The 288,023-nt window shown below is 43.6% G+C and overlaps 4 protein-coding genes, 1 long non-coding RNA gene and 2 other non-coding genes across 28 annotated transcripts; 3 read left to right on the forward strand and 4 right to left on the reverse strand.

The window, feature by feature from the left end:
* Positions 1-561: 561 nt before the first annotated feature.
* TBCE (tubulin folding cofactor E) lies at positions 562-91,508 on the forward strand. 13 transcript variants are annotated; one of them, XM_042240961.2, is made up of 18 exons: positions 562-640; positions 11,797-11,940; positions 30,112-30,242; positions 51,332-51,416; positions 70,073-70,258; positions 74,899-74,987; positions 80,116-80,215; positions 81,419-81,521; positions 82,972-83,048; positions 84,269-84,364; positions 84,898-84,962; positions 85,055-85,119; positions 85,433-85,585; positions 86,400-86,553; positions 87,917-87,985; positions 88,689-88,748; positions 90,935-91,026; positions 91,215-91,508. In XM_042240961.2, exons 3-18 carry the CDS (start codon positions 30,143-30,145, stop codon positions 91,305-91,307), a joined length of 1,587 nt encoding a protein of 528 aa, XP_042096895.1. In that variant the 5' UTR covers positions 562-640; positions 11,797-11,940; positions 30,112-30,142; the 3' UTR covers positions 91,308-91,508. The 13 variants fall into 13 exon arrangements, 10 of the variants coding, with proteins under 10 accessions (XP_042096895.1, XP_042096896.1, XP_011960384.1 ...); XM_042240962.2 differs by lacking the exon at positions 11,797-11,940 and having other exon boundaries at positions 562-972; XM_012104994.5 differs by lacking the exon at positions 11,797-11,940 and having other exon boundaries at positions 562-651.
* B3GALNT2 (beta-1,3-N-acetylgalactosaminyltransferase 2) lies at positions 90,121-152,826 on the reverse strand. 7 transcript variants are annotated; one of them, XM_027962266.3, is made up of 13 exons: positions 152,521-152,826; positions 139,885-140,032; positions 133,746-133,846; positions 129,159-129,352; positions 120,937-121,032; positions 103,949-104,059; positions 101,302-101,380; positions 97,472-97,655; positions 95,223-95,348; positions 94,507-94,666; positions 93,785-93,841; positions 92,593-92,751; positions 90,121-91,010 (listed from the first exon to the last, which is right to left on the reverse strand). In XM_027962266.3, exons 1-12 carry the CDS (start codon positions 152,630-152,632, stop codon positions 92,614-92,616), a joined length of 1,506 nt encoding a protein of 501 aa, XP_027818067.1. In that variant the 5' UTR covers positions 152,633-152,826; the 3' UTR covers positions 90,121-91,010; positions 92,593-92,613. The 7 variants fall into 7 exon arrangements, with proteins under 7 accessions (XP_027818067.1, XP_060262717.1, XP_060262718.1 ...); XM_060406734.1 differs by lacking the exon at positions 152,521-152,826 and adding an exon at positions 150,278-152,510; XM_060406735.1 differs by lacking the exon at positions 152,521-152,826 and adding an exon at positions 150,278-152,510 and having other exon boundaries at positions 133,746-133,932.
* A 19,663-nt stretch (positions 152,827-172,489) lies between these two features.
* On the forward strand, positions 172,490-172,562 carry TRNAW-CCA (transfer RNA tryptophan (anticodon CCA)). Its single transcript has one exon. It is a non-coding gene; the product is annotated as a tRNA-Trp (tRNA).
* A 918-nt stretch (positions 172,563-173,480) lies between these two features.
* On the forward strand, positions 173,481-176,180 carry LOC101117215 (ATM interactor-like). The gene is given in 2 exon segments (XM_042240810.2): positions 173,481-174,511; positions 174,513-176,180. Coding segments are annotated over 2 exon segments (2,469 nt in total). The 5' UTR covers positions 173,481-173,503; the 3' UTR covers positions 175,974-176,180.
* Positions 176,181-187,444: 11,264 nt separating this feature from the next.
* TRNAC-GCA (transfer RNA cysteine (anticodon GCA)) lies at positions 187,445-187,517 on the reverse strand. The gene has a single exon. It is a non-coding gene; the product is annotated as a tRNA-Cys (tRNA).
* A 1,177-nt stretch (positions 187,518-188,694) lies between these two features.
* On the reverse strand, positions 188,695-190,925 carry LOC132658676 (uncharacterized). Its single transcript, XR_009598603.1, has 2 exons — positions 190,421-190,925; positions 188,695-190,178 (listed from the first exon to the last, which is right to left on the reverse strand). It is a non-coding gene; the product is annotated as an uncharacterized LOC132658676 (long non-coding RNA).
* Positions 190,926-205,898: 14,973 nt separating this feature from the next.
* On the reverse strand, positions 205,899-276,171 carry GNG4 (G protein subunit gamma 4). Of its 4 annotated transcripts, none has more exons than XM_042240792.1 (5): positions 275,967-276,171; positions 267,185-267,467; positions 244,865-244,973; positions 242,226-242,334; positions 205,899-209,721 (listed from the first exon to the last, which is right to left on the reverse strand). In XM_042240792.1, the coding sequence occupies exons 4-5, from the start codon at positions 242,322-242,324 to the stop codon at positions 209,593-209,595; spliced, it is 228 nt and encodes a 75-aa protein (XP_042096726.1). In that variant the 5' UTR covers positions 242,325-242,334; positions 244,865-244,973; positions 267,185-267,467; positions 275,967-276,171; the 3' UTR covers positions 205,899-209,592. The 4 variants fall into 4 exon arrangements, with proteins under 4 accessions (XP_042096726.1, XP_042096725.1, XP_011960391.1 ...); XM_042240791.1 differs by having other exon boundaries at positions 244,865-245,106; XM_012105001.4 differs by lacking the exon at positions 267,185-267,467.
* Between the last annotated feature and the right edge of the window lie 11,852 nt (positions 276,172-288,023).

The following is a 288,023-nucleotide window of genomic DNA, read 5'->3' on the forward strand; positions in this document are numbered from 1 at the left end:
CCGGAGGAGCCGGGTGGGCTGCCGTCTATGGGGTCACACAGAGTCGGACACGACTAAAGCGACTTAGCAGCAGCAGCAACATTTGATCTTCACAACTCTTGAGATGTGAGAAAACTGTTAGAAATTAACATGTCTATGGAATTTCCTTTTTCTATTACTGCGTTTACTTTTTTTTTCTTTTTTGCGTTTACTTTCATTCTGCCTTACGATTCAGCACGTTAAATTTTTTTCCCCTAGCGTTTGAGGTATCAACACTAGTTTCTTTTCTATGACCACCACAGACTTCCTATGTGGTAAATTCTCCACGAATATGGAACTGAATCTCATACGGGACTTGTAACTCGCTTCCGTGATAACTAGTAAACTGGCAAGAGCGTGTTCCTTCTTTCCGTCATCCCAAGTTTCGGGGGTATCGCGGGGTCAGCCCAGGGGCCAAGTGTTTGGCTGGGTCTGGGCGAGCTGACCACACCTCCCGCTACCCAGACTCTTGAGTTGATATTCATCGCTGAGATTCAGCTGCTGCGGGGGCGGGACTTCCTGTTTTCCTAAAGGAGCACTTCCGACCAGAGCCGGAAGCTGCCTTGGGGCAAAGCGCGTGCCGAGGGCTGTCGCTCAGACCACCCTGGCTGGCTGCAGGCAGGTGAGATTGGGGTGAGTCTGGGTAGCGGAGGAACCATGCATTGCTAGCTGGCTCGTGACCAGTGCAACCCTGCAGGGCTCTCGGTCTTTTTGCCCTTTCTTAGAAACTTCCCAGATTGCCGGGCGTGGTCTGCTTCCTGAGGCTTTGACCTAATCCATCTGCACTTAGTCTTTGACCGAATTCCCCTGCATTCGCGGGGCCGGGCGGGGTCTCGGGCCTGGGCCAGCTGCGGGCGAGCGGGGCACACTGCATTGCATTCCACCGAAAAGCCTGTTGGCTTGTCACTTGGACATAGGTGAAAATGGTACAGGCGACCCACGACTTGGTGTCAGGTTAGAGAACCAACTCTGACTTTTTAAATGCTTTAACATTTATGATGTAGGAAAAATAATGTTAAGTGGGTGGAGAACGTATTTACAAGTTTTACCTACTGTTCACTACTGACGAGAGGACTGTTCTAGGTTGTGGGTGGATCCAAATGAGGGTGTGGTATCCCTGTCCCTAAAGAAACTACAGTCCCGTTGTGAAAACCGGACTCAAATGCCAAACTTACAGAAAGAGTTGACAGATTAAGAGTACAGACTTCTCTTTTGGCTCGCATTAATATAGCCATGAGGACTGTTGTTTGTTATTTGTCTCAGCTTTTTTCATCTTTTTTAGTTTTAACCTTTTTGTGTACTTTTATAATAAAATAGCATATTGCTGGGGGTTTTTTGTTTGTTTGTTTTAATCTAAGTGGACAGCCTGTGCCTTTTGACTGGCAGCCTTACTGTACTTTATATTCAAAGTCATTTCTGAGGTATTTGTTCAAGCCACAACCTTTTGAGTCATCCTTGACTCATCTCTTTCTCGCACACATTTAATCTGTCAGCAGCAAATCCAAGAACTCAGCCTTCACAATCTATCCAGAGGCCCAAGCCCTTCTCACCACCTCCCCTTATTGAAATTGCAGCTATCTTTCACCTGGATTCCCTCAGTAGGCACCTAACCAGTCTGCTTTTTCTTACTTCAGCCTTTCCATCACATCTAGAGTGATTCTTTAAAAAAAAAAAAAAAAATTTTTTTCAGATTATCTCCTTCTCACAAAACTCTCCATGGACTTCCCATTTCACTCAGATTGAAAGCCAGATTCTTTAGAATGACACTCAAGGTGCTTTCTGATCCTGCCCTTGCTATATCTCTGGTCTAATCTCCAGCTCCTCTCCCCCTTTTCTCTGGTGCCTCAGGCACATCCTAACCTCAAGATATTCACACTTGCAGTTCCTTTGTCTGAATGTCCACACAGCTTAATCCCTTACCTCCGTCATATATCTTTTTAACTTTACCTTTTCAGTGAGGACTTCCCTGGCATAGCCTTCCCTTAAATTTCTATTGTACTCATCCTACTTGTGCATGTCACCCTATGACCTGCTGTGGGATTGGTTCATTTATTTCTCTGGCTCAGCAATGTTTAGCCCACAACCATAGAATCTTATTTATGAGAGCTGGTATTTTTCTGTATTTTGTTTACAGCTAGTGCCTAAAACAATACCTGGCTTTTAGTGGCTGTTTATAATATAATTGTTGAAAAACCTTTTTTTGCCATTTTATAATTTGTACTTTCTGCTCTTTTTCTTTCTCTTGCCTTGCCTTTTTTTGAATTGAGGTTTTGTTTTGTCTTCTCTTTTTCCTTCTACTTGTTTGAAGATATGTTATTCTATATACTGTATTTCTGTTTTTATAGTGGTTAATTTTAATTTTATTGTGGTTTAAAATTAATATAGTTAATTTTAATTTTACTGTGCGTAATTGAAACTAATCAGAAAGCTTTGCAAAACCGTATTGTTCGTATTGTTTTTACCTGTAAGTTACTGGGTTTTTTTATCAGTCTTCCTGGATCATCTCAGTATTTATTTTTGTAAGATGTAAATGTTCAATAAAACTAGTAGTTGTCACTATTTTCTGGTGGTCTTCATTTTTTTCCTTTTTGGTTTATTACAAATTAAATTTGTCATATACATTAATAAAATATTTACTGTATACTTAGCACTCAAAGTTTTGTTTTTAAATATACAATACTTTTCCTCCCTTACCTTTTTGCTCTGAAATGTGCAAAAGAGTCCACTAGGAAATGGTAGATAATATTATGAAATGAATATTGCCTAGAAAGTAGGTAGAGACTTCCAGAAAGGGAATTTTAACAGTTTGCTGGTTATTTGGAGCAGATGGAATGAATTTGTGGAAGAGTTATATGGGAAGATTTGGTGGTATTTGAAAGTATGTGGAGAAAAGGCACAACCTGTTTCATTCATTTTATTAGTTCTGTTTCATATAGTTGTATAGCTGTGTCTTTAAAATTGTAGGTTTGGTGTGGATTTAAGTCATTGATGTTTGAGAGAGAAAACGTGTCTACAGCCTCTTCAGAAAACCTAAAGGTTTTTGGAGGCACTACTTAAAATGATGTGAGACAGTTCAGTGCATGAGGGCCAAGGAATACTGTGGGGATGTAGAACTTTGACACGGTCTTTGACATCAGGTATGATGTGCATGGAGGACAGCAGGACATTATGCTAAGTGAAGTAAGCTGGTCCCCAAAAGATAACTGTATGCTTTGACTTCTCTGACATATTTAGAGTAGGCAGGTTAATAAGAAATGGAAGGTGGGGAGCTGGGGAGAGGAGGCTATGGGAGTTGTTTAGTGGATATAGATTTTCAGTTTTGCAAGACAAAAAAATTTTGGTGATTGGTTGCACAGCGGTGTGTGAATGTATGTAATGCCACTGAACTGTGCACTTAGAAATGGTTAAGGTAATAAATTTTATGGTGTGCGTATTTTACAACAATTAAATTTCTTTTTAAAAAGGACCACAGGTGGCTTTCTTTGAAATTGAGCTATTAAAATTCAGAAGTTGTTACATTTTAGGTGGTCCTTTTTGCCCACACTATTCAAAGGTGTTGTAGTCCCACTTTCTGTGGTTTCCCAACCTGAATCTCCAATCAGTGAAACCCTGTTAGGTTTCACGACCTGGAAAGCTTGTTCTCTTAATTTCTGCTGCGTATTTCCATCAGCTTAATCAGAATGGTTTCCACATGGAGTCTGCCTCACTCTTAACCCTCCTGCTTCTTCACAGTTACTGAATTTGATCCTAATTCTAGGTCTTAATTGTTTGCTGTTAGTTATCTCTCCTAATTAAACTCTTAAGTTCCTTACAAGAGACTGTCTTTTACTTGCTTATAATCCTGGTGACAGAAAGGTTAATGAGTGTCAGAATCCATAGCTTGTAAGTGCCTGAGCCAGGATTGCTACCTGGAGCTTCTGAATCTCAGTGAAGCATGCGTGTTTTCTGTTGATGTTGTTTTCTACTTGATAAGTGTCAGTGTGTGAATGGATCTTCAGACCTCATGCTAAATTATTTTAATACAATTTTGAACAAGTAGGAAAGATAAAGCAAAATACGTTTAGAAAGATAACAATACATATTGAAAAGCTTTTTCCTAAAATTAATTCACAGAGTGCCAGTGTTCTCACGTTTTCTGTTGGGCATCAAACATCTTTTTGGATCCCTTGGTGGCTAAACAAGGCAGGAGATGTGGTAACTGAATCAGTACCTACGGGTGGAATAGGCTCACTGGAATTAGACTTCCCCATGTCAACTACTGTTACTCTTTTTTTAAGTTAAAGTTTTATTTTATACAAGAGTCTAGTTGATTGACAGTGTCGCATCAGTCTCAGGTGTATAGCACCTGATTCAGTTATACATGTGTCCTTCTTCAGATTCTTTCTCCCCCTTCCTTTCCCCTCTGGTAACCATACATTTATTTTCAGAGTCTGGAGTTCTGTTTTTGTTTTGTAAATAAGTTCATTTGTATCATTTTATTTTTAGATTCCACATAGAATATAGGATATAGTATTTCTGTCTGACTTAGTTCACTTAGTATGATATAGACTGGTTCCAAATAGGAAAAGGAGTACATCAGGGCTGTATATTGTCACCCTGCTTATTTAACTTATATGCGAAGTACATCATGAGAAACGCTGGGCTGGAAGAAGTACAATCTGGTATCAAGATTGCCGGGAGAAATATCAATAACCTCAGATATGCAGATGACTTATGGCAGAAAGTGAAGAGGAACTAAAAATCCTCTTGATGAAAGTGAAAGAGGAGAGTGAAAAAGTTGGCTTAAAGCTCAACACTCAGAAAACGAAGATCATGGCATCTGGTCCTATCACTTCATGGGAAATAGATGGGGAAACAGTGGAAACAGTGTCAGACTTTTTTGGGGGGCTCCAAAATCACTGCAGATGGTGATTTCAGCCATGAAATTAAAAGACACTTACTCCTTGGAAGGAAAGTTATGACCAACCTAGATAGCATATTGAAAAGCAGAGACATTACTTTGCCAACAAAGGTCTGTCTAGTCAAGGCTATGGTTTTTCCAGTGGTCATGTATGGATGTGAGAGTTGGACTATGAAGAAAGCTGAGCACCGAAGAATTGATGCTTTTGAAGTGTGGTGTTGGAGAAGACTCTTGAGAGTCCCTTGGACTGCAAGGAGCTCAGCCCTGGGATTTCTTTGGAAGGACTGATGCTGAAGCTGAAACTCCAGTACTTTGGCCACCTCATGTGAAGAGTTGACTCATTGGAGAAGACTCTGATGCTGGGAGGGATTGGGGGCAGGAGGAGAAGGGGACGACAGAGGATGAGATGGCTGGATGGCATCACTGACTTGATAGACGTGAGTCCGAGTGAACTCTGGGAGTTGGTGATGGACAGGGAGGCCTGGTGTGCTGCAATTCATGAGGTCGCAAAGAGTCGGACACGACTGAGCAACTGAACTGAACTGAACTGAACTGAACTGATGACGATATATAGGTTCATCCATGTTGCTGCAAGTGGCGGCATCTCATCCTTTTTTATGGCTGAATAATATCCCATTGCCTATATGTGCCACATCTTATTTATCCATTCCTCTGTCAGTGGTCATTTAGGTTGCTTCCATGTCTCGACTGTAGTGGTTGGATGGCATCACCGGCTTAATGGCCATGAGTTTGAGCAAGCTCTGGGAGTTGGTGATGAACAGGGAAGCCTGGCATGCTGCAGTCCACGGGGTCACAAACAGTTGGACACGACTGAGCAACTGAACTGAAATAGTGCTGCTATGAACATTGTGTGCATATATCTTTTCAAATTATAGTTTTTTCCATATACATGGGCTTCCCAGAACGCTCAGTGGTGAAAAATCTGCCGCCAGTGCAGGAGACACAGGAGACACAGGTTCAATGCCTGGATCAGGAAAGCCCCCTGGAGGAGGAAATGACAACCCATTCCAGTATTCTTGTTTGGGAAATCCCATGGACAAAGGAGCCTGGTGGGCTATACAGTCCATAGGGTTGCAAAGAGACACGACTGAGGACAGCCAGATACATTCCAGGAGTGGGAATGCTGGATGATATGATAGGCCTATTTTTAGTTTTCTAAAGGAGACTCCATACTGTTCTCTATAATTGTACCAATTTACATTCCCAACAGCAGTGTCGGGAGGTTCCCTTTTCTCCACACCCTCTCTAGCATTTACTGTTTGTGGACTTTAAGAATATATATATATATATTCATTTTTGGCTGTGCTGAGTCTTCCTTGCTGCCTGTGGGCTTTCTCTGGTTGCAGTGTCTGGACCTCACTGTGGTGGCTTCTCTCGTTGCAGAGCATGGCCTCTAGGGTGTGTGGGCCTCATTAGTTGCAGCACATGGGCTTAGTAGTTGTGGCACATGGACTTAGTTGTGGCACATGGACTTAGTAGTTGTGGCACATGGGCTTAGTTGCTCTGCTGCATGTGGGGTCTTCCCAGACCAGGGATCAAACCCATGTCACCTGCCTTGACAGGCCCATTCTTAAGCACTGGACCACCTGGGAAGTCCCTGTTGGTAGACTCTCTGATGGCCATGCTGATAGCTGTGAGGTGATACCTCATGATTTTGATTTGCAGTTCTCTAATAATTAGAGACGTTGAGCCTCTTTTCGTGTGCTTTTTGGCCATATGTGTATCTTTGGAGAAATGTCTGTTGAGATCTTCTGCCAATTTTTTGATTGGACCTTTTTTTTTAATACATAAAGCTACATGAACTGTTTGCATATTTTGGAGATTAATCCCTTGTCCGTTGTCTCATTTGCAAATATTTTGTCCCATTTTGTGGGTTGTCTTTTCATTTTGTTTGATTTATTTTGCTCTGCAAAAGCTTTATTTATTTATTTTTTGGGCTCTGCTGAATCTTTGTTGCTGAATGGGCCTTTCCTTAGTTGTGGCGACAGGGCCTCTCTCTCATTGTGGCGCACAGGCTTCTCACTGCAGTGGTCTCTGTTCTGGTGTGCTGGCCCAGTTGCTGTGAGGCATGGACTAAGTTGCACTGCAGCACGTGGGGTCTTCGTGGACCAAGGATCAAACCCTGAATTGGCAGGTGGGTTCTTCACCACTGAGGCGCCAGGGAAACCCCTGTTACTGGACTTTCTGTCCGGTTCTGTTCTGTATTGCTGTTTTTTATGCCAGTGCCATCTGTACTCTTTTAATTGCTACAGCATTTTCTAAAGTCAGGGAGCCTGATTCTTCCACCTTTGTTTCTCTTTCTCAGGATCATTTTAGCTATTACTGGTGTTTTGTGTTTCCACACAGATTTCAAAAACTTTTGTTCTGGTTCTGTGAAAGATGCCATTGGTAATGAGATGGGGATTGCATTGAGTGTGAAGATGGCCTTGGGTAATTGATTCTTCAGTCCAAGAACATGGCATATTTTTCTGTGTCATCTTCAATTCTTTCTTTTCGACCGCCCCCCCCCCCCCACTGTCTTCGGTTCCTTTCATCATCATCATACAGTGTCCAGAGTACAGGTCTTTTGCCTCCTTTAGGAGTTTTATTCCTAGGTATTTTATTCTTTTGATGTTGTGATAAATGGGATTATTTCCTTAGTTTCTCTTTCACTAGTGGATAGAATGCAACAGACTTCTGTGTATTAATTTAGACTTTTCTGTATGTTTGTGTTTTTTGGATGTGCTGCACGGCATACGTGATTGTAGCTTCCTCAACCAGGGATTAAACCCATGCCCCGGCAGTGGAAGCACGGAGTCTTAACCCCTGGACTGCCAGAGAAGCCCTTCTGTGTATTAATTTCGTATCCTGCAACTTTACCAAATTCATTAATGAGCTCAGCAGTTTTCTGGTAGCATCTTTATGATTTCATATGTGCAGTAAGAGTTGGACACAACTGAGCAACTGAACTGAACTGTCATCTGCAGTTACAGTTTTACTTCTTTTCCAGTTTGGGCTCCTTTTATTTATTCACTTTTTCTTCTCTGATGGCTGTGGGTAGGACTTCAAAAGTATGTTGAGTAAAAGCAGAAAGAGTGGATATCCTTGTCTTGTTCCCGATCTTAGAGGAAAGGCTTTCTGCTTTTCACCACCGAGTGTGATGTTAGCCATGGGCTTGTCGTATATGACTTCTTTATGTTGAGATAAGTTCCCTCTATGTCCACTTTCTGAAGAGCTTTTTTCATGAATGACTAAGTGTTGAATTTTATCACAAGCATTTTCTGTGTCTGTTGAGATAATCATATGGTTTTTGTTCTTCAGTTTGTTAATGAATGTGGTGTATCACCCTGATTGACTTGCAGATATTGAAAAATCCTTCATCCCAGGAATAAATCTCATTTAATAATCTAGTGTATCATCTATTTAATGCATTGTTGGGTTCAGTTTGATGGTATTTTATTGAGGATTTTTGCATCTATGTTCATCAGTGATATTGGCTTGTAATTTTCTTTTTTGTGTGGTATCTTTGTCTGGTTTTTGCATTGGTGGTGGTGGCCTAATATTAATGAATTTGAGGGTATTCCTTCCTCTGCAAGTTTTTGGAAGAGTTTCAAAAGGATTGGTATTCAGTTCAGTCCAGTCGCTCAGTCGTGTCCGACTATTTGCAACCCCATGAACTGCAGCACGCCAGGCCTCCCTGTCCATCACCAACTCCCAGAGCCCACCCAAACTCATGTCCATTGAGTCAGTGATGCCATCCAACCATCTCATCCTCTGCCGTCCCCTTCTCCTCCTGCCCTAAAACTTTCCCAGCAACAGGGTCTTCTCCAATGAGTCAGCTCTTCCCATCAGGTGGCCAGAATATTGGAGTTTCAGCTTCAACATCAGACCTTCCAATGAACACCCAGGACTGATCTCCTTTAGGATGGACTGGTTGGATCTCCTTGCAGTCCAAGGGACTCTCAAGAGTCTTCTCCAACACCACAGTTCAAAAGCATTAATTCTTCGGTGCTCAGCTTTCTTTATAATCCAACTCTCACATCCGTACATGACCACTGGAAAAACCATAGCCTTGACTAAGACGGACCTTTGTTTGCAAAGTACTATCTCTTCTTTTTAATATACTGTCTAAGTTGGTCATAACTTTCCTTCCAAGGAGTAAGCATCTTTTAATTTCATAGCTGCAATCACCATCTGCAGTGATTTTAAAGTCTCTCAGTTTCCACTGTTTCCCCATCTATTTGCCATGAAGCTGTGGGACTGGATGCCTTGATCTTTGTTTTTTGAATGTTGAGCTTTAAGCCAACTTTTTCACTCTCCTCTTTCACTTTCATCAAAAGTCTCTTTAGTTCCTCTTCACTTTCTGCCATAAGAGTGGTGTCATCTGCATATCTGAGGTTATTGATATTTCTCCTGACTATCTTGATGCCAACTTGTGCTTCCTCCAGCCCAGCGTTTCTCATGATGTACTCTGCATATAAGTTAAATAAGCAGGGTGACAATATACAGCCTTGACGTACTCCTTTTCCTATTTGGAAACAGTCTGTTGTTCCATGTCCAGTTCTAACTATTACTTCCTGACCTGCATACAGGTTTCTCAAGAGGCAGGTCGGGTAGTCTGGTATTTCCATCTCTTTTAGAATTTTCCACAGTTTTTTTGTGATTCACACAGTCAAAGGCTTTGGCATAGTCAATAAAGCAGAAATAGACGTTTTTCTGGAACTCTTTTGCTTTTTTGATGATCCAGCGGATGTTGGCAATTTGATCTCTGGTTCCTCTGCCTTTTCTGAAACCAGCTTGAACATCTGAAAGCTCACAGTTCACGTATTGCTGAAGCCTGGCTTGGAGAATTTTGAGCGTTACTTTACTAGGGTGTGAGATGAGTGCAATTGTGCGGTAGTTTGAGCATTCTTTGGCATTGCCTTTCTTTGCGTGGAATGAAAACTGACCTTTTCCAGTCCTGTGACCACTGCTGACTGATCCAAATTGGCATGTTGAATGCAGCACTTTCACAGCATCATCTTTCAGAATTTGAAATAGCTCAACTGGAATTCCATCACCTCCACTCTCTTTGTTTGTAGTGATGCTTCCTAAGGCCCACTTGACTTCACATTCCAGGATGTCTGGCTCTTGGTGAGTGATCACACCATCATGATTATCTGGGTCGTGAAGCTCTTTTTTGTACAATTCTTCTGTGTATTCTCGCCACCTCTTCTTAATATCTTCTGCTTCTGTTAGGTCCATACCATTTCTGTCCTTTATCGAGCCCATCTTTGCATGAAATGTTCCCTTGGTATCTCTAATTTTCTTAAAGAGATCTCTAGTCTTTCCCATTCTGTTGTTTTTCTCTATTTCTTTGCATTGATCGCTGAGGAAGGCTTTCTTATCTCTCCTTGCTATTCTTTGGAACTCTGCATTCAGATACTTGTATCTTCCTTTTTCTCCTTTGCTTTTTTGTGTCTCTTCTTTTCACAGCTATTTGTAAGGCCTCCTCAGACAGCCATTTTGCTTTTTTGCATTTCTTTTTGATCCGTCTCCTGTACAATGTCACAAACCTCTGTCCATAGTTCATCGGGCACTCTGTCTATCAGATCTAGTCCCTTAAATCTATTTCTCACTTCCACTGTATAATCATAAGCGATTTGATTTAGGTCATACCTGAATGGTTTAGTGGTTTTCCCACTTTCTTCAATTTAAGTCTGAATTTGGCAAATAAGGAGTTTATGATCTGAGTCACAATCAGCTCCCGGTCTAGTGTTTACTGACTGTATAGAGCTTCTCCGTCTTTGGCTGCAAAGAATATAATCAGTGAGATTTCAGTGTTAGCCATCTGATGATGTCCATGTGTAAAGTCTTCTCTTGTGTTTTTGGAAGAGGGTGTTTGCTATGACCAGTGCGTTCTCTAAGCAAAACTCTATTAGTCTTTGCCCTGCTTCATTCCGTACTCCCAAGGCCAAATTTGCCTGTTATTCTCGGTGTTTCCTGACTTTCTACTTTTGCATTCCAGTCCCCTATAATGAAAAGGACATCTTTTTTGGGTGTTAGTTCTAAAAGGTCTTGTAGGTCTTCATAGAACGGTTCATCTTCAGCTTCTTCAGCATTACTGGTTGGGGCATAGACTTGGATTACTGTGATATTGAATGGTTTGCCTTGGAAACAAACAGAGAGATTGCATCCAAGTACTGCATTTCGGACTCTTTTGTTGACCATGATGGCTACTCCATTTCTTCTGAGGGATTCCTGCCCACAGTAGTAGATATAATGGTCATCTGAGTTAAATTCTCCCATTCCAGTCCATTTTAGTTCGCTGTTTGCTAGAATGTTGACGTTTACTCTTGCCACCTCCTGTTTGACCACTTCCAATTTGCCTTTATTCATGGACCTAACATTCCAGATTCCTGTGCAGTATTGCTCTTTACAGCATTGGACCTTGCTTCTATCACCAGTCACATCTACAACTGGGTGGTGTTTTTGCTTTGGCACCATCCCTTCATTCTTTCTCAAGTTATTTCTCCACTGATCTCCAGTATCATATTGGGCACCTACTGACCTGGGGAGTTCCTCTTTCAGTGTCCTATCTTTTGCCTTTTCATACTGTTCGTGGGGTTCTCAAGGCAAGAATACTGAAGTGGTTTGCCATTCCCTTCTCCAGTGGACCACATTCTGTTAGACCTCTCCACCATGACCCACCCGTCTTGGGTGGCCCCACAGGGCATGGCTTAGTTTCATTGAGTTAGACAAGGCTGTGGTCTGTGTGATCAGATTGGCTAGTTTTCTGTGATTGTTCTTTCAGTCTGTCTGCCCTCTGATGCCCTCTCTCAGAGCCTACCATCTTACTTGAGTTTCTCTTCCCTTGGACGTGGGGTGTCTCTTCACAGCTGTTCTAAGAAAGTGAAGCCGCTGCCCCTTACCTGGACGCGGGGTATGTCTTCACGGCCGCTGCTCCTGACCTTGGACATGGAATATCTCCTCTCTGCCACTTGGCCGCCCAACTGCTGCTAGCCGCTCCTGCACCTCAGGAGGTATTAACTCTTTTGTAAATGTGTGATAGAATTCTTCTGTGAAGCCATCTGGTCCTGGACTTTTGTTTGTAGAGAGTATGTTTTCTTTTTTTTAATTTTTATTTATTTAAGCTGCACCAGCTCTTGGTTGACACGACTGAGTGACTTCTTTTCACTTTTCACGTTCATGCATTGGAGAAGGAAATGGCAACCCACTCCAGTGTTCTTGCCTGGAGAATCCCGGGGATGGGGGAGCCTGTTGGGCTGCCGTCTATGGGGTCGCACAGAGTCGGACACGACTGAAGCGACTTAGCAGTAGCAGCATCAGCAGCAGCTCTTGGTTGTGGCACATGGATCTAGTTCACTGACCAGGGATTGAACCTGGGCCCCCTGCATTAAGAGTGCAGAGTATTATCCAGGGATAAGGGATAGTCTTATCTTACCAGGGAAGTCTGTTGTCTTTTAATCATTATTTCTATTTCAGTCCTTGTGATAGGTCTGTTTATATTTTCTGTTTCTTCCTGGTTCAGTCTCAGAAGATTATACCTTTCCAAGAATGTGTCCATTTCTTCCATGTTGTTCATTTTATTGGCATATATATATATATATATATATATATATATATATATTTGGTTTAGTAGTCTCATGGTCCTTTTTATTTCTGTGGTGTTAGTTCTAACTCCTCAGTTTTCATTTCTAAGTTTATTGACTTGAAGCCTCTCCCACTTTTTCCTGATGAATCTGGCTAAGGTTTATCAGGTCTGTTTGTCATTTCAGTAAACCAGCATTTAGTGTCATTGATCTTTTCTGTTGTTTCCCTAGTCTGTATTTCATTTATTTCTGCTCTGATATTTATGATTTCTTTCCTTCTACTGACTTTAGAATTTGTTCTTTATCTAGTTGCTTTAGATGTACGTTTAGGTTGTTTATTTGGGATTTTTCTTTTTTCCCTGAAGTACGATTGTATTGCCATAAACTTCCCTCCTAGAACTGCTTTTACTGTGTCTCATAGGTTTTGGATCATATTTTTGTTTTCATTTGTCTCTGGGTATCTTTTTACTTCCTCTGTGATTTCTTCAGTGATCCATTGGTCACTTAGTAGCATACTGTTTAGCCTCCATGTTTCTTTAGTTTTTTTTTTTCTTGTAGTTGATTTCTAATCTCATAGCATTGTGGTTAGAAAAGACGCCTGATGTGATTTCAGTTTTCTTAAATTTATCAAGGCTTGCTTTGTGGCTCAGTATGTGGCCAGTCCTGGTGAATGTTCCATGTTCACTTGAAAAGAATGTGTATTCTGCTGCTTCTGCGTGGAATGCTCTATGTTGTTGTTCAGTCACTCAGTTGTGTCCGACTCTTTGCAACCCCGCGGACTGCAGCACACCAGGCTTCCCTGTCCTTCACTATCTCCAGGAGTTTGCTCAAACTCATGTCCATTGAGTTGATGATGCAACCAACCATCTCATCCTGTTGCCCCCTTCTCCTATGTGTCTTCTCCTAATGTGTCGTTTAAGGCTTGTGTTTCCTTATTGATTTTGCTGTCTGAATGGTCTGTCTGTTGATGTAAGTGGGGTATTAAAGTCCCCACTGTTACTGTGTTATTGGCTATTTTTCCATTTATGTCTCTTAACATTTGTCATAATTCTTGAGGTACTCACATGTTGGATGCATATATATTTAAAATTGTTTTATCTTGTTCTTGGACTAACCCCTTGATCATTATGTAGTGTCCTTTGTCTCTCATAGCAGTCTTTATTTTAAAGTTTATTTTGTCTGATATGAGTATTGCTTATCCAGCTTTCTTTTGGTTTCCATTTGCATAGAAAGCCTTTTTCCACCTCCTCACTTTCAGTCTGTACGTGTCCCTAGATGTGAAGTTTATCTTTTGTAGAGAACATATATAAGGGTCTTATTTTTGTATTCATTTGGCCACGTCTGTTTGTCTTTTGGTTGGAGCATTTAATCCATTTTTGTTTAAGATAATTAGCAATATGTATTTCTTATTGCCATTTTGTTAAGTTGTTTTGGGTTCGTTTCTGTAGGTCTGTTTTCTTTCCTTCCTCTTTTGTTCTCCTGTGATTTGGTGACTAACTTTAGTGTTGTGTTTGGATTCCTTTTTCTTTTTGTGCGTATTTATTGTAAGTTTTCAGATTGTGGTTACTGAGAGGTTTTTTGTTTTATTTTTTGGCCGTGCCATTTAGCTGTGGGATCTTAGTTGCCTGACCAAGGATCAAACCTGGACCCACTGCAGTGAAAACAGAGTGGTAACCACTGTACCCCTAGAGAATTCCTGCCGTGAGGTTTTGATATAGCAGTGTACTATACTAGATTGTTTTAAGTTGCTGGTCACTTCATTTCAAATGTGTTCCCAATATTCTGCATTTGAAGTCTTCTCTTCTCATGATTGCTGGTCTTGATACCATATTTATGTGTGAATGTTTTCCTACCTTTACTGTATGTTTGCCTTTACCAGTGAACTTGAGCATTTATAATGTTTTTGTTTCTGATTGTAGCATTTTCTTTTCCATATGGAAAAGTTCTTAAGCATTTGTTGTAAAACTGGTTTTGTGGTACTGAATCCACTTAGCTTTTTTTTTCTTTTTGCTTGTCTCTGAAGTTTTTGATTTCTCTGGCAAAGCTTAACAAGAGCCTTGCTGGGTAAAAGTATTCTTGATTGTAGGTTTTTCCTTTTCATTACTTTAAATATATTGTGCCAGTCCCTTCTGGCCTGCAGAGTTTCTGCTGAAAAATCAGCTGTTACGCTGTGGGGATTCCCTTGTATGTTTTTGTTGCTTTTAATATTTTCTTTTTGTCAGTTTGATTAACGTGTGTCTCAGTGTATTCCTCCTTGGGTTAATCCTATGTGGGACTCTTTGCACTTCCTGGACTTGAGTGTTTCTTTTTCCATGTTAGGAAAGTTTTTGCTATTCTCTCTTCAGATATTTTCCCAGGCCTTTTCTCTCTCTCCTCCTCCTAGGACTCCTATGCTGCAGATGTTGGTGCATTTCTTGCTGTCCCAGAGGTCTCCTTGGAGAAGGCAATGACACCTCACTCCAGTACTCTTGCCAGGAAAATCCCATGGACGGGGGAGCCTGGTGGGCTGCCGTCTCGGGTTGCACAGAGTCGGACACGACTGAAGTGACTTAGCAGCAGCAGCAGAGGTCTCCTAGACGGTCCTCATTTTTTCTTCATTCTTTGTTCTGTTCCGCAGCAGTGATTTCCATCAGTCTCTGTCTTCCAGCTCACGTACTTGTTCTTCTGTCTCATTTATTCTATTAACTCCTTTTCGTGTCCTTTTCATTGCAGTTACTGCATTGTTCACCGCAGTTTGTTCTTTACGGCTTCTAGCTCTTTATTAAACGTTTGTTGTGTCCTCTTAGTCTGTGCCCCTAGTCTTTTTCTGGGATCTTGGACCACCTGTACTGTCATCACTTTGAATTCTTTTTCAGGTAGATTGCCTGTCTCCACTTTGCTTAGTTTCTTCTCGGGTTTTACCTTGTTGCTTCCTCTAGAATATATTTCTCTGATGATGTCTCATTTTGTCTTAGCTTTCTGTGTGGCCTCTGCCCCTCAGGCTGCAGGATTGTAATTTTCCTTGGCTCTGATGTCTGCCCCCTGATGAGTGAAGTTTATATTGGGGCTTGTGCAGTCTTCCTGGCAGGAGGGACTGCTTCTTGCCCACCGGTGGATGGAGCTGGGTCTTGTCCCTCTGGTGGGTAGGGCCATCTCAGTGGGTGTGTTTATAGGTGACTGTTGTCTTTGGATGACTCGGCAACCTGTCTGCTAATGGGTGGGACTGTGTCCCACCATTTTGGTTGGTTGTCCTGAGGTATCCCAGCAGTGGAGCCTGGGTCTTGCTGCCAAAATGGTGATCTCTGGGAGAGTTCACACTGGTGAGTATTCGTTGGGGCATCTGCAATCAGTGTTTTTGCCCCCAAGGTGAGTTACTGCCAACCCTTGCTCCCCAGGAGACCTTCTGAGACCCGCAGGTAGGTCTGGCCAAGGCTTTTTTGGAGTCGGTGCTTTGCTCTGGGTCCCAGTACACGTGAAAACTTGTGTGTGCGCTCCAAGAGTGGAACCCGTGTTTCTCCCAGTGCTATGGAGCTCCTGCACTGACATCTCTCTGGCATTCAAAGGTAGATGCTATGGGGACTCCTCTTGATGCCAGACTCCCCAGGATGGGGAGCTTGATGTGGAGCTCAGAACTCTCACTCCTATGAGAGAACCTCTGGGATGTGATTACTTTCCAGCTTGTGAGTTGCCCACCCAGGAGGAAGGGATTTTGCCTGTATTGCAAAAGTGCCCCTCCTACCATCTCATTGTCTTTGGGTATAGAATATCTTTTTTGGTAGGTTCAATTCTTTTTTGTCAATGGTTGTTCAGCCGTTAGTTGTGATTTTGGTGTTTTCATGAAAGGAGTTGAGCTCAAGTACTTCTACTCTGCCATTTTGTGTCCAGCCTCAGCTTCTGTTATTTTGAATTTATATTTCTTTTGATTTGTGGAATATTTTTCTCTATCTATTCAGCCAATGGGCGGAGAAGGCAATGGCACCCCACTCTAGTAATCTTGCCTGGAAAATCCCATGGGCAGAGGAGCCTGGTAGGCTGCAGTCCATGGGGTCGCTAAGAGTCGAACACGACTGAGCGACTTCACTTTCACTTTTCCCTTTCATGCATTGGAGAAGGAAATGGCAACCCACTCCAGTGTTCTTGCCTGGAGAATCCCAGGGACAGAGTCGGACACGACTGAAGTGACTTAGCAGTAGCAGCATGGAGAAGGAAATGGCAACCCATTCTAATATTCTTGCCTGGGAAATCCCATGGACAGAGGAGCCTGGTGGGCTACAATCTATAGGATCACAAAGAATTGGACATGACTGAATAGAATCTGATTTATGATCTTAATTGACTAATACATTTACTATGTGTTGAACCTTTCTACACATAGTAACTCATTTAATTCTTAAAACAGCCCTGTGCTCCTAATATTACTGTATTTTGCAGTTGGGGAAACTGAGGTTAAGTTGTCCAGTTCTCCCATAGCTAACATGTAATATTTTTATCCAGCCAACTGGCTGCATATAATATCCATATAATGTTCAGTTCAGTTCAGTTGCTCAGTCGTGTCTGACTCTTTGCGACCCCATGAATTGCAGCACGCCAGGCCTCCCTGTCCATCACCATCTCCCGGAGTTCACTCAGACTCATGTCCATCGAGTCAGTGATGCCATCCAGCCATCTCATCCTCTGTCGTCCCCTTCTCCTCCTGCCCCCAATCCCTCCCAGCATCAGACTCTTTTCCAATGAGTCAACTCTTCGCGTGAGGTGGCCAAAGTACTGGAGTTTCAGCTTTAGCATCATTCCTTCCAAAGAAATCCCAGGGTTGATCTCCTTCAGAATGGATTGGTTGGACCTCCTTGCAGTCCAAGGGACTCTCAAGAGTCTTCTCCAACACAGTTCAAAAGCATCAATTCTTCAGCTCTCAGCCTTCTTCACAGTCCAACTCTCACATCCATACATGACCACAGGAAAAACCATAGCCTTGACGGACCATATAACATTAAATAGGAACAAATATAACCTAAATTCTTACTTACTTTTCAGTTGCAGGACAAGAATCCCAGCTCAAACTTATGTGAACAAAACAAATAATTTCATGGTTCATTGAACTGGACTAATGAAAGGTTTTAAGCATAGCTGGGTCAACTCTGCTTTTCTCTTTGGCCTTGTTCCCAGACAAGTTTTTTCCACATAGTGGCAAAGGTGTCCCTCAGTTGTCCAGGTTTAAGTGGTCCTTTTGTTTTAAGGTTTTGAGAAAGAAAGAAATGAATCCTCTCTTCAAGTGCCCGATTTTGACTAAGAACAAGCAGACTGCCACTTCTCTCCAAATAAGTTTTATTTGGGATCAACAGGGAATTGCAACTCTGGGCCGGCCATGTGCAAGTCCCTGCACTGCATGGAAAGGAGAAGGCTTTCATGAAAGGAAGCTGGGAGGGCTCAGTAAACAGGGTCAGCGGTTTTCCATTCGCTGAGGCCTTTCAGGAAAAGGAGTCTTTCATCTTGTTGGGCTGTGCTAAGATTGCAGGGCGTGAGAACTCCTCCTTTCTGACCTGTTATTTAATTGAAGTTTCTGTTTAGTTTTTTGCAACGTCATTTCCTGGAAGATTGGCTCTGCCTGGTCAAGGATCTTCACACATGGACTAGCTGCTGTGTGCAAAGAAATGGGGGTAAAGAGTCATCAGACTGGCCGTCCTGGGCCGTGTATGTACTCCTGTAGCGGGGGAAATGGTAGCCCACGAGACAAAATACACTTCCCAGAAAGGGAAAATGTTTGGGCTAAAGGAGGCAGAAAATAGGAAAAACCATTTTGGCAACATAGCAGTGACTCTTGTTCTTTCATTAGGTGCCATTCCCAAGTTAAGATTCTTCCAGTTGTAAAAGATAGCAGTTATTTTTACCTAAATTGCTAAAATTTTGAAGGACTATTGTGCAGTTAAAATAAGGAAAGTAAAAGTACTTTGTACAGTGCTGTAATTTTTTTTTTGTATTTTTTGTGTAATTTATTTTCAATCATATGGTTTGTTGTTCCTCTCATATCCTTCAGTTTTCTTAATTGATTATTTAGGTAAAGACCTCTTCACAGTCTGATGAAGCCTGTGAACTCCTTAGAATATTTTTAAATACAGAAAAAAGAGGATTTCAGGATTGACCTGTGGTTCAATGGTGAAGAATCCGCCTGTCAGTACAGGAGACGTGGGTTTGATCCCTAGTCAGGGAAGATTCCACATGCCATGGGGGAGCTAAACCCAAGCGTCACAACTACTGAAGCCCGTAAATTCTAGAGCTTGTGGGCTCTGTGACAAGAGAAGGCACTAGAGTGATAAGCTGAAGCACTGCAACTAGAGAACAGCTCCCTCTCACCACCGCTAGAGAAAGCCTGCACACAGCTGGGAAGGCCCAGCACAGCCAAAAAAGCTTTTTAAAAGAGCTGAAAAAAAAAAAAAAACAAAAAACCTAGAATTTCATATGAAATCATTTTTGTGAAATAAAGTTATCAAAATCCTTTAAAAATGGTAGTATAAGAGTATGCGTGTTTCTTTTTTTGTTTTGTTCTTGGCCGCTCTGTGCCACATGTAGGATCTCAGTTCCCCAACCAGGGATTGAACTGGCGCCGCCTGCAGGGGAAGTGCAGAATTTTAACCACTGGACTGACAGCGAAGTCCCTTCACTGTGTGTGTGTTTTACTATAAAATAGTAAGTAGCACTCCGGTGGCAGGTGTAATAAATATTACAATTTCGAAGTGGTGATGAATGTAACATTTATTTTGAGATAGCATACACTTTATTTAGGAAGAGAGATTCTGGCAAAAGCTCAGTAACTGAACTTGTGGGCTCAAGGGTCCTTTCTAGGAAGATATATGCGGTACTGTGAATGTCACTAAAACTTGCTGGGATAGGCTTATTATTTGAATGGAGATATATCTTTGTTAAAAACAATCCAATGTAAGATTTGTGTGATTGATATTGTATATGAGGAAGATGCATATACTTGTTTGCAGCCAAGAGTATTGGCATTAGCCTGTTAAGCATAAATGACAAAAGGAGAGAGAGAAAGAAGAGATCTATAGATCATGTGGTAAGAAGGAGAGTAAGGTTGTTGCTCTCTAGATTGTAAAAGTAGCACAAAAATAAGATAGAGGTATGATGGACGATTTCAGTGATCTTAAATTCTGCCAGAGATCCTTTCCTTCCTAGGGCCAAGACTTTTTTTTTTCCTTTTTATCATTTAGGTTCTTGGTAAAAAACAAAATGAGAGAAAAGATTTCTTTGGTTTGAAATCTCATGGACAAGGAGGAAGAAACAAGTGAAGTAGGAGATGCTGAATGTTGTGGGAAATGAAACTACTATATTTGAGTCTCTCCAGAGAAAATGTTGAGTATAATCGAACTGTGTCCTTGGGTATCAGGAAAGTACATTTGAAAAATAGAGAATTACCATACTTTTAGGATTCAGTGTCCCAGTCAAAGCTGAATCAAAGTTCTGTAAAATCTAAAATTTGGGGGTTAAATTTTAAATTATTTTTTAAATTCTAGTAAAATACAGACAATATAAAATTTACTATCTTAACCTTTTTTTAATGTATAGTAGTGTTTGGTACGTTTATATTATTGGTCAGCTCTCTTCAGAACACTGTCTTCAGAACACTGTTCATTTTGCCAAATTGAAACTGTCACCATTGAACAACTCATTGCCCTCTCACCACAGCATGTGGTAGCCAAGATTCTGCTTTCTATCTGAAGGTGACTACCCTAGGTGCCTCTCTTCAGTGGAATCATACGGTATTTTTCCTGTTGTGACTGGCTTATCTCGCTTAGTGTTGTTTTTCTGAGATTCACTCCTGTATCAGGTGGTAGAATTTCCTTCACTTTAAGGCTGCGTAATCCAGGGTGTATATATTGTGTTTGTTTTATCCATTCCTCCATCAGTGGGCATTTGAGTTATTCCCACCTCTTGGCTGTTGTGAATAATACTCCTGTGAACATCTGGGTGTGCAGATGTCTGCTTCTGTCTCTACATTCAGTTTTTTTCAAATTATTTTATTTGAGGAATTGTGTAGCATCTCATCATTAAGACCATGCAGAAAAAAGTTTAGATTTTAAAAGTCAACTAAGAAAAAGATCATAAACCCATAGGAAATTGACAAAGGATTCTGAACATGTAGTTCACAGAAAAGGAGATCAAAATTAATAGATGCTTAGTTCTCCTCATAAAAAGAAATGCAAATAAAATACATATTTCATTTATCAGACTGACAAGTAACTAAAAGGGTGTTAATATTCTGTGAAGGGCAAGGTTGTGCTGATATGGGGGCTTATATACAGCTAATGGAATTATAAATAGGGTCGGCCACTAGAAAGGGGTATTTGTCATTACTTATCAGAATTAAAAATGCACATACCTGTTGACTTAGCAGTACCCATTTTGAGAATGTTTCCTACAGATATTTTTGCACAGCTGTAAAAGATAAATATACAGGATTAATCCTTGATGTATTGTTTGCAGTAGCAAAAACTTGGGAGTAACCTAAATGTCCATAACCTTGAATACTGGTTATATAAATTGTTATATCTATATAAATCCTATGCAGCTATAAAAAATTTAAATGCTCCTGACATGGCTCTGGATAAGTCTTTAGGATGTATTATTGAATGAAAATACAAGGAATAGAATCACACATATAGTATGCCATCATCTGTGTAAAGAAAGAAAAGAATGTTTCCTTATATGTGCATAAAATATGTATGGAAGTGTCTATAAGATACAAATAAAGCTGTTGTCAGTGGGAAGGGAGAATGACTAGCTATTCAAAATTTAGGTGAAAAAGATACGCATAGAAAAAAGCAAAGGGGATTACTAAAATAGAGGAAGAGATAGTTCTAAACCAATGACTGAGACCCTCTAACACACCTCTTAAGAGAAATAGGAGAACCGCAAAATCAACATGTGAAAAAACTTAAAAGCTTTTAGGATTGATTTAGACTAAAAAATAGTATAAGAAAACCAGCTCCTTGGGTACAGTAACACATTTCTTTCTTTTTTGTTGCTTTTAGTAATATATTTTTTTAAACTAAATCTTAAACTTTATTTTTTGGCTGCGCCTCTTAGCCTGAAGGCTTACTTTCCCAACCAGGGATTTAACCTGGGCCCCCAGCAGTTGAAGGTGAGAGGCCTACCCACTAGACTGCCAGGGGTCCAAATCCTAAACATTTTTAGATATATATAAAAAAAGAAAAATGCAGTAGTCTTCCTTATCTGTGGAGGTTATATTCCGAAACCCCCAGTGGATTCCTGAAGCTGCAGATAGTACCTCTAATTATAGTGTTTCCCCCTCAAGTTTGTTTATGAATTAGACACGGTAAGAGATTAAAAATAATGATAACATAGAACAATTGTAGTCATATAAAAGTAATAAAAGTAATAAAAGTTGTGTGGGTGTGGTTTCTCAGTCTCAAGATATTACTGTAAAAGTTTAATGCCTTTTTCATTTAAGCACTTATCATGCATGTGGTCAGATTGTCAACATCCGCTGGATCATAGAAAAAGCAAGAGAATTTTAGAAAGACAGCTACTTCTGCTTCATTGACTACACTAAAGCCCTTGACTGTGTGGATCACAACAAACTCTGGAAAATTCTTAGAAGAAATTGGAATACCAGACCTTACCTGCCTCCTGAGAAACCTGAATGAAGGTCAAGAAGTGTTAGAACCAGACCTGGAACAATAGACTGGCTCCAAATTGGGAAAGGACAATGTCAAGTCTGAATATTGTCACCCTGCTTATTTAACTTCTATGCAGAGTACATCATGAGAAACGCTGGACTGGACAAACACAAGCTGGAATCAAGATTGCCGGGAGAAACATCAATAACCTCAGATGTGCAGATGACACCACCCTTATGGCAGAAAGTGAAGAAAAACTAAAGAGCCTCTTGATGAAAGTGAAAGAAGAGAATGGAAAAGTTGGCTTAAAGCTCAACATTCAGAAAACGAAGATCATGGCATCTGGTCCCATCACTTCATGGCAAATAGATGGGGAAACAATGAAAACAGTGACAGACTTTATTTTGGGGGGGCTCCAAAATCACTGCAGATGGTGACTGCAACCATGAAATTAAAAGACATTTGCTCCTTGGAAGAAAAGCTATGACCAACCTAGATAGCATATTAAAAAGCAGAGACATTACATTACCAACAAAAGTCCATCTGGTCAAAGCTATGATTTTTCCAGTAGTCACATATGGATGTGAGAGTTGGACTATAAAGAAAGCTGAGTGCCAAAGAATTGATGCTTTTGAACTGTGGTGTTGGAGAAGACCTTGAGAGTCCCTTGGACTGCAAGGAGATCCAACCAGTCCATCGTAAAGGAGATCAGTCCTGAATATTCATTGGAAGGACTGATGTTGAAGCTGAAACTCCAATACTTTGGCCACCTGATGTGAAGAACTGACTCATTGGAAAAGACCCTGATGCTGGGGAAAGATTGAAGGCGGGAGGAGAAGGGGACGACAGAGGATGAGATAGTTGGATGGCGTCACTGATGTAATGGATGTGAATTTGAGTAGGCTCCAGGTGTTGATGATGGACAGGGAAGCCTGGTGTGCTGCAGTCCATGACGTCGCAAAGAGTCGGATACGACTGAGCGACTGAATTGAAATGAAGCCTTCTTCCACCCCATTCCTCCTCTGTTTGATTGACAGGATTATGTCTCTTGACTGACAGTGTATTTTGATTTCAGTGAAACATTTCACAAAGTTCATGACATTCTTCAATGTGAGGTGGATAATAGAAAGGCTTGTAACTGACAAGTGTTACCCATGGGTTTCTGTCTTTGGTTAGAGTCTTATATTCTTTTTTGTCTTCGTTTTTACAAAACTACACAGGAGAGATAGTAAATATGTTGGATTATTTAATGTTTAGTATATATGAATGTAAAGTTCTACATTTATAATAATGATGTAATGTATTAAATTCCTGCCTCAAACATTAGTTATACAAATACAGCATAGAGAAGGCCTGATTTGAAAGCTCTTGATGAGACTTCCTAAGAAATAAACAAGTAGATTTTCTCTTGGTGTCAGTGGTAGTGCTTCTTTTTTGATGAATAAGTTGGTCATGACTTTCTAGAATCTTAAGTGTATTTATTTACTTGGAGTAATCGTCTCAAGAATTTTTCCTATGAAAATATTTAAGAGGATACTAATAGTTTTAAAATAAAAGATATTTTTAGCTGTTTTCTTTGGATTAGTAAATAATAAAACCATAACAATAGAGAAGCGATTAAATTGTGTTATCTACATGTCAAGAGTAAATTAGTTACTATGATTCTGTGGCTGTATAGAAAAATGTTGGCAGAATATTAAAAGAAATAGAACAGAAATTATGTATCTGTTTCTATTGTAATGAAATTCTATTTACACGTTAATGAGACTTAAAGGACTTTTAAAACTATGGAAAAGTGTTTTTTAGAGTAATGTAATAATATATGCATGCTCAGTCACTCAGTTGTGGTCGACTCTTTGCAACCCTGTGGAGTATGTCCTCCAGGCTCCTAGGAGTCCATGGGAGTTTTCCAGCCAAGAATACTGGAGTGGGTTGCCATTTCCTATTACAGGGAAGGTAATAATTAGTGAAATTTAAACATTTTAATTTTATGATCAGAAAGTGATATAGTTTATTTCCTTGCAGTCTTAATAGCAGGCAGCAGTCTTTCCCATGAAAAGGAGAAAAAGTGAAATATAATATTAGGCTATATCATTAGAGGTGTGATGTTCAGACCATTGAATCCACACAAGTCATCACACTTGGAATATGGTTTTCAGTTTTAGGTGTTTTGCTTTTGTTTTTATTGTAGCGTAGTTGGTTTACAATGTTGTGTTAGTTTTCGGTGTACGGGTGTTGTAATATTAAGAAAAGAATCCGTAAATGAATTATGGAGGAGATCTTGGGATTCACATGAGGATGGATGTGGGAATGTTTACCCTGTTAACGGGGTTTAGAAGATGAGGACAGGAAGAGGAGAGAGGGGAAGTAATAACATAATGGGGTCTTCAGATATTTGAATGTCAGCTGGAAAAGGGAATAGTTGCTTCTTTATAGCTGTAGAGGGCAGTACTCAAATCAGTGGGTGGAAATGACAGCAACAGGCTGTGGAGGTCCAGGGTGGACCAGTGACTAACCTCCAGTGGGTCTGACAACAGGATACAGGGACTTATTGGGCGACTGGCCAGAGGGAGAAGAAACCAAGGCATAGGTCACCAAGACAAGGAGCCAGTTTCTAGTTCCTTGCAGAAGGTCACAGTTAAAGAAACAATTACTAGAAGAGTTAAGAGACTAGACAGGATCATCAAAAATACATAAAGCAGGGAATTCCCTGGTGTGGTCCAGTGGTTAGGACCTCACGCTTTCACTTCTCACGGCCCAGATTCAATCCCTGCTTGGGGAACTAAGATCCCGCAAGGTGCAGGATGCTGCCAAAATAAATAAATAAATAAATCATGATGTAGAACCAGTTATTAACTGACCTTGGATACCATACACCGGATCATCTCGGATCCTGTGAACACAACATACAGGTGGGAATGAAAAGAATTGTTACTAGAGATCAAGTAGAATTGAGCCGGTGAAGGAACTTTAAACTTTTATCAAGTAATTATATGTATTAAAAGAAAATGAGGATGACTTCCTAATGTCTCCTTTTCTCACTTCTGCCATTTATGCCACTTGGTTTCCTACTCACCAGGTGACCACAGCCCGTTTCTTCTTATCCAGACATCCTTGCTGTGAGCGTGATCTATAAAGTGGTCTCCTTAGGCCAAGCCCCATCAAGAGCTTCAGACTGCTTGTGAGGCTTAGTTGTGAGTGTCTGGGTTTGGATAGCCCGCATGCACTCTAGCTCAAGGAACCAAGATTTGGACTTCCGCTTTAACTTCTTGTAGGAATGGTGGTCTATAGTGACCTTACAGGTTTTTCTCCTTGGGGACTAGAGCTTGGCATCAGGGCCCTACCTACTGACTAGACCTCTTAGCTGCCTGACTCCACATGTGTCTGAGCTTGCTAAACCATGGCTTCCCCATACCTGCCCTCATCTTCCTATTGACTCTTCTTCAAATTATCTGAACTGTTTTGATTCTTCCCACCAATTTGAGGCTCTGGGCTGATTTCCCTTTTGCTTTTCAAACCTGCCAGGCAAGTTTAGATCTAGATGTTGGCTCCTTCCTGACTGTCCTGTCCACCCATATTTATCTTTCTTTCTCTGTTTTTGTTCTTGCCCTTGGATAATCAAACTGTCAAAATTCAGCCTCCCCTCCCCTGCGCCTTTTTTTTTTTCTTCCAGTACTCACCTTATTGCAGTATTCTGGAATCAAACACAACATCTCAAGAGGTTTGCCTGTATTTTTTAAAAATCATTTATTTATTGTTTTTATTAAATTGAACTATAGTTGTTTTACAGTGTTGTGTTAATTTCTGCAGTGCTGCAAAGTGGTTTAGTTATACACACACACACATATATATACATGCATTCTGTTTTAAAATATTTTTTTCCATTATGGTTTATCATAGGATATTGAATATAGCTCTTTGTGCTATACCAGTAGGACCTTGTTGTTTATCCATTGTGTATATAAAAACTTAACATATACTAACCCAAGGATTCCACTCCATCCCTCCCCCTTGGCCACCACCAACTTGTTCTCTGGGTCTGTGATTCTGTTTCATAGATAAGTTCACTTATGCCATATTTTAGATTCCACAGACAAGTGATATCATGTGTTTCTCTTCCTCTGACTTGCGTCACTTAGTATGATCATCTCTTGTTATGAAAATCTCATGGATAGTCCATGTTGCTGCAGATGGCATTATTTCCTTCTTTTGGACTGAGTAGTATTCCATTGTATGTATGGACCACGTCTTTATCCATTCATCTGTTATTGGGCATTTAGGTTGCTTCCACGTCCTGGCTATTGTGAATAGTGCTACTGTGAACACAGGGGTGCATGTAACTTTTTGACACAGGTTTGTTTGGATGTATGTCCCAGAGTGGGATTGCTGGATCATATGATAATCCTGTTTTTCATTCTCTGAGGAACCTCCATACTGTTTTCCACAGTGACTGCACCAACTTACATTCCCACCAGCAGTGTAGGAGGGTTCCCTTTTCTCCACACCCTCTCCAGCATTTATTATCTATAGACTTTTTAATGATGGTCATTCTAACAGATGTGAGGTGGTATCTCATTGTAATTTTGATTTGCTTTTCTCTAATAATTAGTGATGTTGAGCATCTTTTCATGTGCTTATTGGCCATCTATTTCTTTGGAGAAATGTCTCTTTAGGTGTTCTGCCCAGATTTTGATCGGGTGGTTTGTTTTTGTTGATGTTGAGTTTTATGAGCTGTTTGTGTGCTTTGGAAATTAAGCCCTTGTTGGTCGCATCATTTGCAAATATTTCTCACATTCCAGAGGTTGTCTTTTTGTTTTGTTTATGATTTCCTTTGCTGTGCAAAAGGTTGTAAATTTGATTAGGCTCTATTTGTTTATTTTTGCTTTTATTTCTTGAAGAAGGCAATGGCACCCCACTCCAGTATTCTTGCCTGGAAAATCCCATGGACAGAGGAGCCTGGTGGGCTGCAGTTCATGGGGTCGCTAAGAGTCGGAGACGACTGAGCGACTTCCCTTTCACTTTTCACTTTCATGCATTGGAGAAGGAAATGGCAACCCACTCCAGTGTTCTTGCCTGGAGAATCCCAGGGACGGGGGAGCCTGGTGGGCTGCAGTCTATGGGGTCGCACAGAGTCGGACACGACTGAAGCGACTTAGCAGCAGCTTTTATTTCTAATGCCTTGGGAGACTGAAAGAAAACATTGGTACAGTTTATGTCAGAATGTTTTGCCTATGATCTCTTGTAGGAGTTTTGTGGTGTTGTATCTTATATGTAAGTCTTTAAGCCATTTTGTGTTTATTTCTGTATATGATGAGAGTGTGTGTTCTAACTTCATTGATTCATATGCAGCTGTCCAACTTTCCCAACACCACTTGCAGAGTCTAGAGGAAAAGCCAGGAAAACCAAACCTGGTTTTCCTCGGATTCTTTGTTAGAGGTTTCTTCCCTTTCTCTTTTAAATATTATGTTTCCCCAGAGTTCTCTCAGTAATCTCTTTTCTTTTCACCTAGTACACTTCCGATCTCATCCACTTTTATACTGAGGTGACGACTCCCAAATACACATTTCTAGTGAAAACGTGGCCTTTGAACTAGAGACCTACATCCATCATGACATTCGATAGACACTTCAAGTTGTTTTCCCTCCCACACTTGAACCTCCTATTGTATTACTCATGCTGGTGTTTGGTGCCACCATCTACCCCAGACACAATCTTGTCTTCCTAGTCTTCAATTTTACCATTTCTATCCATTTAATCTCCAGATCCTGTTCTAGCTCTTAACGTTCTCCAAAATCCATACCTTTTTCTCAGCTTTCACTCACTGTACTTATACTCTGAGGCAGGAATCATACATGTAGGGTTTACTGTTTGTCATGTGGGGTCCAGCGTTTTAGCCAGCATGTGGTTAGTGCTTCAGTTCAGTTCAGTTGCTCAGTCGTGTCCGACTCTTTGCGACCCCATGAATAGCAGCACGCCAGGCCTCCCTGTCCATCACCAACTCCTGGAGTTCACTCAGACTCACGTCCATCAAGTCAGTGATGCCATCCAGCCATCTCATCCTCTGTCATCCCCTTCTCCTCCTGCCCCAATCCCTCCCAGCATCAGAATCTTTTCCAATGAGTCAACTCTTCACATGAGGTGGCCAAAGTACTGGAGTTTCAGCTTTAGCATCATTTCCTCCAAAGAAATCCCAGGGTTGATCTCCTTTAGAATGGACTGGTTGGATCTCCTTGCAGTCCAAGGGACTCTCAAGAGTCTTCTCCAACACCACAGTTCAAAAGCATGGATTCTTCGGCGCTCAGCCTTCTTCACAGTCCAACTCTCACATCCATACATGACCACAGGAAAAACCATAGCCTTGACTAGATGGACCTTAGTCGGCAAAGTAATGTCTCTGCTTTTGAATATGCTGTCTAGGTTGGTCATAACTTTCCTTCCACGGAGTAAGCGTCTTTTAATTTCATGGCTGCAATCACCATCTGCAGTGATTTTGGAGCCCCCGAAAATAAAAAGTCTGACACTGTTTCCACTGTTTCCCCATCTATTTCTCATGAAGTGATGGGACCAGATGCCATGATCATCGTTTTCTGAATTTTGATCTTTAGGCCAACTTTTTCACTCTCCTCTTTCACTTTCATCACGAGGCTTTTGAGTTCCTCTTCACTTTCTGCCATAAGGGTGGTGTCATCTGCATATCTGTGGTTATTGATATTTCTCCCGGCAATCTTGCTGCCAGCTTGTGCTTCCTCCAGCCCAGCGTTTCTCATGATGTACTCTGCATAGAAGTTAAATAAGCAGGGTGACAATATACAGCCTTGATGTACTTAGTATGTGTCAAATGAATGGATGGAGGCCAGTGTCTTGGTTCATTCTTTGCTTGTTTTCAATTACAGCACTGTTTCCCTAACTGTCCCCTCTGCTTTTTACTTCCTTTCAGTGTGTTGTCTACATCACCACTGTGTGACATGTCTAAAATATGACTTTTTAAAATTTGTAAATAATTTAATGTATATTTCTGAAAGATATGATATTTTAAAAAGTCATAACCACTATGCCATTTTCATAGCTAAAAATTTCACAATTATTCTTTGACTTTTTAAGTTTTATTTTTTGGCCTCACTGTGCAGCATTCGGGATCATTAGTTCCTTGAGCAGAGATTGAAGCTGTGCCCCCTTCAGTGAACCCGTGGAATCCTAACCACTGGTCCAGGGAATTCCCCTTTCCGTTTTTTCCCCCAAATAAATTGATTTTATAATAGCCTTACTGGAGACAATTATTCTTGAATATCATCAGCTATCTAGTCAGCATTCAAATGTTCAATTTTTCTCGTAATTTATTTTGAAAATTATTTACAGTTCTTAAGAGTTCAGGTTCCAAATAATGTTCATATATTGTAATTAGTTGACATCTCTTACATTTCCTTTAATCTTTTTTTTTTTTCCCCCTTCCATCTCTTTCTTTTTTATCTGTTGAAGAAGCTGACTTGTTGGAGTGGGAATTGGATCTAGTGATCATTCCTGGAGAGATGATGCTTTTCTGTTGGGCTCCCTATTGTTAGGGTTCTAAATTTGTCATCACACGTGTTCCTTCCTGCCTCTGGGTTTGTGTGTTTCTGCTTCCTGGGCAGAGAATGATGCCTGTGTTGCAAGTCTCCTGTCCCTTTTCTCTGTCACCTTGATCCCCCTCTCTTTTCCTTCCCTTCCCATCCTTAGTAAAAGTACAGTCATGTGATGTGAGCTAACTAGAGTTAAGCAAGGTGTTTTTTTTTTTAATGCATTAAATTATCAAAATGGAGAGTAAAGTAAAATCACATTCTGAGAGTCTGACACATAAACCCTTAGGTTCTTCTCTTTACCAAAATAGGAAGGCTAAATTGGGTAGAAGCGTTGACCTAATGAGCTTCTGCATACAGTTAAAAAATTTTTTTTTTACGAATTTTACTAAGTTCTTGTTAATGTCACGTTCTTTTCCTAGATCTCATATTTTGGATTCTGGCTATGTTACAATGAACAGCACTCTGCCGTCGGACGTCATCGGTCGGAGAGTTGAAGTTAACGGGGAGCACGCAACAGTGCGTTTTTCTGGCATTGTCCCTCCTGTGGCAGGTAATCTATGGCACTGTGTGCGCGTGTTTATTTTGTCGCTGTTTCTGGTAGGTGTCTCAGTAGAGGTCTATGATACCAATTTGAGGATGCTAACCACCAAGTTATAGATGCTCTGATACAGTTTTACTTCAGGGACAATATCCTGTGGTATCCATGACTTAATTTGATTATACACTTATCTAACTATTTAATGTTACTATTTTATATTAAGTCAGTCTTAAAATAGCTTCAGTGTAACTTTAAACCATAACAAAACTTGAATTCCCATAATCCTAAGCTCGAAAATGAAGTAATAGTTTTGAAATTTCTATTATCATTAATTCATGTATATGTGTAATTCAAATTGATCTGAATACAATTTTGTGTTACCATTTTTCACTTATGATTTGGTATATGTCTGTTTCTATAGCATTATTTTACTTGTATTTCCTTTTTTATTGAGACATAATTAATATATTAGTTTCAGGTGTACAATATAATGATTCAGTATTTGTATATGTTGCCTTTTGGCCACCTATAGGTCCTCTTTGCAAATATTTTCTCCCAGTTTGTATGTTGACACTTCATTTTCTTTATTGTTTCCTTTGCTGTACAGAAGCTTTTGAGTTTAAATAGGTCCCATTTCTTTATTTTTGTTTTTTTTTCTCATTATTCTGGGAGACAGATTGAGAAAAGATATTGCTGCAGTTTATGTTGGAGAGCGTTCTGCTTATGTTTTCCTCTAGGAATTTTATAGTACCCGGTCTCACATTTAGATATTTAATGCATTTTGAGTTTATATTTGTGTTATGATGTTAAAGAATGATCTAATTTCATTTTTTTTTACATATAGCTGTCCATTTTTGCCACCACTATTTGTTGAAGACACTGTCTTTCCAACATTGCGTGTTCTTGCCTTCTTTGTTATAGATTAATTGACCATAGGTCCATGGGTTTATTTCTGGACTGTCTGTCCTGTTCCATTGATCTGTATTTCTGTTTTTGTGCCAGTACCATACTGTTTTGATGACTGTAGCTTTGTAGTATAGTCTGAAATCAAGGAGCCTGGTTCCTCCAGTTCTGTTTTTCTTTCTCAAGATTGCTTTTGCTGTTTGGGATCTTTTGTGTCTCCATACAGATTTTAAGATTATTTTCTAGTTCTGTGGAAAATGCCAGTGGTAATTTGGTAGGGATTGCATTGAATCTGTAGATTGCCTTGGGTTATAAGGTCATGTTGACAATATTGAGTCTTCCAGTCCATGAATATTATTTCCATCGGTTGTGTCTTCTTCGATTTCTTTCATCAGCATCTTACAGTTTTCAGAGTATAGATCTTTTGTCCCCTTAGGTTTATTCCTTGGTATTCTATTCTTTGTGATAAGATGCTAAGTGAAATTGTTTCTTGAATTTCTCTTTCTGATCTGCCATTGTTAGTGTATAGCAATGGATTTACTTGTATTTGGCTTGTGAGATCTCAGGTCCCTGACCAGGGACTGAACCGTAGCCATGGCAGTGAAAGCCCAGAGTCCTAACCACAAGGCCCCCAGAGCACTCCTTTACTTGCATTTCTTAATGGTTGTATTTAGTATGGTGCATAGCTTGCTTAATCATTCCTCCTTTTTAGACATAAATTTCTAGTTGTTTTTTTTACTTTTGTCAATGACAGTAATATAGTAGACTTATTTATATGTCTTAGTCAATCAGTCAACAAATATTTAAGTGCCTTCTATATATTAGGAATTGGCTTAAATGTATACAAGGTCAGTTAGTTCAGTCGCTTAGTTGTGTCCGACTCTTTGCGACCCCATGAATCGCAGCACGCCAGGCCTCCCTGTCCATCACCAACTCCCGGAGTTCACTCAGACTCACGTCCATCAAGTCAGTGATGCCATCCAGCCATCTCATCCTCTGTCGTCCCCTTCTCCTCCTGCCCATAATCCCTCCCAGCTACAGAGTCTTTTCCAATGAGTCAACTCTTCACATGAGGTGGCCAAAGTATTGGAGTTTCAGCTTTAGCATCATTCCCTCCAAAGAAATCCCAGGGTTGATCTCCTTCAGAATGGACCGGTTGGATCTCCTTGCAGTCCAAGGGACTCTCAAGAGTCTTCTTCAACACCACAGTTCAAAAGCATCAATTCTTCGGCGCCCAGCCTTCTTCATAGTCCAACTCTCACATCCATACATGACCACTGGAAAAACCATAGCCTTGACTAGATGGACCTTAGTCGGCAAAGTAATGTCTCTGCTTTTGAATATGCTATCTAGGTTGGTCATAACTTTCCTTCCAATGAGTAAGCGTCTTTTAATTTCATGGCTGCAGTCACCATCTGCAGTGAAGGTATTCAGTGGTAAATTTACACCAGAGGGTCTCAAAATATTGTCACTGAGGAGTATCAATGTCACTTGGTTACTTGTTAGCAATGCGCATTCTTGGGCCCCACCCCAGAACTACTGAATCAGCAACTCTGGAGATGGGACCCAGCCATCTCTGTTTTAAGAAGCTCTCCAGGGCATTTTATTAGGTTCATTAAGGTTGAGAACCACTGAACTAGATAGTTATGAACTCTGCCTTCATGGACCTAAGATTTACCAGAATATTTAGTATGGAGAGGGTTTCTTCTCTTGTTTTACTTGGATTATTGGTAAATCGAAAGAGAAAGTAACGTTTAATCTTAAAGTCAGCTGGTTAGCAACCTTCATGGCTAATTAAGCAGCATTGTGTACCAGTTGCTCTTATATGCTCTCCACTTTGAACAAGAACATTCTTACAACTCTAAAGTTATAACAGCTGTAGAATAGACATGTTATTTTTACGGATGAAGAGCCCGAGACTCAGGTCCCAAAGTTTTCCTGTAAAAAGCTGGGATTTGAAACTGTGCTTTAGAGCCCATAGCCGTTCTGTTCTGTTGCTTCTCAAGACTATGAATAGTTTAAGATGCTTGATATATATTGCCAAGTTGCTGTGTGAAAGTATTGGATCAATGTCCAATTCTTGGAAATTTCAAATGCCCTAGTTCTCTGGGAAGTAGACTGAGATGGAGATTCACATTTAGGAAGTTTACTATTCAAGAAGTGTATTAGGTAGTCCTCTTAGAATTGATAGTAATGCCAGGGAAGGGAAGGGGGCTGGATTGGGCAGAGGGAGAAGTTGGGCCATGATCATTCCAGTCTTTTATTTATTTTTAATTTTTGTTTATTTTTGGCCGTGCTCGGTCTTCATCGCTTCACGTGGGCTTTCTCTAGTTGCAGCAAGCACGGGCGATACCCTGTATTGTGTTGCATGGCTTCTCTTGTTGCAGAGCAGGGACTCTAGGCATGCGGGCACAGGAGTCGTGGCCGTAGGCCCTGGAGTGGGCTCGGGAGTCATGGCCGTAGGCCCTGGAGCGGGCTCGGGAGTCGTGGCCGTAGGCCCTGGAGCGGGCTCGGGAGTCGTGGCCGTAGGCCCTGGAGCGGGCTCGGGAGTCGTGGCCGTAGGCCCTGGAGCGGGCTCGGGAATCGTGGCTGTAGGCCCTGGAGCGGGCTTCTAGTTGTGGCCGTAGGCCCTGGAGCGGGCTCAGGAGTTGGGGCGCATGGGCTTAGGGACTCCATGGCATGTGGAATCTTCCTGGACCAGGGATCAAGCCCATGTCTCCTGTATTGTCAGACGGATTCTTATCCACTGAGCCAGGAGAGTCCAGGTGCCATGATTATTGTAAATAAAGGATTTACCTGATCTTCTGGGGGAACTCTGAAGATAGGATGGCCCTTCAAAGTCTTTCATAGTTGAGATGTGATGATCTATCACTGGGTTGTGGCTGCCTTAGGAAGGAGGTGTGCTCTGGGCCAAGGTGTTTTTTTCCAGTGGAGACAATCCTAAAAGAGAGCCTGCAGCTGAGTGCCAACTGCCAAAAGCCAGTACTGCCAGCATCCAGGGGGAATTGATTCCAGTTTCTAAAGGCAGATTGGGGTGGCACCTCACAAATACAGTAAGTTAGGTGGAAGCTATTTAATGGTACTTTAACAATATGAAGGGATGTACATTATTTTCACTTATTAAGTTGCCTGTGACTTTGACACTTTCTTCATGTATGTATTATCAGGCATTTTTCCCCCAGAATATTATAATTCTGCCAAGAGGGAACTTCTGTGTGTTTACTCTTTATCAATTATATCATTGTATGCAGCATTCTTTCCATTACTTCAATTGGTGCTACTTTTGGATTTCTTGTAGAACTCATCTCTGGGATAGGTGCAAAGATGCAGAGAAATGGAACAGAGATTTAGTACTTACTGCTTATTTCGCTGGATGTGGCTGTAGGGCTGTTGTGACAACTCAATGAGTTAAAAGCTTAAAGCACTTAGACCAGTTACTGGTGTTTGCTGAGCACCTGGACTAGCCACATCTAGTCCTCTGAGTGCTTACTAGGTGCTCAGTTCACTTGTTGAATGACGGAACGATCTCTCATCCAGTGATGTCGACAGCATCCTCCCTGTTTTCTGGATGAGAACATCGAGGCACAGAAAGGTTAAGTAGACCTGAGCTCACCTGGTTAGGAATTCATGAGGAATTATTCTGACTCTTAACCCCTGAAGTGAAAGTGTTACTTGCTCAGTCGTGTCCTACTCTTTGGGACCCCATGGACTGTAGCCCCCCAGGCTCCTCTGGTCCACAGAATTCTCCAGGCAAGCATACTGGAGTGGGTTGCCATTTCCTACTCCAGGAGATCTTCCCGACTCAAGGATCAAACCCAGGTCTCCTGCATTGCAAGCAGATTCTTTATCATCTAAGCCACTGGGAAGCCCTCCCTGTGCTGAGTAAAATGTGAAAGAAACACAAAGGCAGGGCATATTTGGAGCTGTGAAGGGAGGTGTCAGTTCAGGGGAAGGAATGAACCATGGAGTGGGAATTTGATCTGCTGCTCTGTGCTATGATTTCTAGGCTCTGTTTTAGGGCTTTGTTTGTTTTATCTGCTTTAGGGTTGCAGTGGGCAGAACTGTAAGCTCAGATTCCAACACTCTACACCTGGTTCCCCAGGTGGTGGCAGGGCCGGGAACTCCCGCAGAGGATCTGGGCAGGGCCTCTAGAGCAACCTGGGCTGATTGCTGAAGCAGCTCAGCCCCATCTGCCTCAGCTGATCCTCGGTTCCTCTCCAGGCCTCTCTTTCAGGCCTGTTGGGGAGCAGGGGCGGCCTTCACGAACTGTTACCATGGAGTCCAGTTAAGCCCAAGGGGGTGGCTCCCACTGGTATCTGCAGGTAAGATCTCCGGGTGGCACTGCCTGCATCTGGCTGTCATTTGGGGGAATAATCACTGTTCACAAAAAAGAGCTTCACTCCTTTGCTTCAGTCCATCTAAAGACACATTCTGCTAAAGACACAGAATCTGAACATTTAACAAATGGTGGCTCCACAATTTAGAGGAAGAGCCAGGAGGCACCCAGACCCATGCAAGGAGGGCGACAGAGCTGAGGGGTCCCCTTCCTCAGTCCACCTGTATGCTCCCCGCCTGCTCAGTCCGGCCGCTTTCTCTGGGGCACTGATTTTGTTCAGCTTGCCACTGAAACAGGAGCTGAGGGAGGTCAGTTGTCTGCAGCTGGTAGATGGAGACGTCTTTGCCTTCTTTTCTTGGGAGAGTCCAGCTTCAGTATTGAGGATGGATGAGGAGGAAGAGGGTGGGGGGAAACGAGACTGCTCAGGAGCCAGGGACGTGCTCTCTCCTCAACTCTGGAACCCAGAAGAGTAACGAGGCCGCTGGAAGACCCCCATGTTCGGCATGGGTAGTGGCCCTGTAGCCCTGTGTGGGGGCCTGGAGGCCCTAATTCCTCTAGCCCCTCATGCCAGGGGACTGGGAGTGATGCCCTTAACCCCTCCCTTCACCTCAGTGTGAACAACCAGCTGTACCCTTCTCTCAAGCTAAGAGTAAGCTCCCTGACCACCCACTTGGGGAGGAATTCATCCCAGCCCCTCTGTGCACTCCCCAGGGTGGTCGTGATGCTCAGAGGGCCACCTCACTGACAGCCTTTGTTAAACTGTGAAACTCCACAAACCTACTTCACCTTAAGAAAGCAGAGGCTGACACCTTGGGCATCTCACAGATACTGCAAAGTAGAGTACGTGGGCCTCGTGGGGAGTGTCGGATCTTGTGGGACATTGTGGAAGCCTTGGTGCTGTGTTTTCTTTCTTGTTTCTTAGTGTATATTAACATAATTATGTGACCACGGTAACAATAGAGGACCGAAAGCCTTATGATGAGAGCAGCTGTGTCAGCTGTGGGTGTTTCTTGACTCATTGTCTGGTGTGTTTTCTTAGTTAATCCTGCTCGGTTTGAGGTCACAGCGTTTCTTCAGTGATGCGACGTTTTCTTCTAAGATACCTTTGATAATTTAACCCTTGCATATTACCTGCTTTTTTCCCCCCCTGGTGATCCTTTTGGTTAGATATTGGATTTCCTGAATTGATTCTCTATTTTTTTCCTTACCATTTGTTTGTTGAAAAAATTGTCTTGTAAAATTTCCCATATTCTGAATTTTTTACATTGCATCCCCACAAAGTCATTAATATTTAGTTTTTCTGTCCCATACATTCCCTGTAGGTTAGTAGTTACATATAGGCTTGATCAGATTCAGGTTTGATATTTTATTTTTTGTACAGATATTTATGTTGTTGTTTAGTTGCTAAGTCATGTCTGACTCTTTGCGACCCCATGGAGCCCAAGAAGATAAAATCTGTCGCTGTTTCCACTGTTTCTTCATCTACTGGTCATGAACTGATGGGACCAGATGCCATGATCTCAAATTTTTGAATGTTGAGTTTTAAGCCAGCTTTGTTACTCTCCTCTTTCACCCTCATCAAGAAGCTCTTTAGTTTTTCCTCACTTTTTCTGCCATTAGAGTGGCATCATCTGTAAATCTGAGGTTCTTGATGTTTTTCCCGGTAATCTTGTGATTCCAGCCTGTGATTCATCCAGCCTGACATTTTGCATGGTGTACTCTGAAAACAGAGTAACAATGTATACAGCCTTGTTGTACTCCTTTCCCAATTTTGAACCAGTCAGTTGTTTCATGTCCAATTCTAACTGTTGCTTTTTGACCTGTATACAGGTTTCTCAGGAGACAGGTAAAGTGGTCTGGTATTCCCATTTCTTTAAGAATTTTCCACAGTTGTGATCCACACAGTCAAAGGCTTTAGTGTAGGTAATGAAGCAGATGTTTTTCTGGAATTCTCTTGCTTTCTCTATGAGCCAGCTAATGTTGACAATTTGATCTCTGGTTCCTCTGCCTTTTCTAAATTCGGCTTGAACATCTGGGAAGTTCTTGGTTCACGTACTGCTGAAGCCATGTGAAATGAGCTCAGTTGTTCGGTAGTTTCAGCATTCTTTGGCACTGCTTTTTTCTGGGATTGGAATGAAAGCTGACTTTTTCCAGTCCTGTGGCCACAGCTGAACTTTGCTAACATTTTGAGTGCAGCACTTTAACAGCATCATCCTTAAAGATTTTAAATAGCTTAACTGGAATTCCATCACCTCCACTAGCTTTGATCATAGTGATGCTTCCTGAGACCCACTTGGCTTCACACTCCAGAGTGTCCAGGCTCTAGCTGAGTGACCCCACCACTGTGGTTATCTGAGTCATTAAGACCTTTTTTGTGTAGTTCTTCAGTGTATTCTTGCCATCTCTTCTTGATCTCTTCTGCTTTTATTAGGTCCTCACCATTTCTGTCCTTTATCTTGCCCATCCTTTCATGAAATGTTCCCTTGATGCTTCACTGTGCTTCTCTAAAACATAAACACATTTTCTTTAAAACTATGTATACTTTAAACTTTAATTTCGATTCATTTTATCATATTGGTGAATAGAGTTCTTTTAAACCAATAAGTCAGGTTATTGAAAAACTGTGTTCATATTAACTTCTTGGTTTACAGTCCTTGAAGATACAAGGTGGAGTAGGTACATTCTTTAATATGGATAATCATTTAGTCCTTCAAAATTACATATAATATGATCTTTCAGGGCTTCCCTGGTGCCTCGGTTGGTAAAGAATCCGCCTGAAATGCAGGAGACCTGGGTTTGATCCCTGGGTTGGGAAGATCCCCTGGAGGAGGGCATGGCAACCCACTTTAGTATTCTTGCCTGGAGAAGCCCCATGGACAGAGGAGCCTAGCATGCTGCAGTCCATGGGGTTGCAAAGAGTTGGACACAACTGAGCCGCTAAGCACACACACACGATCCTTCAACATTATAGGTCTTTTAATCTGCTGTTTATGCCATCAGAATTCTACCCTAGCTTGTTTCTTTTGTAAAAAAAAATTATTTAATATTGAAATATAGTTGATTTACATTATTATGTTAATTTCAGGTGTATGGCAAAGTCATTCAGTTGTTCATATACATATATCAATTCTTTTTTAGATTCTTTCCCCATATAGGTTATTACAGACTTTTGAGTAAAAGTTCCCTGCACTGTACAGTATCCTTGTTGATTATCTATTTTATATATAGTTGTGTGCGTATGTTAATCCCAACCTCCTAATTTATCCCTCCCCACCCACCTTTCCCCTTGAGTAACCATAATTTGGTTTTCTAAGTCTGTGAGTTTGTTTCTATTTTGTTAATAAGTTCATTCCTATCATTTTTTGTTTATTTTTTCTTTTTTAATAATTTTAAATTGGACGATAATTGCTCTACAGTGTTGCGTTGGTTTCTGCGTGCAACAACGCAAATCAGCCGTGAGTATATATTTTATCTTCTTCTGGAGCCTCCTTCCCATCCCCTCCTATCATGTTTTAGATTCCGTATATATGCAGTATCAGATGATATTTGTCTTTCTCTGACTTAAGTTTACTTAGTATGACAAGATCTAGCCATGTTGTTATAAATGGCATTATTTCATTGTTTTTTATGGCTGAGGAATATTCCATTTATATATGTTCCATATTTTCTTTACCCATTCCTCTGTTGGTGGACATTTAGGTTGTTTCCATGTCTTAGCTATTGTAAATACTCCTGCAGTGAATATTTGTATGTATGTATTTTTTTAAACAATTTTTCTGAATTAAAAAATTTTCATTTTATTTACTTGCTTTGGGCTGTGCTGGGTTTTCATTGCTGTGCTTGAGCTTTTTCTAGTTGCGGCAAGTGGGGGCTGCTCTCTAGCTGTGGTGTGAGGCTTCTCATTGCTGTGGCTTCTCTTGTTGCAGAGCATGGGCTCTAGGGCCCGAGGGCTGAGTAGTTGTGGTGCACGGGCTTAGTTGCCCTTTGGTGTGTGAAATCTTGCCAGACCAGGGATCTAATCCTTGTCCCCTGCATTGTCAGGCAGACTCTTAAGCACTGGACCACCAGGAAAGTCCTCATGTATCTTTTTGAATTATGGTTTTCTTCAGATACATGCCTGGGAGTGAGATTGCTGGATCATATAGTAAAGCTCTATTTTGAGGTTTGTTTTTTTTTTTTTTTATTTTTGTTTCTGGCTGCTTCATGGGGCTTGCAGGGTCTTAGTTCCCCAGCCAGGGATTGAACATGGGCCCCAGCGGTGAAAGTGCCCAGTCCTAGCCACTGGATCATGAGGGAGATCTCTATTTTCACTTTTTCAAGGAAACTCCGTACTGTTCTCTATGGTGGCTGTACCAATTTACATTCCCATCAACAGTGTATGGAGTTCCTGAAAGGGAACAGGGTTCCCTTTTCTTTACACCCTCTCCAGCATTTGTTTGTAGACTTTTGTTTGACAATGGTCATTCTGACCACTGTGAGGTGATATATTGTTGTAATTTTGATTTGCATTTCTCTAATAATTAGCAATGTCAAGCATCTTCTCATGTGTCTCTTGGCTTTCTGTATGTCATCTTTGGAGACGTGTCTATTTAGATCTTCTGCCCATTTTTCAATTGGATTGTTTGGGGTTTTTGTTATTGAGTTGTATGAGCTATTTGTATATTTTGGAAATTAAGCCCTTGTCAGTTGTATTGTTTGCAAGTAGCTGTGTGGATTTATTTCTGGGCTTTCTTTTCTTTTCCATTGATCTGTGTTTGTGTTTTTGTGCCAGTACCATATTGTTTTATTATAGCTTTATAGTATAGTCTGAAGTCAGGGACTCTGATTACTCCAGCTTTTTTTTTTTTTTTCCGACCCTTCAAGATCTATTGTGTTTCCATACAAATCTTAACAGTTTAAAGACCAGAGCTATATTAATACATCTTCTGTTACCCAAACATTATTGACTGGTGACATTTCAATATTCACTTGCATAACAAATCGCTGGCCACAGCCATTAGTTTCTGCAAAAATCCCCTGGTCAGTAACGTGTGAAGATTTTTTTTCTAGATCTGCAAAAAATGCCATTAGTAATTTAATAGGGGTTGCATTGAATCTGTGGATTACTTTGGATAGTATACTCATTTTGACAATATTGATTCTTCCAGTCCAGGAGCGTGGTGTATGTTTCCATCTGTTTGTGTCATTGATTTCTTTCATCAGTTTCTTAACAGTTTTCAGAGTACAGGTCTTCTGCCTCCTTAGGTAGGTTTTTTCCTAGGTATTTTGTTCTTTTGATGCAATGATAAATGAGATTGTTTCCTTACATTTCTCTCTCTGACCTTTCTTTGTTAGTGTATAGAAATGCAGTGGATTTCTGTATATAATTTTGTATCCTGCAACTTTACCAGATTCATTGATGAGCTCTAGTAATTTTCTGAGAGCATCATTAGAATTTTCTTTGCATGGAATCATGTCATCTGCAAACAGTGACAGTTTTACATCTTCTTTTCCACTTTGGATTCCTTTTCTTCTTCTCTGATTGCTATGGCTGGGACTTCCGAAACTGCATTGAATAAAAGTGGTGAGAGTGGATATCCTTGTCTTGTTCCTGATCTTAGAGGAAGTGCTTTCCGATTTTACCATTGAGTATGTTGTTAGCTGTGGGTTTTTCATATGTGGCCTTTACTATGTTGAGGTATGTTCCCTCTATTCACACTTTCTGCAGAGTTATTCTCAGAAATAGTTGTTGAATTTTGTCAGAAGCTGTTTTTGCATCTGTTGGGATGATAGTATGGTTTTTATTCTTCACTTTGTTAATGTGTATCACACTGGTTGACTAGGGGATATTGAAAAATTTCTATCCCTGGAATAATTCCCACTTGATCATGGCGTATGATCCTTTTAATATATTGTTAGATTCAGTTTGGTGGTATTTTGTTGAGGATTTTGCATCTACGTTCATTGGTGATACTGACCTGGTATTTTCTTTTTGTGTTTGTGATATCCTTGGTTTTGGTATCAGAGTGATGGTGGCCTCATAGAATGACTTTGGGAGTGTTCCTTCCCCTGCAGTTTTTTGGAAGAGTTTCAGAAGGATAGATGTTAACTCTTCTCTAAATGTTTGCCAAAATTTGCCTGTGAAGCCATCTGATCCTGGACTTTTTGTTTGTTGGGAGTTTTTTAAATTCATGATTTCAATTTCAGTACTTGTGATTGATCTGTTCCTGTTTTCTATATCTTCATGGTTCAGTCCTAGGAGATTGTTTTTTTCTTTGTTAAAAAATTTGTTAATTTATTTGGCTGCACTGGGTCTTCATTGCTGCCTGTGGGTTTTCTCTGGTTGCAGAGAGCAAGAGCTATTCTTCACTGTGGGGCATGAGCTTCTCATTGCAGTGGCGTCTCTTATTGTGGAACACAGGCTGTGGGGCACGTGGGTTTTAGTGGCTGTGGCACGTGGGCTCAGTATTTGTGGGTTGTTGGCTCAGTAGTTGTGGTGCATGGGCCTAGTTGTTCCACAGCATGTGAGATCGTCCCTGACCAGGGAGTGATCCCATGTCCCCTGCATCGGCAGGTGGATTCTTAATCTCTGGACCACCAGAGAAGCCCTAGGTATTTTTTGGTTTCTTTGACATCTTCTGTGATCCATTGGTTGTTAAGTAGCATGTTGTTTAGCCTCCACATTTTTGTGTTTTTTTTACAGATTTTATAATTCTTCCTTGAAATTGAAGATTAGATTAGAATCTGTAGGCAATGTTGTCAGAAAAGATACTTGATATTATTTCAGTTTTGTTAAATTTACCAAGGCTTGCTTTGTGACCCAACATATGATTTATCCTAGTGAATATTCTACATGCACTTGAAAAAAATGTGCATTCTGCTGCTTTAGGATGGAATGCTCTGTAAATACCAATTAAGTTCATCTGGTCTAATGCGTCACTTAAGGCATGTGTTTCCTTGTTGACTTTGTGTCTGAATGATCCGTCAGTTGATGTAAGTGGCGTGCTGAAATCACCCACTATTATTGTGTTGCTGTCGATTTCTCCTTTCATGTCTGTTAACATTTGTTTTCTGCATTGAGGTGCTTCTGTGCTCTGTTCATCTATATTTACAATTGTTATGTCTTCTTGGGTTGACTTCTTGATCATTTTGTAGTGTCCTTCTTTGACTCTTGTAACAGTCTTTGTTTTAAAGACGTTTTTTTCTGATAAGAATATTGCTACTCCAACTTTCTTTTGAATTTCATTTGCATGGAATACCTTCTTCCATCCCCTCACTTTCAGACTCTTTGTGTCCCTAATCTGAAGTGGGTCTCTTGTCGACAGCATATAGATGGGCCTTATTTTTGTATCCGTTCAGCCAGTCTGTGTCTTCTGGTTGGAGTAGTTAATCTATTTATATTTAAGGTGATTACCAATATGTATGTTCTTCTTGCCATTTTGCTCATTGTTTTGGATGTGCTTTTGCAGGTCTTTTTTCTTTTTTTATTCTTTTGTTCTCTTATGATTCTGTGACTGTCTTTAGTGTTGAGGTTGAACTCCTTTTTCTTTTTTCTATGTGTATGTTTATATATGCGTGCGTGCATGCTCAGTCATGTCTGACTCTGTGTGACCCTGTGGACTGTAATCTGCCAGGCTCCTCTGTCCATGGATTTTCCAGGCAAGAATCCTGGAGTAGGTTGCCATCTTTCAGGGGATCTTCCTGAAATAGGGATCAAACCCAATTCTCCTGCGTCTTCTGCACTGCAGACAGATTCTTTACCACTGAGCCATCAGAGTAGCCCATGTATATATGTACACATATATGTTTATATATACATGTATATATGTGTACATGTATATGTACACACATATATGTACATATAATATATGCACACTTTATGTATATATATAAATGTACTGTATATTTAGAGTGCATTTCTGGTTTGTGGTTACCAGGTTTTGATATAGTAGTTAGAGGTCTTTTAATCTACTGTTTGTGTCATCAAAATTTTACACTAACTTTTTTCTTGATTAATGTTAGACATGAGTTTCTTAGTATCTGAATGCAGAGTTCCAAAGAATAGCAAGGAGAGAGAAGAAAGCCTTCCTCAGTGATCAGTGCAAAGAAATAGAGAAAAACAATAGAATGGGAAAGACTAGAGATCTCTTCAAGAAAATTAGAGATACCAAGGGAACATTTCATGCAAAGATGGGCACAATAAAGGTCAGAAATGGTATGGACCTAACAGAAGCAGAAGATATTAAGAAGAGGTGGCATGAATACACAGAAGAACTACCCAAAAAGATCTTCATGACCCAGATAACCATGATGGTATGATCACTCACCTAGAGCCAGACATCCTGGAATGTGAAGTCAAGTGGGTCTTAGGAAGCATCACTACGAACAAAGCTAGTGGAGGTGATGGAATTCCAGTTGAGCTATTTCAAATCCTGAAAGATGATGCTGTGAAAGTGCTGCACTCAATATGCCAGCAAATTTGGAAAACTCAGCAGTGGCCACAGGACTGGAAAAGGTCAGTTTTCATTCCAGTACCAAAGACAGGCAATGCCAAAGAATGTTCAAATTACTGCAAAATTGCACTCATTTAATAAGCTAGCAAAGTAATGCTCAGAATTCTCCAAGCCAGGCTTCAGCAGTACATGAACCAAGAACTTCCAGATATTCAACTGGATTTAGAAAAAGCAGAGGAACCAAATCAAATCGCCAACATCCATTGGGTCATAGAAAAAGCAAGAGCATTCCAAAAAAACATCTTCTGCTTTGTTGACTATTCCAACATCTTTGACTATGTGGGTCACAACAAACTGGAAGCTTCTGAAAGAGATGGGAATACCAGACCACTTGACCTGCCTCTTGAGAAATCTGTATGCAGGTCAGGAAGCAACACTTATAACTGGACATAGATCAACAGACTGGTTCCAAATTAGGAAAGGAGTACGTCAAGGCTGTATATTGTCAACCCTGCTTATTTAACTTATATGCAGAGTACATTATGAGAAATGCCAGGCTGGATGAAGCACAAGCTGGAATCAAGATTGCTGGGAGAAATATCAATAACCTCAGATACGCAGATGACACCGCTGTTATAGCAGAAAGTGAAGAGGAACTAAAGAGACTTTTGATGAAAGTGAAAGAGGAGAGTGAAAAAGCTTAAAACTCAACATTCAAAAAACAAAGATCATGGCATCTGGTCCCATCACTTCTTGGCAAATAGATGGGGAAACAATGGAAAAAGTGACAGGCTTTATTTTCTTGGGCTCCAAAATCATTGCAGATGATGATTGCAGCCATGAAATTAAAAGATGCCTGTTCCTTGGAAGAAAAGCTATGATAAACCTAGAAAGAAAGAAAGAAGGTGAAGTCACTCAGTCATGTCTGACTCTTTGTGACCCCATGGACTGCAGCCTACCAGGCTCTTCCGTTCATGGGATTCTCCAGGCAACAATACTGGAGTAGGTTGCCGTTTCCTTCTCCAGGGGATCTTCCTGACCTAGGGATCGAACCCAGGTCTCCCACATTGCAGGCAGATGCTTTAACATGATAAACCTAGACAGCGTATTAAAAAGCAGAGACATTACTTTGCCAACAAAGGTCCATCTAGTCAAGGCTGTGTTTTTTCCAGTTGTCATGTATGGATGTGAGAGTTGGACTATAAAGAAAGCTGAGTCCTGAAGGAATGATGCTTTTGAACTGTGGTGCTGGAGAAAACTCTTGAGGGTCCCTTAGACTGCAAGGAGATCAAACTAGTCAATCGTAAATGAAATCAGTACTAAATATTTATTGAAAAGACTGATGTTGAAGCTGAAACTCCAATACTTTGGCCATCTGATGCCAAGAACTGACTACTTGGAAAAGACCCTGATGCTGGGAAAGATTGAAGGCAGGAGGAGAAGGGGACGACAGAAAATGAGATGGTTGGATGGCATCACTGACTCAATGGATACGAGTTTGAGCAAGCTCCAGGAGTTGGTGACGGACAGGGAAGCCTGGCACGCTGCAGTCCAATGGATCGCAAAGAGTCAGACACTGCTGAGTGACTGAAGTGACTGACTGATTATCGTTATTACAATGAATTAGGAAAAAATACTTTTTAAAATGTTCTTAGAACACTTAATTTTCATCTATAGGAAAATAATAATGTGTTGGTTTTTGTTAGGGCATAATACTTTGCAGTCATCAATGTGATGAATATAAAATCTGTGATTACTGGCCCTCAATGACAGAAAATGTGCTCTTTGTTTGACGAAACTATTACCCTTATCAACCATGTGCTGTAGGACTAGTAACAGATAAATAGAATACCTGTTGTTTGGTTTATTATAAGTGACTTCAGTTTGGAATCACTGTCATTTCACTGTAGAAAGAAGTCTAGCCAAGGTAACATGTCTACCAAGGGGAGTCTAATGCAGCGTTCCTGGGGTCTTGTTAAAAATATGAATTCTCAGTTTGGACATGGAGAGATTCTAATTCACTATTTCAGAGTTAAGTTCCAGGACTCATCACTTAAAATGTGCTCCCTAGATGATTCTGATGTCCCATTTTAAGATGAAGTTTTTATTCCTTTGGTTGCATCAGGAAGCCACCAGAAAGCAAAATAAAACCATCTGAGCCCTTACAAAACCAAGCTTTCTATCCTGAACTTCGGTTGAGGCTTGAATTAAGAAATAGCCACTTCTGAAACACCAGTGAATATGTTATAAAGATGCTATCAAGTGTGATGTGTTCTTCATTATCTTAATGCCCTTTATACAAACAAACACTCTGTGACAAATTATTGTTAGCTCAGGGAATGGGGAAAAACGGAGATGATTTTACTACTGAACAAGAGGATTGCATCTTTTTCTTTTTGCTGCAAGGAAAAAAGCTACTTGACTACTACTTTTTCAATTATTCTCTCCTATCCTCTTTTAATGCTTCTTATCCACCCTCCTTCAGCTTTTTGTTGTTGTTGTTGTTAGTGATTTTTGATCTTTCAGTATCCAGTTTTCTTTCTTCTGAATTAAAAAAAAATTATTGAATTATAGTTGATTTACAATGTTGTTTTTATTTTCTGCTCTACAGAAAAGTGATTCAGTTTTACATATATATATATATATATTCTTTCTAATTTTTTTCCTATTATGGCTTAATTATCACAGGATATTGAACATGGTTCCCCATTCTGTACAGTAAGACCTTGTTGTTTATCCATCTCACATATGATAGTTTGCAGCTGCTAATCCCAAACTTCTAATCCTTCCCTGCCTGCCACCCCCACACCTGGCAACCGCAAGTCTGTTCTCTTCTTCTGTGAGTTTTTGTTCTTTAGATATGTTCATTTGTATCATATTGTGGCTTCCACATATAAGTGATATCATGTGGTATTTGTCTTTCTCTGATTTACTTTGCTTAGTATGATAATCTCTAGATTCATCCATGTTGCTGCAGATGGTATTATTTCATTCTTTGTAAGGGCTAAGTAACATTTCATTGTGTACATATACCATCTCTTTATCCATCCATCTGTTGATGGGCGTTTAGGTCGCTTCTGTGTCTTGGCTATGGTAAATAGTGCTGCTGTGAACATGGGGGTCATGTATCTTTTTGAATTAAGAGTTTTTAAAATTCTTTAATTCTTGTCTGGATACATGTCTAGGAGTGGGATTGCTGGGCCATATGTTAGCTCTATTTTTAGTTTTTTGAGGAACGTCCATATTGTTTCCCACAGTAGCTGCACCAATTTGCATTCCCACCAACAGTGTAGGAGGGCTCCCCTTTCCCCACACCCTCTCCAGTATTTGTTATCTGTAGACTTTTTAATGGTTGTCGTTCTGACTGGTGTGAAGTGGTACCTCATTGTAGCTTTGATTTGCATTTCTCTAATAGTTAGCAATGATGCGCGTCTTTTATGTGCCTGTTGCCCGTCTGTGATGGCTTCTTTTCTCCATGCTTATAGGTTTCTCTGGAGAAGCAGGATGAAGTTCAAGTTCTTTACCATGTTGCAGCCTCTCTTGACACAGTTGGGTGCAATCTCTCTTTAGTCCGTTTCTGTTGGCTATTGTTTTTCTTGGTTTCCAGTCATAGACTCTTGTGTTTTTCTGTGCTTAGTTGGTTTTCTTTGAGTGCCAGATATTGGTTGTGAAGAGTTGTAATTTGAGCTTTGCAGGGGTGGTATCTTCTTCCAGAGAGGACTGAAGTGGACTCTGGCAGATGCAGAAAGTCCACAGCAATCCCAGATCACCTAAGCACATCTGGGAATGTGATTGTTTGAAGTCAACCTTCAGTCGGTACAGGGGTTAGTCTGTTTAGGTTGGTTCCTTCTTGCTCTTAGGTTGAAAGCATTTCAAGCCCCAGAACAAAACCTAGAGAGTTTCTTGCAACCTCCACCTTCCTTGAGAGACCCTGGTTTTCATTATTTATCTCTTACGCCCTCAAAAGTGAAAGTGAAAGTTAGTCACACAGTCATGTCTGACTCTTTGCAATCATGGGCTGTAGCCTGCCTGGCCCCTCTGTCCATGGGATTCTCCAGGCAAGAGTACTGGAGCGGGTTATTATTTCCTTCTCTAGGGAATCTTTCCAACCCAGGGATTGAACCCGGGTCTCCTGCATTGCAGGCAGATTCTTTACCAGCTGAGCCACTAGGGAAGCCTTAGTCCCTCAAAAGCTCTATCCAAAGCTGAACAAAGCTTTGTTCAGCTTTTTAGCTTTTCAGCCTTTTCTGTCAGAATCAGCAGATGCCCAAGGGAAAAAAGTTGCTCTAAGGCTTCGCTTAACTCTAGGTTTCCCTCTTCTCTCAGATTTTGGCCTTGTAATTCTTCAGTGCCTTTTTAGCTCTGTGGTGGTTTAAAACATATATATATGCGTGTGTATATTTTAAATTGTGGTAAGTTATACATAACTGAACTTAACATTTTAGTCACCTTTAATTGTATAGTTGAGTGATTTTTAAGTAGAATAATGTTGTACAGTCGTCATCACCATTCATCTCCAGAACCCTCTTCATTTTACAGAAGTGAAACCCTGTAGCCATTAAGCAGTAACTTCCTGTTCTACCCTCCCCTCAGCTCCTGCCAAACACCATTCCACTTTCTGTTTCTATGCATTTGAGTATTCTAGGCATCTCATATAGGTGGCCCCAGACTTCATCTCTGCTGTGACTGAACCACACACACAATTGGGTTTCCAGGGCAGAGGCCCGGACACCCCACTGAACCTGGAGTGCCGAGTACTGCCTCCCACCTCCCCGCCGCCAATTCAGCTGCCTTTGTGTGTGGGGAGGCGCTGGCGGGTAGGATGAGGTCCTATCTGGGTGGCTGAGGATGCCATCCCCATCACGGCCCAGGAAACGGAGCCAGAAGTTCTCAGACCCCTCACTCCCCATTGCCTGGGGGGTTGTGGAAGTGGAAACACCCCAAGTTAGAAATCCTGACAGATTCCGTGGTTTGGGGCAGGGGCTCTGGGGTTGGGGGCTGCAGGGGTCCCAGGAAGGACTGGGGACCCGTCCTATTGACCACCCTGATTCTACACCACGTCCCCTCTTCTCTGTGTATGACCTCAAGAGTTGGTCGACTGGCTTCCTTTCTACGGCCGTCGTCTGTTCTAGGTTGAGCTGAGTTGAACGTGGGACCTCACTGCAAAGGAAACCCGGTTAAAATTCCTCCCATACGTCTAGGTTTTTTTCTATTTGGACCTAACATTGGTCTCAATTTTGCCCTAATGTACTCAGCTGTAAACACACATGTTTTCAAGGTTTTCAGTATGACCCCTTTAACTTCAATAGGAGTCAGAATACCTTATGAATCAGAATATTCAGTGTTCCCTCCCCCCCCACAAGTCCATAGCAGGGGCATTGGGGTTTATTTTAATTGTAGGACATGACTTCTGTATTTGAGTTAATTTTTATCAGCCCCAGTTATGATGCCTGGTCATCAGTATTGGATATGAACCTATTATCTGGAGACTTGGGTTTCTTTCTGAAGAGAGTTCTTTATGCTCTAGTTTCATGATGTGGTTTTAGCAGAGTTAATCAGAAATGACTCAGTTTATACAATTGTATTCAGCTTCAAATTGGTTTGTGCTAGACGAGCCAAGCCCAGTGTCCTGCCGCCCCACCCCCGGACAGTTGCTTGCGCACAGCAGCCGCAGCCGGTGCTGAGACCTTGTGGACTCCTTTGTCGGTGTGCCAGCGCCCTAGGGAGAGTGCCTCGGGGGTGGCAGCTTCAGGCATGCGGGCCCTCGGTGGCAGGCAGGTGCCAGGTGGATCTGGGTCTAAAGTGCCAGGTGATAGGGGGACCAGGTGGTGAGTGCATGGACTTTGGGGTGAAGGACTGAACATTTCTCTCTTTCTGAAGAAAACCCAGGTGACTCTAGTGGTAAGGAACCTGCCTGCCGCTGCAGGAGACGTAAGAGATGTGAATTCAGTCCTTGGGTCCAGAAGATCCCCTGAAGGAGGAAATGGCGACCCACTCCAGTATTCTTGCTTCGGGCGTCCTATGGACAAAGGAGCCCGGTGGGCTGCAGTCCATGGGGTCGCAAAGAATCAGACATGACTGAAATGACTTAGCATGCATGTATTGTTTGTTTTTTGTGTCTGGCTTAGTTCACTTAGCATAAGGTCTTTAGGGGTCATCCATGTTGTAGAATGTCAGAATTTCGTTCCTTTTTAAGACTGAATAATATTCCATTGTATGGACAGACCACATTTTGTTTAGTAATTGATCCGCCATTGGACACTTTGTTTATCCATTCATCCATTCACTTCTGGCTGTTTTGAATAATGCTGCTGTGAACACAAGTACACTAATACCTGTTTGAGTCCCTGCTGTCAGTTCTTGGGGTGTTTGCCCAGAGGTAGAATCACTAGGCTGGGTGATGATTCTGCGTGCAGCTTTGCGGAGGAAGCACTGTACTGTTTTCCACAGTTGCCACACTATTTTACATTCCCACGAACAATGCATAAAATTAACGCTGTCTCCCTGTCCGTGCCAGCACTTATTTTCTCTTTTGTTTTGTTGACACAAGCCATTCTGATTGGTGTCAAGTGATTTTTAAAAATTGTTTATCTAGATTTTCTAGTTCTCCACAGGAGGGTAGATCCAGAAGTGAAACTTTTTTTTTTTTTTTCAGAAGTGAAACTCTTTGTCTCACATACTTTTGCACCTGGCACAGTTCTGTGTGTGTGTGTGTGTGTGTGTGTGTGTGTGCGTGTGCATGCTAAGTCACTTCAGTCATGTCTGATTCTTTGCGGTGCCTTGGACTATAACCTACCAGGCTCCTCTGTCCATGGGACAGTGGGTACTTAATAAATAGAGGGAGAAGAGAGAGGGGAAGGTAAGAGAACACTCTGAAAACTGAATGTGCTTTGCAAATACGAGATACGAGTTATACATGACATAGTATGGTGGGTAAGTATTGGCTTCTGCAATTAGAATGACCTGAAGATGTGTGACTTTGGGTGTTATTTTACCTATACTGAAGAAAAATACTACTTTTATATATATATAATTTTACTTTATGAACAGCATATTGCTAGGCTAGGACTCAAAAAAGTGTGTATTTGTTCAGGAACTGTTAAAAATAGGATAATGGTAACATCTCGTTTGTAAAGATGAAATGTCTGTTGTAAGGATAACATGAAATAAAGCAAAGTTTCTGGCACATACGTGCTCAGTAGCTATAGTTATTTTCTGCAGTTGTATTTTTTGTTGGTTTTTTTTGAACCAAACTTACTGTTGCCTTTGCTGATAAAGTCCTGTGTCCAAGGTTACTTTTTTTTCTAAAGACTTCTTTCTTCCCCAGTGGTGTCTGTGTGATATGTTTCCGTTGCAAACTGTATTTGGTTGCAGAAAAATGGAGCCTCACCTTGTTCTAATTTCTCGTTTGGGTTTTCTTGTTCTGCCAGGACCCTGGTTAGGAGTAGAATGGGACAATCCTGAGCGGGGAAAGCACGATGGAAGCCACGAAGGGACTGTGTATTTTAAATGCAGGTAATTCTCCATTCTGAACTGGCCTGGTTATCTTTGTTTACTTCTAAAATGTCTGTGTGTTTATCTGGTTGCGTCGGCTCGTAGCTGCAGCTCTGGGGTCTTCGTTTGGCACTCTCGCTGCCCTCCAGTTGCAGCGCACAGGCTTATTTGCCCCCTGGCATGTGGGATCTGAGCTCCCCGGCCAGGGATTGAACCCAAGTTCCCTGAATTGGAAGGGGTTCTTGCCGGAATCCCATGGAAGTCCCTGACATGGTTATGTAGGAGGATATTTAATGGTTGAATAAAGGGGGATGGAGAAGAAGAGGCGTTTGACTCTTGGGGTGGTTATAATGTAGAATTTGGTGTATTCTAAAAAGCCCACACTGTTTGTAGGATTTTTTCCTTGCTTTTATTTTTAGTTTGTTGTGCTTTTTGTTTGTTTATTTTCGGCTGTGCTGAGGGCGGGCTTTCTCTAACTGCGGCAGGTGGGAGCTGTGCTCTAGCTGCAGTGTGCAGGCTTCTCATTGCAGCGGCTTCTCTCGCAGTGGAGCAGGGGTTCTAGGGCGTGTGTGCCTCAGCAGTTGCAGCTCCTGGGAGCTTAGTTGCCGCGAAGCATGTGGAATCTTCTTGGACCAGGGATTGAATCCGTGTCCCCTGCATGGCAGGAGGATTCTTAACTGCTCGACCACCAGGGGAGTCCTTTTTCCTTGTTTTTAAAACTCTCAGTCTTAACCTTACAAGTGGGATTGCTTTCTCTGTCTTTTTTGTGTATTTTTGTCTTGTGGTGGTTTTTTCTTTTTTTATTGAATGGATATGAACACTTCTTATGGTTCATTAACAAGATAGCCAATAAGAACTAGGTAATTAAACAAAATATAGAACATCCAAATAGTGGAATGCTAGGCCACTATTTTAAAAAGCTATTGTCATGAAAAGAATGACACATTATAGTGCTACTGATATTTTTACCTGTTTGATTTCAGAGAAACTATGTGAAACTCTGAAAAGGATGGTGGGGAATTTCAGGCAGGCTTTCAAATTTTTATTGGTGTTTATTTTCCCTAAGTTTCAATTTCTTGCAAGAACCTTTTAATATTAAGCTTTGTTGCTGTTCAGTTGCTAAGTCTTGTACAACTCTTTGTAACACCATGGACTGCAGTATGCCAGGCTTCCCTGTCCTTCACTATCCCCTAGAATTTGCTTAGATTCATGTCCATCGAGTCAGTGATGCTATCTAACCATCTCATCCTCTGTCCCTCCCTTCTCCTTTTGTCCGCAATCTTCTCCAGTGAGTCGGCTCTTCACATCAGCTGACTGTTGGCCAAACTGTTGGAATTTCAAGCATCCATTGAGTGTTTAGGATTGACCGGTTTGATCTTGCAGTCTAAGGGGCTCTCATGAGGCATCTCCATCATCACAGTTTGAACACATCAATTCTTCTGCACTCAGCCTTCTTTATGGTCCAGTTCTCACATCCGTACATGACTGCTGGAAAAAACCATAGCTTTGATTAGATGGATCTTTGTCAGCAAAGTGATGTCTCTGCTTTTTTATACTCTGGGTTTGTCATAGTTTTACTTCCAAGGAGCAAGCATCTTTTAATTTCATGGCTGCAGTCACTGTCTGCAGTGATTTTGGAGCCCAAGAAAATAAAATCCATCACTGCTTCCACTTTTTCTCCTTCTATTTGTCATGAAGTGATGGGATCGGATGCTATGATCTTAGTTTTTTGAATGTTGAGTTTTAAGCCAGCTTCTTCTCTCTCTTCTTTCATCCTCCTCAGGAGGCTCTTTAGTTCCTATTCACTTTCGGCCATTGGAGTGGTATCATCTGCATATCTGAGGTTGTTGATATTCCTCTCAGCAGTCTTGATTCCAGCTTGTGATTCATCCACCCCAGCATTTCACATAATGTACTTTGAATATAAGTTAAATAAGCAGAGTAATAATATATAGCCTTGTTGTACTCCTTTCCCAGTTTTGAACCAGTCCATTGTTCCATGTCTGATTCTAACTGTTGCTTCTTGACCTGCATACAGGTTTCTCAGGAGGCAGGTAAAATGATCTGGTACTTTCATCTCTTTAAGATGTTTCCATAGTTTGTTGTGATCCATATAGTTAAAAGCTTTAGTGTAGTCAAGGAAGCAATAGTAGATGTTTTTCTGGGATTCCCTTCCTTTCTCTATAATCAAAGTGTTGGAATTTTAATCTCTAGTTTCTCTGCCTTTTCTGAACCCAGCTTGTACATCTGGAAGTTCTCTGTTCATGTACTGTTGAAGCCTGGCTTGATGGATATTGAGGATAACCTTACTAGCACGTGAAATGAATGCAGAAGTACAGTCCTTTGAACATTCTTTGGGGTTGTTCTTCTTTGGGATTAGAATGAAAATTGACCTTTCCAGTCCAGTGGCCACTGTTGAGTTTTCTAGATTTGCTGATGTATTGAGTACAGCACTTTAACAGCATCATCTTTAAGGATTTTAAATAGCTCAGCTGAAATTCCATCATCTCCACCAGCTTTGTTCATAGTAATGCTTCCTAAGGCCCACTTGACTGCATACTCCAAGTTGTCTGGTCTAGATGAGTGACCACACCATCATGGTTATCCGGATCTTTAAGACCTTTTTTGTATAGTTCTTCTGTGTATTCTTACCACCTCTTTATCTGTTCTGGTTCTCTTAGATCCTTAGCGTTTCTGTCCTTCATTGTGCCCATCTTTGCATGAAATGTTCCCTAGATACCTCCAGTTTTCTTGAGATCGTTAATCTTTCCCATTCTGTTTGCATTGTAAGAAGGCCTTCTTATCTCTCCTTGCTGTTCTCTAAAACTCTGCACCCAGTTGGGTATATCTTTCCTTTTCTCCCTTGTCTTTTGTTTTCCTTCTTTCCTCAGCTACCTGTAAGGCCTCCTCAGACAACCACTTTGCCTTCTTAGCATTTCTTTTACTTTGGGGTGGTTTTGGTCCCTACCTCCCATACAGTGTTACGAGCCTCCATCCATAGTTCTTTAGGTGCTCTGTCTACCAGATCTGGGATTGAATAAGTTCAGTCCCTTGAATATGTTTATCACATCCACTATATAACCATAAGGGGTCTGATTCATCATACCTGAATGGCCTAGTGGTTGTCCCTGCTGCTGCTAAGTCGCATCAGTCGTGTCTGACTCTGTGTGACCCCATAGATGGCAGCCCACTAGGCTCCCCCGTCCCTGGGATTCTCCAGGTAGGAACACTGGAGTGGGTTGCCCTTTCCTTCTCCAGTGCAGGAAAGTGAAAAGTCAAAGTGAAGTTGCTCAGTCGTGTCCGACTCTTCGAGACCCCATGGACTGTAGCCTACCAGGCTCCTCCATTCATGGGATTTTCCAGGCAAGAGGACTGGAGTGGGTTGCCATTGCCTTCTCCTGTTGTCCCTACTTTCTTCAATTTAAGCCTGAATTTTTCAGTAAGGAGCTGACGATCTGAGCTGCAGTTGCTCCAGGTCTTTTTTTTTTCTTGCTGACTATGTAGAGCTTCTCTGTTTTTGGCTGCAAAGAACATAATCAGTCTAATTTTGTATTGACCATCTCATAATGTCTATGTGTAGAGTCATCTCTTGTGTTGTTGAAAGAAGCTGTTTTCTATGACCAGTGTATTCTCTTAGCAAAGCTCTGTTAGCCTTTACCCGCCTTCATTTTGGACTCCAAGGCCAAACTTGCCTGTTACTCCAGGTATCTTTTGACTTCCTGCTTTTGCATTCCATTCCCCTATGATGAAAAGGACGTCTTTTTCTGTGTGTTCATTCTAGAAGTTCTTGTAGGTCTTTAGCTATAGCTGAGCTGTAGCTGAACTGTTTAACTTCAGCTTCTTTGCCCTTGGTGGTTGGAGCATAGGCTTAGATTACTGTGATACTGAATGGTTTGTCGTTTTTGAAATTGTACCCAAGTACTGCATTTTGGACTCTTTTGTGTACTCTGATGGGTACTCTATTTCTTCTAAGGGAATCTTGCCCACTGTAGTAGATATAATGGTCATCTGAATTAAATTCGCCCATTCCCATCCATTTTAGTTCACTGATTGCTAAGAAGTCGATGTTCACTCATGTCATCTCCTGGTTGACGTCCAATTTACTTTAATTCATGGGCCTAACTATTCCAGGTTTCTGTGCAGTAATGTTCTTTATAGCATCAGACTTTACTTTCACCACCAGACACATCAATAACTGAGCATCATTTCTGCTTTGGCCCAGCTGCTTTATTCTTTCTGGAGATATTAGTAATTTCCATCTGCTCTTTCCCAGTAGCATATTGGACACCTTCCAACCTAGGGGACTCATTTTACGGTGTCATATCTTTTTCCTTTTTTATACTGTTCATGAGGTTCTTGCAGCAAGAATCCTGAAGTAGTTTGCCATTTCCTCCTCCAGTGGACCATGTTTTGTCAGAGCTCATCCCTGTCACCTGTCCACCTTGGGTGGCCCTGCACGACATAGTTCATAGCTTCATTGAATTACGCAAGCCCCTTCACCATGGAAAGGCTATGATCCCTGAAGGGGAATATTAAGCTTATCATTGTTTAAATGTTGTACAGTGAACACATTCCTGGAAATCAAGCAGGTTCATGCGTTGGTTTTAACAATCTTTAGAACCCTAAACAAATCTAACTTTACTGACCTCTAAAATGAAGGTCAGAATTAGATAATTGCAAACTGTTTGCTAGTTCAGCAGTCTGTAATTTTGAAAAGTCAGGATAGAAGAATTGGCATATTCCTAGAGGCCAGTGGTGATGACACATATGTCACAAGGCCGGCTCAGAATCTGTCAAGAGTTTATGGAGATGAAGGGAGCAATTTATGTGTTTAGAAAGGTGTGGAAATAGAAATTTCTTAGCCGGGCGTATAGATGCCTTACCTGGACCATGCCCTCATGCAGCCTCCGTTGAGGGAGTGCGTCCTGTGGAGCCTGCTCCAGCACCTCCCAGATCATCCATGGCTACATGTCCTTAGTGGTCTCTGGATGTGATGACATTTTCAGTCTCTGAGTAGTACAGTTGAAGATCGCATCAGTCCTGGCAGATGTGGGATTTGCCCTGAAGTGCTGAAGGGTGTGGACTTGGTGTTTCAGTTCTTACTCTTGAAATAAGCATCTCCTTGTTTTTTAGTGTCTCCTAGTTATAGCCTTGCCTGAGCATCTACATGTCGAAATACATATTATCTGATTTTAAATTACTTTTGTTTTAGTGAAATGGGCATTTTTCTTGACTTGGAAATCCTATATGGGTAGGTAATTCCATTTCAGGTTGTTCTGGAGGCAGTGTAATAGGGTGCATTGGGTCTGATATGGTGGATAACCAGTGATCTAAACTAAAGGAATGGCCTTTTCCTTTATAGTTGTTAATACTGACGTTAATATTCATTTGAACATGGCTTCAACTAGTAAAGATTATGTCAGTATCTTGGAATCTCTAAATCAGACAAAATAGCTTATATCACATGTACTTGTTATTAAGTTAATTTGGATCTCGTACTAACTTTATTGGAGTCTTCCTTCATATTTCAAATTTTACTTGGAAAACCATAATTACAGTTTTGTTTTTTTTTTTAAACACAGTAAGCATTTTAATGCTTTGATGCTGTTTTCATGAAGCCAGAGCAGTTCAGCGTTGCCAGATGATAAATGTTCTCATCTTAGACTTGTGAAATAGGTAAATGGCGAAAAAGCTGGTATACCCATTTTAAATGAGGCAAGTGAATCAGAAGTTGCCCTCTCAATAGCAGAACTCAAATCTCCATCTCTTCAGAAGCATGTGTTAATATCGAGTGGCCACCAGCGTGTTAGACATGCAGTTACGTGCTTTCACACGTGTCTTGTGAAGACTGGTTTGCTGGCCTCTGCACCGTAAGCAGGATATCAGGGTATATTGAATTGGGTGTTTGGAAACCCCCTGCTTCTTGAGTCTCCCCAGCATCTCAGGTTGCTGGGGTGACACCCTGCCGCTTGAGGGCAGACCTTGGGAACAGATAGGGTGGTTTTCAAAGCCCAGCGCAGGGCATACATTCTTCCGTGTTTTCTTCCCTCTCAACATGGGTGCTGGTAATTTCACGTCGTGTTTATTTTCAGTTTGATTTCTGTATAACCTAAGGTAAATATGGCAGTCTCTTGTTTATAATAGCAAGTGCCCATAATTAGTATTTGTGACTTTTCCAGTGTACAGTAGTAGTATACAGGTTTACCCCGAATGTACAGCCGTGAACCAGTCATCACTGTCTCTCTTGGGTGCTTCATTTTCTCCATCTCTTGTCTTTTGAGTAATTGAGTGGTTCAGTTAAGGTGATGAAGCTTGAAGTTCTCTGTACCTTGTGTCTGGATTTCCAATGCTTTTTTCTCAACCTAAACAACCTATACTCTAAACTCTTAGAACTGTTTGGGTCAGTATTCTACCCTCAGCTGTTATTGAAAATGTTTGCTTTCTAGGTAATTATATGATTTCTCTTTTCTGGTGATCAAGAAATCTTAAAATGTGTTCTTCAGCACCATGAATAGAATTTATACTTGGCATCAGAGGGGACATGGTGTCTCAAACTTTATCCATGATACCGGCTGACTTAACAAATGGAAGCCCCTTGATTTACTGTGTGTAGCCTAAGATTGTCGAGAAGTATTTTGAAGTTCTTGAATGAGCATGAATAAATCAGTATAAAATAGTCTTCTTAGGGACTGGGATGACTGGGAGATGGAGATTGACATATTGGAGAGGGCAATGGTACCCCATTCCAGTACTCTTGCCTGGAAAATCCCATGGGCGGAGGAGCCTGGGGCTGCAGTCCATGGGGTTGCAAAGAGTCGGGCATGACTGAGCAACTTCACTTTGACTTTTCACTTTCATGCATTGAAGAAGGAAATGGCAACCCACTCCAGTGTTCTTGCCTGGAGAATCCCAGGGACGGGGGAGCCTGGTGGGCTGCCGTCTATGGGGTGGCACAGAGTCGGACATGACTGAAGTGACTTAGCAGCAGCAGCAGCAACACTATTGATACTCTGTATAAAATAGATAACTAATAATCTCTGTTCATTTCCAAGGCAAACCATTGGGTATCACAGTAATCCAAGTCTATGCCCCAACCAGTAACACTGAAGAAGCTGAAGTTGAACGGTTCTGTGAACACCTACAAGACCTTTTAGAACTAACATCCAAAAAAGATGTCCTTTTCATTATAGGGGACTGGAATGCAAAAGTAGGAAGTCAAGAAACACCTGGGGTAACAGGCAAATTTGGCCTTGGAATACAGAATGAAGCAGGGCAAAGACTAATAGAGGTTTGCCGAGAAAACACACTGGTCATAGCAAGCACCCTCTTCCAACAACACAAGAGAAGACTCTACACATGGACATCATCAGATGGTCAACGTTGAAATCGGATTGATTATATTCTTTGGAGCCAAAAATGGAGAAGCTCTATACAGTCAGCAAAAACAAGACCAGGAGCTGACTGTGACTCAGATCATGAACTCCTTATTGCCAAATTCAGACTTAAATTGAAGAAAGCAGGGAAAACCACTAGACCATTCAGGTATGACCTAAATCAAATCCCTTATGATTATACAGTGGAAGTGAGAAATAGACTTAAGGGACTAGATCTGACAGATAGAGTGCCTGATGAACTATGGACTGAGGTTCGTGACACTGTACAGGAGACAGGCATCAAGACCATCCCCATGGAAAAGAAATGCAAAAAAGCAAAATGGCTGTCTGAGGAGGCCTTACAAATAGCTTTGAAAAGAAGAGAAGCAAAAAGCAAAAGAGAAAAGGAAAGATATAAGCATCTGAATGCAGAGTTCCAAAAAAATAGCAAGGAGAGATAAGAAAGCCTTCCTCAGCGATTAATGCAAAGAAATAGAGGAAAACAACAGAATGGGAAAGACTAGACATCTCTTCAAGAAAATTAGAGATACCAAGGGAACATTTCTTGGAAAGATGGGCTCAATAAAGGACAGAAATGGTATGGACCTAACAGAAGCAGAAGATATTAAGAAGAGGTGGCAAGAATACACACAAGAACTGTACAAAAAAGATCTTCACGATCAAGATAATCACGATGGTGTGATCACTCACTTAGAGCCAGACATCCTGGAATATGAAGTCAAGTGGGCCTTAGAAAGCATCACTACGAACAAAGCTAGTGGAGATGATGGAATTCCAGGTGAGCTATTTCAAATCTTGGAAGATGATGCTGTGAAAGTGCTGCACTCAGTATGCCAGCAAATTTGGAAAACTCAGCAGTGGCCACAGGACTGGAAAAGATCAGTTTTCATTCCAATCCCAAAGACAGGCAATGCCAAAGAATGCTCAAACTACCGCACAATTGCACTCATCTCACACGCCAGTAGTAAAGTAATGCTCAAAATTCTCCAAGCCAGGCTTCAGTAGTATGTGAACTGTGAACTTCCAGATGTTCAAGCTGGTTTTAGAAAAGGCAGAGGAACCAGAGATCAAATTGCCAACATCTGCTGGATCATGGAAAAACGAAGAGAGTTCCAGAAAAGCATCTATTTCTGTTTTATTGACTATGCCAAAGCCTTTAACTGTGTGGATCACAATAAACTGTGGAAAATTCTGAAAGAGATGGGAATACCGGACCACCTAACCTGCCTCTTGAGAAACCATATGCAGGTCAGGAAACAACAGTTAGAACTGGACATGGCACAACAGATTGGTTCCAGATAGGAAAAGGAGTACCTCAAGGCTGTCTATTGTCACCCTGCTTATTTAACTTATATGCAGAGTACATCATGAGAAACGCTGGGCTGGAAGAAGCACAGGCTGGAATCAAGATTGCCGGGAGAAATATCAATAACCTCAGATATGCAGATGACACTACCCTTAAGGCAGAAAGTGAAGAGGAACTAAAAAGCCTCTTGATGAAAGTGAAAGAGGAGAGTGAAAAAGTTGGCTTAAAGCTCAACGTTCAGAAAACGAAGATCATGGCATCTGGTCCCATCACTTCATGGGAGATAGATGGAGAAACAGTGGAAACAGTGTCAGACTTTATTTTGGGGGGCTCCAAAATCACTTCAGATGGTGACTGCAGCCATGAAATTAAAAGACGCTTACTCCTTGGAAGAAAAGTTATGACCAACCTAGATAGCATATTCAAAAGCAGAGACATTACTTTGCCGACTAAGGTCCGTCTAGTCAAGGCTATGGTTTTTCCAGTGGTCGTGTATGGATGTGAGAGTTGGACTGTGAAGAAAGCTGAGCATTGAAGAATTGATGCTTTTGAACTGTGGTGTTGGAGAAGACTCTTGAGCGTCCCTTGGACTGCAAGGAGATCCAGCCAGTCCATCCTAAAGGAGATCAGTCCTGGGTGTTCATCGGAAGGACTGATGTTGAAGCTGAAACTCCCATACTTTGGCCACCTCATGCAAAGAGTTGACTCATTGGAAAAGACTCTGATGCTGGGAGGGATTGTGGGCAGGAGGAGAAGGGGACGACAGAGGATGAGATGGCTGGATGGCATCACGGATTCGATGGACATGAGTCTGAGTGAACTCCGGGAGTTGGTGATGGACAGGGAGGCCTGGCGTGCTGTGGTTCATGGGGTTGCAAGGACTGAGCCACTGAACTGAACTGAATGAGAATTGACTGTATACACTGTAAAGCAACTATATTGCAATAAAATTAATTTAAAAATAAGTAAAATACTCTCCTGGTATGGTATAAAGTGCTTCCAAGGTGGTGCTTGTGGTAAAGAATGCGTCTGCCAATGCAGGAGACGTAAGAGACATGGGTTTGATCCCTGGGTTGGGAAAATCCCCTGGAATAGGAAATGGCAACCTGCTCCAATGTCCTTGCCTGGAAAATCCCATGGATATAGGATTCTATAGGCTATGGGCCATGGGGCTGCAAAGAGTTGGACACAACTGAACGACTGAGCATGTGGTGTAAAGTGATAGAAGAATGTTTAAAATAATCACTAAGTGTGCTGATAGGTTACAGGTGGGGTGAATCTCCGTAAAAGGTAAAGAGAGAGATTTTGTTTTCGGAACCTTTCCATGAATCAGGGCAAAATAGAAATTGTGACGATCAGAAGGAATGTGTAAAAAGATGCCTATCTAGTGGCCTTTTTTTTCTTTCTCCCCTGCTGGGAAAATGAGTTCACCAGGTCAAATCTCTGTATATGTTAAATGAGTGAATAGTTCTCTCAGGGTGAATGTTAGTTATGCAGTCTTGGTGAGAAGGCTCTGGGCAAGCTTGAAACAAGAAAGGTATCAAGATCAACATTTAGCTGATACTCCCCAGGGACCCAGTCTTTCCCAGCACTCGGCATTTAAACTATCCCCAGTTTTAAAAAACTGTTTACTGTGGGCCTTCTGGGCTCTGTTGGTCTCCCTTTACCTTTGAGTAGAGTTGCTTGTTTCAGTAAATAAAAACAGAAAAACTCATAGTGAAATTTGGATTTCAGATAAGCAGTGAATCCTTTTTTAGTGTAAGCATGGGACATGCATCATACTGAATAAAGATGCAGAAAACAATTGAAATTCAATTGAAAAACATTGTCTGAAACCCAGGTTTAACTGGGCACCTGAATTTCATCTGAGACCTCTGGTGGGCAGATCTAACCTTGATTACAGTGCTCTGTGAGAGTCTTCTGTTTCTGCAAGGGCCACGGTCAGGATGTGAATTTTGCTACCTGCATCCTGTAATTGTTGGGCAGAAGGAGGCAGGACCTTGAACATGCTGAGTGTTTATAAGAAAAAAAATTTTTGCTTTGCCCGCTTCACTCCTTCCCCTCCCCAATATTTTCTCTTTAGACAGGGTTCAGGCTTTCAGAGTTCAGATGCAACATCTTGATAGTTTTCCTGTGGAATCTTTACGAATTACTAGTTCACCTTTGGAGATGTATGGTTATTGATGGGCACTCATTCAGCTGGTATTTTTCAGTGTTTGCAGCACCGTTTTGTTTTCTGAGAGACCTGCCAGGCATGTTGCAGAGGAGACTGACCTTGATCTGAAAAAGGCATAGCTTCTACTTTGCAACCATCCAACACCATTGCTGACTCCTTTCCTCTGCCTGCAGCCAAACCTAAGCTCTAATAAAGGTCTAGTCTTGAATTGTTCGTTGTTGTTAAGTCGCTCAGTTGTATCCAACTCTTTGCAACCCCATGGACTGCAGGACGCCAGGCTTCACTGTCCTTCGCCATCTCCCGGAGCTTGCTCAAACTCATGTTCGTTGAGATGATGATCCCATCCAACCATGTCATCCTCAGTTGTCCCCTTTCCCTCCTAGCTTCAACCTTTCCCAGCTTCAGGGTCTTTTCCGATGAGTCGGTTCCTTGCATCAGGTGTCCAGAGCAGTGGAGCTTCAGTTTCAGCATCAGTCCTTCAGTGAATACTCAGGGTTGATTTCCTTTAGGATTGACTAGTTTGATCTCCTTGCAGTCCAAGGGACTCTCTAGAGTCGTCTCCAATATCACAGTTTGAAAGCATCAATTCTTTGGTGCTCAGCCTTCTTTATGGTCCAACTCACATCCACACATGACTACTGGAAAACTATAGCTTTGACTATACTGTGGAATTGTTCATTACCACAGTTTTTTAAAGTATAAATTTAGGACAGAAATGAAAACCATGGCATTTGTTTTGCGTTGTTGTTTTCTCATTTATTATTAAAGGGCTTGTTTTATTTCTTTACTAAACAGCATTAAATAATAATACCTAGTAACAGATCTACTAACTACTAAAATTTGTGGTAGTGAGGAGAGTAGAGACAGAGATGCAGGAAAGGATAGTGCACTAGTCATCAGGACTCCACGACTTTTGGTCTTGGCTGTGCACCTCTCTGGAAGATTCCCTGGAAGAGAGCACAGCAACCCACTCCAGTATTCTTGCCTGGAGAGTCCCATGGACAGAGGAGCATGGTGACCTACAGTCCATGGCATTGCAAAGAGTTGGACATGACTAAAGCAGCTTAGCACAAGCACAGCTCGTGTACCTCAGTGATGGTGATCCCAGTATCTCCAACGGAAATGGAATTGAATTAGATGAGTTTCTTAAAGTGGGAGCTGAGGGCGCTCTGCATCAGAATCCCCTGGCTGCAGCCCAGTACCACTGAGTGTACATCCCAAGGTGGGTTCTAATAAGCTTTCCAAGTGACTGACTGGTTGGGTTGAGTTTGAGAAGTCCTGCATTAGATCATCTCTTAGGTAGATTCCTTTGAACCTCTAAAAATGAGGCTAGCTATATTTAATCTTCTTAGCCAAGTGATAGAAATGTGTTTTATTGAGACAGAACTGTGTTCTTCACACTAGGATCCTTTCTAACAGTTCAGTTCAGTCGCTCAGTCGTGTCCAACTCTTATTGACCCCATGGGCTGAAGCACGCCAGGCTTCCCTGTCCATCACCAACTCCCAGAGTTTGCTCAAACTCATGTCCTTTGAGTTGGTGATGTTTTCCAACCATCTCATCCTCTGTCATCCCCTTCTCCTTCCTTCAGTCTTTCCCAGCATCAGGGTCTTTTCCAAGTAGTCAGTTCTTTGCATCAGGTTGCCAAAGTATTGTAGTTTCAGCTTCAACATCAGTCCTTCCAGTGAATATTCAGGACTGATTTCCTTTAGGATTGAATGATTTGATCTCCTTGCAGTCCAAGGGACCCTCAAGGTTTTCTCCAACACCGCAGTTCAAAAGCGTCAATTCTTTGACACTCAACTTTCTTTACAGTCCAACTCTGATATCCATATAGGACTACTGGAAAAGCCATAGCTTTGACTAGACAGACCTTCATTGGCAAAGTAATGTCTCTGCTTTTTAATATGCTGTCTAGGTTCGTCATAGCTTTTCTTCCAAGGAGCAAGCGTCTTTTAATTTCACGGCTGCAGTTACCATCTGCAGTGATTTTCAGTTCAGTTCAGTCGCTCAGTCGTGTCCAACTCTTTGCGACCCCATGAATCTCAGCACGCCAGGCCTCCCTGTCCATCACCAACTCCCAGAGTTCACTCAGACTCACGTCTATCGAGTCGGTGATGCCATCCAGCCATCTCATCCTCTGTTGTCCTTTTCTCCTCCTGCCCTCAATCCCTCCCAACATCAAAGTCTTTTCCAGTGAGTCAACTCTTTGCATGAGGTGGCCAAAGTATGGGAGTTTCAGCTTCAGCATCATTCCTTCCAAGGAAATCCCAGGGCTGATCTCCTTCAGAATGGACTGGCTGGATCTCCTTGCAGTCCAAGGGACTCTCAAGAGTCTTCTCCAGCACCACAGTTCAAAAACATCAATTCCTAGGCGCTCAGCTTTCTTCACAGTCCAACTCTCACATCCATACATGACTACTGGAAAAACTATAGCCTTCACTAGATGGACCTTAGTCAGCAAAGTAACGTCTCTGCTTTTGAATATGCTATCTAGGTTGGTCATAACTTTTCTTTCAAGGAGTAAGCGTCTTTTAATTTCATGGCTGCAATCACAATCTGCAGTGATTTTGGAGCCCCCCAAAATAAAGTCTGACACTGTTTCCACTGTTTCCCCATCTATTTCCCATGAAGTGATGGGACCAAATGCCATGATCTTCGTTTTCTGAATGTTGAGCTTTAGGCCAGCTTTCTCACTCTCCTCTTTCACTTTCATCAAGAGGTTTTTGAGTTCCTCTTCACTTTCTGCCATAAGGGTGGTGTCATCTGCATAGCTGAGGTGATTGATATTTCTCCCGGCAATCTTGATTCCAGCTTGTGCTTCATCCAGCCAGGCATTTCTCATGATGTACTCTGCATAGAAGTTAAATAAGCAGGGTGAAAATAGACAGCCTTGACGTACTGCTTTTCCTATTTGGAACCAGTTTTTGTTCCATGTCCAGTTCTAACTGTTGCTTCCTGACCTGCATATAGGTTTCTCCAGAGGCAGATCAGGTGGTTTGGTATTCCAATCTCTTTCAGAATTTTCCAGTTTATTGTGATCCACACAGTCAAAGGCTTTGGCATAGTCAATAAAACAGAAATAGATGCTTTTCTGGAACTCTCTTCCTTTTTCCATGATCCAGCAGATGTTGGCAATTTGATCTCTGGTTCCTCTGCCTTTTCTAAAACCAGCTTGAACATCTGGAAGTTCATGGTTCACGTATTGCTGAAGCCTGGCTTGGAGAATTTTGAGCATCACTTTATTAGGGTGTGAGATGAGTGCAATTGTGCGGTAGTTTGAGCATTCTTTGGCATTGCCTGTCTTTGGGATTGGAATGAAAACTGACCTTTTCCAGTCCTGTGGCCACTGCTGAGTTTTCCAGGTTTGCTGGCATATTGAGTGCAGCACTTTCACAGCATCATCTTCCAAGATTTGAAATAGCTCACCTGGAATTCCATCATCTCCACTAGCTTTGTTCGTAGTGATGCTTTCTAAGGCCCACTTGACTTCACATTCCAGGACGTCTGGCTCTAAGTGAGTGATCACACCATCGTGATTATCTTGATGATGAAGCTCTTTTTTGTACAGTTCTTCTGTGTATTCTTGCCACCTCTTCTTAATATCTTCTGCTTCTGGTAGGTCCATACCATTTCTGTCCTTTATCGAGCCCATCTTTGCATGATATGTTCCCTTGGTATCTCTAATTTTCTTGAAGAGATCTCTAGTCTTTCCCATTCTGTTGTTTTCCTCTATTTCTTTGCATTGATCACTGAGGAAGGCTTTCTTATCTCTCCTTGCTATTCTTTGGAACTCTGCATTCAGATGCTTATATCTTTCCTTTTCTCCTTTGCTTTTCACTTCTCTTCTTTTCACAGCTATTTGTAAGGCCTCCCCAGACCGCCATTTTGCTTTTTTGCATTTGTTGTCCATGGGGATGGTCTTGATCCTTGTCTCCTGTACGATGTCACCAACCTCAGTCCATAGATATCAGATCTAGTCCCTTAAATCTATTTCTCACTTCCACTGTATAATCATAAGGGATTTGATTTCGGTCATACCTGAATGGTTTAGTGGTTTTCCCTGCTTTCTTCAATTTAAGTCTGAATTTGGTAATAAGGAGTTCATGATCTGAGCCACAGTCAGCTCCTGGTCTTGTTTTTTTTTTTTTGGACTGTATAGAGTTTCTCAATCTTTGGCTGCAGAGAATATAATCAGTCTGATTTCGGTGTTGACCATCTGATGATGTCCATGTGTAGAGTCTTCTCTTGTGTTGTTGGAAGAGGGTGTTTGCTATGACCAGTGCATTCTCTCGGCAAACTCTATTAGTCTTTTCCCTGCTTCATTCCGTATTCCAAGGCCAAATCTGCCTGTTACTCCAGGTGTTTCTTGACTTCCTACTTTTGCATTCCAGTCCCTTATAATGAAAAGGACATCTTTTTTGGGTGTTAGGTCTAAAAGGTCTATTAGGTCTTCATAGAACCGTTCAACTTCAGCTTCTTCAGTGTTACTGGTTGGTGCATAGACTTGGATTACGGTGATATTGAATGGTTTGCCTTGGAAACAAACAGAGATCATTCTGTTGTTTTTGAGATTGCATCCAAGTACTGCATTTCAGACTCTTTTGTTGACCATGATGGCTACTCCATTTCTTCTAAGAAATTCCTGCCCACAGTAGTAGATATAATGGTCATCTGAGTTAAATTCACCCATTCCAGTCCATTTTAGTTCGCTGATTCCTAGAATGTCGATGTTCACCCTTGCCATCTCTTGTTTGACCACTTCCAATTTGCCTTGATTCATGGACCTAACATTCCAGGTTCCTGTGCAGTATTGCTCTTTACAGCATCGGACCTTGCTTCTGTCACCAGTCACATTCACAACTGCATATTGATTTTGCTTTGGCTCCATCCCTTCATTCTTTCTGGAGTTATTTCTCCACTGATCTCCAGTAGCATATTGGGCACCTACTGACCTGGGGAGTTCCTCTTTCAGTGTCCTATCATTCTGCCTTTTCATACTGTTCATGGGGTTCTCAAGGCAAGAATACTGAAGTGGTTTGCCATTCCCTTCTCCAGTGGACCACATTCTGTCAGACCTCTCCACCATGACCCGCCCATCTTGGGTGGCCCCACAGGGCACGGCTTAGTTTCATTGAGTTAGACAAGGCTGTGGTCCTAGTGTGATTAGATTGACTAATTTTCTATGATTATGGTTTCAGTGTATCTGCCCTCTCTGATGCCCTCTTGCAACACCTACCATCTTACTTGGGTTTCTCTTACCTTGGATATTGGGTATCTTTTCACGGCTGCTGCAGCAAAGCGCAGCCGCTCCTCCTTACCTTGGACGAGGGGCATTTCCTCATTGCCACCCCAAAAGGTTCAATTTAGGAAGGTCAAAAATCCGGGAGATTGGTGATGGTGAGAGGTATCTAACAGTGTGAATGTTGTGTACAGTTAAATTTGTTAAAATAGTATGTTTTATATTATGTGATTTTTACCACAATGAAAAAAGATGTGAGAAAACAAAAAACTGAAATATTTCCTAGGGAGCATCTAGTAGACAGTGATCCTCTGATACCCAGCAGACAACACAGATTCAGAACGTGATGTTGCTGCAACAGAGAATTTAATTTCCTGCATCAATAGTTTCCCCCTCTTTGTAGGGTTATCTTCATCAGCATATAAGTTTCACCCCTTGTCCGATCTTAAAACATCTCCCCTTTCCAATAAAACTCCTCGGTGTGAGAGTAATCTCAGGCCAGTCTCCTCCCACTGGAACTCGCCTCACGGCCCCACCCCGGCTACTTCTTTCAGGGTCATTGTCCAGTTGCTAGATTCTGTGCCCAGAAGCCCTGGACGCAATTGTCCAGTCTCCATCGCCTTCCGGGACACCGCCCTCTCTGGGGTTCTCACGACCTCGGGGCCACTTTTTCCGTGAGGCATCATTCTGACTCTGGGGTTACAAATACCTTTCACAATCTGGTAATCTCTCTAGAGCCGCATTCTAGAAAAAAATGTGTATATGTTTACATGGACAAAATTTATTGTCAGTAGTATTTCATCCCCTTTCATTATGGTGATTTTTAGGGAAGTTTGATTTCTCTAAGAGTTAAAGGGCATAAGCCAAAATAATGTTTATTGTACAATTTTTGGCAATTCGTGTATTTCATCATTTATTGTCTACTGTGATCAAATGATACTACCATTTTCAGCCGTTTTATAGGCATACTTGGATTTCCCTGAAAGTTAGGTCTTGTTGCCATGATCCAGTGCTGATGGTGAAATGTAATGTGTCTAAAGATCTGTTTTGAGTGTCTTGAAAAGCCTGACAGTAGTCCTTACATATGGCAATATGATTAATATTTTTATTAAATTCTTCTTGAAATTATTGCTAAAAACTGCTATAAAACAATTTTAAATTTAAAATTATGTAAATTATGGTAAATATAAATTTATATAAGATATATAAATGGTGGTAAATATTAATTATGCTAGAATATCTTATACTTCTGTAGAATGTAGAATATTCATGCTCTAATTTTATCCCCATATTTGAACTTTCGTTTAGTTCAGGTTATAATTTGAAACGTTTTGTATGTAATCCTGTTATCCACAAGTGTTTTCATTTTTTTGTGTCCTTATTGAATCTTTGTCTAGCCATAGATAAGATTCTTCTGTAGTTCTGTCATGTACAATTTGGAACAGTTTTTAGAAATCTCAGCATTATTCTATAAGTAGTTTTCTTAAGTATTACAGCTAGAATACTTTAATGACCTCATCTATCTGGTTTACTTAATAGTTCCTGTCCAGCTGGACATTTTTATGGTTTCCTGAATTCCTCAGTTTTAAAAAATGCTATTATATAGAATCTTTGTAAATGCAGTTTTGTTTTATTTTTAAATTTTTGCCTGCTGACAGATTCCCAGGGGTATGATTATACAGTCAACCACTAACTCAACCTTGCAGTCTTTGAATGTTAGGACTTTATTTTTTGCCAGTTTTATTGAAAACAGTTTCATTGTTTGAATTTGCGTTTTTTAAATTTTAAATTTGGGCTGTGCTGGGTGTTTGTTGCGCCATAAGCATCTTCTCTCGTTGCGGTGGGGCGGGCACTCTCTAGTTATTTACATGGGCTTCTCATTGCTGTGGCTTCTCCTGGTGTGGAGCGTGGGCTCTAAGCGTGCAGGCTTTAATGGTTGTGCCATGGGGGCTCAGTAGCTGTGGCTTGTGGACTCTTGAGCACAGGCTCAGCAGTTGTGGAGCATGGGCTTTGTTGCCCTGCAGCATATGGGGTCTTCCCAGGCCAGGGACTGAACCCGTGTCTCCTACATTGGCAGGAGGATTCTTTACCACTGAGCCACCAGGGAAGCCCCAAGTTTGCATTTCTTAATCATTAGCAAGGTGAAACTTTTCTCCGTGGTTTTAATACTCTTTCCTGTTTTACGAATTATCTGTTCTGTATTTCTTATCTGTTTATCTATTGGGATTTTACCTGCTTGCATCAGCTCTCAATGCTTTATGATCAGTTGTATCAATTACACTTTTAAAAAAATATTCCCTTTTATGCTGTTTTTCCTTTTTTAGCATACGGAAAATTTTGAAAACCTTCAGACCATTGCCTTATGGCCATTCTTGGTGGATGATGCTTTCTCCTTCTTTTTAAAAATTGTTTAATTGCTTTTATTTGCTAATATATTTGTAAATGCAGACATTTTACATTTGTGGCAGACTGACAATTTATAAAGGATATCTGTGCGTGTGATCTTATTTAAATATCCCCACAGATGATATTCTCTCTGTTCTGTTTATCTCCATTTCCAGGCACCCAACAGCCGGATCCTTCATTCGTCCAAACAAAGTAAATTTTGGAGTAGACTTTCTCACTGCAATTAAGAACCGATATGTGCTAGAAGATGAACCAAAGGAAGAGGAAACAGAGCAGATTGTTATAATTGGAAATAAGCCTGTAGAAACCATTGGTTTTGACTCTGTTATAAAACAGCAAAGGTAAGTGAAACTGACATGGTAGAGCTGACTTTGACGGTTTAGGATTTAAGTTCACTTGACTGTGTGTCAGTGCTGAGAACTTTGCTCCCAAGCGGGTCTCTTTTCTGCACATCAGCAAATTGCAATCAGAGGGATCCAAGGATTGAATATTTAGGGGAAATTAAAGTTCTTATTTTAGCACAGGACTTTTCTAGATTGAAAGATAAACATTGATTTGCCCATTGTTATTTATACCATACTGTACTGTATTGACTAATTATTAAGGAGCTAAGGTTGGACATTTGATGAGTCAGGAATGGAAACAGAAGTCTACTTTGTTACCTGTGCCGTGTAGCACGATGGCACCTTCTAAAACCCAGTAGTTCCCGTCTCTGCACACAGTCATCACCTGGGCTGCTTTTGAAACATGCCGAATTCTGGGTCCCATCCCAGACCTACTGGATCACAATACCATGGGGTCTTGCTTTTAAAATGTACCCCAAAGTGACTGTGTCTAAGGGGCACTAAATGCATTTTGAAAGTGCTGTGTTTGAACTTTCCCGACACTTTCAAACTCTTTGAACACAGTGATGCTCTTCAGAAAGCCTCATTGCTTATTTTGATGCACCATGTGAACCAGAGTAGAAGCTAATATTCACACAAAGCCATGCACAACTGTGTGGTTTTGTGCGACTTCCCAGGTTTGCTTCTTTAGTGATGGTCAGTATGTGGTGTGTGACCCTGACCTGGATGAGGCGTCCTAGAAGTGACCCCTGGTGGCCACTCTGGAGAGTAGATTTGCTGCTATTGACACCTTCAGTCTCTGAAAGAGTTAAACTGTGATTCTGTTCAAAATTAAATTCTTTGCTATTTTTTATTGTTCTCATTATTATTATTATGGTGATTTAAACATGATACAGAATTTAACTGCACATGGGCACAAGGTTGAAGAGTAAATACATTTCCTTTTTTAAAATTTAAAAAAAAAATTTTTTTTTAATTTTGGCTCCACCCTGTGGCTTGCAGAATCTAAGATCCCTGACCAGGGATTGAACCTAGGCCATGACTGTGAGAGCCGGGAGTCCCAACCACTAGACCATGAAGGAACTCCTAGTAAATTCATTTCTCTGGTTTTTAGCATTAAAAAAAACACAAAAGAAATCAAGATTTTTGGAAAAGCAGTAACTCGACTGTTAATTACAAACAATGTACATTCATTGTTGAGGATTTAGAAAATATACCTTGAACGAAAGAGTCGTGACTAACGCGCCACTGAGAGACAATGAATGTGGGTGGTTTTTGCTTTATCGAACTTGATTTATGGAACTGCGGGGCTTCCCTGCTGGCTCAGATGGCAAGGAGTCTGCCTGCGTGCAGGAGACCTGAGTTTGATCCTTGGGTCAGGAAGATCCCCTGGAGAAGGGAATGGCTACTCACTTCAGTGTTCTCGCCCGGAAAATTCCATGGACAGAGGAACCTGGCAGGCTGCCATCGGTGGAATCCTAATGAGTTGGGCACAGCTGAGTAACTAACACTAACAGAACTGTATCCTTCATAGGGTTAGGGTTCCCTGCTTAATTTTTTCCTTTTAAAATGCAAATATTAAAAAAATTTTTTTACACCAGAAGAGGTGCTTTTTCCCCCTGTTGATCTCTTTCAGAGAACACCATGGGCACTGTGAGTGTTAACAAATTGCCAACAGATTTTTCTCCCCCGGTTTATGAATAGCTGCACAACTCAGATTTCTAGTGAATGATTACTGCTTGCATGTATATCAACGTGTTCACTAATAAGCTAGTGTCTTTCTGGAAAGGACCCAGTGTCGGAATCAGTCAGGCTGGGTTCAGATGTCAGCTCAGCCACTTTCTTTCTAGTCCTGACGCCAGTTAGAGCTTTGGTTTCTAAGCTTCCGTTTCCTCATTTCCAAAGTAATACCTAAGCTGTTAGAACTCTTGGGAATTACAAGTGGTAGGCATCACTGTTGGCGTGATGCTTGCTTTTTTTTTTTTTTAATTTGGCCTTGCTGTGCTGTGTATGGGATCTTACGTGGGATCAACCTGTGCCCCCTGCATCGAGAGTGTGGAGTCTTAACCACTCGACTCAACCTCAACTTTAAGCCACTGTATTATCTCCTTAATAATTCCAGCTGACCAGCTTTGAGTTTGCATCCCTGAGAAAAGACTTATAATGAGGGAAGCAAAACCAAATGAAAACCACTGTGTATGGTTTCTCTTTGGAGATGGCTGTGGCTCTGACTGAGGTCTGAATTGAGACCGGGATCCCTAAGCTTCCAGGCACCACATGAGCTCACGGGTCCAGCAGGACAGTTTGCATTTTAAAGGGGAACAGTGACATCTGCCGGACATGGTGTGAACTGCTAGTTGCAGGTAGTTGAGTTTCTCGATATTCCTCTTCTTTCCATGGCGTCACATACCTGCAAAGCTGGGTTTGGGGTCACTCTTGTGCTGAAAGAAAAGCAAGTACTCTATCTCCTGAAAATCATCATGGAACAGGAAAAGGAGGGGTGGAGTCCGTTCGGACTCCAGGGTTTGAAGTGCTCAGCAGACACTAGTTTGACAGGACATAAATAATTGTAAACTTGTTTGGTCCTAATTGCTTACTAAATGGTACTTTCTTTTGGCCTCCGGGCACTGCAGGAGATTACTGAAATGCTAAGGGCCCCATGAACTGAGAAAGTTTGGCAGCCTATGCCCCAGGACTTTGCTACTGCCTTTCCCTCAAGCTTCTGCGACTATAATAGCTCATGCCTTGCAGGTTGGTCTTAGTATTCCCCCAGAGGTTGTCAGTTTTATATTTACTTTTATAAATGCTTATAAACTGACTTACTGCATGTCACACTGTATTCTGAGGGTTTCACAAATACCGACCCGCTAAATGATAGCGTATAAAAGTTGTAAAGGATACATAATGTAAAATTTACCATTTTAACCTTTTTTTTTTTTTTTAATTTGGCTGCATCGGGTCTTAGTTGCCTCATGTGGGATCTTTTTGTTGCTGTATACAGACTCAGTTGTGGTGCATAAGCTTAGTTGCTTTGAGGCATGTGGGATCTTAGTTCCTGGACCAGGGACTGAGCCTGCATCCCCTGAATTGCATGGCAGATTCTTAACTCCTGGACCAATAGGGAAATCCCCATCTTAACTTTAAGTGTATGGTTCAGGAGGGTTAGGTGCATTCCCACTGTTGTGTAACCAGCCTCACTGTCCATCTGCAGGACCTTCTCTTCTTCCCAGACTGACACCTTGCAGCCTTTAAACAACGGCGGCACATCTCTGCCTCCCGCAGCCCGTGGCAGCCGCCGCCCTGCTTCTGTGTCCGTGAGGTCGACCCTCACCTAGGTACCTCGTATGAATGCAGGCATACAGTGTGTGTCCTTTTGTGGCTGGCCCCTTTCACACAGCATGATGTCTTCCAGGTTCACAAATGTTCCTTCCTTTTTAAGACTGAGTAGCACTCCGTCATATGGACTGACCGCATGTTATTCCTTGGTCAGTGGGCACTCGGTACATGTGGCCCTTGTGAGTAACGCCGTCATGCTCACGGGCATATGGATGTGCCGTCTGAGGTGTAGAGAGGTTCACACGTCCAGGGCCAGAGGAGGGTGGAGTCAGGACTGAGCGCAGGCAGTCTGACTCCAGGTCCTGTGTTCTCAGCACTCTGCGGTGCTGTAACACTTGGGCTCTTTGAATGAACAGAACCCAGATTCTCTACACTTAAAAAAGTGCTTTCTGAGAGTATCTAAAAAGGCTAAAGATACACACACGTGCTCTCGAGGCTATATCCCTCGAGAGGTTTTCCCACCTGAGTACAGAAAGTGCACAGTAGTGTGCCCCTTAGCACTGTTGGGAATAATCTCCCTGTCACCAGAGGGGCAAATAAGTCAACTGCGGTCTCTCTCTCTGGTGACAGACCACAGGTGTGAACATGTCCATTCCAGAGCATGTGTCCATGTAGTCCCCTCTCAGTGCTGGACAGGGTATTGTTGAGGGAGAAAGTTAGTCACAGGAAAATGAAAGTGAAGTTGCTCAGTCGTGTCCAACTCTTCGCAACCCCATGGACTGTAGCCCACCAGGCTCCTCCGTCCATGAGATCTTCCAGCCAAGAATACTGGGATGGGCTGCCATTGCCTTCTCCAGGGGATCTTCCTGACCCAGGGACCGAACCCGGGTCTCTGGCACTGCAGGCAGACGTTTTACTGTCTGAGCCACTAGGGAAGCTGTACGGTACCGTTTATGTCAAATTTTATAATATTCAAAACTGCAATAACTGTTTAGGGACATGGAAATATAGTAAAACTGTTAGGAGAGTAAAATAATAAACTATAAAAAAAATAGTAAAACTATTAAGAAATGCTTACGATTAAGCCAACACTGACCCCAGTGCCCTGGTGCCCTATGGGGAGTGGAGGGCAAGAGGAAAGGGCAATGGAAAGGGGCTCGAGAGGATTTTAGTGTTGTGTATAATGCTTGTAATACTTTCTTTTTTTTTTTTTCGGTAAGGCTTTATTTCTTACGTTGGGCAGTGGATACTGTTATTTCTGGTGCCTTTTTATGTGTCTAAAACGCTTTTTAATTTTTTAAAGGGCCGATGGATAGCGTACATGTTTATGTCTGCATGTGAACTCTGTGTTTTTCATACAGTCAGCTGAGCAAGTTGCAAGACGTTTCTTTGAGGAACTGCGCAGTAAATGGTGCTGGTGATCAAGGAGGAATTGCCAAGGCTTGTCCCAGTATCCTTTCCAGTGAGAACTCGTCACTGGGGTCGGGCTGGATTGGACACTTGAGCCAGACACCCTGGTTCCCTACCCAATGTCCGTTCTCCTAACGGGGACTCGGTTCCACCTGAGGTTGTTGCCACTCGGGGAAATTGCCTTCCTAGACCATTTGCTTTCAAGTGGGGTGTGTGACTCACCCGGACCAGAGAGAGGTAAAATGGGAGTGTCTGGACAGGGTTTCTTCCAGGGGGACAGACATGGCTGGACCAGCTTCTGTCCGTTGCCCACCACCCTGCCCCCCGCCTCTTTGAGCACAGACAGAGGGTCCAGGGCTCGGCAGCAGGCTGTGGGGCGAGAGCCGGCAGGGAAGGCGCGGAGAGGGACTGGCGCCCTGGGAGGGCCCCGGGGCCACTGCAGCAGCCCTGACGGCCTTCTTGAGAGGGAGGGAAGTAAATCCTTTCCTTCATTAAGGTTCCTGCTCATGCAGCAATGCGGTTTGAGATCATACCTCAAAAACAAGCTTTTCCAAATTTGTCATCTGTCTCTCGTAAGTGTGTTCTTTGTTTTTCTCCCTGTTTCTCTTATGCCCACACCTGAAAATAGAGGAGGTCAGTCTAAAAGAAAAATCATTAAACTTGCCCCACTTTGTAGTCTGGTAGGGTGTAGTCTGGTTCAAGGGCTCCTTGGATCTGCTACAGTCCTAACAAGCCCCAAATAAATGCATCTTTTGGCGTTCAAAACAAAAAGTGGCAAGTCAAATAGACTTTCTCTAACTTTAAAAGGTCTTCTCTCAATTCCTTAAGCCTGCCTCATCTCTGCATAATAGTTTATGCAAAAGACAGCAGCTCATAGGTCTCTCAACTGAGGAGATGGCTGATGAAGAACTTTCTTTTAGCAAAATATTTCTAACCACTCTGACGCTACCTACCTTGTGATAGGAACTGAAGCATAGCTCCCCAAGCCAGTGTTTCAGAGGTGCAGTCCCTTGGCGCTGGGGGCCTGCTGGGACTTGGGACCACTGGTCCTTTCTGCCCGTGAGTAGCGCCCCCACCCCACCTTTGCCCCAGATGCGGTCATTCCCTCTGCAGGTTAGGCCACAGAGTCCGGGCACTGAGGTGGGTGTGAACAGAGTCCGGGCACTGAGGTGGGTGTGAACAGAGTCCGGGCATTGAGGTGGGTGTGGAATGGAGCTAGGTAAGGAGCAAAGTGCCACGGAAGTGCGTGGCGCATTCTATATCTGCCTGGCCTCCTCCTAAATGGTTTCGGAAGACTGGGATTGGATGGTTCAAGGCTCATTTTCAGCACACAGAAAAGTTCTGGTCAGCAGAGGGGTTTGGGTGTGCAGATCGGCTGATTGGAGTTGTCAGCAGTGTGCTGGGCAGTCAGCATCTTGCTTGTTTATACCACTTTCTCCTGGGCAAGAATGTCCCCCAAGACATGAGGCAATGAGGTTTGCTGAGATAATCAAGTCATGGCCTATATTTGCAGACCCAGTGATGAATGCCTTGCACTCGCTGATTGAATTCTCGCCCGAAGTTGAAGGATTGCCTGGTGTGTTTAATCCAGTCATCGTTTCTAGACTGATCCTTCTCTCAGATCCTTCACTGAGCCAGGGCTGACGGTGGTGGATCGGAGAGCTTGGCTGGGAAGAGGTGTCTCTGAACTTGGGGATCCCACAGGAGCGAGAGTGACAGAGCTCCCAGGACTGTGTGTGCTCAAGTGTGTGTGTGTGTGCCCTCGTGTGTGTGTGTGCCCTCAAGAGTGTGTGTGTGTGTGTGTGTGTGCCCTCGAGTGTGTGTGTGTGTATGTGTGCCCTCGAGTGTGTGTGTGTGTGTGCGTGTGTGCGCGCACGCATACGTGCATGTATGGGTGTGGGGCCACTATATCAAGCTGAAGTCTGAATACAGGTGATCCCTGTGCTTTGTTGGAGAAGGAAGTGGCAACCCACTCCAGTACTCTTGCTTGGAAAATCCCATGGACGGAGGAGCCTGGTAGGCTGCAGTCCATGGAGTTGCTAGAGTCGGACACGACTGAGCAACTTCACTTTCACGCATTGGAGAAGGAAATGGCAACCTACTCCAGCGTTCTTGCCTGGAGAATCCCAGGGACAGGGGAGCCTGGTGGGCTGCTGTCTGTGGGGTCGCAAGGAGTTGGACATGACTGAGCGACTTCTATGGGGTCGCACAGAGAGGGACACAACTGAAGCGACTTAGCAGCAGCAGCAGCTGTGCTCTGTACAGGCTAGTAGAAATATGTATAATTCTAGCTACACGGTGGAAAGCACAAGCGAGTGGAGAATGACTGGACATGAACCCTTTCCAAGCAGCCTGATGGCCCGGAGTTAGCAGGACTGATGAGAACGAAGGGCAGTGGGGGTTTGACCGCTGGTCACAAAAAGGCGCCCAGGCCAACCGCTGCACGCGGGTCCGCGTCTAGGGCGGAGCAGCGGCGGGGACATGGCAGCGTGAGGGGCTGCAGTTCAGGGGCAGGAGGAAGGGCCCGTGCAGGGTCAGCCCCACTGCCCCTGTGGTGGCTTCGAGACCCCCAGAGCGAGTGGGTGGCCAAGTGGCTGGGGGAGGAGCCGGGGGGACTGGGGATGCTCTGTGTCTGGGTGGTGTCTAGCTGGCCCACACTTGTGGCCCTTTCTTCTTCCATGTGGATGGACACCTTCAGGTGGCCGCTGTTCTCCTAGTGGCAGAGGCCCAGCTTTTCTCTGCTGCTTTCTCCACTGACTTCCACTCTGCTGGCAGCAAGCCCTGGAGCGTGAACAAGCACCGTTCTGTGCTGTGTCTTACCATCAGGGCATAAGAATCCTGCCCCCAGAGTTCTGAGTGTTATTTCCAAGCCCTCCTGCACTCTGTTCTTTCAGAGCTCCTTAGGTCAGGAACTGGCAAGCTGTCCCCTAACGAGCCAAGGAATAAGTACCTTAGGCCTGTGGCCAACCAGCAAACTGGGATATTGTGTGGATGCTTCCATAACCGCCTCAAATGTAACCATTTAAAACCGTGAACACCGTCCTTAGCTCTCTGGCTTCAGTAGGCCCACAGCGGCTGGAGCAGGGTACAGGCTCTGATTTGCTGTCCGGCTGGGTTCATCCCCTTCTGGGCCTTTCCTCCGCCTGCCTTCCCCTCTTCCTGCCTCCTTGTGGAGCTTCCTCATTGGCAAGTCTTTCCTCTCCAACCAGCCCTGTTGATGGACGCCACTATTTGTATTAAGAGTGACTTTCTCCATCTTTCATGGGCAATGATGCCTTGTTGCATTGGGGGCTGTAAGAAAATGGGTTTGGGGCTGAGGCTGATCGGGATCTAAGTTCACAGCCGTTGGCCCGCCCCAGGCAGCACGGCTACTGACTGCTCGGTTTTTCCTTCAGTGAAAAAGCAAGATGCTGTCTGCACCCAGTGGACCACCTGGGCCGCGGACCGTCGTTCTTTGGTTCTGGTTCTCTTTCCCTCTGTTGCTGACCCCCCTCAGTCTCTGGCAGACTGAGGTGCCAGAGGTCAGCACGCCCCAGGCTCAGACCTTAGACCCTCGGCCTCTCCTGATGAGGCCAGTCCAGCGTGGCTACCAGGCTCCTGCACTCCGGCCTCTGTCCCAGTCCTGTCTGTCCGCTGTGTGCTGCCTCTGCTGGGGTGTCTGCAGTCATCTCGCATTGAACGTGTCCCCTCAAACCTGCTCCTCTGTAGTCTTTCTCCATAAAGGGCAGTTCCAGTGACACCTGCTCCTCTGTAGTCTTTCTCCATAAAGGGCAGTTCCAGTGACACCAGCCCAAACCGTCAGGGTTAATTTAACTCTTCCTTTTTTCTCAAGTCTCATCTGAATCCATTGACAAGTCCCGTCAGCCTCTTCCCTCTGCTGCCCCTCTGGTTCGGGAGCCTCCCACCTCCCCTTTCTGCTCTGTCTTCGTTTCCTTGCAGTGTGTCCCTTAGCAGTGCAGTAGAATGGCCTTTTAAAAGACCTGGGTCAGCCCACGTCAGCAGCTCCCCTTGCAGGCAGAGACTAACAGAGACTTAGCCCTGTGTGGTCTGACCTGGGCTTTGGGGCCTCCCTTCCAGTGCCTCCACCCTGTGTTCGCAGGCAGACATGAGCTTGCTGTCCCCCACCACAGGCCAAACCCATTCCAGCTTCAGGGAGTTTGCTCCTGTCGTCCCCTCTGCCCCGACGTGCTTCTCCAGGGTGGCATTCCCTCAATTCCTTCAGCTTTGCCCACAGGTCACCTTCTCGGTCAGGTGGCCTTCGTGAGCACTGGGTATAAATCCCCTATGCCTCCTTTGCTGCAGGCCCAGCTCTGTTACTCTGAGGCATGTCTGTACCTGGCACACCAGAGATGCACGTGCTTTTGATGGGTGTGTTCACTGCTAGACACTTGGTCTCCAGTCGTTATTTGCAGGACAGAGGAACAGTTTCCATACATACTGGAGTAGTATGTACAATCCTCTTTGAGCTGGTCCAGCCCTTCAGGCTTTCCTCTGCCTCTTGATGGCACACACTGCCACCATCCCGTGTGCCCTCCGGGGCCCTCCTTTGTCCTGGGTTACCCACTCTGGATTCCTGTACCAGGGATGGTGGGTATCACACCAACCCCATCCAGTCTATAGGAGACCCTCAGAATTCCAGGTCATTCTTAGCCCTTTTGAACATGTCTCCAAAGTAACTGCTATTGACCCCCTGGAGGCACCTCTCCTTATTTGGGGGTTCCTAGGGTGCAGAGTTCAGCAGTACCCCCTGGGAGGAGACTTGAGTGCTTGACATAAGGCTGCAGGGGCCTCACAGTACCAAAGGCAGTATATGTGGGTACACCTTGGGTGCTGGACAGATGAATTACCATCTCTGTTGGGTCTTTTCCTTTTTTGTTACTTTGATGGGGGAATAATGCTGGAATGGATCATTGTTAACGACATTTGGTTCCCACTCACTCGACTGCGTCTGCCTCAAGCATGCAGTATGTGACAGTGAACCTTTTAGTTTCTAGATGAACACCTAGATGATTAAAAAGGGGTAAAAGTAGTATGTGTTCATGAAAAAAATTTCAAGCCGACTAGAAAGCGTAAAGTGAAAAGGCAAAAATCCCAAGTTCCAGAACCAAGGTAACAACTGTCCTCTTCTGCATCTTTCCATATTACTGTTTCTTAGCACGTGCATTTAGATATTAGAAGCATCGATTTGTCAAAGAATCTGTTGTCGTCATGGGAAGAAGTTATAGATATTGCCAATCAGCTCAAGCACCTAGAAGTCCTCAACCTCAGGTATGAACTGGTGGTTGCCTAACTGCACATGATTATGAAGTCCTAACCTCTCCTGCTCCTTCACAGCATCTCTGCGGGAGTGAAGGGAAGGACAGCCGAGTTGAATTTATTGATGTTTAATGTATTCTTTAATATCCTTTGATTTTAGTTTTTTAAATGGTCACATGAGGCGATTCATTAATAGGGAATGTGTTTTACTTTTGATTAGATGGAACATTAGGTTACCATGTTGAACTGGAAGGTCTTCATGTTTTTTCACAAGCCCATAAGATGGGCCATCTGGGTACCTTGTTATTTAACTGGGGAGAAGGAGATGTGATTAAAAGTGCTTGTTCATTCTGAACCCTCTAGCCTTTAACTGCTTTAGGAATGAGTTATTTCAGTGGAGGCACTGTTTAATTCACTTCTGATAAGGGCTTTTCACTGAGCTCTGTATTTTACTAATGTTTGCCAAGGCTTCTTGAGTATCTGATTAGTTTTAATCTCAGGAGCCAACTTTCCAAGGGCTCAGCCAGGCTCCCCCTTTCACATCTAAGCCAGCCTCACACATACAGGTGAGCTGTACCTGACAGGCAGGTTCCGCAGAGCAGATAGACAGGCCTAAATTAATTATTCTTCCAAACAGAGCAAAGAGTATATTTTGACCCATGGTATCACCTCTTCTAGAAATAAGGGTTAGTGTGCTTTATTAAATGATATTGTCCTTCAAAAATGACCACGATATGGGGCACCTTCTGAAAAAAGATGTGGGGTAGCTTCTGAGATTCGGATCTTGAGAGGGAACTTGAAGGGCAGCAATTTATTTCGTCCGCACTGACAGCAGGCTCTGTTCAGACGCAAAATTCTAGCTCACAGTCCAGCGTACCTGTAAGACTCTCGAGAGCAGGACTGGATTTTACAGCATCCAGAACAGCAGCTGACCTCACAGATTGATCCCCGAGCCTCGTGTTTCAGATAATCTGCAGCCTCACCTGGCAGCCTAACCCTATGAACACACCTTTTCATGTCAGATACCAGTGAACTGTGCATTGTAACTATTAAAAATTAGGTAGTCTTGAAACATTTTGTTTTTAATATAATTGCGATTTAAGGTTGAAACAAACCAGACCCCTCATGTTAAATCCCAAACTGTCGCCAGTGACCATCTCAGTTGGGCCTCCTCTGTCACAATAATAAGCTCATCATGTCTTTTCTTCTACACAGTGAAAATAAACTAACGTTTCCCTCGAGCTCACCTTCTCCAACCGGAGCATTTTCTATGCTGAAGGTTTTAGTCCTTAACCGGACAGGCATAACATGGGCAGAGGTAATTATGTATCTTTGGTTTTGGTGTTCAGTTGCTCAGCTGTGTCTGACTCTTTGCTTTTTACCTAGTAATAAGTAGTTTTAAATTCTTGGTTAAATGAGGGAGTGAAGCCCAGCGGTGGCTTCATTTTAATCATCCTATTATCCAGATAATAAGGTTCTTTTAAACAGCCTAACAGAAAGGGGTTACAAAATCCTCGTAGTTAGTAGAATTTTCTGTCTCTGAATCTGCCCTCTTTCTTGGCTCTTCTGGTTAGTTCTGGTGTCTCCTGAGCAGTCTGCACGAAGTGCATGCCAAGCTTTGAAAAGCCTTTCAGCTGCCCGAATTTCCCCGCGAGTGTTCTTAGGGCTGAGGCCGAGCCACAGAAAGGTTCTCATACCCTTTTCTTGTTTGGGGTTCAGCTCCTTGAAGCCACTGCTCAGGTACCCAGCTGGGTTTGAAAGCGGACTCTGAGTCCTGGGCCGGGCCGCCTCTGCAGTCTAGATCTGGTACTGCTCGGCTCGGTCAGAGGTCGACTGACTCCACACACCGAGAACACTGCGGTTTCAAACCAGGGGCGGATGGGTGCAGTGTGCATCGGTGACGCCCCGCCAGGGGACCTCTGGAGAGACGAGTGGCCTTGCCCTTGGGCCGCCCGTCCCTCCACCACCTGACTTCTTCCCTGAGGGCTTCTCCATGCAGAACAGGAAGGAGGGCACAGTGGAGGTAGCAGTCGGCGTCCAGTGAGAAACTGTGAACATAGTTACGGAGAGTTTGTCCCATTAGCACATTCTCTATAAGCCCAGGTTGGCATCGAGACGTGAGGAAAGGTGTTTAACATCAGTTTCCTTCTGTTGGTTAAGTGAACTGTATCCAGTAATGAGAATGTGTTAAGTTACCATCTCCAGTTCCGCTTTGTACAGGTCAGGATATGCCCGGATGATGGGCGGATGCCTACCCTGATGGGTTCCGGGTGCCCGGAGTGTGTGCTCCCATGCTATTGAAGCTCTGCCCCTTAACACCATAGTTTTATCAGCTGTCCACCAGCACTCCTCGGAGAAGGCAATGGCACCCCACTCCAGTACTCTTGCCTGGAAAATCCCAGGGGCAGAAGAGCCTGGTGTGCTGCAGTCCGTGGGGTCACTAAGAGTCGGACATGACTGAGCGACTTCACTTTCACGCATTGGAGAAGGAAATGGCAACCCACTCCAGTGTTCTTGCCTGGAGAATCCCAGGGACGGGGGAGCCTGGTGGGCTGCCATCTATGGGGTCGCACAGTCAGATACGACTGAAGCGACTTAGCAGTGGTAGTAGCAGCAACCGGCGCTCCTGGCCTGAGACAGAATCTGTAACAAAATGTCCAAAGGCATTTATTTCTAAAACAGGAGCCAAACTGAATTCATGTGGAAGTTCTAGTAATAAACACACGGGGGACTGAGGCCTCTTCACCCTGACTTGAGTTTCCCCTCAGGTGCTCTGCTGTGCTTCTGGCTGGCCTGTCCTTGAGAAACTGTACCTTGAGTCTAACAATATCGTCATTTCGGAAAGGTAACCAGGGTTTACATCAATGCATCTGTCACCATTTAGCCATTCTATTTTTAGTTCAAAACACATATTTATTGAAATACTAGTTTTTCCAAACATCAAGAGTAGAGATGTAATCACATTCTCTGAGAAGTAGCTGTACATCAGTCATTCTGAATAAATAAATGCTCCTATTTATACCTAATTTTTAGAAGAATTTTCAAATAAGAAAAACAATTACTATTCATTGCCCCCCCAAATTAGACTGTCAACTCAGACTTCACTAGAGGTTCTAATTGAGGAGACCCCTTCAGAGTAAAAGTTTTAAGTTAAACATTTTTAAGCTTTGAATTGTATTAGTTTTACATAAACATATGTAATTTCTAAGTGGAAGTTCTGTAGGATGACCTGTAAGGATTAAATAATGGATTTTAAATTAGCGTTATCTGTTCAAGGTCACTGTACAGCCCTCCAGACCCCCCGTTTTGCGTCCACAGATCCAACCAACCACAGATCGAAAATACTCAGGAAAAAAAAAATTTCAGAGTCCCTTAAAAGCCATACTTGAATTTGCCGTGCACTGGAACTGTTTACATTGTATTAGGTGTTTTAAGTACTCTACAGGTGATTTACAATATATGGACAATATATGTAGGTTATAGGCATAGACTGTGTCATTTTATATAAGGGACTTAGCATCCTCAGGGGTCCTGGAACTAATTCCCCAGGGATACCTCGGGATGACCCTGTATGTAAAGAAAGCTTGTTCTCTTCTGTCAGTTAAATAGGTTGTCGCCTAATCCTCCTCTCTTGTTGATATCATTAATGTGTAAAATAAACATGGACAAGTTTATAGCAAATTCTCCAAGGACTCAAATGAATGAAATTACTGTTCAGAATGATTATTTATTATATAGACACAGTTTTTTTAAAAAAAACTCTTAATTTTGGATTCACATACATTTATAAGAAATAGTGGCCAGAGGTCACCTGTACCCATTCCCATTTCTCCCACTGGCAGCGGCTTGCAGAGCTGTGTTCAGTATCAGAGCTAGGACACCGGCCCGGTCAAGATCAGGACACTCCCATCACCACCAGGATCCTTTATGGGGCCTTTCATATCATACACTTGCCTCCCACCCCACCCCCACACCCCTGATCGCTCCTTACCACCACAGCCAGGTATTTTAAGGCTGTATCTTTGAAAACAAATCTGTGTGAAAAAATTTTTATCTCCCATACAGGCCAACTGATGTTCTACAGACAGTGAAGTTGTTAGACCTTTCCTCTAATCAATCAATTGATGAAAACCAGCTGTTTCTAATAGCGTATCTGCCCAGGTAACCTGCTCCTAAAACGCCCGTTACAGTAGAATTGCGTAGATTTTTAGTGAACGGATCCTATGCTGTATATGGTTTCTCAGTGGAAATATGAGACAGTGAGGATGGAAATCCCAAATTCAGTTAATTGCCTTTGCGAAATTTTTATTTGAATTCATTAAATGACTTGTGAACCACGTACAGTGTAGTCTATGCCCGTCCTGTGATACTCGAAGGATGAGTATTTTGGCCCTGATGCTGATACCAAAGTTTTCATTCAGTAAGCGTGGGGCAGTCTGTGTCTCTTTCCCGAAACCCATTTAGCAGCGAGCACAGCAGGAGGCACCAGGTGTTGTTTTGATGACTCGGAATCCAGCAGAATGGCACAGCAAGCTGCTCTGTGTGCCCTACCCTGGACCTCATGGTTCCCCAGCATCACACACAGGATGAAAAGCTAGGGTGCAGGAGAAAATGTACAGATCTAGTCTCCTCGGATAGCACAGTGGCATTTCATATTGTTCTGTGTAATCAAATTGAATGTTTTTACATTTCAGATTAGAACAACTAATCCTCTCTGACATTGGAATTTCTTCTATACATTTTCCGGACGCAGGAATTGGTACCCAAGATTATTCAGTCACCCCTCCCCCGGCACCCCACCCTTCAGCGCTCTCTCCCTTCTGCTGTGTAACTTAATTCTCTTTCTTCTAGGGTGCAAAACCTCCATGTTTCCTTCCTTGCAGTACCTGGTACTAAATGACAATCAGATAGCGCAGGTAAGCGTATCTTCAGAACGCGGGCACTGCATTACCTATTTCCGCTTTTAGGATGCTGTTTGTAGGCTCCTGCTCTTAAGGAGTATTTTAAGTTGAAAGAGAAACACTTCCTCAGAGTGAAACTCCTCATATAAACCCATACGTCAGTTTCCACGGCACAGTTGTAAAGTACGTCGTCTTCCTGGTGGGGGCTCACTGTGGGATGAAATTCCTTATCTCCGATGGAACTTGCTTGCTTTTCTGTTCCTGGTTCAAATAATCTGTTGAAAAGTTAGCCTGAAACATGTTTATCTTCATGTGTTTGGGATTTCAGTGGTCCTTTATGAACGAGCTGGATAAGTTGCAGAGTCTGCATGCGCTGTCCTGCACGAGAAACCCCCTGACTGAAGGCAGCAAAGACGCCCAGACCACACGGCAGTTCATCATCGCCAGGATTGGTCAGCTGAGGACCCTGAACAAGTGTGCGGTGAGTGCCAGTGTCCTGGGGAGGTATTTCTTAAACTGCAAACGAAATGGTCCAGTGTAAAGAGACGTTGGAGCTGAGGATCGTAAAGGCAGTCAGGTATCGTTTCCTTCAAATGGTATTACCCGTGTGCACTTGCGTTGTGGCAGTTCTTTCTGGCCTAGCAGGTGGGGTTACACTCAGATACCTGCAGGGGAAACCACTGTTCAGCTGCTCCAGTCCAATTTATTGTCACTTGAGCAGGGTTGGGCAGTGGAATACTAGGTACTCTCTCAGAAGTCAGCTACTCCAGCCCAACAACCTCATGGTGTGGCCTCGGGCCTCAGGCAGACACCGCCCAGAAACTGGTTCGTGGGCAGATACACTCATGAAGAAAAGGATAAAATGGAGATCGTTGTTCTTTCTGAATAAACTCGTGGATCTGTGAATGTTACAAAGGAAAGGTAGAAATTTGTCTCGTTGCCTCAGTTTGATTATTCTCTCCGGGTACTCCAGTAGTTTTGCCTGGAAAATCCCATGGACGGAGGAGCCTGGTGGGCTGCAGTCCATGGGGTCACTAGAGTCGGGCACGACTGAGCGACTTCACTTTCACTTCACTTTCATGCATTGGAGAAGGAAATGGCAACCCGCTCCAGCGTTCTTGCCTGGAGAATCCCAGGGATGGGGGAGCCTGGTGGGCTGCCGTCTATGGGGTCGCACAGAGTCGGACACGACTGAAGCGACTTAGCAGCAGTAGCAGTGGAGAAGGATAGGGTGCCAGACACACATATTAGAAAAATGCTTCAATAGATTTGCTTTTTTTCTCACATCCCTGTAGGTTGAACCAGAAGAGAGACGTGGGGCTGAGCTCGATTACCGAAAAGCATTTGGAAATGAATGGAAAAAAGCCGGGGGACATCAGGATCCAGAGAAAAACAGGCCAAACGAGGAATTTCTTGCAGCCCATCCTAGATACCAGGCACTCTGCCTCAGTACGTCCTGTGTGCCAGGGCCCTCGCCTGGGCTTGGGGGATCCCCACTGGGACAGGGTTTCCCGTGGGTGTTAGAGGAGGTCCTCCGTGTTGTTGCTCTTCTCCATTGGGCAGCTAAATGGACAAGAGGGGCTCCTGCAGCTCGTGGGGAGCAGATAATTAAACAGCTGTCTTTAGAGAAGATACACCTACAGCACACCTGCAGCACCTCAGCGGGGGAGGAGGGGAGAGCAGCTCTTCACCAAAAGCTCGTCTCTTCACGTACTCACCCAGCTTTCAGTTTCAGGAGGTGGGTACCACTTCCTCCTTTTAGGAAGGGCAGGAAGGACTCCAGGTCATTCCAACCCTGGCGAGTTTTTAATGAAGAGCATTTAACGTGGAGCCTAGGCACTGGTATTCTTTGAAGCTCTGCGGGTGATTCTAACGTTTGTGAGTTGCACGCTGTCTTCCTGAGCGCTAGCCCATCCTGGCACCTGGTGGGCAAGGCGCTTTCTGACCTGCTCCAGCCTGGCCCCCTGGACTGATGCTCTGACTCCAGGGCTCCTTGTCCCTGATGTACTTTCCATTTTGTTTTGACTTTTTATTCCAAATTTCACGTTTATGCAATTTCTCTTTTATATCTTTCCTAATATGAGCTCACTGCATAAACGCTTCAGGCTGAAACATCTTTGAGGAAGAAAAGCTGCCTGTGGGAATTGCTTTCAAATTACTCCATTAGCTGGCCCGACTTCCTGGCCACTTAAGGTGAATTCTGAATCACTCAGGGGCAGGGAGGCAAAGAATCTAAAGCTGCCCTGCGGGTATGGCTCAGGTCTCCCTTCCTGCCGTGGTCTGGCCAAAGGTGGACGGCAGTCCCTCCTCCTCCTCTTTCTGCCTTGCATAGAGGCTGCTTTTCCTGGCAGTGTACCTGGGTTCCAGTGGTAGTTCTGAGCACCCAAGCCAGCACTGCGCATACTGGCTGAAACCGGTGACAGTGCCCGGAGTGGAGTTTTTCTCAGAACCCAGAAGGACAGGAACTGTGACCAAAGGTGAAATTTTGCATCTAAGTACCTGCAGGCACAGCCTCATCTCACCAGTCTCTCGGGATGGTGTCTCCCAGGACTAGTGACGCGGCACGCAGATGGCAGGAGGGTTCCAGGCTTGGAAGCGGTTGCCGTCTGTCCTTCCCTCCAAAAAATACAGTAACCAAGTAACCAGATAAAAGGAAGCAGAGCCCAGGTTCCCATCCCAGCCGCAGCTGGGTTCATCCTGGGAAAAGAAAAGGCTAGGTTGACACTTCCCTATACATTTCTTCCCACCCCGGCCCCCCCCGCCGAGTGGCCTTTTGGTTTATCCTCCTTCTTTTTCATTTCTTCTTAAACAGAATACGGTGCACCTGAAGATGGGGAACTGAAAACACAACAACCATTTTTGCTCAAAAACCAGTTACTAAGTAAGGACACATTCAAAGACTGCTTATTTATATTCGAGTCCTTAGATGCTAACACAGATGGTGATGAGTGAAAGTCGCTCAGTCATGTCTGACTCTCTGCGACCACATGGATTATACAGTCCATGGAATTCTCCAGGCTGGAATACTGGAGTGGGGAGCTGTTCCCTTCTCCACAAGATTTTCCCAGCCCAGGGTTGGAACGCAGGTCTCCCACACTGCAGGTGGATTCTTTACCAGCTGAACCACGAGGAAGCCCTGAAGATGACCTAATAAGGACTGTTTGTTTCTCTTAAGTAAATACCTAGATAGGCACTTTAATTTTTAAAGAAATGATCTCAAATAAACCTAAATTCTAATGTTGAACATGTTAGCAAACCCCATGCTTTAACAGTGTTATAAATGTAGGAAGTATCTGAATAGTGAGTTGAACTGTGACTTGGAAATTCGTGAACTTAAAAACCTAGGTAACTGTCAGGAAAGAAGTACTTAAGGGAAAAGGGAAAGCAGCAGAATGTTGGTCCAGCTATTTTTGTTGCCGTAATTCAGTGAAGTAGTAATAGAAGGAATTTTAAACATCAGTAAGTCCTGTTCCTTTAGTGGGATTTGAGCTGCATTCTTTGGTCACTGTTGTTAATATGTGTATGATTTAAACCCTTCCTCCAGCAGGGCTCAATTAATGTCAGTTAATCTTTTTACTTTCAAGCACTGAAGATAAAATATCCCAATCAACTTGATCAGAAAGTCATAGAGAAACAATTGCCGGGTAAGAATAAATGTCTCTCACCCCTCTTTCTGCTTTTGAATCGCTGGCCCTCCCATGAGGCAGCTGGAAGTAAAACAGTTCATTCAGAGTGAGGGCTTTTATAGCTTGTAGGTGTTCACCAGTCTTCTACATTCTAAAATACAACTGATCATGCTAAACCTACTCCTCCTGTGCACGCCTCCCCGCCAAAAAGTTCGAGTCTCCCGTAACTTCTTGGCTTGTCTAGAAAACAGTTTTGTTAGAATCAGGAGCCCGCATGTGTGGTTACTTCTTTACCCAGAGGCCCTCTGCTGGCTAGTTCTCACAAGACTGCTCTGGGGGCCTTTCTGGGCGGAAGAAACAGTGGCATTGGCTTGAGTGCTTGCTACTCCTTACCAGTCAGGAGCCCCTACAGAGACAGCTCGTGGACACTGCTTAATGGACACATTTGAAATAGTTTTCTGTCAAAAGATCAGTGTAACTTACTTTTCACCCAAAAGAGAAATAGTCTGACTCTTAAGATTAAACTTGATTCACAGTTAAATACTAGAATATAAACAGCTTAAATTTAGCACAGTGAGGATTTAAAGAAGTAAAATATCGTAAATGACTCTAGTGAAATACCTTTCTATTTGCCTGTCAGTGCAGTGAATTCACACTGATTTTTAAATTCATTTTTATCAAATAAAACAAGGTTATCCTGGTATTCCTTATGGAGGGCTTTTGTTGTGCCCAAAGAAGTACCTTTACGACTGAAAACCATCATCTAATGGCAACTTACCAGTATTGCTCCATTCTTCCTTACTAGCAACCCAGTTTCTATTCCTGTGACATGTAATTTTGCTACTGTTACATAATGCTGAATTAAAATTAGTGGTTCCCCTTCATTTTTCTGTTTTCAAGTTAAAATACTGCCAGTAAGGACCCTAAAATGGGAACAGACAAGTGAAAGAGGACTCGACCGTTTTGTTAATATAATTGATTTTGCACATGTTTGCATTTTTCCTTCTTTTACATGAAGTCAACTTGCAGGAATGCTCTTATTAGGTCTGTGTTCATCTAATAGGGGCCGTCCTTTCTCCTGGAACACTCACCGTGTTTATGGGCTGAGCTTTATTCACCTTCAAGTAGAATTAACAGATTAATCTGGAGAAATTATATGTAATAATTATGCTATAAGCAACTTAAATCTGAGTCGTATATTCTCTAAACTCAGCAGTCGGAGTTATTAAGCCATCACTAACCACCCTCTGAACAAGGAAAGCCAGTCCACCTAAACCCTTTGAAAGGACAAGATTATCACATATCACAAATAAAAGAGCAAACTATGTTAATCGACATTATAAATGTCCATTTAGTGTCTGTATTCAATACATAAACAAGAAAAGGCAAGTTTTTATTCTAAAATAAAGATAACATTTATTATCACAAGTTGCATAGAGACACAGCTTTTACAAAAATGTTTGATAGAAAAATATTTTTCTGAATACATGTGATATCTGTAGGAACACACTATTGCTGTACCTCCAGCTAAAGCTTCAGAAAAACTATTTCTCATAATCAGAATATCCAATATTTACCACAGCCCATCTTTGGAAAGAAGTTCATAGTGTTTTCTGGACAAAGCAAAGCATTTCCTCATTCGGTAACATCCGTGGGCCCAGTGGCCCCTGATGTGTGTGCCGCACACATCACATACCGCAGCGACCACGGACTGGGAGCACATGGGTCATTAGGCTCCACACCTCACTGTGCAGAGGAGGAAACGAGGCCAGAGAGACGGACACAAGTCCTCACTGAGCCCACACCTGACGCCAGCATCCTTTAAGCGAGCAAGCACAGGTTTTAAAAGTTAATGATTTCACTCACATTTATTTCTGTGCTGAGAATGGTTTCTGGTTTATTCAGAATGAGGAGGAAATATTAAACACCACAGACATGATATGAAGAGTCATCAGCAAAGGGCACTTAGGTCTGACATCAGCTCCGTTTCCCCACAGCCTCCCAGACAAGCCCCTAAGTGGTGTGAGGCCCTGGTCTGGTGGCCCACGTTGCGGGGCAAGCCGTCCCCTGGTCCTTACTTGGGTAAACAGGGTGGGGGACGACAGTGGCAGCTCTCATCACCAGTGTGGTCTTGGCACGGGAGCTCGTCTTACGGGTAGCTGTCACCTGCGAGAACTGATGATGTTTCTTCTTTTCCTCGACAGAATCCATGACAGTTCAAAAGGTGAAAGGCTTGCTGTCACGTCTCCTCAAAGTTCCTGTGTCAGAACTTCTGTTGTCCTACGAAAGTCCCAAAGTAAGTTGCCCGAAAAAAACGCAAAGTCAAGCCGAGTTTCCCACAGTCTGACGCACTGTTGAGCTAAGTCTTCACGTAACAGGGTTTGATTCTGAATAGAAACCGTGTATCTTTGTTGGGGTGTGTGTGGGCATATGTGTTTTGTCACGTCTGTCTTAATCACCCCCACCTCTCTGCTCTAATTTTAGATGCCGGGCAAAGAGATTGAACTAGAAAATGACCTGCAGTCATTACAGTTCTATTCTGTGGAAAATGGAGACTGCCTACTAGTGCGATGGTAACAGCCAACTAATAAAAGTCAGGTTTGATCATGTATCATGACTGGGTTTCACTGAAAATAAATGCTGTACTGGGACAAGTCTTTCCAAAAAAAGAGAGGTTTACAACTTGCTCTAAGTATAGAATAGCTGTATTTTTCATAGGGAAGAAAACATTTCTAGGCATGTATATAATAGCAATAATAAAGGCTTTGCACCTACTAATGATTTTCAGATTTTATTTCATAGTTCATAACTATATTTCATTATGAGAAGATAAGTACTAAATAGAACCTCACTAGTCTAAAAATCTGAAGTTAGTGATGTATTAATGGGATCCTCTATTTATACTATTAGTTTAAAAGATTACTAAAATGATTTGGCTGATTTGGGAAAATCTTAAACTGAAGAAAACATATCCTCTATGTAATATATCTGACAGAGAGATCATAACATATATATGTTATATATTACACTGTTACACTGTTTTTAGAAAAATTATGTGCTTTTCCCTACAGTTAAACCCTAAACTGAGCATACATTCTTTCTAAGGAAGATTACCAGCTCTGATTGAAATTCACTTATATTAGGTAAACATTTTACAATGGAAGAAAGCAAAATAGTTTCATCTACTTAGAAATATCCTTTCCTATGGCATTAAAACCCTGAGAGGTATGATTTTACTTATATTCATAAAACTTTAGCATTAAAAAAAGGAGTATTAATACAGCTGTGATCTTCAGGATTTACGTTAAACAGCAAAAGAATACTTGGAACTTAGTCTGCTTAATGAATGAATTTAAAACCGGAGTCCAGAAGTGAGAATTACAGTGGTTCCTTTTCAGGTTGCCCACTTCATTGAGCTTTATAAAATCTGACCTGATTTCCGGAAACCCCCACTTTGGTGTAAGTGACCACAGGTCACACAGCATGAGTTCTTTTGGGCCTGTAATTATCCTACTTAGCTATCCAGAGCTAGTCCGCATTCCAGGCTGAAATTCAGACTAGAATACTCAAGATTTCTGAACTAGGCCAAGTTTTAACCAAAATGACGCAACAGGACTGAGGAATTTTTTTTTTACAATTTGGTATTTTTCAAGTCACCTTCCAATATATAAGTAAGTTTTTCTTGTACTACAGTTATCTGTTGTTTTTTAAAAAGGAAATTTTGTGCAAATGTTAAGAAATACCACATGGAATACCACATTGGTGAGAAGTGAATGTGCCAGCCAAGAATTATCCTGAAAGACCATATATTCTGCGGCCAAACCTCAGGCTTCTGCTCAGCCGGTCATTCGCCCACCCTGACCTTTAACACAGCAGATCGACCTCATCCTCTTCCTTCGCACCGACAGGGGTCACCGCAAAGCTCCTTTAGTCTCCACAGCTGCGCGAGCTCCTGCGGAGAGTACTGCGGGGAAGACAGCATTCCTGGTTCACAGGTCTTCTCACAGAGCCACAGGCTGTCCTGTCGGAACACAAAATGCAGGCTGACCCCCTGCTGCAGACACAACGGGTGTTCACGGGCACTTCCAGAGCCCGGTGAGGTGGCAGTCATCTCAAAGACGAGCACATGTGTGAGCCCGCTCAGCTTATGGGGCACGGGGAGAGCGAGCGCACGGCAGGGACCCTGAGACCCTGGAACAAAGAGCCACAAACGCAGAGTCGTCTCTGCTACTGGAGAAAAGCTGGCCCGACAGCACGTGTTCTGGAGAACCGGTTACGGTATCTGGGGACAGTACCAGGGCTTTCTAGGTATTACCCAGTTTAGTTCTCACAATAACCTGTGAGCTAGGAATTATTTCCTTGTCATGAATGAGAAACAGAGTGAAGAAACTCGCTTCAGGTTACAGTGAAGTTCATGCTGGTAGGCTGAGTAGGAAGGGTTAAAAAGGAATCTTAGCAGAGTTCATGTTCTCACCCACCAGCCTACTTCCCAGCTCCATCGACTGGCTTCTGCTTCCAGTAATACTGCAGAGTACAGATTCCATTCAATTCGAGGACATAAAAAGGTGGGACATAATGATCAGACTCCTTCCCAGACAGCTGTGGCCCTGATGGCTGAGCACCTCCAGGGGTATTAAAGGAAATGGGAGGCTTTCTATCTCCGCCCTGATAGTTGGGTTGGGGAGGGTCTCCCCTGAGCACCTGGAACCACAGCCCCCACTTAGGTGGGCACGCTGCTGGAGTCTCATTCTGTGGGGCTGTCTCATGGCCAGGTTCTGAAGTCAGCCAACTCCTGTAAATTTTATAGCTGCAAAGAATTGAACGACATGTATAAAAATGTATAAACACTTTACTCATTGTGGGTCGGAGAATTCCATTTAAAACACTTCCTTTTTGGTTTATGAGACCCTGGCCAATGATAATGAATCAGAGCAGGTGCACAGTTGTCACGACGCTCGAAGACTTTCCATTCACAGTTTTGCCCAAGGTTGGGTAAGAGAAACCTCACTTAGCTCTCCCGAGCCCTGCGGCCAGCCCTGCTCAGGCTTGCTCACCTGGTATCTTTTAGGTCCTATGGCTGCCATCCAAATGCCCATGCTTACATCTTCACCCTACACGTGCCGCAGAAGGTTCAGAAAGGAAAAATTTCAGTGCTGTCTCACTGGTCAAGACAGAGTCACACCCACTCCCACACGTACTCTTTGTACTTCTCTAACTAACCTAGTATGAAATGCTGAGCATGTTTTAACACTGACACGCAAAGTAAAAGCTACTGGTCGTTATTAACATGAAGCATACACACCACAGTGAAGCGAGCCTACCCACTAAGCAGGCGGCCAGCCCCTCTGTGCACGGACCTTAAACTTCCAGCACCAGCAGTATGAAGGATACTGGGGATCTAAGACCCAGGCAGAGCTGTTGTATTGACACTGTCACCAGAATCAGCCAAAAAAAAGAAAGCTTTATTCATAAGAAGGAAGACTAAGCACGCTGAAGACAATCTTTACACTCCTTCAGGGACTATGCCTTTAAATACAGGCTGAAAACCTAAGAAGTACGTTCAAAGACGACTTAGGAATAAAATTTACAGCCAAGGTTTAGGGGATAGAAGTATATCCCTAACCTCTGAGGGCTGCTAATTCCTATATAGAAGGAATACCATACATTCCCCAAGGGAAGCTGCTCTGCTTTTAGGGCTGAAATACTAGGTCGAGTTTGAAAAAAAAAAAAACACCTGCTTAATGAGTGGACTTTTAGGTCAGAAGTCCTTAATTACCTGGTAGGTCTTCAGTCTCCCCGAGTTGCCAGCCAGCCAGTGGACGATGTCCCTGGAGATAACATACCCCGACCCACATGCAAAAGCGGGGTATGCGGGGCTGGGGTACTCTAGCTCCTGCCACTTCCCGGTCCGGTCAACTGCCCAGTTCAGTCTGAAACTAAGATTGAAAGTGAGCCGGCTTCTGTTGCTTGGATGCAGGTCGTACCTACCCCTAGCTAAGCCTGAGTCCTTAATTGACACTACAAAGGAACAGGTTATAGGAGCAAGGAAAGAGAGAGGTTATTATTTTAGTCTTAAGGAATTTAGTATCTAGTGGTGTTTTTTATATAGAAGACTGATATGTTAAATTCTCTCATGGAGTCTCTGAATCATCTTGCATAGATATATTAAAAAAAATAAATGAAAAATAAATCACCACTCCATATTTAGAGACATAGCAAATGGTTTCAGAAATGGATCATACATTTAAGGAACAGCAGCTTCTAATTTCAGTAGTACTTGTAGGGCACGGTGATAAAAGTCACGTTAATTTCCCCGCTTCATTACATTAGCCTGAGATTTTCCATTTAAAAGAGTTGTTTCCCCTTTAATTGTAGATTAATGAAACATAGTAACTCAGGAGCCTAACAGGGAATTTCTATCTCAGCCCTAGTTTTTAACTACATGTGCTCAGTACATGAAACGAACATTGATGCTAACAATATTTAACTTACTTTCCCCACCAAAAATTAGGCCCGTCCAGATTCTTGAGGGCGATTCTATTAAAAACAGCTTCCAAGTCTATATAACAGTCATCATCCGTCTTTAGCAACAGATCAAAGCTGGTTGCTTCCACAGTCCTGTTGGCGAAAAGAGGGATACAAAGTCAGGGCACCCTTCCAATATCAAGAGCACCTGCCTTCAGGGGAGATGGATGCTGCCACGTTAGCAGAGTGGCCCAGCAGGCAGGGCCGGGCCAACCTGCAAAGGTGTTAAGGAAAAGAACACAATGGAAAAGAAGACGGAACGTACAATCAAACGCTTCTTAGGCCTTGCGCAGGTCAGGCCAGCATGTCTGTTAAGCAGCAGAACTTTGCCCCTTGCATTCCTAACAAGAGGCCCAGGGTGAGGGCACACGTGCCTTTCACAGAACAGCGGCACACAAAAGGATGTGTCCTCTGCTGCTGTCTGTACTACACTCAGGCGCTTTATGGTGTTTAAAAAGCTGAGCGAAACACTGAAATACCTTTTCCCTTAGAAGCGATCTTCAGTAATTCAGCCATCACAGATGACCTTCTGGAGGGCACAAGAGGGTGATTTCATTTATCTAGACATTAAAAAGTATATAATGGCAACTACAGACAAAACTGACTCTTCAATTTCACACTGCCAATCCCTGCACCTCTTTGTTAAAAAACCCAGGCTTGATAAGTAAGAACCAGTAAGATGACAGAAATTAGAACTAAAGAAGTCTGGAGAAGAAGTTTCATTAGGTCACAAAATGGTGAATTTTAACAACAGCTCCACAACCGAAAGCATAACCCGATGTTTCTAAAGTTTTATTTTCAGTTAACAGCAGAAGATATACATACTATTTACTTGCTAATCAGAAATAAACTTCCATGATAAAGGACACTGATGGAGCCCCTGGATAAAGATGCATGAATAACAAAGATGTCTTTTACAGTGTGGAGGGTAGCCTGGGGACGAGTGGGAAGCAGGCCTGGACACACAGCTTGTTAATAGGTCACTGCAGTGTCCTGGCAGAGACTAAGATCACAGAGATATGCAAGCAGAAAAGACAAAACCTGAACTTCCACCGTTGAGAATCAGCTCCCTATGGAAAGCCCTAGACCTCCGCAGTCCTGATCTCCACCACCTGGACCTCCGTTACCTCTCCTCACCGCTTTAGGTCCTTGCCTTGGCCCCGCCAACAGGAGCCCCATCAGTGGCCTCAAGCGAAAAGAAGGTTCTTCTTACTACAGCTGTCAAACTTAATCCTGGTATTCTGGGCATACCCACACTTCCAACTCTTATTTATATCTGCCCTCTAACCACAAGAGGACTCCAAAATTATACTGACTTGCCCCAGCTATGAAAGGACATAAATGAATTTAACTGTCTACCCCTCAGGACCAGAAGTTGGTAATTTCCCATGAGCAACCGAGAGGAACAGAAGGGACAGCCTTTGGGGCTCATCAAGCAACAAGCTCTCTGATAAAGTTTAAAAAAAAAAGACAAAGGATGTGAGTATACTTCATGTGTTTGATCTGGAGAGAGTTTGAAGGTTTTCCATCTACAGTCAGGGTAGACAGTATCAGAGGCTCAACAGAAAGTTACAAGACTCTAGAGTAACTTAGTAATATTAACAACTACTTATATTCAATTAATAAGTTACTATATACTTATTGCTGGTATTAAAAGGAGTTACAACCAAGACCCAAGAAATACTGGAGGGTCTGGGAAGTAACAATATGGTAGACTCTAAGGGTTGTTGAATTTCATCTTATTAAAGGTTTTGGAATCAGGGCAGGTAGTTTTTCAATGAGTGGAGGACAGAACAGAAATACAATGTGGATGTTCAGCTGAACAGAACTCAGATCAGTAACCTGGGTGTGAGTGACTGTAAATTGGAGATATTAGGTGAGTAGGGATGAAAACCACTTTCAAACTCACTGATTTTCACCTAATGTTGGCTCCAGACAACTATGGAAACGCAGGAATGACTCAAAGTGAAACATCTTTTACCTTGCTTTTGATTAATAGCACTGACATTATGGATCTGCTAAGAGAAACAAGAAGGCCCCATTACAGAAGATGAGTCCTCACAAAGAAGTAGGGTATGATAGATCACACCGCAGGCGCTCAGGGCTCTTAGGTTAGTTTGTTTAAAAAAAATCTCAGTGGTTTGATGTTATTGATAAACTGCTTCTACATCAAAAGAAAAATAAAACAACACCTACCCAACATTTTTAGAACATACCATCTATAGAAGTTCAGTAGTTTTGCAGGAACATTTCGGTAAGTGTCGACAACATCCACAAACACAATGTCATCATAGAGGCTGCTTTCTTCCTTTAGTAAGGCATCCTCTTCGTGGAGATTATGTATGTGATCGAGAAGTCTTCGAGGGCGAGAATGAAGGGTTTTTAAAAGAGCATCGCCTTCTAAAAAGAGAGAGTTGGAAAAAAGAGCTGCTGCAAGCTTAAGACCTAGAACTTGTGACATCATCACACTAATACTCCTCCCAAGGCAAGCTAACAGAAAACGTTTGCAGGAATTTTGAGGGAGGGAAGCCAGGGTTTCCACACACTGTTGGTGGGAGGATAAACCGAGGGGCTCACTGTGGGGAGCAATTCAGCAACACCTGGTTAGGCTGAAGGTGTCTGACTGTGTGACTCACTAAGTCCAATTGTAGATACATTCCCAGAGACGTTATTTTACACGCTCACAAGGGTATTTATGGCAGCACTGTTTGTGACAGTGAAAAATGGAACCAGTCTAAATGCCTACCAGTGAGAGAATGGCTAAATCATGGTATATTCACATAATGGGATACAGCAGTTAAAAAAATTAACCTGCATAGCAGCACTCCTCACAATAGCCAAGACGGGAACAACCTAATGTCCACTGACAGGTGAAGGGGTAAAGATATGGTACATATATACAATGGAACACTACTCAGCCACAAAAAGAATGATGCAGCCATTTGCAGCAACACGGATGGACCTAGAGATTATCATTCTAAGGGAAGTAAGAAAGCAAACGACAAGCTCCACACAGCATCACTTATATGTAGACTCTAAAAAACAGTACAAATGAAATTATTTACAAAACAGAAACATTTGCAGACATAGAAGACAGACCTGTGGTTGCCAAGAGGGAAAGGGAGGAGAGAGTGGGACAGACTGGGAGCCTGGGGTTAGCAGAGCAAACTATTTATATATAGAACAGATAAAACAACAAGATCCTGCTGGGTAGCACAAGGGACTATATTCAATATCCTGTGATAAGCCACAATGGAAGGGAATATGAAAAAGAAGCATATATGTTATATACATACACACATATATATCTAACTGAAACACTTTCTGTACAGCAGAAATTAACACATTATAAATCAACTATACTTCAATAAAATAAATTTTTTAAAAAATCAACCTGATCTTGGATGTTAAGAGGAACAGCACTAAAAAAATAATGCCGGGTAAAAAACCATATTTTGCCAATTGCTATACATACTACAGGTATAAATTATGAGATACTTGAATCAAAGCTGTATGTTATAGGAGTTACGTACGTATGTAGTAGAGAGTAGGATAGTTAAGACTGGGAAGGATGCACGTGAGCTTTAGGACTGGTGTCCTCTCTGAGGGGAGCGGGAGGGGCAGGGGTAGGAAGTCCTAGGAGGGAGGGGCTTCTACTGTATCTGAAATGCTTCATTTCTCCAAAAAAAAAAAAAAGCAAATATGAAAAAATGTAAACATTTATTAGTTCTAAGCAACAAGGACATGAGTGTTTCTTAATAGCACTATTTCTGGATTATCTATGCTATTCCATAATAAAAATGATTACCAATGTGCTTAAAAGACATCTTAATTACCATCTCACAAGCTAATGAATCATTAGTCACATTTGTGCAAGGACTGTCCTCAAATAAGGCAGCAATTCTTTCACTGGCACAGGATTTTGTCAACTTAGAAAATCTCTGAAAAATGACCAATGGGTGGCTGAGCGGTGGGGGAAGGAAACTGAGAAGTCATTTCAGTGCTCCGCTCTGTAACTGCAGACAGACTGCAGCACGGGCTGAAGACCTGTTTCTGATCTCCGCCTCTGCCACTGTCTGCGGGATAGTGGACACACTGCACGTTTCTGGGCCTCAGCATTCTCATCTGTAAAAGGGGGAGCTGGACTAAGTCTGTGGTTCTCAGGAATGCTTACGGAATACAGATTTCTAAGCCTCAAGCCTAGAGAGTCAGCGGGGCCCAGGAGTTTGTATTTCTAACCTGTGACTTCCTGTAACTTTGATGTAGGTGGACCACAAACAACCCTTTGAGAAGCACAGGCCTAAATGGTCCTGGGTCCCTTCTCAATTCTTACTGTAACATCCTGTCACTTTAAAGGTAAGGATAAATATACACAATTTAACACTTGAAGGGAAGTAGAAGTGTTATAAAATTATGGCAATAGGAAAATGGTTGGTAGTAAGAGCAGAAATTAAATACAGGCTTTTTCAGTAACAGATTGTACACTTGGGCTTACATTGCATATATCTGGAAACTGAGTATACTATCTGTTTTAAATCTGACCATCTGTCTAGGTGCTATCTACAAGAATCATACAGTTTACAGCCTCTCAAACTTTAGAGGCATCAAATCCATCTAGCAAGCTTGTTGAAATACAGGTATCTGAGCTCCAATCCTGAAGATTCTTAACTTTCTAACCTGAGGCAGGGCGTAGCCAGAGATGCTAACACCCAACAAAATTTGAGAATTTGTGTACCACGTGATTCTTTTAAAACAGCACATAAATTCTCAGATTAAAAAAAAATTATAGTCAGCTTTTCAGATATATCCAGTACATGAGAAGTAAAATCTATTCATTCTAATTCCTTTATCCTAAAATTCCTAATTCCTAATTCCTTTACCCCAAAATTCCTAATTCCTTTACCCTAAAAGAGAGATATTTCTCTCTTATCTGAAAGGAATTTTTCTCACCCAAACCTTAATCCTTTAGCCTCAGAGAGAAAATTTAAGATAAACAGTTGTTCAAGGCACAGTAGCTGCTCTCTGTAGAAGAGCTCAGTGCCAGAAGTCTAAAGGGCCCCTCAAGTTTTAAAGTCTCCTGACAGTACAGAGTTGCCACAACTGGTACAAGAAAGAAAGTCGCGATGAGTCAGATGGTGTGCACACCTGTGCCCGCCCCCAAGTGTGAGCTGTTTTATGAACCTGGCCTCCTGACCTGAGTTTTCCCCAGGTGACCCATTAGCCAGTCTCTGGTGAGCTAAGTTGATACCACCCCTGGCAGAGTGGTCTCATAGTTTTATGAAAAATCTCTGGACTAAAAGATCCCTAAACTTTATATCTCGATATTTAATGGCAAGTTTGTGGGCAAAACCTATGTACCTATTCTGACTTTCCCTTAGGGGTGATATAAATACTATGAGGGAACACTGTATAAATAAAGATGCTAGAGGAAAAATAAGGCACCACAGCCCATTCCCATCTTCAAACTACATACAGTGGCCTCAAATAGAGGGTTCTGTCCCATCCTCAGTCCTGCACATTAAAGGAGTCCCCCTGAAGAACTGCCTCTCAGAATATGGACTCTGCTTCACCTCAGGGTGACTTCAGGGGAGCTGGGTTCAAATTCTCTCATAGGAATCCCTGATCCTCACAGCTCTGAGAAAACAGACAGGACCACCATCGGGCCTTTGTTCCGTAAGTGATGCTCAGGACAAGTGACCACCACCAACAGCATCTTCAATAGCTGTTCTTAGGGGTCACTGATGCAGAATCTCAGAAGTTCACAAATGTGGGTATTTCCAGAAGCATCACCAAAGACAAACACAGCGACTCCTTTTTGAGGGTGATAGAAATGGTCTGGAATTAGTGGAGATGATAGCAGAATCCAGGATATACTAAAAAGTCTGGAATCAAACACTTGAAAAGGATAAGCTATATGGTATGTGAATTATCTGTCAATAAAAACTATTTTTAATAACTAGAAAAAAGATTACCTTTCATGACTGAAGTATGAAGATGAAGTAGGTGAGATTCAATATGCTTTTCAACTTTCAACCGGCTGACTTACCCTGAATAGCGTAAATAAAACCACCTGCAACTCCCTCCACACCTTCCATGAATTCATGAGGCAGGGCACCCTCCCCAGTCTGAAAGAAACGAGAATAGAAGTGCTTGATGCTTCATGACTAAAAATACATTCCTTACGCCTGAAAATTGATTTTGCAAAATTCATAATGTGACTTCATGGTGCATGAATCCATCTAAGATGCTATCAGGATATCAGCATTCTACTTTTGCTATTGTTAATTATTACAGTGTCCAAGATAGGTATACCCAATAATCTCGAGACTGGTGTTCAGAATTCCAGCTTACACAGAATCCCATATTCTTGAACTTGCTACCAACATTATTACCAAAACCAATGTTATTTTACATCCTGAAACACCCACACTTAAAAATAAAATTATAATCATGTACTTGGAGAATGCCCATGAGTTCAAACACACAAGGCACATTTTTAAAGTGTCTGCTACCATACAGTGACGAGCCCTAAGCCAACAGCTGAACCAGAGGAGCCCTGCTGACTAATGATGTTGACGGTGCCCAGAGATTATTGTGCCAACAGCCAACAACAGTCCTGTCTACCTCTCGGCTTTGGAGGAGCAGCTGTTTTTAGACATATGCCTCTTTTCACCTCACAGGTTACCCAAGGCCCTTGCTTGAAGTGAGGGGCTTCACCTTGGGTATTACACCCCAACTTAACATGTCTACCAGCTGCTGCAGGCTAGATCAGACTGTCATTCGTCAGCAGCTTTACAGCATTTTTTCTACATACTCACCCAATCAAGAGGCCTTACTGCCTGCCTAGTCCTTTTGTGAACAGATCCTTCTAGCAGACCTCTACTGTACAAACTAATGCGTTAAGCCCAGTGGAGACACAAGTGTTCTGGAGTGACTGAGGTCAATCACCATTTAATTCAGAATATGATTTATAGCTGAATGTGGAAAGAATTCCTAGAGGTGAATGCTACTGCTTCAAACTTTGTCATTCCACAAAAGATTGCACACTTTTTTTCGGGGGGTGGGGGAGAGTTGGTTTTTTCTTCTTTTTAAAAACTGCACACACTATACTGTTTTGGCTTGTTTAGAACTTGACAGTACTTTATTAACTTCTGTCTAAAATGTCACATCTTGGCTTTTATTTTGCCTTTGAAAATTTCCTGAGGTTATTACTTGCTGGCAAGGGAGCAAGGCTTAGGAAAACTTCCAGCTCTGCATTTATGATGAAAACCTTTATTTACACATGGGTTCCTTAGAATAGGCTCCTAAGCAATCAGTTTTGTGTGTTTTTTTTTCAGTTAGCTGAGTGTTTAAGCTACTGTTAACCCTCCACAAGGCCTCCTGGTGGCTCAGATGGTAAAGAACCTGCCTGCAATGCAGGCAACCCAGGGTGAATCCCGTGTCGAGAAGATCCCCTGGAGAAGGGAATGGGTACCCACTCCAGTATTCTTGCCTGGAGAATTCCATGATAGAGGAGCCTGGCCGGATATAGTCCATGGATCACAAGTGTTAGTCATGACTGAGCTTTCACAGCCCTCCACAACCATACTCATTCCCAAAGCAGATCATGTGAATCTTCACCTTAAATCTAGCCCAAATCTCAGAAGTAAACTGAGTTCTGTGCAATCAACTGAATAGTACAGAATTCTGTCATGTTTTGCATATTTAAGTTTCACACACAGAAAAGGAGGCAAGAAATTCAAGGCACTTGCTTTGAAAATAAGGAAAACCCCTACAAATCCATAAAACACTATATTAAGTAAAGGACTTTTCATAATCAAGGATGAGATCCTAAACATGGCCTACAAGGCTGAGGCTGTAACTACCCCTGAATGTGTGGCTCTGTCTGTCTAAGGCCTGTCTCCCTCACTGGACTGTGAATCCCCCTGGGGGACAGTTATGGGTCTCCCAAGAAGGTGCTTGCCTCACAACGAGTATGCAATAAATGCTTTCTGAATGTGTAATAACAAACCTCATGATTTTCATTTCAAATTCAAGGAGTCATTTATGTGAATCAGGTTAATATTTAATGAAATGTACTAACCCCGTGAATTTAAATGCCAAGTGCTTTCCTAATCATTAGGCCAGAATTCAAGGAGAACAATTCTATGACCATACCACATGATTACTTATTTATTTTAAGTTCATCATTTTAAGTGTGCTTACACCTTTTTATCACCCTACACTTACTCTGAGAAATCTGTTTTAACTTTTAAGAAAATTTGGCAAATGAAAAAACCACAAAGACCAGCAATATAAGTGACAGTGAATATTCAGTCTTACTTTCTAATACTTTTATCTATAGTATTGTAACTGACATCATACTGTTAAGTGAGACTGTGAATACTCTACTACTGAGTAAGTGAACTTAGAAAGATGTTAACCTAAAAACCAACGAGAAATAAAACAAACGTCCTAAATGCACTAATCTTAAGGCAAACTGTCTACGAAGGTTGAAGCTATAAAATCATAGAACATTTGAGTTTTTCATCTTTTACTATGGCGACTCAACAACACTTTCTATTACATACATTCTAAAACCTAAGATTCATTGTTCCATAGGAGTTGGTGTAAAAGTAAACTTAAAAACATTTTAAGATTTTAAAAATGCTAAGGTATGCTAAACAACCTAAAATGAAACAGGAAGGGCTTACAGTGATGACTCTGAGAACTCCTCCTCCATCGTTGACTGTCACTTTGTGGAGATTCCTTGACACAAGGCCTTGGAGGTCTTGGCTCTCCCACACGATTGTACCTTCAAAGCTCTTTTGTAGAAAAATGAACACAGAGTCAGTTTCTTTATTGCTGTCATTTCGGTCTTCAGTAAGTTTCTAGGGAAAGGTTTATTTTTCTAAGACACATCAGTTAAAACTTGTTGGGCACGCTAACACACCAATAGTAACATTTAGTGTATATCTTGGAGTCTTTTTATGCACATCTAAATCAACACTTTCAAAGACCTCTTTTTGACAGTTTTACATGCTGCAGTTCTGTCATTTCCCACCGCATCAAAGGCATTTCCTTCTGTGACTTCAGCTGCTACGACTGCTCTTTTTCAAGGGCTTGTACCAATGCCACAGAGTGAATGCATCCTGAGTCACTCCGACATCTCCCTACTGGCACACATTCAGTTCAGTTCAGTTGCTCAGTTGTGTCCGACTCTTTGCGACCCCATGAATTGCAGTACACCAGGCCTCCCTGTCCATCACCAACTCCTGGAGTTCACTCAAACTCACGTCCATCGAGTCAGTGATGCCATCAGCCATCTCATCCTCTGTCGTCCCCTTCTCCTCCTGCCCACAATCCCTCCCAGCATCACAGTCTTTTCCAGTGAGTCAACTCTTCGCATGAGGTGGCCAAAGTACTGGAGTTTCAGCTTTAGCATCATTCCTTCCAAAGAACACCCAGGACTGATCTCCTTTAGAATGGACTGGTTGGATCTCCTTGCAATCCAAGGGACTCTCAAGAGTCTTCTCCAACACCACAGTTCAAAAACATGAATTCTTCGGCACTCAGCTTTCTTCACAGTCCAGCTCTCACATCCATACATGACCACTGGAAAAACCACAGCCTTGAATAGACGGACCTTTGCTGGCAAAGTAACGTCTCTGCTTTTTAATATGCTATCTAGGTTGGTCATAACTTTCCTTTCAAGGAGTAAGGGTCTTTTAATTTCATGGCTGCAGTCACCATCTGCAGTGATTTTGGAGCCCCCAAAACAAAGTCTGACACTGTTTCCCCATCTATTTCTCATGAAGTGATGGGACCAGATGCCATGATCTTCGTTTTCTGAATGTTGAGCTTTAAGCCAACTTTTTCACTCTCCTCTTTCACTTTCATCAAGAGGCTTTTAGTTCCTCTTCACTTTCTACCATAAGGGTGGTTTCATCTGCATATCTGAGGTTATTGATATTTCTCCCAGCAATCTTGATTCCAGCTTGTGCTTCTTCCAGCCCAGTGTTTCTCATGATGTACTCTGCATAGAAGTTAAATAAGCAGGGTGAAAACAGACAGCCTTGACATACTCCTTTTTCTATTTGGAACCAGTCTGTTGTTCCATGTCCAGTTCTAACTGTTGCTTCCTGACCTGCATATAGGTTTCTCAAGAGGCAGGTCAGGTGGTCTGTATTCCCATCTCTTTCAGAATTTCCCACAGTTTATTGTGATCCACACAGTCAAAGGCTTTGGCATAGTCAATAAAATAGAAATAGATGTTTTTCTGGAACTCTCTTGCTTTTTCGATGATCTAGCGGATGTTGGCAATTTGATCTCTGGTTCCTCTGCCTTTTCTAAAACCAGCTTGAAATCTGGAAGTTCACAGTTCACGTATTGCTGAAGCCTGGCTTGGAGAATTTTGAGCATTACTTTACTAGCGTGTGAGATGAGTGCAATTGTGCGGTAGTTTGAGCATTCTTTGGCATTGCCTTTCTTTGGGACTGGAATGAAAACTGACCTTTTCCAGTGCTGTGGCCACTGCTGAGTTTTCCAAATTTGCTGGCATACTGAGTGCAACACTTGCCCAGCATCATCTTTTAGGATTTGAAATAGCTCAACTGGGATTCCATCACCTCCACTAGCTTTGTTCATAGTGATACTTTCTAAGGCCCGCTTGACTTCACATTCCAGGATGTCTGGCTCTAGGTGAGTGATCACCCCATCATGATTATCTTGGTCTATCTTTTTTGTACAGTTCTCTGTGTATTCTTGCCACCTCTTCTTAATATCTTCTACTTCTGTTAGGTCCATACCATTTCTGTCCTTTATCGAGCCCATCTTTGCATGAAATGTTCCCTTGGTATCTCTAATTTTCTTGAAGAGGTCTCTATAGGAGACGGCAAGAGTGAACATCAACATTCTAGGAATCAGAGAACTAAAATGGACTGAAATGGGTGAGTTTAACTCAAATGACCATTATATCTACTCCTGTGGGCAGGAATCCCTTAGAAGAAATGGAGTAGCCATCATGGTCAACAAAAGAGTTCGAAATGCAGTACTTGGATGCAATCTCAAAAACGGCAGAATGATCTCTGTTCATTTCCAAGGCAAACCATTCAAAATCACAGTAATCCAAGTCTATGCCTCAACCAGTAACGCTGAAGAAGCTGAAGTTGAACAGTTCTATGAAGACCTACAAGAACTTTTAAAACTAACACCCCAAAAAGATGTCCTTTTCATTATAGGGGACTGGAATGCAAAAGTAGGAAGTCAAGAAACACCTGGGGTAACAGGCAAATTTGGCCTTGGAATGTCGAATAAAGCAGGGCAAAGACTAATAGAGTTTGGCCAAGAGAACACACTGGTCATAGCAAACACCCTCCTCCAACAACACAAGAGAAGACTCTACACATGGACATCACCAGATGGTCAACACTGAAATCAAATTGATTATATTCTTTGCAGCCAAAGATGGAGAAGCTCTATACAGTCAGCAAAAATAAGACCGGGAGCTGACTGTGACTCAGATCATGAACTCCTTATTGCCAAATTCAGACTTAAATTGAAGAAAGTAGGAAAACCACTAGACTATTCAGGTATGACGTAAATCAAATCCCTTATGATTATACAGTGGAAGTGAGATATAGATTTAAGGGACTAGATCTGATAGATAAGAGTGCCTGATGAACTATGGATGGAGGTTCATGACATTGTACAGGAGACAGGGATCAAGACCATCCCAATGCAAAAAAGCAAAATGGCTGTCTGGGAAGGCCTTACAAATAGCTGTGAAAAGAAGAGAAGCGAAAAGCAAAGGACAAAGGAAAGATATAAGCATCTGGATGCAGAGTTCCAAAGAATAGCAAGGAGAGATAAGAAAGCATTCCTCAGCAATCAATGCAAATGAATAGAGGAAAACAACAGAATGGGAAAAACTAGAGATCTCTTCAAGAAAATCAGAGATACCAAGGGAACATTTGGACCCTATCAAATACCTACTAAAGCAATGTGAGGCATGTTCTGGTGTAAATGTTTATTTTCCCCAATAAATCTGTTTTGTTTTTTTTTTTAATAAATCCCCAATTTTCTGTATGACACAGGGAACCCAAAGCTGGTGCCCTGTGACAACTAGAGGGGTGGGATGGGTTTTAAGGTTTTAAGAGGGAGAAGATGTGTGCACCTATGGCTGATTCATGTTGATGAAAGGCAGAAAAAATTACAATACTGTAAGTAATTATTCTCCAATTAAAGAGATGAAATTACTAGGACAGTAACAGATATTTTATACGCATTTCGGCACACATGCCAAACTCCCTGTCATTAGCAATTTATAAGAATGCCTAGTTTCACTCGCCTTTTCCCAGTATGGGATATTAGTAAAAGAAGAGAAGTTTAAGCTAATTTAGCAGATTTAACGAAATGATTTTTTAATTGGTGTTTCTTTTGACTCTGGGGAGAGGTGCCACGTGGCATGTGGGGTCTAGTTCCCTGACCAGGGATCGAACCTGCACCCCCTGCAATGGAAGCATGAAGTTTTAACCACTGGACCACCAGGGAAATCCCTGTTCCTTCTGACTTTTAATGATGTGTATCAACTACACCGTCTCTTCTGGGAAGTGCCTAGTCATGCTTCTTTACCATTTAACCACTGAGTTTTATATATTTCTTATTAGTCTGTATGAGCTTGTAATAAATTACCTTAATCCTGTAATATTTTATATACTATTTGTCCAGAATTGTTTGCCACTTCATATTGCACGTTTCTTTGTTTTCTCTTTCTTTGGCCATGCCACAAGGCTTGTGGGATCTCAGTTCCCCAACCAGGGGTTGAACCTGGGCCACCACAGTGAACACGCCGAGTCCTTACCACCAGACTGCCAGGGGATTCCCAGGTTTTTTTTTTTTTTTTAATCCATAACTTTAATCTTGTCAAATCAGACAAACTTTTCCTTAGTAATTATTAGTATTAAAATTGGAACTTAGGAAGTTATGCTCCTGTCCCTCTTTTGAATTCTAGTATCTTCTAATCTCTCTCCAGTTCCTGTTTTTAGCATCTGTGCATGGCTGGCTCCTCAGTACTGCCCAGGTCTCAGCTCCACGGTAGTCTCAGGAAGGCTTTCTCTAGAGACTGAACAGAAGGCAGCCAACTCCCAACTTCTATCACATCAGCCTGCCTTCTTTTCTTAGTATTTATTTATCTGGCTGCACTCAGTCTTAGCTGTGGCACGTCGTGGACTCTTAGCTGCAGCATGTGGGATCTAGTTCCCTGACCAGGGATGAACCCAGGCCCCTGCATTACGACTGTGGTCCAGTCTCAGCTACTGAACCATCAGGGAAGGCCCCAGCCTGTCTTATTTTCTAAAACCCACTCACCACTCCTGATATTTATTTTTCTACTGCCCATCTAACTGTTCCTCCCACTAGACTGCAAGCAGCAGAACAGCGGTGATCTTGTCTGTCTTATCAACCAGCATCTAGAATGCCTGATACCAGGCGTTACTCAAGTAGCTGAATGACACTGAACTCAAAAGCACGTAGAATTCTGGTATACAACAGGACATAAAGGATACAGTTTTAGGATACTAAAAACATTTTATGTATTAAAATTAAAAGATAAAGTACTTTATAGTAATGTTTCATTCAACCAGCATTATAAGGGAACTAGACAGAATTGAACTTGTCCCATAAGCTAGGGCAATGATTTGCAAGCTTTTTAAAAAAAAAAGACAAAAAAACTTCTCTACCACAAAAGATAAGAACGTTGAAGGAATCTGGATTCCTTGGGCAGTGTGTCATTTTATATTTTGCAAATGTATCCTTAAATTTCATTATCTGTGAAACTCCTGGTGTGCGTTGCAGAGCCCTAGGGCTCCTCAGAGCAGACTCTGCAGACATAACCTGTGCCATCATTTCCCAGCCTTTACAGCGGAGAAGATGAGGCCTATGTAAAAGGGCTGTTTGAGGATCAGTGATAAAGCATATACTACATAATGCATTGCCTTTTTAAAGGATCCCATTTCCTCATCTTACAAATAGCTCCTGCTCACTTCTACACTTCCCCTGGGAGACCTTAGCTCTTTATTAAACTTGATGTTCATTAACCTCAATCCTTTCTGTAAAAACAAGGAAATGTTCTCACAAATAGATGATGTACACAGAAGCATTCTTAAAAGACTAGGAAGGGACTTCCCTGGCGGCCCACTGGTTGAGAATCTGCCTTCCAAAGCAGGGGATGAGGGTTTGATCTCTGCTTGGGGAACTAAGGTCCCACATGCCACGGAGCAACTAAGCCTGCACATGGCAGCTGCGGGAACCCGCATGCTCTAGAGCCCGGGGGCCACAGCTAGGACCCTGTACAGTTAAAAAAAAATAAAAGACTGTGAAGCAATACACCAACTATGCTGCTGCCCAACAGATGGGTGACATCATATTCTTCTAACTCTTCTACATTTTTGTCAAGTTTTCAACAGTGAACAAGCATTACTTTCAAACATTTTCATATTTTTATAATCAGGAAAACCTTTTTTTGTAACTAAACACGTATATAAACCTAAATTTGGGGTCAATCTTCTTTCAGACATGAGCCATTATTTAAACTTTTGAATGTCTACTATGTACCAGGCTGTGGGCCATGTCCTTGAAGATTAAAAGAAAAAAAGAAGTAGCCACATCTTTAAGTAAGCATATATGCCGTAACACGCGCAGTGACAAAGGAAAGTCACTGTTTGGGGAGGTCAGACAGAACTTCAAGACTAGGAGAGCTGAGCTTAAAGGAGTTTGAGTCCAGAAAAACAGGAAGGAGGCAGATAAAATAACAAATGAAAGGGGAGACTCGAAACAGCACTAGACATTCAGAAAAATGATAAGTAGTGCACTACTGCTAAAGCACAAGACTGAGGAAAGAGCAAAAGAGAGGCTGAGGTCAGCTCTGTCCTCTACAGCAGAGTCTGTTCTTTACCGAAGGCAGTGGGAAGCACAGATGGTCACAAGTACAGAGTGACACGATCATATCTGCAGTTGTAGAAAGGTCACTCCAACCTCAGGCGACAGAGTAGAGGTTGGTAGGGAGAGTGGTAACCGAGTTATTTGAAAAATTCACGTGAGAATAAGCAAACACCTATCTTAGGAATTAAGACTGCTGAGAAACTGATGAACTCACAAATAAATGTGAAGATATTCCATGATCATTGATTGGAAGAATTAAAAATGTTAAAATGTCGATACTGTTCACTGCTGCTACGGCTGCTGCTAAGTCGCTTCAGTCGTCAGTGCAACCCCTATCAAAATCCCAATAGCATTTCTCACAGAAATAGAACAAACAATCCTAAAGTTTGTAAGGACTCATGAAAGATCTTGAATAGCCAAAGCAATCTAGAGAAAGAAGAACAAAACTGGAGGCATCGCGCTTCCTGATTTCAAAGCTATAGTAATCAACACTATATTACAAAGCTACAGTAATCCAAACAGTACAGTACTGGCATTAAAAACACACACATAGCTAAATGGAACAGAACAGACCTCAGAAATAAACCTCCACATACACAGTCACTTAATTCACAATGAAGGGACTAAGATATACAATGGGAAAAGGACAGTCTTTTCTTTTCTTATTTGGTTAAATAACAAACACTGGACTGGATGAAGCACAAGCTGGAGTCAAGATTGCCAGGAGAAATATCAGTAACCTCAGATATGCAGATGACACCACCCTTATAGCAGAAAGTGAAGAAGAACTAAAGAGCCTCTTGATGAAAGTGAAAGAGGAGGGTGAAAAAGTTGACTTAAAGCTCAACATTCAGAAAACTAAGATCACGGCATCCGGTCCCATCACTTCATGGCAAATAGATGGGGAAACAATGGAAACAGTGAGAGACTTTAATTTTGGGGGCTCCAGAATCACTGCAGATGGTGACTGCAGCCATGAAACTAAAAGATGCTTACTACTTAGAAGGAAAGTTACAACCAACCTAAGTATATTGAAAAGCAGAGACATTACTTTGTCAACAAATGTCTGTCTAGTCAAGGCTATGGTCTTTCCAGTGGTCATGTATGAATGTGAGAGTTGGACTATAAAGAAAGCTGAGCACTGAAGAATTGATGCTTTTGAACTGTGGTGTTGGAGAAGACTCTTGAGAGTCCCTTGGACAGCAAAGAGATCCAACCAGTCCATCCTAAAGGAGATCAGTCCTGAGTGTTCACTGGAAGGACTGATGTTGAAGCTGAAACTCCAATACTTTGGGTCACCTGATGTGAGGAACTGACTCATTGGAAAAGACCCTGATGTTGGGAAAGATTGAAGGTGGGAGAAGGGGATGACAGAGGATGAGATGGTGGGATGCCATCACTGACTCAATGGACACGAGTTTGAGTAAACTCTGGGAGGAAGGACAGGGAGGCCTGGCATGCTGCAGTCCAATGGGTTGCAAAGAGTCAAACACAACTGAGTGACTGAACTGAACAAACATTTATTTCTCACAATTCTGGAGGGTGGAAAGTCCAAAGTCAAGTCAGCGGCACGTTAAGATGTCTGATAAGAGCCAGCTCCCCGACTCCCAGTAGCTAGGACAGTCTTTCTTTAGGTCGTGCCGTGCAGCATGCACGCTCTGTGTTTCCTGACGGGGATGGAACCGGTGCTCCCTGCATTGGGAGTGTGGAGTCTTAACCACCCTGAGCTTGGGAAGTGCCAAAAGGAATGACATTGGGAAAACTAGACCACTAACTCATGCTGTACACAAAAATCAACTCTAAAAGGATTAAAAACCTGAACCTAAGACCCGACACCATGAAACTCCTATAAGAAAACATAGGCAGAAAGATACTTGCCACTGGCCTTAGGCATGATTTTTTGAACTTGACACCAAAGAAAAGGCAAAAACAAACAAGCAGGACTGCATCCAACTCAACAGCTCTAGACAGCAAAGGAAACCATCAACAAAATGAAAAGACAACCTACCAAATGAGACAAAGTATTGGCAAATCATAAAATACATAAGAACCCACACACCTCAGTAGGCAAATCCCCAAAGAATCCAAATTAAAGAAAGGGCAGAGTTATCTGACATTTTTCCAAAGAAGACATTCAAATGGCCAACAGGTAGATGAAAAGGTGCTCAACATTACCAAAGCATAAGGGAAATGCAAATCAGAATCACAGTAAAATATAACCTCATACATGTTAGAATGGCTAGTATCAAAAAGACAAAAAATAACAAGTGTTGGGTACTGTAGGTGGGGATGTAAATTGGTGCCACCATTGTGCAAAAAGGTTTGAACTATTATATGATCCAACAATTCCACTTCTGGGTATCTATTCAAAAGAAATGAAAATACTAACTCGAAAAGACGCATATGCCCTCATGTTCACTGCAGCTTTATTTATAACAGCTAAGACATGTAGGCAACCTAAGTGTCTATCAAGGGATGAATGGATAAAGAAGATAAGGTATTTGTATACAATGGAGTATCATTCAGCCATAAAAAAGAATAAGTCTTGTCATTTGCAACAACAGGGATAAATCCCAAGGGCATTATGCTAAGTGAAATAAGTCACACAGAAAAAGACAAATACTATCTCATTTATCTTAAACAAACAAAAACAACGGAAACGCATACAGAGAATATACGGGTGGTTGCTAGAGATGGGGGGTAGGAGGTAGCTAAAATGGGTGAAGGTGATCAAAAGGTGCAAACCTCCGGTTAAGAAAAAAGAAGTCTCGGGATGTAATGAACAGCACAGTGACCATAGTTAATAAATTTGTACTGCATATTTAGAAGTTGCTACGACAGATTCTTGCCCTTGAAATCCCATGGACAGGGGAGCCTGGGGGGCTACAGTCCATGGGGTCACAGAGTTGGACATGACTTAGTGGCTAAACACCAAGGCAGATCTTAAAAATTCTCCTCACAAGAAAAGTTTATAACTGTGTCTGGTGATGGATACTAACTAGACTTGCATTGATCATTTTGTAACATATATAAATATTGAGTCATTATATTATATAAACTAATAAAATGAAAGTCAGTTTTATCTCGATTAAAAAATAAATAAATTTAAAGAGACTGCCCTCTGAGTTGAACTAATTAAATCCTTATAGTAAAGAAAAAAATGTTCCTAGTAACTGGGAAGAGCTCTAAGGCTGAAGCTTAATCAGTAAAATCAATACCTTATAACACTAAAGGAAAGCTGGTTTCAGAGAGAATTCTGGCACTGCAGCAATGTCTAAGGGGAGAAAGATACAATAACTGGAAGATATGAAGTCTTCTGGTCACATCCCACCTGAATGAGAAAGTTCTCAGAAACACTCACCTCCCGCTGCTGTAATCAAATTCAACTCCCAAACTAATGGTTCAGATTGTTTTTTAGGTGCCTTGACGTACCAGGAAGAAGGTTACCAGCTAGTGGCCTTAAGCATTCAAACCACTTTAATGTGCTAACACCCATTAAACATGAATCAACAGACACTCTGGTTTATACACTCTACAAGGTCAACAACAGGACCTGAAAGCTAAGTCCTAGACTCTTGACTATATGAGGCTGCTTTTGGTTAATCGTAAGTCTTTCTCCTAGAAACCACCACCTCTTCCCCTTGGAATATATCACGCTCTTCTAAAACTTTAACAGTGATAAAATTTGGAAGGACTAATACCAAATATGTTTCAGTTCAGTTCAGTCACTCAGTCATGTCTGATTCTTTGCGACCCCATGAACCACAGCATGCCAGGCCTCCCTGTCCTCACCAACTCCTGGAGTTTACCCAAACTCACGTCCCTTGAGTTGGTGATGCCATACAACCATCTCATCCTCTGTCGACCCCTTCTCCTCCCACCTTCAATCTTTCCCAGCATCAGGGTCTTTTCCAATGAGTCAGCTCTTCACATCAGGTGGCCAAAGTATTGGAGTTTCAGCTTCAGCATCAGTCCTTCCGATGAACACCCAGGACTGATCTCCTTTAGGATGGACTGGCTGGATCTCCTTGCAGTCCAAGGGACTCTCAAGAGTCTTCTCCAACACCACAGTTCAAAAGCATCAATTCTTCTGTGCTCAGCTTTCTTTATAGAACGTTTCTATGAAGACCTATAAGACCTTTTAGAACTAACACCCTAAAAATGATGTCCTTTTCATTATAGGGGACTGGAATGCAAAAGTAGGAAGTCAAGAAACACCTGGAGTAACAGGCAAATTTGGCCTTGGAGTATAGAATGAAGCAGGGCAAAGGCTAACAGAGTTTTGCCAACAGAACACACTTGTTATAGCAAACACCCTCTTCCAACAACACAAAAGAAGACTCTACACATGGACATCACCAGATGGCCAACAATGAAATCAGATTGGTTACATTCTTTGCAGCCAAAGATGGAGAAGCTCTATACAGTCAGCAAAAACAAGACCGGGAGCTGACTGTGGCTCAGATCATGAACTCCTTATTGCCAAATTCAGACTTAAACTGAAGAAAGTGGGGGAAACCAAGTATGTTTAGGAGAAAGAATTGGCAAGGCTTAGTGAATGCTTGGATATGAGAGCTGTGGATAAATTCCACGATTCTGGTTTGGAGACCTGAAAAAAAAAGGAGATACTATGCCCCAGGACTGAAAATACAGGAGGTGAGAACGAGGGGATGGAGATGCTATCACCACTAGAACACCCAGGGGACCTTCCAAGTGGAGGCGTTCAGCTGAAGTGCATACAGAGTTCGTAAGAAATGTGGGCTGCAAGCAGACTGAAGAGCCAGTAACAAACAGGTGGTAATAGATGAAACTGCCTAGAAGAATGAATACAATAAACAGAAGGCTGGGTATCAGCTCTTAATGATTAATGTTGAAGAGGAAAACAAAAGAGGAATAGGGAAGAAGGACTGCATCAGATTAAGCAGAACCAGAAGATGTATATCATATTGGGTTGGCCAATATGTTCATTCTGGTTTTCCCAAAAGATGTTATGGAAAAACCCAACAAACTTTTTGGCCCAACCCAACAAGCTAAGAGAAAACTGCAGTCAACTCAGGTAATGACTCAAAGTCTCCCCTGTAGGTAGCAGTTAGGTGACCAGGAATCTTTGTGATTGTAGTTCCAAATGAACCATAAGTAAAAAGCTACGGTAATCCAAAAAAGCTTCACCTTGAAAACAGAAATCTGGCAAATACGACAAAGCAAGTAATTCTCTTGTCCAGTCCATTCAACTGACACTTGGCACCTGACTGCTATTTCTCCTGCCCAGCACCAACTCCATCCTTGACTGGGTCCCAATATAAGATCTGTAATATTGAGCAGGGGCTTCCCTGGTGGTCCAGTGGCTATGGCTCAGCGCTCCCAATGCAGCGGGGCCCAGGATAAACCCTTGACCACAGAACTAGATCCCGCAGGCCCAAACTAAGAGTTTGCATGCCACAATGAAAGATCCTGATGCTGCAACTAAGACCTGGGGCGGCCAAATGAAAAAATATTAGAAAAAAATAATAACGTTAACTAAATTGAGTAGTTACCATAAACACTCATTGGCTCAAAAAGTGATGCTGGTTCGTTCACTCAACTTACAGAACCTGCCAGTTGTTTTGTTGTGAGGGAGGGGAAGAGCTCTCCCTTCTCCACCTCCCCTGGACCTGCTCCAAGTCACTGATACATTTCTCTTCCCCACTTCCCTCAAATGCCTTCTTCCTACTCTCTGACACAAAGCAATCACTAAGCTAGGAATCTCTGTAGATGCCTAACACCTTGTTTATGACAGTTCCCTGCTAAGATCAAGAAATTAAAGTAAAAGGTAGGGAGACTTCTGGACTTGGGGTCCAGTGGTTAAGAATCTGCTCCCAATGCAGGGGGCCTGGGTTCAACCCTTGGTCAGGAAACTCAGATCCCACATGCTGCACAGCATGACCCAAAACAAGTATCCCTTGAAAGCAGACATCAAATATGTAATTGCTTCTGAAAATAAAAACATAATTACAAAAGTAAAAGGTAGGAAAGAACAGCACAGTGCAGATTGGAAAAAAGAGCTCTCGTAAGTCCTCTCACCTGTAACGTAACTGAGCTATCTGCAACCCATGTGGTCCCTCTTCTGTGTCCTATTTCTAACTTATCATGCAAACCAATAGAGTAGCTTAAACATACACTGTATTTTCGCGCCTGTAACCATTAACAATTTCTTATGGCCTGCAGAGACGAATACTGCTGAAGAATTTTAACTTCCATAAAAAATAAGTATGTAGGTACCCATGATACTGACAATACTGTCTCTAGTGACTTGGGTTTAATGAACAGTCTTTTTATTGAAATTAGTTTCCGGTTCAGGTGCACTACTAAAAGAAATATGAAATTAGAGAAATATTTTAAGAGAAACACTCAGCAGTCTATTTAAATGCGTGACCCCCCCCCCCCACTGAGATTTCTGCTTTAGTGAGTCACACAACGAAAATACTGCAAGAACCCTGCTTATTAGCTGACAAGCCACACTGCTGACATGTTACTCCAGCAGACTGTGAAGTTTAGAGAGAATATGATGATGAAAAATTATCTACTTCTCCCTTGCAACTGGGATCAACGATCTGTTTTTCTTTGGTTATTCTCTCCTGATGATATGTAGGCAAACCCATTCATCACTATCACTGTTTTCTGTGCAAGTAAGTCCAATGAGGGCTTGATGCAGCAAAAATGAATATATACGTGAACTTAAACAAGCTTTCAACAAAACCAGGATTTTGTGTAAAAGGAAAGTATTTTAAAGTTTTTTCTTTCAATAAGGCTAATATATACTTCAGGACATTTAAAAAACAGATATATAGAAGAAAATAAAATTCATCCACAATCCTACTCCCTCAGATGTAGACACTATTAAATAAGTGCACATTTATAAAAAGAAAAATAGATTACTCGGATGTAATGAAAAATCAAAAGCGAATTCAGCTTAAAGCTTCAGCGGAAATAAAGATCACAAGGCTGGGATTTCCCCAGCAGTCCAGTGCTTAAGACTTTGTGCTCCCACGGCACGGGGCTCGGGTTCAATCCCTGGCTGAGGAACTAAGATCTCGTGTGCCATACGACACGGCCAAAAAATAAAATAAGAATAAATAAAGTAAAATCTCAATTAAAAAAAAAAACAGCACAAGGCATTAGCTAGTGAACATCTTAATAACTGAAATGGCCACTGCCTGATTTGACTGAGTCCTTCCCGTCATGAGTACCTTCTACCATATATATCAACCTGAACACAGGTGAGGAAGGCAGCCCTTCACCCCAATCTAGATTCTTTTTCTGAAAAACTTCAAACCCATAGAAAAATTCAGATGAACACAAAATCCTTTAGACTCAACAACTGGCAATGTTTAGCCACACATGCGCTTTTTTATTTAACTTTTTGGCCATGCCGCATGGCACTGGGATCTTAAGTCTCCCGGGATCAAACCTGCCCTCCTTCAGCGGAAGCGCAGAGTTTTAACCCACTGAACCACCTGGGAAGTCCCTGGCCCCACGCGCTTTATCTCTGTCTACCTTTCTGCTGTTCTTTGTTGCTGAATCACTTGAAAGTAAAATACATTTCACCTTGGCTTCAGCACAGATTTCCTAAGGGCAAAGACATTCTAAGGGAAAGTATAATATGGACTAACTAATTAACCAAACTGTAATTCTTTCTATGAGGTGACCAAGATAACGGAGTAGATGCATTATTGCGATTAGCCTGAAGTTAATATTAAAGCTTATTTCATTCCTCCTGGGACTCCCTCCTCTTCGAGTTTCTGAACCCAGGCACCCCCGACACTTGGGGCCAGGTAACGTAGTGCTGTGGGGGCCGTCCTGTATACTGCAGGATGTTGGGCAGCATCCCCGGCTTCTGCCACAGGAGGCAGGCAGGGTCCACACCCGGCTGCAGCAACTAAAAGCGACTCCAAACGTTTGCTAAGGGTGCCCTGGGAGAAGAGACCCTGCTCTCGAAGAGCAAGAGCCGCAAATCCACGCGAGAGCCAGCAGTGACAGGACAGCACGCACTTATCTGCTGAACGCTCACCACGGCAGCACGTTCTCAACGCTCCACATCTACGAAGTCACTTGAGCGTGATGAGCTTGAGTGTGCTGAGTCGTGTCTGACACTTTGCGACCCCATGGACTGCAGCCCGCCAGGCTCGCCTGTCCATGGAATTCTTGAGGCAAGAACACTGGAGGGCGTACTTATTCCCTACTCCAGGGGATCTTCCCAACCCAGGGATTGTCTCGCGTGTCTCCTGCACTGGCAGGTGGACTCTTTACCACCCCATCACCCGGGAAGTCCCGTGAAATCATTTACACGCTAGAACAATCCTCTGAACTGGGTCTACCTTACAGAGGCGGGAACAGACACAGGGAGGGGAAGAAGTTAGTGCCGGGTCACAGAGCCGCTGAGCGGCAGAGCAGGGACTCGAGCTCACCCACAGGCGCCCAATCACACACCTGCACCCAACTGTGCCCTCAGACTTACTCACTCCCCGGTGCGGCAGTTTCTCCTTTCCTACTCATGCTAATCCTCGTGAGTCAATTGTAAAAACCAACCTTCCAGCAGGTTCCAGACCTTTCTGGACAGCACCTAGCACGTGCTAGCACTTCTGGTCCCCACAGAATCACTCTCCGATGCCTTGGGAATCACACAAGGTCTGAGTGAGGTTTTGCCCACACTGGCTCTGAGTAGAAAAGAAGGACTCTCATCGATGACTTGCTTCAATCCTAGAAGACCTCACCAACAAGCCAGTGTAGGAAGTCTGCTTACAGCTGTGTCTGGAACACAGCAGGGTAAGCACATCAATGTCAGCTCTTCTGTCCTTACTAGTTGGCTCGGCGGCTCAGTGGTAAAGAAGCCACCTGCTGATGAGGAGAGCCAGGTTCAACCCCTGGGTCAGGAAGATCTCCTAGAGAAGGAAACGGCCACCCACTCCAGTATTCTTGCCTGCGAAATCACACGGACAGAGGAGCCTGGCAGGCTACAGCCCATGGGGTCACAAGAGAGTTGCTCACAACTGAGCAACTAAACAACAGCAACCCTCACTAGCACATAAGCTGCTTCGTGGGTAGGGATTGTTGTACTGTGTACTCAAGCAGACCCAGTGCTTGGCATATACTAAGTGCTCAAAAAATATTTTCTGAGTAAATCAGTTAACAAATCAAAGAATGACTTCCTGCAAACACTGAAATCCGGGATTTCCCTGGTGGTCCAGTGGTTTGGGTCCGTACTTCCAAGGCAAGTGATGTGGGTTTACTCCCTGGTCAGGGAACTATGATCTTATATGCTGCAGAGCAACTAAGCCTGTGCACTGCAGCTACTGAGGCCCACGCCACAACGAGAGTCCTCGCCCCGCACTGCAAGACCTCGCACAACGCAACGGGGACCCCCTGCGCTGCAACTGAGACCCGGCGCAGACAAATAAACAAATATCTTTTAAAATTAAAAAAGTAAGCTACTGGTGAAAATGAAAAATGTCTTAGAAAAACAAAAACTGAGATCCAACACTTGGTTGATAGTTGAACCACTATTCTTCATTAAGAGATAACTCTGATGGTGCATACTTCCTTTAACTAGGAAAAAAGTCCATACATGAAATTTAAAAAGGACACAAACAGGTACACTCATATAATGCCAATGACTATTCAAATGGATATAAACTGCTAAACTATTCTCCCCCCAAAAAAAATCATATGCCTGAAAAATACGTAGAAATTTGAACCCACAATTCATCCTAAGAAAACAACCAGTTGGGTACCCCAAAGAGAGTATAAAGATGCTCACTACAGTCTTTTTTGTAACACCGAGAACTTGGAAATTTTTTGTTTCAGTTTTGTTCTTTACACGTTTTTCAACACAAGTTCACATATAGGTGAAATAAAGGGGCTCGCTTCGACCGTCATGGAATTAACATACACACAGCTGACTACCTGTACTCAGCTCCAAAGATCCACAGCACGTGATAAAATGTGTGACTTTGTTGTTGCCCAAGTGTGAACATCACCCACGTGACCAGTGGCAGGAAGAGGCTTCCTGGTTAGCCAGCAGGGCTGGTCAATCATCCAGCTTCCACATCTTAACTCAGCTTTGGTGTCCCTGGGCGAATGCCAAAATCGACTGATGGTGTCTGCCAGAGAGGACTGGCAAACTGAGCCCTGCACAGCGGGTCCAAAACACTCTGCTCAGAAAGGTACTCAGACAGGCTGGAATCGCCTGGAAAGGGGGAGGCTGACAGGTAATGGCTGTTCATGTCTAACTGTGTGACACACGACATGATACACCACATATGGGCTTAACTCCAGGGCTGATGAGGCCCTTGGCAGCAAGGTTTCAAACATCTTCCACAACCTGGAGAAGTTTAATTTATCTTGGAATGTGACCCACCTCTTTGGCATTAGCCTGTCCGCACTTCTCTCCACCTCCTTGTTGTTTAGATAAGCAACTATCTGATGTACTCAAACAGTAACAGTGTCTTTCTAACAACCACACCTACTCATGCAGTGCTCTACTCCACTGAAGAAACCATGGGAACATGCAGTGCTTTTCAAAGTGTGGTTGGGAACCTTTGGGGCACCATGATGCTCTCTGGTGGGAGGAGTGCAGAAGGCTACAGCTTAGTACACCCCTGCTGTAGTGTCATCTGTCACTCTGGAGAGCTGTCCTGGCAGGAGAATATCAAATGCCTGCCCCCGGAAGCACATCTCCAGGGCGAGAATGGCCCACATCAAGCCCAGAGTCCCTTCGTTGTAGTACCTCGGGTAAGATGAATTGCTCCACAGGCTTATACCACAGCTTGTTCACCTGCACACCACAGCTCGGAGGACTGAAGCGAGCAATGAAGAGGGCCTCCTACAGATTGGGTGGGGAAAAGACAAGAAGAAATACTTCCCATCAGATGCAGCAAGTTTTCACACAGCTGACATTCTAAATTCTCAGGGGCCCCAACCGTGGCTACTAACATTGTTGTACTGCGGTTGAGGCATCATTTGGACTTTCCAGGGCAATCATGGTTATTAAGTAAAGCTACTTAAGATCACCAAGGCTGTCATGAAGTTCTCAAACACTAAATATAATCCACATAACTTTAAAAAAATAAAAACAATACCTTGAAATGAGGAGCATTAAGGGAAGTGTAAGGTGTTAAGTTAAGCGAACTTAGTTACTTAACCCCAAAGGGTTAAGAATAAACTGAAAGATCACAGACTTCTACATAGAACAAAGGTACTTAGGAATCACCCTTCAAAAAGAACGTTTAGAAGAACAAACAGAAACAAAAATGGGAACATTAAAAAAAGACTGATTCTCATTATGACTATTGTTTTCTTTGGGTCCTTCCTTTTTGTTTTAGGCAAGAACATCTCCTTATTCTCATAGCTATTCTTAGATACCAATTTGCTACAGATGCTTCTGTTAAAGCTATCAAGACCATGCAGAAGTTCAGAACGAAGGGAGTTTAAGTGAATTACGTGTATTTCTTTCATCGACAGTGGTCTATGGCAATGCAGTGGTAATACTTTATACACTGTGACTACCTGTGAACCCACTGCAATCCACCTGAGATCAGACCTTCCCTGAGGACAAAGAGTAACCTTTCCTTGGGTGAAAAAAAAATATATGGCAACTAAAAATTAAATCAACATGATAAAAATATTGTACGTCTGAATCAAACTACTTGAGTGACAGCTCAAAAAGACTCTAGGGACTTCCCTGGTGGTTCAGTGGCTCAGACTCCATGCTCCCAGAGCAGGGGGCTCAGGCCTGGTCCCTGATCAGGGAACTAGATCCCACAGACTGCAACTAAGGCCTGGTGCAGCCAAATAGATGAAGAAATAAAAGAAGCTTAAAGAAAAAAAAAACCCACTACATATACTAAGACAATTAATCATGAAAAAAATTCAAGATTGATCCTAATTTCTAGGTAAGGTTGACAGTGAAATTCCGAGTACCACTCTTGCTGTTACCTATTTGAGCTTCAGTATCAACGCAACCTTTAACCACAATAACATATAAACTCCTATACTTAAGTAATAAAGCTCTTTTCCCTAGAATCATAATAGCTGGAATTGTCACTAAGATTTGCTCCCTCTCTTATTTTTATGTCATTAAGTACATTTGCAAACTGAACAAGTTCTTTAGAGGATAAAGGAATACGACAAACAAAAAATTTAATATTAAATTGATCTGTGTGTTTATTGGTGACTCTGACATTGTATCTGTTAATAACAATCAACCTTAACACAAAACCATTTTTAAACATGCTTAAAATTAAAAGACTCTTACTCTTTGGAAGAAAAGTTATGACCAACCTAGATAGCATATTCAAAAGCAGACACATTACTTTGCCGACTAAGGTCCGTCTAATCAAGGCTATGGTTTTCCTGTGGTCATGTATGGATGTGAGAATTGGACTGTGAAGAAGGCTGAGAGCCGAAGAATTGATGCTTTTGAACTGTGGTGTTGGAGAAGACTCTTGAGAGTCCCTTGGACTGCAAGGAGATCCAACCAGTCCATTCTGAAGGAGATCAACCCTGGGATTTCTTTGGAAGGAGTGATGCTGAAGCTGAAACTCCAGTACTTTGGCCACTTCATGCGAAGAGTTGACTCGTTGGAAAAGACTGATGCTGGGAGGGATTGGAGGCAGGAGGAGAAGGGGACGACAGAGGATGAGATGGCTGGATGGCATCACGGACTTGATGGATGTGAGTCTGAGTGAACTCCAGGAGTTGGTGATGGACAGGGAGGCCTGGCGTGCTGCGATTCATGGGGTCGCAAAGAGTCGGACACGACTGAGCGACTGAACTGAACTAACTGAACTGAACTGGAACATACACAAAGGACACCCACCGGAGGAAAAGCTACACCCAGAAGGTGAGAAAGTCACTGGGTCTGCTTCCCCTATTTTTTTTTTAATGGCTCTTTGTCTGAGGCATACCTCAGGGGGCAACTAAAAGTCTGGAGGAAGAACTGCAGTATTTCCGGTTCCAAATCAGGAGACAGTAGAGGCAAACACACTGGCTAACAACTGAGGAAGAAAAACCCAGAGAGGGAAGGGTCAGAGTTCTCAACCCTTCCTATGAGCTCTGTCCTAGTCTGCGGCTAAGTCAGGAAATACACATTTGAAGCAGAATCCAAGCAGCCCATCTAAGCCCAAGAGAACACACTGGAGACTTCAGCTGCTGCTCATCGCAAGGGAGACAGGGTTCAGTGTCTATGCCCAGCAATTTAACTGATGGCTAAAAGAAACAAACAACAAGAGAAACAAAAGAGACCATAGCAAAAATCAACAAAGCCAAAAGCTGGTCCTTTAAAAGGATAAATAAAATTGACAAACCATTAGCCAGACTCATCAAGAAACAAAGGGAGAAAAATCAATAAAATTAGAAATGAAAATGGAGAGATCACAACAGACAACACAGAAATACAAAGGATCATAGAGTCTACTATCAGCAATTATATGCCAATAAAATGGACAACGTGGAAGAAACAGACAAATTCTTAGAAAAGTACAACTTTCCAAAACTGAACCAGGAAGAAATAGAAAATCTTAACAGACCCATTACAAGCACAGAAATTGAAACTGTAATCAGAAATCTTCCAGCAAACAAAAGCCCAGGTCTAGATGGCTTCACAGCTGAATTCTACCAAAAATTTAGAGAAGAGCTAACACCTATCTACTCAAACTCTTCCAGAAAATTGCAGAGGAAGGTAAACTTCCAAACTCATTCTATGAGGCCACCATCACCCTAATACCAAAACCTGACAAAGATGCCACAAAAAAAGAAAACTACAGGCCAATAGCACTGATGAACATAGATGCAAAAATCCTTAACAAAATTCTAGCAATCAGAATCCAACAACACATTAAAAAGATCATACACCATGAACAAGTGGGCTTTATCCCAGGGATGCAAGGATTCTTCAATATCTGCAAATCATTGTAATATACCACATTAATAAACTGAAAAATAAAAGCCATATGATTATCTCAATAGATGCAGAGAAAGCCTTTGACAAAATTCAACATCCATTCATGATAAAAACTCTCCAGAAAGCAGGAATAGAAGGAACATACCTCAACATAATAAAAGCTATATATGACAAACCCACAGCAAACATTATCCTCAATGGTGAAAAATTGAAAGCACTTCCCCTAAAGTCAGGAACAAGACAAGGGTGCCCACTCTCACCACTACTATTCAACATAGTTTTGGAAGTTTTGGCCACAGCAATCAGAGCAGAAAAAGAGGTAAAAGGAATCCAAATTGGAAAAGAAGAAGTAAAACTCTCACTGTTTGCAGATGACATGATCCTCTACATAGAAAACCCTAAAGACTCCACCAGAAAATTACTAGAGCTAATCAATGAATATAGTAAAGTTGCAGGATATAAAATCAACACACAGAAATCCCTTGCATTCCTATACACTAATAATGAGAAAACAGAGAAATTAAGGAAACAATTCCATTCACCATTGCAACAAAAAGAATAAAATACTTAGGAATATATCTACCTAAAGAAACAAAAGACCTATATATAGAAAACTATAAAACACTGGTCAAAGAAATCAAAGAGGACACTAATAGATGGAGAAATATACCATGTTCATGGATCAGAAGAATCAATATAGTGAAAATGAGTATACTACCCAAAGCAATCTACAGATTCAATGCAATCCCTATCAAGCTTCCAGCGCTATTTTTCACAGAGCTAGAACAAATAATTTCACAATTTGTATGGAAATACAAAAAGCCTCGAATAGCCAAAGCAATCTTGAGAAAGAAGAATGGAACTGGAGGAATCAACCTGCCTGACTTCAGGCTCTACTACAAAGCCACAGTCATCAAGACAGTATGGTACTGGCACAAAGACAGAAATATAGGAGGCAAGAATATACAATGGAGAAAAGACAATGTCTTTAACAAGTGGTGCTGGGAAAACTGGTCAGCCACTTGTAAAAGAATGAAACTAGAACACTTTCTAACACCATACACAAAAATAAACTCAAAATGGATTAAAGACCTAAACGTAAGACCAGAACTATAATACAACTCCTAGAGGAGAATATAGGCAAAACACTCTCCGACATACATCACAGCAGGATCCTCTATGACCCACTTCCCAGAATACTGGAAATAAAAGCAAAAATAAACAAATGGGACCTAATTAAAATTAAAAGCTTCTGCACAACAAAGGAAACTATAAGCAAGGTGAAAAGACAGCCTTCAGAATGGGAGAAAATAACAGCAAATGAAACAATCGACAAATAATTAATCTCAAAAATATACAAGCAACTCCTGTAGCTCAATTCCAGAAAAATAAACGACCCATTCAAAAAATGGGCCAAAGAACTAAACAGACATTTCTCCAAAGAAGACATACAGATGGCTAATAAACACATGAAAAGATGCTCAACATCACTCACTATCAGAGAAATCAAATCAAAACCACAATGAGGTACCATTTCACACCAGTCAGAATGGCTATCCAAACGTCTACAAGCAATAAGTGCTGGAGAGGGTGTGAAGAAAAGGGAACCCTCTTACACTGTTGGTGGGAATGCAAACTAGTACAGTCACTATGGAGAAGAGTGTGGAGATTCCTTAAAAAACTGGAAATAGAACTGCCATATGACCCAGAAATCCCACTGCTGGGCATACACACTGAGGAAACCAGAACTGAAAGAGATACGTGTACCCCAATGTTCATGACAGCACTGTTTATAATAGCCAGGACATGGAAACAACCTAGATGTCCATCAGCAGACAAATGGATAAGAAAACTGTGGTACATATACAAAATGGAGTATTACTCAGCCATTAAAAAGAATACATTTGAATCAGTTCTAATGAGGTGGATGGAACTGGAGCCTATTATGCAGAGTGAAGTAAGCCAGAAAGAAAAACACCAATACAGTATACTAATGCATATATATGGAATTTAGAAAGATGGTAACGATAATCCTGTATGCGAGACAGCAAAGAGACACAGATGTATAGAACATCTGTTTTGTCCATGTTTTGGACTCTGTGGGAGAGGGCGAGGGTGGGATGATTTGGGAGAATGGCATGGAAACATGTATAATATCATATGTGAAATGAATCACCAGTCCAGGTTGGATGCATGATACAGGGTGCTCAAGGCTGGTGCACTGGGATGACCCAGTGGGATGGTATGGGGAAGGAGGTGGGAGGGGGCTTCAGGATGGGGAACACGTGTACACCCGTGGTGGATTCATGTTAATGTACGGCAAAACCAATACAATATTGTAAAGTAATTAGCCCCCAATTAAAATAAACATATTAAAAAAAAAAAAAAAGCAACTCGCCTCAAAGACTACAACAGGATCCACAATCCTACAATGAATTATTCACAGTATCTAGGATACAACCCAAAGTTACTCATTGTAAAATGAAACAGGAAAATGTTACTGTATGCAAGAGAAAAGATGATAATCAACAAAGACACGCCAAGATGACTCAAATTTAGTATAGCAGACAGGATTTTAAAGCTGTCATTATAATCTAGGTCAAAGCCACAGAAGTAATATGGTCAAAATGAATTTAGAAAAACTTAGAAAAATGGGATACTTTAGAGAAAAAGAAACTACACGTAACTGAAATCCCAGAAGGAATGGACAGAAATGGGGCTGCGAAAAAATTTTCTTTAGGAAAAACAGCTAAAAGTTCTATAAATTTGTTAAAAGACATAAATTTACAGGTTGAAGAAACTTGGCAAACCCTGAGCAGAACACACAAAGAAAAACCACACCAAGATATAACACAGCCAAACGGCACAAAACTAAGTATGTATAAAGAGAAAGTCTTTAAAGTAGCCAAGACGACTTTTTCCTCTGATATACGTTTAGCTGTTTTGAGCAAAAATTATAATACTGTGTTGTGGGATTTATAGCACACATAGATATAAGGCATGTGACAATTATAACAAGATGGGGAACAGTAAATGGAATTATATAGTTGCAAGGTTCTTACATTTTACAGGAAGGGGCACAATGCTAAAGAAGACTGAAAAAGTTGAGGACATGCATTGTAATTCTTATGTCAACCAGACTGACATAAAATAATAATTGAAAGAGCTGTAGCTAAAAGGAAAATAGAAATATTAAAATGGAATTCTAAAAAATACTCAACCCAAAAGAGGTAGAAAAGGAAGAAAAGAGAAACAAAAAACACAGGATAAATAGAAAACAAATAGCAAAAAGAAAAACTGAAATCCAACCACTTCAGTAACTGCCTTAAGTATAAATGGAAAAAATAGCCCTTGTAAATAGCAGGGATTCTCAGACTGGATAAAAAGGAATAGCTAACTATATGCTACCCATAAGAAACACAATTTCCAGCCATATATAAAAAGAATTAATACATCATGATCAAGAAGAATAGCAAGTTGCTTTAATACTGCAAAGTTAATAAATGTAACTCACCCACAATAAAAGAAAAAAGGGGAAAAACCCTGGAAACATCCCTGTTGCCCATCAACGGAACAGATAAATACTATGTATTGTTGGAATACAACTTAGCAATTAAAAGAAGGAAAAGGAAAAATCTGCTGATACATACAACAACATGGATGAGTTTCAAAAACATCACGTTGAATAAAAGAAGCCTTACTCCAAAGAGTGCTTAGCATATGCTTCTATTTATAAATGAACTCCTACAAAAGGCAACACTGGCCCATGGTTAAAAAAAATGAGAACAGTGATCGCCTCTAGGGAATGGGGCAGGGTGACAGGAGCCTGGATCACACAGGCTTCTGTAGTTCACACACATTACTCTGATTTTCTTAAACCAGAAGCACATATTAAAGTCTAGTTAATGATAAGCACACTGAAGTGTTTAGGGCTGAAACATTATTGAAGCCTGCGAGTTCATCTAAAACACATCTTTTTATTTTGGCTGTGCTGTGCAGCGTGCGGGATCTCAGTTACCTGACCAGGAACGAAACCTGTGTGCCCTGAATTGGAAGTGCACAGTCTTAACAACTAGGCCACAACTTTTTAGGAAAGTCCCTAAAATATACGTAGTTTTTAAAAGATAGTTTGATGAATGACTATGGATGTCATAAAGCAAATAGAGCAAAATGTTAACTACTGTAGAATTTACTTGGTGGATATATGGCGTGCGTGCGTGCTTAGTAACTTCCGTCATGTCCGACTCTCTGCGACCCCGTGGACCATGGCCCGCCAGGCTCCTCTGTCCATGGGATTCTCCAGGCAAGAATACTGGAGGGGGTGCCATTTCCTCCTCCAGGGAGAAAGTATGAAGTGAGTGAAGTGAAGTTGCTCAGTCGTGTCCGACTCTGCGACCCCATGGACTGCAGCCTACCAGGCTCCTCCATCCATGGGATTTTCCAGGGAAGAGTACTGGAGTGGGTTGCCACTTCCTTCTCTGGATATATGGCACTCACTGTATAATTCTTTTAAGATTTCTATAGCTTAAAATCCAGGGACAGATCTTTTCAAATACAATGCCTTGCTACACTCCTTCAGACAAACTCTCAACAAATTTAAGGAAACAAATGGGTTTCCTCAAATATCAGAAACAGCTGTTTTAAACTTTTATTTCCTCTATGCTCTTATTATAAAGAAGATGTGATGTATCTGTTAGCCTGTATTATGGTGATAGACTTTTAGGGTTGGAAAGAAGAGGCAATCATACTTGCTTACACCTACGAGTCCCAAATATGTAATACTCATCAACAGCTTTTTAAATTCCTTAGGCTTTCAGGGATTTTAGGCTGGAAATTTCTAATCTGGTCCAACTCCTCCTTTCCTGGGTATAGCATGTTTATTCATCAGTAGTGTCTTCTCAAACCAGCATCATAATACACCACACTACAATGCGTCTAGTCATCGGGGAAGACAGGTGGAAGTCTCCCAACCTACGGCTGCCACAAGGAAAAAGCTGATGATTTTGAAAAATAAAAATGGGGAAAAACGTGTACGAAGCAGTGCATACCTCCTGTTCTGCCTGATAAAGCTTGACAGTGATGTTCCTCTGGAAACCCACATCACCAGCGTCGTAAAACACCCCGAGACTCGTAATAACGATTGGATAGAGAACCCGGAAGCTCACGCTGACAACTCGGTCCTCAGAGAGCCCTGATGAAGGGTCTTCCAAAAGACTGAATGCTTCAATCTCCTGATTCAGAACTAAGGAAGTAATAATGAGAAAAGGCGTTTTACGCAATCAAACACAATCTTTTACTTTACCAATATGAGGTGCGCTTTATAGCAAAATCTAGATTTGTTAATATAATTCTTTCACAAATTGCAATACATTTTTAAAGTGCTTCAGAAATACCACTGCTTTCAGAAAAAAAAACATATTAAGAACAAAATTTTTGGCCACATCTTAGCAAAATAATTATTAGAGGTACTTTTAATAAACTTCTGCATATGCCTATGTGCCTCTGTATGTATGAACACTATAGGGGAATATTAAACTTAAAGATTGGATATTAAAAAGTACTAACTGCAGTCATAAATAACGAGTACGTTTAGTCTTGCTCTGCAAATTCCAAAAATCCTACTGCGCGTTGAGCAATTTTTGTGATGTCAGGCAGTTATCACTGTACAAAAGTAACTGAAATCAATTCAAATAGCACTGAAAAACTCTAGCCATGTAGTATTGACAAAGATAAACACATTAAGCACAGCATTTCTGACCACCTACTATGTGCCACACACCATCAGATTTAATCTTTACAACTACCCTATGTGGTTGTGGCATTATCTCCAGTTTACAGAGTCAGAAAATGAGCTCCAGAGATGTATCTGATTAAGGTCACAGAAAGTGACAGAGCAGAAATCAAACCCATATCTACTGACTTCAGATTCAGTGCTCTTTCTATTCCCCCAGAGTCTAATCAATGACCAAAGCAGGCCTTTGGGGATAACTTTCTCAGCTACCATAAATTAATCAGGACAGACTACGTGAAACAGTTAATATGGCTGAAAATATCAATGCCAGCTTGAGAAATAATCTAAAAACTTATTTTAAAAGATTATTCTACATTCTTTGTATGTTTTAGAGCTATGATTTTCCAACTCTGCAGGTCACACAGTCCCTGATGCAGGTCCCATTAGTTAAAAAAATTTGCACACATACTCATATTTACAAAATATACACGCATTGTCAATGTATTCAATATTAATTACAGTTACATTTTATTTTCAGATAAGCAGAAATTCTGTTTCCTTCCCACACTCCAGAGGATCATTTGGATCCCTACCTTAGAGTTCCTAGCGTGCTATTTTACGCTTAGTAGCCGCTCAATAAAATACGACTAAATAGAACTGTTGGCTCCTACCCACTTATAAACATGAGCAGGCAGGAAAAAAGGAGCATTAGATTTTGTCATGGGTTGGGGCAAGCACTGGTCAGACAGTCTAGACTCCAAATATACTGGAAAATAACAAAAATTTTTCTCTTTAATATTTTCAGTAAATAGGATATCCAAAGTGAAGCACATCTATTAAAGATTATAACATACATATATTTATAAAATATACACATATTGTGTCAAGACATTCAGTATTAATAAAGATTACATTTTATTTTCAGATACACAGAAATTCTGTTTTCTTCCCACACTTACCCAAATGATCTGCTAGAGTGTGGGAAGAAAACAGAATTTCTGTGTATCTGAAAATAAAATGTAATCTTATTAATACTGACAGTATTAATACTTAATACTGTCAGTATTAATCTTAATACTGACAGTATTAATCTTAATACTGACAATATGTATGTATTTTATAAATGGGAATGTGTAAATAAAATTATAACTATCTAGAAAAATTATTTTCTATCTAAAACAAATGTACCTTGAACTTCAAGCCACCTGGACACAAGATAGCCTGCTGCTCTGATAATCCTATTAATCAAACTTCTATACATCCAGGGTATCATGATGATTAATGTTCATGATGACCTTAAGGTACTGAGATAAATCTAAATGCCATTTAAATTAAAGAGATAAAATTAGATTCTAAATACTAATTTCAGTTCAGTTCAGTCACTCAGTCGTGTCCGACTCTTTGCGACCCCATGAATCGCAGCACGCCAGGCCTCCCTGTCCAACCCCCGGAGTTCACTCAGACTCATGTTCATCGAGTCAGTAGCTATACCTATTTTTACAAATTGGTAACCTAAATATTATATACATGAAAACTTTCTATTAATGAAAATCTCCACTCCTTTACTATTAATGAATAACAGCACTTAAAATAATAGAAAGTCTGGTTAAAGGTTTCTTTAAATTTGGCTTGGCCTGGATTTGAATTTCAAACATAATCTCTTCTCTAACATCATTAGTAATACAATATTTTTTTTAGGTTCACGGTCCCTTTGGGATCTCAGTGAATGTTAAAGGACCCTCTCCCCAGAAAAACACAATTATACATAAAACTTTATTTACAATGTTAACTAAATTCATAGACACCCTAAGTAAGAAACATCTGTTTTACAATACAGACCTGAAAATATGGTCCAATTTATTTAAAAAGCGGATTACAAGCCAATTTTATAAAAAGGTGGGTTTTTAAAAAGTAACAGTATTAAACACTGAACATATCCCAGAACTAAATACTTCCTATGTATCAACTTACTTCATCCTCATGTCCGTCCAGTTTACAGATCACGACACTGAGGTTGCAAGTGGTAAATAACTGTTTGAGGGTCATACAGCTAGGAAATGGCACAGCCAGAGAAGGCAATGGCACCCCACTCCAATACTCTTGCCTGGAAAATCCCATGGACAGAGGAGCCTGGTGGGCTGCAGTCCATGGGGTCGCTAAGAGTTGGACACAACTGATCGACTTCATTTTCACTTTTCACTTTCATGCACTGGAGAAGGAAATGGCAACCCACGCCAGTGTTCTTGCCTGGAGAATCCCAGGGACGGGGGAGCCTGGTGGGCTGCCGTCTATGGGGTTACACAGAGTCGGACACGACTGACGTGATTTAGCAGCAGATTTAAAGCCAGGAAGCCTGACTACAGCGCTGTACTCCTAACCATTACTCTGCTGCTACCTACACAGGCAAGGTGAACACGTGACAGATCTTAAAACACCTGAAGTCATAATCAGTAGATTCAAGATGTGGGGAAGTTTAACCTCCCTCAGAACCAGAGCTGAACATAAGAGGAAATGCTAATAAATAAAGGTATAAAGTTATCACCTTCCTGAAATTGTTTCCCTGGCAACACAGAGAGCCTAATTAGGACCACCTGTCTTTAATCTCATCAGAGCTCCCACAAATTTTTAACTGTAAGGAAAAAAAGAAAATTATTGCGTTTTTATTTGATTACTATTTCTTTTGTACCTTAGGCAATAGTTCTTAGAGAAAGGTGATTCATAAGATCTGTATCAAGGCTATTATAAATCAACAGGCTGGTGAAATTAGCAGTTTTCTGTTAAGTTTAAACTTTACTAACTCAGGATTTATCTACACACAAGGAATTTCCAGGTGCGTGGGAACCATACTGAAAAATAAACTCTCCTGGATCCTAAAATCATACATATGTTCATAAGGAATCTTCACAGATGTGCAAAGTGGTTAGCCTGTCAGAAAGGATGAAAGATAAATTTCGATTAATGTTTGATTTTATTTTGCCAAAAATAGACTGCCATACTATTCATCTCAACAACTCTTCCTTAACATCAAATTTGTACAGTAGTTCCCCCGCCCCTTAACTGCAGTGCCACTTTCCCAAGTTTTCAGTTATCTACATTTAACTATGGTCCAAAAACATTAAATGAAAAATTCCAGAAATAATTCATAAGTTTTAAACTGCGGGCCCTTCTGAGCAGCATGATGAAATTTCGAGCCATCCAGCTTGGTCCTGCCTGGTACATGACTCATCCTTGTCCAGCACATCCCACCCATTAGGCGCTCAGCAGCCGCCTGGGTTATCTGGTCAACCATCCACACATTGCAGTGCTGGTGTTCAAGTGACCCTTATTTTATGTCAATAAGGCCTCCAAAGGCATGAGCAGTGACGCTGGCAACTCAGATGTGCCAAATGGAAGCCAGAAAGTGCTTCCTTTAGGTGAAAAAGTGAAAGCTCTCCACTGAATAAGGGAAGAAAAAAAATCACAGTTGAAGTTGCTAAGACCTACCATAAGAACAATAGTGTATCTGTGAAACTGTGAAGGAGGAAAAAGAAATTTGTGTTAATTTTTCTGGCACAATTCAAACTGCGGAAATTACGGCCACATGTGATAAGTGCTTAGTTATATGGAAAAAGCATTAAATTTGTACAGTAAGATACTCTGAGAGATCATACTCACATAACTTTTATTATAGTATGCTGTTATAACTGTTGTTACTACTTACTGTTGTTAATCTCTTTCTGTGCCTAATTTATAAATTAAACTGTATCACAGCTATGGATGAACAGGGGAAAACAGTATACATAGGATTCAGTTCTATGCATGATTTCAGGCATCCATGGGCCTGGCGGAGGTCTTAGAATGTATCTCCCGTGGGTAAGGGAGGACCACTGTACACGGCAGTGGCCGGGCTGAGGAAAAGACTTACCTGGATTCGTGATGTTGAGTAGTTTGCAGGAATAAGGATCTTCCCTGTCCTCCACGGGCACACTGCAGCCATGAGCACCTATTATGAACTTCACAAGGACACTGAGAGATGGGTTGGCATTAACATGAGTTACTGATCTCCACCTCACACACGCATGTTTCTTCATGCCCAATTCAGGGCTTTTACTCTGAGACAACGAGTATTTATTAGGATTAATTCTAACTTTATTCTTTTGGTCTAGCAAAAAGCGGCAACAGGCAAATCAGAAGTCGCTAACTGCCAAGTGACTGACGTGGAAGCCGTCTACCACAGGACTATATTAGAGCAAGCCTGGCCAGCAGCAGGTGCTCAGGCCATTTAACTGCAAACTATGGTAAAGCCAACTTCTCATGCCCACACCTAAAAACTTGTCTCTATCGGTAAACTTCTTCACTCACTTCCTTCTCTTTTAGAAAGTGTTCCTTTTACTCAAGAGTAGCCTTTCTCGGCCAGGGCAGGGAACATGGGTTCGATCCCTGGTCCAGGAAGATCCCACATGAGTTGCAACAAGAGAAGCCAACGCAAGGAGACGCCTGTGCACCACAACTAGAAATTAGCTCCTGCTCACCACAACTAGACAAAGCCCACGTGCAGCAACAAAGACCCAGCACAGCCAGTAAATAAGTAAAAAAATAATAATAATAAAAAGTAGTCTTTCTATCCCAGGGGAGGACTTCTCTTCGAGATTTTGCTTCACTAGCCACCTGTAACCCATGGCTCCTTCCCAACACATAATAAATATAATGAAGTCCTGACATTAATTTTTATCCACTGTCCTTCCCTCCTTGTCCCCATCCTTTCTTTCCTTTACAGTGAAGTCCGATAAGGGAACAACTAAAATTGCAGCCTCTGGTTTTCCCTTCTCATTTTATACCACAAAAATTTTCGTTTCAGTACCCACCACGCCCATAGAGATGTCTACTACAAACATAACTAGCGATCTGCTGCTTGATCAACACTCCTTAGCCTTCCCTACTTGGCTTTTCTGGGCCTGGACAGTGCAGGTCTCCTTAGAAAGCTCTCTTCCTTTTTCACGTGGCCCTGCTCGGTGGCTCCCAGCTCTTCCAGCGCAGCCTGTCCCTGAGTGGACATCACCCCTGGGCTTTGCCCTTGGATCATTTCTCACTCAACTCACTCTTTTCCCTTGCTCTCTTTTTTTCTGGCCTCGTCACACAGCATTTGGGATCTTAATTCCCTGACCAGGGATCAAACCCAAGCCCTCTGCAGTGGAAGCATAAAGTCTTCACCAGTGGACCACCAGGGAAGTCCCTCCCTGGACAATATTTATTCTTAAGGCTTCAACCAGCCTGGGAGTGATTCCTGAATTAGCATCTCTAGCTTGGACCACTCTTCTAAGGAAAAGATTCACAAATTCATCCTACATTTTCAGCTAGACGGCCCACAAACAGCTGTGTGCTATAGCCTGCTCCCGTTGTGCCACGAGGGCCGACTATAAAATTTTCAAGAATTTTGTGAGATGGTTATTAAGCACAGATTTTATTAAAAATTAAATTATGTAAACTTACAATTAAATGCATTATATTAAGAACAAATGAAACCAATGCTCAGATTCATCGCGTCTTAACTGTCTCGCTATCATCCCTGCTCCTGAGGTTATATGTATCTGCTGTATCTGTGTGGTGGCGATTTTACGATGCTGTGCCACTGCTGATCTTCCCCAAGTCTGTGTCTAGAGACATATATAGCTTGAAATTGGCCACAGTGGTAATACTTACGCCATGGAAACTAGCAAGCGCTACAAATAAAGGTTGGATTTATTGTTCTGTTGACTGTCCAGACGTAAAGTGCTGGAGAAAATGTTAGTAATTCAGATTAAACTTAAAACTTGTGGATACACGTATAACTGATTCACTTTGCTGTATAGCAGAAAGCAATACTACATTGTAAATCAACTAGTCTCTCAATAAAGATTCAGTTCAGTTCAGTTGCTCAGTCATGTCCAGCTCTTTGCAACCCCATGGACTAAAGCACGCCAGGCTTCCCTGTCCATCACCAACTCCTGGAGCTTGCTCAAACTCATGTCCATCGAGTTGGTGTCATCCAACCATCTCATCCTCCAAAATAAAACAAAAACCCTTAAAAGGAAAAAAAAAAAAACCATACACACAAAAAAACTTGTAGCCATTCCACAGTGAATAGTATAAAAAATTGAGGAAATATTCTTCCATTGTTCAAAACCTATGATCTGATTCAGCAAAGAGGTCACTCACTTCACTGACTCAGAGTTCTGGCACATAGCATAGTTGTCATTCTAGTTTTACACTTTAAATACATGTCAGAATTATACTCTTGTCAACTGCAGCCACAAGCTGGTTATAGATACAAAAGTCTGGCAAATGATGAAAACACTCAGAATCAACTGGCTATATGAAGTCAGAGACTTTTATAAATATTAATTTCTGTCAATTATATGCTATACAGCCTTTGTATCAATAAAGTTTATAACAAACATATACATACAAATAAGCATGCTTTTCTTCAGATAGCCAGTAGATAAACATTTAACATCACACCACTGACTGCAGGTACCTCAAACTCAACAGATCTACAACTGAGCACCTTTCTTATGAAACCTGCTCTTCTCATCTAGTACTTTTTGTCTCGATGGATGATTTCACTATTCTCCAAGTTAGAAAGCTAGCAATTATCCTAGCATTTTCTTTCTCTTTCTCCATTCAATAGCCTTATTTTCTTAAAAAGTCACCACTTTAGCTCAGCCCTTAGCAGTCCTTGTCTAAATGGGTCTCACCCACCCCCCTGAACTCTCAACACACTGTCTGGTTCCTGCCTACCTCTCACAGTTATAAGCCCTCCCTCCTTTCCTTTTTACATGATTTTCACTCTCTTTGCCTCTCTTTCCCTCCCTAGTGCTCTCTCTCACACTCATTCACAAACACATACACCCCCTCCTCCATAATCTCTGCACGTCAGCCTTACAGAACTACACAGAAATGTACGGAGTCTCCCAAACACTCCAAGCTACTCTCCATTTACTTATGTCACAGCACACATAACATTTTATTTCACTACTACCTCTATTTCCTTCTACTAAACTCCAAGCCCCCATAAAGACTCAGGCTGTACTGGATTTATCTACACATAGCATACCGCCTGCACACAGGATAATAAACTCTCGGGAAATTGACAACTTACAGCTTCACTACAGAGGTTTTTAATTAAATAGGGTCCTTGAAATGTATGTGGAGTCTGGCTCCTTCAGTGAAATACAAGACTTGAAAGTAAGCCATAACCGCAGAAATGCAAAGGCTTTCTTTTACTAACAGCCAATTATGCCAGAATACTTTTTTACAAACTAGAATATAGCTGTTTAGAATAAAAGTACAAACAGAAATGAACAAATGTGTTAAATTATTGCAGATATTTACCGAATTTAAGCTACCTTAGTCTTACTAGGTCCACAAAATTACTCTGCCCCAGGAAAAAGTATTTAGCTAATATCTATTTTTATACAGATATTCCATCATTTTAATAAAACAAATCATCAAGCTTACTTAATTTAAAGCCCTAATGCTATGATAGCAAATAAACTATTGATGAGAGCCTGAATGTTAATTCTATTCATTATATGTAACTCTCAATCATCCCCTCAATAGTTGTTGAGTGTCTTACTCTGCCAAGTTAGGTTCCAGGTGCTGGAAATACACCAGTGAAAAAGGCTGAAGCCCCTATGCTCATAAAACATAGTCTAGTGGGAAAAGACAAAATTTGCAAATATTCAACTAAGTACAATAAACATGCCAGCTTGTGATACGTATCATAAAAAACAATAAGTGCAGTAAGTGAAGACAGAGTTGAAACGGTACTATTTAACACGGCACTGTCTGCTAAGGTGGTCTCTACGCAGAGGCCTGAAGACAGTGAGGAAGTGAGCCATGAGGACGTGCGGCGGAAGAGCGGCACAGGCAGGGAATGGCAAGCGCAAAGGCCCTGAGGCAGGAGCACATTTAAGGTGTTCAAGATAATACGGTAGCCAGCACAGGGGGAGCAGGCGCAGGTAAGGCCACAATAAAGACCCGGGACTTCGCTCTGAGCAAGAAGAGAAGTTAGTGGAGGTGTATGAGCAGAAAACTGGCACAATTTGACTGTTTTTAAAAGGGTCACTGTAGCAACAGTATGGAAAATAAAATATAAGGGATCAAAGGCGGAAGCAGATACAGAGGCTCCTGCAATAATCTAGGTGAGGGGTGACGGTGGCCTGAACCAGTGTGGAGGGTAGCGGTGCAGGGGGGGAGAGGCTGGATTCCAGATCTGACGGAAAGGAAGCACTGAGAAGATACGCTAGCAGACTGGATGTGGATAAAGAGAACACTGTACTATGAATTGCAAAAACCTATTTTTCTGATGCTTTGACATTCCCCCCCCAACAGGCTGTGAGCATCCAGTATCCTACCCAGATGACCAGGTACACTTGGGTGACGAGGCTGGTCCTGCCACAAGTTTGCCCTCTTGCCACCCCCTACCCCGAGAGTGACCTAGTGACATTCAAACACAGCAATGAAATGCCCTCACACCTTTCACTTGTACTTTCCACCCTGACCCCAAATAAAGGCACCTGCTGTTGGGTCTTCCCTCTCTCTTGGCTCCCCACCTGCTTGGGTGAGTCCGTTCCCTGGATGCTCCTCCTACTTGGTCCCCTACACTAGGGTGTGGACCTCTCTCTCTTAGACCTGTGAGCATAATAAATCCTTTAATTTCCTATGCCTCAGAAAATTCCCAGTGTAATTTCCACTGCTGTGTTGCAATGATCCTTCAAGACCCCACAAGGGCGACTTACTCCTCCATTCACAAGACAAACACCAAAGTTTTTGGTCTGAGCAACTGGGAGAGAGGGGTCATTATTTTCTGAGCTGGGAAAGGCAATCAGGTTTTCAAGGTTGTTCTATAGCAGTGATGATTCTGAGGCCCTTCTATCATCATTTCGATCATGAACTAGAGAAAACTGTCTTGAAAAGGAATGGAAGCTGCCATGAGTAAGATAGGAAATTTATAAATTTCACTACTGGTGATGAGAAAATTTACAACCACAGTTCCCTTGTATAGCTACTCAGTCACAAGCATGCCAGCTGTACGCGATCCTGAGGGCCTTCTCTGCTTCTCAGTGACTTCACACAAGCACAGAAGAATCTTCACACAACTAGAAGTCCACACTTCTCTGCCTCTCTTTCACTAGCCCCTCACTGCATAATCTTCAGAGGCTGCTTTTCCTGAGAAGACTAAGACCCTGGGCTCCTAACCAATAACTGAGCCATCTAATGCCAACACATGACATGCTGGTACTTCCCTGACGGTCCAGTGGTCCAAGAATCTGCCTTGCATTGGAAGACACTCAGGTTCGATGCCTGGTTGGGGAACTAAGATCCCACATGCCATGGGGCAACTAAACTAAGCCTGTGCGCCACAACGCAAGAACCTGCACACTGCAACAAAAGATCCCGCGCAATGCAACTAAGACCCAACAGCCAAATAAGTATTTAAGAAAACAGATAAAGCAACTGTACTCCACTATAAAGTGAAATTTAAAAAAACCACAACATGTGACGTGCTATCAAAGCTCAGGTCTGGAAGGGTGGCTGCGAAAAAAGAGGACGGCAAACTATACAAATCGTAGACCACACACAACTAAAAACCACCGCGGAACAAAAATAAACTCAGTGTATCTCTGCGAAGTCAGTCAAAAGCATATTTAGACACAAACTCATCTAGTAGAAAACTACTCTGGAACAGAACCTTTTAAGGACTATTCTTCTAAATAAAAGCAAAAAAACCCGAAAGCCAACAAACAAAAAGCAAACCAACCAACCAAACTAGGTATCTATAAAAACTAGGTCTGTGAACACTGAATATGGGATATACGCCCCTCCAACTATCTTCTGGCTTAAAGTCTTGGTTAAGTTTACTTTTGGGGCTCAACTACGTGGAAAAAAAGCAAAATGAGATAGTCCTCTCTCCGGGGAAAAAGAGGCCACATATCTGAACTAATAGCTCTGACTATCCAAGAAGAGGTTTTTCAGAACACTTACTCAATACGGCAGGCAAGGTGTGAACTCAAGGAACCTACCGTTGACTTAATGCTGGATGTTGTATCAAATGCTTCAGCCAGGTGCTTCTTATCACATTGCGAAGTTGATGGTTATTGCGGGCTGACAGCACACCAACCACCACATCATAGTGATTAGATTTCCACTGAGGAAATAAGGCCAGCTGATCTGGAAATAAGCAACAATAAGCTGAAATGTCATGTCTCAATTACTGTTAAGTCCATTATGTAGCATACAAATGTTTATTATAAAATAATATAAATATATGTTGATGCTTGTAAAAAAAAAGATAAATACAAAGAAAGAAATTTTTAAAGCACTCGTAAACTCACCATCCAGAGATATCCACTAACATTTTGGTGTAGCCTTATTGTTTCCATACCTATATACGTATTTGTGCTCACACAGTGTGTATGTGGGGCTTCCCTGGTAGCTCAGCTGGTAAAGCATCTGCCTGCAATGCCGGAGACCCAAGTTCAACCCTTGGGTCAGGAAGGATCCCCTGGAGAAGGGATAGGCTACCCACTCTAGTATTCACGCACTTCCCTGGTGGCTCAGATGGTAAAGAATCTGCCTGCAATGCAGGAGACCCGGGTTCCATCCATGGGTTCAGAAGATCCCCAGGAGAAGGGCGTAACAACCTACTCCAGTATTCTTGCCTGGAGAATTCCCATGGACAGAGGAGCTGGTGGGCTACAGTCTATGGGATCACAGAAGAGTCAGACATGACTGAGCAACTAAGCACAGCACAGCTGCTGCTGCTAAGTCGCTTCAGCTGTGTCGGACTCTGTGGGACCCCATAGACGGCAGCCCACCAGGCTCCCCCATCCCTGGGATTCTCCAGGCAAGAACACTGGAGTGGGTTGCCATGTCCTTCTCCAATGCATGAAAGTGAAGAGTGAAAGTGAAGTCGCTCAGTCGTGTCCAACCCTCAGCGACCCCATGGACTGCAGCCTTCCAGGCTCCTCCATCCATGGGCTTTTCCAGGCAAGAGTACTGGAGCGGGAAGCACAGCACAGCATGTATGTAAATTCTTAAAAAACAAGTGAGATGTTTCTCATGAGAGTCAGTTCAGAAGGTCAATGCGGCATAAACCACACAGCAGTAAGCAGCAAGAGCCAATTAAGCTGTAGTCAGAATCCTGGCTCCTCAGCTATAAAAGTTATTTAACTTCTTAAGCTTTAGTTTCCTTAAGTAGAAATGGGGGTAGTAATACTTCTCACAGAGTTGTTGTAAAAAATAAAACAAGATAATGTGTATAAAGGTCCTGGTTTGGAACCAGGCAAACAGTAGGCAATCAAGCAACTAACAGCAACAAATGTGCTTTCAAAGGTGGAGCCACACATTAATATTGGTTACTAAGTCTGGGAGACAAAGCGGAAGGACTCCCGTGCTGGAAAGAATCAGAACCCTCATTTATGCCAAGAAATTCTACAAGCAGCAAACATTTATCCCTTAGTCTAAAGAGGGGAAATGACATTTCCTTTTTTCTTTTACTTTTTGGCTGCACCACACAGCAAATGGGACCTTCCTCGACCAAGGACTGAAACCACACGGCTGCAATGGAAGTCTGGAGTCCTGACCACTGGACTGCCAGGGAAGTTCCTGAAACACTTCTAGTTTGAAAAAAAAAAAAAAAAATCAAGTGACAGGTCATTATTTTTACTGTCATATTTATGACTCAATTTCTATCGTCATTTAATGGACAAGATTACATTTTAAAAATCTGTCCTCAGAAAAAGATAGAAAGATATTTTGTCCCTATTTATCATCAGCAGTCTCAAAGCTTGTAAGCTACAAGCCTATACATAGCTCTGATTAGGGATCCCATTTCATCTTTCTCCAGTGGTGAAAACTGATCCAAAATGCTTCCAAAAATAAATCATTGAAGGCCAGAGAGTGTTACTACATTAAACACAATGTTTGATATCCCATAGGATCTAGTTATTCAAAAGACAACAAAACTATGTTATTTCTTCAAGGGAGAATGATTTAAATGCTTATGTGAAATTAGCAATGACAACCCATTCTCTCCTCCTCCTTTATCAGAGAAATACTGGTAGTAAGTACGTTTTATTGACAGCAGGGAGGCAAATGCAGTCACCCACACATAACTGACTGATTCTATAGCTGACATTCTGCCACAGTATCAGCAAGAAGCTATTCAAATCCTTGTGCCTCAGTTTCCTAATCAGAGAAAACTGACACCAAAAAGTCTTTAGCTGCTCTATTTCATCTGTTTCAAAATGTCTTCTCAAAAGATTAAAAAGCTTTAAAAGATTAGAGGAAAAATTCAAGGTATCCCAAATGCCTCAGTTATTGACATCATGAGAAAACAAAGCTGCTGCACAAAAATTTCAACATGACTGAAACATCTCTTTAAATACCAAACACCACTACCTTATTTTGGATCAGTAATCAAAATACATCTTTTATTGATGCATTACATGAGACCTTTTCTCGATAACAAAATCTCCTTAAAATTGTTCTCAAATCTTTCTTTCTCAACATTAATTCTAGCATCAACTCAGTTTCTTATCTTTCACTTGGACCTACAAGGGTATCCTAATGGTTTCACCCAGACCTCTTGAGATTTTTCTAAAAATAAACAGACGCAAAGATAACCATGTGGTATGTGAAAATCTCATGGATTATCACTGTGAAGTACTTTTTGATCTTATTTCACCTCTCTCTGCCACTGCCAATCCTCTCTGCTTCTAATCCATGTCTAAGCTGCTTCTATTGAGCTGTGTAACTTCACATACATTTCTCTTTTTCTTGCAGAAGAGAAGTACATGGCAGATTTTGGCCTTCAGAGAACTCCTACTTCCAGGAAAATAGTTTCCTAAAGACTCAACCGAAAAACTGTTAGAACTAATAAATTCAGTAAGATTACAGGATATATAGTATATGAAAGTCAACTGTATTTCTATACAATATCAAACTATCAGAGAAATTAAGAAAACAATCCCAATTTTAATTGCATCAAAAACAATACCTAGGAATAAATTTAAGGTGGCAAAAGATCTGTACACTGAAAAGTATAAGATATTGATGAAATAAATTTAAAAACATAAAAACAACAGATATCCCATGCTAATGGATCAGAAGCATTAATATTGTTAAGATGTCCATACCAGCTAAAGCAATCAACAAATTCAGTGCAATCTCTTAAAATTTCAAGGACATTTTTCACAGAAACAAACGAACAAAAATCCTAAAATTTGTATGGAACCACAAAGACCTTGAATAGCTAAAGCAATCTAGAGAAAAAAGAACAAAGCTGGAAACACCATACTGCCTGGTTTCAAACCATGTTATAAAGCTACGGTAATTAACACAGTACATACTGGCATTAAAACAGACACACAGATCAATGGAACATAACAGAGAGCCCAGAAGTCAGCCCACACATATATGGCCCATTCAGTTACAACAAAGGAGCCAAGAAAAAACCACAAGGAAAGGACAGCTTCTTAAATAAATGATATGGGAAAACTGGACAGCCACATGCAAAGGAATGAAACGGAACCACTAACTTACCACTATACACAAAAGTCAACTCAAAATGGATTAAGAACCTGAATGTAGGACCACAAAAGTCCTATAAGAAAACACAGGCAAGTGAGCTCCTTGATGGTGGTCTTTGGGCACTGAAAGCAAACGCAAGAAAAACAAAAATGGATGAGACCACATCCTGCTCAGAAGCTTTTGCACAGCAAAGGAGACCATCAGCAGAATGAGCAGGCAGCCAACTGAGCAGAGGACATGCACAAATCACATCTGACTCACATCCAGAACACATGGAGAACCCGCACAACTCAACAGCAAAGAACCAAAGAATCCTAGTTAAAACTGGGCAGAGGATCTGAGTAGACATTTTTCCAAAGAAGACATACAGCCTGCCGTCAGCTGTGTGAAACGGTGCTCAAAATCACTAATCATCAGAGAAATGCAAGTCAAAACCCCAGTGAAATATCATCACACCTCCTGGTATGGCTATTATCAAAAAGGTAAGAAATAATACATGTTGGAGAAGATGTAGGGAAGAGGGAACTCATGCACTGTTGGTGGGAATGGAAACTGACGCAGCCACTATGAAAACAGTATGGTGGGTCCTCAAAAATTTAAAGATAGAACTCACATTCGATCCAGCAAAACCACTTCTGGATATTTATCCAGAGGAAATGAAAACTTCCACTAGCAAAGACATGAATGGAGATGAACACGGGGATGCCCACTGCAGCATTATTTTCCACAGTCAAGATACGGAAGCAACCTAAGTATCCACTGACAGATGAATGGATGGAGAAAATGTATTCTTTATACACAATGGAATGTTACTCAGCCACAAGAAAGAAGGAAATCTTGCAAATTTGCACTAACACTCAAGACCCTGTGGGCATTATGCTAAGTGAAGTAAGTCAGACACAGACAGACTAATAAAACAAAACACCAAATTCACAGAGAACAGATTGGTGTTCACCAGAGGATGGGGGTAGGCATAACGGTAAAAGGTACAAACTTCCAGTTATAAAGTAAGTAAGTTCCGGGGTTGTAAAGTACAGCATGATGACAATGGTTAATAATACTGTATTGTAGAGAGTTGCCTGGTGGCCTAGTGGTTAGGAGTCCAGGCTTTCACTGCTGGGGCCTGGGTCCAAAAAAAGCAAAACAAAACTGTATTGTATTTAAATGTTGCTAAACAGAGTAGGTCTTTAAAGTTCTCATCACAGGAAAAAGGAAACTGGCTATGCGTGGTGACAGATGTTAACTAAATATATCATGGTTAGCTGTATATATTTCAGGATATATACATGTATCAAATCATTCAGCTGCACAACTGAACTGAGGCTTGTTAGCCAATTATACCCCAACTTTAAAAAAAGCCTGTGGTTTCTTCTACCACATACCACCAACATGTATCAGTGCAACAGATCTGTGAATACTGTGTTACACAGTATAAAACAGAGCAGACAGCTCCCCTGGGGGCCTAGGGGTCAGGGTTCAGTGCTTTCACTGCTGTGGCCCAGGTCCGACATCTAGTCAGGAAACCAATATCCTGCAGGCTGCATGGCGCAACCAAGATTAAACAAACACAAACCCCTCCAAGTGGATGCTGTGTAAGAACCCAGCCCAACTTTCCAGTCCCCTTCTGCATTTTTTATCACCCCCTGCTCAGTGTTCCAAGCATAGGGTAGCTTGTTCAATTTCCATGTCTGAAAATTGGAAAAAAAAGAAAAAGCCAACCCAACTAAAATGTAAACATGGGCAGAAAAAGATAATTCACAGAAAAAGAAATGTAAAGAGCCAACAAATCTATGAAAAACAGTTCAACGTCACTGGAAGTCAAATTTGAATGATAGCAATAAGACACTAGTTTTTTCTTACGTTCAAACTGACAAATATCTTCTTAAATGACAATGCCCTAATGATGGATATTTTGATACAGGTAGTTGTTACCAGGAAAAGGCTACTCTCCTATCCCGCTGGCAGGAATGTACTCCGGTATAGTATTCTGCAGGAAATTTCCCCATGATACATCAAATACCTCAGAATTCTGTAACTTTTGTCCTTAGCTAAAAATACATTTTAAAGAAATAACCGGTGATGCATTAAAAGATCTCTGTTCATCACAGAGTCATTTCTTAACAATGAAAAACTGCAAACTACATGAATACAACAAGCAAGGCACTAGTTAAATAAATTATGGTGTATCCAGATGCCAGAACACTACACAGCCACTGACATCATGCTTTAAACATATCATTAAATACTGTTCTACGTCTTATGAAAAGAAGCAGGTTATGAGATCTGTGTACATCGCGTGTGTTAGTCGCAGCTGTGTCCCGCTCTTTGTGACTCCCTGACTGTAGCCCGCCAGGCTCCTCTGTCCATGGAATGCTCCAGGCAAGAACACTGGAGTGGGAATTTCCTTCCTACTTGAGCCTCTTGCTTCTCCAGGGGGTCTTCCTGACCCAGGAATCAAACCAAAGGCTCCTGCACTGAAGGCAAATTCTTTACCACCTTAGCCACCAGGGAAGCCCTGTGTACTATGATTCCATTTACGCAAAGCACATAAAGCCGGCAAATCTCTGCACTAACGATTAGGATCCTGTTACCACTCCTGGCCACGGGAGCACAAAGAAAGCTTCTAAGGTGTTGGCAGTTTTCCTGTCTTTAATCTGGGTGCTGATTAGCTGGGTGTATTCAGTTGGTATTAGAGATGGACACAGAACAACGAACTGATTACAGACTGGGAAAGGAGAACGTCAAGGCTGTATACTGTCACCCTGTTTACTTAACTTCTACGCAGAGTACATCACGCGAAACGCTGGGCTGGAGGAAGCACAAGCTGGAATCAAGACTGCCGGGAGAAATATCAATAACCTCACATATGCAGATGACACCACCCTTATGGCAGAAAGTGAAGAGGAACTAAAGAGCCTCTTGATGAAAGTGAAAGAGGAGAGTGAAAAAGTTGGCTTAAAGCTCAACATTCAGAAAAACTTAGATCATGGCATCTGGTCCCATCACTTCACAGCAAATAGTTGGGGAAACAGTGGCTGACTTTATTTTCCTGGGCTCCAAAATCACTGCAGATGGTGAATGCAGTCATGAAATTAAAAGACACTTGCTCCTTGGAAGAAAAGCTATGACAAATCTAGAAAGCATAATAAAAAGCAGAGACATTACTTTGCCGACAAAGGCTCGTCTAGTAAAGTTATGGTTTTTCCAGTAGTCATGTAATGGATGTCATGTATGAAAGCTGGACCATAAAGAAGGCTGAGCACCGAAGAACTGATGCTTTTGAACTGTGTTGGAGAAGACTCTTGAGGCTCTCATGGACTGCAAGGAGATCAAACCAGTCCATCCTAAAGGAAATCACTCCTGAATATTCATTGGAAGGACTGATGCTGAAGCTGAAGCTCCAATACTTCAGCCACCTGATGCAAAAAGCCGACTCACTGGAAAAGACCCTGATGCTGGCAAAGACTGAAGGCAGGAGGAGAAGGGACAACAGAGGACGAGATGGCTGGATGGTATCACCAACTCCAAGGACCTGAGCTTGAGCAAGCTCCGGGAGATGGTGAAGGACAGGGAAGCCTGACATGCTGCATTCCATGAGGTTGCAAAAGTTGGACACAACTGAGTAACTGAACAACAAATTCAGTTTGTGAAATTACATCAAGTTTACATTTGTGTGCACTATTCTGAATGTACATGACACATCAAAAAAATTTTAATACTAAATAATTCCCCAAACATGTTTTATGTATGTACATTCAAAAACTGCCCAGTATAGCTCATTTTTCTTTCATTTTTTAAAACTATTTGCAAAATTTTCTATAAGCAGCTTGTTTTACAAGTAAAAAATTAAAATCATGGAATGTGAATGGATGGTCTATGAATTACAAATCCATTCATACTTTGCCAGTTTTATCCTCTTGATCCATTCCTTTCAATTACTGAGCACTTCCTACATTCACTGCTTTAGATGGCAAACAGATAGCAATAAACACATCTTCATAATGTCAAGAATCATTAAAACTCCACACAAGCTCCCCAAAGGCACTGACCATCTCTCTTCCTCAGTATGTAGTACACCCTGAGAGTCTGGCAATCTGCTAGCCTCTGCACTGAAAGTGGACATTGGAAATTTTATTAAAGACCAGTGGAGGTAGAATTCAGAACTGAGTGTTCAAAACAAGCTCACAGATCCTTAAAACGGAGACTGAAATGTCCCCTCTTATGTGCACGCTCTCAGATGACATCAACCACAGGTAGATGGAAACCCAGAAAATGAAGAAAACATGCTCCCCACAGATCTGCTGCTCAGGACGATCATTACACACATCACCAGCATGCTCCCACCAACTTCAGATGCCAAAGGAAACACCTCACTAGCACGGGCATTAGCCTCCATCAAACCACCACTTCTCTCTAACATTCACCAAGTGTTCTCCATGAATCAGGCACTGTTCTGGGTGTTTTATTAACAGAATCTTCACAGTAACCCTATGAGGTCATCATCTTATAAATAAGGAAACAACAAAAGCGCTGAGACAAGATTAGCATTTAGGGATCATTTCAGATGAACCAGCCCTCGGCGAATCTGCTAAGCAAGCTCAATTTGTCTTTGACCTTCTACTTGCCCCATGTCAGTTTCCATTTAACAAACTATGAATACCTTGAGAGCTGAGACTAAAAACCCAGCGCTCTAAGGATTTGTTGAATGGCTATGCTTCTTTCCTTTCTTGGTTTCCTTCTTCCCAAATATCCTAAATATCTTTCTTCCCAAATATCTTTTGTCACACCATTTTTCTAAGTTAACTGCTCAATTAATTCCTGCTAAGGCACAACCCAAAAGCAGTGCGTTACAACCGAGATACGCTGCATTGTTCCTCTCCAGCTCAGATGGCTGTCTACGCCTCCACGGTCCTCTCCTCGCCCCAGGTGTGTGGGATTTCACAACAGAAGAGCTGCTTGCTCTTCATCAGCTCTTCTCTCTGACCAGGTTTCACCTGCTCAAGGTCATTAGAACAGCGTGCATGCGTGCTAAGTCGCTTCAGTCATGTCTGACTCTTTGCGACCCTATGGACTGCAGCCCGCCAGGCTCCACTGATTGCCCAGGCAAGAACACTGGAGTGGGTTGTCGTTCCCTCCTTCAGGGAACGTTCCCGACCCAGAGATCAAACCTGCGCCGCATAAGTCTCCTGCCTCGACAGGCGGGCTCTTTACCACTAGCACCACCTAGAAAGCCCCACATTAGAGCAGCCCCAGGCACTAACCCACCTGACTCAGTGCATTCAGGTTCCCGCCCAACTGCGACCTCAAACGCTCTACGTAACACAGCAGCACACCATTCTCTGTCCTCTTACACTGCTTTATTTTTGCCACCACACTCATCACTCTCCCCTACGACATTTAATAATTACTTTCTTATGTTCTGTCTTCCCTTCAAAATTGTAAACTGCATGAGGGCAGGGACATTATCTTGATTACTGCTTAAGTTCCACACCTACAACAGGAATTGGCAGTGAGGCAGCTCTCAAACATTTGCAGAGTCAGCTGCAAGTTAGAGAGCCTTTTTTACTATTCAGGGGAGATAAACGTCCCTTTTGAAAAGTACTGCCATGACTCAATGAAACTGAAGACAGACAAAGAGGCAGAAAAGAGAACAAAAACGAAACTTAAAATGTAAATACGAGGGACGAATACTAACAAACTTTTGGGTTTTCTCTCTCACTTTAGGCTTAAGGGATAAGGGCTGAAATGTAAAAATGCTCAAATGTTTTAATTTGAACTGGTGAAGACACAATGAGAAAAGGATTTGTGGGAAAGTTTAGCAACTGAGATGCTTCTATTGTTTTTAGTTTCAAAAGAACCAGAAGTGCAAAAGGAAAAGTTAGGACTCTCCAAGGTTTCACTTAGATTAAAATACTCTATTTACTATTTGACTGGATGTACAATATCCATTTAAAGTCAAAGTTAACTTACACAACTAGTACTCAACTCCTCACTGAGAGCCGTGTCCCTTTCCAAGGTCTCCTTCCTAGCTTCCTTAATCTAGTCTGGTCTCACAAGATGGCAGATAAGGCATCATCAAAACCAATGGAGGTGGAAAACTTTACTCTTAAAAAGAAAAAAGTTGTTTACAAAGTTACTTTTATTACTTTGAGGTGAGCCCACAGGAATTAAAAAAGAAAAAAAAAAAAACTAGGAAGGGATAACCTCCTTACGCCCAAGAGTGGTCCAGGGAAGACTGGCTACTTGAGTGGAAGGTACAAGAGAGACGAGAGAGATCCAATGCAGACTCAGGGCAAAGGGCATGCCACTGGGGCTGGGAGCACTGAGAAAATGCGAGCATGGCGGGACTAGCTCCAGGAACAAAGACAAGCATCAAGAGGGCTAGACACGAGGCCGTGAAACTCATAGAACTGGAGGAAATAATTTCTAACACAAAAGACCCCAAAGAGCCAAAACAATCTTAAGAAAGAAGAACAGAGCTGGAGGAATTAGGCTCCCTGACTTCCGACTACACTACAAAGCTACAGTCATCAAAACAGTATGGTGGTGGGAGAAAAACAGACACATACATCAGTGGGAACAGAGAGCCCAGAAATAAACACACACACTTATGGTCTATTAATCTATGACAAAGGAGGCAAGATGAGACAATGGGGAAAAAATCTCTTCAGTAAGTGGTGCTGGGAAAATCACATAGCTACATGTAAAAGAACAAAATTAGGACATTCTCCAGCACCATAAACAAAAATAAACTCAGAGTGGATTAAAGACCTAATGTAAGATTCAGTTCAGTTCAGTTGCTCAGTCGTGTGTGACTCTTTGCCACCCCATGGACTGCAGCACGCCAGGCTTCCCTGTCCATCATCAACTCCCGGAGCTTACTCAAACTCATGTCCATCGAGTTGGAGATGCGATCCAACCATCTCATTCTCTGTCATCCCCTTTTCCTCCCGCCCTTCATCTTTCCCAGCATCAGGGTCTTTTCAAATGAGTCAGTTCTTTGCATCAGGTGGCCAAAGTTTGGAGTTTCAGCTTCAACATCAGTCCTTCCAATGAATATTTAGGATTGATTTCCTTTAGGATTGACTGGTTGGATCTCCTTGCAGTCCAAGGGATCTCAGGAGACTTCTCCAACACCACAGTATATAATCTTACGTATAATCTAATGTAAGATTAGATACTATAAAACTCTTCGAGGAAAAAACAGGAAGAACACTCTTTGCGATAAATCACAGCAATATGTTTTTGGACCCATTTCCTAAAGGAAATAAAAGCAGAAATAAACAAATGGGATCTAATTAAACTTAAAAGCTTTTGCACACCAAAGGAAACCATTGACAGAAACAAAAAGCCAATCTACCGAATAGGAGAAAATATTCACAAATGATATGACCAATGAGTGATTGACATCCAACATATATAAACAGCTCATACAATTCACCACCAAAAAACAACCCAATTAAAAAATGGGCAAAAGAACTGGAGACACTGTTCCAAAGAGGAAATGCAGATGGCCAACAGGCACATGAAAAGATGCTCAACATCCCTAATCACTAGGGAACTGCAAATCAAAATCACGAGATATCACTCCACACTTGTCAGAATGGCTATCATCTAAAAGAATACAGGGTTTTTGCTTGTTTATGGACCGTAAAAGATAAGGTCATAAATATCCCAAGTACACTCTAAATGTAAATTCCAGTAGAGCTCACTCATCAAACCAAAAAAAAAACAAAACAAAACAAAAAACACCCCTTGTAAAATACAAACACAATGAATCTTACAGAGCATTATATATAATATATACCTATATATATAGTACGCTCTCTCTATATATATAGAGCACTCTTTCCTCAGGTCCATTTACAAAAGTCTAAAAAAGAAGACAAAAATAAAACCCTAAACTGTTAAGTTAAATGTCCTGAAATGCTGCACTTTCATTAAATCATTTAAATAGTATCTTAATTCTATTCAGGTCACACAAATAGTCTTTTCAAAGAGCTTGTAGCTTGTGTAAGAGAAAAGGATTTTAAGAGAGTGTTACCAGAATAAAGAACTCCAATTATAACAATGAGACTGCTTTGAGGATTGCCAAATTAGTTTCTATACTTTCTACTTCTAAGTTAAGGCACAGAGCCATCTCAAGATTGCAAATATTCAATTCTAATCCTTAAAAATACTGCACAAGCAAACAACTGTCTTGGGAAGAAGTGGTAAGAAAAAAATTCCCAATGTAGTTAAAAACCAAAACGACTATTATCTCATCTTTACCACAGCCTTCCAAGCTCCTTTATATAATATGTCCTAGGGCAAGCCCTTAAAAAAGAAGACAAGGGAAAAAAAAAAGAAATCTTAAGAAGTCTTAGGAGCTGTGGAATTCATTAACAGCAAATCCACTAGGCTGTGGGCAAAGCATTCTATTTATCAGGCTGTGAAGCGAACATGGACAAAGGTTTTCCCACGAATAACTTTTAGAGCAACCGGTTAACATAGTTAAAGAACTCGATACTTTCGTGTATGTTTTATTAGCAGGCTTGGCAAAGGGAACTCCCAGAACAACTCCACTCGCAGCCATTCCCTACTTCATGCCTAAATTTGTTCAACAGACTTACAGAGTTTTCAAAAAATACAAAGTACAGTACCTTTTTAAAGCAAACTTATTCCTTAAAAGCAACATCCAGCCACCTTTTAAAACACGCACAAACGCGATCCCTGGCCCGAAGACCTTAAAGTCTTGACCGAATAAGACCAACAACTTGGGCAGGAAAAAGGCAACCTGGAAGCCCTGCGCTGGGCTGAGCAGCTGCCGCTCGGGGCAGAAGGACCCACGGGGCTTTGCTCCCGGGCAGGCGCCGGGCGACCCGGGCCAGGCCTGGGGACGGCCGGAGGACTTGCGGTCGCGTGCACCGGCCTTGTGGCCATTGAGAAACGCGGGGAGGTGGAAAGCGCCCTCAAAGTTTGCCCAGTGTTAACGCCCCGCGGATAAAGAGGGTTATTTGTTTCATCTGCGGAACTTCGCGTCGGGCCGCCCTCCCCCCAGTCCGGGACCCGCGGAGGAAGCCGCCGGGAGGCTCGGAGTCGGCCTCCCCGCCTCGGGGCCGCCCGGCCCGGCCCCAGGTCCTCACCTGCCGGGCCAGCCCCCGAGGCGCGGGCGGGCGGCGGGGAGCGCAGCCGCAGCCAGAGGTGCAGCGCGGCCCCGAGCACACACGGGCACAGCAGCACCAGCCAGTTTCGCATTGGCCGCCCCCGCCGGCTCCACCTCGCGCCCCCGCCGCGCGCCGGGCTCTCCCGCGTCCCGGTGGAGAGAGAGGGGACCTGCAAGTCGGGAGGCCCAGGGGCAGCGGCCGACTCCCGCACGACCACTCCGGGGACACCCGCCCTCGCGCCCGCCGCCGTCTAGGTTCCTCTCGGCTCCAGGGCCCGCGACTCACGTTCCTCCGACCGCGGGCGGCGGAGGATCAGCCGGCCGGAGCCCCGCCCCCTCCGCTGGGCCTTCCCCCAGCCCCGCCCACCTTTTCTCTCGCTTGCCCCGCCCCCTTCTCTCGCATCCCCTCCCGCTCCCACCAGCTAGCCGGGAGTTGAAGTCCCGCCCTGGGCTCAAGCAAGGAGTGCACCAATCATCCCGTGGCTGGGAAACCATATTTCCCATAATCCCAGGAGCTCGCTTCCGTCACTCGGCGGTCGCGAAGGCGAAGCGCGAGGCCCCACATTGAGCATGCGCAACCTTCCTGGAGGCCTACTGCCCCCTGATGGCCGAGCCGAGGTAGTGCTGGGCCACCCAGGACTCCGGGACCGCCCTTACCCAGAGAGGGAAACACAGCTGAGGTGAAGGGAGGGAAACACAGCCTAAGGTTCAGAGGCGATGGAAAGGAAGACTCTTCCTTTAAAACACACAGGGCTTCCTTATGCCGAATGCTAGTCTTGTGTGGGCAATGGGATCTTGCTGACGTCTCCTTGGCGCGGAGATCGGGGCGAAGCAGCCCAGTTGCCTTCAGCTGTGAATCATCTCGTGTTAGTCCTGGTGCAACGTGTACCCGGCTCTTTGCCCTGTCCTGTCCTCTAGGAACTCCGATGACTAAGATCGAGCCTAGGAGTTCAGTTGTGGAGTACGACAGTGACGGTCCAGTCGAGGGTAAAATTCCACGTGCACCCGTTTCCAACTGGCGCTGGGAAGTTGCAAGTAGAACGAGATGCAAACACACCTCCGCTCCTTAGGGATGAAGGGCTGCCCATCGGCCTGAGGACTTGGCCCCTCCGGCTCGCCTCTGGTCAAACGCACGAATGCCGTGGTTGAGTGCCAGGGAGTGAAGGGGCGAGATGGTCAAGGTACCGATGTTAAGACGGAGAGGGAGAGGGTGAAAACGAGCGCCTGGCTTATGGCGTTCCGATTATTTGTTTTTAAGGTTTCCCAAATTGTGGAAACAGAAGATAACTACGGGGTTGACCAAAAATTTCGGTTTAAGTAAAAATAAAAGACGCGATTTCATTTCTACCAAGGACTCTATTAAACATTCTCACTCACCAAAGGAACATTTTGGCCAACCCAATATATTGTTCGAAAAAGCCTTGGTTGAAAGCCACAGAAAATCCACTCCAACATGCTTAAGGGATAAAGGGTAATTTATTTAAGTCACTGAACAGGCCAGGAGGAGAGGTCTTAGGCACTGTCAGTACCGTAGTCTCACTGAGAGGCAATTTTAACTTCAGCAACTAAAATTACTTTCTATTTGATTGTTTTGTAATATGATCTGTATTACGTTTAAAATTTGTTTTAATTGTTGTATAAAAGCTATAAGCCTAAGGAGTTTATACTGTATGCTTGTCCTATTTAAGTAAAATAAAAATTAATTAATTAGGATCAGAAGTAATTTTTTCATCTTAAAGGAATTTGTATATTTGTTAGTTGTCTCTTTTTATTATATTTCTATTTGTTAAGGGCTTCCCTGATAGCTCAGTTGGTAAAGAATCTGTCTGCAATTCAGGAGACCCAGTTCAATTACTGGGTCAGGAAGATCCACTGGAGAAGGGATAGGCTACCCATTCCAGTATTCTTGGGCTTTCCTTGTGACTCAGCTGGTAAAGAATCAGCCTGCAGTGAGGGAGACCTGGGTTTGATCCCTGGGTTGGAAGATCCCCTGGAGAAGGTGACAGCTACCCATTCCAGTATTCTGGCCTGCAGAATTCCATGGAGTGTATAGTCCATGGGGTCGCAAAGAGTCGGACACGACTGGGCGACTTTCACTTCACTAGTCATCTCTTGCTACCTAACAAATTACTCCAAAACTCTGAAAATGACAATAGTCATTGATTATGCCTCACAGTTTCTGTGGGTCAGGAACTGAGGAACTAAATTTGGCTTCAGGATCTCCCATAAAGTTGCAGGCAGAGGTCAGCCGGGGCTGTGGTCATCTTAAGGTTTGACTGGTGCTGGAGTACTCACTTCCTGGGTGGCTCACTTCCATGCCTGGCAAGTTGGGGCTCTCTTTTGACCTTTCTAAGTGGGTCTTTCCAACAAGCTGCCTCAGAGTCTCCACACCATGGCAGCTTGCTTCCTAAGAGCTGGAGACCTGAGAGACCAGTGTAGATGGCACAGTGCCTTTTATGATGAGTGCTGGAAGACACACATGGTCACTTCTGCAAGATTCTATTGGCCCACAGACCAGCCCTGATTCACTGTGGGAGGGGCCACAGAAGAGCGGAGACCAGGAGGCAGGGATGATTGGCGGTCACATGATCTTTGTTGTTGTTGTTTGGTCGCTGAGTTGTCTCTGACTGTTTGCGACCCCATGAACTGTTGCACGCCAGGCTTCCCTGTCCTTCACTATCTCCCAGAGTTTGCTCAAATTCATGTCCATGGAGTCAATGATGCCATCCAACCATCTCATCCTGTCACCCTCTTCTCCTCCTGCCCTCAGTCTTTCCCAGCATCAGGGTCTTTTCCAGTGAGTCAGTTCTTCACATCAGGTAGTCAAAGTATTGGAGCTTCAGCTTCAGCATCAGTCCTTCCAGTGAATATTCAGGGTTGATTGCCTTTAGGATTGACCGATTTGACGTTTTTGCTGTCCAAGGGACTCTCAAGAGTCTTCTCCAGCACCATTAGTTTGAAAGCATCAATTCTTCAGCACTCAGCCTTCTTTATGGTCCAACTCTCACATTCTGTACATAACTACCTGAAAAACCAAGTGGGCATATATGTGCTAGGTTTTGACTATCTGGATCTTTGTTGGCAAAGTGATATCTCTGCTTCTTAGCTTCTTAATATGCTGTCTAGTTTTGTCATAGCTTTTTCCAAGGAGCAAGTGACTTTTAATTTCATGGCTATGTTCACCGTCTGCAGTGATTTCGGAGCCCAAGAAAATAAAATCTATCACTGTTTCCACTTTTTCTCCATCTATCTGCCATAAAGTGGTGGGATGGGAATGCCATGATCTTCGTTTTCTGAATGTTGAGTTTTAAGTCAGCTTTTTCACTTTCCTTTACCCTCATCAAGAGGTTCTTTAATTTCTCTTCACCTTCTGCCATTAGAGTGGCAATATCTACATATCTGAGGTTGTTGATATGTCTCCTGGCAATCTTGATTAGAGCTTGTGAATCATTCAGCCCAGCATTTCTCATGATGTACTCTGCATATAAGTTAAACAAGCAGGATGACAATATACAGCCTTGACGTACTCCTTTCCCAATTTTGAACCAGTCCATTGTTTCATGTCTGGTTCGAACTGTTGCTTCTTACCCTGCATACAGGTATCTCAAGAGACAGGTAAGGTGGTCTGGTATTCCCATCTCTTTTAAGAATTTTCCACAGGGTCACCTTCGATGCAAGCTACTGCAGTATACTATGCGAATCTGAGGAACACGACTGTTTCTAAGGCCATGCAGTGATGAAGAATCTGCCTGCCAATGCAGGAGATGCAAGACACATGGGCTCAATCACTGGGTCAGGAAGATCCCTTGGAGGAGGAAATGGCAACCTGCTCCATATTCTTGCCTGGAAAATTCCACGGGCAGAGGAGCCTGGCAGGCTACAGTTCTTGGGGCTGTAAAGAGTTGCACCCAGCTGAGCACACACACACACACACACACACGCGCGCACACACACACACACACACACACACACACACTCTGATTCTAAATAGTCTAGGGAGTCTTTGGGTGTGTGTTACTCAGTTGTGTCCGACTCTTTGCAATCCTACGGAGTGTAGTCCGCCAGGCTCCTCTGTTCACAGGATTCTCCAGGCTTTAGGACGCCAACATGTTCTTCATGGCCCCTGAAAGCCCTGAAGACAAGAAAGAACGCTTTGTCATCCTTGTGAGAAACGTGGAGTTATTAGGGTATGATCACTGTGGCTCCTGGGTATTTGTCACCAATATCAGTGTGCCCTTGTCCCAGAACAAGGAAGGAGGCAGTGTCATGGCTAGAATTTTTTTTTTTTTTTTTGCTCCCTCCTCACAACCATGGAATCTTAGTTCCCAGACCAGGGATTGAACCTGTGCCTCCTGCAGAGGATGTGCAGAGTCCTAACCACCAAACCACCTAGAGTCGCTACTGTGCTGACCTGCTTTCTATATTTTAATTAAGGAAATTGTCAGAAAGTAACAATTGGTTGTTACTAAGGGCATCCTGCTTTTTTATCTTCAGAAAGGCAGTAAAATGCCTCTCTTAAAATCCTAAAATTTTCATCATGTGATTAAAGAATTATAATGAGCTAAACCCCAAAAGAAGTATAATCCCCAATTTAGGTAGATCTATTAATTCGTCAAATACTTACTTAGCACCTACTATGTGCCAGGCATTTTTGTAGGTGCTTGCGATAAATTTATGAACAAAAACAAAGGTTCCTGTCCTGTGATGGTGGGGCAGGGGGCAGAACACAGACTATAGATAGAATGAAGAAATACATTTTACAAGAAATACATACTACAGAAAATATGAAAAGTAGAGCAGGGACAGGAAATTGGGAATGTGGGACTGCAATGGGGCGGATTGAGTATTAAACAGCAGTATTTAAATAGCTGTTCAGAATCAGTGAGCATAAAAGGGAGGAATCAAAAATCAAGTAAGACAGTAGGTGTTGCAAGAGGGCATCAGAGGGCAAACACACTGAAACCATAATCACAGAAAACTAGCCAATCTGATCACATGGACCGCAGCCTTGTCTAACTCAGTGAAACTAAGCCATGCCATGTGGGGCCACCCAAGATGGACGGGTCATGGTGGAGAGGTCTGACAGAATGTGGTCCACTGGAGAAGGGAATGGCAAACCACTTCAGTATTCTTGCCTTGAGAACCCCATGAACAGTATGAAAAGGCAAAATGATAGGATACTGAAAGAGGAACTCCCCAGGTCGGTAAGTGCCCAATATGCTACTGGAGATCAGTGGAGAAATAACTCCAGAAAGAATAAAGGGATGAGGCCAAAGCAAAATCAATACCCAGTTGTGGATGTAACTGGTGATAGAAGCAAGGTCCGATGCTGTAAAGACCAATATTGCATAGGAACCTGGAATGTCAGGTCCATGAATCAAGGCAAATTGGAAGTAGTCAAACAGGAGATGGCAAGGGTGAACGTCGACATTCTAGGAATCAGTGAACTAAAATGGACTGGAATGGGTGAATTTAACTCAGATGACCATTATATCTATTACTGTGGGCAGGAATCCCTTAGAAGAAATGGAGTAGCCATCATGGTCAACAAAAGAGTCCGAAATGCAGTACTTGGATGCAATCTCAAAAACAACACAATGATCTCTGTTCGTTTCCAAGGCAAACCATTCAATATCACAGTAATCCAAGTTTATGCCCCAACCAGTAACGTTGAAGAAGCTGAAGTTGAACAGTTCTATGAAGACCTCCAAGACCTTTTAGAACTAATACCCAAAAAGATGTCCTTTTCATTATAGGGGACTAGAATGCAAAAGTAGGAAGTCAAGAAACACCTGGAGTAACAGGCAAATTTGGCCTTGGAATACAGAATGAAGCAGGGAAAAGGCTAATAGAGTTTTGCTAAGAGAATGCGATGGTCATAGAAACACCCTCTTCCAACACAAGAGAAGATTCTATACATGGACATCACCAGATGGTCAACACCAAAATCAGATTGATTATATTCTCTGCAGCCAAAGATGGAGAAGCTCTATACAGTCAGCAAAAACAAGACCAGGAGCTGACTGTGGCTCAGATCATGAACTACTTATTGCCAAATTCAGACTTAAATTGAAGAAAGTAGGGAAAACCACTAGACCATTCAGGTATGACCTAAGTCAAATTCCTTATGATTATACAGTGGAAGTGAGAAATAGATTTAAGGGACTAGATCTGATAGATAGAGTGTCTGATGAACTATGGATGGAGGTTCATGACATCGTACAGGAGACAGGGATCAAGACCATCCCCATGGAAAAGAAATGCAAAAAAAGCAAAATGGCTGTCTGGGGAGGCCTTACAAATAGCTGTGAAAAGAAGAGAAGTGAAAAGCAAAGGAGAAAAGGAAAGATATAAGCATCTGAATGCAGAGTTCCAAAGAATAGCAAGAAGAGATAAGAAAGCCTTCCCAGCAATCAATGCAAAGAAATACAGGAAAAGAATAGAATGAGAAAGACTAGAGATCTCTTCAAGAAAATTAGAGATACCAAGGGAACATTTCATGCAAAGATGGGCTCGATAAAGGACAGAAATGGTATGGACCTACCAGAAGCAGAAGATATTAAGAAGAGGTGGCAAGAATACACAGAAGAACTGTACAAAAAAGAGCTTCACGACCAAGATAATCATGATGGTGTGATCACTCACCTAGAGCCAGACATCCTGGAATGTGAAGTCAAGTGGGCCTTAGAAAGCATCACTACAAACAAAGCTAGTGGAGGTGATGGAATTCCAGTTGAGCTATTTCAAATCCTGGAAGATGATGCTAGGAAAGTGCTGCACTCAATATGCCAGCAAATTTGGAAAACTCAGCAGTGGCCACAGGACTGGAAAAGGTCCGTTTTCATTTCAATCCCAAAGAAAGGCAATGCCAAAGAATGCTCAAACTACTGCACAATTGCACTCATCTCACGCTAGTCAAGTAATGCTCAAAATTCTCCAAGCCAGGCTTCAGCAGTATGTGAACCATGAACTTCCTGATGTTCAAGCTGGTTTTAGAAAAGGCAGAGGAACCAGAGATCAAATTGCCAACATCCGATGGATCATTGAAAAAGCAAGAGAGTTTCAGAAAAACATCTACTTCTGGTTTATTTACTATGCCAAAGCCTTTGACTGTGTGGATCCCAATAAACTGTGGAAAATTCTGAGATGGGAATACCAGACCACCTGAACTGCCTCTTGAGAAATCTGTATGCAGGTCAGGAAGCAACAGTTAGAACTGGACATGGAACAACAGACTAGCTCCAAATAGGAAAAGGAGTACGTCAAGGCTGTGCATTGTCACCCTGCTTATTTAACTTATATGCAGGGTACATCATGAGAAATGCTGGACTGGAAGAAGCACAAGCTGAAATCAAGATTACCGGGAGAAACATCAATAACCTCAGATACGTAGATGAAACCACCTTTATGGCAGAAAGTGAAGAGGAACTAAAAAGCCTCTTGATCAAAGCGAAAGAGGAGAGTGAAAAAGTTGGCTTAAAGCTCAACATTCAAAAAACGAAGATCATGGCATCCAGTCCCATCACTTCATGTGAAATAGATGGGGAAACAGTGGAAACTGTGAAAGACTTTATTTTTAGGGGGCTCCAAAATCACTGCAGATGGTGACTGCAGCCATGACATTAAAAGACGCTTACTCCTTGGAAGGAAACTTATGACCAACTTAGATAGCATATTCAAAAGCAGAGACGTTACTTTGCCAATAAAGGTCCGTCTAGTCAAGGCTATGGTTTTTCCAGTGGTCATGTATGGATGTGAAAGTTGGACTGTGAAGAAAGCTGAGCACTGAAGAACTGATGCTTTTGAACTGTGGTGTTGGAGAAGACTCTTGAGAGTCTTGGACTGCAAGGAGATCCAACCAGTCCATTCTAAAGGAGATCAGTCCTGGGTGTTCTTTGGAAGGAATGATGCTAAAGCTGAACCTCCAGGACTTTGGCCACCTCATGCGAAGAGTTGACTCATTAGAAAAGACTCTGATGCTGGGAGGGATTGGGGGCAGGAGGAGAAGGGCATGACAGAGGATGAGATGGCTGGATGGCATTACCAACTCTATGGACATGAATTTGGGTGAACTCTGGGAGTTGGTGATGGACAGGGAGGCCTGGCGTGCTGCAATTCATGGGGTCGCAAAGAGTCGGGCACGACTGAGCAAATGAATTGAACTGAACTGAAAGGGAGGAATAAACTAAACCATCCTAATATATTAACTAATCACCATGTTCCTTCCAACTACCAAGACGCTTTAACCTACCGAGGAAATTTCACTGGTGTCTGGCAGGCCTATAACAGAGTTATGAGTAACTTTTTAGCATCTTCAGATATCACCACAATGAGAGTGGCCTGTATCACCTGTTGACAGGACCAGTCACCCTTCTACCTCTTCGTTATCTTTCATCACCTGATAAACTTAAGACTAAAGTGAGTAAACCGCATAAGAGATGATAAACTACAATGGAAAAGAACACTGCAAAAAGAATGCATATTTATGCATAACTGAATCACACTGCTGCACAGCGGAAATTAACAGGGACTTCCCTGGTGGTCCAGTGGCTAAGACTCCGGCTCCCGATGCAGGGGGCCTGGGTCTGATTGTTGGCCACAGAACTGAGACCCCGCATGCCACAGCTAAGAGTTTCCATGCAGCAACTTGGAGTTCACATGCCCCAACAAAGATGGAAGATTTTGAGTGCGGCAACTAAGACCCCATGCAGCCAAATAAGTAAATATTTTTTAAAAAGAGAAATTAACGCAACATTGTAAATCAACTGTACTTCAATTAAAAAAAAAAAAACATCCTGAGAAAAGGGCTTCCCTTTTTGTTCACTGGTTAAGAATCCACCTTGCAATGCAGGGGACACCAGTTGATCCCTGGTCCAGGAAGATCCCACAGGCCACAGGGCAGCTAAGCCTGTGAGCTGCAACTACTGGGCCTGCACGCAGCAGCTACTGAGGCTGAGCGTCCTGGAGGCCGTGCTCCACAGCAAGAGAAGCCGCCACGATGAGAAGCCTGTGCCCCATGACTGGAGAGGAGCCCCAGCTCGCCGCAACTAGAGAAAGCCCCCATGCAGCACCCAAGACCCAGTGCAGCCCAAAATAAATATTTTTCTAAATTGAAAAAAAAATTGGTCAAAAAAAGATCAGGAGAGAGACAATCTGTATACTGTTAAGAATAAAAAATGTCAAACACGGAGATGATGTGAACAGTCTGTGGAGTTAAGATGCTCCTTGTCTAAGATGGGAACAAGATAACAGAGAGTAAGAGTTAGGGGGAGGCAAACCAGGGAGGCTTGCTCACTCTGACTGCAATTCAGGGTGAGCAGTGCTATGAGAAGGGATCCACAGACTGTGATGGCGGCACAGAGGAGGAGGCACTGGACCCACCCCAAGGCACCGCGGAGGAGGCTATCCCTTGAAAACACAGCGGGGGGGGGGGGGGGCTTGAAGAGGCCAGTTAGCCAGGCCAGAGGGGGAGAAGGGCATTCAGGAGCATCCCAGGCAAAAATAAACAAAACAGCGAGAAAACAACCCCAAGACAGTGATGACATGGCAATTAGGGAAATGCAAGCAGTTTGGCAGGACCACAGGAAAGTCTGGACTAGGAAATGGAGAGAAAGTGAAGATTCAAGGCCCAGGCCCAATCATGATTACACGCGATGCTAAGGAATTTGGATTTTATCCCAAAGGCTCTGGGGAAGAATATTTTTTCTGACTACAAAAGCTGCACAAAATTATAAAAGGGAGTTTGGAAAATAAGGAAAAATATGAGGAAGAAATTCTTTTTTTTTCACTGTACCACGAAGCATGTGGGATCTTAGGTCCCAAACCAGGGATCAAACCCGTGCCCCATGCAGTGGAAGCCCAGTCTTAACCACTGGTTAAAGAAAGTTCCTTTTCCTATTTTTTTCTGAGAGAATAAATTATATCATACCAAATACAAATCATATATTGCTTTTTCCCATTAAAATTTTGCTATTATACTATAAATAACAAATTTACATCCATTTATTTTCACCTAACATATAAACATTTTCATATTTAATTAGTAGTCTTAGAAAATATAACTTAATTGAGTAACCATTTGTCTACACTACTTGGTCCCCTATTGTTGGACATATAGATTACGCCCATTTTTCCCCTATAGTAAATGATATTGGCACTTCTTTGCATGATACTTCACCCGCATTTTGGATGATTTCCTTTATAAATATTATTTTAAGGCTCTTTGTTCATGCTGGCATTGTATCAACATGTATGTCTTCCTTTAACAAGTACATTTCTATCTCATCCTACCTACATTAGCATTAAAAAAATTCTAATTCAAGGAGCAAAGTATTTTTTCATTAATGAGATTAAATATTTTTATGTTTATTAGGAGCTTCTATTTCTTTTGTAAATTATCTGTGTATTTTGTCCTTAATCTATTTGTAAGAGCCCTTTATATATTAAGGATATTAACACTTTATATTTATATTTGTTGAAAATAGTGTTCTTATTGTCTTTTAATTTAATGAATTTTGCTACATAAAACATTTAAAACTTTTATGAATTTAAATCAATATTTTCATTTTCCCATATTTTAGGACATTTATAACCATAAGATCTGATCAATATAGGCATATCTCAGAGATGTTGTGGGTTCTGTCTCAGACCGCTCGTATTGCAATAAAGCAAGTCACACAAATGTTTTGGGTTCCCAGTGCATATAAAAGTTATGTTTATACTATGCTGTAGCCTATTAAGTGTGTGACAGCATTATCTCTAAAAGACAATATTCATAGTTTAATTTAACAAATACTTTGTTGCTATAAAATGCTAACTATCATCTGACAACTTAGGGTTTGGATAAACATCCAGAAGTGGAATTGTTGGATCATACGATACTTCTATTTTTAATTTTTTGAGGAGACTATACTGCTTTTCATAGTGACCTCATCAATTTACACTCTTACCAATAGTGCACAAGGGTTCCCTTTCTCCACATCTTCACCAACACTTTCTGCTTCTTGTCTTTTTGATGATAACCATCTAACGTGTTTCAGGTGACACGTCATCGTGGTTCTGATTTGCATTTCCCTGATGATCAGTTATTTCGGTCGTGTTTTCGGGTATCTACTGGCCATCTTTTTGTCTTCTTTGGAAAAATCGTCTATTCAGATCCTTTGAATAGAGTCTAGTTCTTAGTTGCCAACCAATGAAGTAAAAATTACCCTTGAAAAATCTCTTAAATAGCCAAAATAGTATGTGTGATTTTGTGTATGCAAAAACCTGTGGATTTTTGCTTCTAATTCTTCATCATTAATGTTTCTCTGTAGCTCTTCATTCACTTTCTACCCGAAGGAAACCATCTTGCTTAGTCACTTAAACAATCAGTTTAATTCTTTGGGCTTATAGTTGCTGCTGCTGCTGTTTACTCACTAAGTCATGTCTGACTGTTTGCAACCCCGTGGACTGTAGACTGCCAGGCTCCTCTGTCCATGGGATTTCCCAGCAAGAATTCTGGAGTGGGTTGCCGTTTCCTTCTTCAGGGGATCTTCCTGGCCCAGGGATTGAACTCGCATCTCCTGGTTGGCAGGTGGATTCTTAACCACTGAGCCACATGGGAAGCCCAGGCCAATAGCTGGGAAACCTTTAAAACTAATCAGATGTTCTTTTCAAGGTTTTCAGGATTACTAGGCAGCCTTTGCCTACGGCACACACTACTCAAGTAATGTGTACTATTTAAATGATTCTTTTTAGAATCGCTTTCTTTCTGCAGCCAATAGTTGAATTCTTTTAAATTAAGAATTAGCTTAAATGATAATAAACAATCGCACATTCTTTGCAGAAGACAACTTTTTTTACACCACCAGATGGAATTCTTAACATTTCAGTCTGAGGCATCTTGTGTTTTGATTGTCCTACTTGTTTAAGTCCTCTCCAAGATGAGTAGGAAAGCAGATACTGCCAAACTGTTTTACAAAATGTGTTCAAGGAAGAGGAAGAAGGCTGGTGTAATGGGAGCAGAATGAATAGGAGGAGAATACAGGAAGAGATTAGAGATGTAGTCTCAAGCGAGAATATGACAGAAATCATGAAAGGGATTCTCACTTTTGCTCTGGAATGGAGAGTAGTTACTCGATGGTTTTGAGAAGAGGAGTAACATGATCTGACTTGTGTTTTAGCAGAATCATCCACATTGCTGTGTTGAGAATGGACTGGTGGGGGGTGGGGGGTACCTACCAGGAGTATCAGAGGGGGAAGATGGTGAGTATCATTTGCACTTTGAGGCAGGCTGCAGCAGCAAGGGCCAACCAGGAGGTGAAGGAATGTTTCTAGACGGGAACTAAATAGACCAGGTGGAGCTAAGAGGATGCAGTGATACACCATCAAGATCTCCCTTTCTGGATGGAGAGAGGACTGCTAATGACTCTCAGCTGAATCTTCTTTTGGAAATAGCTCTGAGCTGAAGGGTGCTGCCTTGCCCAAGGGTACAGCTGTCTCCCCGGAGGCCACCTGCATACAGGGACTAGTGAAATATGGTCAAGAGATCTAGGGTCATTCTGAAAAGCCATCCCATGGCCTCTGTTGCAACTGCATCCCAATTCAGCTTCTTCCTCTGCCCAATTCGGCTTCCCTGACACACACACAGGGCTTCCCTGATGGCTCAGCAGTTAAGAATCTGTCTGCAATGCAGATGCGAGTTCAATCCCTGGATCAGGAAGATCCCCTGGAGGAGGGCATGGCAACCCACTCCAGTACTCCTACCTGGAAAATTCCATGGACAGAGGAGACTGGTGGGCTACTGTCCATAGGATTGCAAAGGTCAGACATGAGTGAGCAGACAGGCACTCCAATATAGGTGTCTCCAATAACCAATAAACCTCCTGTAAACACTCTGAGTTTGGGTCTGTTTCCCAGGAAACCTGATCGAAGACAGAGAGTCTATTAAAACATAAATAGGGGACTTCCCTGGTGCTCCAGTGGCTAAGACTCTGGGTTCCCAATACAGGGGGCCCAGGTTCAATCCCTGATCAGGGAACTAGATCCCACATGCCGCAACTAACTTTCCTGCATGCCGCAGCTAAGACCCAGCACAGCCAAATAAACAAGTAACTGAAAGACAAAAATACGCAAATAAGACTGTCCCACTTCTCAACCTAAAACCCTGCAATGGCTCATCAGTTCATTCGCAGTGAGCTAAAGTCCTCACAATGGCCTCTAGGGTCCTCTAACCTCATCCCTACTACCCTCCCCCTCTTGCCTGTGTTCCAGAGCCATACTTGTTCCTTTGCCAACCCTTGAGGATGGCACCGACATTCCTGCCTCAGGATCTTTGCACTGTTTGCAAAGATCCTTCACTCTTTCTCCAAGTCCCTTCATAACTCACTCTTTCTCTTCCTTCAAGTCAGCTAAATTGCTACCTTCTCAAGGAAGCCTTCCCCATTCCTTCCACTGAAAATTAATACAACCTCCCCCAACTCCTAATCTCTATTATTCTATTCTACATCACTTACCGCCCTCTAATATACTGTCCAGTCTATTTTTTTCCCCCCACACAGAGCGGTAACTTCCCTCCATTTTGTTTGCTGCTATATCCCAAGACACGCGCTTTGTAGACCTTCCATAAATATTTCTGAATGAATGGCTGAGTGGATGAGTTAAGAAGTCCTTAGCAACTTGACTGCAGAGGAATCCATGATGTGTGATTGCCCAGGGATGGTCTAACAGAGACACAAGGTTTTAGCTACAAGCAGAGGAAGAGGAAATTACAAAGGACACTGAAAGGAAGCCAGAATGCAGGAGGAGAGCAGGAGAAAGTGTCACAGGAGATGGGAGTGTGGTGGGGAGCAAAGGCAAGCAACTGAGAACAGTGCTGTCGATATACGAAGCAAGGCAAAGACTTGCAGACTGGGGACTTCCCTAGGGCCCAGTGGCTAAGACGGAGCTCCCAGTGCAGGGGCCCTGGGTTCAATCCCTGGTCAGGAAACTGGGTCCCACGTGCTGTAACGGAAAGGTCCTGTATGTGTCAAGGAAGATAGAAGATCCTGCGTGCTGCAACTAGGACCCAACACAGCCAGATAAATAAATAAATGTTAAAAAGAAAGGTTGAATGTGTCCCCCACATTCATATACTGAAATCTCACTCCCAACAGTGATGGTATTTGGAGGTGGGGTCTTGGGAAGGTAGTCAGGTCATGAGGGTGGAGCCCTCATGGTAAGATTAGTGCCCTTATCTGAAGAAACTAGAGAGCTAGGTCATTCCCTTCTACCAATTTCCAGAACAAGAAATTTGCAGTCTGCAACCTGGCAGAGGGTTCTCATCAAAATCTAGTCATGCTGGCACCTTGATTTCAGATTCCAGTCTTCATAACTGTGAGAAATAAACTTCTGCTGCTTATAAACCACCCTGTCTATGGTACTTTGTTTAAGCAGCTGGAACTAAGGCAAAGGCAGAAAGGTGCCTACTGATCTGATCTTGTAAGTGGCAGAATTTTGAGCTACTTAGGGCAGAAGGGAGTGTCCTGTGAGTTGAGGGAAGAATAGGATGTAATAAAGTAGAAATGGTGTACAGATTACTTTTTCAAGAAGCTTGATTGTGAAGGCAGGAAAGAGAATGGGAGCTAGGAGGAAGGCTCAGATTAAAGGTGTGTGTGGGCACTTAGTTGGGAGAGATCAGACTAACTCAAGTATTTTACATGATGTATGGAAAGATCCAGTAATAACCATATAATTTATCATCCAATTCAGAGTTTTGCAAGAAAAAGGACACCAGACAAGTGTTAATTGGACAGATGCCAGGACACCTGGGACTTGTAATAAACACAGATATGTGCTGTGCTGTGCTTAGTCACTCGGTCGTGTCCGACTCTTTGTGAACCCATGGACTGCAGCCTGCCAGGCTCCTCTGTCCATGGGGATTCTCCAGGCAAGAATACTGGAGTGGGTTGCCATGTCCTCCTCCAGGGGATCTTCCCAGCCCAGGGACTGAACCCAGGTCTCCAGCATTGCTGGCGGATTCTTTACCATCTGAACCACCAGGGAAGCCCAAGAATACTGAGTGGGTAGCTTATCTCTTTGCCTGGAGAATCCCAGGGATGGGGGAGCCTGGTGGGCTACCGTCTATGGGGTCACACAGAGTCGGACACGACTGAAGTGACTTAGCAGCAGCAGCAGCAGCAGCAGCAGCAGCAGCAGCAGCAGCTTATCTCTTCTGCAGCGGATCTTACCGACCCAGGAATCAAACTGGGCCCTCCTGTATTGCAGGCGGATTCTTCAGCTGAACTACCAGGGACAGAGCTCCATCCAAAGCTCGGGTTCTCTGTTCAAGGCAGTCCTCTGTGCACTTGGCAGTCGATTGCATTTTCTACCGGTAGGTGGCAGTAAAGAGCTTGTCGCTTAAAATTTTTTTTTTTTTTTTGGAAAACGCAACTAAGTATTGGTAAAGGTTACTTTCAGTTCAGTTCAGTTCAGTTCAGTTGTCAGTCATGTCCGACTCCCTGCGACCCCATGAATTGCAGCACGCCTGTCCATCACCAACTCTCAGAGTTCACTCAGACTCACGTCCATGATGCCATCCAGCCATCTCATTTTCTGTCGTCCGGTTCTCCTCCTGCCCCCAATCACTCCCAGCATCAGTCTTTTCCAATGAGTCAACTCTTCGCATTAGCCCCAGGCATATGCTCCAAACAGATTTCAAACTGGGTTTTACTTCCGGAACATTTATTTTGTACCTTTTTGTGAAAAGAAACATCTCTAACAGCTCTCAAAGAGGAAATAACATTTGAGCAATTATAAAATATGTTAGTTGTGTTTTCTTAGTGAGTCATTTGACCTTTAAAATATGAACTTCTCTCTTTCTCCTAATACAGAGTAATTTCTATCAACGCCACTAATTCCATTCAGTACATGCATTGCTATATGAATACATTTCTTATTTGTACATATAAATTTTTTGATAGATCTTGGGGGACCTGGCTATTGAGAGATTACAAATATTTCAAAATGATTACAAATGATACCAAAATTATCTTTATCAAAGATAAGGCAAGAGTTGGCCAAAGATTAAACATTTTAGAAGTTGAAAATGATAAAGTGAAAGAGCACACATTATTTAAGTCATCTTGGCAGAATTTAAGACTTAAAATTCAGAAAAAAAACTCTAAAAGACAGAATTAGAATATTCTTTGCGGGCCCATCAAAGCTGAGTTCAAAACCCAGATTCGTATTTTGTGAGTTATGTGACCTTGAGCAAGGAAAATACATAACCTCTTCAGGTCTCAGATTCCTAATGTGTGAAATGAGACTCACAGGGCATACTTGGAACATTAAATTGTTTTGAACACGAAAGAAGAAAACATGTGGGTGGACTTTCCAGGCGGTACAGTGGATAAGAGTCTGCCGGCCAGTGCAGGGGGCGCGGGTTCCCTCCCTGGTCTGGAAAGATTCCAGGTGGTGTGGAGCGCCTGGGCTGGGGCGCCGCGCCCACGGGAGGCACTTACAGCCTGTGCTCTGCACCAGGAGCCGCCGCGGCGATGACACGTCCACGCACCACAGCGGGAGAGGAGCCCCTGCTCGCCCCTGCTGAGAAAGCTCTCACACAGTAATGAAGACCCGGTGCAGCCAAAAATAATAAAAGAAATACATTAGTTAATTAATAAGAATAGAAAACATATGGGCAAAGTTTATAAGTATGTTCCCTGCTCTCCTCCAAACATGAAGGCAGCTAGACCAAAATGAGGCTATTACAACTTTAACGCTTAGAAAATATATCACAAAGATTAAGAAAATGAAATTCTAATAGTTGCTTTAAAACAAAGCAAACAAACAATAAAACCCCCAAAAGGGCTGGACATGACTTGTTTTTTTTCAACTTTACAACTCAATCCTGATTATTTAGTAAGAAATTTCCTATAAGGGAATATGGGGACAAAAAATTGTAGCGTCTGGATTAGGGCCAGAATTCAAACACCTGGTGGTGAGTCCTCGGCCCTTTTTAAACTTCATGAATTGTATTGCTCTGTCACGTCCTCCACTTCCTCTTCAGCTTCGTGGAAATGCTGAATGCCATCCACAATATCAGCCAGGTTGAACTGCATGCACGGTGGTCTCAGTACTGGAGGGGTCTACGCCATACCAACGCCCTGTTAACATTAGAGGCCATGGATGTTGAGATGTATCCTTTGGCCAGTCTGGAACTGGCAAAGCCAGCGTCACTAATGACTTTGACAATGAATAAGAAGTGTCTGCTGTCTCTCCAAGACTCCCCCAAATGCCCCTATTCTAGGAAATTCTACTGTCTCACTTCATCTCATCACGCAGGTGTCTTACCATTTCACATCATCACAAGCAGAAGAATGGTGAGAATACTACAGTAAGATACTTTGAGGGGAGTTCTCCAGTGATCCAATGATTAAGACTTCGTGCTCCCAATGCAGGGGATCTGGGTTTGATCCCTGGTCAGGGAACTACATCCCTCACAATGCGCCTAAGAGTTCAAATGCTGCAATGAAGATTGAAGATCTTGAGCGCTGTAACTAAGACCCAGCACAGTTAAAAAAATAAAAATATTTTTTAAAAAAGATATTTTGAGAGACCACATTTCTATAACTTTTATGACAGTGTATTGTTATAATCATTCTATTTTATATTGTTAATATCTTACTGTGCCTAATTTACAAATCAAACTTTATCATAAGTATGTATGTATAGGAAAAAATAAAGTGTATAGGAAAAAATAAACTGTATATAGGGTTTGGTACTAGCTGTGGCTTCAGGGTGCCAAAACTGGGGGTCTTGGAACATAATCCCCTGTGGATAAGGGGGGCTATTGTCCATGTTTCTCAAATTACAAAATAATTTAATACCCTTTGAGTGACTTAGGTTTTATGCACAAAAGAAGACATTCATTTGTACCCTTCTCTGCCCTGATTTTTTTCATCTTGTTCCTCCTTGTTCGTTTGCTACCGGGAGATATGTGAGAAATGTTGCTTTTAGGAGATCAAAGAAAAAAGTTTTCCTCCCATACCTTTGTGTTCTGTTTAGGTTAAAAATCAACATTGTTTTTCCACCCGCCTAAGGCATACCATTAAAATTACTTCAAAGCTTCTTGACCAAAATCTGTGCAGAGAAGCCTATGGCGAATTGCAGCGTGATAATTTTGCAAGAAATGAATTTCAAACGCTAGGAGGGAGGATGGTACTGGGTTTCCAAAATGACAGACATTACATTAATTCAGCAAGCGTATCAGAGGCATTCTGAGTCAGAGGACAGGATGATATTTTGATCTCAAAAGATAAAAGGGTAATTCCAAATAGCTAATTATGCATGGGGGTTCATTATCCGCATTGGCACAACTATTAGGGTGAATTTCGTCTGTGACAGTAGTGCCTGATCCCATCTTACACTCTGTTAAACAGTTTTCCCTTCTGATTTATACACAATGAGGTGAAGATCTCTTTCCCCTGATGCCTAGTGTTGGGGTACAAAGCCTATAATTACCTTCCATGGAGACGGCAATCAGATGCTCTGGCGACCTCATCTGATCTCTATAGAGGATTTGGCAGTCCAAGTGGGGTTTCTCGTGAGGTCAGAAGACCTGGTTTGGAATCCTAAATCTGTCACTTTCTAAAAGCATGACTTCAGATGAGCTACTTCATTCTCTGAGCCTCAGTTGCCTTGTCTGTAGGACGCGACAAAGAATGCCTACCTCATAGGACGTCTGAAAAAATAAACAGAATACTGTATGTGAAAACACTTCAGGTGCCTAGAAATGTTGGTTTCCTTTCTTCTAGGAGGCTGGAGAAACACAGAGGGTAGCGAGCTGTGTCAGTCAGCGACTGCTGCCGAAGAAACCACACCATAGCTCAGTGTTCACTCTTGTTCATGTATCTGCAAGTCAGGAGGGGTGACAGCTGTAGACTGTGAATTGGATGGGGTGGCTCTACCTTGCTTGCCTGGTTCTGGGGTTCATGCTGAAGGGACAGCCACCACCAGTCCTTTTTTATGGCACAGTCAGAAGCACAGGTGAGGTTTCTTAAGGTTGAAGTGCAGACGTGTTGGGTCACTGCCTCCCACAGGCCACGCCCAGTGTGTGTTGAAATACACGCCACCTCCAGCAGGGGGAGCTGTGAAGCCACACGCAAAGGGCATGGATGCAGAGAACTGGGAAAAACAAGGAACGCAGAGAAGCAAAAGCAGCCCCTATACCTCCTGGGTCAGTCAAGGTCAGGCTAATACAATGCCCTTGTTCCCTACGAGCGAAGGGATGGGGTGGGGGAGTGGTCCAAAGAGGGCGTGGTCTGAAGGCGCCGGCCACTCCTCATTTACAAAGCTATAAACAGTGGGACAGTGAGATTCACACAGGGCAGAGGCCCCTGCAATGTCAGAGGAACTCCTTGGTCTAAAAATAGACAAATGACAATGACGAAAATCACTTCTCCGCTATAACAACCATTTATCAAATGGCATTACAAAGAGGTCGATGGTGACTATCTGCTCCCTGAATTAATGGACGCTCCTGGATTCTCTTCTCTTTGATCTGGTATCAAAGAGGACAGAAAGGACTCCCCCGACCGCTCACTTTACACTCCAGGAGGAGCTCTGATACCATTCAAGGGAAGATGGGTGCTTCTGGAGGACACATGCCAGGATGCTCCGGGGGAAGGAGTGTTGGGCGGGAGGAGGGGGAGGGCCACTGTTCCCTTCTTCCACTTGGGCTTCTCTTGAGCTGCCACTGGTTTGGAGGGACAAGGCCAGGCTGGGGTGCCTTCTGCTCAGGAGAGGTTGGACCACTGAAGGGAAATAGGATCATAGTGAAGCCCAAGAGAAGGAAGGCTTGATGCCTAGGCCTGCCTCTGCTCCTTCCTCCACAAACACTGACCCAGCCATCTGCTTCATAAAAGGCACTGAGCTGAAAGACTAGCAAGGCAAAGACTAATGGAGAGATGGACTAATAAACAATCACAGGGACTTCCCTGGTGGTCCAGTGGCTAAGACTCCATGCTCCCAATGCAGGGGGCCCAGGTTCGATCCCTGGTCAGGGAACTAGATCCCACATGCAGCAACTAAGAGTCTGCATGCCACAATGAAAAGACCCCACATGCATCAACTAAGACCTGGTGCAGCCAAATAAATAATAAATCCAAGCAAACAAAGAGCAGTCACAAAATACTGTGATTAGCGCCAGAGGTGAAAGGAAACCCAGGTGCTGTCGGAATACAGCAACCTTGGAAAAGTTAAGGAAGGCCTTGCGGAGGAGGTGTGATTCCTGGAATTAGCATGAGAGTTCAGTCCAAGTTCTAGGTCATCAGAGGAAAAGGTGGAAAGTTCTGTGGAGTTTGCAAGGAAGCTCATGCACACCAGAAATGCAAAAGCGATAAGACAGAAATTCAAGTAGAACAGGAACTCAGTTGTGATTCTGCCTGTGTATATGCCTGGCGAGGTTTAACTCCTTTTCGGTCATTTAACAAATACTATGTGCCTGGATCCAGCAAAGTTTAAGACATACGTGACCCCTGCCTTCATGGAGGAAAGGACAATCAGGGTCACCACAGAGGAAGGACGCGTTGCCTGTGAGCCTCCAGGAAGGGGGTGTGGCCGTGCAAAGGGCATGCGGAAGGCTGGCAGTGGGAGGAGATGCTCTACCCCAGCAGTAGAGATGCTTAAAGTATTACAGAACCGCCCTGGTGGTCCAGTGGGTAAGAATCCACCTGACAATGCAAGGGACACCGGTTCGGTCCCTGGTCCAGGAAGGTCCCATGTGCTGAGGGGCAACGAAGCCCATACACTGCAACAGAGAAGTCAGCGCGACGAGCAGCCACGCACCACCCCTGGAGAGGAGCCCCTGCTTGCCGCAACCAGAGAAGGCCCACGCGCAGCAGTGAAGACCCAACACAGCCAAAATAAATACATGCTAATTGTTCAGAAGACTGTAAAAAACCATTGAACTTAAAAAGTATTACAGGTCCGGCCGCGGCGCGAGAGCCATGGCGGCTTCTGAGGCGGCGGCGGCGGCGGGACCCGCGGCTCTCGCCTCGGGCGCCCCCGGCCGTCCCGGCGGCCGCGAGGGGAGCCGCCGCCGCCTCGGCCCGTGGGTGCCCCCCGGGCGGCTGAGAGGCAGCCGGCCGCGACCGCCGCCGGCGAGGCAGCAGCCCGCGGGTTCGGCGCCGCCGGCCCGGGAGCTCATCCAGCCGCCGGTGAGCGAGCTGTCCCGGGCCGTGCGGACCAACATCCTGTGCACCGTGCGCGGCTGCGGCAAGATCCTGCCCAACAGCCCCGCGCTCAACATACACCTGGTCAAGAGCCACCGCCTGCAGGATGGCAGAGTAAATCCAACAGTAAGAAAAGATTTGAAAACTGTAGCGAAATTCTACTGTTGTCCAATTGAAGGATGCCCTAGAGGCCCCGACAGACCATTTTCTCAATTTTCTCTCGTAAAACAGCACTTTATGAAAGTGCATGCTGAAAAGAAGCATAAATGTAGTAAGTGCAGCAATTCGTATGGCACCGAGTGGGACTTGAAAGGACACGCAGGGGATTGCGGCAAGACCTTCCCGTGCACGTGTGGCTGTCCCTAAGCCAGGCGGACCGCGTTGCAGTCCCACGTCTACCGAACTGGCCATGAGATCCCTGCAGAGCACAGGGACCCACCTAGTAAGAAAAGGAAAATGGAAAGCTGCCTGCGCAGCTGGAAGCTGTCCAGGAAGACCGTTGAATCACTGAGCAAGCAGCCAGTTCCCCGACCAGACGCTCCAGAGCTAGAGACTTCAGAAATAAAGCTGCTGGCTTCCTTTGAAGACTCTTGCAGCTCTAATGCCAAACAACAGACTCTTCCAGCAGCTCCAAGGTACTCTCAGAAGTTGCTTTTACCAAAGCCCAAAGTGGCTTTGGTTAAACTCTCTGTCATGCAGTTTTCTCCCGTGCCTGTCTTTGTGCCTACAGCCGACTCCTCGGCCCAGCCTGTGGTGTTGGGTGTGGACCATCAGGGCTCTGCCCCTCGGTGCCGTGCACTTACTGCCCTTGTCCATTGGAACCCTGATCCTCGGCCTGGACTCGGAGACCTGCTCTCTCAAGGAGAGCCTCCCTCTTTCAAAAGTTGTAAATCCTGTTGCTGTTGAGCCGATTAGCACAGGTATTCAAGTGAACTTGGGTACAAGTCCATTTAGCCTGTTACAAGAACTGGGGAACACATGTCAGAAGAACAGCATTTCTTCCATCAATGTGCAGACAGACCTGTCCTGCACCACACCACAGTTCATGCGGTCTGCACAGTGGGCCAGCCCTGACTCCTCTGTGTCATCCTGTTTGCAAACTGATTTGACATTTGGTTCCCAGGTTTCCCTTCCCATTAGTGTTCAAACTCAGACTTTTTTGCCCAGTTCTAAGGTAACCTCATCCATCGCTGCTCAGACTGATGCATTTACAGATGCCAGTTTCCAGCCAGGTGGGATCTCCAGAGAAACTCAGACCAGCGGAATGCAAAGTCCAGCAGATGACCGGGTACAGATGGACCAAGCTGTAATGTGTGGAAATATTTTTGAAAGTGTCCATTCATCATATGGTGTGTCTACAGACAATATTAGAAGCAGCAGCTTAGTAGCAGAGACTGTAACTCATGACTTGTTACCTCAGAACCACGCTAAAACTTTAACTCAAGATATTGAGAAATCCACACCAATTATAAACTTCAGTGCACCAAACAGTATGCTTTCGTCACAGAACACAACGGATAATCAGACCCAAACCATGGATTTACTAAGTGATCTAGAAAACATCTTGTCAAGTAACCTACCTGGTCAGACGCTGGACAATCGTAGTCTTTTGTCTGACACAAATGCTGGACCTGACACCCAGCTCCCATCTGGCCCAACCCAGAATCCTGCAATTGATTTTGATATTGAAGAGTTCTTTTCAGCCTCAAATATACAGACACAAACCGAGGAGAGTGAGCTTAGCACCATGACCACTGAGCCAGTCTTGGAGTCGCTGGACATAGAAACCCAAACTGACTTCTTCCTTGCAGACCCTTCTGCCCAGGCCTACAGTTGTAGGGGAAATTCTAGCTTCTTAGGCCTTGAGATGTTTGACACGCAGACACAGACAGACCTGAACTTCTTTTTAGACAGTAGCCCTCGTCTGCCCCTGGGAAGTATCCTGAAACACTCCAGCTTTTCTATGAGTACTGATTCATCTGACACAGAGACCCAGACTGATGGAATCTCCACTGCTAAAAACCTGCCTGCCCTAGAAAGCAAAGTTCAGTTGAACAGTGCCGAAACACAGACCATGAACTCTGGCTTCGAAACTTTGGGGAGCTTATTCTTCACCAGCAATGAAACTCAGACAGCAATGGCTGACTTTCTTCTGGCCGATCTGGCCTGGAACACGATGGAGTCTCAGTTCAGCTCTGTTGAAACCCAAACGTGTGCAGAACTACACCCAGTCTCCAACTTCTGAAAGTGGAGTCCACATCGGGGATGGATTCACAGTTCCCTTCTGGATTTAGAAGGTGAAGAACAGGGACAACAGTATTAACTCTACTGAATGTAGTTGACGATACAGTTACTTCGATTCTTTGAGGTTCTTTGCCTTTTTGTACTTGTAAACATGAAGTTTGTGTAAAAATTTGTGAGTGTATTATAAAGTGTAAGATGTTGATCTGAACATGATTGTTTTTGTGTTACCAACATTTGCCCTTTCAGTGTAGTCTTCCTTTTTTTTTTAAAAAAAAAAAATGTATTTTACACCTTTAAAACCCATCTTGCCATTTAGCTGAAGCCAAGCTCACCAGGACTTAGGGTACAAACTTCATATCTTCAAAACATTTTCATCAAAGCATGACTGACTTAAAATTGCATCTAAAATACTCTTGCCAGTGCTTGTTAAGAGAGTCCTGTTCCCTGATAACGTGTAAAGAAGTCTGATGCTGCACCGTCAGATTTAAACAACAACAGCTTCGCTTGCTTTGACATCTTAGTCTTCCCTAATTTGAAGACACAAAGGAAAACTACCGTTGTCTTTAGCTTCTGAGACAATTTGCATATAGCCAATGCCATCCCTGTACGTGAACTGTTACTGGTAGGAACATAAGTGTATAGTACTTTGCTCACAAGACATGTTGCTGTACAATTATTGCTTAAAGTAGTAGCGGCAAGCACTTAGTGTAAATAGTGATCCTTTCAGTCTAAGTGACAGTAAGTCATCCTGACTATGGAAATGCTGGGCTGTAGAATCACACGTTAGCTCATCCTGGAGTGTGTCCTACAAGCCATCCCTCCTGCACCCTACCGAAGGCCAGGGTGGTGCTCCAGAGCTGCTCCTCAAGGTGCACCCCACCCGCTGAGTCCGAGTTTTGTCGCTCTAAATGTTAAAAAACAATAAAAATAGTAATGTAAGGAGAAAAGGATATCCCCTGTTACATTTCAATACTTTTCATAAGCTTGCTAGGGCAAGAGTGCAATCAACAACTATAGTAAAGTGAATCTTCTTTTCATCCACCTCATTTTCTTCCTTGAATGAGGAAACACATTGGTCTAGCAAGAATAGTGTTTGTGCCTTGAGGATGGCAATTCTAGAATAGATCCGTCTAAAATACGGCATTCTGCATTATGTTGCTTTGTTTGTTTAGAGAGGGTAATACTGAACGGTCTTCAAAGAAAATGAAGTGAAGATCCAGCACTTCAAGAACACAGTATGTTTTGAGATGGCTGAGCAGTCAGGTACACTTGTAGGGTTTTTTGTATTTAGAAGATCCTGAGTTCTTGATTGTTGGCCAGCTTTCAGGCAAGTAAAAATCAATGCAGTCTGTACATTTTCCTAAGTTTACCCAAAAAAATGCTCTGTTCCTTATGTGGCACACGCTTTATGCTGCTGAAGACTAAACCCTCAAAATACAACCTAAGGAAGGAACTAATAATTCATTAGAGAAAATCATTGGTGTTGCTACTAATTCCTATCCCATAGAAGAATTGGTGGTAATGGATAAATAACATGTCCTGGGCAGATGAACTCAACCTGGTAGATAAAAGTTTGCTTGGGTCACAGTTGCCTATGAATGTGGGTTTCAAAACAAACATAAAGCCTTAACTTAGTATTTCATTATGTTTTAGAATCATCACTGCCTTAACGTTTCAAACATCTATTTCAGTTCTCCTAGTAAGGAGAAGTGCATGTTTGTTCTGGCTTTTTGTAAATATATATGCAGTGATCTATGGCTTTAAAAAAAAAATCTGTGTGTCTGTGACAATGTTTGTTAATTCAGCCAACTGAATTATTTACAGAAAATTGAGCATGTCATAGTTCATGTACCAGTAAGAACTGTCCCCCACCCTGAACCTTAGTTCCCTGAATTGTTCTAAGATTATTTGTAAAAGCTGAAAACTCAGTGATTAAAGAGAAGTGAGAATTCTAAAAAAAAAAAAAAAAAAAAAGTATTACATAAGGAAATTCACTTCTGCTGTATAGAAAATAAGAAAAGCAACTGGGGTGGATAACAAGCAATGAACTTGTGATGCAGAGGTGGAAATTACATCACATTTTAAGTAATCAATCTGTAAGACATGTCAAAGATAGGAGAAACAAGCACGTGTGTGTGCTAAGCATAAATCAATAGGATGGCGCAAAGGAGAGTGTCAGTCTACACAGAGTGCTGGGAACACCAAAGCAGACCTTACATATTCATAAGACATGAGTCCTGCCGCCTCCAGGTTGATGGCGACGCCGTTCCTGCCCTGGCCATACCTGGTGTCATCTACACCGCCCCACGCATGCGGCTCAGCCCAGATGCAGGTGAAAGGCATGGAGGATGATCAGGCTGTTGGTGAGCCCCTCTGGCTGGGGTGCTGCCCTGAGGCTCTCCGACAGGGAGATACTGGCTCCAGGCCCCTTTCATCTGCCACGCCCTCCTGTCTAACCCCTCCTCTGATCCTCATCATCAGTGAGGAGGCTGGTGTGGCAGGGGGAGAAACAAGACAGCCAAACCTGCAGGACCCAGAGTCCTGCCCTGCCTGCACCCCATTCTGAGCATGCTGACCGCCCCCCCCCCTGCCTTTCCCCTCGCTGCTTCCTGAGTCTTTTAACAACTTGCCGACTAGAGATGTATTAACACGTCTTGACTGGAGATGCATCAGTGTTCACTTGCATAACGAATCGCTGGCCACAGGCATTAGTTTCTGCAAAATCCCCCAGTCAATAATGTGTTCGGTTGATCTGTTAACCCATGTGATGCAAGCTCCTAAACGTGCTGTGCGAGGCTTTCCGCTCTGTGGCTTCCAGACTGTCTGCATGGTGTTGACCACAGCGTCAGAAGCATTTCCTGAGTCACATTGTGCTTTTTGAGTTTCTTCCACAGGTCAGCAACCTGAGGGTGAAGGGCATCTTAAAATTAAGATGTGTTTATCCAGGATTAGGGTTCCACCAGGAGGACTCAAACAAAACAGGGTAAGGGGATCTAGGGAGCTGGCAAGATGTAGGTTGAAGATCCTCTCTGAGGATCTAACTCTTAGAGTTGGATCATGGACACTAACTTGATGAGGGACAGAAAGGAGGAAAATAAAGGGTTATGTGAGTGGGAGGATGGAGGAGCCTGGTAGGCTTCAGTCCATGGGGTCACTAAGAGTTAGACAAGACTGAGAGACGTCACTGTCACTTTTCACTTTGATGCATTGGACAGGGAAACGGCAACCCACTCCAGTGTTCTCGTCTGGAGAATCCCAGGGAAGGCGGAGCCTGGTGGGCTGCCGTCTGTGGGGTCACACAGAGTTGGACACGACTGAAACGACTTAGCAACAGAGTGGGAGGAAGTGAGGGATCTGTATGCTGGAGGCCTCTGAGGGGATGGAGAAGGGGGAAGAATATGGCTGTGAGTGAGTGACCAGCCAGAAGGATGTAAGATTGTGGTGGGAATGAGCTATCTGAATGTGCGCCTTATGTCCATCATATAACTTTGAAGTGATGAAGTGTCTACAGTTCAGAATTGCCTCAATGGCACCTCTATCAACTCAGCGCTTAATTCTCAGCACTGCCTTTCATGTCTGTGTAATGCCTGGAAAGCCACTGTGCTACCTAGGATACCCTTCATCATCTCGACACTCCCTCCTTTGTTATTAACCCTTCACACAGCTAACTCAGCTCTTTCAGTGTAAGTTACCTTTCTGTTTCATTATACTACATGTTTATAAATGTCTTGACATTTGAATGGCTCAAACATTTTACAAAAATGTTTTGTTTTACATATACAGAATGGATAAAAAACAAGGGCCTACTGTATAGCGCAGGGAGCTATACTCAATACCCTGTGATAAGCCACAGTGGAAAAGATTATTTTAAAACGAATATATGTATAACTGAATCTCTTTGCTGTACAGCAGAAATTAATACAACATTGTAAATCAACTATACTTCAGCAAAAAAAAATAAAAATTTAAAGCCCAAATGTCCTGTTTTAAAATTTAATTCAACTAGTGATTAAGTCGCTGCTGAGAGTGAGACACTGAGGCAAGCCCTGGGGTCTAATGGTGAAAAGATAAACATGTTTCAGGGTACTTAGGCAGAGGTCTTGAGGGTGGGGACCTTAGCTCAGTTCAGTCGCTCAGTCGTGTCTGACTCTGTGCGACCCCATGAATCACAGCACGCCAGGCCTCCCTGTCCATCACCAACTCTCGGAGTTCACTCAGACTCACGTTCATCAAGTCAGTGATGCCATCCAGCCATCTCATCCTCTGTCGTCCCCTTCTCCTCCTGCCCCCAATCTCTCCCAGCATCAGACTCTTTTCCAATGAGTCAACTCTTCGCATGAGGTGGCCAAAGTACTGGAGTTTCAGCTTTAGCATCATTCCTTCCAAAGATATCCCAGGGCTGATCTCCTTCAGAATGGACTGGTTGGATCTCCTTGCAGTCCAAGGGACTCTCAAAACACCACAGTTCAAAAGCATCAATTCTTCGGTGCTCAGCCTTCTTCATCGTCCAACTCTTACATCCATACATGACCACTGAGAAAACCATAGCCTTGACTAGACAGACCTTAGTCGGCAAAGTAATATCTCTGCTTTTGAATATACTATCTAGGTTGGTCATGACTTTTCTTCCAAGGAGCAAGCGTCTTTTAATTTCATAGCTGCAGTCACCATCTGCAGTAATTTTGGAGCCCAGAAAAATAAAGTCTGACACTGTTTCCACTGTTTCCCCATCTATTTCCCATGAAGTGATGGGACCAGATGCCATGATCTTCGTTTTCTGAATGTTGAGCTTCAAGCCAACTTTTTCACTCTCCTCTTTCACTTTCATCAAGAGGCTTTTGGGTTCCCCTTCACTTTCTGCCATAAGGGTGGTGTCATCTGCATGTCTGAGGTGATTGATATTTATCCCAGCAATCTTGATTCTAGCTTGTGTTTCTTCCAGTTCAGCGTTTCTCATGATGTACTCTGCATAGAAGTTAAATAAGCAGGGTGACAATATACAGCCTTGACGTACTCCTTTTCCTATTTGGAACCAGTCTGTTGTTCCATGTCCAGTTCTAACTGTTGCTTCCTGACCTGCATATAGGTTTCTCAAGAGGCAGGTCAGGTGTTCTGGTATTCCCATCTCTTTCAGAATTTTCCACAGTTTCTTGTGATCCACACAGTCAAAGGCTTTGGCATAGTCAATAATGCAGAAGTAGATGTTTTTCTGGAATTCCCTTGCTTTTTCCATGATCCAGTGGATGTTGGCAATTTGATCTCTGGTTCCTCTGCCTTTTCTAAAACCAGCTTGAACATCAGGAAGGTCACGGTTCATGTATTGCTGAAGCCTGGCTTGGAGAATTTTGAGCATTACTTTACTAGCATGTGAGATGAGTGCAACTGTGCGGTAGTTTGAACATTCTTTGGCATTGCCTTTCTTTCGGATTGGAATGAAAACTGACCTTTTCCAGTCCTGTGGCCACTGCTGAGTTTTCCAAATTTGCTGGCATATTGAGTGCAGCACTTTCACAGCATCATCTTTCAGGATTTGAAACAGCTCCACTGGAATTCCATCACCTCCACTAGCTTTGTTCGTAGTGATGCTTCCTAAGGCCCACTTGACTTCACATTCCAGGATGTCTGGCTCTAGATGAGTGATCACCCCATCGTGATTATCCGGGTCGTGAAGATCTTTTTTGTACAGTTCTTGTGTGTATTCTTGCCACCTCTTCTTAATATCTTCTGCTCCTGTTAGGTCCATACCATTTCTGTCCTTTATCGAGCCCATCTTTGCATGAAATGTTCCCTTGGTATCTCTAGTTTTCTTGAAGAGATCTCTAGTCTTCCCCATTCTGTTCTTTTACTCTACTTCTTTACATTGATCACTGAGGAAGGCTTTCTTATCTCTTCTATCTTTCCTTTTCTCCTTTGCTTTTCGCTTCTCTTCTTTTCACAGCTATTTGTAAGCCCTCCCCAGACAGCCATTTTGCTTTTTTGCATTTCTTGTCCATGGGGATGGTCTTGATCCCTGTCTCCTGTACAATGTCACGAACCTCATTCCACAGTTCATCAGGCACTCTATCTATCAGATCTAGTCCCTTAAATCTATTTCTCACTTCCACTGTATAATCATAAGGGATTTGATTTAGGTCATACCTGAATGGTCTAGTGGTTTTCCCTACTTTCTTCAATTTAAGTCTGAATTTGGCAATAAGGAGTTCATGATCTGAGCCACAGTCAGCTCCTGGTCTTGTTTTTGCTGACTGTATAGAGCTTCTCCATCTTTGGCTGCAGAGAATATAATCAATCTGATTTCATTGTTGACCATCTGGTGATGTCCATGTGTAGAGTCTTCTCTTGTGTTGCTGGAAGAGGGTGTTTGCTATGACCAGTGCATTTTCTTGGCAAAACTTTATTAGTCTTTGCCCTGCTTCATTCTGTATTCCAAAGCCAAATTTGCCTGTTACTCCAGGTGTTTCTTGACTTCTCTCTTTTGCATTCTAGTCCCCTATAATGAAAAGGACATCTTTTTTGGGTGTTAGTTCTAAAAGGTCTTGGAGGTCTTCATAAAACCGTTCAACTTCAGCTTCTTCAGTGTTACTGGTTGGGCCATAGACTTGGATTACTGTGATATTGAATGGTTTGCCTTGGAAACGAACAGAGATCATTCTGTCATTTTTGAGATTGCATCCAAGTACTGCATTTCAGACTCTTTTGTTGACCATCATGGTTACTCCATTTCTTCGGAGGGATTCCTGCCTGCAGTAGTAGATATAATGGTCATCTGAGTTAAATTCACCCATTCCAGTCCATTTTAGTTCGCTGATTCCTAGAATGTCAACGTTCACTCTTGCCATCTCTTGTTTGACCACTTCCAATTTGCCTTGATTCATGGACCTGACAATTCCAGGTTCCTATGCAATATTGGTCTTTACAGCATCAGACCTTGCTTCTGTCACCAGTCACATCCACAGCTGGGTATTGTTTTTGCTTTGGCTCCATCCCTTCATTCTTTCTGGAGTTATTTCTCCACTGATCTCCAGTAGCATATTGGGCACCTACTGACCTGGGGAGTTCCTCTTTCAGTATCCTATCATTTTGCCTTTTCATACTGTTCATGGGGTTCTCGAGGCAAGAATACTGAAGAGGTTTGCCATTCCCTTCTCCAGTGGACCACATTCTGTCAGAACTCTCCACCATGACCGGCCATCTTGGGTGGCCCCACAGGGCATGGCTTAGTTTCATTGAGTTAGACAAGGCTGTGGTCCTAGTGTGATTAGATTGACTAGTTTTCTGTGGGTATGGTTTCAGTGTGTCTGCCCTCTGATCCCCTCTTGCAACACCTACCATCTTACTTGGGTTTCTCTTACCTTGGGCGTGGGGTATCTCTTCAGGGCTGCTCTAGCAAAGCGCAGCCACTGCTCCTTACCTTGGATGAGGGGACCTTAGGTGACATGCAAATCCATAAGAAATAGGAGGCAAGGGGGGCTGGGTACAACCTTTGAAAGAAAGACATAGCCCAAGGGCAGAACATAAACTGCTTAGAACCAAATGGGTCCAAGATGGAAGACAAGTCAACTTGTCTAGACCTTCATCCTCAGTATTGGCTCATTGTAACACATTTATAAGCTAAATGACATAGTCAGAGGCACCATGACAGATCCAAGGTCAACCTTCAAAGACCAAAATGTGGGCAGTGGGCCAACCCCTGGAAATCTCCACCCCCTTCCCCCAAATAGTTGGAATAATCTGCCCACTCATTAGCCTATGAAATGACCCAGCCCATGGAAGCTACCCACACCACATTTTGAGGCCCCCACACTTGCCCCCTGCCATGGCCTACGCTCTGTTAGTGGAGCGTGTTTCTCTGTGAATAAAATCCGTTTTTCACCTATCACTTTGTCTCTCACTGAATTCTTTCTGTGATGAGATGCAAAGAACCTGAGCCTCAGTAAGTGCAGACACCAGCTGAGTGGTTCTAATGGGTTCAAGTCCCGAGGAGGGTTTTGTCTGGGTTTGAATACCAGCACATGGGCTCAAGTTCCATTCTGAGTTAAACAGTTTTACGTATAGCAGACTCAGGACCACCTCCAAAGCAGCCCACTCACCCACACAAGTTTGAAAACCTCTGTCCCACTGGATACTCACTTTGTTGCATGCAGAACTGAAGCTTGTTTGCATTTGTTGGCAGCTCCCCACAGCATGTGGGATCTTAGTTCCCTGATGAGGGATCGAACCCTTGCCCCCTGCAGTGGAAGCATGGAGTCTTCACCACTGGACCTCCAAGGAAGTCCCAGAGTTGCAGCTTCTGTGTTCCCTTCTCAGAGTTATCCAAAATAGTGTATCTGGGGAATAGCCTCTGGCTCACGCTTTTTTTTTTTTTTTTTTAAGATTTATTTATTTGCTTGTTTTTGGCTGTGCTGGCTCTTTGTTGCTGTACTTGGGCTTTCTCTAGTTGACGTATATGTGCTTAGTTGCTCCCAGGTACCTGGGATCTGCCCAGACAGGGGATCGGACTCATGTCCCTTGCATTGCAAGGCAGATTCTTAATCACTGGAGCACCAAGGAAGCCCTGGCTCACATTTTTGCACTTTAATTGTCTCTGTGTGTGCCCATCAAAATATGTCATACTGTTTTGCTTTTCAAATCTACCAAAACAGCATATTTTAATTACTGTCCTACAACTTGCTCTTCTCACTCAATGTTCTATCTTCAAGGCCTTATTTGATATATGCGGACCTAATTCATTCACTTGGGCTTCTGTTTATTATGAAATTGCACCACTGGATGACTATGTCACAGTGTATTTCGGCATTTCCCCACGGGATGGACATATATATATGAGCCACAATCTGCTAGGCATGGTTCTAAGTGCTTTACAAATTCTCATTCATGTATCCTCATAGGTTGCATCATTTCCACCTTCATTTTACAAATGAGGAAACTGAGACACAGAGAGGCTAGCTAACCCACTCAAGGTCACACAGGGGATAAGTGGCAGAACTGAGATTCAAGCCCAGATGTGTCTCTCGCATCAGAGTGTTTCTCCTGAGCTGCGCTGGTGCTTTAGGTGCTCCCCACAGGGGCGCAGAGTCGACAGCATGCATGCACTGTGAACGTCTTACTGTACTTATCCTTATGCACATGAGCAGAGGTTCTTTCCTGGAACTGAGATTGATGGGTCCAGATGAGATCTCTCATTGTGATGAGTTCTTACAGCATTAACTAGACTGAGGAATAAAGCATCAGAGGAACAATTCTGAGTCTTTGACAGAATTCACAGCAGTTAAATAGTTCTTTGATATTTTATCCAGCTTTTAACCACAGGCTCTTTTCTGTCACTGTCATCATATAAGAGGTGCTTAATAGATTATCAGATACTTTGCAAGAAGACAGAGTGGCCCACGTCCAATCAGCAACTCTTCTGAATTGCTTCATTCTCATCACAAATGCACTTTCACACAACCATATGTTGCTGTGTGCTCCATTTAGGAACTGAACAATTCCTCTGTTTAATTTCAGCCCATAAATTTCACTTATTAGTCTGCTAAACCACTTAAGAGGATTCTGTATTACTCTATATATCATTCTATACACTGGCCTAAACCAACGATTTTGAGCACATTTTTGTAATATTACTACAGTAAGAACAGAAGCTTTTGGTTTTGTAAACAGCCAGCACAAGTGGTCTAAGTCTTTGAGGATGTTTGTGTAGGTTCTCTCTTCCCACTGTCTTATCCAGGGACAAAGTAGCGCACCCTTGTCTGAAAAGGATCAACACACATGTTGCTGTCATAACCAAGGGGACTCATTAAATTCAACAAATAAAATTGTGTTACAGATGAGATGTCCCCAATGAGCTCAGACATGAAATGGAAATAGAATCAGGAGCATTTTGTTAATCTTTTCTGAAGCCTTTTTGCTTTGGCTGAGTCTGAAACAGCAAACACACGGACTAGGACGTGCATCTCAGAAATGGTGAGGTCCAAGCTTGATGTTTCACCTCCTTCGGTTCATTCCTGGGCCGCTTCAGCAGGGGACCAGGGGAAGAACTGATCTGTGAGTCTGATGCAGATACATCCTGCCTCCATGGGCTTGTGTTTGAAGGCTAGCTCTCAGATCGTCAGTAGAGTGGTCCTGAGACAAGGTGGCACCTAAAACCCGGGATTCTTTGTCACCTGGACAAACATTTCCTTGAGCAACAAAATACAAAGAAACTACAGGGGACTAAAAATAACTGCATGCATGCCCATTTGCGGCAAATTATGAGTAAGAACACACAAAAAGACCGAAAACCCAACTGCCATTTCTGAGGAGTCTGGAGTGAAAGCAGGGAACTGCACGTGACCCCTGCTCACAGCACCACCAGGGGGATGGGCAGACCACCTAAGCCACACCTCCAGCCCCGCCCCCGCCCCCGCCCCCCCCCCCCCCCCCCCCCCCCCCCCCCCCCCCCCATCCCCCCCACCCCCCCACCCCCCCCACCCCCGCTCCATTTAAGGACCCACCCCAACCTTCACTCCACCTCAGAAATAACCCACTCCCTCTCTAAGCTCCCTCTTGCTACAGCTCAAGTCCCCACAATGCCTCGCCTGAATTCCTCTACTGGCCTCTTATTAATTTCTATTGATTAAAGGATCCAAGAATCTCAGAAATAATAATCAATCACTTAGTCTCTGCAAACTGTCATTTCCTAATTTATAAAATGGGGCTAATACCATTTCCTCAGTTAATTAGGGAATTCTTGTATCAATTCAACATTTACTGAGCTCTCCAAATTCCTATTCTCAAGTTGCTGGCAATCCAGTAGGGTAATAGATGCCTGTGATTGTGCATATGTGTAACGCCAGGGAGGAAATCTTAATTTCCTAGCAGGTCACAAGAGGCACAATTTTATTGGGTAGATACTGCGGTACTCCCTTTCAAGGGAGAACTCCAGTACCTGTAGGTGAACTGGTGCCTTGAACTGGAAGAAACTAACAGCACTACTTTGTGTGGAACACGAAAAGGGAGGCATCTGTTCCTGGGAGGAAGAAGGGAGGAAGGGACCCTGTCCTGCATGGGGGAGGAGTGACAGGGGAGCACCCTCAGTTGGTGGAACAAGCTTGTCCAAAGGGACATACAGAATCAGCCGTGATACAAAACCTTCCTCCATCCATCACTCCTGCCAAACCTCCAGAAAAATTGACATTGGCCACTAGTACTTTCAGAGTGAAAGGGATTCTCTTTTGGAGAATTCAAAGGCAACCAGTCCTCTTAGTGAAAGTCGCTCAGTCATGTCCGATTCTTTGCGACCCCATGGACTATACAGTCCATGGAATTCTCCAGGCCAGAATACTGGAGTGGGTAGCCTTTCCCTTCTCCAGGGGATCTTCCCAACCCAGGGATAGAACCCAGGTCTCCCTCATTGCAGACTGATTCTTTACCAGCTGAGCCACAAGGGAAGCCCAAGAATACTGGAGTGGGTAGCCTATCCCTTCTCCAGTGGATCTTCCTGACCCAGGAATTGAACCTGGGTCTCCTGCATTGCAGGCAGACTCTTTACCAACTGAGCTATCAGGGAAGCCCTGTCCTCTTAATTATACATAATACAAAAGTGGTTTTCAAGGTGGAGGTCAGGATCCACTGGTGCGTCTGAGGGCAACTTAGTATGCATGCCCAGAACTTAACAAGTATATATATATATATGTGTGTGTGTGTGTGTGTGTGTGTGTGTGTATAACAGAATGTAAACATATAATATTTTACATATAATAGAACAAAAATATATAATAGAACAGAATGGAAAAGATCAGGGAACCTTGCACAGAGAAAATGTAAGAATACTTCTTGAAATGTTTGTATGTGTCTTAGTCTAGTTGGGCAGCTTGTAATCAATAGAAACTTATTTCTCATAGTTCTAGGGGCTGGGAAGTCCAAGATCAGAGTGCCAGCATGGTTGGATGAGGGTTCATTTCCTCATTCACAGCTAGTGCCTTTTTTCTCCCTTAATTTTTATTACAGTCTAGTTGCTTTACACAGAGAAGCCAATGGCAACCCACTCCAGTACTCTTGCCTAGAGAATCCCAGGGACAATGGAGCCTGGTGGGCTGCCGTCTATGGGGTTGCACAGAGTTGGACACGACTGAAGTGACTTAGCAGCAGCAGCAGTTGCTTTATAATGTTGTGTTAGTTTCTACCGCATAGTAAAGTGAATCAGCTTTTGTATACATATATCCCCTCTTTATTGGATTCCTTTACCATTTAGGTCACCCCAGAGCACTGAGTAGAGTTCCCTGTGCTATAAACAAACTATAAATGCTGGAGAGGATGTGGAGAAAAGGGAACCCTCTTGCACTGTTGATGGGAATGTAAATTGTTACAGCCATTGTGGAGAACAGTATGAAGGTTCCTTAAAAAACGAAAAATAAAGCTGGTGCCTTTTTTGCTGTGTCTTCACATGGTGGAAGGGGTTAGGGATCTCTCTGGAGCCTCTTTTATAAGGGTATTAATCCCATTCACAAGTGTTCCACCCTCAAGGCTTAAGTACCTCCTAAAGTTCCCCATCCTATCCTCTTTGGGGGTCAGGGTTTCAACATCTGCATTCTGGCGTCCCACAAAGATTTTAAACCATAGCACTATGTATGTCCTGAGTTGCGATATAAAATATATTTCTTTTTGTGGACCATGGTAAAAAAAAAGCGAGAAAGCACTACAGTATAATTATTATAGTAATTAATATAGTATACAGTATTGTATACATAGTAATTGATATAGTATATAGTATTGTGTATATAGGAATTAATACAGTATACAGTATTGTGTATATAGGAATTAATACAGTATACAGTATTGTGATTATAATAGTAATCTTGACAGCTCACTCTGCCAGACGCCTAGAGTCTTTATAAGAGGAGTCTTGACACCCTTGTCATTGAAGTACTATTTACAGTTGCCAAGGGGTAGAAGTAACCTTATGTCCATGGAGGGATGAATGGATAAACAAAGTTATGCCCGTACGATGGGATATTATTCAACCTTAAAGCAGAAGGAAATCCTGGCCTTCACCACAACACAGATGAACTTTGAGGACACGATGTTAAATGAAATAAGCCAGGCACGCTAGAACTGCAGGATTCCACTTCTATGATGCATATCTAAACGAATCCAAGTCACAGAAAGAGAAAGTAGGGACTTCCCTGTGCCTAAGACTCCCTGCTCCTAATGCAGGGTGGCTGGGTTCAATTCCTGGTCAGGGAACTAGATCCCACATGCCGCAGCTAAAGATCCCGCATGTCAACTGAAGATACCACATGCTTCAGCAAAGACCCGAAGCAGCCAAATAAATTAATAAAATGAAAATAACTATCAAAAATGATTTTAAAAAAAGAAACAGGAAGTAAATGGGGATTGCCAGGGGCTGGGGAGGCCAAGGGGAATCAGGAATATAGAATTTTAGCCATGCAAGATGAAAAAGTTCGAGAGGTCTGATGAACAACAGAACATGCATATAACATGCTATAGCGTATACTTAAAAATTGTTGAGGTTAAACTTCTGTTTTGTTTTCTAACACATACACACATACATCTGTGGAGAAGGAAATGGCAACCCACTCCAGTATTCTTGCTTGGGAAACCCCGTGGACAGAGTCTGGTGGGGTACAGTCTATGGCGTTGTGAGTCTGACATGACTTAGCGACTAAACAATGGCGAAACACAGGAGTCTTCACTCAGGTTCCCCACCGCGGGGATGAACAGCTCCTACCGTCCTGATTCTCCCACTTGTCTGTCTGCTTTCAAGGTCCTTTGGATCTTTCTTGGCATCTCCGCTGATCCCCCTTAGACAGCCCTCTTGCTCTGGGCTTTGATTTGTGGGAACTCCACTCCCTGTTGGAGGCCACCCTGGCCTCCCAGGCGTGAGGGAAGCTCGCCTGGCAGGCTGGTAAGAAAGAGCATTGCCGACACCCTGGGCACGCGCATCCCCTGTCTCACCTGCATCACCTACTTCATCGTACATCCTGGTCACAGCCTCCCCTCCACATCTCCCCAAACACGGAAAACACCTGAAAAGGTCCCGGGCACTCTGCTTCTTTCTCTCTCCACTTTCCACCCACTTGCTTCCTCCTGGTAAGAGGACTGTCTGCTCCTCGAGGATATGTGAGCTCAGGGCCACCTGGAGGGTCACGTGGTCCGCCATGGGTCCATGGCTCCGAGGATCCTCAGCAGCCGCGCTAACAAAGATCAACTGAAACGGAAGAGAGAGAAGATGGAGGTCAGCTCAGGGGGGATACTCACCTGATTTTTCAGTCCTTTCCCTTTACTGTGGTGGCCGGGAGGGCCCAGAATGCAAATCAGATAGTTTCAACCCCCTTCCCCAAACTCTCAGTGGCTCTCTGATGCCCTCAGCAAAAAATTCACACCCCAGCCTCAGTTTACCAGGCCCCTCATCCCCACCCTCCCTCAGCTCCCTGTTGGCCACTTCCTTACTTGTAACTCCTCCAGGGCTTCAGAACGGCCTGCTGGGACTTTTCTGGGGGTCCAGTGGTTGAAACTTCACCTTCCCAACGCAGGGGGTGCAGGTTCAATCCCTGATCAGGGAGTTATGATCACACATGTCTCTGGGCCAAAAAACCAAAACATAAAACAGAAACAATATTGTAATAAATTCAATAAAGACTTCAAAAATTATTCATGTCAAAAAAAAAGTCTTAAAAATAAAACACATTACCTGTAGATGAAAAAACCACATAACTACCTGTAGACACTCCCTCCCACCTTGGACTTTTGTTTCTGCATTTGTTGGGTTCTCGGCCAGCTCTCGTTTCTACAGCTTTGCGACCTGGCTAATTCCTATTTATTTTTCAAGTCTTAGTAGACTCCACAAATAAAGGCAACTTAATTGTCTGCCCCACCATCTAAGGACTCCTCTGGAACAGAGCATTTTTATGGAAAAAAAAAAGAAAATATATAGTATCATCTTTTTCTTTCCTTTTCTTGCTGAAGTCTTTAGTTAGAGCCATTAGGCACTTCTTTATTCCTAATTGTGCCTCTGGCTCAAGCGCAGCTCTGGGGACAGTAGGGTCCTTTTCCTGTCCCCCTTTAACACTTGTGAATTATTCCTTCTAAAAACAGGCTAACATAGTGGTTGAGAACACAGTCTGAAGTAAGATTTCCTGGGTTTAAATCATAGCTCTTCCACTTACTGATGTTCGCTGATTTTGAGCAAGTGAGTTGATTGGCTGATGACAGCCAATTGTGAAATTTTCAGGAACATCGCAAGCCTGTTGGTATCATATTGGTAACTTGACATCAGCTTTGATAGGAGTATTAACACCATGAAAATTGACAGAATCTATAAATCCATACCTGCCCCCTTCCCTAACCTGCTTATTACTATTATTTTAATTTAATTAATTATTTTAATTGGAGGCTAATTACTTTATAATACTGTAGTGATTTTTGCCATACATTGACATGAATCAGCCATGGGTGGACATGTGTTCGTCATCCTGAACCCCTCTCCCACCTCCCTCCCCATCACATCCCTCTGGGTCATCCCAGTGCATCAGCCCTGAGCACCCTGTCTCATGCATTGAACCCGGACTGGCGATCCGTTTCACATATGATAATATACATGTTTCAATGATATTCTCTCTAATCATCCCACCCTCGCCCTCTCCCACAGAGTCCAAAAGACTGTTCTATACATCTGTGTCTCTTTTGCTGTCTCGCATACAGGGTTATCATTACCATCTTTCTAAATTCCATATATATGCATTAGTATACTGTATTGGTGTTTTTCTTTCTGGCTTGCTTCACTCTGTATAATAGGCTCCAGTTTCATCCACCTCATTAGAACTGATTCAAATGTATTCTTTTTAATGGCGGAGTAATACTCCATTGTGTATATGTACCACAGCTTTCTTATCCATTCGTCTGCTGATGGACATCTAGGTTGCTTCCATGTCCTGGCTATTATAAACAGTGCTGCGATGAACACTGGGGTACATGTGTCTCTTTCAATTCTGGTTTCCTCGGTGTGTATGCCCAGCAGTGGGATTGCTGTGTCATAAGGCAGTTCTATTTCCAGTTTTTTAAGGAATCTCCACACTGTTCTCCATAGTGGCTGTACTAGTTTGCATTCCCACCAACAGTGTAAGAGGGTTCCCTTTTCTCCACGCCCTCTCCAGCATTTATTGCTTATAGACTTTTGATAGCAGCCATTCTGACCAGCGTGAGATGGTACCTCATTGTGGTTTTGATTTGCATTTCTCTGATAATGAGTGATGTTGAGCATCTTTTCATGTGTTTGTTAGCCATCTGTATGTCTTCTTTGGAGAAATGTCTGTTTAGTTCTTTGGCCCATTTTTTGATTGGGTTGTTTATTTTTCTGGTATTGAGCTGCAGCAGCTGCTTGTATATTTTTGAGGTTGATTCTTTGTCAGTTTGCTTATCACTATTTGCCAGCACACACCTGCTCAGTTTCCTTATCTGTAAACTAGGAGTAATAACAGTGAATATTGTCATGGAGAATTCTAGGAGAGTTAAATTAAACATGCTGACTTGTATATGGCAAATACTCAACAGTCGTGAGATGCTCTGGGTGTTTCTCCCATTTTACATGGTCCAGAGCCTTTCTGCCATTACTTCAAATTTGGTACCAGCTAGTTGGACACGACTCTGTGACCTCACTGTCACTTTTCACTTTCATGCATTGGAGAAGGAAATGGAAACCGACTCCAGTGTTCTTGCCTGGAGAATCCTAGGGACAATGGAGCCTGGTGGGCTGCCGTCTATGGGGTCACACAGAGTCAGACACAACTGAAGTGACTTAGCAGCAGCAGCAGCAGCAGCAGGAGAAGGCGATGGCACCCCACTCCAGGACTCTTGCTGGAAAATCCCATGGACGGAGGAGCCTGATGGGCTGCAGTCCATGGGGTGGCTAAGAGTCGGACATGACTGAGCGACTTCACTTTCACTTTTCATTTTCATGCATTGGAGAAGGAAATGGCAACCCACTCCAGTGTTCTGGCCTGGAGAATCACAGGGACAGGGGAGCCTGGTGGGCTGCCGTCTATGTCGGACACGACTGAAGCGACGCAGCAGCAGCAGCAGCAGCAGAGCCAGTAAAACATTGGTAATTAAATTTAAAAAATCACTTAGATTAACTAGTGCCTTAAAACAGCTAGCTCATAATTGACAGGAAATGTGTAGTCTAATGTTTATGAGGCAGACACAGATTATAAAATCAGAATTTTTCTCAGTCTAGCATTGATTACTTTTTTAAAATTTATTTTTAATTGGAGGACAATTGCTTTACAATGTCGTGTTGGTTTCTGCCATACATCAATCTGAATTAGCTGTGGGTATTCACACGTCCCCTCCCTCTTGAAACTCTCTCCTACCTTCCCACCCCACCCCACCCCCTAAGCTGTCGCAGAGCAGCAGGCTGAGCTCCCTACGCTGTAACAACAACTTCCCACTAGCTTTCTTTTTTCACATATGGTTGATTATTTTTGTTATATACATTTCCTTTGGCTAGCTGTTAGAGTTTCTTTATGGAATTTCTATTTTTTCTGCTCCCAAGTAAAGCAGAAGCTACAAAGATAGTTTATCACATCTTTTGGTAGTTCAGTAAACAAACATGCTCTAAAAAATTGAAATAGCTGTGCTAAAGTAAAAGATGTACTGATAATTCATGTTAATTATACACAAGTTAGTCAAGATTTTGGTGGGCAAATAAACTCTCGGTAATGTGTTGCTGTTATCTGAGTGCTATAAAAATATAATATAGTCTATATTATAAATATCTGACTCACTCTGACCACTAAAGAATTAATCATATATCTGTATTTAAATACAAATATTCTACTGGCAAAGCTTAAGCTTAGTGTTTTGTTAAATGAGTCTCTCATTTATCCTCAGTAGATTTGGGGGAACTTATTTTCTCTTAGTCTTCATGGTTAATGAAATATTTAGATCTTAAGTTTACTTTATCAGCATTTACATTATAGGAGTGTGTTAGTCGCTTAGTTGTGTCCGACTTTGCGGTCTCATGGATCGTAGCCCACCAGGCTCCTCTGTCCACGGAATTTCCCAGGCAAGAATACTGGAGTGGGTTGGCATTTCCTTCTCCAGGGGATCTTCTTGACCCAGGGATCAAACCCAAGTCTCCCACATTGCAGGCAGATCCTTTACCATCTGAGCCACCAGGGACGCCCCAAGGAAAGTGCTACTAATGCATAGTTGATAATCACAGAATCATTATAGATTCTGCATCCAGGATACTCGGTATTAGAGACTTCTTCAACCAGGATGTTTAGAAGTTCATCTCTTCAAACAATTCCCCTCTTCACACACACACACAAAAATATAGCCTGCTTTTAGTATGCTTATAAAATGTCAGAGGTCACAGCAATCCCACTGCTGGGCATACACACCGAGGAAACCAGAACTGAAAGAGACACATGTACCCCAATGTTCATTGCAGCACTGTTTATAATAGCCAGGACATGGATGCAACCTAGATGTCCATCAGCAGATGAATGGATAAGAAAGCTGTGGTACATATACACAATGGAGTATTACTCCGCCATTAAAAAGAATACATTTGAATCAGTTCTAATGAGGTGGATGTAACTGGAGCCGATTATACAGAGTGAAGTAAGCCAGAAATAAAAACACTAATACAGTATACTAATACATATATATGGAATTTATAAAGATGGTAACAATAACCCTGTATGTGAGACAGCAAAAGAGACACAGAGGTATAGAACAGTCTTTTGGACTCTGTGGGAGAGGGAGAGGGTAGGATGATTTGGGAGAATGGCATTGAAACATGTATAATATCATATAAGAAACAAATCGCCAGTCTGGGTTCGATGCAGGATACAGGATGCTTGGGGCTGGTGCACTGGGATGACCCAGAGAGATGGTATGGGGAGGGAGAGGGGAGGGGGGTTCAGGATGGGGAACACATGTATACCCGTGGTGGATTCATGTTGATATATGGCAAAACCAGTACAGTATTGTAAAGTAAAATTAAAGTAAATTTTTAAAAATAAATAAATTTATATTAAAAAAAATAAAATGCATTCAATACACCCAACCTACTGAACATTGTATCTGAGCCTAGCCTACCTCAGATGTGCTCAGAACACTGCCACTAGTTGGGCAAAATCATCCAACACAAAGATTGTTTTATAATAAAGTGTTGAATATCTCATGTAATTTATTAAATATAGTGCTGAAAGTAAAAAACAAATGGTTGTCTTGGTGCAGAATACTAAGTGTATCAATTGATTACCCTCATGAGCTCATAGCTGACTGGGGACTATGGGTTTCTAGCAGTTGCTGCTGATGCCCCACATTACAAAAAAGGATCTACCAGACGACATATTGCCAGCCAGGGAAAAGATCAAAATTCAAACTACAGTTTCTACTGAATATATTTCATTTTTGCATCATTGGTTAAGTTGAAAAATTGAAAGTCAAATCAGTCAATTCATTTAAGTGGCATTGACCCAAGTTAATATGTCATAATAAAAAATTTTATTAATTCAAAAAAAATGTCAGAGGTCAGCATGGAAAAAGATAACATCTTTTGGAGGACATGGAATCCTGTTTCCTTCTCTTTCAAGATGTTCTGATGTCAAATTTATTTGGTTCTGGGAATCTTCTCTCTCACAGCAGTCAGTTTTTCCAAGCCTTTCTCTGTTAGTAGAACTGAGTGTGGCTTCAGTGGTAGGTTTCAGGATAATTACTATAAAGCTGTCTCCTTCTCCATAGGCGGCCAGGGCCATTCCCAGAGGTTGGTCACCCCCTGGAAAAGTTTTTCTCCCACTTTCCCCTCCTCCTGCCTTTTCTGGTCTCCAGAGTTGGGCTTCCTGAGTCTCAGACAATCAGTTCCGATCTGTGTTCAAGTATCCTTGCCCACATCTGTAGAGTTTTGTCCCCAACCCTTCCAAATGAGGCTGACTTGGAAAAACAGTACCTGTCACCTGGTTGAAATCTGTGATGTTCTTCTGATCATGTCCACCATCTCTTCTGCTCATGAGGCCTCTGCCCTGAATCCTCAGGCCTGGCTTCTGCCTATGGTGTGTCCCAGTCTGCAAAAAGATTAGACTTCTACTGCGGTCTCTACTCGCCATTCTTTTCTGACAAATTCTAGTTCTCCAGACATTACATGAATCCAGATCTTACTCGAACCAGGCCCATCACAACTGGGGCTTGGCCCCGTGACCTGCCCTGTGGCTGTGTGCCAGCTATGCGAAGCTTATGTGTTCCCTGTCCCCGTGATGACCGACTGCTTGCTGGGATCCTTCACATCACTTGCGGCCTCGGTCCCCTGTTTGGCTGCTTGCTATTTTCACTTGAACTCTGGGTATCAAATATTTTATGTTTTAATTTTTTGGCTGTACCCCACAATATGTGGGACCTTAGTTCTCCAACCTGGGATTGAACCCATGCTTCCTTCATGGAAAGGTGAAGTCTTAACTGCAGGACCATTGGTGAAGTCCCTGGGTATCAACTGTTACCCATTTACTCCAAGAGGTAGCCTGGCAAAGTGGTTAAGAGCATGCGTTCTGGCACTAAACTATCTGGGTTCTAGCTCTGCCTGTTCCTACTTGGGTGATAAGACAGTCACTCCACTTCCTGTACCTTATTTTGCCATCTTTAAAATGGGCATAATCATAGTACTCTAAGTATTCTTCACAGGAGCTATAAAGTGATATTTGCAAAGGGCCTAAGAGTTGGATGACTGTGGCTCAGATCATGAACTCCTTATTGCCAAATTCAGACTTAAATTGAAGAAAGAAGGGAAAACCGCTAGACCATTCAGGTATGACCTAAGTCAAATCCCTTATGATTATACAGTGGAAGTGAGAAATAGATTTAAGGGACTAGATCTGATAGATAGAGTGCCTGATGAACTATGGATGGAGGTTCGTGACATTGTACAGGAGACAGGGATCAAGACCATCCCCATGGACAAGAAATGCAAAAAAGCAAAATGGCTGTCTGGGGAGGGCTTACAAATAGCTGTGAAAAGAAGAGAGGCGAAAAGCAAAGGAGAAAAGGAAAGATATAAGCATCTGAATGCAGAGTTCCAAAGAATAGCAAGAAGAGATAAGAAGGCCTTCCTCAGTGATCAATGCAAAGAAAGAGGAAAACAACAGAATGGGAAAGACTAGAGATCTCTTCAAGAAAATTAGAGATACCAAGGGAACATTTCATGCAAAGATGGGCTCAATAAAGGACAGAAATGGTATGGACCTACCAGAAGCAGAAGATATTAAGAAGAGGTGGCAAGAATACACACAAGAACTGTACAAAAAAGAGCTTCACGACCAAGATAATCATGATGGTGTGATCACTCACCTAGAGCCAGACATCCTGGCATGTGAAGTCAAGTGGCCCTTAGAAAGCATCACTATGAACAAAGCTAGTGGAGGTGATGGAATTCCATTTGAGCTATTTCAAATCCTGGAAGATGATGCTGTGAAAGTGCTGCACTCAATATGCCAGCAGTTTTGGAAAACTCAGCAGTGGCCACAGGACTGGAAAAGGTCAGTTTTCATTCCAATCCCAAACAAAGGCAATGCCAAAGAATGCTCAAACTACTGCACAATTGCACTCATCTCACATGCTAGTAAAGTAATGCTCAAAATTCTCCAAGCCAGGCTTCAGCAATACATGAACCATGAACTTCCAGATGTTCAAGCTGGTTTTAGAAAAGGCAGAGAAACCAGAGATCAAATTGCCAACATCCGCTGGATCATGGAAAAAGCAAGAGAGCTCCAGAAAAACATCTATTTCTGTTTTATTGACTATGCCAAAGCCTTTGACTGTGTGGGTCACAATAAACTGTGGAAAATCCTGAAAGAAATGGGAATACCAGACCACCTGACCTGCCTCTTGAGAAACCTGTATACAGGTCAGGAAGCAACAATTAGAACTGGACATGGAACAACAGACTGGTTCCAAATAGGAAAAAGAGTACGTCAAGGCTGTATATTGTCACCCTGCTTATTTAATTTATATGCAGAGTACATCATGAGAAACACTGGGCTGGAAGAAGCACAAGCTGGAATCAAGATTGCTGGGAGAAATATCAATCACCTCAGATATGCAGATGACACCACCCTTATGGCAAAAAGTGAAGAAGAACTGAAAAGCCTCTTGATGAAAGTGAAAGAGGAGAGTGAAAAAGTTGGCTTAAAGCTCAACATTCAGAAAATGAAGATCATGGCATCTGGTCCCATCACTTCATGGGAATTAGATGGGGAAACAGTATATTTTTTTGGTCTCCAAAATCACTGCAGATGGTGACTGCAGCCATGAAATTAAAAGATGGTTACTCCTTGGAAGAAAAGTTATGACCAACCTAGATAGCATATTCAAAAGCAGAGACATTACTTTGCCGATTTAAGGTCCGTCTAGTCAAGGCTATGGTGTTTCCAGTGGTCATGTATGGATGTGAAAGTTGGACTGTGAAGAAAGCTGAGTGCTGAAGAACTGATGCTTTTGAACTGTGGTGCTGGAGAAGACTCTTGAGAGTCCTTTGGACTGCAAGGAGATCCTACCAGTCCATTCTGAAGGAGATCAGCCCTGGGAATTCTTTGGAAGGACTGATGCTAAAGCTGAACCTCCAGGACTTTGGCCACCTCATGCGAAGAGTTGACTCATTGGAAAAGACTTTGATGCTGGGAGAGATTGAGGGCAGGAGGGGAAAGGGACGACAGAGGATGAGATGGCTGGATGGCATCACGGACTCGATGGACGTGAGTCTGAGTGAACTCCAGGAGATGGTGATGGACAGGGAGGCCTGGCGTGCTGCGATTCATGGGGTCGCAGAGTCAGACACGACTGAGCGACTGAACTGAACTGAACTGGCTGAAGAGTTTGATGGGCACCTGTTAATTCTATATGAAAATTAGAAAATGGAATTAGTTTGCTAGGGCTGCTGTAACACAGTACCACAGACTGGGTGGCTTAAACAAGGGACATTTATTTTCTCACTGCTCTGCAGGACAGAAGTCCAAGTTCGCGGTTTTGGTGGCACGGTTCCCTCTAAGGCGTCTCTGCTTGGCCTGCGCATGGCGGTCCCTTGTGCTCTCAGGCGGCCTTCCGTCCATGTGTGTCTGTGTCCCAAGCTCCTCCTCTTACGGGGGCACCACACTCATAGTGCCGTAGGTCCCACTCTAAAGACCTCATTTTGGCCTGATCACCTCTATCAGGACCCTGTCTTCAGGCTTCCCTGGTGGCTCAGTGGCGAGGAATCCACCTGCCAATGCAGGAGATCCCTGATTGGTTTTGATCCCTGATTCGGAAAGATCCCACATGCTTTGGAGCAACCAAGCGCACGTGCTACAACTACTGAGCCTGTGCTCTGGAGGCCGGGAACCACAACTCCTGAGCCCTGGTGCTGCAACTCCTGAAGCCTGGGCCCTCCAGAGCCCACGCTCTGCAACAGGGAAAGCCACCCCAGTGAGAAACGCATGCACCACAGCTGGAGAAGAGCCCGAGCAACGACGAAGACCCAGTACAGCCAAAAAATAAAACAAATAAATAAAATTTTAAATGTTTTTAAAAGACCCTGTCTTCAAATGTAGTCACATTCTGATGAATTCTAGGGAGCCATAATAATTTAGCCTGTAACAATAATTAAATAACTGGCCCCTGGACTCTGACAAGCCCCTGCCTCTCCGTAGCAGAACCCCTGGGGACCCCCTCCTCCATCTCTCCTCCAGCATCCAGCTGGGACAACAGGGGAACTTTCCTCACCAGTCCAGCCTGACCTACTGAGCCCTTCCTCCATGTTCTGCAGAACCTGGTATCTAGAGGAGGGGGCCTAGCCTAGCCGTTTTGGTCCAGCGTGTATTCATTCAAGATTGTCCAAGGGGGACTTCCCTCGTGGTCCAGCGGTTGAGAGCCCACCTTTCACTGTGGGGGATGGGGTTTCCATCCCTGGTCAAGGGACTGGTATCCCACGTGCCACAGGGCAGCTAAGCCCACATGCCACAGCTGAGAAGGCCTGGGTGCTTCAACTAAGACCCAACACGGCCAAATAAAGAAATCCTAAAAAACTGTCAAAGGTAAAAACCAGGGGACGATAACAGAGAAAAGTCAGCTCAGCCACACAAAGACAGCACTGCCTGGTCGTACAAAGTTCCAGCCATCAGAAAGACTCTTAACGGTTTACTTGCTTGGGTGAATACCGTGGTCCCTTCAGAGACACTGAAGGTTTTACCAAACACTTTGTCCTCCTTCAGGTAGGCTCAGAGGTTAAAGCGTCTGCCTCCAATGTGGGAGACCCGGGTTCGATCCCTGGGTTGGGAAGATCCCCTGGAGAAGGAAATGGCAATCCACTCCAGTATTCTTGCCTAGAGAATCCCATGGACGGAGAAGCCTAGTAGGTTACAGTCCACGGGGTCACAAAGAGTCAGACACGACTGAGCGACTTCACCTTACCTTTCAGATAAGCAGTATTATTACTTTTTAAAACAGCAATTCTGAAGTTTGCAGACTTACAATTTATAGGCCTGACCTCCGACTCTAACGGTCACGATTGCCAGGTCTTATTTCCTTGTCTAGCATGAGGCCCCTTCTTCACAAGGCTGCTCTAGGCCTGGGGACCTCCTACATTGTGTTCATATATAAAGAAGTCTATACTTCCGATGTGTCAAGGTGCTGGACTATGATGGCTGCTCAGCTACTGGCTGCTAAGCTTGACCTTCTCTCCTTCCTTTTTGGTGCCTCTTTGGTAAATGATGTTTTTTGGTAAATGTTTTTCTTCTATTTTTTGGCATGCAAGACCTTAGTTCCCTGACCAGGAATCAAATCTGTGCCCCCTGCAGTAGAAGTGTGGTGTTTTATCCACTAGACTGCCAGGAAAGACCCAAGAAAGTCTTATTTTAAATGCTAAAACTGGTTTTGTTTTCACAATAAACAAACAGAGTCTTATTTTAAATTCTGAAGCTGGCTTGGTTTCCACTCTAATAAAAGATCTATATGGTGGTGGTTCAGTTACTAAGTCATATATGATTCTTTGCAACTTCCCAGACTATAGCCTGCCAGGCTTGTCTGCCATGGGATTTTCTAGGCAAGAATACTGGCGTGGGTTGCCATTTCCTTCTCCAGGGGATCTTCCGGACCCAGGGACTGAAGGCAGATTCTGAATTGCAGGCGGATTCTTTTACTGCCTGAGCCACCAGAGAAGCCCTCAAAGACGTATATCAGTTCAGTTCAGTCGCTCAGGCGTGTCCGACTCTCCACGATCCCATGAATCGTAGCACGCCAGGCCTCCCTGTCCATCACCAACTCCCGGAGTTCACTCAGACTCACGTCCATTGAGTCCGTGATGCCATCCAGCCATTTCATCCTGTTGTCCCCTTTTCCTCCTGCCCCCAATCCCTCCCAGCATGAGGGTCTTTTCCAATGAGTCAACTCTTCGCATGAGGTGGCCAAAGTACTGGAGGTTCAGCTTTAGCATCATTCCTTCCAAAGAAATCCCAGGGTTGATCTCCTTCAGAATGGACTGGTTGGATCTCCTTGCAGTCCAAGGGACTCTCAAGAGTCTTCTCCAACACCACAGTTCAAAAGCATATAGTCAGTCCCTATTTATTGAGCATGTGTATGTCCCAGGCAATGCTGAATACTTGTGTTATTCCATTCAATTCTTCTAAAATATATGTTGCTATCCTCATTTTCCTAGATGAGGTCATGAAAGTTCAGAGCAGTGGTGGAGCTAGTAAATGGCAGAGCTGGGTTCTAATTTGAGTCCCTCTGACTCCAAGACCAGGCTGCTTAGCACTCTGTGTGTTTTGGTCCCCCAAATACCTCCAGCCTCGATCATTACGTGTTGACCAAGTGAGGCCTCTCCTTTCCTCTTGCATTTTCTTGTTTGCATGTAATTTTTCCTGCAGCAAGATGAGCCGATGGTGATCTATACTTCTGAGTATAAGAGATCGGGCAGAGCTAAGATGAGACAATACATTATTTGATCAAAAAACAGGTGTCACACAAGTGGCATCAGCTACAGAGGGCTGCCTTTATCAGGGGCAATGATTTTCTTTATTCTGCCTGGGGATTGGTTTCTACTTAAAATTAAGTTAAATGAAGTTTAACTGAAAAAACCAAACAGAGAATTTAACAAAAAACGTAAAAGCCCCAAGTAAATGATAAGAATTTTCCAAATGCTTGGGAAGGAAAAGTCAGAGAATTAGTACTTAAGCGCACACCTGGGCATGGCAATAATAGGTCACTTTTGTCACAGAAACACTTCAGTACCCCCTCCTCCAAACACTAGGCATTTAGGCCTGAACTAAACTGGCTAATGTTCCGTCATGCTTCGCGGGACAATGTGTCTTTCCTCTTGCAGCTGTTCTTTCATCACTTACCCAGGAGCTGCCCTCCCGGGGCCTGAATCACTACAATTAAACCAGCATTCAGCCAGACAGTGTGAAAGTGGGTTTAGAGCACGCAGGTGCTTTATGGCTTTTAAATGGCTTGAAAGCAGAATCATACAGTAAAGCAGTGTCCCCGACCTTTTTGGTACCAGGGACCAGTTTTGTGGAAGACAATTTTTCCACGGGCCTGCTGGGGGGATGATTTGAGGATGATTCAAGCATTACATTTACTGTGTACTTTATTTCTATTATTATGACATCAGCCCCACCTCAGATCATCATTCCAGAGGTTGGGGACCTCTGCTGTAAAGTCAAGAGGGTTTGGGACGGCCCTGATGGTCCAGTGGGTAAGACTCCATGCTTCTCCTGCACGGGGGTGTGGGATCCATCCCTGGTTGGGGAACTAAGATCCCATGTGCTGTGGGTGCATCGCATGGCCAAAAAAAAATAGGCAGACCAAAAAAGGAAAAACAAGCAGAAATCTGAAGTTCAGTTAAAGTTGGAAAGACAAATAAAATTACCATTAAAAATTTAAAAAGAGCATTCTCCCAGGTTTCCTAGTAGCTTTTTTTCAAAACACAGAGTGAAGGATCTGAAAACCTTTAAACACTTATACTATTTGATTTGACTACAGATGCTCTGGTGGTGGTAAGTTAGAAGGACTGACCAGAATTCCAGGCGTCACTCAGTACTTGCTGAATACTGGATGAGTTACTTAAATCAAACTTAGTTTCCTCACATACATCTAAGGAATATCCATCTACAGAATGAGGATAATTAATCTTACAACACAGTTGCTGTGAGGATCAAAATGTGAACACCTTGGTGGAGCACATTTTTTTTCCTTTGCAACAAACGATGCATTCCTTCCTCCCCTTGCTTATTGTTTCAGCGTCTTCCGAGGGTTCATTCACACTGGTTTGCAGCTTATGAGGACTTCTAAGTAGACACCCTCAGGGTCACAGAAGTACTGGTAGTGACTTCCACTCGTTCATTGGGATCTTACTTGCCAGGTTCGCATCGTGTGCCAGGTGACATGTTGGGGGCCAGGGATAAAACCCTGCCCTCGTGGAGCTGACGGTGTAGTCAGGGAGGCAGGTGAGTGGCCACACGTACAGATGCAAACCTGTAGCGACAACAGACTGCTTCGGAGCACAGCAAGACCCTACAGATAGATCTGACTTGGTCAGAGGGTTCAAGGAAGGCTGGCACCTTTGGACTTGAGCTCTGAAGAATAAGACCAAGAGAGGAATGAAGAATGTCCTAGGCTGAGGAAGCAGCAGGTGCAAAACCCCCGTGGCAGCAGGGAACAGGGCCGGTGAAGGGGACTGGAGTAACGGCCAGTGTAGATGGAGCACCGGGTTTTGTGGGCGGTGACGTGTGAAAGTGACTTTGGAGAATAAGTAGGGCCTAAGAGGCCATTCTGGCTTCCCAAGTGGCTCAGTGGTAAAGACTCCACCTGCCAATGCAGGAGACTCAGGTTTGATCCCTGGGCTGGGAAGATCCCCTGGAGGAGGGCATGGCAATCTGTTCTAGTAGTTTTGCCTGGGAAATCCCATGGACAGAGGAGCCTAGTGGGCTACATGGGGTTGCACAGAGTTGGACACGATTGAGCATGCACACACACACACACACAGAAAAGGCCATTCTATGTCACTGGAGAATCTTTATCTTGTTGACATACAACTGATCTATACTGTTGTGTTAGTTTTTGCTGTATAGTTAAGTAACTTGGTTATACTCTTTGCGACCCCATAGACTGTAGCCCACCATATATATATATATATATATATATATATATATATATATATGAGCTTCCCAGGTGGCGCTAGTGGTAAAGGCTCCATCTGCCAATGCAGGAGATGCAGGTTCGATCCTTGGGTTGAGAAGATCCCCTGGAGAAGGAAAGGAAATGGCAACCCACTCCAGTATTCTCGCTTGGAGAATCCCATGGGCAGAGGAGCTGGGCAGGCTATAGTCCATGGGACCTAAAGAGTCAGACATGCGCGTGTGTGTGTGCCCTCAGTCACTTTTTTCTCCTGTTCTTTCCCATTATGGTTTATCACAGGATATCGAACAGGTCCCCGTGCTATACAGTAGGACCTTGTTGTTTATCCATTCTAAAGGTAAGTGGTCACAATTATTTCAGCGTTTGGTTAACTACCATGCATGGACCGGAACATCTTATAAATCAGTAACTTATTAACAGTTAACACAGAATCAAGTGTTAAGGGTTTTATCAGAAATTGGACGGGATATCAGGTCCTGACCAGCGGGAGTTGACATCAGCTCATCCACATGTATCTTCAGGGACACTGAAACTGGGTAGACCTCCAGCTTATTCCCCACCCTTCCTGCTCTGGCTGCGCACCCTGGGGAGGGTAGAGTGGTGTGCGCCCTGGGAGAAGGAGCTGGGACATGGGGCAGGGTGGAGAAACGGTCTGTGCCCTGGAGTCCTCCCACCACACTGAAGAGCTGAAGATGAGGTACAGGGGTGAAGTCTGCCTAATCTATGACCTCAGCCCATCTTCTCCTCAGGTCAAAACACCAGCTGCTTTTTGTTTGTTTTGGGTTTTTTTTTGGCCACATGACACAGCCTGTGGGATCTCTAGTTCCCTGATCACGGATTGAGCCCATGCCCCCTGCATGGGAAGCATGGAGTCTAAACCACTGGACCATCAGAGGAGTCCCCAAACACTAGCTGTCATTATTCCCATGTCAAATTGGAACAATCATCAGAACAAAATTCCCTCTGACCTTTGGTTGGTTCTCTTCCCATGACTCCCTTGGAGGGAAGCTGCTGCTGGCTCAGACTCATTGTTGAGTTCTGTGCAGGTGGTGCTCAGCATCAAAGGTAAGACCTGTGGATTTGTGTAGCAGAAGTCCCAGCATGAAGTGGCTCTGTGATCAGCCTGGGATTTGATGCATCAGAGCTGCACAAAGGAGAATGGCCAGGCCACCTGGGAGCTGAGAGACAAGGAGCTCAGAATCAATCAGAGGTTTGGAAGGGGCCCAGCATTCCCATGGGCGGGGGCAGAGTCAAGGGAACTGAGTTTCCCTCCATGTATCTCTGGGTCGGGCTGCCTGGGACACTGGGTTGCATTCAGAAGATGAATCATTGCAAAACCAGCTGATGCGTGTAGAGCTCTTTCCCCCAGAGGTGGTGTCTGATAACAGGGCTTTGTGGCCTGTTATCCATTCATTCCAGTGGTCAGAAGGCAGGAGAGGCTGAGAGGAAGTCATCAGCCTCACTGACAGAGAGGCTGAGCCAAGAGGGAAATGCCAGGAGGATTCCTCACTGTTCTCCCAACAACACAGATTCCACACATGGCGTTCACATGCCCCGTTCACAGGCACTGTGTACAACACTCTGGGAGCTACTCTCTGTCCAGAGAGCTGTGGATTACAAGTACTTTGTATTTCAGAATGTTATCACATACTTAAATGTCCCACTAATGATGTCACACCTAAAAAGGAGTAAAAAGTTGAGCTGTCAAAAAAAAGTCGGGGGGGGGGGGGTGGTGGAAGGGAAATAACCATAGGATTCTCAATTGCTAAGCACACTTTTTATTGAAGTACAACATACATTCAGGAAAGGGCACAAACCACAAGCGTACAGCTCAAAGAATTCTCACAAAATAGACATGCCCAAGTGACCAGCAACCAGATCAAGGAACAGAACATCCAAGGAACACCCTTGTGCCCCCTAAGAGTAACTTACATAACTACTTGCAAACAGCTTTGCCAGGTTTCTCACTTGATGTAAACAGAACTACGCAGTATGGATTTGCCTCCCCTTGTGAGACTCACACAGTGTCGCGTGTGTGTCTGCAGGACTATCCCTTGCTGTGTAGGGCTTCACTGTGTGAATACACTATAACTTGTTTATCCATTCAACATGGGCATGTGGGTACTTTCCAGTTTGGGGTTATTATGAACAGTGCTTCTATGAATTTTCTAGTATATTTCTCTTGGTGAATATACATACACATTTCTTTTGGGTAGACACCTAGGAATGGAGTCTTTAGGTCATATGGTAAATACACTTAACCCAGGTTATTTCACAGAAGAATGAGGAATTTATTGGATGGAGCTTGAATGCTCACCAAACTGACAGAAAGCTAGAAAGGAGAGTTAGAAAGACAGGTGGGGGCCAAGACAGCTCAGTGGGGCCAAGGAACAAAGCAGAAACAATCTGCTCCGGACTCTGTCATCCCTAGACACTACTACCGGTGGACACCACCCCTGCAGCCTGCTAGTCTTGGAAACCTTCATGACGGACCACTGCCACTCCTGGACCATCACAGTTCCCATGAAATGAATTTCAGCACCCCTTAATTTCTGTGTCACTTGCACCAAACTCACAGTCCTAAGCATGGGAGTCCAAGGAGTTCACCCTAGGTCACTGGGCACTGCCTGGTCAGTCTGGTGCTGGAGAAGGGGATGCACCTGAGACAGGGAAGGCTTTCCCACTTCAGCATCCATGGTGCTGGAGGCACTGCATCCCACTACATTTGTTTATATGGGGTGATTTCATGATTTCCCCCTTTAGGAAAGGGGTCAGGTGCTGGAAAGTCAAGCTGGAAACGCCACATGACAACTGCTCACTACAGCCAGCTTCATCGGATCAGCAGCCTACTTCTGCTAGGGGGAGGGTCTCATTCACACATTCGTGTGTCTCACAGCCCATGTGCATGAGTTTGCCCTTAAGGGCAACACTGAGTTCAGGGATACTTTAGAAGGGGTAAGCCACACAAAATGCTGCAGGTTTGAAAGGAAAAGGTGTAGTGAAAGGACAAAAAGCATTTCATGATGGGATGCAAGGCAGACAGGAGGAGAGGGGAAAGAACATGAAAGTGAAAACTAAAGGGAGTTTGGTGAAGTCAAGGAGTGTGAATTGTTTCTTGACCTGGTTTAGCTGGTTTCTGTGTTGTCCCACTTTCCCAGTCTCTCTGATGTGCTTTTATGGATTGTACTTTGCTTGATCAAGTTAATGACATTGACATGGACCACAGGATAAAGAGATCCTGGTCATAAACCAAAATAGAGGGAGACTGGAAGTCATATTATCACAGACAGCATACAGTTATGCTATAGTTTGAGCACACAGCTTCCTAACAGCACTGGTATTGTCAGGGAGCTTTCATGAAACGAATAATTGAATTCAACAAAAGAAGCGAAGAATAAAAATGTACTAAAATCATTTACAAAGGTAGCAAGTCACTAATTGATCTGAAAATTATATTTGCCTTTTTTGCGGGTGATTTTACATGATTCTTCCAACTGAACCATGGATCTTTGAATTCACACATTCTAGATCCTTATACTATACCCTGGCATTTAGTACATTTACTTGTTTTAAATGATAATCAGAGCTTTCATCTATGTAGCACCTCCCCCTGTCTTAGAGCAAAGACAGGAGTTCAGTTCAGTTCAGTCGCATCCACCTCTTTGCGACTCCATGACCCGCAGCACGTCAGGCCTCCCTGTCCATCACCAACTCCCAGAGTTTACTCAAACTCATGTCCATTGAGTTGCTGCTGATGCCATCCAACCATCTCATCCTCTGTCGCCCGTCTCCTCCTGCCCTCAATCTTTCCCAGCATCAGGGTCTTCTCAAATGAGTCAGCTCTTTGCATCAGGTGGCCAAAATATTGGCGTTTCAGCTTCAACATCAGTCCTTCCACTGAACACTCAGAACAGATCTCCTTTATGATGGACAGGAGGAATAACTACCCACTATCCACAATCTGCAGACTGGAATGCTCCAGGCATACAGTGGCTTGCCTAGAATCGCACAGTGTAGCCACTGCCAGAGCTGGGGTAGAAGTTCCCAAACAAATGGAACAGGGCAAACCTGGACAGAGCACTCACTCTCTGCCCTGTGGTTTACTCCCTTCCTTTATTGGAGTGATAGGAGTTTGTTTTAGGTGGAACCTGCAAGTTTGTCTCAGAAAAAGCAAAAGCTGTCTAGCCTTCCACACGGGCAGCCACATATCATTTTCCATAAGCTGTCAGAATATGGGACTGACATGTCTGCTCCCAGGGAAGATGGGAAGAGAAGTGTGCTGCTGAGCAGACCCCAGCGATGGTGCTTCATGGCACACGGCTCAGGCTGTTTCAGGTCTCCCTACCTACCTGCAAACAGGTAGGGCTGGAAGAAAGTGGAACTCAGGGGCTTAGGAGTCAGACTGTCTGCACTCAGGTCCCAGCCTTCTGGCTTACTATCTATAGCTTTGGGGAAACTACACGGTCTCTCTGTGCCTCAGTTTTCCTCTTTTTAGAACAGATGTGTATTGTTGGAGGATTAAGTAAGTGGGTACATGTGACTGCTTCGATCACGGATGCTACGTGGTGAGTTGCGCCCCTGACTCGCTCCTCTGGGGCAGGGGCCACCCAGGTGAAACCCTGCAGGGCCCAGTGCTGTGCCCAGAACAGGCCCTTATTAATGCAGCCCCGGCAGGGCAGGAGCCAGAATAGGAGGCAGGATGAAGTGGTATCTGGAGAGAAGAAGTATGCCCCTGGCCTGCTTGGCTGGAGCACGTAAAGAGCAGTAGTGGGGGCACATTTACAGGTAAGCTCACCCCAATATCTACCCAACACCTACATTTGCAGAAGGGCCACCTACAAAGGGAATCAATGACAATCGGAGGGAAACAGGGGGCTGGGCTCTCTATCGGGGGCTGAGTCTCAGGGCCCCAGATGACCCTGTTTAGAAAACCATCCAGTGATGTGGGTTCCTTCTTTTTTAAACAGATGATGGAAAAGTAGGAAATAGAAAGCTTCCAGAACTTTCTCCAGGAAGAGAGATGGAACCTTTACCCATGGACTGCAGTTGGTCAAAATGCTCTAATTTGATACTGAATGATAGGTAAGTGGGGGGCTTGTTGAGTATCTTTTCTCAATAAATTATCCACTGACATGTATAAACTTGATGTAAGTGAACTTGGGAACTGATGTTTACAAAATGTAAGCCCTTACACCCATACTTATTTTTAACTTGGCACATTTGTTATTTGGCTATAAAAAATGTGTATTTTCTTTTCTAATAATGAAAATAACAGAAACATGAAAAGAAAAGGTGAAACTGCAGACAATGAAGAAAACCAATGAAAAGACAGGCAGCAGCATAACGCTGGCTGGGCAGGGGTGAGTGTGGGCAGAGCTCCCTAAAGCTAAGAGCATGCGCGGTCTCTACCAGGGATTTCACAGACAGAAAAGGAGACATTTTCATAACAAATGGAGTCAGAGGATGGTACAAAAGAACTTCTTCTCTCGGAAGGGGTTTTCTGACGCAGGCACTGGGATGATGAGAGGGTCCTCCCGCACATGAGCTTCACAGTAGGCCAGGAGGTCCGCCGCTGCCTGGGAGACCTGGGGGGTACACAGCACAGGTGCAGGGTTAGAGGCCAGTTCACGGTGAGTCCAAGGCGGAGGTGTCGGTCTGGAGCGTGGACAAGCCTGAGGATAGGCTGGGCTGCACGCACTGCCAGTGACAAGGCCATTCCGAGGCCTGGGGAGAGGGCGTGTGCAAATCCAGAGGAGACGGGATTTGAAAGTTGCCTCTGAGGATATGTAATAGAGAAGAACAAGCCTGACTCCATACTGGATCTACTCCTTTAGCTCTAACCCTTGGGCTCTGCTATCTGTGCTTTGCCATGCAGGCTCTGCATCTTTCATAAAAGAATGCTCCTCCTGAAATAGACAGGAGAGCCCATTCTCAAGGCTCTGACCTTTAAAAGTATAACACTTTTCCATTCACAGAGAGATAGAAAGTTGCAGACAGAGAAGAGCATTTGTCTTGTTGGAGGTTTTGGGGAATAGTGTGACCAGAGCTACGTGGACAGCTGTGAGAACAAAGGATTCCAATACCAAGAAATTTCGCAATAACCAGCCACCCTCTCTCCTCCTTTAGTATAAATGAAACCTGAGTTCTAATTCAGGGAAGATGGTTCTTTGGGAGACCAGTCCACCATCTTCTCTATCTGCTGGCTGTCCGAATAAAGTCACTCTTCTCTGCCCCGACAACTCGTCTCTTGACTTAGTGGCCTGTCATGGGTCAAGCAGTACGAGCTTGGACTAGGTGACAGAAAGAGGTGCCACCCAGTAGAGGTGTAGATCAATACCAGGAGAGGTATGAGGCACCATCAGGAAGGCCCAGACATCTAGTCCTACTCGGAACTGAGTGATGAGCGAAGGCTCCAGGCCAGGAGCCTCACCAGTGACTCTGTAAAACTACCTCTGGACAGATAAAGCCAATTTTTGGCCCTGGCCAAGCCAATGTGGCTGTAATTATTATTATTAGTGTTATTGTTCTACTGCAATCCACTCTCATGACCAACGCAGGCACTTGATCCTCTGCAGGAGAACACAGATCATGAGCACGTTACAGAGAAACACACACATAAGCCACACACAAGCCCACACTGAACTTGGAACGGCCACTCCCGAGGAGAGAGTTGCTCCTCACCAGAAACCTCTTTGCTTTTCCTTTCAGGCTTCTCTGGAGCCTATTGACACTAGGCAGCTGTGGATCAAATTATCTTCCAGGTAATCTCCAGGAGCTCCAGGAGAGAAGCAGGTGGGAGTAGGCAAAGCACTAGGAAGCCTTTGCTAAGAGGAGGAAGGGACCAGCTCACTGGGCCTGTGGTCTAGGTCACAAGTCCAGCAAATGACTGGTCTGCGTATCGAATCATCCTGCCGGCTAGCTCGTTCTGCCTGTAAGTGCCTATTGGAGGCTACAGGCTGCAGTAAGTATATGGCAGTCAAAAGGAATCCTTTTTTTGCAATTAGTGTCTAAATCTTCCCCAGAATGATAGACACGCTGCAGGTGAATGAAAAATGTCTGAAGGCCCCCAGTACACACAAGCCATACACCTTCCATCCAGGTTTTAAAAATTGGCTGTTGGTACTTCCCTAGTGGCCGAGTGGCTAAGACTCCACATTCCCAATGCTGGGGGCCGGGGTTCAATCGCTGGTCAAGGAACTAGACCTTCCATGCTGCAGCTAAGAGTTCATACGCTGCAACTATTAATGAAAGCCTCGCATGCCACAACTAAGGCCTGGTACAGCCAAATAAATAAATATTAAAAACAAAACAAAAACAATGTCACCAACACTCAAAACTTAAAAAAAAAAAAACAAAACCGGCCTCTCTTCCAAAATTTTATAGAAAGTCTTCTAATTTCCAGCCCAGATCGACCTATTTCAGCAGTGGCTAGAATATAACAATAATTTTAGTAGAGATATGTAATAAATGTTTCCTTCTGATGAAACAACTAAAAGTTGAGCCAATGACTCAACCTAAATCCAGACGAAGGCTACATTTGCTGGGAGTGCGGAATGGAGCATCAGGCTTCCCTGTCCATCTTGGCCCCAAGATGACTGTGCGACTTGAGGTAAGTCACTCAAGTTCTCTGAGCTTTAGCGTCCTCATTTATAACATTGGGAGAGTTAGCTGTCTCCAAGGTCCTGTTTACTCTAAACGGTCTGTAGTTTTAGCTCTGATAGCGCCGTGGCAGCACTGCAGAGCCTAAATAAAGTGGGTGCTGGGTTGGATAATGAAGTTGGCAGTGATTTACAGGACACCCATACAGGATCTCCCAGGTGAGGCGGAGGCCACAAACACAGGCCTGCAGGGGACCTACGAGGCCACCACAAGGGACTAGAGAACAGGAGCAGGGAAGCTGACTCTGAAGCCCACAAAGGCGTCATGGAGGGACTTTGCTTGTGGCCCAGTGGCTAAGAGGCTGTGCTCCCAATGCAGGGGGCTTCGGTTTGATTCCCGGGCAGGGAACTTAATTCCACATACTGCAACTATTATTAGAGTCATGTCCCGCCACTGAAAGATCCTGCGTGCCACAGCAAAGACCTGGTGTAGCCAAATAAATAAATGTATCTTTTTAAAAAAACTCCTGATAGACATACAAAAACCCAGAATCACACCGTGAGTGCTTGGGTGTGGAGCTTGAGCCTGGCACCAGGCTTGTCACCTTCTGAACCAAAGCCAAGGGCTCTCCCCTGACTGCCTGGGTCGCAATCCCCTCCTCTCTACTCCAGGCATCTCCTTCAGCCCACAGAGGCAAGGGGTCTTCTCCATGGCCGCTGTGTTAGGGTGATCACAGAATTCACCCAACAGCTCCTCCCACAACCACTGCGAGCCAGTCTTCACCACTCCCCAGGCCAGCATGCGCAAGAAGGCAGAGATGTCCGAGCATCTATCTTCCTCCCCTAAGAGCCAGGTCCTCTTAGCTCTAACTTCAGTGAGTTCTTCCAGATGCTTCATTTAAGAATGTCTTGGGACTTCCTTGCTGGTCCAGTGGCTTAAACTCCATGCTCCCAATACAGGGGGTCAGGTTTGATCCCTGGGCAGCGAACTAGACCCCACATGCCGCAACTAGGAGTTCAAATGCCACAACTAAGATCCGGGACAGACAAATATAAATAAATAAATATATATATATATATATTTTCTAAAGTCTTATCATCATCCCCTATCTCTAGTTTTAATTTTTCCCATCTATTTCACTTCTGGGGACAAGGACATGCTTCCATTCATTCTGAATTCTCTATAAACCTTACAATTTCATCTAGGAAGCTGTGTGTCAATCTTTTGGCTAATTGAGAGGCTATAGGGGAAAAAATAGGGCAAGACTTTTGCTTTCCAGGGGTCTGAGAAGACTCAAAAATTGTAACATTACTAAAACAATCAAGGTGTGCTAAAACACCACGAAAGCACAGCTGCACATCTCTGCAGGGCTTTGGAGACAGAAGTGTCTGAGTACCCAGACCCATCCAGTTCCACATGGGGGCAGTTACCCTGGTAAACCTGCCCCTTTTATCCAGAGGCTGGTTCCAGCCAACTGATCCCAGAGACATGATTTTCTAGCAAGCCAAGAATGGCTCATATCTTGTGGCAGATTCATATTAAACAAGTTCAAGAGACAACCGTATAAAATCATTAATCAAAATAATAGTTGACATGAGCTGAGTCCTTACTATTAATATGTGCCAAGCCCTGGGCTAAACACATTGTCATATGTCTTGTGTGTGTATGCATGCCCAGTCATGCCCACCTCTCTGTGACCCCATGGACTGTAGCCTGCCAGGCTTCTCTGTCCATGGAACTCTCCAGGCAAGAAATTTGGAGTGGGTTGCCATTTCCTCCTCCAGGGGATCTTCCTGACCCAGCGATCAAACCCACATCTCTTGCATCTCCTGCCTTGGCAGGCAGATTCTTTAGCACTGAGCCAAAGCTATGGGCTTTCCAGTAGTCATGTATGGATGTGAGAGTTGGACCATTGAGGAAGCTGAGCACCAAAGAATTGATGCTTTTGAACTGTGGTGTTGGAGAAGACTCTTGAGAGTCCCTTGGACTCTAAGGAGATCAAACCAGTCAATCCTAAAGGAAATCAGTCCTGAATATTCATTGGAAGGACTGATGCTGAAGCTGAAGTTCCAATACTTTGGCCACCTGATGCAAAGAACTGACTCATTGGGAAAGACCCTGATGCTGGGAAAGATTGAAGGCAGGAGGAGAGATGGACGACAGAGGATGAGATGGTTGGATGGCATCACCAACTCGATGGACGTGAGTTTGAGTAAGCTCCGGGAGTTGGTGGTGGACAGGGAAGTCTGGTGTGCTGCAGTCCATGGGGGTGCAAAGAGTCGGACACGACCGAGCGACTGAACTGAACTGAGCCACGGGGGAAGCCCCATTATATGTCCGTCCTCATTTAACTATTCTAAATACTATTGTTAAAGTCACTTTACAGATGAGGAAACTAAGTCATGAAAGTTAAGAAATCTGTCCAAGTTCACACAACTGGTAAGAGAGAGACCAGGATTGAAGCTAAGTGGTCTGGCTACAGAAGCTAAACACTACAGTAGCTGCCTGACTAACTGTTCATGAAAACTGGACCTGGAAGGTGGCCTGGAAGTTCTTGTCTGCTGGGCCAGCACACTCTCTTTGTAGACCAGCTACCTGGGAACTCATGTGACCAGAAGGAGAAGTCCTGCAACTAAACTTTCTTAGGTCATTTGTTTAATCCAGGGACAATTTAAAAATAATCTTTTGGTCATGCTGCACGGCATGTCGGATCCTAGTTCTCTGATCAGAGATTGAACCTGCACCCACAGCATTGTCAGCATGGGATCTTAACCACTAGACCACCAGGGAAGCCCCCCATGGACAATCTTGCCAAGAAAACCCTAACAGTTGAGTGTCAGCAGCTGGGACTGGCTTCCTCTTCCTTTGCCCTGGCCTGGATGGATGCGCCAACGTTGCTCTGAGACTCCTTCCTCTAGGCTGTGACCTGCATGCTGTTAGTATATAAACAAGGATGCTATTACACTGGGGTGGTGCTAATTCCTTAGTAGCAGCCTTTTTAAACTAAGGGTTTCCCAGGTGGTGCTAGTGGTCAAAAATCTGCCTGCCAAGGCAGGAGCTACGAGAGACCCAGGTTCAGTCCCTGGGTCAGAAAGATCCCCTGGAGGAGGAAAATGGCAACCCACTCCAGTATTCTTGCCTGGAACAACCCATGGACTAGAAGAGCCAGGCGGTACAGTCCACAGGGTCCCAAAGAGCTGGACATAACTGTGCAGAGCACAGCCTTTGTAAACTAACGCCTAAGCCAGAGAACTTGAAAAAGTGAAACTTAAGACCACCACAAACAGCCAGCCAGGCTTTCCCACCTAATGCAACTGCTTAAGCAGTTAAACAGTGCTTTGCTTCAGCATCTTCTCTACAAACACCTTGCCCTCTGCCTGTCAACGGATGGTGCTAACTACCTTTGGTTTGGCATTGCCAGCTTCGACTCCACCTATGTCCAAATTAAATCAAAACATTTTAATTTTCTTCAGTTTACCTACTAACAGGATCCAGCTGGTCTGAAGTTTGCAAATATCATTAGCAGATATTTTGGGGGGTTTTGGTTTACTAAATATTATCACTTTTTTTTTTTGGCTTTTTGGTTTGCTAAATATTATTACAGCTTCCTTCCTCTTGATCAGTATACTTGTTCAGATGCTTGTCAACATCCATTCATTGTGGGATGCTGCTGCCAAGTTGCTTCAGTCGTGTCTGACTCTATGTGACCCCATAAACGGCAACCCACCAGGCTCCCCCGTCCCTGGGATTCTCCAGGCAAGAATACTGGAGTGGGTTGCCATTTCCTTCTCCAATGCATTAAAGTGAAAAGTGAAAGTGAAGTCGCTCAGTCGTGTCCGACTCTTAGCGACCCCATGGACTGCAGCCCACCAGGCTCCTCCGTCCATGGGATTTTCCAGGCAAGAGTACTGGAGTTGGGTGCCATTGCCTTCTCTGCATTGTGGGCAGATTGATTAATTTTCTGAGAGCAACTGCACCGCAAGGGGGCGCTGCATCCTCAACCATCAGGCCAAGGCATGGGAGGAGGGGTTCAAAAAATGGGGCTTTAGCGGTCGCCCTGCGGAGGTGAGTTAGGACTGGTCTCCTTCCGGTCTCAGGGTTGTGTATTTGCTCCCCTCACAGCCCCGGGTCTACAACCATGCCATTAACATGTGGCCTCGCTAGCTCTAAGCAGGTCTAACCTAGGGCTTTTTCTATCATCTATCAAAGGTGATACTGCGCCTGATGCCATAATCTTTCTTTCAAGAAAACACGCTGTTCTTAGAATGCCCCGCTTTGTTGTTTCAGGGTCACAGAAGTGTTTGCTTAGTTATATCCACACGCCCCTGGATTGCAGAGTTCCATCTGGAGCACCTGTACTATAAGAATAAAACCAGAATTGTTCGTACTGGTACCAAGCGATCAGCACCCAGTTTTGCATGGATCTGGGTCGGCTCCACACAGTATTAGTTTTATGCTGCTGCTACTGCTGCTAAGTCACTTCAGTCATGTCCGACTCTCTGCGACCCCACAGACGGTAGCCCACCAGGCTCCCCCATCCCTGGGATTCTCCAGGCAAGAACACTGGAGTGGGTTAGTTTTATAAATGCACTCAAATTATTGAGAACATCCCACAGCACAGTATAAGCATGTTAAGTCATTTTACAACAAAAGGAGTTTCCCACCTTTCCCCACCTCCGCCATCAGCTTTATTTCATGCAGTGTCCAAGGGCCCTTTACTCCTGTGTAACCAAAGTATCTTGGATAACCCCTGAAGCTTGCTGTGATGGGATCTGAAAAGATTCACACATGTAATGATCATCCTGATGAGCCTTCCACAGGAAAGGTGACGCCCTAACACACAGTTTAGGATCTGGGTGTTAATTAAACTAAAAACCCACTCCTTAGATTGAAAGGGAGGGTTTCCTTAATCAGCCCTAGATTGATTTTTATGGTTCAAAGCTTCCTTCAGTGTATATAAAATATCACATGCAGACTTCACCATATCCTAGAAACATCTGCCATCTTTGAAACATAAAATAGACAATTTACTTTCAAAGAGAGATCTTCATTCTGAAATTTAAAACTCCGTTACTGTTTATGTTTTCTTATCAAGCCTGAAGTCTGCTTTGTCTTCAAGTCCTCTGTTACAAAATGCCCAGAGCATCTCTGCCTCCTCTCCTTAGTACTGAAGTGTTGAGTTACATGATAACAGATGTTGAAAAGAGAAAAGAATTGGGAGCTAGGGAACAACTGTGGAATTTTGCCATTACATTTCAGGGTAAAAGAGGTGATTAAAACAGCTCAAGTTAGCACATAATCCCATTTGTTGCACTATAATTACAAGCTTCAATGATGGGGAGAAAATGTTGCAATTACTAAGTCACATTCTAGGACAAGACAGATGACATAATTACTATTCTGGCTGTGACACCCACTGCATTTATCCTTTGCATCTAAAGTACCGCGACTCACAACTATTTTTCAGCAATCCTGGTCTATTTAACACTACTACTTGGAATAGGTCACAGGCATTCTTGATGGCCCTGCCTGTTCCTCCCTTCCCCACCAAGAAAACAAAGCGGGATTAGAGTCGAGAGCACAGCCAGGTTGCATCCCCCACTGTGCAACGATATCTTTCACAAGGTCAAATCTGATACAAGTGCCAACAGAAGAAATCATATGCCTAATAAAACCCTGAGGATATTACAGGTCTATGCCTCACCTCTGAATTCTGAGCTAAAGCTACAGGGTGAATGCTTGTGAATTCTTTTTCTTTCTTCTAATGTTGTATATTATTTGAGATTAACACACCAGTTTTGTTTTGTTTTTTAAAGAATCTGCCTGCAAGGTGGGAGACTGGGGTTTGATATCTGGGTCAGGAAGATCCCCTGGAGAAGGAAATGGCAACCCATTCCATTGTTCTTGCCTGGAAAATCCCATGGACAGAGGAGCCTACAGCTCATCAGGTCACAAAGAGTTGGACATGACTGAGTGACTAATACTTATTATTTTTTAATTTTATTAGTTTTAAGGAATTTATTGAATTTGTTACAATATTGCTTCTGTTTTAGGCTTTGGGTTTGTTTTTTTTTTTTTTTTTTTTTTGTCTCTAAGGCATGTGGGATCTTAGTTACCCAACCAGGGATCGAAAGGGATTGAACCTGGACCTCCTGCCCTGGAAGAGCAGTCTTAACCACTGGACTTCCAGGGAAGTCCTAACACCAGTTTTAAGGCCATTCTCGAGATACTTCCAAATAATTATGCTATAGGCTGAATGTGGGAGAAGGCAATAGCACCCCACTCCAGTACTCTTGCTTGGAAAATCCCATGGATGGAGGAGCCTGGTAGGCTGCAGTCCATGGGGTTGCAAACAGTTGGACACGACTGAGCGACTTTACCTTCACTTTTCACTTTCATGCACTGGAGAAGGAAATGGCAACCCACTCCAGTGTTTTTGCCTCAAGAATCCCAGGGATGGGGGAGCCTGGTGGGCTGCAGCCTATGGGGTCGCACAGAGTCGGACACGACTGACTTGACTTAGCAGCAGCAGGCTGAATGTGTGTGTCCTCCTCCCAACCCCCTAAGTTTATAAGTGAAACCAAAATCTCCAGTGCCATGGAGATGGGACCTTTGGTAGATAATTAGGTCACGACGGTTGGAACTTCATGAATGGAACTGAGATGGGCTGGGACTTGGGACCCTTTGCTGCAATATTTACACCTGGTTTCCTTGAGCACAGAAAGACAAACTATAAGGGACTAAAAATAACTGTGCTACAATGTATAGCCGGGGCAAATTATGGACACAAGATAGGAAAAGACCAAAACCAAACTGCCGCTCCTGAAGAGTTGGGAGCAAAAACAGGGTGTTGGGAGCAAAAGCTGGGTACTGCGCATGCTTCTTGCACACAACAGCACCAAAGCGGTGGGCAAACCTCCTAAACCAGCCCTCTGGCTCCACCCCTCACCCCATGTAAGGAGCCGGCTTGCCCCGCCTAGGACAGTGAGGAAGCAAGGAAACCTGTTACTTCTCTCCTCCAGACCCCCACCACCAGCTGCAGCAGGAGCCCCAGAAAAGCCTTGCTTGAATTTCTTGTCTGGCCTCTGATCAATTTCTATTGATTAAAGAGGCCAAGAACCCTGGTAGGTGATAAAAATTAGTGCTCTTATAAGAGAAAAGGTCTCTCTCTCCCTCCCTTCCATGTGAGGTCAAAAGAGGGTAGCCATTTGTAAGCCTAGAAGAGAGGCCTCACCAGAACCTGACTGTTGATACCCTGATCTCAGACTTCCCAGCCTACAGAGCTGTGAACAATGAATTTCTACTGTTTGAGTCACTGAAGTCCACGGTATTCTGATACAGCAGACGTTTGGCTTCTAGTGGTTTCCAGCATATGTTGTGTATTGACTAGATCAATATTGGAAATTCTCAATCACTGGGTCCTAGGCCACAACTAGCATCTAGTAGGGAGTAAGGTTATTCCTGGAGGAAACCAGAGGGGGTGGGAGATATGTATGAATACATGATAATATAACAGAGAGTCCTTCTCTGAATTCTAAAGTCAAATGTCCAGACTCACGAATCAGCTGCTGTTCACTATCACCAGCATACAGGGTTTTTCACATCAAAAGTTGATTGCACATTTGCAGCAACACAGATGGGCCTATGAAACTAAGCAAGTAAGTCAGACACAGAAAGATAAACATCACATGATATTGCTTATATGTAGAATCTAAAAAAAAAATCATACAAATGAACTTAAAACAGAAACAGACTCAGAGACCTGGAGAATGAATTTATGGTCACCAGCAGGGAAGGGTGGGTGGGAAGGATAGATTAGGAGTTTGGGATTGACACGTACACACTGCTATACTTAAAATTGATAACCAACAAGGACCTACTGTAAATGTTGATTACATATTAAGAGGTAATTCTGAGATACTTGAAAGAGAGTTTTAATATCCCCAAGTTAACCTAAGTAAGAGCTTACTATTACATGGCTTTCACCATCAGGAACTGCAAAGCTCTCAGTTCGTTTAGAGTGATTAACCCAGGTCCACCCCGGATCTTGATTTAACCAAACCCTTTTAACAGGTTGGTATGTGTCCTACAGGACTCTGACCGCCTCTCAGCTTTGACACATCACAATTTCCCACAAAGGAAGCCAAAATTCAGTCATTCTGCAAGCTCACCAAAAGAGTGATTTATGTGGTGACAGAAGCTAGTGAGTCACTGAAGAGTCTCCTGGGACTGATGTCAGAATGAAAGATGAACGTAACAAGTGGGTTCTAGCTCCAGGGATTCTAGAAAGCTAGCAGCATCTCAGAAAGGAAGCAGGGGCTTATGAGTCAAAAGACAACGTCCCAGATGGGCTGCACTCAGCGCTGCTGAGCTCTGTCACCTGGCCAGTCAGTGTCCACTCCCGTGGAATCAGCAACACCTGGTAGCCTGTGGCTGAAGGACACAACAGATGTGTTATATGCACAATGCATTATTATTTCATTATTCATTTGGCTACTTCTTGGTAGTGTGGGAGAGCTGTTTGAGCCATAGACATGAAGTGGTGTTTGTTAGTCACTAAGCTGTGTCCGCTTCTTTGCAACCCCATGGACTGCAGCACATCAGGCTGCTCCGCCCTCCACTGGCTCCTGGAGTTTGCTCAAATTCATGTCCACTGAGTCAGCGATGCTATGTAACCATCTCATCCTCTGCTGCCCCCTTCTCCTTTCGCAAGAAGTAATCTCTCAGAAATGATCAGGGCAATTTCATCTCCGAGGTGCCCTCGCCCACAATGTCCCCTTGAATTGGGAGGCATGTTTCATCTTCTTGTTCTCCTACTCACATTCTCCTCTCTGATTTAACTGAAAGATTTCTCGCCTTTTATCGGATACCTCTCTCTCGAAGTGCTCATTCATAACCCCTGTTCTTAATTTTATGTCTAAATCTGATTGTAGAATGTTGTCATCTGAATCATTTAACGTCTAAACATCTGGGAAAGCGCTGCGAATGTTTCTGGTAGAGGAAGGGGAAATGAAGACAAGGGTTAAACCTCAACTGCTAAACTGGCAGAAGCTGGAATAAGACAGAGCTGCACAGAGTATAGAAGAGACACATGGAAAAGGCAGAAATCTACACGCACTGCCTCTAGACTTTTGGCTAGATCATATGACATAATTTATGTTCAATATTTTTTTTAGAAATGCCATTCTTTCTACTGGAACATCATCTAACATCTTTCAAAAAATATTTATTTGGCTGAGTGGCATGCAAACTCTCAGCACGGCACGTGAGATCTAGTTCCCTGACCAGGGATTGAACCCGGTCACCTGCATTGGGAGTGTGGAGTCTTAGCCATCTGACCACCAGGAAAGTCCCTATTATTACTTAATTATATTCCTTTTCCTGGACTTTGCCAGACCCTTTAAATCATCCATCAGTGATCTATCAGAACGTGAAGATCTCCCCAATTTTGCTTTTTTTAAACTTGTTCACAGGGAACATCATGATATTTAAGCCTTACTTCTTTTGTTTTAATAACTACTGACGTTGGCTTCAGAATTTTCTGTGTTGGCTTCAGAAACTTCAGTTTAGTTCAGTCGCTCGGTCGTCTCCGACTCTTTGTGACCCCGTGAATTGCAGTACACCAGGCCTCCCAGTCCATCACCAACTCCTGGAGTTCATTCAGACTCACGTCCATCAAGTCCGTGATGCTATCCAGCCATCTCATCCTCTGTCATTCCCTTCTCCTCCTGCCCCCAATCCCTCCCAGCATCAGGGTCTTTTCCAATGAGTCAACTCTTCGCATGAGGTGGCCAAAGTACTGGACTTTCAGCTTTAGCATTAGTCCTTCCAATGAACACCCAGGACTGATCTCCTTTAGGATGGACTGGGTGGATCTCCTTGCAGTCCAAGGGACTCTCAAGAGTCTTCTCCAACACCACAGTTCAAAAGCATCAATTCTTTGGTGCTCAGCTTTCTTTATAGTCCAACTCTCACATCCATACATGACCACTGGAAAAACCATAGCCTTGATTAGATGGACCTTTGTTGGCAAAGTAATGTCTCTGCTTTTCAATATGCTATCTAGGTTGGTTATAACCTTCCTTCGAAGGAGTAAGCGTCTTTTAATTTCATGGCTGCAGTCACCATCTGCAGTGATTTTGAAGCCCCCCAAAATAAAGTCTGACACGGTTTCCACTGTTTCCCCATCTATTTCCCATGAAGTGATGGGACCAGATGCCATGATCTTCATTTTCTGAATGTTGAGCTTTAAGCCAGCTTTTTCACTCTCCACTTTCACTTTCATCAAGAGGCTTTTCAGTTCCCCTTCACTTTCTGCCATAAGGGTGGTGTCATCTGCATATCTGAGGTGATTGATATTTCTCCCGGCAATCTTGATTCCAGCTTGTGCTTCTTCCAGCGCAGCGTTTCTCATGATGTACTCTGCATAGAAGTTAAATAAGCAGGGTGACAATATACAGCCTTGACGTACTCCTTTTCCTATTTGGAACCAGTCTGTTGTTCCATGTCCAGTTCTAACTGTTGCTTCCTGACCTGCATACAGGTTTCTCAAGAGGCAGGTCAGGTGGTCTGGTATTCCCATCTCTTTCAGAATTTCCCACAGTTGATTGTGATCCACACAGTCAAAGGCTTTGGCATAGTCAATAAAGCAGAAATAGATGTTTTTCTGGAACTCTCTTGCTTTTTCCATGATCCAACTTAATAGTACATGTTTTATCTCTTGGCAAAATAAAACCATAAAAAATTCTTTTTCCTTCCAAAGAATTCACAAACTGGCCGGTCAGCTGCAACTCTTAGGAAATGCTATAAAATATAAGGATAACATGTACAGATGTGAGACCTGGACCATGAAGAACAGGCTGAGCATGGAAAAACTGATGCTTTCAAACTGTGGTGTTGGAGAAGACTCTTGAGAGTCCCTTGGACTGCAAGGATTTCAAACCAGTCTATCCTAAAAGAAATCAGTCCCGAATATTCATTGGAAGGTTTGAGGCTGAAAATCCAATATTTTGGCCACCTAATACGAAGATCTGACTCATTGGAAAAGCCCCTCATGCTGGGAAAGATTGAAGGCAGGAGGAGAAGGGGGCGATAGAGGATGAGATGGTTGAATGGTACCACCAACTCAATGGACATGAGTTTGAGCAAGCTCTGAGAGATGGTGAAGGACAGGGAATCTGGCATGCTGTAGTCCATGGGGTCTCAAAGAATTAGACACAACTTAGTGACTGAACAACAATGTGTTCAAGATGTATCTATTAGAAGAATTATGAGGAAAAAAAACCCTGGTTCAAACACACACGTGCAACAAGAATCACGATGATGCCCAAAGGGCTATGTCAGAAAACTTTTGGACACTTTACCGCTGGCTCCAGCAAACAGCTCTGGATTATCCAGGCTGCTGGAGGAAATGATTAGTATAAAGACAATCCCAACCAAATTTCCACTTCAATCTGGAATATAAGTTATGATTTCTATGTAATGTGTTTCCATAAGAATATGCTCATATTTTGCACTGGGCAGTTAATCCTGAAGAGATAGGAAGACAGATTCTATACAAAAAGAATAATGCACATACAAATAATTAAAGTGTTCAACTGAACTGACAGTAGTCAAAAACCACTCCCCGGTTTGAAATACAGTGGCTTGGGCTGACGGTGTGGCGGGGAGATCCTGCATGGAGCAGACAGAAGAGCCCCCTTTTCTGTCTCCTGCACTAGGAGGTCACCTCGTGCGGCTCCCTCCCCCTTCAGATGCCCTCGTACTACACAGATAAGAAGTCCAGAGGAGGGACTTCCTGGTGGGCCAGTGGTGGAAAATCCGCCTTGCAGGGGATGCAGGTTTGAAGCAGGGGGCGTCTTGCAGGGGACGCAGATCTTAGTTCCTGGTCAGGGAACTAAGATCCCTCATGCCATGAAGCAACTAAGCCTGCCCGCCACAACCAGAGAGTCTGTGCACCACAACAAAATATCCCACATAACCCAACAAAGATCCTTTGTGCTGCCACTAAGACCCAACACAGATGAATAAATAAATAACTATAAGAAAAGACGTTCAGAGGAGGGAGTGAATGCTGGGGGAGGCGGCACTTCTGCAGGGGGCATGATTTCCAGGAAGAACTTGACTTTTGGAAATAGCTTTACTGCCTTTATGACAATCATAATCCTTATTTGTTTGTAAAATTACCCCAAAGGACAAAGATGGAAGTAGAAATCAACAGAAACCCTGCCATTTGGAGAGAACATTTGGTGAACATCTTTACCGACATCTCACTACCCATCTTTGTACATATAATCTCACATGCTGTTCAGCAATGTGCCTTTATAATCACTCAGCACGCACAGATGTACATCATTTAATCAGATGATACCGTGTAACACTGTCTGTATATAACTTAGATGAAATAAAATTCATATTTTATGGCAAGACAAGAAAAACTTAAGACACAAAAATTTTTCTCTGCCATTTGGCCGTCTCTCTCTCCCCACTGCATTGTGTATGATGCACTGCACAAACCTCCCCTTTGGCAGAAATACCTGCTCCACCATGAAGTGCAACATTCTCCTAGCATCAACAAGTTCAGCTCAGTTCAGTCGCTCAGTTGTGTCTGACTCTTTGCGACCCCGTGGACTGCAGCACGCAAGGCCTCCCTGTCCATCACCAACTCCCGGAGTTTATTCAAACTCATGTCCATTGAGTCGGTGATGCTATCCAACCATCAATGTACTCATGTACAAGCATCAGTAAGACAACTCCTCCAAGATAACATTCCTTCTTGACCTTATAGGGGTCACATGACCCACCACTTTGTACTTGCAGACCAGGATTATGTAAACTGTCAATAACACATTATTTGAGAACAGTTCTCAGAGCTTTCTGAGGTGCTCTTCCCGGGTTATAATCCTCAATTCGGTCCCAATAAAATCTTCCCTTTCTTTCTGATTAATTTTTTGTTGGTTGACACTATTTAACCAATCCGTGTATATGCTTAGTTGCTCAACTGTCTGTAACTCTTTCCAACCCCATGGACTGTAGCCCTCCAGGGTCCTCTGTCCATGGGATTCTACAGGCAAGAATACTGGGGTGGGTTGCCATTCCCTTCTCCAGGGGATCTTCTTGACCCAGGGATTGAACTCAGGTCTCCTGCATTGCAGACAGATTCTTTACTGTCTGAGCCACCAGGGAAGCCCAACCAATCCCTACTGATGGACAAAAACATAATTTTTTGACATTATAATAGTGTTCTGATGAAATTCTCACAGTCCTTCATTAATTGTGAGATTGTCTCCTTTGGGTAATCCCTAGAAGAGAGAGTGCTGGGTCAGAGAATGCATAATAAACATTTTGATACATATTCCAAACCACTCTTTGGAAAGACTGTAGGTTTCCACTCCAACTATCAAAAAACTGCTCACTTCCTTTAACAGTTGATAATGATACGGGATTTCAGTGACAATTAAAAACATCAATAGTCTGGATCTCAGTTTTGTCCTTCCCCAAGTGCATCTCACTGTTTTTTTGGAGGCATAATTCTTGTGTTATTTTCTTTTTTATTTTTATTTTTTTGGCTATGCCATGCAGCTGGCAGGATCTTAGTTCCCCGACCAGGGATTAAGCCTGCAGCGCCTCCTGCAATGGAACTGCAGGGTCTTAACCACTGGACCACCAGGAAGTTCCTCTTGTATTATTTTTGAAGCTAAATGTCTCTTCATATATTTGACCCTTTACATGTCTCCTTTTCAGATTGCCTATTCATGTCGGTTGTGCATTTTTTTTAAAAAAAAGGGAGGATACTTTTTATCTGCTTTATTTTGTCTTAAAAGGGAGGCTGTTTTTTATCTTATTTTTTCAGAGAAATTAAATGTAAAGATATTAACCTTCTGTTACTCAGGTAGCAAATGTTTCTCTTAATTTGTTGATCTGAAGATTTTTACCACATAGAATTTTTGTAAAATGCAGTTAAAACTTTTATTTAATGAACTGTAGATTTTGTAATATTCTTGGCCTTCCCAAACTCGTATTATATAAAATATTTGCTCCTATTTTACAAGTACTTTTATGGGTTTGGAATATTTACATCTTTGATTAAAGTTATGGACTGAAATATGTTTCCCCAGACTCACGTTGAAGCCATAACCCCTGAAAACATTAACAAAGGGGAATCTCCAGGCAAGAGCACTGGAGTGGGCTGCCATGCCCTCCTCCAGGGCATCTTCCTGACCCAGGGATGGAACCCACATCTCTTATGTCTCCTGCACTGGCAGGCAGGTTCTTTCGGTAAGACACTTCAGTCGTGTCTGACTCTGTGCGACCCCATAGACAGCAGCTCACCAGGCTCCCCCATCCGTGGAATCCTCCAGGCAAGAAAGCGAAAAGTGAAAGTGAAGTCGCTCAGTCCTGTCCAACTTAGGGAGCCCATGGGCTGCAGCCTTTACTAGCCTTATTAAAATGGAGCGAGGAAGCCAGAAGGGGGAGCTCTCAGGCAGAACTGTGTAAGTCAATTATAGGAAGCATTTCAGTTTCAAACACCAGCAGAAGAATCTTCAACAGAAAAGAACCATCAGTTATAAGCCCCAACAGGAAAAGAGGAACATGGAATCTCCTACAAGAAATCCACTACCCCAGCCACTTGGCCAGTAAGAAACTACCATCACTCTGAACACTCCTTTTTCTCTGTAAAATAACATTCTTCTCCTTTGTTGGACTTGCCCATAGTTTCTGCTGTAGCATGATCTTCCTGAATTGCAAGTCTCTGCTATTTCCAAATAAGTCCATCTTTGCTGGTAAAATAGCTGACTTTTATTTTTAAGGTCAATATTCCCAGTCTAACTGTATTTAGAGACAGGGCCTCCACGGAGATAGCTGGCCCTCTGTATTCATGGATTTTCTATCAGTGGATTCAACCAACAATGAACTGAAAATGTTTTGGGGGAAAAAAGGAAAAACAGGAAGTTCCAAAAAGCAAAACTTGAATTTGCTGCACACCAGGAAGTATTTACATAGCATGTATGTTGTATTTACAATATTTACATAGCATTTACATTGTATTAGGTATGACAAGTAATCTAAAGTATGATTTAAAGTATATGAGGAACCTCCCTGGTGGTCCAGTGGCTGAGATTCCGTGCTCCTAACGTAGGGGGCCCAGGTTCAATCTCTGGTCAGGGAACTAGATCCCAGATGCTGCAACTAAGCGTTCACACGCCACAGCTAAAGATACCACATGTCACAACGAAGGCCTGGCACCGCCAAATAAATGCTTTTTAAAACCTATATGATAGGACGAGTGTGGGTTATATGCAGATACTACCCCATTTTATAAATGGAACTTGAGCATTCTTGAACTTTGGTATCTAAGGAAGGTCCTGCAAACAATCCCCTACAGATTAAGAAAGAATGACTATAATTCAGGCTAGATGAGGTCATAAGGGTGGGACCCAAATCGAACAGGATTCAGTTCAGTTCAGTTCAGTCGCTCAGTTGTGTCTGACTCTTTGTGACCCCATGAATCGCAGCACACCAGGCCTCCCTGTCCATCACCAACTCCCGGAGTTCACTCAGACTCACGTCCATCGAGTCCGTCATGCCATCCAGCCGTCTCATCCTCTGTCGTCTCCTCCTGCCCCCAATCCCTCCCAGCATCAGGGTCTATTCCAATGAGTCAACTCTTCGCATGACATGGCCAAAGTACTGGAGTTTCAGCTTTAGCATCATTCCTTCCAAAGAAATCCCAGGGTTGATCTCCTTCAGAATGGACTGGTTGGATCTCCTTGCAGTCCAAGGGACTCTCAAGAGTCTTCTCCAACACCACAGTTCAAAAGCATCAATTCTTCGGCGCTCAGCTTTCTTCACAGTCCAACTCTCACATCCATACATGACCACTTGCATGAGTTAATAAGAAGAGACCCTAAAGGGTCTTCACATGAGCACAGAGGAAAGGCTGTGTGAGAACAGAGTGAGAAGGCAGCTAGCTGTCTGCCACAGGAGAGGTTTCAGCAGACTGCTCAAGTGTCTAAATTGGCACCTAAGTTGCCAACACCTTAACCTTGGACTTTCAGCGTCCAGAAAGGTGAGAAAATACATTTCTTATGTTTAAGCCACATATTCTGTGGTATTCTGTTATGCCAGCCCTAGCAGACAAATATGGGGTTCCGTGGTGAATCAGCAGTAAGGAATCTGCCTGCAATGCAGGAGACCTGGGTTTGATCCTTGGGTCAGGAAGATCCCCTGGAGGAGGGCATGACCACCCACTCCAGTACTCTTGGCTGGAGAATCCCATGGACAGAGGAGCCTGGCCGGCTACAGCCCACAGGCTGCACAGAGTTGGACACGACTGAAGCGACTAAGCAGCAGCAGACAAATACAACCCATCTGATACTTATCTGGATAAAACTAGTGGTACGCAACTTCATTTTCAAAAGGGTTAGCAATTGCTAGCAACATTAATAATCTGTTCTCTACTGAGCTGAGATGCCATCTGGATTGTACTTCAAATTCCCAATACACTTGGGCCTATTTAGGGACTTCCTATTTTTTTCTGTTGATCTATTTCTAAAGGAGTATTATAAATTTTTAAATGCTACAGTTTTATAATAAACTTGTAGGAATATTCTACATAGATTGTGTTCAGTTGCTAAGTCATGTCTAACTCTTTGTGACCCCATGGACTGCAGCACACCAGACTTTCCTGTCTTCACTATTTCTCACTCAGAGTTTGTTCAAACTCATGCCCCTTGAGTCGGTGATGCCATCCAACCATCTCATACTATGTTGCCCCCTTTTCCTCCTCTCCTCAATCTTTCCCAGCATCAGGGCCCTTTCCAATGAGCTGGCTCTTTGGATCAGGTGGCCAAAGTATTGGAGCTTCAGCATCAGTCCTTTGAATGAATATTCAGGCTTGATTTCCTTTAGGATTGACTGGTTTGAGCTTCTTGCTGTCCATGGGACTCCCAAGAATCTTCTTCAGCACCACAACTTGAAAGCATCATTTCTTTGACACTCAGCCTTTATGGTCCAACTCTCACATCCGTACATGGTAACTAGAAAAGACATAGTTTTGATTATACAATCCTTTGTTGGCAAAGTGATGTCTGCTTTTTAGTAACACTGTCTAGGTTTGTCACAGTTTTTCTTCCAAAGAGCAAACATCTTTCAGTTTCATGGCTATAGTCATTGTCTTCAGTGATTTTGGAGCCCAAGAAAATAAAATCTGCCACTGTTTCCATTTTTTCTCCATCCATTTGCCATGAGTGATGGAACCAGATGCCATGATCTTAGTGTTTTGAATGTTGAGTGTTAAGCCAGCTTTTTCACTCTCCTCTTTCACCTTCATCAAGAGGGTCTTTAGCTCCTCTTCATTTTTTGCCATAAGGGTGGTATCATCTGCATATCTGAGGTTATTGATATTTCTCCCAGGTCTTCCTCCTCAAATATATATACTTTTTAAAAAAATTTCTGGATATTCTCACACATTTATTTATCTAATTGAAATTAGAATTGTTTGCTTTCTTCAAACACAGTGATAGAATTACTTTCTTTCTCAAGCTGAATAATATTCTGCTGTGTAGATATACAGACAGATCTCATTAATTGTGCTTCACTTTTTAGCACTTCATAGATATAGCATTTTTATTATTAATAATTGAAGATTTGAGACAACCAAGCATTGTCAGACGATGATGAGCAATTTTAGCAATAAAGTGCTTTTAAATTTAAATTTATGTAACATTTTTTATACACAACGATATTATTACACACTTAACAGACAACAGTATAGTGTAACCATAATTTTTATATGCACTAGGAAACCAAAACATTTCTGTGACTCACTTTGTGGCTTTACTGTGGTGGCCTTTTAATCAAACCCGTAATATCTCTAAGGTCTGCCTGTATACAGTTTGTTTATCCATTAATCTGCTGATGGACACTTAGGTTGTGTCTACCTCATAGCGTTTCTGAATAATGCTGCTATGAACTGGCTGTACAAATCCCTCTCAAAGAGCCTGATTTCAGTTCTCTGGGATGCATACTAACAAGTGGAATTGATATAATTCTTTAAAAAACATCTTTTTAGAAGAAATTCCATACTGTTTTTCCTAGTGGCCGCACCATTCACATTCTTAGAAATAGTGCCCCAAGGTCAGAGAAGGCAATGGCAGCCCACTCCAGTACTCTTGCCTGGAAAATCCCATGGACAGAGGAGCCTGGAAAGCTGCAGTCCATGGGGTCACTGAGGGTCAGACATGACTGAGCAACTTCACTTTCACTTTTCACTTTCATGCATTGGAGAAGGAAATGGCAACCCACTCCAGTGTTCTTGCCTGGAGAATCCCAGGGATGGGGGAGCCTGGTGGGCTGCCGTCTATGGGGTCACACAGAGTCAGACACGACTGAAGCGACTCAGCAGCAGCAGCAGCCCCAAGGTTCCAATGCGTTGTTTTCTGTTTTGGTGACAGTAGCCATCCTGATGCATGTGAGGTGAAGAAGAATGTTTTAACACCAATGCTGATATTTCAGTTTCATCTCTCCTGTAATATGAGTGGGAGCCCAAAGATACAACTGGATGGACTCTACCAAAGGCTTATAGGGAGGAGACTCTGAAGCTGGTGGGAAAGGGCTTCGGTGACTAAAGAAACAAATCAAGAACACCTAGATGTCTGGCTGTCGGCAGTGACTGGTGCTGTCCAAAGGGATACTGAGGTCGAGTGGGCCTCAGCTATTGTCTCACCAATGAACACGGGGCTTTTGATGTCCTAAAGAGCTCTTCACTGGGCTGGGAGCAGACTCTTCAGAGGGCTAAGCTTGCAAGCCCAGCTCCTTTAAGAGGCTGAGCTTTCAGTTGAAGGACCCTTTCCCAGAAGACGGGTGGGGTAGATCACCCTGAAGTGGTCCTAGCAGCTCAGCACAAAGTTAGAAACCTCACAGGGCAAGAGTGGACATCTGCCCCAAAGTAGGACCTTTATTTCTTGAAAAAGTGAAGTGTTTGTCATTCAGTCATGTCCGACTTTTTGTGACCAGATGGACTGTAGCCCCCCAGGCTCCTCTGTCTGTGGATTTCTCCATTCAAGAATACTGGAGTGGGTTGACATTCTCTTTTCCAGGGGATCTTCCGATCCAAGGATTGAACCCAGGTCTCCTGCATTGCAGGTGGATTCTTTACCATCTGAGCCACCAGGGAAGCCCTTTTGATGTTCTGAAGAGTTCTTCACTGAGCCAGGCGCAAGCTCTTCAGAGGGCTAACCTTGCAAGTCCAGCTCCTTTAAAAGGCTGGGCTTTCAGCTGAAGGATCCTTGCCCAGAAGATGGGTGGGGCAGGTGACACTGAAGTGGTCCTGGCAGCTCAGCAGAAAGTTAGAAACCTCACACAGCAAGAGTGGACATCTGCCCAAAGTAGGGCCTTCGTTTCTTCACCCTGATCCAAAAAGCATGCTGGCAGCTGCTGCTTTATTTGTGACGTCGAAGCCGGCGTAGCTGCAGTTTCCTGTGCTTTTTTGGTAGGAATGAAGTTGATGACACGTGGATGGCCTCACCTGACCCTGATTCTCTGCTACTGATCTGGGCTGTTCTAAGCCAGTCCATCCTTCAGTGTGACTTTCTGTGACCCACAGAGTGAGTGGGACCCCAAGACTGGATGACACTCACCCCTGCTCGAAGAAGCTCCTGACCTAGTGGCAATTTCCCCAGAAACTTTCTTACAGTCCTAACATCAATAAATATCACCATGACGCACATTGGTATCTTCTTTCATGAAATTCAACTGTGTAAAGTGAAGTAATTTTGCAAAAGGAAAGAAGTATTTGCATTATATTTAACTTTCTTGTCTAATTGAGAATATATTTATATTGCCTGTGAGCTTCCCAGGTGGTGTGAGTGGCAAAGAATCCACCTGCCAATGCAGGAAACACGAGAGATTTGGGTTGGATCTCTGGGTCGGGAAGATCCCCTGGAGGAGGGAACGGCAACTCACTCCAGTATCCTTGCCTGGAGAATCCCAGGGACAGAGAAGCCTGATGGGTTACAGTCCATGGGGTCACAGAGTTGGACATGTCTGAACACTTACATTGCCTAGGACATACATGACCGTTTGGCTGGGTAGCAAATTCTTTGCAGAATTTTAGAATTTTTTATAGAATTTTAGGCTGGCATCTTCTCAACTGAGATACAGTGTTGTCCAGACTGATATTTCTGCCCTTTCTAGGGGGACACGATAGTTTAATGATGATCCAGGATCTGGGTTGGTATCCCCCATTCATCACGTAACAACTGTGGGCCTAGGTTTTCCTGTCTGAGGACTGGGGTACCAGTAGCACCCACATCTGAAGTCAGTGTGACGATTCAAGCATCCGACACGGGTTAAGTCAGGTGTGTTTCTCCTAAATGATAGCTTCCCCTGTCAGTACATTTGATGGGCCCATTCAAGATTAAGTAACCTCCACTGCGGGCTTCCCTGGTGGTTCAGATAGTAAAGAATCTGCCTGCCACGCAGGAGACCCAGGTTTTCGACCCTGGGTCAGGAAGATCCCCTGGAGAAGTGAATGGCTACCCTTCTAGTGTTCTTGCTTGGAGAAGTCCATGGACAGAGGAGCCTGGTGGGCTAGAGTCAACAGGGTCGCCAAGAGTAGGACACGACTTAGCGACTAACACTTTCACTTTCAACCTCAGCTGTACGTGTATTTCAGGGTTGCTGATTTTGTTATGTTCTTTTCTGGAATATGATGAGCTCTTCCTTGTAATAGCCTTTCCTCAGGAGTATTTTCTGTTTCAGCTGGCCTCTCTGCCAGGAACATCAGTGTTCAACACTGAAATGTTGTCGCCGGTCTTATTTCTGTCATCCTCTGACTGCACTGATCTGGGTCTTTTTCTTCTGCTTACTGTGAGAGTCTCTTAAGTCTGTTCTCTATGTCACTAATTTTGATTTTCTGTAGCATGTGTTATACTCTTTGCCCCTTAATTTTATTTTTTATTGAAGTATAGCTGATTTATAATGTTGTGTTCGTTTCAGGTGTACAGCAAAGTGATTCAGTTGTACATACATTTATATCTGTTTTTCAGATTCCTTCCCCTTATAGGTTTTTACAGAATACTGAGTAGAGCTCCCTGGGCTACACAGGAGGTCCCTGTTGGTTATCTATTTTATAGGTAGTGATGTAGCTCTCTGTTAACCGCAAACTCTTAATTTATCCCTCTCCTGCCCCCTTCTCCTTTGGTAACCACAAGTTTGTTTTCTATGTCTGTGGGCCTATAAGTTTATTTACATCATTTAAGATCCCACAAATAAACAATACTACAATTTGCAAAGATACATGCACCCCAATGTTCGCTGCAGCACTATTTAAAATAGCCAAGACATAAAAGTAACCCAAGTGCCCATCAATAGACAGCTGGGCTTAAGAAAATGTGATATACGGATGTACGTGTGTGCGTGATGGAATATTACTCAGCCACTAAAAAGAATGAAATATTGCCATCTGTAGCAATGTGCGGAGAAGGCAATGGCACCCCACTCCAGTACTCTTGCCTGGAAAATCCTATGGACAGAGGAGCCTGGTGGGCTGCAGTCCATGGGGTCGCTAAGAGTGGGATACGACTGAGCGGCATCCCTTTCACTTTTCACTTTCATGCATTGGAGAAGGCAATGGCAACCCACTCCAGTGTTCTTGCCTGGAGAATCCCAGGGACGGGGGAGCCTGGCGGGCTGCCGTCTGTGGGGTCGCACAGAGTCGGACACGACTGAAGCGACAGCAGCAGCAGCAGCAGCATGCATGGAGTTAGGGAATAACAAGCTAAGTAAGTCAGGTAGGGAAAGACAAATACCATTTATGTGGTATCTACAAAATAATACAGCCTTCCCTTGTGGCTCAGCTGGTAAAGAATCCGCCTGCAGTGTGGGAGACCTGGGTTCGATCCCTGGGTTGGGAAGATCCGCTGGAGAAGAGAAAGGCTACCCACCCCAGTATTCTGGCCTGGAGAATTCCATGGACTGTATAGTCCACAGGGTTGCAAAGAGTTGGACATGACTGAGTGACTTTCCCTTTCACAATACAAATGATTTTATATAAAAAAATAATATAAATGACTCTATATACGAAACAGAAACAGACTTACAGAGAAAACAAACTCGTAGTTACCAAAGAGGGAAAGAGTCGGGGGGGGGTATTAATTAGGAGTATGGGATTAACAGATACACACTACTATACATAAAATAGATAACAAGGATTTACTATGTAGCACAAGGAACTATATTCAATATCTTTTAATAACCACAATGGAAAATAGTCCGACATATATACACATAATTGAATCAGTTTGCTATACACCTGAAAATAACACAATATTGTAAATCAACCCTACTTCAACTGAAAAATAAAAGAAGTAATGCTGAAAAAAATGGAAAGAATGGAAATACCCAAGAATAGGGGACCAGTTAAATAACTGCACATCAGATGATAAAGATACTAAAGATGTACATTTTAGGAGAGTATTTACTGACCTGGATATATCATCACAGTATACTGGTCAATGATAAATCAAATTGCAAAAAGTAATAAATTGATGAACTAAATTTTACATTTTAAGGCAAGATAAATCAAACACAAAATTCTCTCTCTCTGGGCCTCCTCCCTAACGTGCACTGTGTATTTGCATTAAACATTAACCAGAGCACCTCAAAGATGGGAATGCTTGCTCGCCTGTAAAGAGCACTTCGCCCCCTTCCTTCTGATGCTAGGAATATAACTTCTTAAAAGAACAGTGTCCTTTTCCAGTGCTGTAGGGGATCATGGTGACTTGCTGCTCCCTGCCTACCTGTTTACCTGGACTCTCTAACCTCGGTTAACCCTATGTAAAATATCAATATGTCATTTTGAGGTACGATCCTTTCTCTCGAAAATGCATGTGACTGGATCTTCTACTTTTAACGGGTAGAATAGTGCTCAGAGCTTCTGAGAGTCCGTCTCCTAGGTTATCAGCCTCAGCTGGCTCAAATAAAGTTTCCTTTTTTCTTAACTTGATTGTTAATTGAACTTTTGTCAACAAAATGTACATGATAACCACAATTTTATAAGAAAACTAGGTATAGTTGATAAGTAAACAGCTAGATGGAAAACCATGAAAATACAGAGGCTATAGTTTAAATTTTCTTTATACTTTTCTATATTTTCCAAATTTTTCTATTTTAGACACTTATTTTAAGTGTCATTTGCAGGAACAGACAAATTGCATTATTTTCAAAGTAAGATGTAATGCCCCTAGATACAGATACCCACTTTCTCACATTCTCATTTCAATTTCTCCCTTTCTCCTTGAGGAGCCTTAAGAATGCTTCAGGGTGTGTCTAATTCTCTCTCTCTCATTTATGGTTTGCAGAAAAGTTCTAAATGGAATAAGCACGGCATATGTAACCCCTATCTTGAACACCCATAAAAATTCAGTTTTTGGGTCTTTGTGTTTTCTAACTAAAATGTTTTTTGATCATGTACCTGCTTTTCCTTTAACCATCAAACAAGAAAATCTCCAAGACCAAAAGTAAATGGGAATAAGTCTTTCTCTAAAGCTATTCCCCTTTCCCAAACTGTTTTCACCGAATTTTTCATACCTGCGATGGAGAAGGATTGTGAACACCTGCCGTTATTTCTCGCGATAGAATCCCTCTTCATGTCAATACTTTCAGCGCTAATTTCATTACTGCTGCCATGACTTTGGGTAACTTTTTAGCCCACTCATCACCTGCCACTCTTCTTGGCCTGCCCTACTTTTTTCAGTAGTCTATAGAAGGGCAGCTGATGGGGACTTCCCTGGTGGTCAGGCGGCTAAGAATCTACCTGTCAAATCAGGGGACACGGGTTTGATCCCTGGTCTGGGAAGATCCCACGAGCCCTGGGGCAACTAAGCCCGTGCTCCACAACCAGAGAAGGCCCTGCAATGAGAAGCCCACGCCCCACAATGAAGAACAGCTCCCACTCACTGCAACCAGAGAAGGCCTGCACGCAGCAACAAAGACCCAGCACAGCCAACAAAAAACAAACAAAGTCAGAAAAAGAGAGGAGGCTGATGCGGAGCAGGGTGCTCTGTCAACAGTCAGCAAATCAAGCTCAGGTTGACAAAATTAATGTCAGCCTAAAGGCAACCCTTCTGGGTGATGTGAGTGCAAACATAGCTGTTTATCTACTGAAGGTGCGTGAGAGAGCTGGGCCTAGCACTGCTTGGCAAATGTCAGCTTCCTGATCGCTGGCTGAGAGCTACTAGTTCACTGAGGGTGTCCATCCTTCCCCAGGGTCTGCCAGGATAGTCCATGGGGTTGGCCCAGTGGCAGGAGAGTCAGGGCACCCTGAGCGGTGCCCAGTGGAGCAGGAGCTCCCAGCAGCCTTCCTGAGGCCTGGGGCCTGGCCTGCTCAGGGCCTCTGTGCCTCCTCCAGGGGACGAAGACTTCTCTGGAGCGGAAGTCTTCTCTCGGGCTGGACAGGTTGGCTCTGGAGACCATTTTCTTCACATAAGCCTCTTCTACTTTGCTTAGCTCATATCTGCCTTCATTTCTCAACAAATTTTCCCTATTTGATGATCCATGCCATGTATATGCTTTCCCGATAGAGTTTTATACTGCTTGAGCCTCCAATGGGTGAGAGTAAGAATCAGGTTATGGGTGTTCTTTTCCAAGGGACCAAAATGTTTTCCAAGTCGTCTTTATGTGCTCTTCATTTTTGTTAGAATCCTGAGTATTATTTTCTAAGCTTTCTGTTTTTGGGGAAGCCATACATGTTGAATCTTCCCTATACTTACAATGAATGAAGTACATATGGATTTTTAAAAATTATTATTATTTTAAAAACTTTATTGGAGTATAGGTGGTTCAGACAGTAAAGAATCTGCCTGCAATGCAGGAGACCTGGATACAATCCCTGGGTCAGGAAGATCCTCTGGAGGAGGGCATGGTAACCCACTCCAGTATTCTTGCCTGGAGAATCCCCATGGACAGAGGAGCCTGGTGGGCTACAGTCCATGGGGTCACAGAGAGTCAGACATGACTGAGCAACTGAGCACAGCACATAGTTGATTTGCAATGTGTTAGTGTCAGGTGTACAGCAAAGTGGAGAAGGCAATGGCACCCCACTCCAGTCCTCCTGCCTGGAAAATCCCATGGACAGAGGAGCCTGGTAGGCTGCAGTCCATGGGGTTGCAAACAGTTGGACACAACTGAGTGACTTCACTTTCACTTTTCACTTTCATGCATTGGAGAAGGAAATGGCAACCCACTCCAGTGTTCTTGCCTGGAGAATCCCAGGGACAGGGGAGCCTGGTGGGCTGCCGTCTATGGGGTCGCACAGAGTTGGACACGACTGAAGTGACTTAGCAGCAGCAGCAAAGCAAAGCGAATCAGTTGTATAGACACAAATATCCACTCTTTTTTAGATTTTTTTCCCATATGGGTCATTACAGGGTACTGAAGAGAGTTCCCTGCACTATACAGTAGGTCCTTGTTAGTTATCTATCTTTTTAAAAAATATTTTCAAGTGGTTACTATCTGCTAGGCACTTTCTTTTGTTTTCATTTGTTTTGGCTGTGCCTCAGGGCATGTGGGATCTTAGTTCCCCAGCCAGGGATCAAGCCCATGCCCGCTGCATTGGAAGCACGGAGTCTTAGCCACTGGGCCGCGCCAGGGAGGTCCCTCGTTTCCTATTTTATATGCAGTAGTGTGCATACGTCAAAGCAGCTGATACAGGTTCTCAAAGTGGAACACCCAGCTTTGTTGGGAAATGGTCTGGTGAGCTTGGAGGTGGGATGGAGAAGAGTCACCCGAATGCTGGGCGAGACGGCTGAGTCGGGGGAGGCAGTCAAACATTAAAGAAATGAAGGTAGTGTAAGTTGCTTTTGGCAAGAAAGAGCTATCTCCAGGGGGCCCCTTTGTCTTATCATTAATCTTAAATGAGGCAGCCCCATGCTCCACTCATCTCGGGCCCTGGCACAGCTTTCAGATCTTTTCATCACACAATATCCTGCCACAAGTTTCGTGGGTTCTTTCCATAGGTCAAAGAAGTATAATAGAAATGAAACGTAAATAACTCACAGGTGACCAAATCTCTTCCCTAGCTTCCCCTTCAGGAATCTCCAGAACAAAGTGTGTGAACAAGACAGTATCTCAGGGAAAATCACAAGGAATCAAGAGGCCTGCACACAAGCCTGCACGCAGCGGGGGACGGCTCTGATCCCCCATCTCAAGGCTCCACCAAGATTACGTCCCGTGTTTCCCTTTAAAAACTTCCTATGGTCTAGCAGAATCCTCAGAGGTGGTTTCTAGGTGACACCAAGTCCACCATCTCCCCAGATTGCCAGCATTCTGATAAAAGCAATTTCTTCCTACCAACGTTTGTCTCTCTCTCCAGTATTGATTTTGGAGTGGTGATCAGCTGGATCTGATTTGGTAAGAGTAGGAAGGTTTAAGCAGGTTGTTGAGGGTGAGTGTGGGGAGGGCCTCTGTAACATGTGGGGTTTGCGGGCTGGCTAGGGGCTACATGGTGAAGTCTTCGTTCTATGCCCTACAAAATCTGCAATGAAGTCTACGTCGGTCTATCGCACCAGCGCTTTTGTGCAGATGATGTCTGCGGAGACAGACAGGACCTGAAGATCATAGTGGATGTTTCCACATTTTACCTCCACGAACTGCCCAAACCTCTCTTGAGTTCACACTGATACTTTTTCCTACCTTTGCAACCCAAATAGCAGCATGATGCAGTATTTTTCCCCTCTCTCTCCTTTACTTCCCTGAGCTGTAAATATCATCCTTTCCTTCCTCTCCCACGAGATACTCTTCCGAGCAGAGAAAACTATGATGCCTGGAGGCGGGTTCCGCAGTTGGCAACACACTGTGTGAGCCACGGGGCTCGTCCCTGGTTTCCCACCCAACGTGTGTCCTTCCTGGCTGTCCTCTGGGTGCTTCTACCCAGAGCTGGCTCTGTGGGACTCATCATCGCGATTACTGTTCCCACAGGGCCTCCAGCTGTTTCCACTTGTTCATCCCTCTCTCTGGGCTCCGTGCCTGGCATGGCACACAGGGGAACGCCTGGTGTTCCCCTCACTGTATGAAGTCAGAGTTCTAGGAACTGCTCCTCTCCTCCTCCCACACAGCTTCCCTCTGTCATTTACCCCCAGGATCCTTTTTTCCTTCTTCATTTCCCTGTGATGAACTCTCACCCACCCTAGGGAGGCCACTTCTTTTTCCTGGTGACACTCTTCCAATTTCCTCCCTCCCCAAGGCACCTACTGGCTTCCCTGCTGGCTTAGTGGTAAAGAATCTGCCTCCCTAATGCAGGCGATGTGGGCTCAATCCCCAGATGGGGAAGATCCCCAGAGAACAAAATGGCAACCCACTCCAGTATTCTTGCCTGGAAAATCTCATGGACAGAGCAGCCTGGCAGGCTACAGTCCACGCAGTTGCAAAAAGTCAGACATGACTTAGTGACTGAACAACAAGGCGCTTATCATGGTTGATTTGGGGTATCCTTGATGGATCCTCTTTCCACATTCTGTTTGTTGTCTGGCTACTTGATATCAATATACATCTTTTTCCCCCCAAGTTGCATCAAGTAGATTTTTCCCCAAAGCCCTCCTGTGTCCTGAACCAAGGGGTGTCTAGTGCTTAAAAATCCAGTGTGAGCTTAACACTCATTAGAACGGCTATTATTTTTAAAAACGAAAGTAAGTGTTGGCGAGGATGTGGAGCAACTGGATCCCCTGTGCATTGCTGGGGATGAAAGTGAAAAGTGTTAGCCACTCAGTCAAGTCCGACTCTTTGTGACCCTATGCATTACAGCTCACCAGGCCAGTCTGTCCATGGAATTCTCCAGGCAAGAAAACTGGAGTGGGTATCCATTCCTTTTCTCCAGGGGAGTCTTCCTGACCCAGGAGTGAGGTTGAGGTGGATATAAAAAGGTATGGCTATCATGGAAACCAACACTGTGGTTCCTCAAAAAGTTGAACACAGAATTACTACATGGCCCAGCAATGCCACTTCTGGCTATGTACAGGAAAGAATGGAAAGCACTGACCCAAATGCATTCCACGTGCACAGCAGCATTATTGACAAGACAAAAGGTGGAAACAACTCAAATGTCCATCAACACACGAATAGGCAAATAAAACATGGTGGATACACGTAATGAAATACTATTCACCCTTACAAAGGAATGAAATTCAGACACAGGCTACACTGGACAAGACTTGAAGGCAGATGCCCAGTGAAATAGGCCATACACAAAATACAGACAAATACCGTATGATTCCACTTGCAGGGATGAAGCACCCTGAACAGCCAGATTCATAGAGACATAAAGTAGAAGAGAGGTTTCCAGGGGCTGAGGGGGCAGGGGACGGGGAGTGAGAGTTTAACGGGTGGAGTTTCTGTTTGGGATAACGAAAACGTTCTAGAAACAGATGACCACATGATGTTGTGGATGTACATAATGTTATTGAATTACACACTTAAAAACGGTAAAAATGGCAAATTATATGTTATGTGTATCTAATCACGATTTTAAAAACTTAATATTTGAGGTTGTGTGAGCACAAACAAAAAACCACACGTGACTGTGCAGCTCTCGCTGGGATGTGGTTCCGGGGGCCACCTCTGTCCTCAGGCAGCCCCGGATCATCTCTTCAGGGATCAGACTCTGTCAGCTCAGAACCAGACCTGTCATGGGCCCTGTAATCACCACAGAGGCTGTAGGGGCCCCGGGAGGCCTCTCATGAGATCAAGGAGCTGCAGTTCCACAACCCAGAACTGCAAGAAGAGGACTGCGTGGCCCGTGACACCAGCGGAATAGCACACTGGATTCTGAGCGGCCCTGTGACCTCCTCTCCTTCTCTGGGAGACTGACATATCCTGTAGTGACTCCTGAAGAGCCCTTCCGCATGGGGACATGCACTCCACCGTGACTCCTGGGGTGCTGATGGTCACGAGAGGATCTGTTACCATGGAGAGCGTCTTCCTTGACAAACCAGAATTCCCTGCCAATGGCTTCTGCTGGCCCCTGGCCTCTGGCAACATTATTGACTGCGGTTAGGTCATCCCACGGCCCCAGCCGTGCACCAGCTGTTCCTGTGCACACAGCTGCCCTCCCAGCACAACCGGCTTCTCTGTCAAGTCCAAGTCCTCGCAATGAGCCTCGGTCAGCTCATACTAGCCTTCCCTCCACCCCCATATCACTTCGCAACCAACCCCCAGCTCATGGCTCCAGGAAGTCTTCTCTGAGCAACGTAATAGGAACATTCCATTTGTTTTTCCAGCCCAGGGCCGTGCCAAGGGCAGAGCGGGTGCTCAGGGATCTCTGTCCAACGAGTGCATCCCCTTGCATCCTTGTCCTCTCACTAGAAGTCTGTCCTGCCTTTGAACCACTAGTGCCTGCAACGCTCATCCTTAGACCCATTTCTACACCACTGGGCTCCTCCTCTTTAGAACTGTTTCTTTTCTTGCTCCCTCCTCTAGCCTAGGGATTAAAGATGTTTTATTTGTAGCTGGTATCAGTATGTGCAGATACAGCCAGTCCGCTTGGACCAATGGGTGTCATCCTGCATTCCCTTCTTGCTTCGTATACATCGTGTCACTTACTGGGCATGTTGCTGCCTCCTTGGATAGCTGGTGCCCAAAGCTCCCTGGGGAGGGGGATGGATGGAGGCCGACTGATGGAGCTGGTGTCATCTGGTCATAGCTCTGGGCAGTGGGAGCCTCAGGGAGGGACTGCTTGCTCCACCAACAGAGGGCATTAGGAGTTACCCGCTGCCCCTCGGATTCTGTCCTGTTTGGGTGAGAGCCCTGGTTTATGTCCCCACAGGGCACAGACACAACGCACTGGTGTTTTCTGCTGTGAGATGCCCGATGCACTTCCAGCTCCATTCGAGTCAATGAGCCTAACTAAGCTGCATCTCAGGGCCACTTGCTCCGCCTGGCCTCCTGCTCCCTTTGAAGTGGCATCTGGGGAAGAGCTGGCTTTGTTCCCCCAGCGTGAAGACATCTCCGCTCCTCAGTGAAGTGAAGTGAACAGGGTGGGAGGAGGCTGGTACCCTCCTTCCCTTTCCCCCAAGGAGCAGCTGACAAACGCAGACATGATTCAACGTGGCACTTCCCCCAGCACCCCTATCAAAATACCCGATGTCGTCTCATCTCTGAGTCACTGGACCAGGCAGGAAAACTATGATGGATCGCATGGTTCAACTCCCTCTCTCGCTTATGGGCATGACAACTGGGTTAAAGAGAGCTGAGATGAACATGGGTCTATTTTAGGCGACTCCTTATGGAATTCACGCACACTGTGTATTCTGCATCCCTTGGTTCCTCGGGCATGCGTGGAACTCTGGAGCAAACGCTCGTCTGTAAATGTTACAGCTGCCAGTGTCGGCTGGATGCTCTACGGGGTGACGTGTTCACTCTCCCGCGGCTGCTTTGGACACGGGGGGACTGCTGTGAGCGGAGTGCTGGTCAGAGGGCAGGCGGGCCTGACGCTTACCTTCACCCTGTCCCTGCAGGCTTCCATCTTCAGCTGCTCCACAGCTTTCCGGGCTTGGGAGATGCTGGCGGTGCTGTTATTGGGCATGCCTTCTTTCATTCTGCTGCCCCTGGAACAACCAAAGCTAAGGAGGTTGGAAGCGTTGCTTGTCTGAAAGCAGAGCCCCCCTCAACTGTCTCCCCCTCCCATCCTCTGCAGCTTCTCTGTCCGGGTTGGGGAGCCACGGGGGCAGACCCTCCTGGGGTCAGAGGGTCATCTGAGTGATGGGAGCAAGACACGGGCTTCTGGGGCCACCTGTCATCCGCTCCCTGTCGCCGGGGCTGAGAAAGCCTGGCAGCAGAAGCCCATGTCTTCCTCCTATCCTAACACCCCACTGCCATAAGGAATACCCTGACATCTGTTCAGTGATTTGTTATAATAACTCATCTTCATACACATTTGTTCTTTTTGCTGCGTGGCATGTGGGATCTTAGTTCGCTGACCGGGGATTGAACCCGTGCCCCCTGCAGCGGAAGCGCAGAGTCTTAACCACCAGGCCACCAGGGAAGTCCACCAACCATACACATTCGTTCACTCTCTACAAGTTGGCAAAACAGTCTGAGTTTTGTTTTGCACGTAAGAAAGAGCAAAAAGCAGAGAAATGAAGCCAAGAGCCTCTTCCCACAGCCAAGACCTCTTGGTCTAGGACCCAAACGCAAAGCGCTGACGCTTCGCTCACGGCTCTTTCCTCTCACAGAGCGCCCCCTAGCTGTTTATAGTGCAAAGCACAAGTTTCCCCTGCAAGAGTTTGCTTTCTCATTCATTTTAATTTGCTATTATCCCAAAAAGTTTATATTGTTTTTAAAAAACACACACACACCTCCATCCCCTATCCCAAGCACGGAAGACCCGTGATGCTAACTTTTCTGCAGGAAAGCACACGCCATAGGTTACTGTTACCCCGTTTAATGAGAAACTCCTGGAGACCTATGCGGTCAGGCCTGAGAGCTGGGGGTGGGTCTCGCAGGCGACAGTGGTTTTGTATAGTGCGCAGGGAGGTGTGAGGGGGCTGGGCCGGTCCCGGGATGTGCAGACCACACTCTGGGTTTCCTCATTCAAGCAATGACTCTCTGGCCCAGATGACGCCTGACGTCAACTTCATTTATTCCCAGACAATATTTGAAAAATAAAACTTGCCTGTTGTGATATGCGGCAGCCACCGAAGTCAGAGTTAACAGGGCTGTGTTCCTCTCTTGTTGCAAACTTTTATTCAACAAGAAGAGAAGGAGAAGCAGGAGGAGTTGAGGGTTTTGAAACTCGGGGGAGCAGCTGCGGACCCCTTACTCTACAGAGATGTGTGTGCATTTCTGCATGTGTCCCTGCACACGGGCCTGACGGGCATACTCTGCCGGCCTGTGTGTGCAGCGGTCCCCGTGTGGATGTGTGTGTTTATGCATCCTTGTGTCCACACAAAAGGAGGGAGAAGATGCAGGCCAGTTCCAAGCCTCCCCAGCCCAAATGACAAGGGAAAAAGGACCCTGAAATCATTGCCTTCAGGCCCTAATCCTCCTGCCCCATTTCTGAATCCATCCTTCTCTTTCCTTATCACCAGCTTGGGGCTTTCAGATGTTAGGGGACTTGGGAGTGGCGGGGACCCAGGGGGCTAGTTAGAGGAAGCTGAGGCCAGGATCCGCAGGAGTGAAGAAACGAAGAAGCGGGGGAGGGCAGAGGAGGAGGAGGGGGCTCTTACTGTGTGTGTGTGTCTGAGTATGAGGATTTGTGTGACTGTAAGTGAGGGTGTGTATGTGTGTGTGCAGGTGAGTGGGGTGTCGGTGTGAGGGTATAAAGATGTATGTGTGGGGGGTGAGTATGCACACAGGTGTACGAGTGTGACAATGTGTGTGAGTGTGTGTGGTCAGGCATCCTTCTCCTCGGGCACATGGATACACTCACACAGACAGCTTGCCTGGGGAGGTTCTGACGGCCACACTTTGTGGTGTGTAATTTGGTAAACTCAGAGTCAGGGGCAGGGCAGCGCACGATGCTTCAGTTGCCGCTGCTGCTGATCTGACCTGACTCAGGACAGTCTTTAGTTTCTGGATGAGTGGATGTCATCGTGCCTTTTCAGCCATCCTCCCTAACATGCCTTATCTCCACAGACCCTTGTGAAGTGTTGGCTGGCAGAGCTCTGCAGTCTGTCTCTCCGGGAAATCTCTGAAAGACAGCTACTGCCTTCGGCCTGAAGGGACTGAGCAGCTTATACTCGGGGGTGGGGGGCGGTGGTGGTGGTTGACCCCCCTCCATCCCCTTTGTCATAGCAAGTCGCTGACCAAGGATGCTGGCCTGAGTAATATCTCTGTTCCTAGATGGGGAAGGACACAGCTTGATTTCCAAGCCAAGGCCAGCAACCCATGGAGATGGCTTGTATCTCCTGCTGCTCCCCCATCACCCACTCACACGAGGGATAATGTGAAATGAAGGGGGAAACAGCCTTCACAAGGCCTTACACTGGGGCTGAGGATGCAGTGATGGCGTGAGGACCTGGCCACACATCGAGGGTCCCGACAGCCAGTCTCACCCCAGGCCCACATGTGCGCTGCCAGCAATGACCCCTGCCCTCCAGAGAACCTGTTCTTGGACAGGGCCCCTCACGTCCTCACCTGCTGAGAGATGGCACAGTGACAGGCCTGGGCCGGGGACCAGCTGGAGGCAGGAGCAGCTGACAGTCGACAGATGAGAGGCTGCGTTAGGGCCCTGCTGTGCGCTTGCCTGGAAGCACAACCAGAGATGGGTCACCAACGCGGCAGGAGCCAGCCGATCCCCAGACAGCCCGTCCCTCGAAGTCCTGTCCTCGCGGCCAGCAGCTGTCTCTCCTGGAGCCGGCCACAGGGGAGATGGTGAGCTAAAGGCGGGAAGAGAAGTCCCCAAGCTGACAAAGAGCACAAGGGAACATCCGGAGGCCACAGACCAGCAGGGGCCTCCCCCACCCTCACTCATTGGCAGACCTCTGCCAAACAAACAGTTTATATTTTCTTAAATTCTGAAACAACATCCCCATTGTAGAAAAATGTAAAGATGGAGAAAATTGGCTTCCCTGGTGGCTCAGATGGTAAAGCATCTGCCTACAATGCGGGAGACCTGGGTTCAATCCCTGGGTTGGGAAGATCCCCTGGAGAAGGAAATGGCTATCCACTCCAGTACTGTTGCCTGGAAAATTCCATGGATGGAGGCACCTGGCAAGCTAATAGTCAATGGGACTGCAGAGAGTTGTATACCACTGAGCCACATCCCTTCACTTCCCTCCTCTGGGGCTTCCCATGGTGGCTCAGATGGCAAAAAGCCTTCCTGCAGGAGACTCGGGCTTGATCCCTGGGTCAGGAAGATCCTCTGGAGAAGAGAATGGCTTCCCACTCCAGAATTCTTGCCTGGAGAATCCCCATGGACAGAGGAACCTGTCGGGCTACAGTTCATGGGGTCACAAAGAGTCGGACATGACTGAGTGACTAACACATACTCCCTCCTCCAGAAAGGACGACTCTGGGACAATGGAACTCCCTCCCCCGGAACTCCCAGCACCCTTCCCTGCAGCACCCATCTCCTGGGATCCCAGTGTTGTTGTTTCTCAGTCCTATCTGACTCTCTGTGACCACATGGGCAGCAGCACGCCAGGCTTCCCTGTCCTTCACTATCTCCTGGAGTTTGCTCAAACTCCTGTCCATTGAGTTGGTGATATCATCCAACCATCTCATTCTCTGTCACCCCCTTCTCCTGCCCTCAATCTTTCTCAGCATCAGGGTCTTTTCTAGTGAGTTGGCTCTTCACATCATCAGGTGGCCAAAGTATTGGCGCTTCGGCATCGGTTCTTCCAATGAATATTCAGGGTTGATTTCCTTTCAGTTTAGTTTAGGCGCTCAGTCATGTCCGACTCTTTGGGATCCCATGGACTGCAGCATGCCAGGCTTCCCTGTCCATCACCAACTTCTGGAGCTTGCTCAAACTCATGTTGATCAAGTCGATGATGCCATCCAACCATCTCATCCTCTGTCGTCCCCTTCTCCTTCTGCAGTCAATCTTTCCCAGCATCAATGTCTTTCCAATGAGTCAGTTCTTCGCATCAGGTGGCCAAAGTATTAGAGCTTCAGCATCAGTCCTTCCAATGACTATTCAGGACTGATTTCCTTTAGGATTGACTGGTTTGATCTTCTTTCTGTCCAAGGGACTCTCAAGAGTCTTTTCCAACACCACAGCTCAAAAGCATCAATTCTTCAGTGCTCAGCTTTATGATCCAACTCTCACATCCATACTTAACTACTGGAAAAACCATAGCTTTAACTATACAGACATTTGTTGGCAGAGTAATGTTTCTGCTTTTTAATATGCTGTCTAGGTTGTTCATAGCTTTTCTTCCAAAGAGCAAGAGTCTTTTAATTTCATGGCTGCACTCACCATCTGCAGTGATTTTGGAACCCAAGAAAATAAAGTCTCTCACTGTTTCCACTGTTTCCCCATCTATTTGCCATGAAGTGATGGGACCAGATGCCATGATCTCGGTTTGTTTGAACGTTGAATTTTCAGCCAGCTTCTTCACTCTCCTCTTTTACTTTCATCAGAGATCCTATAGGAAACCCCAGAAACAAAGCAAAACCAAAGCCAGGCTAGACTCACATGCTGTTTATTCCCCAGGCTAGAGGGGCCTCCAAATGTGTTTTGGTTTGAGGTGTTTGGCCAGTTGTATGGCTTCACAGACACCAGTGCCTTCTGTTTCCAAGGTGATTGTTTCTTCCTGTCACAGTAATTTGTTACATCTAGACGTTTCCCATCCCCCAAAGCTGTTAGGCTTTTCTGGAGTCTTATTCTCATCTCCTTTCCTGTTTTGTTTTCTCATTCTCTGCTGTTAGAAAACCCTTTGGGGGCTATAATTTGAAAAGATGCATGCACCCCAGTGTTCACAGAAGTGCTATTTACAACAGCTAAGGCATGGAAACGAGGTAAATGTGCATCAACCGAGGACGGGATAAAGAAGATGTGGTTCATACATACAGTGGAATATTACTCAGCCATAAAAAAGAATGAAATAATGCCATTTACAGCAACATGGACGAACCCAGAGATTATTGTACTAAGTTAACTAAGCCAGAAGGAGTTTACTGATACCAGTTATATGTGGAATCTAAACTATAACACAAACGAACCTACATTTGTGTTAAATATACAAAACAAACATGCATAAAATATACAGAACGAACTGACAGACACAGAGGACAGTCTTGTGGCTGCTGAGGGGAAGGGGGAGGGATGGATTGGGAGTTTGGGATTAACAGATGTAAATTATTATATATAGGATGGATAAACAACAAGGTCCTACTGTATAAAACAGGAAACTATAATCAATATCCCAAGATAAACCATAGTGGAAAAGAATTTGAAAAAGAACATATATATATCTGAATCATTTTGCTGTATAGCAGAAATCAACACAACATTGTAAACATTAATAAATTTGAAAAAAGAAAATTCTTTTCGGCCTAGTTCCTTGTTTTTTTCACTTTGCTAACAGTCCTCTCAAGACCCACTTCAGCGTCTGTTTTCGAGTTACTGGTTTTCCAAGTGGCACGGGATCAGTCAACTGTGGGGGCCCAGCGGGGTCCTAACTAGAGACGCCAAGGAGGGTCCTGCGGGTTTTCCACCAGGAATCCCCACTCCCACAATAATCTTCCAAAGGCAGCCAGACAGATGGACAGACATGTCCTAGAGACCCTCCAGCCAGACGGAGAGACATGTCCTAGGGATCCTCCAGATGAGGAGCCAGATAGTGGCCATACCTAAGACTTCCCTGACCAGGGATGTTTTCTCGTGGAGCTGGTCCCACCTCAGCGACCCGGGCCTCCCTTCCCTTTCTGCTCTGCAGAGAGATCCTGACATCCTAAGCCTTCCAAGCGAGGCACGAGGCCACTGGCTCACAGGCTTTGCTGTGCATCTGAGTCACTTGGGGTCCCAGCTAGACCTCTTAGGACACACACTCCATCAGCAGGGCAGGGAGGGACCCACAGCAGCAGCCCTGGGAGCTGGGGGATGGGCGCAGGATCTCAGCCCCACCCAGGCCTGCATGGAATGCACATTAACCCGAGTCATTCACAGGTACCTTGCAGGTGGAGAAGTCCTCCATTGGACTAGATCTTGAGCCCAAGACAACGAGACTTTCCACAAGACACCTGAGTTGGTAGTGAAGGTGGGGGTGGGGGTGGGGTCACTGCTCTCTTGACCCTCAATGTGAGCCACAGTCCCTTCCAGCTTTGGGGACTCCTCTTTCAGACGATTAGGTCTGGTGGCACTTTAAGAGACCACACATCAGGAAAAAGCCGTATTGATTTTATCCACTTGGCATTTGCACATAGTGTCTTCCCTCTGATGCTTGGAGCGTCTTTCAGATGTCAGCCCACCAGCTGCTCTGGTCCCTTGAGGGGCTATAGGATCATCGCTGCTTTTCAAAGGAGGACAGGTGTTGGTATGGCCAGGAACCCAGCTCCTCACTGGCTTCCTTGATCTGGTTGCTGAAACATGCTCTTTTTCTTTAACTGGAGGATAACTGCTTACAATGTTGTGTTACTTTCTGCTGTACAACATGTGAATCAGCTGTACATATACATGTATCCCCTCCCTCTTGGACCTCCCTCCCACCCGACCATCCCACCCCTCCAGGTCATCACAGAACACCGAGTTGAGCTCCTCATGCTATACAGCAGCTTCCCACTAGCATCTATTTTACACATGGCAAAAAACACTGCTTTTTAATAGCACTAAATGTTACCATGATGTTTTCCAAAGCTTTTTTTCCCCCCTGAAGAAAATACACTCATCCCTAAATAAAATGCTGTGGTCTCACTGTGGGGGCCTGGGAAGATCTACCAGGTGGCCATGGGCTGGGAGGAGGCCCTGGTGCACAGAGGTACATGGATGCCTGGGTTCCCAGAGCCAACACAACCCAGGTCCACGTGGACATAACTCTTGCCTGGACAAGAGCAAATCCAGGCTTCAGAGCAGTGATGTTAACTATCCATGGCTACTGTTGTCTCAGATCCTAAATGGAGCAGGGTAACTGCAATCACATGCATTTGCTGACGGCGATGCTGGGCCTTGAGGAACAAGAGTCACGGTCTCCACGGGGGGTGTCACACGTGGTTCCAAGCATCGGGTTGATGGATGTCTTCTTACACACGGCAGCATATGTTTCTAAGTGGATGTAGAACCAGAAGACTTGATGTGGACTGGAGCATATGTGTGGGTTTCTGTGAAAGACTATGAGGCCAGGGGCCACGAGGCTTGCCTGTCCCCAGAGAGAGCTCAGGGGCCAGAGGAGAATAACTAAGGCAGGGCTGTAGGGTCATAGGTGTACACAAGCATCCAACAGAATCCACTCTCCCCTTTTCTCATAATAATTGTGGCTGATAAAACAGATGCTCACATACTGAGGTATGGGGAGGTCATTCTGGCTTACATACATGCATGACTTGAATTTTAGACTAGCTAAAATAGCCTGTTTGTGGCTGATCAAACCTACATTGTACCGTGGCTTTAAAAAAATTTCTTCCTCCAAATGTTTAAGTATCCTCTTGCATTTTCTGGCCCCTTTATTTTTTTCATTGCATTCTGTTATTTTTATTTTATTAATTTTAGGCAGTGCCATGTGGCATTCAGTATCTTAGTTCCCTGACCTGGGATCAAACCTGTGCCCCCTGTATTGGAAGCTTGGAGTCTTAACCAGTGGACTTCCAGGGAAGACCCCAAACATCTGCTTTAATTATTAAAGAAAAGGGCACACTGACCATGTGAAAAATAAAGATTAAATGCCCCTCTACCTGGGACATTAAGGCTGGGACTCCTTTGATAACAAAGACTCCCTTCCCAGGTGCCAAGGTCACGCCACCTTGCTGTGTATGTGCTGGTCTATTTGTCTTTTAAAGTTTGAAAGAATGTATCCCTAACTTTGGAGAAGGCAATGGCACCCCACCCCAGCACTCTTGCTTGGAAAATCCCAGGGATGGAGGGGCCTGGTAGGCTGCAGACACGACTGAGCGACTTCGCTTTCACTTTTCACTTTCATGCATTGGAGAAGGAAATGGCAACCCACTCCAGTGTTCTTGCCTGGAGAATCCCAGGGACAGAGGAGCCTGGTGGGCTGCCGTCCATGGGGTCGCACAGAGTTGGACACGACTGAAGCGACTTAGCAGCAGCAGCAGCAGCATCCCTAACTTGTTTAATGTTCTTTGTTCTGACAACATATAAAACTGCTGAATACCTTGAGAGGCTGTCTTCTGGGCTATATCTTCAGTAGAATTCTTTTCTATTTCTATTATAGATTGTTTATTGATTATTTTCAGTGACATGGCCATGAACTCGACTTTCTCCAGCTTCCCCAGCAGGTAGGTGTGGCTTTGTGAGTCTTCTCATCAGTGGAAATACAGGGTGCCACTTCCCTCCTGGGCCTTAGAACACTACGTGCATGTGTGTGAGTGCGCGTGTGGGCCTCCACACACCTTCCCCACTCCATAATCTGGACCACAGATGTGTCGGCAATCAGCCAGGGCAGGCAAAGACAGGCCCCTGGGCAGTGGTTCCCCAAGCAGGATTCCTGGACCAACAACCTTAGGATCACCTGGGAGCTTGTCAGAAATGCAAATTCTCAAGCCCTACTCAGACCTGCTGAGTGGGAGTGGAAAGTGGTTTAACCAGCCTTTCAGGGGGTTGAGGTGCTCAGGAGAGACTGAGGACTACAGTCCCAAGGCAGGAGTGGGAAACAGATTATAAGGAGTCTGTGTCTCTGACATGCACTTACAGCTCGGCTGCCCTGTCCAGCTAGGCTGCTCACCTCTGGCCTTGGAGGTGATGGAGAGAAATAGTTCTATGCACTTTACATCACTGTCTTTCTGGGGCTCTCTGTCACAGCAGCTTTGCATCTCCCTAACCAATGGTGTCGGTTTAGTCACTAAGTCGTGTCCAACTCTTGTGATCCCATGGAATATAGCCTGCCAGGCTCCTCTGTCCATGGGCTTCTCCAGGAAAGAATACTGGAGTGGGTTGCCATTTTCTTCTCCAGGGGATCTTCCCAACCCAGGGATCGACCGCACACCTCCTATATTGGCAGGTGGTCTCCTGCATTGCTGGCAGATTCTTTACTGCTGGGGTGCCAGCTAAGTGTTTTAGTAGAAGTCTGTAGACTGTGCAAGGGAAACACTGTGGCCTTGAAAAGACTTTTGAGTCTTGAGACAAAAGTACTAACTTAACGCTGAGAACTACACAACATTAATAAAGGAAACTGAAGATGACTCAAGGAAATGGAAAGAGGAGGAGTCAATATTGGTAAAATGGTCACACTTCTCAGTCTATAGAGTGAATGTGATCCTTATCACATTATCCATGATATTTTTCACAGAACTAAGGCAAATAACCCTAAGATTTATATGGAACCATAAAAGGCCCAGAATTGCCAAAGCAATCCTAAGGAAAAAGAACAAAGTTGAAGGCATAATCCTCCCAGACTTCAGGCAATATTACAAAGCTACAGTAATCAAAACAGCATGGTACTGGCATAAAAACAGACAAATGGACCAACGGAACAGCACAGAGAGATCAGAAATGAACTTACACACCCAAAGTATATTAATTTTTAATGAAGGAGCCAAGAATATATGATGGGGAAAAGACAATCCTTCAGCAAGTGGGGCTGGAAAAGTTAGCTGCATGTAAATCAGTGAAGCTAGAAAACATCCTCACATCATAAACAAAAATAAACTCAAAATGGCTTAAAGACTTAAATGTAAGACATGACACCACAAAATTCCTAGAAGAGAACAGAGACAAAACATTCTTTGACATAGATCATACCAGCGTTTTCTTAGAAAATGTTTTCTTTAAAAAAGAGTAAATATATAATGAATAATGCAATAAATGAGATCAGAAACACCCTGGAGGCAACAAATAGTAAAATAACTGGAGGCAGAAGATAGGATTAGTGAAATAGAATGGTAGAAATAAATGAATCAGAGAGGAAAAAAACGAATTAAAAGAAATGAGGACAATCTCAGAGACCTCCCAGACAATATGAAATGCTCCAACATTCGAATTATAGGAGTCCCAGAAGAAGACGACAAAAAGAAACACCATGAGAAAAAACTTGAGGAGATAATAGTTGAAAACTTCCCTAAAATGGGGAAGGAAATAATCACCCAAGTCCAAGAAACCCAGAGAGTCCCAAACAGGATAAACCCAAGGCGAAACACCCCAAGACACATATTAATCAAATTAACAAAGATCAAACACAAAGAACAAATATTAAAAGCAGCAAGGAAAAAACAACAAATAACACACAAGGGGATTCCCGTAAGGATAACTGCAGATCTTTCAATAGAAACGCTTCAGGCCAGGAGGGAATGGCGAGACATACTTAAAGTGATCAAAGAAAATAACCTACAGCCCAGATTACTGTACCCAGCAAGGATCTCATTCAAATATGAGGGAGAAATCAAAAGCTTTACAGACAAGCAAAAGCTGAGAGAATTCAGCACCACCAAACCAGCTCTCCAACAAATGCTAAAGGATCTTCTCTAGACAGGAAACACAAAAGGGCATATAAACCCGAACCCAAAACAATAAAGTAAATGGCAACGGGATCATACTTATCAATAATTACCTTAAATGTAAATGGGCTGAATGCCCCAACCAAAAGACAAAGACTGGCTAAATGGATACAAAAACAAGACCCCTATATATGTTGTCTACAAGAGACCCACCTCAAAACAAGGGACACATACAGACTGAAGGTGAAGGCTGGAAAAAGATATTCCATGCAAATAGAGACCAAAAGAAAGCAGGAGTAGCTATACTCATATCAGATAAAATAGACTTTAAAACAAAGGCTGTCAAAAGAGACAAAGAAGGACACTACATAATGATCAAAGGATCAATCCAAAAAGAAGATGTAACAATCATAAATATATATGCACCCAACATAGGAGCACCGCAATATGTAAGACAAATGCTAACAAGTATGAAAGGGGAAATTAACAATAACACAATAATAGTGGGAGACTTTAATACCCCACTCACACCTATGGACAGATCAACTAAACAGAAAATTAACAAAGAAAGACAAACTTTAAATGATACAATAGACCAGTTGGACCTAATTGATATCTATAGGATATTTCACCACAAAACAATGAATTTCACCTTTTCTCAAGTGCTCACGGAACCTTCTCCATGATAGATCACATTCTGGGCCATAAATCTAGCCTTGATAAATTCAAAAAAATTGAAATCATTCCAAGCATCTTTTCTGACCATAATGCAGTAAGATTAGATCTCAATCTTAGGAGAAAAACTATTAAAAATTCCAACATATGGAGGCTGAACAACACGCTTCTGAAAAACCAGCAAAACACAGAAGAAATCAAAAAAGAAATCAAAATATGCACAGAAATGAATAAAAATGAAAACACAACCACCTCAAACCTGTGGGACACTATAAAAGCAGTGCTAAGGGGAAAGTTCATAGCAATAGAGGCATACCTCAAGAAACAAGAAAAAAGTCAAATAAACAACCTAACTATACACCTAAAGCAACTAGAAAAGGAAGAAATGGAGAACCCCAGGGTTAGTAGAAGGAAAGAAATCTTAAAAATTAAGGCAGAAATAAATGCAAAAGAAACAAAAGAGACCATACAAAAATCAACAACGCCAAAAGCTGGTTCTTTGAGAGGATAAATAAAATTGACAAACCATTAGCCAAACTCTTCAAGAAACAAAGGGAGAAAAATCCAATCAATAAAATTAGAAATGAAAGAGAGATCACATCAGACAACACAGAAATACAAAGGATCATAAGAGACTACTATCAGCAGTTGTATGCCAATAAAATGGACAACGTGGAAGAAATGGACAAATTCTTAGAAAGGTACAACTTTCCAAAACTGAACCAGGAAGAAATAGAAAATCTTAACAGACCCATCACAAGCACGGAAATTGAAACTGTAATCAGAAATCTTCCAGCAAACAAAAGCCCACGTCCAGATGGCTTCACAGCTGAATTCTACCAAAAATTTAGAGAAGAGCTAACACCTATCCTACTCAAACCCTTCCAGAAAATTGCAGAGGAAGGTAAACTTCCAAACTCATTCTATGAGGCCACCATCACCCTAATACCAAAACCTGACAAAGATGCCACAAAAAAAGAAAACTACAGGCCAATAGCACTGATGAACATAGATGCAAAAATCCTTAACAAAATTCTAGCAATCAGAATCCAACAACACATTAAAAAGATCATACACCATGAACAAGTAGGCTTTATCCCAGGGATGCAAGGATTCTTCAATATCTGCAAATCATGTAATATACCATATTAATAAATTGAAAAATAAAAGCCATATGATTATCTCAATAGATGCAGAGAAAGCCTTTGACAAAACTCAACATCCATTCATGATAAAAACTCTCCAGAAAGCAGGAATAGAAGGAACATACTTCAACATAATAAAAACCATATATGACAAACCCACAGCAAACATTATGCTCAATGGTGAAAAATTGAAAGCATTTCCCCTAAAGTCAGGAACAAGGCAAGGGTGCCCACTTTCACTGCTACCATTAAACATAGTTCTGGAAGTTTTGGCCACAGCAATCAGAGCAGAAAAAGAGATAAAAGGAATTCAAATTGGAAAAGAAGAAGTAAAGCTCTCACTGTTTGCAGATGACATGATCCTCTACATAGAAAACCCTAAAGACTCCACCAGAAAATTACTAGAGCTAATCAATGAATATAGTAAAGTTGCAGGATATAAAATCAACACACAGAAATCCCTTGCATTCCTATACACTAATAATGGGAAAGTAGAAAGAGAAATTAAGGAAACAATTCCATTCACCATTGCAATAAAAAGAATAAAATACTTAGGAATATATCTACCTAAAGAAACTAAAGACCTATATATAGAAAGCTATAAAACACTGGTCAAAGAAATCAAAGAGGACACTAATAGATGGAGAAATATACCATGTTCATGGATCAGAAGAATCAATATAGTGAAAATGAGTATACTACCCAAAGCAATCTACAGATTCAATGCAATCCCTATCAAGCTTCCAGCGCTATTTTTCACAGAGCTAGAACAAATAATTTCACAATTTGTATGGAAATACAAAAAGCCTCAAATAGCAAAAGCAGTCTTGAGAAAGAAGAATGGAACTGGAGGAATCAACCTGCCTGACTTCAGGCTCTACTACAATGCCACAGTCATCAAGACAGTATGGTACTGGCACAAAGACAGAAATACAGGTCAATGGAACAAAATAGAAAGCCCAGAGATAAATCTGCACACCTATGGACACCTTATCTTTGACAAAGGAGGCAAGAATATACAATGGAGTAAAGACAATCTCTTTAATAAGTGGTGCTGGGAAAACTGGTCAACCACTTGTAAAAGAATGAAACTAGAACACTTTCTAACACCACACACAAAAACAAACTCAAAATGGATTAAAGATCTAAACCTAAGACCAAAAACTATAAAACTCCTAGAGGAGAACATAGGCAAAACACTCTCCAACATACATCACAGCAGGATCCTCTATGACCCACCTCCCAGAATACTGGAAATAAAAGCAAAAATAAACAAATGGGATCTAATTAAAATTAAAAGCTTCTGCACAACAAAGGAAACTATAAGCAAGGTGAAAAGACAGCCTTCAGAATGGGAGAAAATAACAGCAAATGAAACAACTAACAAAGAACTAATTTCAAAAATATACAAGCAACTCCTGTAGCTCAATTCCAGAAAAATAAACGACCCATTCAAAAAATGGGCCAAAGAACTAAATAGACATTTCTCCAAAGAAGACATACAGATGGCTAACAAACACATGAAAAGATGCTCAACATCACTCATTATCAAAGAAATGCAAATCAAAACCACAATGAGGTACCATTTCACACCAGTCAGAATGGCTGCTATCCAAAAGTCTACAAGCAATAAATGCTGGAGAGGGTGTGGAGAAAAGGGAACCCTCTTACACTGTTGGTGGGAATGCAAACTAGTACAGCCACTATGGAGAACAGTGTGGAGATTCCTTAAAAAACTGGAAATAGAACTGCCTTATGACCCAGCAATCCCACTGCTGGGCATACACACCGAGGAAACCAGAATTGAAAGAGACACATGTACCCCAATGTTCATTGCAGCACTGTTTATAATAGCCAGGACATGGAAGCAACCTAGATGTCCATCAGCAGATGAATGGATAAGAAAGCTGTGGTACATATACACAATGGAGTATTACTCCGCCATTAAAAAGAATAAATTTGAATCAGTTCTAATGAGGTGGATGAAACTGGAGCCGACTATACAGAGTGAAGCAAGCCAGAAAGAAAAACACCAATATAGTATACTAACACATATATATATGGAATTTAGAAAGATGAGACTGATAACCCTGTATGCGAGACAGCAAAAGAGACACAGATGTATAGAACAGTTTTTTGGACTCTGTGGGAGAGGGCGAGGGTGGGATGATTTGGGAGAATGGCACTGAAACATGTATAATATCATGTAAGAAATGAATTGCCAGTCTAGGTTCGATGCAGGATACAGGATGCTTGGGGCATACAGGATGCACTGGGATGACCCAGAGAGATGGTATGGAGAGGGTGGTGGGAGGGGGGTTCAGGATTGGGAACTCATGTACACCTGTGGTGGATTCATTTTGATGTATGGCAAAACCAATACAGTATTGTAAAGCAAAATAAAGTAAAATTTAAAAAAAAAAGAATAAATAAAACAATACAAACAAATGTATCTACGAAACAGAATCAGACTCACAGATACAGGCGAGAGACTTGTGGTTGCCAAGGAGTGGGGGAGGGAAGGATTGGGGGTTTCTGATTAATAGATGCAAATTACAGCATTATATATCTAATGGATAAATAACAAGGTCCCACTGTCTAGCACAGGGAATGATATTTAATATTCTGTGATAAACCATAATGGAAAAGAATATGAAAAAGAGTATATATGTAAAACTGACTTGCTTTGCTGTATAAAAGAAATTAACACAAGCTTGTAAATCAACTATAAGTCAGTAAAATTTTTTTCTGTTTTTACTAACTTAAATTCTATTTAGAAAACCCAATACAAGGAGGCATCAATTATAGCAAGGATTCCACCATGAGAAGCTGTGTTCATGTCTGAATGACATTTCTGGGCACAGACTGGTGGGGTCAGCCTGCTGAGTCTCAGGGGTGCTCAGGAAAGAATCAGATTACTGGAGAGAGCACCCCAGAATAACCCTGGATTAATAGCCACACCTGGGGCTGGAGCCCCAGTTTCTGGTCCCACATGGTGTTTTCATGTAGATTTGCTCTCTGATCCAGTCCCCACAGGTTAAAGGGGCTACAGGAAGAATGTAAGGAAGTCACTTTGTCACCCTGAGATCCTGTCTGATGCTTGACCCACAGGTGACAATGCTTCTGGCATGAAAATTGGGGAGAGGCTCTCTCGACATTCAGTCATCATCTAGGATCCCTTCTCCTAAGCTTTTGGATAAACTGGTTCAGAATTGTCACAAAGATACCATGCACTGAGTGCACATTTTGGAGTACATCATCCCTCCCCCACCCCTCCCCCAATAATGCAGGTCACATGTGCTTCAAAACAAAGGATCACTAAATCACCCCAAGATTCACAAGTGCTAAAGTGGTGGAGGGTGCAGTCTTCTATATGTATATATGGAAGCCCAAGTGGTGTGTTTAGCCTCACATGACAACCTTTGCTCTTTCTCAGTCATTTTGGGATGGAGATGATGTCTGGATCACTGGAGGGCAGTGGCAGAGAAGCAGGTGCTGTCACACGTACTGGACCACTTGAACTCCACGTCTTCAGTGGGAACACGGTCCCCTTGGTCATTTGAGCAGGGGCAGGGCCACTCCCACTCCTGATAGAGCTTCTTTGCAAATTAAATACAGTTGTAGTCAAGCTTGGTGCATTCTACAATCTGGGTCTCAACTACTCAATTTACATCTTGATTGCCTGATATCATCTGCCTGATCTAATAATAACTAATCACACTGATGCCAACCAGGCACAGGGTAAGAATTGTTCAGCATGGTATGTAGTGTAGATTTGAGAGACAAAGTGTCTTTAGGAGGAACACACTGAGTCTGAATGATGCTGGAGCCTGCTGGTTACCAGTCCCCTGGTGACTCCCCTTCTTATCTGGTCCCAGTCCCATCACTTCATGGGAAACAGATGGGGAAACAGTGGATGACCTGTTATTATTTTTCTGGGCTCCAAAATCACTGCAGATGGTCACTGCAGCCATGAAATTAAAAGATGCTTACTCCTTGGAAGGAAAGTTATGACCAACCTAGACAGCATATTCAAAAGCAGAGACATTACTTTGCCAACAAAGGTCCATCTAGTCAAGGCTATGGTTTTTCCAGTGGTCATGCATGGATGTGAGAGTTGGACTATAAAGAAAGCTGAGCACCAAAGAATTGATGCTTTTGAATTGTGGTGTTGGAGAAGACTCTTGAGAGTCCCTTGGACTGCAAGGAGACCCAACAAGTCCTCCTAAAGGAGATCAGTCCTGGGTGTTCATTGGAAGGACTGATGCTGAAGCTGAAACTCCCAATACTTTGGCCACCTGACGTGAAGCACTGACTCACTGGAAAAGAGCCTGTTGCTGGGAAAGATTGAGGGCAGGAGGAGTAGGGAACGACAGAGGATGAGATGGCTGGATGGCATCACTGACTCAATGGACATGAGTCTGGGTGAACTCTGGGAGTTGGTGATGGACAGGGAGGCCTGGTGCGCTGCGGTTCATGGGGTTGCAAAGAGTCGGACACGACTGAGTGACTGGACTGAACTGAACTAAAGCCAAAAAAACTAGAGAAGGTTGGTAGACCAGCTGTCCATATTTAAGAGTGCTTGACAAACTGGTGCAGAATAAACAAGAGATTCATCTTCCCTGTGATCCTCCAGCCCAGACACTCCCTAAGTTTTTCTTTGGCCCTTTCAGATGGAGTCCAAAGTCTTAATCGACAGGAACAGTATTAAAAAGCCTAATAGAGTCGCTTCCCTGGTGGTTCAGTGGTTAAGAACCCACCAGCCAATACAGGGGACATGGGTTCCATTCCTGATCCAGGAATGTGAACTTCAAGATCGCTCATGCCTTGGAGGAACAGTGCTTGTGCTCTAGACCCCATGCTTGGCAGCTAGAGAAGCCACCACAATGAGAAGCTAGGGAGTAGCCCCCACTCATGGCAACTAGAGAAAGCCTCTGCACAGCGACAAAGACCCAGGGCTGCCAAAAATGAAGTCAATAAATTACTTATTTAAAAGTCTAACGGTGCTCTACTGCTTTTACACCGTGGGCTTCCCTGTGGCTCAAACAATAAAGAATCCACCTGCAACGTAGGCGCCCCAGGTTCGATCCCTGGGTCGGGAAGATCCTCTGGAGTTGGGAATGGCAACCCACTCCAGTATCCTTGCCTGGAGAATCCCATGCACAGGGTCTCAAAGAGTCGGACTCGACTGAATGACTAAGCACGGTTTTACATCAGCCCTCACAGAGCATGAAGTCACCTCTTTTCTGCCTGCTGGGTTACATGTCCGAGCTGCTCAAGCTGGACCATGATGCTGAGATGCTGAAGGAGGCAGGAGAGTTGGTGTCACAGCCGGAAATCTGAAGATGCTGCAACCGCTGGCTGGCTTTGAAGATGGGAGGGGGACCTCGAGGAAGACATGTAGCCTCTAGAGGCTGGAAAAGACAAGAAACTGGGCTTTGGCTTAGGATCTCCAGGCAGGGCTGGTTTCTTCTGAGGACCGTCAGCCGTGGCCTGCAGGTGGCTGCTTCTTGGTGTGGCCTCAAAGGGTCTTCGCTCGGTGTGTGATGGTGTCCTAACTTCTTTTTATAAAGACACCACATGACCCCATTAATTAGCTCTTTAAAGGCCTATCTCCAAACAAAATCATTCTGAATTTTGTGGGACACACAATTCTGCTCATTACCCTCTAGCCTGTGGGTCCCCCCAAACTCATGTCCTTCCTACACGAACATAAGGTCACCCCATCCCAACAGGCCAAAAGTCTTAATCTATTTCAGCATCGACTTGAAGTTCAAAATCTCATCTAAATGTCATCTAAATCAAGTTTGGGTAAGAACTTGAGTTATGATTCATCTGGAGGAAAAAAATCCTCTCCAGCTGTGAACCTGTGAAATCAGACAAGTTATCTGCTTCCAAAATACCACAGTGACAGGCATAAGACAGACATTCCCATTCTAACAGGGAGACGTCAGACAGAACAGGGTCATGAGGTCCAGGTAAGCCTTTAGAAAGAGAGCCTGGTGCAGGTCAGACTATGTCGCATTCCACTTTGACATGGCATTATTTCAACAGAAAAGCTCCTTTTCAAAGTGCAAAGTGCCTGACAGAAGATGATACTTTTGAGTTTTCCATGTAATTCTTGACTGAGAAAAGGATAAATGCTCTCATATATCTGCTCCTAGCATTATTTAAGAAGAACAAATTTTCTGTAGGCATTCTTAGGGGAAACCATTAATTTTCACATTTCTGGAGAATTCATCTTTTCAAAAAAAAAATAAGATGATTTTGTTAGAAAGCATCAATATTTTACTCTATATTGTGAGCGTGTGTGTGTATATCAATTATTCCCAGTATTAGTTTCCTATGAGAGTTTAGGAGTAAAACAGATCAAATAAGATTTCTTTGTCTTTGGCTCTCTTTAGCAACCTGCTATTTGTCTTGGTCAAGGGTGCTATTTACAAACTGGCTCTTCAACACCAGAGAGGAGGACAGAGTAAACTGTGGCTCTTGGGAAAACCTGTAACACACTGGTGACTCTCTTGAGCCTAGGGAAGAACTGACCTTGAAAGTACCTCCTAGCAGGGGAGTGGACAAATGTATGACATGTATCCACAATCACAGAATCAAATAGAATAGTCTCACTGCCAAAAAACTCGTCTGAGAATTTGTCCAAACCCACAGAATGTACAAAACCAAGAATAAACCCAGATGTCAACTGTGGGTGTTGGGTGATGATGGTGTGTCAGCGTGTGTTTATAACTTGTAACTGTGCCTGATTTGTTGAGACCCTGATAGCAGGGAGGCTGTACACATGTGGGAGGAGGGGGGCCCTGGGAACTCTGTACCTTGTGCTCAGTTCTGCTGTGAACCTAAAACTGCTCTTAAAAAAAGTCAATTAAAAACAAACAAACAAACAAACAGGTCACATTTAAAAAGCCTGAAAATAATCTGGGTATTTTCCAAGAAAAAAGATGCACAGTCTGACCTGAGTTTTTCTTTAATGTATCAATACCCTGCTGAAGATCCCAGGAAAAGCAGTTGTTTGTGGAGAGTAGTCCCCAAAGAAGAGGAAGCGGTGGCAACTGGCAGGGCTGAGGCTGGAGGCAAGCAGAGATAAATTCTCTGTTCCCAGCAGCCAAAGGAGCCACAGCCCCCGGGAGATGCTGAGCTGATCTGACCTGTGCCAGCTTCCCTACGCGAAGCATTGGAGGAGAAAAAGCTCCTCCTGTACCAAATGGCTGGACCACACTGTGAATGCTCTGAGCAAGACAGTGGGCCGGGGAGGTTGGCTCTGGCTATTTCTCCTTTTAATCAGAAGTCAACTGGCTGTTGTGAAGAGGCATCTGAGATGGGAAAAGTCTAACCGAGAAAAGATTATAAAAAGCAAGAAAATGGGGACCTCCCTGGTGATCCAGCAGTTAAGACTTCCTCTTCTAATGCACGGGTGTGGGTTCAATCTCTGGTCAGGGAACTAAGATCTCACATGCCTTATAGCCAAAAAATGAAAAGCATAAAGCAGAAGCAATTTGTAACAAGCTCAATAAAGACTTTTTTTTTTTTAAGTAAGGGAATGATATAAGTGGTCCAGCTCACATACAAAATCTCTGTAAGTAAACAGAGACGGATGCAAAGACCAATGTCCTGTGAACAGCTAGGCACTTGGCCATACAAGGGACTTTTCCAATCTCTCCTTCGCTATTCACCTGAAACCACCACATTGTTAATTAGCTATGGCAAGCATGTTAAATCACTTCAGTTGTGTCTGACTTTTTCCAATCCTATGGACCATAGCCCTCCCAGGCTCCTGTGTCCATGGGATTCTCCAGGCAAGAATACTGAAGCATGTTGCCATTTCCTTTTTCAGGAGATCTTTCTGACCCAGGGACCAAACCCACGTTTCTTATGTCTCCTGCACTGGCAGGCGGGTTCTTGATCACTAGCACCACCTAGCAAGCCCCAATACAAAATAAAAAGTTAAAAAAAAAAATCAGTACCCTAATCTGATAAGCAGATAAAATGAAGCTCTGCTCAAACAGGCTCACCTGGGGATGGGAGCAGACTCCAAACAGTTCACCCCACTGATCGCTAACTAGTTCCCACTTGGCCAGGGAGGGTGAGGGACCAACAGCCAGGTTCAGAACTGCCCTCTACACCTACCTGGGGAAGACCCCTCCCCTGAGGTCTCACTGCCTATGGAAGAAAGGAAAGCTGCTTAGAGAGTCTTCCTGCTCTGAGGCCAGCGGCTGATGTAGGAAAGCAATGAGGAAAACGTCGACAGCAAAGATATTTCTCCACGGGACTCTCCAGGCAAGAAAACTGGAGTGGGCAGCTGTTCTCTTCTGCAAGGATCTTCCTGACCCAAGGATTGAACCTGGGTCTCCTGCATTGCAGGGAGATTCTTAACTGTCTGAGCCACCAGGGAATTCCTGCATATTTAGAACGTTTACCTTAATAAGACATTGTTAATGAACCACAGAGTGTTAGAAACGGAAGGGATTTCACAAACCATGGTTTCAGTAGTTTAAGCATACGGGTCCCTTCCAAAACAATACTAGTAATGAAAAATGCAGCTTCCTTTATGGCAGTACTTATTCATTTATATACTTGGCTGCATAAGCTCTTAGCTGTGCAGGCGGGATCTTCAGTGGCAGCATGCCAGGTCTAGTTCCCTAACCGAGGTCTCCTGTATTGGGAGTGCAGTCTCCCTGGACCACCAGGGAAGTCCCCTTTATGTCAGTACTTTTGATAACAACTGACCCAGGAGATATAAAATGATCTAAAGGACTCAGTAATAGACTGAGATTCATTGTTACCTTATCACTGTGCAGGAAGCATCACTATGAACAAAGCTAGCGGAGGTGATGGGATTCCAGCTGAGCTATTTAAAATCCTAAGAGATGATGCTGTTAAAGTGTTGCACTCAATATGCCAGACAATTTGGAAAACTCAGCAGTAACCACAGGACTGGAAAGGTCAGTTTTCATTCTAATCTCAAAGAAAAGCAATACCAAAAATACTTTAAGCTAGGCTGTGACAGTAGGTGGACTGAGAACTTCCAGATGTTCAAGCTGGATTTAGAAAAGGCAGAACCAGAGATCAAATCACCAACTTCCACTGGATCATAGAAAAAGCAAAGGAATTCCAGAAAAATGTCTATTTCTGTTTCACTGACTATGCTAAAGCCTTTGACTGTGTGGATCACAACAAACTCTGGAAAATTCTTAGAGATGGGAATACCAAACCACTTTACCAGTCTCCTGAGAAACCTGTATGCAAGTCAAGAAGCAACAGTTAGAACCAGACATGGAACAAGAAACTGGTTCAAAATTGGGAAAGGAGTACATCAAGCCTGTATATTGTTACCCTGATTATTTAACTTACACGCAGAGTACATCATGTGAAATTCTGGGCTGGATCAGTCACAAGCTGGAAACAAGATTGCTGGGGGAAATATCAACTATCTCAGATATGCAGATAATATTCTAATGGCACAAATCAAAGAGGAACTAAGGAGCCTCTTGATGAGAATGAAGGAGGAGAGTGAAAAGCTGGCTTAAAACTCAACATTCAAGAAACTAAGGTCATGGCGTCTGGTCCCATCACCTCACAGCAAATAGATGGAGAAAAAGATTCTACATTCTTGGGTTCCAAAATCACTGTGGATGGTGACTACAGCCATGAAATTAAAAGACGCTTGCTCCTTGGAAGAAAAGCTATGACAAACCTAGACAGAACATTAAAAAGCACAGACATCACGTCCATATAGACAAACCTATGATTTTTCCAGTAGTCATACATGGATGTGAAAGTTGGACCATAAAGAAGGCAGAGTGCCAAAGAATTGATGCTTTCAAACTGTGGTGCTAGAGAAGATTCTTGAGAGTTCTTGAACTGCAAGGAGATCAAACCAGTCAATCCTAATCAACCCTGATCATTCATTGGAAGAACTGATGCTGAAGCTCCAATATTTTGGCTACCTGATGCAAAGAGTTGACTCACTGGAAAAACTCTGATGCTGGAGAAGATTGAGGGCAGGAGGAGAATGGGGCGACAGGATGAGAGTTGGATGACATCATCGATTCAATGAACAGGAGTTTGAGCAAACTCTGGGAGACAGTGAAGGACAGGGAAGCCTGGCATGCTGTAGTCCATAGGGCTGCAATGAGTCAGACACAACTTAACAACAGAACAGCAACAATTCAAAAGCACAGCATCCTGTGTTCAGTCTCCAGGGTTCCTGGTGCAGATGCAAATTTAGAGAACTCTTGCAGTAATTCTAGGCACCACGCTGAGGAAGCTGCAGGCTGGCAGAGGGGAGGTAACTTAAGTCCCTTAACTTCTTTTAACCAGCCAGTCAGTGGTTGATTATCTGGCCTCACTACACTGCCTGGATAATAGCTAGGGATCTTTCCTTTCACTTCCATCTCAGGGACCCTGAGGGTCCTTCCTTTCCCTAAACAGGCGAGTCCAGACTAGGATGTAGAAGGAGAATATTCTGACGCTTCGTCTGTGCTTTATTTCCATGCTTCCCCGTTCAGTTCAGTTGTTCAGCTATGTCTGACTCTTTGCGACCCCATAGACTACAGCACACCAGGCTCCCCTGTCCATCATCAACTCTCAAGCTTGTTCAAACTCATGTCCATTGAGTCGGTGATGACATCCAACCATCTCATCCTCTGTCGTCCACTTTTCCTCCTGCCTTCATTCTATCCCAGCATCAGGGTCTTTTCCAATGTGTCAGTTCTGCACATCAGGTGGCCAAAGTATTAGAGCTTCAGCATCAGTCCTTCCAATGAATATTCACGACTGATTTCCTTTAGGATTGACTGGTTGGATCTCCTTGCAGTCCAAGGGACTCTCAAGAGTCTTCTCTAACACCACAGTTCAAAAGCATCAATTCTTCGGCGCTCAGCTTTCTTTATAGTCCAACTCTCACATCCATACATGACTTCTGGAAAAACCATAGCTTTGACTAGACGAACCTTGTCGGTAAAGCGACGTCTTTGGCTTTTAATATGCTGTCTAGGTTGGTCATAGCCTTTCTTCCAAGAAGCAAGCGTCTTTTAATTTCATGGCTGCTAGTCACCGTCTGCAGCGATTCTGCTTCCCTGTACTTAACCCTTCTCAGTCGGCCAGAGGCATCCACAATGCCTGCTCAGGAGCTAGGATTATTAAAGCGAGAAGAGAAAGAAAGAGGCGTTTTGCTTTTCACTTGAAGGTAGATTCTGAAAGCCCTCCTCAGAAAGGAGTCTTGGTGCCAAACTTCTGAACTGTACAAGGGAGGCTCTCATCTATGTCCTCAGTCCTTCCATCATGTCTGACTCTTACGACCCCACGGACTGCAGTCCATCAGGCTCCTGTGTCCATGGGACTCTCCAGCAAGAACGCTTAAGTGGGTTGCCATTTCTTACTCCAGGGGATCTTCCTGACCTAGAGAGCAAGCCCTGGTCTCCTGCATTGACAGGCAGATTGATTATCGCTGCGCCGCTTGGGAAGCCCCTCTCATCTATGAGAGGACCCCAAAGGCACCTAGAAAGGGACCAGAGGAAGGCCGGGACTGGCCTGTCTCTGGACCCCTGTGTTGAGAGAGAGGAGGTGAGCAGGACAAGACAACCCAGGGGCGGGGGGCATGTGTAAGGAGAGCGGTCAGCACTGAGAATCAGACCTTCCTCGTCACACTGGGAGACCAGGCATGCGGCAACCTTCGCACACCTCATCAACAACCAAGGGTGCTTCCTGACTCCAGAGCAAACAAGGGTGCCACCTGCAGGCTGCTCAGGACCATGGGACGCTGCTCGCTGTGGGAAGGGAGTCGGGAGGGGATGTCTGTGTTCCGAGGTCAAGTATGCACTGTGCAGGGGCAGGTCTTCAGGGCGAGAGGCTGATTTCCCCATTGAGGAGGCTATCTCGTGAAACTGATGCATGCAGGCATCCTAGAGTTTCCGGAAAATCTGAGCTCCTGCAGGTGGTGTTTGCTGAGAGTTATGTCTCCTGGCTCCAGGGGTGGGGTGGGGGAAGTGGGAGAGACCAGCCTGGGAAACAGGCCCCTGGGATGCTTGGGCAGGCAGGGGGTGATCAGACGCAAGGAAGAAGGACCCACAGAGACCATCAGAGGTTTGTAAAACTCAAGACAATCCTGGGAGCTTCCCTGGTGGCTCAGTGGTAAAGAATCCACCTGCCAATGCAGGAGACATGGGTTCGATCCCTGAGCTGGGAAGATCCCACATGCCACGGAGCCACTAAGCCTGCACCCCACCAGCTACTGAGCCTGTGCTGTGGAGTCTAGGAGCCACAACCGTTGGTTCCCCCTCCACCGCCTGCCTCTTCCACTCTGCATTCCTCACACTTGGAAGGTGCAGTCAGGAAAACTCAGCAGAACAGAGACAGTGAGGACTGTGAAAGAGAGAGAGAGAAGCCCCACCAGGAGCACGTTTCATAATGAAAACCAGAGGGAGCCCAGGCTGGACCCGGGCCCTGGGCCAATCTGTGGGTGGCTTAGGTGAGTTGCCATGGTTACCGTGAAGCCTGGCCAGGGGCCACCAGAGCTTGGGGGTGAATAGAGGGTGACCAGGAGTTTCTGGAAAAACAGAAGACAGAGACTCACCCTTGAGGAGAGACATGTGCTCACTGGAGGCTAATGAACTGTCATCCCCGACGTCAGCGAGTGGTGAGAGGTGGCGTGAGCAGCCTCGGATCAAACCCGCCACATCAGGGGACCACGGAATCGTAAACAAGGAGCAGGGCTGCAACTGCTCCAAGGCAGGGAGAATGAGTCACCCCGGGAAGCGGGGCGGCGGTGGTTTGCTGCGGCTTCGAAGAGGGGCGGGCTGAGCAGGCTCAGGGACTGCTGGGCAGCAGGGCGGGTCCCTTCTAAGGGCCAAGAGAACCTGCAGTAGAAACAGCACGTATTCTAGAGAATCACTTTTGTTTTGTCCGAGACTTTACATCTGTTCTCTGAAGACTTGGTTTCCCTTCTACCCTCCAGGTGGGCAGTCTCACCCACCACCTGTTATCACCTGGGTACCAGTGCAGCCAGACTTCTGCTGCCCTGGAGGGCAGCTCTCCCCGCCCTCCATCTCCTACTCACTCCTCACAGCAGGCGCAGAGCGCCAGGGCTGGGCCCTGCTAAATCCTGCATCTGCTGAACACCTGCCCTGGGGCCCGCTCCTCCCAGAGAACACACTTCCATCTCCCACTCATGAGTCTTCATGCCCTGGCTCTGTTCCGCCTGCTCCCCTCTCCTTGCTGCACTTTCCTGACTCTGAGCCTTCACACAGCCTGGTCCCTCTTGCTTAGAAAGCCCCTTCTCCTTTGTCTGGATTGAAAACTGTGACTCAGCTTTCCAGCACCAGTTTAAGCACTAAGCTTGCTGTCAGGTTCTTGCTGCACCTGCTGCTCCCTGGGAGAAGTGATGCTCCCAGCTTCACTGCTCCCACAGCACTTTAAATGTGGCTGTCAGAGTGTTAACCTGGGGTGGGTGAGCTGTTTACACACATGTTATTTCCCTCTAGATTATGAGTTCTTTGAAGGACATGACTATGTCTTATTCATCTTTAAATTGCTAGTGCCCAGAATACCTAGTGCGTGAACTCAACTGCTTGTCACATGTTCAGTAAAGGAACACTTTTTTTAAAAAAGTATTTGCCTATTTATCTGGCTGTACCGGGTCTTAGTTGTGGCATGCATTATCTGTAGTTGTGGCATGAGGGATCTAGTTTCCTGACCAGGGATCGAACCCCAGGCCCACTGCATTGGGAGTGTGGAGTTGTAGCCACTGGACCACTAGGGAAGTCCTCAGTAAATGAACATCTTGAAAGTGTATGATTTACAAACAAGATCCTACTATATAGCACAGGGAACTATATTCAATATCCTATGAAAAACTATAATGGAAAAGAATTATGAAAAAGTATATATACATACATATATGTACAACTGAGTTACTCTGCTGCACAGCAGAAATTGACACAATATTGCAAATCAACTATGCTTCAATAAAACATAAAATAAAATCGGAAGGTCACATTTTTAAAGAGTTCCCTCCAGTGGGGAAAAAAATGTATGGTTTACATACAGTCTATCAGCCACACAGCTACCACTTTCAGCAAAATACATGCATTGAGAAAGTCCTTTCCTGGTGCCCAGCAATCTGGATGAATGTAGATTTCAGCAGTAAAGCTCAGGAAAAGCAGAGAAAGGCCAGCCTCCCTGGGAAGGCTGGTCACAATGAGGACTGGCAGACTCCGTGGGGACAAATCCCCTGACCAAGAAAATCTGTCTGGGTCCAGGCCAACAATCAGCTTATTTCAGACGCCGTTCACTAAAACAGCTTTCAGCACAAGGAGAGAAGCTGGCGAGTTCAGAGGAGTCTGACCCCGAGGAGAGCTCAGTGGACCTGGGGGCCAGACAGGACACACAGTGCTTTTGTCTGATCTCCTCTTAGCAGGTCTACGGTGTAGAGACACAGCTGTGGTCACACACACTGCACGTGGATGGACGAAGCACAGAAAGGTCCGTGGGAAACAGCCAGAAACAGGTACAGCTCGACAAGACCCACCAGGTGGAGAAGAATGGAGTGGAAACATCAAACCCCAACTGCAAGGGAGATGAGGTGAAGCCCCTCAGAGACCCGGCTGGGGTGGCAGGGTCACCCGGGAACCCAAAGTCCAAGTCAGCAGAAGACTCCGGTGATCCTGTCCTGTCGGATAAAATTCAGCTGCAGAAGAAAATACAGGAGGCTGACGAAGGCTGGTTTACGTATCTGCACCTCACCTAGTTCTAGAAAGAATCTGGTGGCTGATGTCACTGTCCGCTTCCCTCTGTTATTTCCCTTGAGGTTCAATGCTTCGGAAATCTCCACTCAAGCTCCATCAGCCTTTCCTGGCCACAAAGCCATTAAAACTCTGGAAGCCTGACTGTTTTTACGTCTCTGCAACATTTGCTTCCACATCAAACACACACGGACACACTTCAGTAATCCGTCTCCTTAACCAGGACACAGCCCTCCTTCGTTGGCATGGCCCCACAGGTATCAGGGGCTAAATGAGCATCTACCGACCACCGGAACCCCTGGGTTATAAGTACAATCAGTGGAGGCACAGAGGAAACAGAATTTTCCCAAGACTGATGAACAGAAACTAGAAGCAGAGAGAGGTTAGTCATGCTGGTTTAGGATGCTACACTGGCTGTGGGCTTCAGACTTTGCTAAGGAAAGGTTCTGCTAGAAACCCTGAGGCGGATCAGAATTTTATTGTTGTTTAGTCGCTTAGTCGTGTCTGACTCTTTTGTGACCCCATGGACTGTAGCCCATCAGGCTCCTCTGTCCATGGGATTCTCCAGGCAAGAATACTGGAGGGGGTTGCCATGCCCTCCTCCAAGGGATCTTCCCGGCCTAAGGATGGAACCTGAGTCTCCCGCATTGGCAGGTGAATTCTTTATCGCTGAGCCACCTGGGCAGCCTGGGATCAGAAAAGGGGCAGAACATACCATCCCCAAATGGTGCCACCTTGGTATAAGGATTATTTTGAGCTAAAGGCAGCAGCATGCAGGAGGAACTCTCTGGCCTCCCCCTTTCTACCTAAAACCAGGACATAAATTTTTTGTGAAGGTTTTTCCACACTCCCATCACCCAGGAGAAGGAAAACAACCAGTATTACTGAAGAAAGACATCACCAAGCTAGGCCTACACAGGTAGACCTCACTAAAATAACCCTTATCTGTCATTAACTTTTGCCACACATATACCCACCCAACATTTACCACCCCTGGAAGCTCAAATCCCACCCCACCCCCTTTGTCATTTTCCCACAATTCACCTCCCTTTGTTAAAAGGGTATATAGGCTCTGAAGTGTATTCTTTGGGTTTCTCTCCTTTCCCGCAAAGGGCCTGTGTACATGCATAATAAACCTTTCCCCCTGTTAATCTAGCTCTGTTCTCCTGTTATTTTCAACTGTCATTAGCTTAATTTGCAGGCCCCAGGTACAGAACATAAGAGGGAAGAGAAAAAGTTTTTCCCCTCTCCTACATTCCAATAAAAGGTATACATAGCATGTAAAGTTTTTCCCCTCTCCTACATCTCCATGAAAGGTATACACAGCAGGTACTCCAGAGCAACAGGACAGATGCCTGTCCTGGGAAAACGCTCCGGAGGACACCAATTCTTGGGTACGCCTGGACCCTCATACAGTAAGATGGGAGGGTGGAGGCCACTGTGGGAGTGGGATCCATAGATAAAAAGGGGGCCCCTCCAGGATGTGAGCGTCCTGACATCGCCCACTGTCTGCCATCCCAGTCTTTGCCCCTCCAACAGTGTCCAGACTTGAGTCATAGAGGCTGAGCGGTCATCATGGAAAAGAACCTACCGGTAACAAACTGCCCTCGGCGACTTCCATACTTGCGTCCTACCCTTCTCGATGCTCCCGTTCCTCCTTCCTTCCTGTTTTCTGATTCCAGTTCTCCTACTTGAATCTTTATACTCACATATTGCTTTGGCAAAAATCTCTTGATTTTATGTATGTGTGTGGTGAAACACTGGAAGAAGTAAATACAGTTGAATTCGGGAGCTACAGAGGGCACATTTATTTTTCACATTAATGCCTTTTTGCTGTGGCTGTAAAGGTGTTCTAATAAGAATTTTGGAAACAAATTAAAATGTTTTCCTTCTTCCTATTGCTATGGCCCTGCTCCTTTTCCTTTGGTGGTGACCCTGGAGAGGGGTTGAAGAGAAGGCCCCACAACTGATAGTTAGACATGAGTGCCAGGAGGCGGCTCGGGGACTAACGAGAAGTGCAGAAAGCACGGTTCCTGCCAGGTGCTGGATTGAGGGCTATCACTCTGCACTGTGCCTGCCTTTGATGGGGCAGAGAGAATCACTTGGGCCCCAGAGGGATGTCTGAAGCATTACTTCTTTAGTCTGTCTCTTCTATCTACTTCTTCAGCCTCACAGCACAAGTCTCATTCAGTTCAGCTGCTCTGACTCTTTGTGACCCCATGAACTACAGCACGCCAGCCTTCCCTGTCCATCACCAACTCCTGGAGCCTGCTCAAACTCATGTCCATCGAGTTGGTGATGCCATCCAACCATCTCACCCTCTGTCATCCCCATCTCCTCTTGTCCTCAGTCTTTCCCTAATGAGTCAGTTCTTTGTATCAGGTGGCCAAAGTATTGGAGCTTCAACTTCAGTTGTCCCAGTGAATATTCAGGACTGATTTCCTTTAGGATTGACTGGTTTGATCTTGTAGTCCATGGGACTCCCAAGAGTCTTCTCTAATAACACAGTTCAAAAGTATCAATCCTTTGGAAGAAAGATCCGCTGGAGAAGGAAATGGCAATCCACTCCAGTATTCCTGCCTGGAGAATTCCATGGACAAGAGAAGCCTGGTAGGTTAGAGTTGCAAGAGTCTGACCTGACTGAGTACACACGTGCATGCACACCCACACACAGATGCACTTTCTCGTTTAGTTTAAAAAGTCACCATCACCCACAAAAAGCCTGCCAGAATACTCCTGGATAAAAAGGACACTAAGGGCACACTGCTGTCATTGTTTTGGCTAAATAGAAACCTTTAACCTGAAATTAGAAGACAAACCCAGATAGTGTACTAAAAAGCAAAGACATCACTTTGTTGACAGAGGTCCATATAGTCAAAGCTATGGTCTCTCCAGTAATCACGTACGGATGTGCGAGCTGGACCGTAAAGATGCTGAGTGCCGAAGGAGTGATGCTTTCAAACTGTGGTGCTGGAGAAAACTCTTGAGAGTCCCTCGGACAGCAAGGAGATCAAATCAGTCAATCCTAAAGGAAATCAACCCTGAATTCATTGGACGGACTGATGCTGAAGCTCAAGCTCCAATACTTTGGACACCTGATGTGAACAGCTGACTCACTGGAAAAGACCCTGATGCTGGGAAAGACTGAAGGTAGAAGGAGAAGAGGGCACAGAGGATGAGATGGCTGGATGGTGTCACTGATGCAATGGACATGAACTTGGGGCAAACTCCAGGAGATGGTGAGGGACAGGGAAGACTGGCATGCTGCAGTCCATGGGGTGGCCAAGAGTCAGACACGGCTTGGCAACTGAACAACAACAACAAAGAGAAACCTTGCAGGTGCGCTTGAGGATTAAATAAGATCATCCACAGAATGGACCCAGAGGAAGCCTGGTCTTTCCTCCACCCGGCTGCCCCATGCTCCCTCTGCCGTCTGGTCCTCCCAGGTTGGGGCACTGGTGACTTGCAGACACCTGGGAAAATCAAGGCTTTGGGCATAGATTAGCTTGACCACACTCCTCACTTCTCTTTGGACACCCAGGGCCCATTCCTCAAGCATCATATCTTCAACACACCCACACTCCCCCAGCCTCACAGGACCTGCCGTTTTGTTTGCCAAGTTCCACCAGGAAGACTGACTGCACACCCGCTGCCATTTGATCTAACAAAAGCTCCTGGACAATTAAAGGGACTCGGAATGCTCCAGCTAGCTTGTTGAATAATCTCTTTTTAAGGATCCATTGTTTTCCTGTGTAATATTTTCTTTTCTTCCAGCAGTACTTCTTGCTTCTACTTTCTTCCCTAAATGCAAACTTCACTTGCATGTCTTCACTTCTGACCATTTAAAAAGATATTTGGTTTATTCTTCATATGGCTTTAACCAGCTACTTAAGACTTTTCAGTTGTTATTGTTTAGTTGCTAAGTTATGACTAACTCTTTGAGACCCCTTGGACTGTGGCCTGCCAGGCTCCTCTGTCCGCGGGATTCCCCAAGCAAGAATGCAGGAGTGGGTTGCCATTTCCTTCTCCAGGGGATCTTCCCGACCCAGAGATTAAACCTGAGTATCCTGTATTGGCAGGCAGATTCTTTACCACTTAGCTATCAGGGAAGCTCCAAGAACTTTCAGTAGCATCACGCTAATTTCTATACTATAATTGATTTCACTGTTTTTCTTTCCTGACACTCATTCAGCTTCTCTTGACTTCCAATCAAAATTCCTTTGCTGGTTATTGTTGAAAGGATTTTTTGGTAGTATTTTTGGTGTTACGAAAGAAGTTAAATTTCAGTTTCTGGTTTAACAATACTGAGCAATCTCTCTACCTGAATAATAAGCCTCTTGATGCCTGAATATGTCTAGAGTGGGAAAAAAAAGAGAGAAAATGTGCAAGGTTAGATACTAGTAAATTCTCATAAAGGTGTTCTGAGGACAAATCAGGTAATATCTTAAAGACATTTTGAAATTCCATTAAGAGAAAAGGGCAATCTACTAGCAGGTAATGCATTATAAAGTCGTCTCCCTTCTTCACCTAGAACAAAAATGAGACAAGGTAAGAAAAATGTGACAGTGAAATGTGGCTGTAAATGAGAACGATCTGTCTAGTAGACTTCAGTCTTTTCTCAGCCATTTGGCTGCGTTCTTCAGTAAGCAGTAGTTATGTGGTGAGTCAGCGTGTGTGTGTGTGTGTGAGAGAGAGAGAGACACACACACACACATCATACACAATCACTCCTAAGCCCAACCTCATCCTCCAGAGACAGCTGTCAGGCACTTGCTTCCTGGGAACCCGGGGAACAAGAGGACAGTGCCCAGTTCTCACCATTTCAAAGAATGTAGTAAGATTTGGGAGGCACCATGGATTGTCATTTTGGCTATAAAAACTGTAAAATGAATATAAGGAAAAGCTTTTTCCTTGTTTCTCCACCACTGCCTTGCATGAGATATGCGAAAGGCAGTTATCCAGCCAATCACGGCATTACTGGGAATGACCCTTTTGCAATGCTTTTTCTCTCAGCTGGCCAAACATCTTCCAGAGGCTTCCCCTGAGCAACTGGATGTTAAAGAGGCTGAGGATTCGAGCCATGTGTGGGTGGAGGCGAAAACAGGAAGCTGGTTGTCCTAAATAGTCATTTCAGCCCAATAACCTCAACGTGAGGCTACTCATTAACTAGGGAAGCACCACAATAAACCTTGTATTTACATGAACTAGTTATGATGTGAGATATTCATGTCTCATCACAGCTGATAACTGAGCCAACCTCACACTTCAAAAATAATTACCAGTTTACAATGTACCCTGTCTTGTTTCTCAGCACTGAAACAGGCTTTCCATTTATCACCTCGGTTGCTCCCACAGTAGCCTCCTGCAGGGAACAGGGCCAGATCAGAAGGTGGGTGCCTCCCTTCCCCCACAGCATGCAAAAATCAGGAAAAGGATTTCCCCAAAGAATCAAGAAGCCAGCCAAAGAGCCCGAGTCCCTTCCCTGCCTCTCTGAGGTGTCTGCCACTGAATTTTCTATGAGAAGGAAGCACCATCCGTGAGGGCTCATGAGCAGATGATAAGACTGGCACGTTTTAATGGAAAACACCAGCGCAGTCCAGCAGGCCCTTCGCTCCGACTGAACCGGCCAGCCCTGTGCCAGCCTTTTACAGTCCTGGGAGGCGACAGAAAGAGAAGAAAACCGGTGTCGGTGGGAAGCTGGGGAGAGGGTGGGAGAACGTGTGTCCACGATCCACTTTATCACTTGATGAAACTTTAACATTTTTGCATTTCTGAGCATCCTAGCCCAAGACACACAGAAATAAGCAAGTCCTCCTTATTTTTAAATTACGAAGTCTTCTCCAGTCACACCTCTGCCCGCCGCCCCATCCCATCCTTTTGCTATTATTCCTAAGGTAATTTAAAACAGTAAACTAAAGCCTCCCCAACGCTGCTGGTTTGCGAATGGCGAGCGCAGCCCATTTCAGCACCAGACTGGAGGACAGACGCCATAAGGGGCCCCGTAGTCCATTGACGCCTCCGGAACTGCTCCCAAAGCAGGTGTTCCAGTGATGAGGAATCAAGAGGGCTTCTTCGGGCCCAGAGAAATTTCCCCCAATAAAATGACCAACTAGCCCCTCCATCTCTTCCGCTACTACTAGCCCTTCCACTTCTTCTTCAATGGGGGACGTCCCTGCCATGACCTACTTCGGGAAACAGGGTCCCCAGGAGCTTCCCCTGCTTCAAGCCGGACAAATGGGGCGACCGCGACCCCCAGGAGACCCCTTCAACGTTCCGAGTTGTCTGTCCAAACCTGCGCTTGGGTTTGAGAAGGGCTTTGCGGAGGGTCCCGGATTTGAGGAGCCCCCGCCGGGCCGCTGATACCCACCTGTGCCGGCGCCACGAGGGCCGGGCTCGCCGTTCGTGGCCAAGATTATCACAGGTGTGCGTTTCGCGAGCTTCCTCCGACAGCTGTAGGACGACGCAGGCACCAGACCCGTCTCTCCAGTTCCAGAGACGGTCCAGCCCGAGTTTCCCTTTTGTCTCCGGCTCGCCCCGAGCTCACGGGAGCAAGGGCTGTGCCATCCGTGCCCCACCGACACGCCCCGACCGACCCGCCAGCGGGCGCCCACTTACCCGGGCCGAGGGCGCCGCTCACGCGCGGGCTTTGTCTCCGGGGCGGTGCTCGCGGGGGGCGGCCAGACCGCGCGGCATCGCCCCTCAAGCCCGGCGCCGGTTCCGCTCCGGGACTCCCGCACCTCGACACTGACCCGCTGAGCGGTGGAAACGCGCGCCCCGCGCCGCGCCTGCTCCGCCCGCGGGGTCTCCGCGCCGCGTCAGCGGCCCCGCCCCGCCCCGCGCCTCCCGGCCCGGGCGGGGGAGAGACCACGTGAGCCGGGCGGGCGCGCAGGGGGCCGAGCCCCGGCCCCGCTGGAGCGCGCAGTCACTCGGACTCCAAGCACTCTGCTCAGCACCCCAGGCCGGGTTCCGGGAGCGCGTCCAGTCCCGGGCCCCCACCTCCTCGCGTCCACGGCTTTTCGCGCCCACTCCGCGGCGGGGTCTCGCCGGGCGCCCGGGAGGGGCCGGGAAATCCCGCCCGCCGCCGTCGACGTCACTGGTGCGTCACCGGGGCTCCCGCACCGGGGCTCCGCGCCCTCCGCTCGCCCCTCGGGCCCGCTCCCCGACCCCGCGCTCTGCTCCGCGCGCCCGCGGCTCGGCCCCGCGCCCCCCGTCTGGCCCCTCTCTCCACTGGGGGCGCGCGTAGCCCAGGGGCTGGGGGAAGGGAGATGAGGGGTCAAGGCAGGGTCTTAGGGCCGTGGTCCTCGCGGGCTTCGGGGACCTGAGCCTTTGGCGTCTTCATCCTTGCTTGAGGGTTAGTTTCTGGACCAACCGTGCTGGGCGCGGCCAGTAGCCATCCATTACTAAAGAATACACAATATACCCACCCCACCCCCATGGGGGGCAGTGAAAGGAGAAACGCTTAATACACAAGGCACTACAGATTCACAGGGCATTGTCTCCACTTACCGGGACGTTGCTAAGTAACGGGAAATGAGGGGAAGACCGCGCCAACCCGGCGCTTTGGGAGTGGGAACCAGGCGCGAGCTGTGCTCCTGGGCTGCGACCAGTGTTCGTAGACAGCAGAAGCTGTTTCCGCGGGGAAATCCTTGGCGATGCTTCATGCCTTCTGAACTGTAAGCGTTTTGCGATGGAGATGTTTTAAACTTCTCCGTTATTATCATCCTTTTCCTTTAGGGAGAAACAGTATAGGCGCCGTACATTTTTCCAACTCCTGGTAAAATAATACAAAACCTTTGGAATAGGAAAGCTACATTACACTTCAAGCAGTGTTAGCAAGATGGGCAAGAAAAGGAGGCCAGTACCGCCCTTCCGTGTGGTAAAGGGCGCGCGGTTCACTGGTTGCTTAGATCTCGGATCCGAGTTGACTTGACATTTGCCTTAGACAAATGTGCAACTTCCAAGACGCCAAGTGTCTGACGCAAATGCAGAGGTCAGGAAGGCCCACCTGGGGCCAGAAAACAGCTCACACAGATTTTATTCCCCCCCCCCCCCCCACAGCTTGGAAATGCCCTTTTAAGGCACATAATTAAACTATAGTAAAAGGACTCAGCCACTGCACTGACCTTTTTGAAAAAGTGAGAAAGATAAATGAGTACTGCATTTAAAATTCAACAAATCTAAAATTGGGCTCGTTATTTCCACCCCAAATCGATTTCTTCTGTATTTCCTTGACTCAGAGGCACCACTCCCCAGGTAGCTGGCTAAGGCTGAATCCTCCGTTCCCTTAGTATCCCAACTCCCATCTCAATTAATTCTAATCAGTCGATTTTAAGGGAAATCAATATCTACACTTTCAGATTCTTCACTTATTTTATCTTTCGAATTTCTTACAATATCTCTTAAGATAGAATTGTCCATTTTAAAGAGAAAGAAGAGGATCATTCGGAGCCAGTGGCTCCCCCAGTGAATCCATTGACCAGCAAGATCAGCATCATCTGGGGGCTTGTTAGAAATGCAAAATTTCAGGACCAATCCCAGCCCCGCTGAATGGGATGCAGCCTAGCAGTTGGTGATGTCAGCCTTCCTCTCCAGGTGATTCTGATTCTGTCTTATCTCTGTCCATCAGCCAGGACTGCTGCATTCACAAAAATTCAATTAACCATCAAGCTAAGAAGAAAAGAGAATTTTATCTGAGCCAAACGCAGGATTACAACCCAGAAGATAAACTCAGAAAGCTCTGAGAACAGTTCCACCTATTAGAAGTCAAAGGCATAATCATATACTTTTTTGAGACAAAAGATTGTATATCAAAATGGCATGTTGATTTTTTACATGAAGTCCCCCAGGGATATAGGATATTATAGTCCAGGTAAGCCAATACATAACCCCCTACAGAGCTGAGAAATAAGCTTCTTAAAAGTAGCTGGTCTTTTAAGAAGTTACGTTGATAGAATCAGAAGAAAGCGTGGAAAATGATCTTGAGGCATGCACTCTCATCTTGGAGAACCGTCTTGATAATATGCAACAGAAATGTGCACTGCATATTTGGGAGGGTGGAGGTCCAAATGGACAGAAAGAGACAATTTTGTGTTTAAATGTTCTTGTTCTGCCTAAAAATGTAAATTTTATTTCCTTAGCTGCTGTCACCTGCAACCTGGCTCCAGACCCTGGACATCCATTTCCTGTCCTTTGCCCTGGGGTCTGATATCTTTGATATCCATACGGCCACACAGATTTCTTACAATGGTGTTTGCATGATGTATCTTTTCCCACCCTTTTAAACTTACTTGTGTCTTTATTCTTAAAGAGGGAGTCTCTCTTCTTGTAGTCAGCAGAGAGTTGGAGCTTGCTTTTATATTCAGCCTGACAAACCTGGCCTTTTAATTGGAGCGTTTGGATCACTTACTTCTTATGTAATTATCATGTGTTTGGGTTTAAATCTAGAGTCTTGCTATTAGTTTGTTTTCTGTTTGTCCTATCGTTGTTCGGAAGTTTTCATCTTTTTTTTAAATTGAGGTATAGTTGATTTATTAATACAATATTATATTCGTTTCAGTTGTGCAACATGTTATGGGGAGGGAGGTGGGAGGGGGTTCATGTTTGGGAATGCATGTAAGAATTAAAGATTTTAAAATTTAAAAAATAAACTAAAATTAAAAAAATAAATAAATAAAATAAAAAGAAAAAAAAATTTTTTATGGGTTATACTCCATTTAAATTTATTATAAATATTGGCTATATTCCCTGTGCTGTATATCTTTGTAGCTTATTTATTTTCCAGATGGTAGTTTGTATCTCATAATCCCAAACCCCTACCTTGCCTCTCTCCAATTTCCTCTTCCCCATGGGTAACCACTAGTTTGTTCTCTATGTCTGTCTGTTTCTGTTTTGTTATATTCATTCTTTTTATTTTTTCAGTTCAGTTCAATTCAGTCGCTCAGTAGTGTCCAACTGTTTGCGACCCCATGAATCGCAGCACGCCAGGCCTCCCTGTCCATCACCATCTCCCAGAGTTCACTCAAACTCACGTCCATTGAGTCAGTGATGCCATCCAGCCATCTCATCCTCTGTCGTCCCCTTCTCCTCCTGCCTCCAATCCCTCCCAGCATCAGAGTCTTTTCCAATGAGTCAACTCTTTGCATGAGGTGGCCTAAGTACTGGAGTTTCAGCTTTAGCATCATTCCTTTCAAAGAACACCCAGGGCTGATCTCCTTTAGAAATGGACTGGTTGGATCTCCTTGCAGTCCAAGGGACTCCCAAGAGTCTTCTCCAACACCACAGTTCAAAAGCATCAATTCTTCAGCGCTCAGCTTTCTTCACAGTCCAACTCTCACATCCATACATGACCACTGGAAAGATTTCACAAATAAATGATAACATTCAGTATTTGTCTTTATCTTATTTATTTCACTAAATGCCCTCCAAGTCCATCCATGTTATTGCAAATGGCAAAATTTTTATACTTTTTATGGTTTAGTAGTATTCCATTGTGTGTATATATATATATATATATATATATATATATATATATATATGTTTATACACATCTTCTTTATCTAGATTCATGTGTTGGTGGACACTTAGGTTGCTTCCATATCTTGGCTATGGTAAATAGTGCTGCTGTGAACATTGGGGTGCTTGTATCTTTTCAAATTAGTCTTTCCATTTTCTTCAGATTTATGCCCAGGAGTGGAATTACTGGATCGCATGGTAGTTCTAGGTTTAGTTTTTTGAGGAACCTACAAATTGCACCCCACTCCAGTGCTCTTGCCTGGAAAACCCCATGGACCGAGGAGTCTGATGGGCTGTAGTCCATGGGGTTGCTAAGAGTCGGACACAACTGAACGACTTCACTTTCATGAATTGGAGAAGGAAATGGCAACCCACTCCAGTGTTCTTGCCTGGAGAATCCCAGGGATGGGGGAGCCTCATGGGCTGCCGTCTACGGGGTCGCAGAGAGTTGGACACAGCTGAAGTGACTTAGCAGCAGCAGCAGCAGCAACAAACTGTTTTCCATAGAGGCTGCAACAATAACATTTCCACAACAGTGTAGGTGGGTTCCCTTTTCTCCACACCATCTCCAACATGTATTATGTGTAGACTTCTTGATAATGGCCATTCTGACTGGTGTGTGCTATACCTTATTGTGGTTTTGATTTTCATTTCTGTAATAATTAGCAACTTTGAGCATCTTTTCATGTGCTTGTTGGCCATCTGTTTATCCTCTTTAGAGAAATGTCTATTTAGATCTTCTGCCCGTTTTTTGATTGGGCTGTTTGTTGTCAATTATATCTCAATAAAACTGGAAAAATTTAAATCACATAAAATCTAATTGTTTTTTTTCATTTCAGATACTTTATGTTTATCTCTAGAATTTCCATTTGGTTTTCTGGAATCTTTCATTTTTCTCATTAGACTCGTTTTTCTTTAAATCCTTGAGCATACTGAACATATTTTAATAGCTATTTTATTATGCTTCTCCGTGAATTCCATTTTCTTTCCTTTCTTGATTTGTTTCCTTCAAATTAGTTTTCTCCAGTTTAGGGTCACATTTTCTTATTTCTTGCCTTATCTAGTAATTTTTAAATTGGATGCTAGACATTGCTAATGTATGTTGTTGTGTGCCTAGATTTTGTTGATGTAACAGGGACTTTGTCCTGGCAGGCAGTTAAGTTCCTTACGGATCAGTTTGATACTTTGGAATCTTATTTTAAAGCACTTCAGCCTCTATTCTAAGACTAGTTTAGCCTTCCTACTGTGATATGACTCTTCTGAGGTATTGACGGGATACTTGTTTGTTCAACGAAGTTTGTTCTCTGATTGGTTAGAAGTCAATTCCCCTGGGAGCTCTAGGACTTGTTCAGCTTACGGCTCCCTGGGAGTTCTTTGCTCAGACCTAGGGCATTTCATCTTCTGCACACACGACTTAGCATTCAGCCAGAGTTTCCAGGGGCTCCACAACCGGGAACCTGGTTCTCTTTGTCTGGGAAGCAACCTCCTGATGAACTCTGTGCCATAGATTCCAGTTTCTCAGCTTCCCCAAACTCTACTCTCTGATCCTCATTTCAAGACTTCAGTATTCTTCAGGAGGAGCCCCTTCTGCACCGTGGCTTGTAAGTGCCCCCAGGCAGAAAGCTGAAGCAACAACAGGATTCATTTAGTTTGTAGCCTCTTTCTCAGGGATCATGGATCTGTGTTGTGTGTTTTCCAGTTTGAAAATCTTTGTTTCACACAGGATCTCCAGTTTCCAGTTGTCTATGATGGCAGGGTGAATCTGATCCCAATTTCCCCAAAGTGGATGGGAGCAGAAGTCCTTGGTTTATCTTTTTAATTTCCCCTCATTCCCTCACTTTCACCTTCTGGCCCTAACTCACTGACCACTTTCACTTTCTTATACCTTTGAGTCTGGGCAACACTGGTTTCCTTCTGCTGTTGCTAAGTCGCTTCAGTCGTGTCCGACTCTGCGTGACCCCATGGACTGCAGCCCACCAGGCTCCTCCGTCCATGGGACTTTCCAGGCAAGAGCACTGCCGTCGCCCTCTCCGCTGGTTTCGTTCTACCCTGGTCCAAATCTAATAAGTTTCTTTTTTCTTCAAAATTTATTATAAATATTTGTGTCCAGTATGTCTAACTCCTATCTAACTAGGAATACACAGGAGTGGATTTTACTTGGTTGTAATAAAACACTGTGTGTACAATATTACCTATAGAAAGCACATAATTAGCTAATCCTCTAAGAAGAAAACAGAAATCTTGAAATGAGGATGAAATTAGCTAAGTAACCATTTGTATTTAGGTTATATCAACAAATATGAAAATTCTAGTTTTTTTCCTAAAAATCTCAGAAAAAGTAGTCTTTTTTCTTAATGCTTGAAATGGTATTCTAATGATAACTTAAAGTTTTTTTTAAATTAAGATCTGAGGATGAAAGAATGACTTATTGTGATATCAATAACCTCAGATATGCAGATAACACCACCCTTATGGCAGAAAGTGAAGAGGAACTAAAATGCCTCTTGATGAAAGTGAAAGAGGAGAGTGAAAAAGTTGGCTTAAAGCTCAACATTCAGAAAACGAAGATCATGGCATCTGGTCCCATCACATCATGGGAAATAGATGGGGAAACAGTGGAAACAGTGTCATACTTTATTTTTTTGGGCTCCAGAATCACTGCAGATGGTGACTGCAGCCATGAAATTAAAAGACGCTTACTCCTTGGAAGGAAAGTTATGACCAACCTAGGTAGCATATTCAAAAGCAGAGACATTACTTTGCCAACAAAGGTCTGTCTAGTCAAGGCTATTGGTTTTTCCAGTGGTCATGTATGGATGTGAGAGTTGGACTGTGAAGAAAGCTGAGCGCTGAAGAATTGATGCTTTTGAACTGTGGTGTTGGAGAAGACTCTTGAGAGTCCCTTGGACTGCAAGGAGATCCAACCAGTCCATTTCTAAAGGAGATCAGCCCTGGGTGTTCTTTGGAAGGAATGATGCTAAAGCTGAAACTCCAGTACTTTGGCCACCTCATGTGAAGAGTTGACTCATTGGAAAAGACTCTGATGCTGGGAGGGATTGGGGGCAGAAGGAGAAGGGGACGACAGAGGATGAGATGGCTGGATGGCATCACTGACTCGATGGACGTGAGTTTGAGTGAACTCTGGGAGATGGTGATGGACAGGGAGGCCTGGCGTGCTGCGATTCATGGGGTCGCAAAGAGTCGGACACGACTAAACAACTGAATTGAACTGAACTGATCAGCCTTCAGACATTTCGATAAGAACAGTTTAATTTACTTTGGGAAATGAACCAAATTTTGCGGCAAAACACTCTTTTCTAAACTCATCTCTCATTAACTTTGTTCATGAGAGAAAAAACAAGCTCAGCACTTGAGCAAGGATACTGTAGCCCAGACTCAAATGATCTCCTAGTCATTTTTGGCCTCAAAGGACATATTGTATTGTTTAGTTTCTCTGAAATTGCCGAGTTGCAACCCAGCATCCCCAAATTGGCAGGGTGTATTTTTCTGTTCAGCTCATGTAACACAACAAAATTAGTGGTACCTCCTTTCCAACTCAGTGTACAGTCAAGTGTATATATTTTGTGTCAACAGGTGTAGCTGCTTTTTAAATTGTGAAGTTTTAAACTGAATGTGACCTGGGATGGGGGACGCTGATAAATGTCATGTGTGTTTGTACTCTGTGTGTGATACTCTGAAATAGGTTCAGGTTCAGGTTTTAGGTTCAGTTTATGCTGAACCTAAAATCTCTCTGCTTCCCTTCGACCTCAGTCTTGGATGGTTATTTCAAATGGCCATTCTTTGTTTTATTCCCTCAGCATGCCTCCCCAGCCCAACTGCTCAAGCAATTTTTTAAGCCTGTTAAGTTTGAAATGCTTTGGCTTCATAGTATATGGAGTGTTGACCTAACTGGTATATTGAAAAAAAAAAATAGAGTTGCTCAAGGATTAGACAGTTTCTAAATAAATAGGGATATTTTGCCTCCAATTTGGGACACACTGGAAATAGCTGAAGAATAATCAGCAAAGTAAGGGTAACGTGGATGATTCAAAACCTCCAGCAGTTTCAATCTCCAGATGTTAAGCTATTGAATTTCTTTCCTCCCTGCTCACTTTTCTAAATATTGCCTTGTAACCATTCTTTCACTTTTGACAATTTAATTATAATGTATCTTGGTGTGGGTTTCCTTGGGTTCATTTGGAAGTCTCTGGGCTTTCTGGATCTGAACTTCTGTTTTCTTCCTCAGGTTAGGGAGTTTTCAGCCATTATTTCTCTAAATGAGCCTGTTACCCCTTTCTTTCTTCTCCTTCTGGGATCCCTATAATATAAATATCGATCCACTTGATGTTTTACAAGTCCTTTAAGCTCTCTTCACTTTTTTAAATTCCTTTTTCTCTTAGCTTCTCCGATTGGATGAGTTCCACTGCTATCCCTGTCTTAGAGTTTACTGATCTTTTCTGGTGCTTCACTGAATCTATTGTTGAACTCCTTTATTGTATTTTTCAGTTCAGTCATTATATTCTTCAGCTCTGTGATTTCTGTTTGGTAGTTTCTTACATTTTCTTTTTCTTTGTTGATATTCTTGCTTTGTTCATGCATTGTTCTTATAAGTGTCAACAAAAAATGATCAACAGTCAATCTAAGAAAAAATGGAAAATTTTATGTGAGCCAAACTGAGGACTGTGGCCCAGGACACAGTCTCTAAGAAAGCACTGAGAACGGTTTTGAAGAGGTGGGAGTGGGGGACGTCAGTGTATGTGATTTTGGTGATGAATACCTGAAATCAAACATTTATCTCAGTAGAAGGCTGCTGCCAGCCATGACGAACAGACATCCTAGTTAATGGATCTAGTGCTTTTCCAAGTTGGGAAGATGCAAGAATCCAGCTTCATAAAAAATTTCTCTTGAAAATATCTAACTATCATAGGGCTAGTTCTGTCAGTTTTCCCAGAGCACAGAGTACCTCATCCTGATCTTCACCCTGAATTCCTTTCAAAATGTATTCTAAGTCTGTGACTGTAGGGACTTGATTATCAGAGAACTGGATGGCAAGCAACATTCTCTATGGAACAGACCCTTCCCTTTTGGTCTTAATTTCGACCAAGATTTGGGAAGCATTTTGTCTTCCTATGCTTGGAATGCCCACCCCCAGGTCAGGCAAGGATTTCGTTGCTAGGCCATTTACTGTCTATTACTGGCCTAGGCCACCTTAACAGTAATCCCAAGCCTCTGGACCACCTGTCTTATCTAGTCTGTAATGGTCCTGAAAATGGTTCCTTCTGGTTGCTTCTTACCATTCTAGAGTAAAACCATTACAGTCACTGCTCTTATAGAACTATAAATCTGATCAGTTGCTTCAAGTTGCCTCATCATCTTAATTTTTATCTGAGGCTCAGTCATACATTTGGAAACGCAAGAAATAATAATCTTATACTATAGCTAGTAGCATTAGTAAGATCCTAAGTAAACATTTGGGATTCCCAGGTGGCTCACTGGTAGAAGAATCCGCCTGCCAATGCAGGAGACATGGGTTTGACCCCTGGGTTGGGAAGACCCCCTGGAGAAGTTATGCAGCTGGTGCCAGGAGGTGGCCATTGGGAAGATCTGGGTCACACTAAACGCAGATGCACCATGCACACTGTGGGGAGGGAAGAGGAGGCCCAAACCTGCGGAGAAATAGTTTTATGTTTAATTTTTTCTTGTCTTTCCTTAAAATGTGAGTTTTTATTTCATCAGTGCACTGTCCTCCTGCTCTCAGTGAACATCTTTATGACTCTTTTCAGCAGGGTATAAACCTTGGCCTCGGTCAACTCTCCCGTACCCCCTGATGTTGCTTGTATGCCTGAGTGCAAAACCAGTTTTAGATTGTCAAAGGAGCCTCATCTGGGGAATTTTCAGGGCAACACTTCCTTGTATCTTCCTTTCCTGAGACCCTTTTGATGTCTTGGAGAGGGAATCCCTTCGAGTTGTCAACACTGGGAATGTTGCTCTGCTGTCTAACAAAAACACAGTTGGGGCCTTCCGTGGTGGTCCAATGGTTAAGACTCTGCCTTGCAATGCTGGGGATGTGGGTTCAGTCCCCGGAGCGGGGGGACTAAGATCCCACATGCCATGCGGCATGGCCAAACAAGACAAACCTCAACTGGCTCTCCCCCAACTTCTAGGCTAACTAGCGCTCCTCAAGGAAGATGGGGTGTTTTGATGGACCAGTTGGGGAGCCCCCAGTCTGCTTCTTTACTTATCGGGAGCTGAAAGGAAGGAGGTTTAGCTCAGGTCTTCCTTCTTTCTTGCAGTAAGCGCATTGACTAGAAGCCAGCTTTGCTGGTAGCCTGCATGTCCCACATTCCACGTTGGTGGCAGGGGGTGCTGACCTGTGAGGCTTTGTTATTCTTTCCTCCTGGGTTCCCTGAGGTGATGTGCAGCACTGCCACAGACAAGGTGGCTTGCTTCTTCATCTTTTTCTTCTTCTGTAACATCTTGGTTATTGAAAACCTTTTAAAGGCCACCTCAACCATTTGGGAGGTGGGGGTGTTAGGCCCCACTGTCATCTTCTGAAGTTTGTGGTGAGTATTTGGAGCATTCGGGGCAAAGGGAAATAAATATAAGGGGTGCTCAGGGGGTCCTTTCCACAAGGAGAGTGAGGTCTTCTTCCTTGAGTTAGACAGCTGAGCAGGTCTAAGTCTGCACTTTTCCTGGAGTCCCTGCTCTGGTTAAAGGCCAGAGCATTGCACATAGGGAATCTCATGCCAATTCTCTTCTCTCACAGAACAAGCCTAGTTGGAGCATGGTGCTATGACTTAACAAGCCATTCTCTGGCCATTTCTCCTGGTCACTTAGTTGGTATTCTGGCCAGACAGTATTACAAAAGAAGAAAGTTGTTTCTTCATCACTGAGGTGGAGCCATAGTTTCCAGTGACTCAGAATGCACCCTGATGGGCTGGGTAAGGGGACTGACGTCCGGTTGCCCACAGCTTGGGTCTCAGTTGAGGATCTGCCTCTGACTATACAGAGGTCTAGATAAGGTTTGGTGGAGACACAGATTCTGCTGTTCTTGGACCACTGAAAATTTCCTTCTCTGGAGAGTTGGTCAGTAAGTTCTTCCAATTGATGAAAGTTGTTCTCAGGTCTACCAGTTTAGTCCAGTTCAGTTGCTCAGTCGTGTCCGACTCCTTGCGACCCCATGATCACAGCACGCCAGGCCTCCCTGTCCATCACCATCTCCTGGAGTTCACTCAGACTCATGTCCATCAAGTCCGTGATGCCATCCAGCCATCTCATCCTCAGTTGTCCCCTTCTCCTCCTGCCCCCAATCCCTCCCAGTATCAGAGTCTTTTCCAATGAGTCAACTCTTCTCATGAGGTGGCCAAAGTACTGGAGTTTCAGCTTTAGCATCATTCCTTCCAAAGAAATCCCAGGGTTGATCTCCTTCAGAAGGGACTGGCTGGATCTCCTTGCAGTCCAAGGGACCCTCAAGAGTCTTCTCCAACACCACAGTTCAAAAGCATCAATTCTTCAGTGCTCAGCTTTCTTCACAGTCCAACTCTCACATCCATACATGACCACAGGAAAAACCATAGCCTTGACTAGACAGACCTTAGTCGGCAAAGTAATATCTCTGCTTTTGAATATGCTATCTAGGTTGGTCATAACTTTCCTTCCAAGGAGTAAGCGTCTTTTAATTTCATGGCTGCAGTCACCATCTGCAGTGATTTTGGAGCCCCCCCAAAATAAAGTCTGACACTGTTTCCACTGTTTCCCCATCTATTTCCCATGAAGTGATGGGACCAGATGCCATGATCTTCATTTTCTGAATGTTGAGCTTTAAGCCAACTTTTTCACTCTCCTCTTTCACTTTCATCCAGAGGGTTTTTAGTTCCTCTTCACTTTCTGCCATAAGGGTGGTGTTATCTGCATATCTCAGGTGATTGATGTTTCTTCCAGCAATCTTGATTCCAGCCTGTGCTTCTTCCAGCCCAGCATTTCTCATGATGTACTCTGCATAGAAGTTAAATAAGCAGGGTGACAATATACAGCCTTGATGTACTCCTTTTCCTATTTGGAACCAATCTGTTGTGCCATGTCCAGCTCTAACTGTTGCTTCCTGACCTGCATATAGGTTTCTCAAGAGGCAGGTCAGGTGGTCTGTATTCCCATCTCTTT

The sequence above is a fragment of the Ovis aries genome, chromosome 25 (assembly GCF_016772045.2).
Source record: "Ovis aries strain OAR_USU_Benz2616 breed Rambouillet chromosome 25, ARS-UI_Ramb_v3.0, whole genome shotgun sequence".
In the NCBI taxonomy this organism is placed as follows: Eukaryota; Metazoa; Chordata; class Mammalia; order Artiodactyla; family Bovidae; genus Ovis; species Ovis aries.

Excerpts from the sequence above, each read along its gene's own strand:
- GNG4 (XM_012105001.4), bottom strand. The coding sequence starts at position 242,324 with ATGAAAGAAGGCATGCCCAATAACAGCACCGCCAGCATCTCCCAAGCC. Across the intron at positions 209,722-242,225 it reads CCTGCAGGGACAGGGTGAAG|GTCTCCCAGGCAGCGGCGGA; the intron begins GTAAGCGTCAGG and ends TGTACCCCCCAG.
- B3GALNT2 (XM_027962266.3), bottom strand. The coding sequence starts at position 152,632 with ATGCGAAACTGGCTGGTGCTGCTGTGCCCGTGTGTGCTCGGGGCCGCG. Across the intron at positions 104,060-120,936 it reads AGCAATTCATCTTACCCGAG|AGCTTTGAAGGTACAATCGT; the intron begins GTACTACAACGA and ends TTTCTACAAAAG. Across the intron at positions 95,349-97,471 it reads CTACTGAACTTCTATAGATG|GACTGTGGAAGCAACCAGCT; the intron begins GTATGTTCTAAA and ends TTTCGCCAACAG.
- TBCE (XM_060406731.1), top strand. The coding sequence starts at position 30,143 with ATGAACAGCACTCTGCCGTCGGACGTCATCGGTCGGAGAGTTGAAGTT. Across the intron at positions 80,216-81,418 it reads CTAGAAGTCCTCAACCTCAG|TGAAAATAAACTAACGTTTC; the intron begins GTATGAACTGGT and ends TCTTCTACACAG. Across the intron at positions 85,586-86,399 it reads GGACCCTGAACAAGTGTGCG|GTTGAACCAGAAGAGAGACG; the intron begins GTGAGTGCCAGT and ends ACATCCCTGTAG.